General features: G+C 44.6%; 2 protein-coding genes and 1 long non-coding RNA gene across 4 annotated transcripts; 1 reads left to right on the top strand and 2 right to left on the bottom strand.

Annotated features, from left to right (window-relative positions):
- The first annotated feature begins 14029 nt into the window (after positions 1–14029).
- On the top strand, positions 14030–21516 carry PRSS35 (serine protease 35). The gene is made up of 2 exons (XM_073589659.1): positions 14030–14238; positions 17638–21516. The coding sequence occupies exons 1-2, from the start codon at positions 14210–14212 to the stop codon at positions 18929–18931; spliced, it is 1323 nt and encodes a 440-aa protein (XP_073445760.1). The 5' UTR covers positions 14030–14209; the 3' UTR covers positions 18932–21516.
- A 32436-nt stretch (positions 21517–53952) lies between these two features.
- On the bottom strand, positions 53953–255061 carry SNAP91 (synaptosome associated protein 91). Of its 2 annotated transcripts, XM_073589658.1 has the most exons (31): positions 254885–255046; positions 254663–254800; positions 200444–200586; positions 196743–196818; positions 170308–170410; positions 167589–167682; positions 162391–162502; positions 159349–159455; positions 158208–158249; positions 157828–157848; positions 155830–155897; positions 141949–141957; positions 134667–134688; positions 133467–133576; positions 130919–131019; positions 128895–128909; positions 128625–128798; positions 125162–125269; positions 116184–116456; positions 111649–111726; positions 111462–111533; positions 97033–97116; positions 94811–94891; positions 94238–94408; positions 74702–74848; positions 74236–74266; positions 72320–72431; positions 66421–66504; positions 64057–64158; positions 63875–63971; positions 53953–55247 (listed from the first exon to the last, which is right to left on the bottom strand). In XM_073589658.1, exons 2-30 carry the CDS (start codon positions 254790–254792, stop codon positions 63879–63881), a joined length of 2763 nt encoding a protein of 920 aa, XP_073445759.1. In that variant the 5' UTR covers positions 254793–254800; positions 254885–255046; the 3' UTR covers positions 53953–55247; positions 63875–63878. The 2 variants fall into 2 exon arrangements, with proteins under 2 accessions (XP_073445759.1, XP_073445758.1); XM_073589657.1 differs by lacking the exons at positions 53953–55247; positions 63875–63971; positions 64057–64158; ... (16 more) ...; positions 141949–141957; positions 157828–157848 and having other exon boundaries at positions 155621–155897; positions 254885–255061.
- Positions 97867–105376, bottom strand: LOC141100901 (uncharacterized). Its single transcript, XR_012234812.1, has 3 exons — positions 104815–105376; positions 98896–98972; positions 97867–98794 (listed from the first exon to the last, which is right to left on the bottom strand). It is a non-coding gene; the product is annotated as an uncharacterized lncRNA (long non-coding RNA).
- Positions 255062–288358: the final 33297 nt, after the last annotated feature.

The raw sequence follows: 288358 nt of genomic DNA, 5'->3' as shown, positions 1-288358 counted from the left end.
TCCACACTCCCGGCACCAATTTTCAATGGCCTTCCTCAAACCAACCCAGTAGAATCTCTCCCGGAGTAGGGTCTCCAACTTCTTCCATCCGAAGTGTCCTGCTCCATCATGGTATGCTTCCAAAACCACTGACATGTCTCGCTTTGGGACTACCACCTGCCAGACCAGTTCGTGAGTTCGGGCATTGACACAGCTTTCCCTCGTAGATGAACAGCCTGCCCTTCTCCTTCAACAACTGTTGAGTCTCTTGTGGAGAATCTGGACCAGGGCACGAGTCAGCTTGCGTCAGTTGCTCCTTTTCCAGGCGGACTGCAGGGTCGCCATCCTGCGTTTCTGCCCACTCATGGTGAGGCAATGGGTTTAGCGTGGCTTCTTGCACGATATAGTGCTTGTTTTTCACTCCTTGGGCGAGTTGGGCTGCAATTGGCTGGTGAAAGGCAGGTAACTCGATTTCCTCGAGTGCTTCAGGATCTTCTCCCCCATCTGGCAGGTTGGGCATTCTGGACAGTACATCAGCATTGGCATTCCAATGTCCCATTCAGTACTTGATGGTAAACTTGTAGTTGGACAGCCGGGCCACCCATAGCTGCTCCAGTGCACCTAGCTTTGCGGTTTCCAAGTGAATCAGCGGGTTGTTGTCCGTGAAGATGGTAAACTTGGCCACAGCTAGATAGTGTTTGAATCGTTCAGTCACAGCCCAGACTATAGCAAGGAACTCCAGTTTAAAGGAGCTGTAATTTTCAGGGTTCCTTTCAGTGGTACAAAGCATCCTGCTTGCGTAGGAGATCACTCTTTCTTTGCCATTCTGTATCTGTGACAGTACTGCTCCCAGTCCCACGTTGCTAGCATCAGTATAAAGGACAAATTGTTGGTCATAGTCTGGGTAGGCCAGAACTTCATCTCCCATGAGAGCCAACTTCAAATGAGTGAAGGACCTTTCCAGTTCCTCATTCCAGTCAAATGTAGGACTCTTCTTCTTGGCCTTCTTGGGCTGGCCATGAGGAGATTTTGCAGGAGAGCGGCAATGTCAGTGAAACCCTTGATGAACCTTTGGTAGTAGCCTACCAACCCGAGAAATTGACGTATTTCATGGATGTTGCTGGGCCTCTGCCAATCCCGGATAACAGTGACCTTGTCGGGGTCTGATGCCACACCTTCCGCGCTCACTTCGTGGCCCAGGTACTGCACTTTACGCTTCAGGAGGTGACATTTGGACGGTTTCACTTTCAGGCTAAAGTTGGATAGGGCTTCGAACACTTCAGCCAGGTGCTCCAAATGGTCTTCATACGTCTTGGAGAAGACAATGACGTCATCAAGGTACAACAAAACTGTCTCAGAGTTCTTGTGTCAAATACAGCACTCCATCAACCTCTGGAACGTTCCTGACACGTTGCAAAGTCCGAATGGCATGTAGTTGAATTCTGAGAGGCCCATCGGTGTTGCAAAGGCGGTCTTCTCTTTGTCTGCCTCTGCCACAGTAACCTGCCAATACCCACTAGTGAGATCTAAGGTAGAGAAATAGTTAGCAGTCCTCAATGCAGCTAGTGATTCCTCTATCCTAGGTAATGGATAGGCGTCCTTGTGGGCAATGCTGTTAATTTTTCTGTAATCAACACACATCCTCATTGTACCATCTTTCTTTCTTACAAGGACTAGCTAGCGGAACTGCCCAGGGGCTACAACTGTCTCTGATCACCCCAGCCTCCTTCATCTCTCGTAACATACTTTTGGCACATTGATGAGATAGGGGTACAGGCCGATACCTCTCTTTAATGGATGGATGATTTCCAGTGGGGATATGATGTTGGACCCCTGCCCAAAGTCTAAAAAGTGTTTTCTGAATACCCGTTCAAACTCTTGGACCACTCGGTAAACCTCATTCTTTTGGTTTGGAAGGGTGGAATCAGTGCCTATGTGCAGCTGCTGACACCAATCTTCCAGCTGTTTTGCAGAGCCATTGTTCCCCACCTGGTCAGATGAGACCAAGGGTTCTGCTGTCTGTATTGCATTGTTATTGACAGTGAACAGCTTAGCAACTGTGACATACCTAAGTAGTGTGGCCTCATGCTCCCCACAATTTAAGATGCAAACTGGTACCCTCCCCTTGAGGATATCAACTACCCCTCTGGCTGTCAGGACAGTGGGCCTATTATCAGAATACACTGGTTCTACCAGACCTCGGTAGTCTCTTCCCATGAGGCTATGGCGGCCCGACACCAAATTAACATTTCACTCCTTGGGGGTATTGCAATGGGGAATGAATCACTCACTCTGACATTGCCAACTTCTCCACCAGATAGTTCTACCTGCTGTCTTTGCATCAGGGCCTTGATCTCCTTTTGCAGGACCTGTTGCACACTGGAACCAGCAGTCTTAGCTACCTGTTGCAACAAAACAATAACCTCGGCAAGACAATTTTCCATCACATTAGTACCTAAGGTCACTATTGGGTTACATTCTCATCGATCAATGTCTACAACCATCAGGCCTTGGTTCTTTAACTCTACTCGCCCCACCTTAATGGTCACCTCCTTACACCCCACTTGTGGCAAAACCTGACCATTGCTGGCAACTACTGTCAGCTCATCACCTGGGCCGCAAGTAAGTTCAGAGTCAGCCCAATACCGTTTGTAAAAAATATATGGCATAGTTGTCACCTGAGAGCCGTTGTCCAGTAAGGCGTTCATGGGGATGCTGTCAATCACCACTGGGAGGACCGGTCATCCTCCGAGGTACTTGGCTCGCCAATTGTTTGGGCCTGGTTTTCCTACTCCTGGGAGGTTGGCCCTCTGCCCCAGGGGTTGCCCATTTAAATAGCAGAATCTTGCGATGTGGCCTGCTTTGCTGCAGCGGCAGCAGATGGGTCGTCCCTCTGATCGTGGGATCCTCTTTCGCCGTAGCCATGGGACGTCATCTGGACTGGAGGCCAGCTGGATCTTCTCCTTTGGGAGCGCTTGCATGGACTGCATGGTTTTGGCTAGTGCAGCCATACGTTTGGTCAGCTTCTGGATCTGAAGACGTAGTTCTGCAGATGGATCATTATCCAGGGTCTGTGCATTGGCCTCAATAGGGATCTGAGGGAAGGATGCTGCCTCTTGGTGGTATAATTGCTGGGTGCCTAGGGGGCACTGGGCGACTGACATTTGGTTCATGCAGCACCCGGATATCCCTGTCTTTAAAGTCTGCAAAGTCTAGATTAGGATTCTGTAGGGCTATGATGCGCAGCTGTGCTCTGTTGGTGCTGATAGGAGTCCCTCAATAAATTTCTCCTTTAACAATTTGTCTCCATCCCTCACGCTGTCTGGGTCAATCTGCTTGATGGCTCGCAGTGCCTCCTGAAGGTTAAGAGCATAGTCCCGTATATTGTCCTGGACCCTTTGTTTGCACCCGGAGAATCTCATTTTTATTTCTGCTGCAGGGCGCGTGTCAAAGGTGCTCCTCAGCTTAGCCAGAACTTGTTTAACAGTCTCTTTACCAGTGTCCTGCCAGGACTTTACCTCTCTTTGAGCTGCACCAGTTAACTGTCCAATGAGAATGTTTACTTTTTGGCTTTCAGACAGAGGGTACTCTTCAAATAAACTGCACAGTCTCTCTCTTTGAAATCGCTCAGGGTATGCGACTCCCCTGAGTATTGTGATAGCCAGGACGCTCCCGGTATATATGGCATGGATAGCGGCATTATAGGGACTGCAGCGGCGGTTGCCAGATCTTGCTGCTCTCTAGGGGCTGTGCCGGCCGCTGGATTCTACTGCGCGATGAGGGCTGCAGTTGCACCTATCTCTGTATCTTGCGGCGCTATGGGGGCTGCGGCGGCATCCACCGCTAAATCTTCTCCTGCGTCAGATACTTTCTCCCCCCCTAGTTAATCTTAGCCAGGCTCTGAATTTCCTCTGGCTTACCAGGCTGTTGCTCCGTCAGCTGGATGAATGGTGTGCTCCGAGATTCCAGGCCTCAACTCCATGCTCTCTGCCAACTGATCTCTTCGCGCACAGCACTTCTCTTTTTGAGCTCTCTCTCTGGCTCCGCCCATGACGGCACGCCCCTTCTTCCTGCGTGCCGTGTGGCGTTGTAATGGCGGCAATCATACAGTTCAATACAGTCTATGGCACACAGTACCTGGTGATACCGGGCTTCGATAGCCTCTTTGTGACGCCAAGTTAAAGCGCCCGCCAGCCAGCTCCTTCTCCACACATCCTCTTGCTTCCCTGCTTGAGCTCTAACTCACCCTAACTTCCTCCTCCTGACTAGAGAGAACAGCTCCCCTGAAGTCAGGTTTAGAGCTCCCTCTGCTAGCCTGGAGCAGGAACTGTGTTGTATGCTGGAACTACCTGACAGAGAGATCCCTTCCTTGCTCCCAGGCATGACATCACTCCCCTTGGAGGGAGGTAAGGTCACTGTGGCAACCGAACTCCTGGGGCGCAACAGAAACATAAGCAGATGACTAGGCTTTTAATGAAAATAAATCTCTATATAAAGACCAACACCGATATTAGCACCTTACAGTCACTGTATAGCAGTAGATAGATACCGTTCTGCAGAATATATCGAAGATAACAGTATAGTTGTAGATACTGACTTACAGGTCATATTCTTCCTGATGGATTCCTTCATTGTTCCCGTGTTTTCCTTAAGGCTCAGCCCAACTTGACAACTTCTTCCAGACACTACTTATCTGTAGAGATAGCAAAAAAAAATAAACTTCTCACATTTCCAGCATCGTCACTATCTATTCCCAACCTGCAGAAACTGTTCAACCTGCTGACACCCCAATCCTGAGACTGCTGCTGCACTATGCGTCCATTTTACTTCACCTGCTGTGTGTCAAAAACACAGAGCTCCTATTAGTACCCCACATAATAATGACCCCCATGTGCCCATTAGAAAATAAAATGCCTCTTTAGTGGCCTCTAGATGGTAAAATTGCCCCCTAAAATGTAATAATGCCCCCAGTGTTCACCTTTGACCGCCACAATATCGAGTGCCCCTATAACAATATTAGTTCTTAAGTATCCACATAATCTTTATATATAAAACTGAATATGTGTGTACGTGGATCACCGATCAATCACGAAGCATCTTTCATTTCAACAGAGCTGTTCAAAAGAAGCTGAGCTATGATTGATTGCTATGAGCAACAGTTTTCCTTGCAACCAATCACTAAGCATCTCTCATTTCACCAGAGCTGGTTAAAAGAAGCTGAGCTGTGATTGGTTGCTATGAGCAAGTTTTCCCACTTGACAACACCTCAGAAGACACTGACATGGTGGGAGATATCTAGCATCCCTGGGAACATAAGCTCCCAGCCATTGTCTGCCCCCCAAAAGGAGCACAGAGCACATGACAGAAATGAGTCCCCCCCTCCTGTGCTCATATACACATCACACATCCTCCATCATATAGGCACATCTTCCCTCTTAAAGGGATCATTGGTATAGAAGTTAGAGCAGATCCATCCAGCGTGTTAGTTTTGACCCCAGGCCTCTCTTAAAGGGATCTCCGGTATGGAAGTTAGGACCGTTCCACGCAGCTCTGTGGTTCTGACCCCAGTTTCTCTTAAAGGGATCATTGGTATGCAATTTAGGGCAAATCCACTCTGCGCTTTGGTACTGACCTCAGGCCTTTCTTAAAGGGATCATTGTTATGGAAGTCAGGGCAAATCCACTCAGCGCTCTGGTTCTGACGTCAGGCATCTCTTAAAGGGATCCCCGGTATGGAAGTTAGGACCGCTCCACTAAGCACCCTGGTTCTGACGCCAGATCTCTCTTAAAGGGATCCCCGGAATGGAAGTTAGGTCAATTCCACTCAGCGTTCTGGTTCCGACCCCAGGCTCTCTTAAAGGGATCCCCGGTATGGAAGTCAGGGCAATTTCCTTCAAATGCTCTGGTACTGACCCCAGGCTCTCTTAAAGGGATCTCGTATATGGAAGTTAGGGCAAATCCCTCAGCGCTCTGATTCTGACCCCAGAGTTCTATTAAAGGGATCATTGGTATGCAAGTCAGGTCAGGGCAAATCCACTCAGCGTTCTGGTTCTGATCCCAGGCTCTCTTAAAGGGATCCCCAGTATGGAAGTTAGAGCAAATCCACTCAGCGCTCTGGTTCTGACCCAAGGCCCCTCTTAAAGGGATCCCCGGTATGGAAGTGAGGGCAAATCCACTCTGCGCCTTGATACTGACCCCAGGCCTCTCTTAAAGGGATCTCCGGTATGGAAGTTATAGTAAATCCCTCAGCGCTCTAATTCTCACCCCAGGCTTCTATTAAAGGTATCATTGGTATGGAAGTCAGGGCAAATCCACTCAGCGCTCTGGTTCTGATGCCAGGCCTCTCTTAAAGGGATCCCCGGTATGGAAGTTAGGACCGTTCCACTTAGCGCTCTGGTTCTGACCCCAGGCTGATAGGATGATGTGGGATATTAGGGGTAGTAGTCCGGTGGCTGTGGCTGACTGGATGATGTGGGATATTAGGAGTAGTTGTCTGGTGGCTCTGGCTGACGGAATGATGTGGGATATTAGGGGTAGTAGTCCGCTGGCTCCGGCTGACGGGATGATGTGGGATATTAGGAGTAGTAGTCCGGTGGCTCTGACTGACGGGACGATGTGGGATATTAGGAGTAGTAGTTCGGTGGCTCTGGCTGATGGGATGATGTGGGATATTAGAGGTAGTAGTCCAGTGGTTCTGATGTGGGATATTAGTGGTAGTTGTCCGTTGGCTCTGGCTGATGGGATGATGTGGGATATTAGGCTTAGTAGTCTGGTGGCTCTGGCTGACGGGATGATGTGGGATATTAGGCTTAGTATTCTGGTGGCTCTGGCTGACGGGATGATGTGGGATATTAGGGGTAGTAGTCCAGTGGCTCTGGCTGACGGGACGAGGTGGGATATTAGGGGTTGTTGTACGGTAGCTCTGGCTGACGAGATGATGTGGGATATTATAGTGAATGTGGCTATGCGGAGTGGGCGGGGCTCTACACTCAGCTATATATATATATACACTCACTGGCCACTTTATTAGGTATACCTGTCCAACTGTGTGTTAAGACTTAATTTCTAATCAGCCAATCACATGGCGGCAACTCAGTGCATTTAGGCATGTAGACATGGTCAAGACAATCTCCTGCAGTTCAAACCGAGCATCAGTATGGGGAAGAAAGGTGATTTGAGTGCCTTTGAACGTGGCATGATTGTTGGTGCCAGAAGGGCTGGTCTGAGTATTTCAGAAACTGCTGATCTACTGGGATTTTCACGCACAACCATCTCTAGGGTTTACAGAGAATGGTCCGAAAAAGAAAAAAAATCCAGTGAGCGGCAGTTCTGTGGCCGGAAATGCCTTGTTGATGCCAGAGGTCAGAGGAGAATGGGCAGACTGGTTCGAGCTGATAGAAAGGCAACAGTGACTCAAATTGCCACCCGTTACAACCAAGGTAGGCAGAAGAGCATCTCTGAACGCACAGTGCGTCGAACTTTGAGGCAGATGGGCTACAGCAGCAGAAGACCACACTGGGTACCACTCCTCTCAGCTAAGAACAGGCATCTGATGGCTACTTTCAGCAGGATAATGCGCCATGTCATAAAGCTCGAATCATCTCAGATTGGTTTCTTGAACATGACAATGAGTTCACTGTACTCAAATGGCCTCCTCAGTCACCAGATCTCAATCCAATAGAGCATCTTTGGGATGTGGTGGAACGGGAGATTCGCATCAGGGATGTGCAGCTGACAAATCTGCGCCAACTGTGTGATGCCATCATGTCAATATGGTCCAAAATCTCTGAGGAATGCTTCCAGCACCTTGTTGAATCTCTGCCACGAAGAATTGAGGCAGTTCTGAAGGCAAAAGGGGGTCCAACCCGTTACTAGCATGGTGTACCTAATAAAGTGGCCAGTGAGTGTATATATACACTCACTGGCCACTTTATTAGGTACACCATGCTAGTAAGGGGTTGGACCCCCTTTTGCCTTCAGAACTGCCTCAATTCTTCGTGGCAGAGATTCAACAAGGTGCTGGAAGCATTCCTCAGAGATTTTGGACCATATTGACATGATGGCATCACACAGTTGGCGCAGATTTGTCGGCTGCACATCCCTGATGCGAATCTCCCGTTCCACCACATCCCAAAGATGCTCTATTGGATTGAGATCTGGTGACTGAGGAGGCCATTTGAGTACAGTGAACTCATTGTCATGTTCAAGAAACCAATCTGAGATGATTCGAGCTTTATGACATGGCGCATTATCCTGCTGAAAGTAGCCATCAGATGTTGGGTACATTGTGGTCATAAAGGGATGGACATGGTCAGCAACAATACTCAGGTAGGCTGTGGCGTTGCAACGATGCTCAATTGGTACCAAGGGGCCCAAAGAGTGCCAAGAAAAAATTCCCCACACCATGACACCACCACCACCAGCCTGAACCGTTGATACAAGGCAGGATGGATCCATGCTTTCATGTTGTTTACGCCAAATTCTGACCCTACCATCCGAATGTCGCAGCAGAAATCGAGACTCATCAGACCAGGCAACGTTTTTCCAATCTTCTACTGTCCAATTTCGATGAGCTTGTGCAAATTTTAGCCTCAGTTTCCTGTTCTTAGCTGAGAGGAGTGGTACCCAGTGTGGTCTTCTGCTGCTGTAGCCCATCTGCCTCAAAGTTCGACGCACTGTGCGTTCAGAGATGCTCTTCTGCCTACCTTGGTTGTAACGGGTGGCAATTTGAGTCACTGTTGCCTTTCTATCAGCTCGAACCAGTCTGCCCATTCTCCTCTGACCTCTGGCATCAACAAGGCATTTCCGGCCACAGAACTGCCGCTCACTGGTTTTTTTTTCTTTTTCGGACCATTCTCTGTAAACCCTAGAGATGGTTGTGCGTGAAAATCCCAGTAGATCAGCAGTTTCTGAAATACTCAGACCAGCCCTTCTGGCACCAACAATCATGCCACGTTCAAAGGCACTCAAATCACCTTTCTTCCCCATACTGATGCTCGGTTTGAACTGCAGGAGATTGTCTTGACCATGTCTACATGCCTAAATGCACTGAGTTGCCGCCATGTGATTGGCTGATTAGAAATTAAGTCTTAACACACAGTTGGACAGGTGTACCTAATAAAGTGGCCAGTGAGTGTATATATATATATTCATTATAATTTGTTATAACTAACAGTAGTTAGTTACTATGCCCGGGCAGCGCCGGGCTCTTCAGCTAGTATATAATAATATCCACAATTTACATTAATAATGAGTCCTACCCACATACAGTAATAATGTCCGCTGAGTCTCCCTAAACGTATATCTCTTCCATACCCAGTGTGATGGGCCCACAGCTTCTCTATACATGGTATGATGGGCTTGTAGCTCTTCTATACACAGTATGATGGGTCTACAACTCTCATGTAGACAGCATGATTAGACCACAGCTATCCTATACACAGTATGATGTGACCACTCTAACGGGCTGGGTGGTGGAACCACTGTGCCAAAGTCCAAGTAAAACCTGGAGGGGCGTGACTAGGAGCCTCACCCAATCCGACCACGAACAAGCAGCAGCTAACGACACCGCAGTCTGCAGAGAGACTAGGGAGATGATCCAAGTGGTACTCCAGGGCTAACCTTGGGTAGATGGCGGCTGACCCCAACAGATGCAGACCGGCGGAGATAATGACAGGAACAGCAGGTGCAGACAGGACAGTCTAACGGACAGATGAGCCCTGATGGGTGCAGCTGGCTCAGCTGCCGTTGAGGTGAGCACTGGCAGGTGCAGATGGCTCTGCTGCCACTGAGATAAGCACTGGAAGGTGCAGCTGGCTCTGCTGTCGTTTAGGTGACTACTGGTGGGTGCAGCTTGCCTGCTGCCGTAGAGGTGAGCACTAGTGGGTGCAGCTGGCTCTGCTGCCGTTGAGGTGAGCACTGGCAGGTGCAGCTGACTTGGATACAAGTACAGGGACCTGAGAAATGATAAGCGTGTTAGGAACAAAACTCACAACATTGCACAGGCACCTCCATGTTGGAGGAGGCGGTTTAAATAGAAAGAAACCTCCAGCCATTGGCTGTGGATTCTTTAGAGGAATGCGTGTGGCCCCTTTAAGAAAGAGGAAGGGTGCGCATGCGCTCTAAGCACAGTGCTTGGAGACCTGCTAGGAGTACGTGCACCCCATGTAGTAGCAGTCCCGGAAGGGGCAGTATGGGATCCTTGGCGGTTAGTACGCTGATGTCCTTGTAGGGAGAGAGGGACTGCAGGCAGAGATGCAGGTGCTACAACCACAGCTGCCCTATTAAGAAAATGATTGCCTCACAGCTGCCCTATACACAGTATGATGGGTCTAGGCCTCCTCTTTACACAGTATGATGGGATCACAGTTAGCCTATATGTGTTATGACTGGCCCACAGCTGCCCAATGTAAAGTATGATGGTCCCAAAGCTCCTCTTTACACAGTATGATAGGACCACAGCTAGCCTATATGTGGTATGATTGGCCAACAGCTGCCCTATGCAACGTATGATGGGCCAACAGCTCTTCTTTACACAGTATGATGGGACCACATCTAGCCTATATGCGGTATGATTGGCCCACAGCTCCCCTATACAAAGTATGATGGTCCCCAAGTGCCCTATACACAGTAGGATGGGATGCTGTACACAGCATGATGCCCCCTCAGTGGTCAACACCCTGTACGATAGGCCCCATACTGTTTGATGCAACCATAGTAGTCTCTACACACTGTATGATGGTCTCCACAGTAGCACCACACTGTATTATAGCCCCACACAGTCATCCTTACACTGTACGACAGACCCACAACTCCCTAACTCACAGAATGGTGAGCCCACAACTCCCCTATACATAGTATGACAGGCACACAGCTCCTCTATATAGAGTAAGATGGACCCACACCTCCTCTATACACAGAATGATGGACCCACACCTCCTCTATACACAGAATGATGGACCCACACCTCCTCTATACACAGGAGGATGGATCCACACCTCCTCTGTACACAGAATGATGGACCCACACCTCCTCTATACACAGGAGGATGGATCCACACTTATCTTATACACAGTATTATGGACCCACACCTACCTTATACACAGTTTGATGGAAACACACCTCCCCTATCACAGTATGATTGACCCACACCTCCTCTACACATAGTATGATGGACCCACACCACTTCTAGACACAGTATGATGGACCTACACTTCCTTTATACAGAGTATGATGAATCCACACCTCCTCTATACACAGTATGATTTATCCACACCTCCACTATACACAGTGTGAAGGGACCACAGCTCCCCTATCATAGTTTGATGGACCCACACCTCCCCTATACACAGTATGATGGGCCCACATCTCCCCTATACACAGTATGATGGGCCCACACCTCTTCTATACACAGTATGATGAACCCACATCTCCTCTATATAGAGTATTATGGACCCACGCCTCCTGTATACACAGTATGATGGACCCACACTTCCTGTATACACAGTATGATGGACCCACACCTCCTCTATACACAGTATGAAGGACCCACACCTCCTCTATACACAGTATGAAGGGCCCACACCTCCCCTATACACAGTATGATGGGCCCACACCTCCCCTATACACAGTATGATGGGCCCACACCTCCCCTATACACAGTATAATGGGCCCACACCTCTTCTATACACAGTATGATGAACCCACATCTCCTCTATACAGAGTATTATGGACCCATGCCTCCTGTATACACAGTATGATGGCCCCACACCTCCTCTATACACAGTATGATGGACCCACACTTCCTCTATACACAGTTTGATGGACCCACACTTCCTCTATACACAGTTTGATGGACCCACACTTCCTCTATACACAGTATGAAGGGCCCACACCTCCCCTATACACAGTATGATGAGCCCACACCTCCCCTATACACAGTATAATGGGCCCACACCTCTTCTATACATAGTATGATGAACCCACATCTCCTCTATACAGAGTATTATGGACCCATGCCTCCTGTATACACAGTATGATGGCCCCACACCTCCTGTATACACAGTATGATGGACCCACACTTCCTCTATACACAGTATGATGGGCCCACACCTCCCCTATACACAGTATGATGGACCCACACCTCTTCTATACATAGTATGATGAACCCACATCTCCTCTATACAGAGTATGATGGACCCACACCTCCTGTATACACAGTATGATGGACCCACACCTCCTCTATGCACAGTATGATGGACCCACGCCTCTTCTATACATAGTATGATGAACCCACATCTCCTCTATACAGAGTATGATGAACCCACACCTCCTGTATACACAGTATGATGGACCCACACCTCCTCTATGCACAGTATGATGGACCCACACCTCTTCTATACATAGTATGATGAACCCACATCTCCTCTATACAGAGTATGATGGACCCACACCTCCTGTATACCCAGTATGATGGACCCACACCTCCCCTATACACAGTATGATGGACCCACACCTCTTCTATACATAGTATGATGAACCCACATCTCCTCTATACAGAGTATGATGGACCCACACCTCCTGTATACACAGTATGATGGACCCACACCTCCTCTATGCACAGTATGATGGACCCACGCCTCCCTTATACACAGTATGATGGTCCCACACCTCTCCAATACACATTATGATGGGCCCACAGTTGCCATATACAGATTAAGGTGCCCCCATAGCTCCCCTATAAAAAAATACAATGCTCACCACACTGTACGATGAGCTCCAAACTGTTTGATGCTCCATATTAATCCCACACTGTAAGATGGCCCCCTCAGTCATCCCCAAATTGTATGATGAAAGCCACAGTAGTCCCCGCACTGTTTGATATCCCCCACAATCTATAATTACCCCCCCCCACAGCAATAGCCACAATGTATGATGGCCCCCTCAGTAGTTCCCACACATTATGGTAGCTTGTACAGTAGACCCCACACTGTATGATGGCGATGGCCCCCACAGTAGCCAGTACGCTGTATAATTCCCCTATAGTAGTCTCCACACTGCATGATGGTTTCAACATTGTATGATGGCCCCTGCACCCCCGCACCGTATGATGGTCTCCCATAGGTACTATTAAAATAAAAACATACCGTAAGTGAATTGTCTCTAATACGTGTTTGATAAGTTAGCATTATTCAGCAAAACGCAGCAAAAAATGTTGTATAAACACTGAAAGAATTGACAGCTGCAGTTTTCAAAAATGGTGCAGTACTCACATTCAGTCATGAAAAAAAATAAGTGTGTGCATGAGATTTCTGAAATCTTATAGGTTTTGCTGGTCCTGTAATTCACATAAAAAATGCAGCAACAAAAATCACGCTGTACGTGAACATAGCGAGTGGCAGTGGCTCCAGGTGGGCTTCTCCGACTGAGGGGCCTGAAGAGACCAGCTACCACCACACACATTGATATTTTCTACTCTGTAGCATAAATTAGTCCAGCACAATCCAAACTAATAAGAATAAGTGCACTACAATTATTACTTAATGGGAAATGTAAGTATTTTCCTGCTCCTACTTAAGAAAGTAAACTACATAATGCCAGGTACCATGGATGGAAGATTTTTGACAGTATTTGCACTTGTTGATTAAAGCAATCTGGGACTGGAAGAAGGATTGTGCCGAATAAAAGCCACCATTTCTGTAATCCTGGATAACCCCTTCATGTAAAAATATAATAAGCAGCAATTCTGGTTATATGTATGTCACTAAAGCAATAATTTCTGGTCTTTCCTTTTAGGCATCAGTATGAAATGTTTCATGGCTATCAACATTAATAATATACATGTCAATGATACATCAGCTGGAAATAAAAGACATCTCTAGACAGCAATCTAGCAATGTGCAGGACTCCTGAGATACAAGCCAGGGGCAGACTGCATTCAGCCATACACAGAGGAGCCCTGCTGCGCCCCCTGCCTGTGGGAAGAACCAGTGCACCATACAGCTATAAAGAGGGCTGTGCACTTTTCTGGTACCTTCATTTCACCTCCCAGAACTGCTGTATCCTCAAATGTCTCCTGGTATCATAAGTAAGGCAGCTCAGCACTACCCTGCCCCTCCCAAAAGCCCACTTTCTGCTCCCCCTCCCCTCTGCTGTATGGGCTGGAGGTGCTGCTACCTCCAGGATTGGACCTCAGAGCCAGCACAGAGTGGGATTGAGGAGCTGTGTGCCTGATGACTGGTGGTCACCTCTTCTTCACTAGGTAAGACAAAACCATGGACATTTGCAAGTGCCTGGGCTAACTTCTCTGTATGACAGAAAGCCATCTGAATGCAACATCCAACTTTAGGGTAGATGGTGATCTCCTGAGCACCTCACTGAACATCTGGAGGACACTGCTAGGACAGATGACAGCTTCTCCTACAGCAGCCTTTAGGGGATGAGAGCCTCTGATGTGTGTGTGGACTGATAGATGGGCATTGGTACCTGCAGGGGTGGAAATGAGTGGTTTATAGATTGACACTTCTATTTTGATCATTGCAATTAATAATGGATCATGATCTCTTGTCTGTGGATGTCTCGGGTCCGGTGTGTGCAGAACCACCAGCATTGATCTTCACAGGACCCTGCAAATGTCACTGTATCATTGGACTCGAGTATTCTGTAATCAATGAGCTGGAAACAAATCTTGTAGTTTTAGGATGGGACCCAAAAATGTGTTTCCCATACTAACTTCTCTTTTTCTTATCCTCTCACTACTAATTGCTGGAATTAAATCATGAATCCTCCCTGGAAAAGATTCTGCAACATATTAGATCAGGATTTTACACTGGGGGCTTAAGTCAGACTAGAAAGGTCATGCAAAGTTTTCCTTTAGGACTCTACCTGAAAAGATAAAAATGTGTCTTGCTGTAATAGAAGATGTGTCCATAGCACGCAGGTACTAGGACTGTTCGGGGCTGGGGGACTGCACCACATCCAACACTTACTGATGGTTCCGACGATGGCAGATGCCTCCTTTTTATAGGCACAGTCTCTACTTTTGACCCAAAAAGCTCACAGTTTGGAAACCTTCTAACATCATCTGTCTCTGTCTGATTTGATGATTTATTTTCACATAATTTTCCATAATCTTGTCTCGGTAAATGATAGGCATAGCAGAGCAGAAGTAGTGGATATTCCGCCTAAGGTTTCTTCCACCCATAATGCAGTAAAGATGACAATAATAATATTTTACACATTTTGTATAGAGATGTGAAGGTTTTCTTTCTTTCTAAACACAAAGTTGTGATCCAAGTTAATGGTCCTGTTCTAAGAAACTAGTCTGCCAGAGACTGAGTACATGGCCAATTTCTTATTCTCTCCTGCCACCTACTGGATCTAGTGAGCATTGCATGTAGAGAACTAGGATCCAGTTATTTAGCATACATTCCTTCTACCTATCATTACTCATATAGCATTCACCAGAGGCGGACACAGACAGAAGAGGGTCCCCGTGGAAGAACCACACATGGACCCTTTGCGGTCCAATAGTTCATAGTAATACCCTTCTTTATGTATATGGAGAAGCTGCTGTGCAGGAGGATGTGAGCCCCCTTACCTTTTGGGGCGCCATGCACTTGCACAAGTTGGATGGTATGCTCACCACTGGTGCTAACATTCTGCAGCAGTGTACAAAGATTCAGTTTACTCATTAGCACACCAATGATTCAATTATTAGTGAGTCCTGCTTTGAGCAGGGGGTTGGACACGATGGCCCAGGAGGCCCCTTCTAGGATTCTATACTCAACCAAGAAAATGACATGGGATTTATATTGTATACATCAATAGCAGGGAAACACTTGCATTTGTAACTATTTCTAATCATCTTTACGCCTCATTCACACGTCAGTATTTTCCATCAGTATTTGTATGCCAAAGCCAGGACTGGAACATACAGAGAAAAACTAGAATTGAAAGATTGACCCCTGTTCTGGGCTTTGGAGGCACTGCTGGTTTTGGCATACAAACACTGATGTGTGAATAAAGCCTTAGATATAGTCTAAAGTTTTAGTAACAGATCATAACCCATGGCCAACAATATAGAGCAAAATGCACGTGGGTAAGTAAACCCCATCCGCTTGTGCACATCCCTTCATAAAGCCTGCTGTTCCATATGACATGCTACAGTATTTTCCTGGCTACAGCGGTTTTCCTTTTTCATTACAATAATGGAGAAACTCAATGACGGATGAGATGTCCGACATCCTAAGAGCAAAATACTTAGGATTTGCATGGAAGCAAGACAAGTCTGGAATATTTCAGGCGGTCAGATAACATTACTTAGATTCCAACAAGCACTTAGGCCACAAGTATGATCTGCAGTAGACAAACACTGCAGTCTAGGTCTCCATGTGGACCAGGGTGCTGATAACTATTGGAGTATTAGTCAGTAGGAAAGCCTTCCCTCCCATGTAAGTGCCATCTGCCAGCAATTATGTGCTCCGATACAGGCATTATAACAATGGCCTGAAATTACTTACACAAAAAGAGAAACGAGATATAATGCTTCCCATTTCATTTTCGAGATGTTTGAGGCTCAACGCAACTCTTTTGGCTTCCGTATGAGCGAGAATATAGTATATTGCAGTGCTGTTTACTTACACTGTGTGCTTTAAAAAGAAACCCTGAAATAAAGGGGTCTGCCTTTCCAAAAAATTGGGTACATGTTCAGCCATGTGTAGTTTGTATACAGAGATCCTCTTTGGTTTTACTCTTGCAGGCATATGTGACCTTTAGGCTGGCTGTTGACAAGTGTAGGAAAGATCGTCCGAGTTTCATCCATGTTCCATTTCTACGTCCATATGACATTCGTGTGACGTACATTTGCGATCCGTTTTCATATAACTACATTAAAAAAATGTACAGATCAAATACAGTTCCGGTATAGAATAGAAATGTATCCATAAAAATAAGATGACACACGGATGTTCTGTATGGGATCTGATTTTTCTTACGCGCCCATAGACCTTGAATGGGTGAGTTGCACCTGATATGAACATGAAAGTAGTGGATGCTGCGATTTGGTTCTCACTGACAGTCAGACCAAGAGAAAAATCACTATTGAATAAGAAAGGTCAGTGTGCTGTCCAATCAAAATTCAGACAGGACATGTTCATTTCATTTGCTCATATGTATCATCCCTTACGCTGATTTATAGAGTGTGACTTAGGCCGGGATCACACATGCGAGAAACACGGCCGAGTCTCTAATGTTAATACCCGGTACTGCCGCCGGCACTCAGATCGGAGCGTGCGGCTGCATAGCAATACATGGAGCCGCTCCCAAGTGCCGGTGGCAATGCTGGGTATTAACATGAGAGACTCAGCCGTGTTTCTCGCATGTGTGATCCCGGCCTTACTAAGGTACTCATCGGTGGAGTATGTATTTGCTATGGCACGGTTGATATGACCAGCAGTATAATTGAATCATTGGTATGCTAATTAATAGACATAAAATATGGACCACAAATTAGAATCTTGCAGAAAGCCATTTCATAAGAGCATGCTTGTTGAATAGCATCGTATCTCTGCACATTATATAAAACATAAGGCATGTTACCATTATTTCGGTTGGCATCTTGTGGAAAGTATACGTTTTGATGCATTATTTCTTTTTCTAGGTCAGGACCATTGGGCAGAATGTATCACTTACATCTTATACTCCTACTACTCTCTACTGTAATGCAAAGCACCAGCAAGGCAGATAATGAAGATCAGGAAGGTTACAATTGGCACATCCAAGAAATACCTCACATTGTCAATTCAGATGTTGTCCATCTCAACAGTCCAATGTTCCAAGCAGAACCAATAGAGGAACTCCATGGAACCTGTGGGATCGAGTGTCAGAAGAACTTGCCACCACCAACTCAAGATGACCTTGAAAACTACCTTTCCTACGAGACAATGTTTGACAATGGGACACGAATCATGACAAAAGTAAAGGTTCATCTGCCTGTCAGGTTGGATCAGACCAGTCCCTCAGTAAAACATACCCTGCGAAGGAAGAGGCAGATTTATGGTACTGACAGTAGGTTCAGTATATCTGACAAGCACTTTATGACCAATTATCCATTTAGTACTGCAGTTAAGCTTTCGTCTGGCTGCAGTGGCATTCTCATTTCACCTAAACACGTGCTAACGGCAGCCCACTGTGTACATGATGGCACAGATTATATCAAGAATACCAAAATGTTACGAGTTGGAATACTGAAAATCAGAACAAAGAGGGGAGGAAGAAGACGGAAGGGTTCGAACAGAAACAGAGAAATCCCACCTGCTGATGAAGACGCACCAAAGAGGGGCAAAAGAAAACAGAAGAAATCAGTACAAAAAAGGTCAGTGGCAGAAGAGACAGACACAGAGGAGACGCATCAGAGATCTGGCAGTGAAAAGAGCTCCCAAGCTGGAAAGCCATCCTTCCAGTGGACACGAGTCAAAGCAATCCAGATTCCTAAAGGCTGGTTTAAGGCAGTATCTGAAAACATGACCTTGGACTATGATTATTCAGTTTTGGAACTAAAGCGCCCACAGAAAAAGAACTTCATGGACCTTGGAATAAGCCCTGAGGTGAATAAAATGCAGGGCAGTAGAGTACACTTCTCGGGATTCGATGATGACCGACCAGGACAGTTAGTCTACCGTTTTTGCAGCGTGTCAGTGGAATCTAATGATTTGTTTTATCAGTACTGTGATGCAGAACCAGGTTCTAGTGGTTCTGGTATTTACATCCGTCTCAAAGAACCCAACAAGAAAAAGTGGAAGCGGAAAATCATTGCAATTTATTCAGGCCACCAGTGGGTGGATGTTGGTGCTGAGCAGCAGGACTACAATGTGGCCGTCAGAATTACTCCACTCAAATATGCCCAGATATGTCTCTGGATACATGGCAATAATGCCGATTGTTCTCAAGGCTGAACCTTTATTAAAACAATCACTTGGAACTTATGGAAGAAACCTTTTAGAAAAAGTTATTTAAAACTATGACAAAGGGACAATACAGGTTTTTAGAAAATGCAATTTCAAAGGCAACTTCTAGCGCATGTCCTAACAAAGCACCAGTGAAGGGAATATTGAAGCTGGAGAAAAACAGTGGCTAACTATATGGAAATAAAGGAATTATGTCATGTAAATATTTATTAGAAGAAACCAGCAGATCTGCTGTCGATATAGAGAACTCAGGACTGCCCCAAAGTAAGAAGATTGTTTTACAAGAGTTATACCATTACAGGAATGGAACCTTCACAATCACTTCACATTGTTATTCTTTGTTTCATCATGGTGGCAATGATTCAGAGCAACACCCGTTGGTGTGTCCAGCACGTGAAAAATCCTTGGTTTGTTGCATTGCTAAATAAAGAATGCAAGTGATCCTGTATTCATACTTTCCCAGAACTCATCTGCCCAGGGTGAATATGATTGGGTTAGCTTTTTAAGTGTTGTTGTCATCCTAAATAACTAATATGTGTATCTCATGTCTACACGCGCCGGTGTGAGCATGTGTATGTGCAGTAATGAATTTAAATGTAGTCCCTGCCACGTGCGTTTTGAAGCCATCAAAGGCCTGTGCGTTTATCACTACTAGAACTCAGTGGGTAAAATTGCCCATTTTGAGCAGTCATTCTGTACTTTACAGATTCCCTTCAAAAGTTAGTAATTGAAGACAAAACAGTATCATATACATTATGGACATATTTCCAAGTGCCAAGAAGTAATGGTGACCTGTTAGATGGTCCACATACATTTTACCCTCGATTACAAGGCAAAAAATGGGTTAGTACAGAACACTGCTCTCCTGGGGGAAAACAATATGTCTTCTATTTTATTTACTGGCAGAGAGCCACCTTCCTTGTAGAGACATGAAGCTTACTTGTTCCTCCGCATGGGTAGTGAGTGTCCACCTAGGAAAGATTATGCTCAATATGCAGAATATACTGTGCAACAAATAAAATAGTGCATGGAGCAAAACAGTTAATTTCAGCTTTAATTCTGCATACAGAATACGGTTTTCCCCTGTGTTGAGTCTGAAGAAAGTAGATAACTTCCTCTGCTAAAGGCCAGCAACTGATAAAATGATTTCTAATAAATAGAGATTACAAGGATTACTTGTCAATATAATTAGTGTTAGTTTATAAATAATTGGAACACCCCTTTAAACCATATTTATATGCTAAGATAAAGCCATTTGAAGCTATAGGCCTAGAAGCGCTTCTGAAAGTCTTCTAGGTCTTCTTGTATGCATTGAATTTATCACATTATCTAATATCCCCCATAGAAACACAGAATTGTTCCTACTCAGCCAGGTAGAATGTTGGCCGTCTCATTGCAACACTGCAGTTACAGAGTATCAAGGGGAGACATGTTTCCACCAAACCAGTGCTTCTACTAGATGGTCTCTGCCCCAGCCTTATACATACCAGCCACCGTATTCATCTTGTATTGGCGCAAATCTGGGCGATCTTTTGCAGGTTGTGACCTGCCGGGATCACTCCCGTGATCCAGAAGTCACAACTCAATGTAAGTCTATGAGAGTCAGAACGAGGTTCTCATACACTTGCATTGAGAATTGTTACCTAACATTACCTCTGAGGTTGCAGTCACACGATGGTGGCACACGACTGAATCAGTGCCAGGAAATGCTGAAGATGGCGGCTGCTAAGTATAAGACTTAGGCCAGGAAACTTAGATTAGTTGCACCACTTCAGAGCTTTGGAGTGGTGCTTTAATGTTTATTGAGAGCTTTTTCAGGCAGCTTTTTCCACCTGAAAAAGATGTTGTGCGCACATACACTTATATTATTTACCTGTTTTTCAGTAAGTCATGCATGTTCTGAAAGTCTATAGTATGAAATACAGGGAGGAATTAATCATTCCGTTTGTACCAGTTTTCTGGAGTAAATAAAATCAGAGTTTGCGAAAATACTCTCTCCAGTTTTTCAGCAGCTGTGTCACTCTTCTAAAGCAGGACTGATGGCAATGCTTATCACAGACTGACTAATTCACTATGATTTACATCAGAAAGTCACGTATATTCTAGAGTTCATAGCTCCCTTGGTTAGACCAGCACTCTGTTCACCCTTTCCTGAAATTTGGCGCTGCATAGACATGTGAAGTGCTGTGGAAAGTCCGACCCTCAACCTCCGCTGCTTTTTCATTGCTATATGAGGGACTATTGTGCTCTCTATTAGTTTGTGGGTCGTCCTCCGTCCCAGGGCTGTGGGGTACTCAGTATTGGGCTGGTGTCAGGTGGAAAGTATCACGGCAGCTGTGACCCGGTCCGTGGCCCTGGGCGCCCAATGTCAATGGTGGTGTGTGGTTAATGGAATTGAATAGTTCGTGACGCCACCTGTGGTGTTTGTCAAGCAAGATGTTAAGCCAACGCTGCGTGCAGATCCCCTGGGGCTGATGGTGTGTTGCAGCATAGATGGTATAGCTCCCCACAGGTGAAGCTGTAGCCCCAGGGCAGTGTGTAGGTGCAGGTAGAGTTGAGCGACTTTGTTCGGATCGGGTTTCATGAAACAAAATTTGTTTCAGATGAAACTGGTCCGACTAAGGCAAAAAAAGTCAGAGTTTCGTCCGAAACCCGACCTCAATGCAAGTCAATGGGAAATAAAAGTCGGCATTGAGCGTAAGACATTCATCCACTCAAAGCCGACTTTTATTTCCCATTGACTTGCATTGGGGTCGGGTTTCGGACGAAACTCCGACTTTTTTTGCCTTAGTCGGACCAGTTTCATCTGAAACAAATTTTGTTTCATGAAACCCGATCCGAACAAAGTCGCTCAACTCTAGGTGCAGGTAGTGTAAAGGATGATACCCAGATGTAGCGGTGCTGACGGTGTTGGCGCACAATGACTGGAAGAAACCAGGGCTTGTAGTTCCAAAGCTTTACTCCCAGTTCGTGGTACCCACTGGTGCCCGCCTCCGTGCCGTGTCCTCCGGGGCAGAGACTCAATCAACCTCCCGGGCAAGTTAGGCTTCTCCTCTCCAACACTCCGCCAACATGTACCTGTCCTGAACGACTCCGCTATTGCGCCTATTAGTGTGAAGAGCTCCAGTACCGTGGTTACTCTGAAGTTCCTCCTGTCAGATGTTCCTAACAACTCTACTTGTATGACAGACATCTGTAGCCTGATCAGGGACCTCCTGGATCCCGGCTCTCTATCCGTGTTGCTGTTGTGTCCCAAGTCTTAGATGGGAGTAGTGCATTTACAGCCAACTACTCCACCGGTGTCTGCTGCAGAACCATAAGTGTCCATACAACCTCGGGGACCGGGCCCCGGCCTTGCGCTGAGAACCTATAGGCAGGGTTCCTCTTCCAACCCACAACTCCTCTCTGTTCTCCTACTCCTTCATTCCGCGCTGTTCCTTCTCTCTCTTATGGAAGTTTAGGTTGCAGTTCTACGTCTTTCTCCTTCTGTTCCTTTCCCGTGCCAGCTGGCTCAGGTCACTGAGGCAGCTGCAGCACTCCTTCCTCTCTCCTCACCTAGGGAGCTCGTTCCTCTAAGACCAGTCCTCAGCCTCTCCTGACTGACTGTCTTCCTCCGCCTTGAGCTCCCCTCAGACTGCTCTGAGACTGACCTCCAGACTGAACTGAACTGAACTCCAATTCTAAACCTTCCCACTCTTTTATACCTAACTCCACCCACCTCCCAGCACATCTCGTGTTACGAAGCAAGAAATCACCAGAGGTGCTCTGCTACCCTCTAAGCATGAGCCGCAATGTGATCAGTGCTGAACTATCCTGTGTGCGGGATGCAGGTGTTGGAGTGTGGAAAGGAGTTCCCAACTTACCTAGTTGGTGGGGCACTACACCTTAGGAGAAGGTGCAGTACCTCTGTGGCAACTGAGCCTCAGGGGCGCCACATTTGCATTGAATTGCAATGTGTGCATTTATCTATATGTCCTGGATCAGTGAGTAAATGATTTAAAGGCAGTCTGTCAGCACAGAATAACTGTTCAAACCAAGTATAGATGCTTGATGCTTCACAGCGGGGCCAATAATTTATATACACCTCACCTGCTTGTTTTTCTTCTTCTCCACTCTTCTCTGTCTCTCTGAAGCCAGAACTCAATCAAAGAAGAGGGGTTGGAGATACAGGGACAATAAGCAGGTGGGAAGGTGTATGTAAATTATTGGCTCCACCTTGGAGCACTGAACGGCGGGACTTAGTTTGAACAGTCATTCTGGGCTGACAGAGTCCCTTTAACTGAATAAAAACAGTGGTTTCCAGCAGTATGATTTCCAGACATATGATGCCATGCTTGGCGCTTTTACCATACAGGAATTGACTGCTTCCACTGATAATTTGCTTAGACGTAAGGCATTTATTGTATACTGTAAGGAATGGCTATGGTGCTAATTATATTCAGTCATTCATTAAAGGTATTTTCAATATTTGGGACTTATTTGCTTTTGCAAACACAACGTTTGCCAGTTACTGATCATACATGGCGTCCTGCCATCCAGGGAAAGAATTGGACTTATCTTCATGGTACAATTAAAATGTTACTCATTTTCTCTGTGGCTCTGGTTCTTCACTATGTACAGCTAAAATTTGTTGCTGTAGTGTTACATTTCATCAAATAAATGTTATTCTATCAACTTTCCATTATTATTTCTGTATCAATCCCACGTACAATTAAAGATCATCCAATATTTATGTAGCACATGACCAGGATAGGTTTTCATCCACTGGAAGGTTGGAATGAAGGTTCCTACTGACTGACAGCAAGGAAAGGAAATACAATTCATACAAATTGTAGGTGGAGGGGAAAGAGTAGCTGCCAATAGATCACAATGATTGCTGCTGTTTTTGATCACCTAACATGCATGGTGAGAAAGCAGAGAAGTGGTGACATGCTCTAAAACCAGTTTTCTTTCTGGCTCTAAGGGCACATGCATATTTTTGTGAAATTGAATACATCTCTTTAATGGATCCACATTTTGGTTACACTCAGGGCATGCCCTATCTTGAATGAACTCTTTTTGTGGATCAGCCTCAATTCTGCAATGTATGAGGCTTTATTAAAAACAGATGGCACATGAGTGTGGACTAGGGAGTGGGACTTCGCTAATGCTGAATTAACACATCCAGACATCACACAGATGCAACACAAATGGCATTCGTCTGTTGTCTGGGCACATCATGGACGCATGTATTGACATTTCAATTTGGTCCATCAATCGGACCAGACATGGCATGTCTCAGTTTTTCTTTAGGACCATTGGATACATCTGTGTGTAAATGATATCCCCAAAACATTCCACAACCTCATAAGCATTCATGTGAAATCCAAATGTAACCATAAGTAAATGAGCATTCTTGGCTTATACAGTGATGTTACATTACTAGGATCTGCCATTGCTTTATAAACGCAAAACCTCCTTTAATACTGAACAAAAATCATCAAGGTCAGAGGCTTTTGTACATTTTATGCTACAGCTTGCAAAGAAATAATCCACGAATTGTTGCATTATTTTATGAAGCCAATGAATTGTGAACAAATCCACAAGGCCACATTCACACGTTCAGTATTTGGTCAGTTTTTTGCATCAATATTTGTATGTCAAAATCTGGAGTGGGTGAAAAATGCAGAAGTGGTGACTTTTCCTCTGATTGTCCCACTCCTGATTGTCTTACAAATAATAAAATACTGACCAAATATTGACATGTGACCGTGGCCTTATCCCGGTACACAGAACAATGGGCTTTAATAATAATTTGCGAGTTTTTTTAATGTCACTTATTTTTTTCTCTTATGGTATTTGTTGACTTTTTTTGCGCCAAATTCTTTATAAAAGGTGCAAATTCTTTATTTTTGTCTTCAAAAGGAACCTGTCACCAGGTTTGGCCGATAGGAGTTACGGCCTCCACTTTTCAGGGCTTAGCTACAGCATTCTATAATGCTGTAGATCAGCCTCCGACCTGTAAGAGAAGGAAAATAACTTTTATTATACTCACCTTCGTCTTGCGTTACCGTCTTCCTCCTTGGTTAGTCTGGAATATGCGTCCCAGCATCATCCACCCAGTCTGCTCAGCATTGCGCTCCTGCGCAGGCATACTAATCTGCCCTGTTGAGGGCATGAGGACAGAGAAAAGTCCTGCAGTGTGCAGGCTCTGGGCCTCTCTGACCTTTCCCATCACCTGCAGTACTTTGCTCTGCCCTCAACAGAGCAGATAAGTATGGCTGCGCAGGAGCACGATGCCAGAGAGCTTATGTAGATGATGCAGGGACGCGTCATCCACAAGAAGCAAGCAAGAGGATGGCATTGCAAGAAGATGAGAGGCACTGGACCAAGAAGAGTGACACCCCTCGGACCGGACCGCCTCGCAGGTGAGTATAATAAAAGTTATTTTTCAGTTCTTCCAGGTCGGGTTGGTTGCAGATATACAGCACTTTATTTATTTTACTCATTTATATAGCGCCATTAATTCCACAGCGCTTTACAGACATTATTGGCACTGTCCCCGATGGGGCTCACAATCTAAATTCCCTATCAGTATGTCTTTGGAATATGGGAGGAAACTGGAGTACCCAGAGGAAACTCACTCAAACACGGGGAGAACAAACTCCTTGCAGATGTTGTCCTTGGTGGGATTTGAACCCAGGACCCCTGAGCTATAAGGCTTATAGAATATACAGCATTATAGAATGCTGTATATAAGCCCTGAAAGATGGTGGCCTAACTCGTATCAGCCAAGCCTGTTGACAGGTGCCCTTTAAAGGGGTTGTACATGTTTGGTATGAAAGTAGGCAGTCACTCTAGTTGACTGCAGACTTGTGAACCCTCACATCACACACAAAGCACGCAAATAAGATCCTCTGGAGACAGTGGTGAGACTGGGCGGTCATGTGACTGCTAACATGAAATTTGAATAATCCCAGCTACAGTTCGACTAGACGAGAGCATCCTCGCTCAATACAAGTGATCTGAATGCATGTCTAGTTGGAAAATAGCCGAAAGTATGCATATTATATGCTCACAGTTACATGACCGCCAGGTATTGTTAACGGTAGGGATTAGAGAACGTGCTTTCTAATAATTGGCTGTCACTCGAGTATCCTGGTTCTAGAATGTGCTTGTTGATCGGTGAGCAATGGGGGGTGCTCAACGTAAAACTTGAAACCCCGCACCTTTGGCATCTGTTACACAGCCAATAAGCATGCAGGAATTGCCTGTGAGTCAGTGTAATGCTGTAGACATCTAGGTTGCAGCGGTGAACCTAGCCTCTCTGCTGCCTGAGGCGAACTGCAAAATGGCGCCCCCTCCCATAGTCAAATCAGTACAAATAATTCTGGTTTACTCTTTACTAGCCTAACCTTACGCACATGTAAAATACATACACTTTTAAATAGGAATATATTTGAAACATCGATCTTTACACTTGTCTTCAGAGACTCAGTGCCACCTGAGGCGAAGTGATCAACTTGCTTCATTTTAGGTGCGCCCCTGGCCGGGGAACAGTGCTTACTGTAGCACTTCTTCCCCGGCGGCCGTCCGTGTGGTACTGATGCAGCACACAGTTGCCAAACGTATTACACACATGGACACGGATATCTCCACTATCGGTTTTTCCGGTACCGGAAATATCAGGATGTGTGAAACCAGCCTAAAGCCACATTCACACGTTCAGTATTTTACCTCAGTATTTGTAAGCCAAATCTGGAGTGGGTGAGGAATACAGAAGTGGTGACGTATTTCTATTATACTTTTCCTTTGATTGCTCCAATCCTGAATGCGTGAACATGGCCTGATAGATGGTTTTTGCTAATTCTGACTTCCCGCAGACAGAAGTTGCAGTCACAAGATGGCGCAGATAAAAGGTGGAGATGGTGACATTATACACAGGAGCTCTGTATATAGTGTACAGGTAATATAGTGATCCCCAGCGACATACACAGGGGCTCTGTATATAGTGTATAGTGTACAGGAAATACAGTGATCAACAGGGGCGTATACAGGAGCTCTGTATATAGTGTCAGTGTTCAGGTAATATAGTGATCACTGGTGACATTATACACAGGAGCTCTGTATATAGTGTCAGTGTACAGGTAATACAGTGATCACCGGTGACATTATACACAGGAGCTCAGTATATAGTGTCAGTGCACAGGTAATACAGTGATCACTGGTGCCATTATACACAGGAGCTCAGTATACAATGTCAGTGTATAGGTAATACAGTGATCACCGGTGACATTATACACAGGAGTTCTGTATAGAACGTATAGGTAATACAGTGATCACTGGTGACATCTGATACACCGGACCGCTGTATATAGTATGCAGTGTAACTAACTCACCAGTGACATCTATAGGTGAAGTCCTTCATCTTTGGTTTTCATATTTCATCCAGCACAGACCACCGTCACTTCTTCCAGCCAGGGCTCATCGCTGCAGGAAATAACACAGTTATCTAGAGCATCACTTCCGGAACACATTGCTTAATTTTATCCCAAATTCTAAACTACACCAGATGAAGAAAAAAAAGCAAGTGTTGCTCTGCACATTAACAGGACCACCCACCCATTTAAAACAGTATCCTCAAGAAATAAAATAAATACATCACTGCAGTAATAATATCCCTTAATTAGCATGTAAAGCAGGAATAGAACAATCCACAAAACAGATTATCTGTGTAGCAAGGCGGATATTATAATTTAACCTTTATGAGGTAAAATTGTAAAAAGCCAAATTAGTCTAACAAAAACAAAGGGGTACCACAGTGAAGGAAGTGCCCAATAACCAACGAACAGAAAAAGGAGGGGGGGTTGTTAAAAAGGTACTACTGGCCTCTCAGATCCTCAATATTAATCTGACCTTATAGCAAAATGACTATAGTTGCCCATAGGCTATGTCATCCACTTGCCAAAGTAAATCACCCTAACATGTATGGGTATAACATCCTTTTCTTATAAGCACCTCTTATTTGTACCATATAAATGAGATCATGTATATACTATTCATCCTATGGGAAACAGTCACTTTGCAATCAGGTCAGATTGGGATCTGAGAGGCCAGTAGTACCTTTTTAACAACTCCACCCCCCTATTCTGTTCATTGGTTATAGGGCACTTCCTTCATTGTGTTACCCCTTTTTGTTTTTTTGACTAATTTGGCTTTTTACAATTTTACCTAATAAAGGTTAAGTTTTAATATCCACCTTGCTACACAGATAATCCCTTAATTAGCCCCTATGGTATATCCTGGCCCTCATGTGTCAAATTCCTGGCTCCAGCCATATGTTCTCCCATGCTGCCCTCATGAGTATCCATTCTGCCTCCATGTGATGTCCTATGATTCTGCCCCATCTGTTTCCATTGTGTCCATCCTGCCCCATGATCCTGCCCCATCTGTCTCCATCGTATCCATCCTGCCCCATCTGTCTCCAATCCTGCCCCATGATCCTGCTCCCTGCTCTATTCTGCCCCGTGCTCCATTCTGGCCCTCAGCAAATTTTAGGCCACACCCCTGACCACACCCATTTCACAACTAGCCACACATATCCACGCCCCAATCGCACCCATTTAGCACTGCTGAACACACTGACTGGTACTGAGGAAAAGAAGGAAAGAAAAGAGAGAAAAAAGAAAGAACAGAGAGAGAAAAAAAAGAAAGGAAAGAGAGAGAGAAAGAAAGAACAGAGAGAAAAAGAAAAAAGAGGGGAAAGAAAAAACAGAGAGATAGAAAGAAAAAGAGAGGAAAGAAAGAACTGAGAGCGAAAGAAAGAACAGAGATAGAAAGGAAGAGGGGAAAGAAAGAAAAGAGAGAAAAAAGAAAGGAGAGAGAAAGAACAGAGAGAGAAAGAAAGCAGGGGAAGAAAGAAAGATTAGAGAGGGAAAGAAAGTACAGAGAGAGAGAAACAGAGCGAAAGATTCTATAAAGATACTATAGCAGCCTGGCAGGACATTTCACGATCCGCTCACATGGCCGGCATCACCAATTCCAAGGTGATCCCAATGTCTGAGGATAACACGGTGATGGATCTGCAGCATTCCCTGAAGTGCCTCCCTGGTTCTGTCACAATCTCCTCCCGAAATTACCTAATTTCTGGTCAGCTTCCAGAATGTCACTTCCGGTGGAACATCACGTGCGAGTTTTAAAGTGCTCCTCGGGGCTCCACTGTGTACTCCTGTGTCTGCGTGAAAAGTAAGCTCCTAGCCGTGACAGCGGGGCAGACTCTCAAAATCGGGACTCTCCACCTGGATCTGGGACAGTTCGGAGGTATGAATGCTCCCCACCATACACCGACCTCATACACGCACGGCTCCGCACACCTCATATACACACACAGTTCCGCTTTGTAAACCTCGCACACACATGGCTCCACTCCGTAAACCTCGTACACATGTGGCTCTGCTCCGTACACCTTGTACACACGCAGCCACGCTACGTACACCCCTTACACACAAGGCTCCAATCCGTACACCCGAGGCTCCGATCCGTCCACCTTGTACACACACAGCTCTGCTACATCCACCCTGTAAACCCCTCCTGACCACACACAAACTTTTACTCATCCAGCACTATGGCAACCAGCACAGCAGAGTCCTGCATACACTGATGCCCCTGATCATGTGACGCTTGATTCATCCCCTCCTGTGACCTCATCACAGGTCCTGTGCTCACAGAACAGCAATGTATGAGGAACCCGAGCAGAGAGGAGAATCTGCCACCCCCTCTCTTTAGGGGCGCAGTGCCGCCAGAGGCAGAGTGCTGCCTCATGGTAGGTGCGCCCCTGCTAGGTTGTGGCATTACTGTGATTGGTTGGCTGCCTGACATCATCGGGGATTATAAAAGTACAGGCTCCGCACACAGACACCATTGCACAGCTCTCTGACACTTCGTATTGGAGAGAGAGAGAAAGAGAGTGCTTGTCTAGGTCTGTTTGTGCACAGTATAAGAAATCAGAGGGCTGTAGTCTTGATATTGGTGCTGAAGCTGAGCCATCATACTAACAGCCCTTCTGAGGACTAATCGTTTGCATTTAGCCTAGGGAGGGAGAGTCACAAGAGTAGGAGAGTGACAGAATCCAGTCTGTAAATAAGGATTAAGACTGTGCAGTCCATTGTCAAATATATAGCTGCATTTTTTTTGTGTGGGCTAAATAACACACCCAAACAGCCAAAAATCGTTGGAACATTATCCTGGACTACATTTCTCAGCCATATACACTATTCCATAGTTTGGAGTACATTTCTGTGATAGCTAAAACTGAGAAAAAGCTTTCAAAAATGTTGTAGGCTTCCATTTCTCAGCAATACAGTGCTACATGATTTGCAAACATTTCTTTGATCTCTAAAACTGAAAAAAAGCATTGATACATTTTTCTGGATTGAATTTGATTGTCTTCCATACACTTTTGCATTCTTTTACATTATAGTGGCATATACGCTCAAAAACCGCTTTGATTGCTGCAAGTGACCGATTTTTTTCTTTTATTAAAAATAAACTTGATTTTAAGAAATCTAGCAATTACAAAATGTGTAAGACATGAATTAAGGGATGGGGAAGTGGAAGTGCTGATGATGGTGCACGCAGATACCGAGTAAGTGGGGCATGTGCGACTATGCCCGTTGCTGGAGCAGAAATATCCACGACACATAGGTTCCCGTCCCACTTTGCAGGGAGGCACACCACACCACTTCTGAAGCCAGAGCAGCTGGTCAGTAGGATAGCAGATAATGCTTTCAGCAGGCTTGGCAGCACCACCAGGTCTTCCACACGGTCCAATCCAAAAACAGGCTCTGCTGAAGCCAACCTTTCTAGGATACAAATCACACTGCAGCAGAGTTACTTAAAGGAATAACAGACCAGACAAATCTGTGGTTTTTGCTGCTGAACCTCCATCCAGGCATGGTCATGTGTGATAATGGGCGTAACCTGGTGGCGGCGGTGGCAAAGCTTGGCAAGCTCACACACGTACCATGCTTGGCACATGTGCTCAACTTGGTAGTTCAGCGGCTTCTGTAAACATACCCAGATTTGCCAGAGCCTCTGGTCAAGGTACTCTACGTCAGCGCACATTTCTGCAAATCGGCTACAGCTGCCATCGCTCTAGCAGGGCTGCAGCAGACCATGCAAGAGCCAGCTCACTGACTGGTGTGCGACGTCACCATGTGCTTAAACTCCACACTACACACACTGGCCAGGATTTGTGAGCAACAGAGGCAAGTGGTTGAGTACCGCCCGTCGGCATTATGGTCAGCAACCTTTCTTCCACCCATTTACTTCTTTCACTTTTCACTAGTCATCCAGAAAACAACATTTCTTTCTACCAAGGGACATTCAAAGAAGATCCAAACTAGTTTAAGGTGTATATTCACACTGAGGATTTATTTTTACAGCAGTCAAAAACAATTAGCTTTTCTAGGGGATTGCTTAAGAAAATTCTCCTTCTTTGGGGAGACCCTTAAGGCATTTTGTGCTTCTTGAAGTAATTCCTGCAGTGGTTTGGAAGAGAGTTTTTCAAAAAATTCTGCATATTTTTCCTGAACAATTTTTTTAAAAATTTTTTTTGGGGGGGTCAGTGCCTACTTTGTAACGTTTTCCATCACTTAAAAGAAGTGATCTGCACTTTATTGCCAAACATTTTTGAAACCCTGAAGCATTTAAAAGACGCTCAAAAGTCTAAACATACAGTCATGGCCAAAAGTGTTGGCACCATTTCACATGTGTTGTTATAGACTTGTTTATTTCCTTTGTGTGTATTGGAGCAAGACAGAAAAAAAAAGGTCCATTTTAGGATTTTGATGTTCCATGGTCCATAGTGCGCAACAAAAATTAAGTTTAGAACCTCTCTGGACGTGGACGGCAGAGAAAAAAAAAGGAAAGTTGCTAAATGCAGGATAGTGCCAATGGTGGATAAGCAGCCCCAACCAAATTCCAAATAAAAATAAGCTGTCCTGCAGGCATGGTGAATCAATGTCAGAGCAAACTATCCAACAGCATTTGAATGAAATGAAACGCTATGGCAGGAGACCCAAGAGGACCCCACTGCTGACACAGAGACATGTCCAATTTGCTTTTTTCCCCCTCTTTTTTGTGTTGCTCCAATACACACAAAATGAACTAAACCTGTAACAAAATGTGTAATTGCAATAATTTTCTGGTAACAATTTTAAGGGTGCTAACACTATCAGCCATGACTGTATTAAAAGAAAATAGTCTTTACATAGAATAGAATTCTTTTTGAGCATTTTGTGAGAGCTTTTTCATTTTTTTTTTTTTAGAGGCAGACCAGAAAAAGACACTGGCAAGAGACCGTGTTGAAGAGGACCACTACTAGGACAAGCCCTTCTTGATCCAAATGTTTGCCCCTGATAAAATTAAAAAGCCTATACTCCCCTCCTGTGCTAGTGCCGTTCCAGCAGTGTCAGTACTAGCATTCCCAGGGCTCTTGTGCGGTTGTTCCATTCCCAATTAACGCTGACATCACTGTCCCCACCTTTGGACATTTTGAACATGAAGAGGAAGTCAGATCAGCTGCAGACCTGACTTCCTCTTCATGTTCATAATGTCCAAAGGTAAGGATAGTGAGCACCACATGTCATACAACTGCACAAGGGTTGCAGGACCGCAAGTGCTGGCACCGAATGGTGGTGGGAGGGGAGCATACAGTGGGTATGGAAAGTATCCAGACCCCTTTAAATTTTTCACTCTTTGTTTCATTGCAGCCATATGGCAAATTCAAAAAAGTTCATTTTTTCCCATTAATGTACACTTCACCCCATCTTGACTGAAAAAAACAGAATGTAGAAATTTTTGCACATTTATTAAAAAAGAAAATCTGAAATATCACATGTTCATATGTATTCAGACCCTTTGCTCAGTATTGAGTAGAAGCACCCTTTTGAGCTAGTCTTCTTGGGAATAATGTAACAAGTTATTTTACACCTGAATTTGGGTATCCTCTGCCATTCTTCCTTGCAGATAATGTCCAGTTCCATCAGGTTGGATGGTGAACGTTGGTGGACAGCCATTTTCAGGTCTCTCCAGAGATCCTCAATTGTATTTTGGTCAGGGCTCTGCCTGGGCCAGTCAAGAATGGTCACAGAGTTGTTCCAAAGCCACTCCTTTGTTTTTTTTAGCTGCATGCTTAGGGTCATTGTCTTGTTGGAAGATGAACCTTCAGCCAAGTCCGAGGTCCAGAGCGGTCTGGAAGAGGTTTTCATCCAGGATCTCTCTGTACTTGGCCGCATTCAGGTTTCCTTCAATTGCAACCAGTCGTCCTGTCCCTGCAGCTGAAAAACACCCCCAATAGCATGATGCTGCCACCACCATGGTTCACTGTTGGGATTGTATTGGGCAGGTGATGAGCAGTGCCTGGTTTTCTCCACACCTACCGCTTAGAATTTTTGGTGATAATTCTATCTTCGTCTCATCAGACCAGAGAATCTTATTTCTCATAGTCTGGGAGTCCTTCATTTTTTTTAGTAAACTCTATGCACACTTTCATATGTCTTGCACTGAGGAGAGGCTTCTGTCGGGCAACACTGCCAAAAAGGCCCGACTGGTGGAGGGCTGCAGAGATAGTTGACTTTGTGGAACTTTCTCCCATCTCCCTAATGCATCTGTGGAGCTCAGCCACAGTGATCTTGGGGTTCTTCTTTACCTCTCTCACCAAGGCTCTTCGCCAATGATTGCTCAGTTTGGCTGGATGACCAAGTCTAGGAAGACTTCTGGTGATCCCAAACGTCTTCCATTTAAGGAACTTGGAGGCCACTGTGCACTTAGGAACCTTGAGTACTGTAGAAAATCTTTTGTAACCTTGGCCAGATCTGTGCCTTGCCACAATTCTGTCTCTGAGCTCCTTGGCCAGTTCCTTTGACCTCATGATTCTCATTTGGCCTGACATGCACTGAGGTCTTAAGGCCCCATCACACACAGCAATCTCTCTGGCGAGATCGCTGATTTTGTGACGTCACAGCGATCTCACTAGTGTGTGACGGGGATCAGCAACCGGCCCCCCCACCGGGTATCGTTGATCGTGCACGGACGTTTTTTGATCGTTGCTCTTCCGCTGGCCAGCACGTATCGCTGCGTATGGCAGCGGAAGCCAACGATCAGCGACGCTCCCAGCGCTCTAAGCAGGGGCTGGGAGCTGGTAACCAAGGTAAATATTGGGTTACTAAGCGGCACACGCCACTTAGTTACCCGATGTGTACCTTAGAAACCTGCGTGCTCCCAGCTCCCGGCGCGAGCACGCAGGTTTCTAAAGGTACACATCGGGTAACTAAGTGACGTGCGCTGCTTAGTAATCCGATATTTATTTTGGAGACAAGTGTCCTCGCTGGTGCTGATCACTGGTGAAGCTGCCTGTTTGGCAGCTCACCAGCGATCATGTAGCGATGCACCAGCGATCCTGACAAGGTCGTATCGTTGTCGTGATCGTTGGTGCATTGTTTAGTGTAACGGGGCCTTAATATAGACAGATGTGTGCCTTTACAAATCAAGTCCTATCAGTTTAATTACGGTAAACACAGCTGGACTCCAACAGAGTAGAACCATCTCAAGGAGGATCACAAGGAAATGGACAGCATGTGACTTAAATATGAGTGTCTGAGCAAAGGGTCTAGAATACTTATGACATGACCATGTGATATTTCAGTTTACCATTTTTAATTAATTTGCAAGAATTTCTACATTTCTATTTTTTTTCAGTCAAGAGTGTACATTGAGAAAAAAATGAACTTTTTTGAATTTACCAAATGGCTGCAATGAAACAAATAGTGAAAAATTTAAAAGGGGTCTGAATACTTTCAGTACCCACTGTAAGCTTTATTTTCTCTGAGCCAAACATGTAGAAAGGGTTGCACTAGTAGTGGACAACCCCTTTAACTTACCCAGGGGTATGTGCACATGGAGCATTATAAGTAGTTTTTGGAGCCATTAAGCTTCAAAAAATTTGGAAAAATTGCTTTAAAAAAACAACTTTCGATTGCAAAACTACTTTACTGTTCAGATGTACAGTGAATTGAGGTTTTTTCAGTTTCAAATTTTGAAAAACGTCAAAAAGTATAAAATAAAAAAAGTCTGTAATTTCTTTAACCTCATAACGACAGTTCCATGCCAACAGCAGTCATGGGCAGCTGAGCGGCAAGGGAAGAGGTGTGGGGACCCATGCCAGCGGTCCCTGCAATCAGGGCCCTGTGATCAGTCAATCCAGCGTTGTCTGACTTTTAGGAGCGCATAAAAGCGCGGTCGGCCATAGTTTTGGCCAAAAAGAAGGACACTGCTGAAAAGAGTCCAAACGGAACACAGAGTAACTCTGCTGCCTCAAAAAAAGCAAGTCCCAATTCACGTCCGTCATCTGTTTATGTAAATATACGGGGCTTCCACTTCCACATTACTGGTAGTACAAAGGCTCTGGAAAATCCTATGGCTCACCATCCCACCCCCCCCCCCAAAAAAAAAAAAATCCAGGGAATTCTGAGCTTCCAAATGCCTCCCTCCCTTCTGAGCCTCACAGCGTGCCTCAACCACATTTTGCATCCACAAGTTTGGCAGTGGTATAATTTCCAAAACTGGGTCACTTGAGGGGGGTATTCTGCTCTTATGGCACTTAGGGTCTCTGTATATGGAGTTCGCAAACTATTCTAGGAAAATCTGCACACCAGGAGGAAAACAGAGCGCCGTCCCTCCAGAGTCTTGCCTTGTGGCGAAGCAGTACTGTACAGCCGCATATAGGGTATTTCCACATTCTGCAAAAATTGTGTGGCCAAATTTTGGTGCCATTTTTACCCATTTCCCCTTGTGAAAATGTCAAATCTGGGGCTTAAAATATAGTTTTGGAGTAAAAATTTAATTATTTTTATTCAACTGTGGTATCAATATGATTACTGCACCATTAGATGATTTCACTGAGAATTGTAGTTTGTAAAATGGGGTCACTTATGGGGGGGTGCAGTTCTGGCACCTCAGGGGGTCTCCCAGTGGATCAAACCAGAAGAGTAAAATCTGCACTATAATATGGCGCTCCTTCTGAGCTTTCCAGCGTGCCTCAAAAGTAGCTCATTACATGTAGGGTATTGGTGGAATCAGAAATTGGACAACAAACCGCGAGGTCCATTTTTTCCTATTAGCCCTTATAAAAATTTGTGGCCAAAAACATTTTCAGTGTGAAAAAATGTAATTATTCTTTCTTCACTGTCCAATGGTATACATTTGGTAAGGTGTCAACATGCTCACTGCACCATTGTAACATCTGAGCTCCAGTACGGCGCTTCTTCCATTTTGAGCTTTGCACTGTGCCTCAAAAGTAGTTTTCGACCACATATGGGACCCAAAAGACAAGAGAGAAAGACTAGGCTAATAAAGGTATGCACATCCATATACTAAAAAATGCAAAAACCTTTTTCCAGGACGTCCACCTGACAGCACCATGGAGGACGTCCTCCTCCTCCTTACAGGGACAGGAAAGCACACGAGAGGTTAAAAGGTCATGTCCCACCCCCTCTCCCTCAGTGTTTTTCCTGTCCCTGCACGGAGGGACACACGAGAGACTTACCGGAGGGGCTCAGGGGATCGTGCGGCCAGTCCAAGCCTTCCCCTGTCAAGAGGTCCCGGGGCCAAAACTCTCCGATGGGGGAGTCCCTCTGCTCCAAAGGCCAGGAGCAGGACGACGCTCCTGGAGGGAGCCGTTCCTCCCGGTGGGAGGCTCTCGGCTCCAGGACTCACCGCTATAACAGGTGAGGGTCGGCCCCCGCAGGCGGCTGGCCGAGCGGGCGCCGGCAGAAGGATGGGCTCAGTCGGCGCTGGGCTCCAGCAGCGCCATGACAGGCGGAGGTCAGGCCCCGCAGCGGGCCGAGCACTCGCAGGCGGCGAGGTCAGCGCTGGAAGGCTCTAGCAGACCGCCATAGCAAGCGGGGGGCGGTTCCCTGCAAGCTGCGGTCTGAGCAGGCACCGGGGGAGAAGCAGAGCGCGGTCGCGCGCAGGAGCCTGGGCAGGAAGTGGAGGAGGCGGCCTATCCGGAGAGGTCGTGCGTCACATCCGGTGACGTCAGACGCCGGTTTTAAATCCCGGGCGCGCGCTCCTGAGACCCACAGCGCTCTGCAGAATCGTGCCAGAATGGAAGGCAACGCTCCAGCAGGTGGAGGGGTAAGTGCGCATAGCGCAGACCACCCTCCCCCACCCATCCTCACAGCCCAGATCTAAGTAGGTGCCCCTTCTGCATTATTAGGAGAAGGGAATCCCGGCAGAATCCCCCTCGGGGGTGAAGGACCCGGCAAAAGCCACCTCCAAAACAGTCCGATGCCCCGTATGCAGGGTAAAGCTGCCAGACACCTATAGCAGGACCCTATGTGGACCCTGTACCTCAAGGGTCATAGGCGAGGAACAGCCATCCCTCCTTTCCGAAATGAGATCGCTGATAAGGGAGGAAGTTCAGGCCTCTACAGCCAGCCTCACACGGTGTCAGTCCCCCAGCCCAGGGCCAAGTCGCAAGCATCCAAGGTGGGAAGCAGACCCAGTGTCGGAAGCAAGCCCTAGCGAGGAGTTTGACTTCCGGGATTCAGACCAGGGAGGAAGAAGGCGAGATCCTGGGGGATAGACAGGATCAGAGCAGGAAGTACCTGTTCAGACTGGAGGACACGGACGAGTTGGTCCAGGCAGTTAGAAATACTATGCAGATAGAGGAAGTCCCTAAACCACAGTCCAGACAGGACTTAATGTTTGGAGGACTAGTGGCCCGGAAACAGGTAGTGTTCCCCGTAAGTGAACACATCAAAACAATGGTCCAGGACGAGTGGAAAGAGGCAGAGCGTCGGTTAATACTCTCCCGAGACTTTAAAAATAGACTGCCTTTTGATCCCGAGGAAACACGGGCATGGGAGGAAGTCCCTAAAATAGATGTCCCAGTCGCCAAGGTTACCAAAAAGACGGCCATCCCATTCGAGGACTCATCAGTAGAGTTGAGCGAAACGGGTCGAAAAAATTCAAAAGTCGCCGACTTTTGGCAAAGTCGGGTTTCATGAAACGAAACCCGACCCTAGGATGAGGTCGGCCACGAGGTCGGCGACTTACGCGCCAAAGTCGCGTTTCAAAAGTTTGTTTTGCGCTCTTTTTCAGCCAATCAGGATCCACGGACACTGTGGGCAACGTGATGACCTAGGCACGGGTCACCACCATCTTTCAGAAGGGCATGCAAGTGATTGGCTTGCTTTGGTGGGCGTCACAGGGGGTATAAAAGGGCGTGCACGCCGACCGCCATCTTACTTCTGCCGATCTTAGTATAGGGAGAGGTTGCTGCTGATTCTGTAGGGAGAGCGTTAGGCAGGGAAGAAGACAAAAAAACTGCTTCTGCTGCTAGCGATTTGGCCTGCACAACACACAAGTCACTGTGTGTGCAGTGCAAGGGGAGGCTATATTGTGGTGTATCAGTGGTGTTGGTTGTTGGGCTGCCTTTTAAGGCTTCCTGACAAGCTGGCATTGCTGTTTACCCACTGCTCCGCAAACTGCTTTTTTAAAAGCAATCCAATCTCCCTTATCCTCTAGTCACTTTTGTCACAGCTGTGCCATCGAGCCTGTCACATAGCGCTCAGATATCAGTGGGCCTCACACAATCCACAAGTGTCCAGTGTCCAAAAGTGTGCGCAGAGATTCAAAATCTCCATTATCCTCTCGTCACTTTGGTCACAGGCAGCTGTGCCATCGAGCCTGTCACATAGCGCTCAGATATCAGTGGGCCTCACACAATCCACAAGTGTCCAGTGTCCAAAAGTGTGCGCAGAGATTCAAAATCTCCATTATCCTCTCGTCACTTTGGTCACAGGCAGCTGTGCCATCGAGCGTGTCACATAGCGCTCAGATATCAGTGGGCCTCACACAATCCACAAGTGTCCAGTGTCCAAAAGTGTGCGCAGAGATTCAAAATCTCCATTATCATCTCGTCACTTTGGTCACAGGCAGCTGTGCCATTGAGCCTGTCACATAGCGCTCAGATATCAGTGGGCCTCACACAATCCACAAGTGTCCAGTGTCCAAAAGTGTGCGCAGAGATTCAAAATCTCCATTATCCTCTCGTCACTTTGGTCACAGGCAGCTGTGCCATCGAGCCTGTCACATAGCGCTCAGATATCAGTGGGCCTCACACAATCCAAAAGTGTCCACTGTCCACAAGTGTGTGCAGAAATTCTAAATCTCCCCTGTCCTATAGACACCTTGTACCTTGTTTTACATTACTATATAGTTTGTTGGATTTTGTCTACATTTCTACCAAAAATGTGGAAGGCTGGTGGAAGAGGCCGTGGAATTGGGCGGGGGTTGGCAGCTGGTAATGATGGTGTTGGTGGTGGATCTGATGGTAGTGGCAAGAGCAAAATAGGACCGAATGCAGGAGGTGCTGACCCTGCGTCATCGTCTGGCTACATAAGGCCTCGAACGCTTAGTTTTCTAGGAGTTGGCAAACTGCTTTTAAAGGCAGAGCATCAGGAAAAAGTTTTGTCTTACATTGCTGACTCAGCCTCCAGCTCTATCGCCTCCTCTTCTTCAGTTGTAAAAAGTAAAAGCACTGAGTCGTCATTGGAGGCTCATGTTCATAAACCACACCTTTCCTTGTGTCCTTCACCCCAACCAAGATTGAAGGATGACGCAGGCCATACTACTGATTACTCCATGGAGCGGTTTTCACATACCATGCCTGGATTATCAAGTGAAATGGTGAATTACCCAGGCCAAGATGAATCTGACATGGAGTGCACTGATGCACAGCCGCTGATGGATGATTCTGCTGGTACATTCACTCAGAGCACTACATTGTCCTCGCAGTGTACAGAGCCAGATTTTGACCCTGATGAGACTCAGGTGCCCCTTCCCGCACACTATACCACCATACACGGTGACACAGAGAAAGGTGCACATGACATAGAAGAGGAGGTGATGGATGACCCAGTTGTTGACCCAGATTGGCATCCATTGGGGGAAGAGGGTGCTGCTTCCAATAGCTCAGATGAGGAGCATCCACAGCAGACATCGACATCGCAACAGCTGTTATCTGGCAGGCCCGGAGCACTCCAAAGACAGGTTCCAAACATCAAAAGAGTTGCTGGACAGCTTGTCCAGAGGGTCAAAAGATCAAAATGTCTGCCAAAGTAGGAAGAGTGCAGTGTGGCACTTTTTTGAACAAAATCCTCATGATCAGGCCAAGGTTATCTGTAAGAAGTGCGCAAAGACCTTTAGCCGAGGGAAAAATCTGAAAAATTTGAATACCAGTTGCATGCTTAGACATTTAACCAGCATGCACTTGCAAGCGTGGACACAACACCAAACCTCAAGTGCCACATGTGCAACTGATCACAACGAAGGTAGTCAGCAACGCTACATTGTTTCCCCCACTGTAAGCCCACCGGTTAGCACAGCAGCAAATGTTGAGGTGTCGTTGCAAGACCACAGCAGTCAGGGAATCCCACTGTTATATCAACGAAAGACTGATTCTAGGCAATCAGAAAGAACACCAACTCCATCACCATCATCAACCCTCTCTCAGTCCGCCCTGTCCACCGCTACTTCCACCATATGCAGCTCTCAAGTCCAGCTCACCCTCCCAGACACTATGAGTAGGTCAAGAAAGTACTCAGTCTCTCATCCGCGTACACTGGGTTTGAACGCCCACATTGCCAAACTAATCTCGTTTGAGATGATGCCCTTTCGGTTGGTGGAAAGCACAGCTTTCCGCGAACTCATGGCCTATGCAGTACCACGCTATGACCTACCCAGTTGCCACTTCTTCTCTCGCAAAGCCATCCCAGCCCTCCACCATCATGTGAAAGACCGCATTGTCCATGCACTCAAGCAGTCAGTGAGCGGAAAGGTGCACCTCACAACTGATGCATGGTCCAGTCGGCATGGCCAGGGCCGTTACGTGTCCATCACTGCGCACTGGGTTAATGTGGTGGATGCAGGGTCCACAGGGGACAGCGGTGGTGGGACAGTGCTGCCTAGCCCACGGTATAGGAAACAGTTGGCTGTAGGCGTTCGACCCTCCTCCTCCTCCTCCTCCTCCAGAAGCGAAAGCTCGTCCACAGAGCGCAGTCGTACGAGCACTCCATCTGCAGCTGCCACTGTTGCACACGATGTGTCCCCCTATCAAGCAGCTAGTGGAAAGCGTCAGCAGGCTGTGTTGCAGATGATGTGTTTGGGCGACAGACACACCGCCGAGGTGCTGGCCGAGTACTTGAAGCGACAAACTGAGTCATGGCTGGGCAGTGAACATCTTGAGGCAGGCAAGGTAGTTAGTGATAACGGCCGTAATTTTGTGGCAGCCATAGCCCTTTCAAAACTCAGCCACATACCTTGCTTGGCTCACACCTTGAACCTGGTGGTGCAGTGCTTCCTCAAAAATTAACCGGAGTTAACAGCCCTGCTCCAGAAGGTGCGAAGACTGTGCGCGCACATCCGCCGGTCGCCTGTACACTCCGTTCGTATGCAGAAGCTGCAGCGATTGCTCCACCTTCCCAACCACCGCCTCATTATCGACATTGCAACAAGGTGGAACTCCACCCTGCACATGGTGGAGCGGCTGTGCGAGCAGAGGCAGGCCATAATGTATTTGTGGGAGGATACACGGCCAGGCACTTTGAGAGCAGACATGGAGTTGACAGGCGTGCAGTGGTCGAAGCTGAAAGACCTTTGTAAAGTCCTTCAGTGTTTTGAGGAATGCACACGGCTGGTAAGCGCAGACGACGCCATCCTAAGCATGAGCATCCCACTTATGCGTCTGCTCATGCAAACTTTGACGCACCTTAAGGAGCAGGCGTCTGCAGCCAATGTTGATGAGGAGGAAGAGGAGGAGGGAATCCTTGATGACATTCAGCCATTGTCTGCTCAGGGACCTCTCCTGGACGAGGTGGAGGAAGAAGAGGAGGAGGAGGATGATGGGGATGATTACTTAGGGGAGGAGGATGCATCTCGTGGGGCAAGTGAAAATGTTGGCGTGGCAAGGTCTGGTACAGGGTTTGTGCGTGGCTGGAGGGATGTGGATTTGCCAGAAAGTGCTCCTCCACCCAGCACTCGCAGTGCATCATTGACACCGGGAACATTGGCCCACATGTCAGATTATGCCTTGCGGATCCTAAAAAGGGACCCCCGCATTGCCAAAATGATGAACGATGACGACTACTGGTTGGCCAGCATCCTGGATCCACGCTATAAAGGCAAATTACAAAACATCATGCCACAGGAGAACCTTGACCTAATATTGGCTAATAAACAAGCAACTCTGGTAAATCGGTTGCTTGAGGCATTCCCAGCACACAGCAGCGGTGATGGTTCTCACACGAGCCGTACGGGCCGGGGGCAGCTTGGCAGAGGTGTTCGTGGTGCACACAGCAGAAGTGGCGTTGGAGATGCCAATGTTGTGGACTGATTTTTCAAATACCGCTCACACAACTGGTACTACTGCATCGATGGAAAGTGACAGGAGACAGCAGTTGTCAACTATGGTTACAAACTACTTTTCCTCCCATATCGATGTTCTCCCACACAGGTCATTCCCCTTTGACTATTGGGCCGCTAAACTGGACACCTGGCCTGAATTGGCCCAATATGCCTTACAGGAGCTCGCTTGCCCAGCTGCAAGTGTGCTATCGGAAAGAGTCTTCAGTGCAGCTGGATCAATCCTGACAGAAAAAAGGACCCGTCTGTCAACCCAAAATGTGGATGATCTAACCTTCATTAAAATGAACCACGCATGGGTTTCCAAGGATTTTGTCCCACCTTCCCCTGATGACACATAGGGTGACAGAAAAATGGCTTGCTTTGGTCCACCTCTTCCTGGTACTTCACCTATTTCGCCTTTTGCATCAGCTGAATGTCCAACATCAACATATGCCACTTTCTAAAACTCCCTAACTGTGCTGCCTCCCCCCCCATGGCCGGGGTCACCACCTACCGCACGACACCGTGCGAGTGCCGTTGCCCTGGACAGGTGGGTAGGCCGACTCTTGGGCGCGGGCACTGGCACAGGGTCCCTCATAGTGCAATCAAGTGTCTCTGACGGTGGTGGTGCACACCCACCGTCAGACACACCGCTGTACTATGAGGGGCCCAGTGCCAGTACCGACGCCCACGAGTGGGCCCCCCTTGCTTGGCCAGGGCCCCAGCATTTGCAATCTTTACCTCTCCCTGCTCCTCCACTGTGTAATCTGGGCCGTCAAATCCATACTGTGCCTGACACCGTCTGAGCCTGCCTCCTGAGACATATATTTTGAATGTGTACGCTATCCATACATGTTATCCGGGGATACGGTACCCTTTCTAACCTTTGTGCAATCACGTGCGATCCATACTGGGCCTAACACCGTCTGAGCCTGCCTCCTGAGACATATATTTTGAATGTGTACGCTATCCATACATGTTATCCAGGGATACGGTACCCTTTCTAACCTTTGTGCAATCACGTGCAATCCATACTGGGCCTAACACCGTCTGAGCCTGCCTCATGCTGTATAGACATATATTTTGAATGTGTACGCTATCCATACATGTTATCCAGGGATACGGTACCCTTTCTAACCTTTGTGCAATCACGTGCAATCCATACTGGGCCTAACACCGTCTGAGCCTGCCTCATGCTGTATAGACATATATTTTGAATGTGTACGCTATCCATACATGGGATGCGGTACCCTTTCTAACCTTTGTGCAATCATGTGCAATCCATACTGGGCCTAACACCGTCTGAGCCTGCCTCATGCTGTATAGACATATATTTTGAATGTGTACGCTATCCATACATGTTATCCGGGGATACGGTACCCTTTCTCACCTTTGTGCAATCACGTGCAATCCATACTGGGCCTAACACCGTCTGAGCCTGCCTCCTGAGACATATATTTTTAATGTGTACGCTATCCATACATGTTATCCAGGGATACGGTACCCTTTCTAACCTTTGTGCAATCACGTGCAATCCATACTGGGCCCAACACCGTCTGAGCCTGCCTCCTGAGACATATATTTTTAATGTGTACGCTATCCATACATGTTATCCAGGGATACGGTACCCTTTCTAACCTTTGTGCAATCACGTGCAATCCATACTGGGCGTGAGAACGGCTGGCGAGCTGTTAAGCAAGCTACAGCACCTGTCCAGACAAGTACAGGGATTCCCTAGCGAGGAGACTTATTTGATTGTTTTCAATGTTGGGACAGCAATTTTTGGGGAGCACTATACTCTGGAGAATGATAGATGGGGCCCACCATACACTGGAACATTCCAAAGGTGGACATCAGACACTGGAGCAGCATTTACAGGGCCCATTATACACTAGAGCATTAGAAATGGGGCCCATTATGTTTGGAGCATTATTTGGGCCCATAAGACAGTGGAGCTTCATCCATGGGGACCAACATATACTGTAGCATTATGTGGAGCTCATCATATACTGTTTCAAACATTATATGGGACCAATGATTCTGTATGGAGAAATAGATGTGCCTCGTCATGAGATGTAAAAAGTGAGGTATTTTTCATTGTACTATACCGCTATTTATCTGCCGTATCGGAGCATGATGAGTTGTGGTATGTGTTAAAGGGGCGCTCTTTCGCCCAGGGCACATGAAAACCTGCAGCCAGCCCTCCCCCCCCCACAACTTTAGCCAAATAACCCCCATTTTTCAGTGCGTAACTTGTATTATGAAGTTAATTAAGGTTGACAAGCTTAAGTAAGAAGAATTGATGCTTTTGGCATTCAAATGGGCACTGTAGGTGTGTTTCCTGTCCTCCTCTCACTGCCGACTTTTATTCCCCATTGACTTACATTGGGTTTCGTGACGACCCCGACTTTTCCCTATAATCGGACGATCTTGCTCGACCCGACTTTTGGAAAAGTCGGGTTTCACGAAACGAAACGCGACCCTAAAAAAAACAAAAGTCGCTCAACTCTACTCATCAGGTCTCCGAGACCCGATGGATAGGAAGGCGGACGTCTTGCTAAAAAGAACATGGGAGACGTCGGCGGCTCTGATTAGGGCCAACATAGCAGCCACCTCGGTGGCCAGGTCTATGTTTTTGTGGATGGGGCAGTTGGAGGAACACCTAACCAACAAGACCCCTAGATCAGACATCCTAGCATCACTTCCTCTCATGAAATCAGCCACGGCGTTCCTGTCGGATACGTCGGCTGAATCAGTAAGGTTTGCAGCCAGAAACAGCTCCCTCTCTAATGCGGCCCGGAGAGCAGTCTGGCTTAAATCCTGGTCGGGGGATAATGCTTCTAAAACAAAGCTATGCACCATCCCTTTCTCAGGCCTGAGGGTATTTGGTCCAGCCCTTGTTAATATTCTAGAGTTAGTGTCCGATAAAAATAAGGGATTCCCGGAGGAAAAACCCAGGCGGCCCCAGTCCTTTCGGAGAGGCTCCTTCTTCAGGAGACAGACGGAATTCAGGGGTCGGGCAAGGTCCAATAGAAGCTCCTATAAGGGCTCCTTCAGCCAAGGTGGGAGGAACAGGGGTCCCTCATTCACATCAACATCTAGATCGAGGAGGCAATGACGCCATAGGTGTTGGGGGGAGACTTCGCCACTTCGCAGCAAACTGGTCCCGAGTCACCCACAATCGGTGGGTCCTCAGAACCATCGCGGAAGGCTACAGGATAGAGCTCTATTCACCTCCCCCCGACAGATATATTGCCCCCACTGTCGTCCTGGAGGACTCCGCAATGTGGACGGATCTTGAGGACATGGTAAACTCAAAGGTCATAATACCAGTTCCCCCAACGGAAAGAGGAAGAGGGCACTACTCTTCCCTGTTTTCGATCACAAAACCATCCGGCGAGGCCCGTACCATCATAAACCTGAAACCACTAAATGCCTGGGTCAGATACAAGAGATTCCGGATGGAATCGATCCGATCCGCAATCCCCCTAATAGACAGGGACGCCGTTATGTGCACCCTAGACCTAAAAAAGGCATACTACCAGGTCCCTATCCATCCCTCATCCCAGAGCCTACTAAGGTTCGCGGTCAGTTTACCAGCCCGGACCAGCCACTTCCAGTTCCAGTGTCTTCCATTCGGGTTGGCCTCAGCTCCCAGAATCTTTACAAAACTGGTGGTAGAGGTGGTGGCCTACCTGAGAGATCAGGGTATTGTGATCATTCCATACCTGGACGACTTCCTACTGGTGGCAAGATCCAAAGAAGCGCTCATTCGAGACAGGATCCGAGCAACTACCGTAATGGAGTTCCTTGGCTGGGTGATCAACTGGGAGAAGTCGGACCTCAGGCCAGACACGAGGAAAGTATTCCTCGGAGTCCTCCTAGACTCAGCCGACAGAATATCCTGGCTGCCCGAGCAGAAGCAGAAGACTGTTCAGGCCAGAACCAGAGACCTGTTGAGGCGTCAATGCTCCATAAGAGAGGCAATGGAGGTCTTGGGCCTCATGACAGCCTGCCAGTGTGTCCGATGGGCCCAATTCCACTCGAGAATGTTACAGAGAGAAATCCTTGCAAGGTGGGACAGAAGTCAGGCGTCGCTAGACAAACCCCTAAGGCTACCAGAACGAGTGAAGGAGTCCCTTCGGTGGTGGACACAGTCCATAAACCTTCAGGTGGGCATACAATGGACAACCTCTCCATACGTGGTAGTCCCCACAGATGCCAGTGCGTGGGGATGGGGAGCCCACATAGAAGGGAAGGTCTTCCAGGGCAAATGGCCAGCAGGCATCAGGACCAGATCCTCCAATTTCAGAGAGCTCTTCGCGGTCTGGGAAGCGTTGTGGAGAAACCAGTCGGTATTAAAGAGTCATCACATCCGCATATTGTCCGACAACATAACGGCAGTGGCATTCCTGAAGCACCAGGGAGGGACCAGACATCAACCACTACAGGCACTGGCGGGAAAAATATTCACGTGGGCAGAACGAACAGTCCGATCAGTGACCGCAGTACACTTAGAAGGTTCCCAGAACGAAGTGGCAGACTACTTGAGCAGACAACAGATCCACCCGACAGAGTGGGAACTGAACATAGAAATCTTCGACCATCTGTGTCAGCGTTGGGGGACCCCCAGTATAGATCTTTTCGCAAGCCGGAAGAACTCGAAGGTCCCCAGATTCTACTCCCTGAATCCGACGGACCACCCGGAAGGCGTAGACGCCCTGAGTCAGACTTGGGGAGAATCCCTCACTTATGCGTTCCCACCACTGGCTCTCATACCGGCAGTGCTCAGGAAGATACGCGAGGACCACGCAAGAGTGATGTTGATCGTGCCATATTGGCCGAGGAGAAGCTAGTTTCCCCTTCTAGGAGCCATGGCAGTAGGCAATCCAGTCGAACTACCCCCGTGGAAGGACATTTTTTGCAAAAAACGTATACCAAGCCGCTTCACCACGTCACGGTAACCCTTCACGAAGCAGTCCCTATCTAATGTATTTATGTCACACGTCACACAGGAGAGGGGTGGGGTCTCCCAAACCATGCTGAGCAAGGAAAAAACAGATTAAAAACATATGTGACATGCACAAGTGTGAACAAGTCGGTCAGACAATGGTCACACCACCCAATGGCTGAAACACAACAAGAGAACACAAAATGACAGATTTGCAAAAATACTCTGCAGTAAAAAACATGACAGTAATCGGCAAGTGCTGATCCGTTTTTTCCTTGCTCAGCATTGTTTGGGAGACCCCACCCCTCTCCTATGTGACATGCACATATATGAGCTGTCTTACACCACAAGCCCATATACTAGGAGGCGCCTGTCTGTATCCTGTTCATTTAGACACTGTTCACATGTTCAGGTTTTAAATACATTAGCTAGGGACTGCTTCGTGAAGGGTTATTGTGACGTGGTGAAGCGGCTTGGTATACATTTTTTGCAAAAAACGTATCGACTAAATACCCTGTATTTGTTATACAGCACTTGCTGATTACTGTCATGTTTTTTTACTGCAGAGTATTTTTGCAAATCTGTCATTTTGTGTTCTCTTGTTGTGTTTCATTAACACAAACAGTAGCTTTCCCCCTACATATGGGGTATCGCAGTACTCAGGAGAAACTGAACAACCTATTTTGGGTTCCATTTTCTCAAGTTACCTTTGGTAAAATTAAATAATTCGCGCTAAAGAAAAATTGTGAAAAACAAGTAAAAAAAAAAAAAAAAAAGTTAATTTTTCCTTTCACATTGCATTAATAATTCCTATGAAGCACTTGAAGGGTTAATAAACTTCTTGAATGTGGTTTAGAGGTGTGCCGTTTTTAAAATGGTGTCACTTTTGGTTATTTTGTCATATAGGCCCCCTCATTGTCACTTCAAATGTCATGGTCAATTTTGGTGGAAAAAAAAAATAAAAACTGCTCTTCTAACTTAACAGAAAAAAAAATGTTTAAAAAATTGTGCTGATGTAAAGTAGACATGTGGCAAATGTTATTTATTAACTATTTTGTGTGATATAGCTCCCTGTCAGACCAAGTAAGCCCACGAGAAACGTGCGTTGTGGCTGGTGACATGCTTGTCCACGTGGAGAATATGGTTAAGAGCCATGAATGATCACCCTCCTTTTATTTCATGCATCTTTTGAGCTTACTCGAAACTTCTTTTGGAACAGTGTGAGTTTACTCCACTGAAATACTCCAACTCATAGCAGCAGCCCTATTTGCAAGATATGATGCATTTAATAAAGGTGCGATACTATATTCAGGCACTGGACACTTAATTCCTTTTTTTGGCTAAAATCCCTCACCCATTACACTTAACCCTCCGTCAGGAACAATATTCGCACTAACTCGTAATGGAACAATGTGCCTGTCAAGCGCAGGCTAGAAAAATGCCTAGAATATCTAATTTTCTCAATTTCAGTGATCTAAAAGTGATCAGAGACCTTCATAGGGATGTAATTAAAGAGACTACACATTATCAGGTGCAAAACAAACCCATTTACTCAACATAAAAGTAACTTTGATATACACAAATTTCAAAACTCCTGAGAAGTACACTTTCATTTGTAAGAAAATCTGCCTAAGGCTAGTTTCACACTGGCGCTTTTGAGCGCAGCGACGGCCTGCGCACGGCCGCCGCTAAGCCCCGCCCCCGCCGGTAGCTCCGCCTACCGGTGCATGACGCTGCATGCGCCCTCTATCTTTATCACTGGGGGCGCAGGCTGTGCGCAGTATGCATTTGGCGGCGCATACGCCTTTTTGACGGTGCGCCGGCGCAACCAAACTGCAGCAGGTTGCATTTGGCGCAGGTCGGCGCACCATCAAAAAGGCGCATGCGCCGCCAAACGCATACTGCGCACGGCCTGCGCCCCCAGTGATAAAGATAGGGGACGCAGGGCGCATGCAGCGTCATGCGCCGGTAGGCGGAGCTACCGGCGGAGGCGCGGCAGGGGGCGGGGCTTAGTGGCGGCCGTGCGCAGGCCGTCGCTGCGCTCAAAAACGCTAGTGTGAAACTAGCCTTATTTATATGAAATATCCACAAACCTTTCCCTATCCATTCATAAAACAAGCTAAATAAACAATAGCAATGACTAAAAACATTACATACCAAACTTATAAAGTGTGATGTGTTCGGGAACAATGAGCCTGAGAAGCCAGCACAGCTATATCTTCCTTCCTGAAGCTCTGCAGACCAACTGTGGTATCAGGTTTCACACAGCAGCTAGAGCCAGGAGACTAGAGGGAGGGGGTTTCCTGAAAATCTGGTGAGAAGGGAGAAATGAAAGTAGAAGAGCTGCGCCTGTCAGATCCATTGTTCCTGACGGAGGGTTAATATTGAATGAGCAAGTCTTACATCATCCGAGTTTTTCTATTGACCTTGCTATTTATATTTAACTTTGTTTGTATACCTAACCTTTGATATCTTGAATAAAATTTATATTTTTAGTGCATTTTTCGACTTCATGTTTTCTGTAATTCTGTACCCTCCACTAGCTGTGCTACTAGGAATGACAGAATACTATATACACACACATTCCAAAGCATTATGCAAATCATATAATTTTTGCTCCGATTTTCCTAAATAGTTGATGCAAATGAGGCAGTACAATGTTCAAATCATCAACCGTTAAATTATGAATCACCTTTTATTGGACAAACCTCTAAATAGCTTTGAAAAAAGCTAACAAGACAAACCCTTCAAAATGCACAAGAGTTTTCAAACATTTTATAGGTTGTAAAGACCTGTAAAATGGTCATTTGTTGAATTTGCAGCATTAGGACTTATTTACTGAATAGCTTTTCAATAAATAAACAAAACAAATCTTTTAAGAGGCCAAGTTACATGTTAACATAGGACCCCTTGTTTGGTATTCACAATTCTTGCATCCATTGAAACCTGTGGGTTTTAGGAGAATTTCTTTGCAGGATGTCAGAGCTGCTGTCTTGATGTCAACTGTCTCCCGCCCTCATAGATATTTTGCTTGAGGATGCTGAAAAGGTTCTCAATAAGGCCGGGGTCACACTTGTGAGAAACTCGTACGAGTCTCCCGTCTCAATACCCGGCACTGCCGCCGGCACTCCGGACCAGAGCGTTCAGCTGCATAGAAATACATGCAGCTGCATACTCAGATCCCGAATGCTGGTGGCAGTACCGGGTATTGAGACGCGAGACTCGTGCGAATTTCTAGCAAGTGTAACCCTGGCCTAAGGTTGAGGTCAGGGAAGGTTGGTGGCTACACCATGGGTTTCTATCCTTACAGCTAATGACTCAGATATTCATTTAGTCACGAGATGGTTCATGGTCATCACAGATGGCACAGTTTTTGTACCATGGAAGAAAGTGGATTGTCAAACTATATACTTTGCCAAAGTCATTTTCACGCCTTCAAGGAGCTTAAAAGGGGCATAACCATTTTGTCCCCATGATTTCAGCCCCAAAAGACTCCACCACCTCATTGCTGACATAGCAGCCTTGTGGGGACATGATGGCCATCCACTACTCCATACATCTGCACCATCCAGGTTTGCATGGCACTCATCAGTAAACACTTTTAAAATTAGTCTTCATGTATGTCTGGGACCATTGCAGCAATTTCTGCTTGTGAGCACTGTTATGGGGAACCAATAGAAGGATTATAGTCAAGGCAGGATCTGAATGGCCATTGTACCTGGGTGACCTCAGCGGCCATTATTCAACCTGGGGTCACAATGGAGACTCTCTATATTGCATTGTACCGATTAGAAGAGGGAGCCCAGTCTTTCAATAAGCAGAACGATGCCGCTGTCGCCATTGACAGCGGCATCAGAACAGTTAAATTCCCACGATTGGCGCTGGCACTGATCGTGGTCGTTATTGCAGTGTTTCAGCAATGATGCATAGCGGACACTCGCTGATGTTGCGGAAATGCACTTTCCGCTGAGCTGTACACGTACAGCGGATTATGTGCAGAGGCTAAAAAAAGGCAAACATTTTGCAACTTTGGTCTTCCTGCGACACCAAAAAAAGGGTGGAGTTTGACAAGGACTAGGTACGGCTAGGTCTGCCGATCTAGTAAGAGGCGCAACTTACGCCATAACTGTAATCCAGTTCTTCACTGTAGTTCATCTCCGGCGGAGACGCATGGCGCTTGTAAGATGCGGCGTGTTTATTAAGTGGCATAATAGCCCAATTCACTACACCCCTTCAGTAAGACTGATGTGTACAATGCCAGTTCGAAAGAATCGGGACCATAACGTGACTGATTATGCCAAGTACCTGTTTAGATCTGGACATAATCATCTTTGCTGCAGAGAGCAACATTAGCAGCAATAATTGTCTCCATCTGTACAAACAATACACAGATGGGGCAAAGCTCATCAAACCTGACTGCAATAAAGAGCATGGCTAAAAGGCGAGAAACTGCTTCTCCTGCTTATGGAGTATTTTCCTGCAGTAGGCACTAGGGGGAGCTCACTGCGCACTATTCACTCGCATAGCAGTTATATAAATAAATATATTTTGAGCTAGCCCTAGAGATGGAGCCAGCTGCTGTTTTAAACCCCTTAAAGCCTGGATAATTTTATTTTTACTTAAAGTTGTGGTCCCTAGAAGGGGAGGATGCAAAAATTAATTTTTCCATACACAGTCATATGAGGGTCGAGTTATAGTTTTGAAGTACACCATTTACTTTACCATATCATGTGCTGTGTAGAAACAGGAAACAAAAAATCCAAGTGGGACGAAATGGTGAGAGAAAAAAAAATCTGCCATACTTTGTACATTGTTCATGGAATGGAAAAAAATTCCTTTACACAATTCTCCAGGACAATACAAGCACATCAATACTTCCAGAGTAAGACATACATGGCTGTGCTCATAGAGCCAGGGGCCAATACGTGCTGCCCAGGTTCCCTTTAATGCATTTCTTGATAGGGAAGTGTGGTGCCTGAAAAACCACAATTCTGGCATTTTGTTTTTTTTGTGTTTTTTTTTTTTAACGTTGTTTACTGTACGCATTGATTAATTTTATGTTTTGATAGTCCAGACTTTATGGATGCGGGAATATCAGGTTTATTTAACATTTCTTTATTTTTCAATGATGAAAAAAGGAGGCGATTCGAATTTTTGTATACATAAAAAAAACAAACAAAAACAAACAACAACAACAACAACAACAACAACAACAACAACAACAACAACAACTCAGCTTTAGTTCTTTCAAAGGCAATCATTTGTTCACTTAGGCCGGAGTCTCACTGGCGATTAAAACGGTCAAATGCAATGCGATAAAAAAATCGCATTGCATTCGAACCCATGTTATTCTATGGGGCAGCTCACATCATGCGATTTTTTATCGCATCCGATCCTCGGACCGAGACAATCGCAGCATGCTGCGATTGTCACCGATTTTCGGATCGGATTCCCCAATGCAAGTCTATGGATGCGATAAAAAAACGCATGGAAAACGCACCAAACGTGTGACTTGCGATTAAATCGCACAACTTCTCCAGGTCTACAGGATAGGGCATCAGGCATTCGCTGTCAATTTGATGCTTAGATGCGATTAAAATTGGTTCCTTGCCGGAAAATGGGATGACAGACGGATATCTGGCCAATAATTCTTTGTGCGATTTCGTACCGTTAAAATGGGACCGATTTTTTAATGGTTGTGTGTGACTCCAGCCACACTTTATAATGCAACACAACAGTAAATAGTGAAAATCCTCCATAGGATTACCAAGACGGTAGCGACAGGGGCCTTAAACATGTACCACCACGATCGTGTTGCGGTGGGTTGATGGAAGTTGGTGCACATGAACACTGGCAACTACACCACTTGAGTGCAAGAAACCTAAATTGGCTGATAAATGCAGAAATGTCTGATGGCAGCATTTAAGTGTGATTTACATGCATTTTTATTGTGTTTTTGACGCTGCAGTTTGTTTTTTGGCGGCAGGTTTTAATAAACCTACTTTATTTTTATTATTTCCTGGTGTTTGACTTAACAAAACTTTATCAATAAAGTGGTGTGTGGAACATGTGTTTTTAGTAATTTTCCAGACACAGGTTTCAGTATACCAGCAAGAGAAACGGTCATCTTGCAGATTTAATCTAGGCACCGCAAATCAATTTATGCTGCATAAAAAAAAATGAATAGTGGCCAAGAAATTTCTTTAAACCCTATTCACTTTGTGTATGTTTTCGACGCTGTATATTCACCCTGTGCCAAAAAACACTGTGTCTTACAGTTCCAACAGATACTTACCCATTTAATTTAGCCAACATCAGCCCCGTATGACGCAGTCTCAGCTCCTGAGCCCACTCCATACACCTTGAGCCGCACCATGATGAATAGATCAGTGATGGAGAATTAAGGGAGAAGTAAAGAAGTGGGAGATTTTAAGGGCTTAAAAGGAAGTAGATTTTAAGCTCTGTGTGACCCTAGCTTATGTCAGCAAGATATAAAAGTAGTGAAAAAAAAACAAAACATTATGTGTGGTCAATAAAAACACACAGCGCACAAAATAAAAGTATTTCAATTAAATAACCATAAGTAAATAAATAAAAATAGACTCAAATAGCAGTTTGCATTTGCTTCTGTTCAAGGTGTTTATTGCATCTCACAGGGCATACATGCACTGGGTCTTTAAACCATGATACAAAGGAAAGCCAGTTTGAAATTGATTTTAAATACTTGATCCCCATTTAGAGTGTATGTTATCCCCACAGTAAATTCAGATACGACCATCGAATAAATAATTGAATTGAAAGACTTACAACAGGTGAACGTCGTTCCTATCCAATATACTTCTACAAACAGCTGCCAAGCCACTTGTAACACTGATCAACAGTGACCTCATTTGTATTCACCAAAACCTTAAGCCAAAGCTGTCAGCACACAACGGGATGAATGTGTGAACGAAAAATGAAACGCGCACAATATGTACAAGAGAGGGTGGAGCTTGCTGATTCACATGACATTCGGTCACAAGTGGTACAAAACTACTCACAGTCAACTCAGAGGAAAAAGTGCTAACAAAAACAAGAAAATGAAGGTACAATAAAATTTAAAGGTTAAAGAAAAATATATATTTTTTTGTAATGCTCCATGGGACCTAGCAGCCTTGCTGCAGCTACAGTGAAGAGACACGTCGATTCATTTTTGAAAAACGGACCAATAGACTAGTTTGGATGCAAAGACTGAAAATTATAATTAAAATATACAATATATTTAAAAATCAACAAAAGAAATATGATGCATTTATGATATGATCTGTCTGTATAGGTTTGCATAACTATATACGTGGAGGATGGATTTCCTTTCATATTCAATTAACTTATAAATAACTTTAAACATATAAAGTACCACAAAAACAGTTTCCTTTTACACAATTAATAGTCCTGTGGGTAGTTCTCACACACAAACAACGGGTTGTATTGGAGTGTTTTCTGCTGTGATCGCACAAGATTTCATATTTGATAGAAGAAAACAGGGGATGTCCAAACATTATATACATTGAAACGTTCAAAAAACACAGACATCTGTCCAGACTGCTCAGCACACAACAGTTGGGTGTTCTGCCCCCATCAGGAAGGGGCAGGAAAAGCACTAGAAGGCATGGGGGAAGTTACACCCACTCATGGAAAACACTGGAAACCCAAAAACACAAAAATGAACAAAATATGATATATAGTGGTGGGTTACTGCTAGGGTAATACAGAATACTAATGATTACTTTCACAGCTGTGCTACGCGTTTCAGATGAGAGAAATCTAAGCACTGGGTTTGGTACTGGTGGCTCACTTAGAAAACTCTGAGCAGCAATCTGTTCTTCACAGGCTCCAGACTCACATATTCAGGTCACAAAACAGAATCTGGAAGAAAAATACACAAATTAACATCGTCTAAGACTATAACACATCTACTAAACCTAACGCCCGGTTATATACATGTATAGGGGTCAATCACTGTGATGCTTCCATTTGCACAGCTATTGTAGGTTCTGGTCCCCATTGGTATGAGGAACTGCTGCTCCATGCTTTTTGGCAGTGGCAACAGCAGAGGGATTGGCAAATGCTAGCTTGCCAGATGGTTGGTCCTACCCACCAAACTTAAAGTGACCCCTCTTTCCCTCGGTTTTGATTTTACAGCAATCATTGGTGGTAATATTTGTTAACTAAAACTCTCCTATCTTGCCTTGGTAACATTATCCACTGGGGCTTTATTGTATTTTTTCCTACTTCCTTTGATAATCCCAGTAAGGGCTGACAGCAAAAAGGTAGTAAAAAAATAAAAATAAAAAATTATATATATAAGCTAAGAAAAAAGAAGCAAAACTTATTTCCTGCATGCTGACCAATGCAAGAAGCCTGACCAATAAGATTGAAGATCTGGAGTTGGTAATATATGAGGAAAAATACGACATAGTAGGAATAACTGAGACATGGTTAGACGACAGCTATGACTGGGCGGCTAACTTGCAAGCATATGATTTGTTTAGGAGGGATCGTAAAAAAAGGAAAGGGAGTCTGTCTATATATAAAGTCCACTTTAAAGCCCACACTAAGAAAAGATATACAAGAGGGAAATGAAGAGGTGGAGTCTCTATGGGTGGAGATACAAGGAGAGAAAAGTAATAAAATCCTCATGGGGTTTGCTATAAGCCACCAAATATAACAGAAGCCACTGAAAATGTATTATTGAAACAAATAGACAAAGCAGCAAATCACAATGAGGTGATTATTATGGGGGACTTCAACTACCCCGACAGACTGGGAAACTGAAACCTGCATATCTCAGAAAGGAAACCAATTCTGTCAGTACCCAAGGATAATTATCTGTCATAACTTGTGCAGGGCCCAACTAGAGGGACAGCCCTTCTGGACTTAATTTTAAGCAACCGGCCAGATAGGATAACAGAAGTATGAGTGGATGGGCACCTAGGGAACAGTGACCACAATATAATACAATTCCACTTGTCCTTCAGTAAGGTGCCCTGGAAGGGGGTTACGAAAACGCTGAATTTTAGGAAAGCAAAGTTTGATCAGCTTAGAGAGGACCTTCACCGAATTGATTGGGACAATGTCCTCAAAAATAGGAGCACAGAAAATAAATGGGAAATATTTAAATCAGTTTTACACACCCACTGCGAGCTAGCCATACCGTAGAGAAATAAAAGGGCTAGGAACAGGAGAACACCAATGTGGCTAAATAAGGATGTAAAAAGGGCAATAAATAACAAGAGCAAGGCATTTAGGGAGCTAAAACAAGAAGGCAATGAAGAAGCGTTAAAGTTATAGAGAAAAAAATAAAATGTGTTAAAAAAACAAATACATTTAGCAAAAGTGGAAACTGAGAGACTCATTGCTAAGGAAAGTAAAACAAACCCCAAACTATTCATTAATTATATAAACAGTAAAAATATTAAAATTGATGGTGTCGGCCCTTTAAAGAACAATGAGGGTGAAATCAGAGAGCGATGTGGGAAAAGCAAAAGTTTTAAATACTTTTATCTCAACAGTGTTCACACAGGAAAAGGATTTGCCTGTTGAAATGCAGAGTGATAATGTAAACTCCCCATTAAGTATTACCTGCCTAACCCAGGAAGAAGTGCAGAACCGCCTTAGTAAGATTAAAATGGACAAATCACCAGGCCCTGATGGCATTCACCCTCAGGTATTAAGGGAGTTAAGTAATGTGATAGACAGGCCTCTAGTCCTTATATTTAAAGACTCTATAGAAACAGGGTCTGTTCCTTTTGATTGGCGGCAAGCAAATGTGGTACCAATATTCAAAAAGGGGTGTAAAAGGGAACCTGGAAACTATAGGCCGGTAAGCTTAACATCTGTTGTGGGAAACATTTTTGAAGGGTTTCTAAGGGATACCATTATGGAATATCTCAATGTTAATAAATGTTTAACTCCATATCAACATGGGTTTATGAAGGATCGCTCCTGTCAAACTAACCTGATCAGCTTCTATGAGGATGTAAGCTCTCAAATGGACCAAGGAGAATCATTGGATGTCATTTATCTCGACTTCTCTAAAGCATGACAATGTCCCACATAAAAGATTGTTAAGTAAGATGAGAAAGCTTGGGCTAGGGGAAAATGTGTGTAGATAGGTAGGTAGCTGGCTTAGTGATAGAAAACAAAGAATGGTTATTAATGGGGCATACTCAGCTTGGGCCAGGGTTACTAGTGGGGTACCACAGGGTTCTGTATTGGGCCCCCTACTATTTAATATATTTATTAATGATCTAGTGGATGGCTTACACAGTAAAACCACCATGGTTACTTACCGGTAGCCGGTTTTTCCGTAACCCATGACAGCACCACATGAGAGGGATCCGCCCCGCCAGGACAGGAACCTACTGAAACATAAGGGGCGGCACCTCTCCCCCGCTTCAGTTGGATTACAGAGCATTTGAGAGGACTTCCCGGTTAGTTACATATTTATCCAACACCACATCACACAATTACACCCGATTATTGTGCACACCCAAACAGTGAAAAAAGGGGGGGAAATATACGGGTGCTGTCATGGGTTCCGGAAAAACCGGCTACCGGTAAGTAACCATGGTGGTTTTCCCTTCACCCATGACAGCACCACATGAGAGATTCTGGAGACTTCGAACACCTTAGGGAGGGACCACCGCTTGCAGCACCCTTCTACCAAAGGTCAAGTCAGCAGAGGAGGATAGATTTAGTCTATAGTGTCTAAAGAAAGTTGAGGGTGAGGCCCAGGTAGCGGCCTTACAAATTTGCTCTATTGATAACTCTGCTTTCTCAGCCCAGGAGGTCGCCACGGCCCTGGTGGAATGAGCCTTGATGCCGTCAGGAACCGGGACGCCACTAGCTGAATAGGCTACACTAATGGCCTCCCTAATCCATCGGGCAATAGTCCCCTTTGACACTCCATAACCTTTCCTAGCACCCTGGAAGGCTACGAATAGGGACTGGGACCTCCTCCACTGTCTGGTTATAGACATATACTCTACTAGGGTTCTTTTAACATCTAGGCTATGAAATTTCTCCTCCCCTGGGTTTGTCGGATTCTCGCAGAAGGAAGGGAGGACAATTTCTTGGTTTCGGTGAAAGTTAGTTACTACTTTCGGCAAGTAAGCAGGGTCTGTTCTCATAACCACCCTATCCTGGTATATCTGGGTATATAGTGGGTTGACTGAGAGGGCCTGCAAGTCACTAACTCTACGTGCCGACGTTAGAGCTACCAAAATGATGGTTTTTAGGGTGAGATTTTTAGTTGAAATCTGCTGTATGGGTTCAAACGGCTCCTTCGTAAGGGCTTCCAGTACCAGATTTAGATCCCATGGAGCTATTTTTGGTAGGGAAACTGGCCTAGATCTGTGGCAAGATTTTATGAACCTGGCTACCCATCTGTTTGCCGCTATATTGCAATTGTATAATGCACCCAGCGCTGACACCTATACCTTGAGGGTATTAACCGCCAGGCCTAGCTGCAGGCCTGCCTGCAAGAACTCCAAGATGGACTCGATTGGGGGTTCTTGACCTAACGGTTTTCCCAGGAATTGTAGAAATTTCTTCCACGTCCTGCCATATATATTGGTTGTTATTGGTTTTCTACTTTTCATTAGAGTAGTCACCAACCCCGGGGAAAACCCTTTATCTCTCAAAAGTGCCCTCTCAAATTCCACGCCGTCAGATGGAACCCCTTGACTTGTTTGTGGAATATCGGCCCCTGAGCTAATAAATCTGGAATTTCTGGCAGTACCCACGGGTCCGAGAGAGACATCATTTGTAGTAGTGAAAACCACGGTCTTTTTGGCCAGAACGGGGCTATGAGGATTACTCTGGCTTGCTCGTCTCTTATCTTTACCACTGCCGGGATTAACGCTACTGGAGGAAAGGCATAGCTCAGTTTGAACCGCCACGGGATTTGCAGAGCGTCTACTGCCCACGGGTTTTCCCCTGGGTTTAATGAGCAGAACCTCCTCACTTGCCGGTTGTTTTTGGTGGCAAAGAGGTCGATCACTGGCTGCCCCCATAACTGTACTATCCTCTGGAATATTACATGATTTAAGGCCCACTCTCCCTGTTTTAACTTGTTGCGGCTTAGAAAGTCGGCTTGAACATTTTCTGTCCCTTTGATGTGTAGGGCCGTCAGGGAGGTTAGATGTTGTTCCGCTTTGAGAAAGATTCTTTTGGCTTCGTCCATTAGGGAGTTTGACCTTGTCCCTCCCTGGTGGTTGACGTACGCCACTGCCACCCTGTTGTCTGACATAATTCGGACGTTTTGACCCTGTAACATGGGAATAAATGCCTCTAAGGCTCTGTTTACCGCTCTTAACTCTCTTAAGTTGGAGGAAGCCTTCTGCTCTAGGTGACCCCAGGACCCTTGGGCTATTTGTTCTCTCAGGTGTGCCCCCCATCCCGAGGAGCTTGCGTCCGTCAATATTACATCGGACACGGGCCTGTGCCACAAAGTTCCTCCTACTAAATTTGTGCCGTCTAGCCACCAAGTGAGAGAGTTTTTCCCCTTTTCGGAAAGTTCCAGCTTCCCTTCTAAACGTCCTTTCAATCGTTTCTGGGCTGACAAGATTTCCGCCTGCAGTTGTCGGGTATGAAATTGTGCCCAGTTGACCGCAGGGATACAGGCTGTTAGCGTGCCCAACAGGGACATTGCCCTTCTTAGGGTCATGTGAGGATGCTGTATTGCCGTAAGGGTCATTTCTCTCACCTTCTCTAGTTTTTTCTCTGGCAAGAGACAAACTTGACGGTCGGAGTCCAAGACGAAACCTAGAAATGTTTGTTTCCTTAGGGGTTGAAGTTTTGATTTCTTTAAGTTTACCATCCAACCCAGTCTTTGCAGGGATTCTGTTATTTTCTCTACTTGGTGTGCGCAGTGATGTTCTGAATTGCCAATGACCAAAAAATCGTCCAAGTAAGGCACCATAATCACATTGTGGATTCGAAGGAAAGCTGACATTTCCACTATTACTTTCGTAAAAATCCTTGGCGCTATGGAGATGCCAAACGGAAGAGCTGTAAATTGAAAGTGCCTGAGGTCGCCCTGGATGTATAGGGCTACCCTCAGGTATTTCTGGTACTCTTGGTGCATCGGGATGTGGTAATAGGCATCCTTCAAATCTATTACGGCCATGAAGCAGTTGTGGTGTAACAGCTTTATGGCTGAAGTCACCGATTCCATTTTGAATGTTTGGTTTATGATCCATTGATTGAGGCGCTTGAGATTTATTATTGTTCTGAAGGAAAGGTCTGGTTTTTTTTATTAGGAAGAGGGGAGAATAGAACCCTCTTCTCTCTTGATCTTTTGGGACCTCTATTAGAACTTGTTTCTCCAACAGTCCTAAAATTTCCGTTTCTATGGCTGATTGCTCTCCTGGTTCCTTTCTGACGGGGGTTACCACAAATGAAGCTCTCGGATGCTGGAAGAAAGGGATTTTTAGGCCATTTTTTATAATGCTCAGAATCCAATTGTTGGCCGATATTTTCTCCCATTCTTGAGAAAAGAGCTTCAATCTTCCCCCCACCGGAGGGCTGACGTCATTGCGGGGATTTTTTGGCGGTTGAGGTAGTTCCCCCAAACATGAACCCTGGTTCTTTTTCCTCTTGTCGTCCCACCTTTTCCGCTCTCCCGGGGGACGGCCCCGATTGAACTTTCCCCTCCGAAAGGGCGGTCTCCTCTGATCACCCATGAATCTGGGGAAGCCCTTCTTTTTATCACCGGCTTTCTCCAGGATGTCATCCAGGTTTTTCCCAAACAGGAACTGCCCATCACATGGTAACGAGCATAATTTCGCCTTAGATTGAATGTCCCCAGGGCAGCCTTTGAGCCATAACGCCCGTCTTGCGGCGTTCGATAGTCCCGCTGCTCTTGCCGTTAACCTCATTGAGTCGGCGGAGGTGTCAGCCAAGAAAGCAGCAGCTCCGTGTAGCAAGTACATTTCTCCTAGTATTTTCTCTCTTGGTACCTTGGAGGCTAATTTTTCTTCAAGTTGTTGCAACCAGACCATTAATGACCGGGCTGTGCAGGTGCCGGCTATTGCCGGTTTCAGACCCCCTGCCGCTGCCTCCCAAGTGTGCCTTAGGTATGAGTCCGCTTTTTTATCCAAGGGATCTCTCAAAACCCCTGAGTCCTCCAGGGGCAGGGCCGACTTCTTGGAAGATCTAGACACTGCTGCGTCAATCTTTGGGACCTTGTCCCAGACGTCCGTGTCTTTAGCCTCAAAGGGGTATCTTCGCTTTGAAGAGGAGTGAAGGCTACCTGACTTCTCCGGTTTCTTCCATTCTCCCTCGATTAGGGCCTGAACCTTGTCATTGACCGGAAAGGTACGCTTCTTCCTTTCTTGCAGGCCGCCAAACATTACATCCTCCAGTGATCTCTCTACCTTCTCCTCTTGCAGGCCCATAGTGGACCTGATGGCTTTGAGGAGAGCGTCCGTATCTTCTACGGGAAAGCAAGGCCTGCCCCCCGTATCACTGTCTGAGGATGAAGATGACCCGTGCTCAACATGATACTCCGAAGAGGAGCAGCCTGACGAGGAACTCGGGGAGGCTCTCCTACTCTTACTCTTCTTTTTTAATAATTTTTTAAGTGAGTCCTGTAGCTCAGATTTTATTATCGATTTGAGGTTTGTTGCCAGGCTCGGCACCTCTTCAGCCATAGTCCGCTGGATACAGCTGACACATAAGTCCTTTTGGTAGTCTTTTGCTAAAGGGCTGTGGCATATGGCACATTCTCTATTTTTCTTTTTGCTTATAGCTTTTTTGCCCTAAAGAGGAAAAAAAAAACAAAACAAAGACATAGGAAGGCCTATTATTGTCTAACTTTCACGGAGATCACTCACCACCCAGGAAAGACGAATACCGGGCTCTGGGGCTGCGAAGGAGCGTGCGCTCTGCGCTCTTTTGATCTCGAGGAATCCCTCGATCGGTGACTCGGACGGCTGCTGCTTTTGCCGCTCGAGCGGCTCTTGCGACCAGAAGCTTGCGATGGGGGCAGGGACAACGGGGACGGTGAGCGATCCTCCTGAGACGCCATTGTCACCCCTGCAGCCGCTTCTGCTCCTTTTATGTGGTGAGTGAGCCCCTCATTACCCCTCCCCCCCGCGACCGCCAGCCGCTTCTCCTGGCCGGCGTCGCGCCCGGCGCCATGACCGTCGCGTCCAGATGACGTCAGCGGTCGCGCTCCCACGTCAGACGCCGGTCTCTGCCCCCGGCTTCCCCTGCATGCAGGGGAAGGAACGGGCGCGCGCGCAGGGGGAGGGCGGCACAGGGAGGAACCTCCGAAGGGAGGACATCGGATCGTGCCCGCACGAACCCGGGGCCCGCATGAGGAAAACCCCGGGGACTGCGCTACCAGCTGCCGACAGCCGGCGTCGCAGGTAAGCCAGCCCTGCATTTTTACACGCCGGGACGGCCCTGGGTCTTTTTCATCCTGACAGGCACCGCCGCTGTTAGAGGGATTCCTTTCCAGGACAGGAACCCAACTAAAGCGGGGGAGAGGTGCCGCCCCTTATGTTTCAGTAGGTTCCTGTCCTGGCGGGGCGGATCCCTCTCTCATGTGGTGCTTTCATGGGTGAAGGGAAAATATCAGTATTTGCAATTAACACAGATAAGTGTAAGGTTATGCACATGGGAAGGAGAAACAGATGCTACAATTACTTACTAAATGGGAAACTGCTGGGGAAATCAGACATGGAAAAAAACTTGGGCATCTTAGTCAATAAGAAGCTAAATTGGAGTGCCCAGTGCCAGGCAGCTGCCACCAAAGCAAATAGGGTCATGGGATGCATTAGAAGAGGTCTGGGGACACGAGATGAAAACATAATTCTCCCTCTGTACAAATCACTCGTCAGACCACACTTGGAGTATTGTGTGCAATTTTGGACGCCGGTCCTCAAGAAAGACATTACTGAACTTGAAAGGGTTCAAAGGCGGGCAACTAAAATGATAAATGGAGTTGGTTCACGACAATACCCAGAAAGGTTATCAAAATTAGGTCTATTTACTCTAGAAAAGAGAAGACTTAGGGGAGACCTAATATATATGTACAAGTATATCAGAGGGCAATACAGAGATCTCTCCAATGAACTGTTTGTACCAAGGACTGTGACAAGAACAAGGGGGCAATCTCTTCGTTTGGAGGAAAGACAATTTCTGCACCAGCATAGAAGAGGGTTCTTCATGGTAAGAGCAGTGAGGCTCTGGAATTCTCTTCCTGAGGAAGTGGTGATGGCCAACTCACTGAATGAATTTAAGAAAGGAATGGATGCTTTTCTTGTGAGTAACAGTATAGAAGGTTACAAATAACATATTATAGGTAGATGGTTGACCCAGCTTAGGGGAAGGAATTTTTTTCCCTATGGAGAAAATTGGCTTCTACTCTGTGGGTTTTTTGCCTTCCCCAGGATCAACAATGCAGAACGGCTGCACTAAAAATAGGCTGAACTAGATGGACATAAGGTCTTCCTTCAGCCTTCAAAACTATGTTACCTTACACATTTACAAGAAATCCTTGATGTTGAGATCTGCTAATGGATCCTTTGAGGGTGGCTTTTTGGGGCTTTGTGAAGCAGGCGTCAAACTTGGAGATAGCTGTAAGTAAAATAAAAAAACAACCATGTAATCCTACAGTATCTCAACATCAAAGTGCATAAAAGTTCTAAGGACATAATCTTACCGGGGCACCAGATGCAGAAGCTCCACCAAATGACGGCCTTATAGGTTGCCCATACATCATTGGCTGTTGGGGCATTATTGGCACCCCTGTCCCAGATGCAGGCTGGGTTATGAAAAAAAAATAAAGAACGTATGAATGTTTTTTACTTTAGCAATATTCAACAAATGTTGGATATGCCCGAATCCTGGGAAACAGGATTCAGGCATATGCGCTGACACAGCCAATGACCATAATGATGAAGTCACTGTGTGCTCTGTTGGACATTATGTCCATCTGTATCCACCCACTCGGGTTCCAAACTCTGTCAATCATGTCTTGAAGCACACCTCAATAGGTATGGCCAAAAAAAAAAATGACTGACAAAGGACACAGTAATTCAGTCCGCAATTCTAATCAAATACCCAGTCACCAAATCTCATTTTCAAGGGCTTTAGATGTAAGCACTGATGGATAGAAGGGTAAAATAAGATGTGAATTAGCCTTAAACATTTTACTAGAACACATACTATCTGCATTCTACAGTCTACCGCTATTCTATTAAGAGACTCGTGGGTTTTTTCCCAGTAGTATATGTTTCAATACACAAAATACGTAAATAATTTGTCATTAGACATTTAGGTTCACAGTCAGTGTAACAATGCCATAAAAATTCTTTCCAAAGCCCCTGCGTTATTTTTTTCAAAACATCCAAGGCATCATAATACATAGGAGTGGTCTTATGGCAAATCGCAATGTACCATATATTATTTTCATTACCAATATAAAAATTTTTTCCTTGGAAAACAAGAAATAAAGTCCAACCTGACATTGTCATAAGCTTAAGTCAGCTTCTTCCACAGCATGAGTACCATAATGATAAACATACGGGTATACCACATACATGATGGCGGCATTAACCCCTTAATGACCAGGGGTATTTTTGGTTTTACATTTTCATTTTTCCCTCCCCTTCTTTCCAGAGCCATAACTTTTTTATTTTTCCGTTTATATGGCCATGTGAGGGCTTATTTTTTGTGGGACGAGTTGTACTTTTAAATGACATCATTGGTTTTACCATATCGTGTACTCGAAAACGGGAAAAAAATTCCAAGTGCGGTGAAATTGCAAAGAAAGTGCAATCCCACACTTGTTTTTTGCTTGGCTTTTTTGTTAGGTTCACTAGATGCTAAATCTGACCTGCCATTATGATTCTCCAGGTCATTACGAGTTCATAGACACCAAACATGTCTATGTCCTCTTTTATCTAAGTGGTGAAAAAAAATTCTAAAGTTTGCTAAAAAAAAAAAAAAAAAAAAAAAATTTGCGCAATTTTCCGAGACCCGTAGCGTCTCCATTTTTCATGATCTGGGGTCGGGTGAGGGCTTATTTTTTCCGTGCCGGACTGACATTTTTAATGATACCACTTTTGTGCAGATACGTTCTTTTGATCGCCCGTTATTGCATTTTAATGCAATGTCTTGGTGACCAAAAAAACGTAATTCTGGCGTTTCATTTTTTTCTCGCTACGCCATTTAGCAATCGGGTTAATGCTTTTTTTTTAATTGATAGATCGGGCGATTCTGAACGCGGCGATACCTAATATGTGTATGTGGGATTTTTTTTTTACGGTTTTATTTTGATTGGGGCGAAAGGGGGGTGATTTGAACTTTTAGGTTTTTTAATTTTTAAACATTTTTTTTTTTTTTTTTTACTTTTGGCATGCTTCAATAGCCTCCATAGGAGGCTAGAAGCTTGCGCAACCCGATCGGCTCTGCTACATATGGGCGATGAGCAGATCGCCCATATGTGGCAGATTTACTGCTGTGCTTTCAGCGCCGACCACCGGGTGGCGCTGAAAGCCATATGCCTGGAACAACCATAGAGGTCTCAGAGACCTCTGGTTGTCCAGGCAACATGACGCCGACCCCCGATCACGTGACGGGGGTCGGCGGTGACGTCATTTCCGGCCCGGCGGCCGGAAATGCTATTTAAATGCACGCTGTCAGCTTTGACAGCGGCATTTAACTAGTTAATAGGCGCGGGCGGACGGCGATTCCGCTCGCACCTATTGCGGGCACATGTCAGCTGTTCATAACAGCTGACATGTCCCGGCTTTGATGCGGGCTCAGCGCCGGAGCCCTCATCAAAGCAGGGGAAATGTCTGATGACGGACTGTGTCCGTCATTGGACATTAAGGGGTTAATACATTTCACCAAATGTCTTTTCTATATAATTACTGTGACATGTTTAGTTGATGTAAAGGTATACAGTAACAATCATATCAACATACTGGTAATGGCCAAGGATATATTTAATTAAAAAGGGGTTATCTACAGTTGACTTTCCATTTTAAGTATTCATTGTGTCTCATGTTAAAATACTTACCAGACCAAATCCTGCTGCTGGCTGTGCACCTTGAGCAGGACTTGCTGCCTGGGCCCCCGCACTGCCTGGAGGTGTAGATCCTTGCTAAATAAAATAAAAGGATATAAACGTCAGATACAAAATCAATTAAAAACTACTTATAAAATATATTAAAGTTTCATATTTCAAACCCTTCTAAAACGTGATCCCCTGTTCGTTTTGTTGGAAATGTTCAGAATTTGCTCAAAATGTCACTGATGATTTGATAGTTTTGTATCAGTTACAGCCAAGGGTAATTCCTCTATGACAGACCCCTTGAAACATGACTTTGAAGTCCTTTGTGAGCTGGAGGGTCTGATCTAGAGATAAAACAGCTCACATCGACGCCTAAATAGTAGTTTTAGTGTAGCATAAATAATGAGGCATGAGACCCCATCCTTATTGTTACAGCCAATATGTCAAGCCTGTAAAGCAGGTGTCACATCACTATTTACCAGTACCACCGTATTTTTCGGATTATAAAATGCACTTATTTCATCCCAAAATGTGTAAGAAAATGAGGAGTGCGTCTTATAGTCCGGATGTACCAGCTCTGGCTATGCTGGGGATGTGGGGGAGCGGTTTCAGCTGAAAAATGGGCGTGGAGAGCAATGAATACTCATTTCTTTTTGGCATCCTGGTAGGACTGACCCCATCCAGTTCCTGGTATGCATGGCCCCATCAGAAAACACTAAAAAATACAAACCATCACACTTACTTTCCTCCACTCCCTCGCAGTGTCCTGATCCGTTGTCAGCAGCTGCTTAATGATGGTAAGCAGCACATGGCAGGGACGTCATGCGCTGCTCACAAGCAGAGCACAGCTGCCGGAATACTCACCAGGACTGTTCATCGCAGAGAGCAGTATTCGTATTCATTGCTCTTCACTAGTGTGCAGTATCAGCCGGAGCCTTCCTGCTGCTGCCGGCGGTCACATGTGCAGATACACAAGAGAAACGAATACTAATTTCTCTTAAGTATCGGCACACGTGACCGCCGCCAGCAGCAGGAAGGCTCCGGCTGATACTGAGAGCTACTGAAGAGCAATGAATACTCACTGCTTTCTGCAATGTACAAGCCCAGTGAGTATTCCCGGCAGCTGTGCTCTGCTTGTGAGCAGCGCATGACGTCCCTGCCATGTGCTGCTTACAAGCATTAAGCAGCTTCTGACAACGAAGCAGGACACTGCGAGAGAGCGGAGGAAGTGTAATGGTTTTTATTTTTTTTTTTACTCTTTTCTGATGGGACCATGCATACCAGGACAGGGATGGGGCTAATCATACCAGGATAACGATGGGGGACCCTGCATACCAGGATAGGGATGGGGCCATGCATACTTGGACTAGATGGGGACCCTGCACACCAGGATAGGAATGAGGTGATCCATGCATACCAGGATAGGGATGAGGGGGCCATGCATACCAGGACAGGGATGAGGGAGCCATGCATACCAGGATAGGGATGAGGGGGCCATGCATATCAGGATGGGGATGAGGGGACCATATTTACCAGGATAGGGGAAATTTAGTGATGGGCGAGTAGCATTGTTGCTCGGGTTTCCCCAAGCATGCTCGGGTGATCTCCGAGTACTTTGGCGTGCTCAGAGATCTAGGTTTTTGTCGTCTCAGCTGCATGATTTACGGCTGCTAGACAAGCTGAATACATGTGGGAATTCCCTAACAAACAGGCATTCCTCAAATGTATTCAGCCTGTCTAGCAGTCGCAAATCATACAGCCAAGACGACGAAAACTAAACCTCCGAGCACGCCAAAATACTCGGAGACCATCCGAGCCTGCTCGGGGAAAACCGAGCAAAACGTATACTCGCTCATCTCTAGGGATATTAAGTACAAAATTGACCACATTTTATTTCCTAATTTCCTCCTCCAAAACCTACGTGCGTCTTATGGTCCGGTTCGTCTTATAGTCCGAAAAATGCGGTATATGCTCAACATTATCTTAGACATCTGCCTTTCATGTCACCTTTCAAAATGCTACACAATGTGCTGAAGGATAACGATGCTTCTGGAGTTGGTGAAAATGTAATCATAGTTCCTGGTCCGTTAGCCATGTCTGCAGCCACAATGGTATGTAAAACTTTGGGCACCCCTTGTCAAAATTACTGTTATTGTGAACACTTAAGCAAGTTGAAGAGGACGTGATCTCTGAAAGGCCTAAAGTTAAAGATTACACATTTATATATTCTGTGAGATTCTGTCGTCTTACATACTCTGCCACTTTGAGGTTTAGCCACAGATTTTCAGTGACGTTCAGATTAGGGGACTGAGGGCCATTGTAAGGGTGTGTGCACATGCTGCAGATTCTGCTATAGATCCGCAGCGGATTTGGCCCTGCGGATCCGCAGAAGTTTTTGCTGCGGTGTACAGTACCTTTATTTTCAATGGAAAACAAAAACCGCAGTGCACATGGTGCGAAATTTTCCGCGCGGATTTGTCACTTTGTGCGGAATCCGCAGCGGTTTCACACCTGCTCCATTGTAGAGGTGTCAAACTGCAGGGAAAACCGCAGGCTAATCCGCAGGTCTTTTGACCTGCGGATTTACCTGCGGATTTTGCAAAATCCGAGCGGAAAATTCCGCAGCAGAATCCGCAATGTGTGCACACACCCTAAAACCTTCAGCATGCACCTTTTGAGGTAGTCTATTGTGGATTGTGACATGTTTAGGATCATTATCAATTTGTAGCAGCCATCCTCTTTTCAACTTCAGCTTTTTTTTTTTTTTTTTTTTTTTTTTTTACAGATGGTGTTATGCTTGCATCAAGAATTTTTTTAAAATTTCATTGAATCCATTTTTCCCTCTACCCATTAAAATGTTCCCCCTGCTATAAGCTGCAACACAATCACAAACCACGATTGATCGAACCCCATGCTCAATGGTTGACGAGATGTTTCTTTCCTGAAATTCTGTACCCCTTCTCCACACTACCTTCATCATAGCAGCCAAAGAGTTCTATTTTAACCTCATTGGTCTACAGGACTTGTTTAAAAAATGCATCAGGCTTGTTTAGATGTTCTTTTGCATACATCTGACACTGAATTTTATGGTGAGAATGCAGATAAGATTTTCTTCTGATCACTCTTCCATGAATGCCATATTTGTGCAGATGTCTCTGAACAGTAGAACAATGTACCACAACTGCAGAGACTGCAAAATCTTTCTGAAGGTCTTTTGCAGTCAAGCTGAGGTTCCGATTTGCCCCTCTAGAAATCCTACGAGCAGCTCTCACTGAAGTTTTGCTTGGTCTTCCTGACCTCATCTTGACCTCCACTGTTCCTGTTAAGCGTAATTAAGAAATCACTGTTTCGAACTGAGGAAAGGGCAACTTGAAAACGCATTGCTATCTTCTTAAAGCCTTCTCCTGCTTTGTGGGCCTCCATCATTTTTAGAGTGCTAGGCAGCTGCATAGAAGAACCCATGGCTGCTGTTTTTTGGCACAAGGTTAGAGGAGGCTGGGTTTTTATAAAGCTGGAAAATTTCCCAATGATGATAGTCAAAAAGCCATAACCCTAATAGGCTACTTAAGGTCTGAAACCTTGGTCAAAATGGTCTAAACAAATCGCAAAGAGTACCCAAACTTTTGCACCAACCCATTTTCCTTTTTGTAACTTTTAAAATGAACACTGTGCCCAAACTTTTACATGCCACTATACGCAACTACCAGATGGCATCCACAACTTTTCTTTTGATTAGCTGTACTGGCACAACATCATATGTTTGCCATGCCACAACAATGACATTGCTCCAGGCTGGCCAATCAAAATTGGAGTCAGGGATGCCATCAGGTACATGGCAGTTCTCAGGGAAGCCACAGATTATTTACATGGCAGCTGAAGCAGGTCCTGCAAATTGATTTGCATCAATTCAATTCTCTAACAATCAGCAAATGTTCACAGTCGTGTCAAACCCTGGGGGAGGTAAGAGTAAAGTCATATCGTTGGATTGATACTTCAGAATAAATATTTAAAATTAGAATAAATGAGGAATATGGTGGTTCAGAGTCTGTGCTGCCAAAGGTTCAAAGACACGATCACACATGAAGATGAAGCATGAATACTGTTTATTTTGTCAACGCGTTTTAAGGTTTTCAAATCTTTCATTAGGACCAAATCACAAAAAGATAACTCCTAAAATGCAGAAATATATAGACAATGTATTAAAAAAAAAAAAAAAAAAAAAAAGAGATCCACAGCCATGAATCTTTGCGGTCATATGACGCCACGTCATTGTAGCAGATAAATATTGTAAGAACAATAAAAGTATGTATGTACTTCTGACAGCTGTATACATAAATCTGTCACAAGTACATACATTTTATTTTTACAGTTATGTATTGTTTCATTCTGCTTGCAATCTTTGTATCTCCTACAATAACGTGGCAACATATGACCGAAAAGATTCGTTGCTGCGTGCCTCTTTTTGAACACACAGTCTTTACATTCCAGCACTTTTTGAGTTATATCTTATTGTGGTTTGGTCATGCTGAAAGGGGTTTAAAAACTTTGAAACGCGTTAACAAAATAAACCGCATTCATACTTTTGTGTGTGATCGTATCTTTGAACCTTGGGAAGCGCGGACTCTGAACCACGATATTCCTCATTTATTGCAACTAGGGATGGGCGAATCCTGAAATACTCGGAATCGCTAGACTCTAACGAGTCCGACTCGGAAACTCGCTATTCGTTGCGAGTCTAGCGAGTCCAATGTTAATGAATGGGGATGCGAGTATTGCAGCGATTCCTGTGCTGCCATTTTTTTTACTCTTTAGGAATGCATTGTTCCGCTTACTTCCCGCATGTGGCTGTGCACACCATGCGGAAAGTAAGCAGAACAATTGCGGATGGTACCCACGGTCCGGAGGAGACTGTCCTCCGGGCTTTGGGTACCATATCCCTGTAAAAAATAGAATTTAAAAATAAAAAATATTGTTATTCTCACCCTCCGGCGTCCCGCGCAGCCTTCCCGCCTCTCCACACATCCGTTCCCAGTAGTCCTTTGCGAAAATGCCCGCGATGGCGTCCGTTCTCGCGGGATCGCTAAGTCTCGCGGTCATTCGCGCGACGTCATCGCGAATTACCGCGAGACATCGCGATCCCGCGAGAACGGACGTCATCGCGGGCATTTTCGCAAAGGATTACTGGGAACGGATGCGTGGAGAGGTGGGAAGGCTGCGCGGGACGGAGGGTAAGAATAACAATATTTTTTATTTTTTTTTACATTTTATCTTTAACTACTGATGCCGCATAGGCAGCCTCAGTAGTAAAAAGTTGGTCACACTTGTCAAACACTATGGTTGACGAGTGTGACCAACCTGTCAATCAGTTCTCCAAGCAATGCTACAGATCGCTTGGAAAACGCTAGCATTTTGCAAAGCTAATTACGCTTGCAAAATGCTAGTTTTTCCGTGGGAAAATCGCGGGAATTTAAAGTGCGATTTTCCCGCGGAATGGAATTCCGGAATTCTCGCGGTAATTTCCGTGAGAGTTCCGGTACGTGTGCACTTAGCCTTATTTGCATTGGACTCATTACTGTGCGAGTAATCGCTTGGAAACTCGCAGAGTACCGACTCCTGCGAGTCCCCTACTACTCGCAGAGTAATGAGTCCTAACGAGTAGATTCGCCCATCCCTAATTGCAACATATCTCCTTTCTCCTTGGTGGTCCTGCTGCAGCCTTTACATGCTTCTATAGGAGTTGCAACTGTCAAAACTCCATCAGGTGAAGGTACGTATAAATATTTTATACCACTTGCGCTTTTTGTCTCTCCTTTTTTTACCATTTGATATTAATATTTAATATGGACATTCTGATAGTTCTCCTAAAAATGCACTTCTTATGATATAAATATCAGTAGAACATTACCATAGAAGCAGTTGAAGGACCACCGGATGCCCATGTGGCCGGAGCTACCTTTGGTTGCCAGTTAGCACCTCCTGTCAGCTTCTTCTCGCCTGCATTCCACTGAAGGTCTCCCCTAAACAATTACATTGTGAAACAGTAAGCTATGTTCTACAGTAAAATTATAAATCTAAATTTCTGCATGGCATGTATACATTTAAAATCGACAGTTAAACTTTTTTTTATCATTTTGCCTCTCCACTGCGAAAATATTATTGATTAAAGTATTTACCACCTAAACAGTTTTTTTTTTGTTTTAGTCAAATAGCATAGCCATAGAGATTTCAATAAGGGTGTGTACTTTTTCCCCCTGTATGACACTGACCAATTATAAGCAGGCAGCAACACACTGGAAAATAACATGCACACCCACAATAACTTAGAGCAAGCTCAGTGTGAGAGATGTATTGACAATCTGCTCTTCTCACTGAAGTGTGAGGATATGTCATGACCACCAGCCTGCCACAAATATCAGAGCTAGACATTTAGTCAGTGACATTTTTTTTTCTACCTTCCATAACCTTTTTTCCCCAGGACGCAGCTTCCATCTTTTGGCATCAACAAAAGAAAACTTGACCCCATTGTACTCCCATAAAAGTTAATTTTCTAAAACTAAAAAGCTGGTATAAAATTTTAAAATGCTACCGACCACTTTACACTTACAGGTATAGTCAAGCAATTTTTCACTAAAACTTTTTTGTTTACAAAAAGCATTATTAAAAAAAAAAGTTTGGCTATTTGTTATTATGCTTGCCACAAACATAACTTTAGATGTATAAGGTCTTAAAAAAAAAACAACAAATTGAGACCTGCAAAATTCATGCCTACATTTCACATATAGTCAGCAAAATCCTCAGAATGAAGGGACGATTAGATGTTTTACCATACCATAGGGTATTTGCAACAAAAAACGCAACTTGCGCATTCCTCCTGTGTGTTTTGCCACAAAAAAGCAGCATTTTACCGTCCCAAAGTTAATGAGATGTCTGAAGTGAACATGCCGCTCATTTTTTCCATGCAGAATTGAAACCATTTTAGCAGTATCTGAAGAATATAAATTCTATGTTTTTGCTAAAAAAATGGAGAAAAAAACAAGTAAAAAGTGCATGTTTTTCTGCAGGATTTTTTTTTCCTGCCAGGAGCCATGTTTTTAGATGCATAAATGTCTGCATCAAATACTTGAAGTGTGCACATACCCTTAAAAAAGCAACCCCCCCAATATATACTAGATGGCACAACCAAAGAGCACAGGTGCTCTTTTGTTGGTAAATGTCAATTGCAGTTTCTCCCCGTCACTCTCACAGTGACAAAGAACTATGGCAAGCACAACTTCTTAACTCGCTTGTCTTTACAAGTTCTGTGCTGAACACTGCACCTAGATCTTTTATATTCTAGCTGGGATAAGCGTTTTAGGTACAGTTGAGAGCTAAAAATTAATAGGAATCTGGTTCAGAGGCCACATTGGCAGTCCATGGCTGCTGCACCAGAGCCCTGTGAACCTCTTCCTACCTACCAACATCCTAGCACCTCTTCCAATTAGCAGGCCTGGCGTCATCGATGAGGTACAATGCACACATGATTTTGCGCGTGGACTACTAATCAGAAGAGGTGCCAGAGTCGCATGCAGGTAGGAGGAAATGTCCGAAGGGTCAGCTGGACTAGGACCCGTGAATCTAATGACGTGGCCACTGACCCAGGATCCGGTGAGTCTTTTTTGCTTCGCTGTATTTTTAGGTCATAATTTCTTCCCATACACTTTAGTAGTAAATGTTTACATTTCCTAAATCCAAGTTGCATTACTTATTTCTAGAATGTAAAATTTCGCCAACCACCACCAAAGGTCTAAATAGCTTTAGGCTGATAGGTTGGCAGCGACTTACTTTTTAACAGTGGTTCCAGAAATCCCAAGATCTAAAAAGTAAAAAATTAGTAAATTAAACTTTAATGCAACATTCCTTACATCATGATATTTATCACACAGTTCTCTATAGAGCATTGTACATTCATGGTTATAAACTGCTATACCACAAACAAGAAGGAAAAGGAAAAATATGGTAGAAAAGAGGAAAATATGAAAGGAAATACACAGATGTGTGATAAACAGGATTTTCAGAGGCCAGTGTGATCTCGTAAGGAGCACCGACTGTTTCATAGTAATCTTGTTAGGAAAGCCGAGGTTGGGCGCAACAGGGTCATGGTCATAAAAACAGAAGAATGCAGAATGGCAGGAAGCAACTTACAGACACTGGACAGGAAGGTAGTAGCGGTTCTGTAGACTCCTACCAAACCCACACATATAAATACACATAGAAAGTAAAGTAGTAGCATAAGTATTCTAGCACTTACTGCCTACTAAACTTGCAAGAGAAGAATCAAGGTCACTGCCAAGACCTTTGCCAGCGCCGCTGGCATTGCTTGCTGATGTGACAGAAGATGTTGGCTGAGATGAGGGGGTCATGGTGGGAATAAGAAGATCACCTAAACCATCAAACACTGACATAAAAAAAGACAAAAAGGTTAGAAACTCAAAACCACAAGAAAAATAAATGTTTAATAGCCATGTAAAATTATCCTATAAGCTACCCAATTGAAATTATTCAAGTTTAAGAATAGAACTTAAACTTTTATTGCAAATTTCTTCCATACAGAAACACTTCTGACAGTCAGGATATGGACTACAGATGAACTATATTAAGGGGAATATGTCAGCAGATTTGTGCTATGAAATCGGGTATGATCTAGGGGCAGAGAGTCCGATTCCAGTGATGAGTCACTTACTGGACTGCTTGGTGCAGTTTTACTAGAATCCTTGTTTTCTCACTTGTAGATGTAAGTGTTCGAATTGCTAAACTGTGTATAACCCCACCTATACCACAGATTGGCAGCTTTCTATGGCACTGTGTGTGCATTGTGAGCGAGTCACCAATCAGTGGTGGGAGCACGGCTACACATCATCTGTACTGGCATGCATGCATGGCCTAGTCCTGTAGTGATGATCTGATGATAAAGCCCTGAATGTATTGAAATTATAGCACTCAGCCTAACAGGTGACATCACAGGACTCAGGGTCTCAAGGCCTACAATATGCCATTCTCCAATTAAATATCAAAGACATGCTAACAGATTCCCGATAAGGCTAGGTTCACAACATATTTGTATCCATTTCAAAAGGTAATGGGAATATGAGTGAAAAACAGTAAATTAGGACAGGATGTAACAACGTGGTGTCAACTTAGCCCAATTTACAAACATGTGGTTTAAGATACCATGAAGCTCCATGATACGTCAAACCAACCACCATTGCTAACACTAGTAAAAAGTAGAATGGCAGGGATCTCGCAGCCACTAGAATTAGAATGAGCCTTGCTGCCAGCAGGGAGTCAGCAATTCCTATATAAATATACATTTTGCTACAAGCAGGATTCAGAGAGTAAGCCACCGATCACATTAATTTTTATAGCACCATTTTTTTGCACTCACACTGGTCAATTAATTTCATGGCTGATCTTAAACTGGCAATCCATGGCAATAGTTGGACAGGGAGAACCGGTGATTATACAAATTAGTGGTGGAACTTTGGAAACTTCTGGAAAGAAAGTCACAGCCTATTTCTACAAATCTATGGCAACTAACATAGTATTTGGCGAGTAATTGGATGTGTAGCCATTTCCCATAATTTCCCATGTGTTGACATGTAGCCAGGAAGAAACTGTTGCATTTTGACAAATCGATAAAATAGAGTTTGGAGCTTAAGAACTGCATACTTTGTGTAGGCATCACTGGTTTAAGGTGATATTCGGCATTTTAAGTTCAGAGAGAGATGGTCCTCTGGCTGAACACTGTTTAAAATGTTTTCGCAAGGCAGATGAGAAATAGACCTATGTAAATCTCTGACACTTGCCGCTTACTTATTACTAGAGGAGTATTATTGGTGCAGAGTGCCAAGTAATGGATTGTAGAGAGAAACTCACCAAAGCAACAGTGCAGCACAGCCCCAGCATGGAAAGTGCCAAAATGAAAGGAAAGAAAATAAAAGTAGTACAAAGTGATAGCAGGATGACAGCCCAAGCAGTTCTAGTAAGCAGAGAACAGCTCTACATTTCAGTATCTTGTGCCATGCATAATACAAATATACAGCTTGATCATCCGCCTCAACTACATGATCAACCAAGCATGCAATCAGTCGTGCAGCTCAAAACACTTAACATCAAAGTATATAAAATATAACGTATTCTGGTTATAAAAAGTCTATATGCAAGTGTTTTAAAAATGCATTACGTAATCCAAGAAATTTTAGATAATGATTTCAAGAATTAGCCAATATCCCCAACACCTGGGGTGGGTCCTATCATGTGAGCATCTTCCCTTTAGCTGCTGTAGGCAGTTTATGATACCTTCAGCTCCAGAGAGTAATATCTAGCCAGAAAAAAAGGAATCCATCTATGGATTTTTATTAAAAAAAGTAACACTAATCCTTCTCTAGCCAAAAAAATAGTATAAATTGATTTTACATCACAATTGATGCTGCATGTCAGACTAAAACCGTATGACCGCTAAATTGGATAAATTACATACATATTACATATATCTCTATATTACCCCAATTTCATAAAAGTTGTGTGAAATGTAAATAAAACAAGAATTAAATGATTTGCAAGCCTCTTTAGGTCATATTGTATTCACAACAGAAGACATATCAAAAGATATAAGCTCTGATCGTAGCAAACTCATGTGACATGTGCACTCCCACGCCCAATTCCAGCAGATGGACGTGGTTTTTATCTAGCTGGTTCCTTTCTGCCCCATATAGGAGGTGCTTCTCACAAAATTTAGAATATCATCAAAAAGTTAATTTATTTCAGTTCTTCAATACAAAAAGTGAAACTCATAATAGAGTCATTACAAACAGAGTGATCTATTTCAAGTGTTTTCTGTTAATGTTGATGATTATGGCTTACAGCCAATGAAAACCCAAATGTCATTATCTCAGTAAATTAGAATACTGTTTATGTTCAGTAAATGCACTCTATACTTGGTCGGGGCTCCTTCTGCATCAATTACTGCATCAATGCGGTGTGGCATGGAGGCGATCAGACTGTGGCACTGCTGAGTGTTATGGAAGCCAAGATTGCTTTGATAGCAGCCTTCAGCTCATCTGCATTGTGGGTCTGGTGTCTCACCTTCTTTTTAACAATACCCCATAGATTGTCTATGGGGTTAAAGCCCCTGTCACACTAAGCGAGATCGCTGCTGAGTCACAAGTTTTGTGACTCAACAGCGACCTCAGCAGCGATATCGCTGTGTGTGACACCTATCAGCGACGCCCCCCCCCTCGCCGGGTATCGCTGATCGTGCAGGAATGTCCTGGGCCTTTTTTTGATCGTTGGTCTCCCACTGGCCAGCACGTATCGCTGCGTGTGGCAGCGGGAGACCATAGATCAGCGAGCTCCCAACGCTGTAAGCAGACGCTGTGAGATGGTATCTAAGGTAAACAGCGGGTAACTAAGTGCGCGCTTAGTTACCCGCTGTTTACCTTGGATACCAGCTCCCAACGCGAGCACGCTGGTATCCAGGGTACACAGCAGGTAACTAAGCGACGTGCGCACTTAGTTACCCGCGTCCTCGCTGGTCCTGATCTCTGGTGAGTCTGCCTGTTTGACAGCTCACCAGCGATCATGTAGCGACACACCAGCGATCTTGACCAGGTTATATCGTTGTCGGGATCGCTGGTACGTCGCTATGTGTTAACGGGACCCTTGATGTTGACCATTATATAAAAAAGTTTTAGAAAAACATATACTCCCATCCAGACAACATCTATTTCAGTAAAGGCCTTGCACATTTCAAGACAATGGTAAAATGACCATGGATCAATCACAACAGCATGACTTCACAGGGAGTTTGGGTGATAAGGTAGACACCTCCAGTCAAGACCTTTCAACAATAGAAAACATTTGGCCCATTATAAAAAGGAAAAATCCAGCTCAGACGACCCAGAGCTGTTGCAAAGCTAGAATCCTACATCAGACAAGAAAAAGACAATGGTCAATGGTCTTCTCTCAAATCTCCAGCAATTTGTGTGCTCACGTCCCAGATGTTTAAAAATGTCTACAAAAAGGAAGCGGGGATTCAACCCAATAGTAAACAAGGCATGGCCCCATGTCCCAATTTTTATGAGGGGTGTTGCTGCCATCAATTCCTAAATGAGTTTGATTTTATTCCAATTTTATTAGAAAATATTAACTTTCACCTTCTGATCTGTGTACTATGTGCTGTTGTGAATTAAAAATGGCTACAATGATTTTGCATATCATTGCATTCTTGTTTAACCCCTTTCTGTCATGTGACGTACTATCCCGTCCATGTGCCCTGGGACTTAATTCCCAGGGACGGGATAGTACGTCACAGCGATCAGCGGCGCCCACGTGGTGAGCGCCGCTGATCGCGTTCGGGTGTCAGCTGATTATCACAGCTGACACCCGGCACAATGCAGGGAGCTGGCTTGCTCAGTGCCTGCAAAGCGCAAGCATGAGGAAAGCCTGTGCAGTGATCTGTCACATGACAGGTATGTCCCCCCTGGGACAATGTAATAAAGTTAAAAAAAAAAAAAAAAGTAAAAATAATTAAAAAAAAAAATAAAATAAATAAATTGCTAAATAAATTTAAAAAAAAATTTTCCCCTAATAAATTCATTTTTTGGAAATAAAAAAAAAAAAACAAAACAATAAAAGTACACATATTTGGTATTGCCGCGTCCGTAACGAACGGCCCTATAAAACTGTCCCACTATTTAACCCCTTTAGTGAACCCCTTAAAAATAATGAAAAAAAATAACGATTTATTATCATACCGCCAAAACAAAAAGTGCAATAACGCGCGATCAAAAAGACGCATATAAATATCCATGGTACCGCTGAAAACGTCATCTTGTCCCGCAAAAAACGAGCCGCCATACAGCATCATCAGCAAAAAAATAAAAAAGTTATAGCTCGCAGAATAAAGCGATGCAAAAATTATTATTTTTTTATATAAAATTGTTTTCATTGCATAAAAGCGCCAAAATATAAAAAAAAGACCTAAATGAGGTATCGCTGTAACCGTACTGACCCGAAGAATAAAACCGCTTTATCAATTTTACCATACGCGGAACGGTGTAAACGCACCCACCAAAAGAAATTCATGAAACGCTGGTTTTTGTTTATTCTGCGTCCCAAAAATTGGAATAAAAAGCGATCAAAAGATGTCACGTGCCCGAAAATGATACCAATAAAAACATCAACTCGTCCCACAAAAAATAAGACCTCACATGACTCGGTGGGTCAAAATATGGAAAAATTATAGCTCTCAATATGTGGTGATGCAAAAACTATTTTTACAATAAAAAGCGTCTTTTAGCGTGACAGCTGCCAAATATAAAAACCGCCATAAATAGTAAATCAAACCCCCCGTTATCACCCCCTTAGTTAGGGAAAAATAATAAAATTAAAAGAAAATGTATTTATTTCCATTTTCCGGCTAGGATTAGGGGTGTGTTGGGGTTAGGGTTGGAGTTAGAATTGGGGGGTTTCCACTGTTTGGGCACATCAGGGGCTCTCCAAATGCAACATGGCGTCTGATCTCAATTCCAGCCAATTCTGCGTTGAAAAAGTCAAATGGTGCTCCTTCCCTTCCAAGCTCTGCCATGCGCCCAAACAGTGTTTTACCCCCACATATGGGGCATCAGTCTACTCAGGACAAATTGCAAACCAACTTTTGGGGTCCAATTTCTCCTGCTACCCTTAGGAAAATAAAAAATTGGGGGCAAAAATGATTTTTTTATTTTCACGCCCGGGCGTTGTAAGCTTCTGTGAAGCACTTGGGGGTTCAAAGTGCTCACCACACATCTAGATAAGTTCCGTGGGGGGTCTAGTTTCCAAAATGGGGTCACTTGTGGGGAGTTTCAATAGTTTAGGTACATCAGGGGCTCTCCATACGCACATGACACCCGCAGACCATTCCATCAAAGTCTGCATTCCAAAATGTCACTACTTCCCTTTCGAGCCCCGACGTGTGCCCATACAGTAGTTTTCTCCCACATATGGGGTATCAGCGTACTCAGGACAAATTGGACAACAACTTTTGGGGTCCAATTTTTCCTGTTACCCTTGGGAAAATAAAAAAATTGGTGACTAAAAGATCATGCTTGTGGAAAAAATATGATTTTTTTATTTTCATGCCCGGGCGTTATAAACTTCTGTGAAGCACGGGGGGGGGGGGGTTCAAAGTGCTCACCACACATCTAGATAAGTTCCTTGGGGGGTCTAGTTTCCAAAATGGTGTCATTTGTTGGGGGGTTTTCACTGTTTTGGTACATCAGGGGCTTTCCAAACGCGACATGGTGTCCGATCTCAATTCCAGCCAAAAACGTCAAATGGCGCTGCTTTCCTTCCGAGCTCTGCCATGCGCCCAAATAGTCGTTTACATCCACATAAGGGGTATCAGCGTACTCAGGACAAATTGCACAATAACTTTTAGGATCCCGTTATCCTTGGAAAAATAAGAATTGGGGGTGAAAAGATCATTTTTGTGGAAAAAATGATTTTTTAATTGTATGTTATTAACTTCTTTGAAGCCCTTGTGAGTTCAAAGTGCTCACCACATATCTAGATAAGTTCCTTGGGGGGTCTAGTTTCCAAAATGGGGTCACGTGGGGGGTTTCCACTGTTTAGGTACATCAGGGGCTCTCCAAACGTGACATGGCATTCGATCTGAATTCCAGCCAATTTTGCATTGAAAAAGTCAAACGGCGCTCCTTCCCTTCTGAACTCTGCCATGCGCCGAAACAGTGGTTCCTACCCCACTTATCAGGTATCAGCGTACTCAGGACAAACTGCACAATAACTTTTGCAGTCCAATTTCTCCTGTTACCCTTGGTAAAATAAAAAAAATTGAACCTGAAGTATTTTTTTGTGAAAAAAAGTTACGGTAAATGCTCATTTTTTTTAAATATTCAAAAAATTCCTGTGACGCACCTGAAGGGTTAATTAACTTTTTGAATGTGGTTTTGAGCACCTTAAGGGGTGCAGTTTTTAGAATGGTGTCATTTTTGGGTATTTTCTATCATATAGATCCCTCAAAGTGGCTTCAAATGTGATGTGGTCCGTAAAAATAAAATGGTGTTTCAAAAATGAGAAATCGCTGGTCAACTTTTAACCCTTATAACTTCCTAACAAAAAAAAAAAATTTTGGTTCCAAAATTGTGCTGATGTAAAGGAAACATGTGGGAAATGTTACTTATTAAGTTTTTTGTGTGCCGTATCTCTGATTTAAGGGCATAAAAATTCAAAGTTGGAAAATCAAACTGAGTGAATTTTGATTAGCCTGTCTTCATGGGCCACTTTCAGACTTATTAGGCCTCTGGTCTGTAGAGTCACAATGGGCCCCAAAATGATTTGACGTTTTCGATCTATACAAGGCAATTCAACAAAAATCACGTGAAATGTTTTCATCATGCATTTTGCTCCATTTTTGTATGCAGTGTGTGTTTTCTTTGGCATAATTTATAGGAAAAGTGTGTCATTTTTATTAAAGGGAATCTGTCACCTGGTTTTGGCGGGCTATTTAAATGAGGTCTGTCCGGTCCGACGGGCAGCGTTTCGGATCTTTGCCTCCTCCCCATCCTTGGCCGCTGTCCGCAGTTTTTTCATGAAAAGGAGTAGGTGTCCGTCATCTTTCGCACGTGCGTTAAGCATTCTTGGCTGGCGCAAGAGCAGTATGCTTTGCCCAACTGCAGGCAAAGCCAAAAAGCCTTACTGCGCATGCGCTGGTTTACTAAGCCCCAGAAGTATTCTGCGGTGTTCCGGGGCCTAGTTAACCAGCGCATGCGCAGTAAGGCTTTTCGGCTTTGCCCGCACACTTTAATATAATATATGTTTATTAATTTTTTTATTACTGAAATGCACTTTGATGTTTTACTATGTGTTTCATTATTATGTATAAATAGATTCACTTGCACTCAGCAATTATTGCACTCGATCACACTATGCACTTTATATTATATGTAATTATAAGCAAATGCAGTGTTTTTGTCAGGAGTCATTTGGTCTTCACAGTAGCCCGCATTTCTTAGTGCGCATGCGTGGCTGGAGCTTCCCTGGTTCTTCATGACACGGACAAGAAAGCACACTGCGCAGGCGCCATTTCCATGACGGCGATCCTGGCATGTGTTCATGACCGCCGACTGATGAGCCCTATTTGGGAGACTGCCGACTGCGCCGTACAAAGAAAACGGCGCTCACACAACATATGTTTTGGCTAATTAGCCAAATGTTTTAAAATACACACCATCTAATTAGCGAATCAGTCTGACTGACTGACACTACTTAAGCAGCTCCATCCCTCCCCCAGCACATGCCTCCTGAGGAAGTAATACACGAAACGTGCGTTGGGATGAGGGGGGAGCCATTGCGCCTGTGTAAACTAGTAAGTACTATACTATATCTTATTTCAATATTGTAATCTTTGATATTAATGTATTGACATTGTTATAACCAGTGCTATAAATATTGAAACTAATAGTTTATGCATAAGCCGAGCGGTTTATTTTGTAAATCCACCTTTGGGATTCAACACTGCCTGAATCTTTCTGGACATGCTCTCAATCACATTCAAACATGTCTTGGTCAGAAGTCCGATCCCAGGTCTCTTCTACATGTTCTCAAAGTTGGTGCATACAGGTCCACTAACTTGGGTATGTATACAGTTTTTTCTTCAACTCTACCCATACGTGTTTGATTGGGTTAAGGTCTGGGAGAGGTGGTGGCCAATCATGCACCTCTTTGCCAATCTCAACATAAGCTTCTGGTTGTTGTCCTGCTGGAACACTGTTGTCCTTTCTTGCTACCCATAGTACTCGAGTGTACAAAGTAACTCATCTTGCAGTATACTCAAATATAGCTCAGCATTGAGAACACCATCAATCCTGATCCAGTATCCAACATCTTCGGCTGTGAAACCACCCCATATCATCAGGATTTATCCACCGAACTTGACTGTTCCTTCAATTTCTCAATGTTAGCCCCTTTTTCCCTGGTTTCTTCCAGACCCATGTGCAGCCATCAGAGCCTAGTCTTGACTTCTGTCTCATGGCTCCAAATCACCTGGTTATAATTTTCTACTGTTCACTTTTTTGCAGACTCGCACGGTGCTTGCATTGAATTTTGAGCTCATTATTATGAAGCATACGAGCCACCTCCACTGCCATGTTTGTCGTGCCAGAACCGATAGACATGGCGATGAGCAGACTTATTGACTCATATTTGGCCTGGATATTCACCTCTTGGCTTTTGAAATGGATGGACAGACTTCATTTTGTGTTCTTTTAACTGTCATGGCACTTACATTATGTACCATAGTTTGGTAATTTTCTAGGCCGAGAGACAGCTATCGACGAGCTGGATGATGCGGTTTCTCTTTTCTTGGGAAATCCTCTTCATGGCTGCTCCTCGATTCGAACCAGCGACCTTTCACTTTGGGAGCAACCTAATACACTGAGCCACACATCCGTTTTTGTGTCCGCCAAACGGATCCGTTTCCGTTTTTTTGCCGCAAACGGATGCTACCAGATCCATTTTTTTGACGGATCCACGGTAGCCGCTAATGCAAGTCTATGGGGAAAAAAACGGATCCGCCAAAAACATGGCGGATCCGTTTAACGGAAAACGACGGATTTAAAAAAACGGAAGTGTGATCCAGGCCTTAGGGGATGTAAGAACTGGTTGTATTTTAAAGTATACAAGAAAAATATTTTTCCACCACAAGGAGCAAAACAGTAACAATGTAGTGATATGACAAGAATCTGCATAACCAATCATATGCTTAATAGTTTCCAGTCAAATTTACGTAGGAGACAGCCAAGATGATGGAAGTCTAACATACGAAGCAGAAGTGGATGGTGAGATATGGAGCCCGAAAGTCAATCGAACCAAATCGGCATTAAAAAAAAAAAAAAAAAAAAAAAAAAAAAAAAAAAAAAAAAAACACACAGCTCCGCACCGCCCAATAATGTAACATTGGTTCAAGTAATATCAAATAAAACATTGGATCGTACTAAGAGTTACATGCTTGTGTGAACAAGCCCTTAAGGCCCCGTCACACACAGCAATCTCACTAGCAAGATCGCTGATTTTGTGACGCCACAGCGATCTCACCAGCAAGGTAAACAGCGGGTATCCAGGAGTCGCGCGGCTCTTAGATACCCGATGTTTACCTTGGAAACCAGTGTGTTAGAAACCAGCGTTCAGCGTCGCTGGTCCCGATAGCTGGAGGGGCTGTCTTGTGACAGCTCACCAGCGATCAGCCAAACGATGTCCCAGCGATCCCATCATGTTGGATCGTTGGTGGGATCGCTGGGACATCGTTATGTGTAACGGGGCCTTTAGTGCTTTGAGCTGCTATCCAGCAAGTCCAGAGCTGATGGCTGAATTGAAGCTGAACATATACAGCTATAGCCTAGACAGGAGAAAGAAGAAAAAAAAAAAAAAAAAAAAGGAGTAGCAGTCCCTCCTCAAGTACGCCTCGGCATCTGCCTGACCTGATACTACCCCCTGCTCGTCGTGACTAGAAAGGTCTAATAATAATATTTAAAACCCCTTCAAGACCGCCAATATGTATATATACTGACCTGAGATATAAGAGAATATCATCCCCATAAAGGTGACAATCCAGCAGCTGTTGGCTGTCCACTATATCTGACAACTTGCTGTATCACAAATGATCTGTGTTGGCACCGTCCATATCTGTTTAACCCCTTAGTTGCTGCTGTCAAAAGTGACTACATCAAATAAATGGTTAAAAGATTGTGGGGGCTTGCATTTTAATCTAATTGATACACTGAGATCATGATTCTGTGATCCTGATGTTTGCCATAGCAGTTCATGGCCAAATAGCGGCCTTAGAGTCTCCCGGATATAGCGGTCAGTTCAGAAGTTAGCGACATTTAGGTGGTAAACAAACACTTTTTCATTCCGGCTATACCACTTTGCATTAATTCCTGAAAATCACCTGAAGGGTTAATAAACTACCTGACAGCAGTTTTCAATATGTCAGGGGGTGCTGTTTATAAAATGGTATCACGTTTGGGGTTTTCCAATATATAGGACCCCTAAAGTCACTTCAAACCTGGATAGGCCCCTCAAAAAAATAAATTTTGTAAATTTCCTTGAAAAAATGAAAAATTGCTGCTACATTTTTAAACCTCCTAACAGGCTAACAAAATAAAGGACAGTTTTAAAAATGGTGCTGATGTAAAGCAGACATGTGGGAAATGTTATTTATTCATGTTTTTCTGTGGTATGACTATCTGGATTAAAGGGATAATTCAAAGTTTGAAAACTGCAATTTTTTTTACGTTTTTGTCAAGTTTCTGATATTTTTATAAATAAATACAACACATATCAATCTAAATTTACTATTACCATAAATTATAATGTGCCATGAAGAAACAGTATCAAAATCACTGGGATTTGTTGAAGCATTCCAGAGTTATGGCCACATAAAGTGACATTGGTCAGAATTTAAAAAATTGGTCCGGTCACGAAGGGGTTATTAATTAAAGAAAGCCACAAGTGTTAGGCTATGTGCACACGTTACTGAATTCCTGCGGAAGGTACAGTGGGAATTCCATTCCACGGGAAAACCACATTTTAAATTCCGGCGATTTTCCCGTGGAAAAACTAGCGATTTGCAAACGTATTTAGCTTGCAGAAAGCTAGCGTTTTCCAAGTGATCTGGAGCATCGCTTGGCAAACTGATTGTTTGACAGGTTGGTCACACTCGTCATAGTGTTTGACGAGTGTGCCAACTTTTTACTATTGAGGCTGCCTATGCAGCATCAATAGTAAAAGATATGTTAAAAATAATTTTTTAAAAAAATGGTGTTTTTCTCACCTTCCGGCGTTCCGCGCAGCGTTCCCGATCATCGCGATGCTCCCGTTCCCAGTAATGCTGTTACCACGGCTGGTCAGGTGAGGAAAATCTCCAGGAGTGGACCCTCTGGACCATGGCACCGAGGGGCCCCAGGCGAGCTGCCAGGTGGAGCCGACCTCTATACAGGGATCGTTAGGAGCAGGCCCAGGGGTTCGGGTACCACGATAGCCAGTACCGAGAGGAGCAACTCAGAACGTACTGGAGTAGGAGCACGAGACTTTAGGAGGTAGGATCAGAGTAGAATTGCAGGGCCGGACCAGGGATAGCAGGATGAAGCGGGATCACTGGAGACAGGACCGGAGAAGGACTGCGGGACAGGAGCATAAACAACAGGACAGAGCAGGATCACTGGAGACAGGAACGGAGTAGGACTGCAGGACTGGAGCAGGAACACGGGAGGCAGGACTGGAGTAGGACTGCAGGACTGGAGCATAGATAGCAGGACGGAGCAGGAACACGAGAGGCAGGACTGTAGTAGGACTGCAGGACTGGAGCATAGATAGCAGGACCCACGGAGTACAGGACTGCGAGGCTGCTGCAGGAACCACGGAAGACAGGACTGCGAGGCTGCAGAGAGCATACAAGGAAGCAGGGCCCAGTGTGCTAGCAAACACAACGATCAGGCGCCTTGCTCAAAGGGGAACGGCCTGATATGCCCGTCTGGTCTGCCATTGGTCCGTCAGTGCTTCCGGGTCTGGGCACTGCTGGAGCACAAGAGAAGGAGGGAGGCGCGGCCGCGGCCTATGGCGCATGCGCATTGCATGCAGAGACCCCATCGGCCGCGGACCTGTCAGAAGGGGCCGCTGTGGCTGTCAGACGGCGGGGGGGCTGTGGCGTGGGAGCGGAGGCCGGGTGAGTATGCAGTGGTGGCGTGACAAATGCCTTGCGAGACCTTTGATGACGTAGCGATCTCGCGACACTGTTTTTTTGCATTTTCGTGGCAAAAACAGGATTTTTGGGTTGCTTACCGTAAAATCTGTTTCTCGTAGCCTTCATTGGGGGACACAGAGACCATGGGTGTATGCTGCTGCCACTAGGAGGCTGACACTATGCACAAAAAAGTTAGCTCCTCCTCCGCAGTGTACACCCCACCGACCGGCAGGGAATTCCTCAGTTAGTGAGAAAGCAGTAGGAGAAGTAACAGAATAGATTGAAAACAGAACAAAACTCAACTGTAACCAATCAACCAAAGCAAGAACAGGAGTTGTAGAACATGGGAGGGTGCTGTGTCCCCCAATGAAGGCTACGAGAAACAGATTTTACGGTAAGCAACCCAAAAATCCTGTTTTCTCGGTCGCCTTATTGGGGGACACAGAGACCATGGGACGTCCCAAAGCAGTCCCTGGGGTGGGAAAACAAACTTCCATCAGGCCAGCGGACTCACCACCGCAGCCCGCAGAATCCTTCTACCTAGGCTGGCATCCGCCGAAGCGTAGGTGTGGACTTAGTAGAATTTCACAAACATGTGAACCGAAGACAAGGTTGCAGCTTTGCAAAGCTGCAGCGCGGAAGCTCTGTGGCGTACCGCCTAGGAGGCACCCACTGCCCGGGTAGAGTGCGCTGTGATCCCTGGAGGAGCCACTCAATGCTTAACCCGGTAGGCCTCCAAAATTGCCGATCTGATCCAGCAAGCAATAGTGGCCTTTGAAGCTGGGCGACCTTTCCGCGACCCATCTGGAATGATGAAAAGACTGTCTTTCGCAAGGAAGTCATCCTAGCCAGATGAGAGTCTCATCGCCCTGACCAGATCCAGCTTGTTCAAGGACCGCTCCCGAGGATGAGTTGGACTCGGACAGAAGGACGGCAGAACAATATCCTCATTGAGGTGAAAAGAGGACACCACCTTCGGAAGGAAAGAGGGCGGAAGCCGCAGAAGTACCTCATCCTGGTGAAGTACCAAATAAGGAGAGCGGCAAGAAAGCCGCCAATTCCGACAGGCGCCGGATGGAAGTAATGGCCACCAGAAAAACTACCTTCCAAGAAAGGAGAGAAGGGGAAACATCCCTGAGAGGTTCAAAAGGAGGACCTTGCAGAACCTCAAGAACCAGATTAAGATCCCATGGATCCACGGGCGCTCGGTACGGAGGAGCCGTGTGAGCCATGCCCTGAAGAAAGATTTTGACCTGAGGGCGGGAGGCCGTCTTCTGAAATAAAATGAACAGCGCCGAAACTTGACCCTTCAAAGAACTGAGGGCAAGCCCAGCATCCAGCTCTGCCTGAAGAAACGCCAGAACAGAAGGGAGCGAAAAACACATGGGCGCGATGACATTGGCCTTACACCAAGTGAAATAGGTCTTCCAAGTATAGTAATAAACTTTGGAAGATGATGGCTTTCTGGCTCGGAGCATGGTATGAATTACTTGATCGGAGAATCCTGCCCGTTTCAAAACCTTGGTCTCAACAGCCACGCCATTAAAGTGAGCGGCCGAGGATTGGGGTGGCAAATCGTGCCTTGAGACAGCAGATCTGCCCTGTCTGGAAGCTTCCAGGGGGCATCCACGAGAAGGTTGACAATGTCCGCGAACCAAGACCTTCTGGGCCAATTCTGTGATGAAAATGACTGGAATTCCTTCTGCTTTGATCTTCAACAGCTTGGGAAGAAGAGGCAGGGGAGGGAACAGATAGGGAGTTCAAACTGTGACCAAGGAACGGCCAGAACGTCGGCGCCCACTGCCAGAGGGTCTCGAGACCTGGAACCAAACTGTGGGACTTTCCTGTTGAGGCGAGACGCCAGCAGGTCTACATCCGGGGTTCCCCATTGACGGCAAAGCAGATGAAACACCTCCGGATGTAGGGACCAATCTCCCGCCGTGAGACCCTCGCGGCTGAGAAAATCGGCGGCCCAGTTGTCTACACCGGGAATGTGTACCGCGGAAATTGTCGGAACGGAAATCTCTGCCCAATGAATAATCTTGGACACTTCTGCCAGGGCTGAGACACTTCGTGTCCCTCCTTGGCGGTTGACATATAACACCGCTGTGGCATTGTCTGTCTGAATCCGGACAGGCAGGCTCCTGAGGAGCCTCTCCCAGTGGACGGGAGCCAGAAGGATCGCTCGTATCTCTAGGACGTTGATTGACAGAGCTGATTCCTGAGTCGACCATCGACCCTGAACAGTGCGATTGCGGAACACTGCACCCCAGCCGAGGAGGCTGGCATCCGTTGTTACAATCTGCCAGTGAATGGGAAGAAAAGACCGACCCAAGAGGATGAGAGGTGACGTCAACCACCAGTTGAGTGACCGCTTGACCCGGTATGAAAGTCAAAATGGGTGATCCAGGGAAAGGACAGACCTGTTCCCCCGAGACAGGATGGCGTGTTGGAGAGGTCTGGAGTGAAATTGGGCAAAGGGAACCGCCTTTATTCCCGCCACCATCTTTCCCAGGACTTTCATGGTTGTTCGGAGAGATGGAAGTCGTATGATCTGCAACAATCGTACATCCCGTTGCAGAGAGCCAATTTTTTCTTGTGGGAGAAAAACCCTCGATCGCCGAGTGTCGAACAATAGACCCAAAAACACAAGACGTTGTGTCGGGACAAGACAGGGCTTCTTCCTGTAGACGAGCCACCCGAAATTGGACAGGGTGTCGAGGACGATGGTAAGACTTTGGCGAGCTTGATGAAAGGATGGAGCTTTGATCAGAATGTCGTCGAGGTACGGAAGAGAAGGAGACCTCTGATTCTCAACAAGGCCATCAACGCCGCCATGATCTTTGTAAATACTCTGGGTGCGGTGGCGAGACCGAACGGCAGTGCAACGAACTGGTAATGTTCCTGGCGAATCGCACAACGCAGGAACTTCTGATGCCCAGAGAATATAGGAAGATGTAGATAGGCATCTTGAATGTCTATTGAACACATGAACTCCTGCATCTCCATGGAAGCGATTACCGACCGAAGAGACTCCATTCGGAAGTGACGCAGTCGGACTCTCTAGTTGAGTAACTTGAGGCCCAAGATGGGCGAACTGTCCCGCCTTCTTTCGGTACCACAAACAGGTTTGAATAAAATCCTGTGAAACGTTCTGATTCGGGAACGGGCACAATCACTCCGGAATTGAGGAGAAAAGCGATGGATGCAAAGAACCCCAGAACTAAGGCAGGATCCTTTGGAGGTCGGGACTCGAAAAAACGATCCCGGGGACAAGAAACTAAGTCTATCTTGTATCCTGATGATACAACTTCCCTGACCCAAGTGTCCTCTACTGAGGCAAGCCAGACGTCTCTGAAGAAAAGGAGTCGACCTCCTAATTGGGAAGGACCCCCGGGGGTCCGTTGATAGACATGCTGATGTGGACCGACCAGATCTGGACCTGGAGGATCTGACCTGGGAGGAGTGAGATCGCCAGGAAGGAGTGGGTCTGAAAGGCACCTTCTTCCTATCCTGCCATGCCTGCGGTCTCTGTTGGTTAGAGAAGTTCTCTGCCGTACGGAGGCGGCGGAAAGACCGAAAGGGCCGAGACTGACGTCTTAGCGGAGGTCTGCGAGGCTTGGACTGAGGGAGGAGGGAACTCGTGCCCCCAGTGGCGTCCTTAATAATCTGGTCCAGCTGGGATCCGAAGAGCCGCGCTCCCTGAAAAGGCAGATTGGAAAGGGACTTTCTTGAAGAGAAATACGCCTCCCAAGCTTTGAGCCAAATTGTACGTGGGACTGCCACCATGTTGCTTGACGCCTGAACTGCGCAGGACGCGGCATCCAAGGAGGCAGAGAGTAGATAATCCCCTGCATGGGAGATCTGGTTGGCCTGATCAGCCAAATGCCCTGGTTGGGCCTTATCTAGGATGCCCTTGCGGAGATCCTCTGCCCAAGTGGCTATGGCCTTCGCTACCCAAGTGAAGTGAAGGCTGGGCTTCGCACCACTGAAGCCACTTCAAATGCTGACTTTGCTAAAGATTCTATAATTCTATCATTAGAATCTTGTAACGACGTCACACCTGAAATCGGGAGGACCGTGTTGTTAGAAAGTCTGGACACGGGTGCGTCTACCGAGGGGGAAGCAGACCAGTTATCGGTGGGCTCTTTGGCAAATGGATACAGCACGCCGAGGCGCTTCCCTCTTTGAAAGCGCCTGGTCGGATTTTCTCTTTCCCTGGTAAAAGTCTTGCCAAACTCAAGAGTGGGAGGCGAAGACCCTGGAAGGTGTTTCTGCCCGTCTGAACGAAACCTCCTGATCTGAGGATTTCGCAGGGGAGTCTGAGATTTCGAAGGTGTGGTGAATCGCAGCAATGAGGTTCTGTACTGTAACCTTCATGTCCGCGTCCTGGTCCGAATCCAGCTCTAAAAAACGCTTCACCTGACTCGGGTGAGGAGGCACGGGAGGGCGACTGCTGGGAAGGACTATGTGGGGATGTGAGGCCAGGAGAGGATTCCGGCCGGAGATCCTGCCTGGGTCTTTGGCGGCTTCTGCTGGCTGGCTCAGATGGAATGTCTTGCGACCTGCTGGACCCTGCAGAAGTGTCCAGGGGCAACCTATCAAGAACAGCCACTAGGGACTGAGACACTCTGGTGAGGTCTGCCACAGATTGTGAAAGAGACGAGGCCCAGCCAGGGATGGGGAATTCGCTTTCACGTGGCACAATAGATGGCTCCTGAACGGGGTCAGGGAAGTCTGCGATTGCAAGAGGGGCATGCGACGAACTGGACTAGAGTGCCCGTGGGGGTCGGCGGCCGGCTACGCTCAGACTTAGAGTTAGACATAAAGATGGAACAGAAGGACCCTGAAGAAAAGCCGGAAGGTTGGGGAACAGAAAGGCAGAGGAGGGTGTCAGTCTGCAGTTGCAGAACTACTCACGGTCCGGTGTCCCCCAAAGCGCTGTACCAGGCTTGTGAGAATTGCAGGACCCCGGCAGGGGATAGCTGACATCTGTCTATCGTCTCCGGCTGACAGGCTGCAAAGATGGCGGCAGCCTGAGGTGGATGAAAAAACGCGGTTCAGGAGGGCCAAGAAGGGCGGAGTTAGCCAACTGAACTAAAGGAAACCGCCCCCCTTACCCAGCCACAGGCCAAGAGAGGCGGTGGGAGGGCCTAGGAACGGGCGGGAGCGCAGCCGGCCTATGAGTGGGCGGGGGGCGTGGCCGCGACGGGCGCGAAGGCCTAAAATGAAGCCGGGGACTAAATTAGAGACGGCGGCCGCCTGTCAGCAATGGGCGGCGCGGAAGTGCCGCAACGCTGCAGCGGCCACACACAACGAAGACGCCGCCAGAACCGCGCCGGAAGATGAATCCCCCGATGAATACAGGCGGGGGGAGACAAGGCCCGCACCGCAGTCGGGGCCTAAGTGAAATGCGGCGACCGTCGAAGGCGCGGGCCGCATCCTGCAGCGCTGCCTTGGTGCCGCTCCAATGTATCCTTGCGGTGGTTTGCTCCGGGCGCCGCGCCTCTGCTCCAATAAAGGTACCTTCTTTATCCAACGCCGTCTGTTAATCTTTCCCGTGTCTGCGCCTCTTCCGACCGACAGGCTCTGGTGGGCGAGTGGGTGGGAGGCGTTTGGCAAGGACCATCCGTCGCTGGCCCGCATCTGCGCCGAGCTTCTGGTCCGCACGGAGAGCTATGAGGATACGGGGTGGCAGTACACGCCGTACTCATAGTCTCTTTGTGGGAGTACAGTTGTGACTCTTCACACTGTATCCCTCCGGAAACCTGAAAAGGAACGACGCACACTGAGGTAGATAAGGGTCTAATGAAAGACCCGTGTCCACCTCCTACTGACACTAAGCTAAACTGAGGAATTCCCTGCCGGTCGGTGGGGTGTACACTGCGGAGGAGGAGCTAACTTTTTTGTGCATAGTGTCAGCCTCCTAGTGGCAGCAGCATACACCCATGGTCTCTGTGTCCCCCAATAAGGCGACCGAGAAATCACGTGTTTAAAAACGCCACGAAAACTTTAAAAAAAACGCTACGTGTGAACACAGCCTTACTCATCTGTGCTTATTACCTGTAAGCAAACCCTAATGTTTTTGTCATTGCTTGTTCTAGAAATTTTTTTTGCCATTTTCGGAGATCCCAGAAACAATAGGTACATTTTACATTACAATGTGCCTTTTTAGTCCCATTTAATTGTTTAATGAACCAACGCTGTACGCTAAATGTTTGCAGAAACCAGTACCCCAGCTATGACATAAGGCGGGTCTGCACATATAAATTTGTAAGGACGTACAATCACTGCATGCATATGTCAGATAAAAAGGTATGATGGTGGTTATTATTAACTGAAGACAAACACGAGGATATTACCCACGAAGTTATATGATGTAAACTTCACAATTTCCACATTGGGCATCATTTATAAGAAACAAAAGCAGAAAAAAAAAAATGCGTAGAAAGACTAGATTGAATGAGTTTGATAACGCCTGTTTTAAGCTGTACAAGTTCTAAAAAGTTAGGCAGTTTGATATTAGATGACTACCAAAACTCAATTCAATTGATTTAATTGGCAGTTTAAATTATTAATAACTAGCATTCATTTGAAGAATAAAAGCCTTTACAGAGTAAAATATACAGAATACTTTCAGGAAAACGTTATGTATTTTGTATGAAAAAAGAAAAAAAAAAAAACAAAAAAAAAAAAAAAAAAACTTCTTTACTGAAATTTAGGATCAGCTAAATATTAAACTGTATGGTTGTCCCCTCTCTGTGGGCTCATGCTGGTGATGCCTTCATGTGCGAGTTGTGTAGCCAGTGAACATTTATGCCATGTAAAAGTGAATACATGTTTCAGCAAAAGTAAACGGAGTCCCAAGAAAAAACAAAGTAATTCATAAATAAATAAAATGTAAAATATATATATGTAAAATATATATATTACAACCATGGTTAAAAGTGAAAGGAGAGTAGATTATAAATTTATCTATACTTCCAGGTAGTGATGTTAACACTATAAGTAGATAAAACCCTTTTTTATATATATATTTAGCCTCACCTGAAGCATCAAAGGTGCTGCTAGATGTTGCAGTGGGTGCAGCCGGCGCTGGAGCAGGGGCAGTGGCTGGCTGACTCGCTCCAAACGCAGCATCAAAGCTTGGCTGAATTAAGTTATTCTGTGCAGGGGCAATCGGTGCAGGAGATGGTGAAATAAAGGACCCTCCAAATCCTATAAACATGCAGAAATATGTAAACTTTTTTCAGACTTTTTTCTGGTCATTACTTCTGTTTAGCTTTAAACCTCTCAGCCTAATGCACTGGACACTAAACCTTTGGCCAACAGATAAAACAATGACACACAGATCCGGTATAACAGCTCCGTTTCACTGAAGTGATAACTATACACAACCTGTGGACAGAAGTGACAATTTTTCAGAGGAAAATAATAATTTGAGAGGCATATATGGCATGTATTTTGGCTTTTTAAATGTTGAGATTTATTATCACCTTTGGAAAAAGGGCTGCTTTGATGGATTATAAAAATGGAAATTATACCAGTAAATTCAATTTAGAGATAAAACAGATTATTAACAGAAGAGGCAGGTTCTAGAAAATAGCAATTGATAGTTACCAGCCAGTAGATCTGCTGAAGCTGATGAACTCGTAGGTGCCAAAGCCACAGGCTGTGGTTCAGCAACACTTCCGAAAGCATCTTTCATGTCACCATCAATGGTAGATATAGAAGAAGAAGAAAAAAAAAAAAAAAAAAAGAAAAAGATCACCACATAATCTGCAGAAAAGCAACAAGACCGGTCTTGCAATGATCAGAACGACCGACAGAGAACATGATCAAATGCTCACATTTCCAATTCTGAAAACGGTCCACTAAAGCTTAGCATAGAAGTAAGCTAACAGGAGAATTCATGGATAATAAACTTGTGAGTGATAATAATAGGGAAGAGAAAATCTTTTGAAACTCAAATTTGCCATAATCAGTAAATGCAATGGATTCCCTGTGAATCGCAAGTACTCCAATTGGCCTATAAAAAAGATGTATACAGGCAGTTCCCAGGTTACGATCTATACAAGTTCTGAAGGCTGATTGGGAATGTGAATTTGTAAACAAGTTGGAATAGAGCTACACCTTGACGTCACGATCTCAGCAGTGAGCTACGCTGCCTGGTTGTGGTCAGATGTCCTGGCCTACAGTGAAGGAGGAGCCAGAGATGTAGCACGCAACGACGGAAAGAGCAGGGCAGCAAGCATCCAGGGTCTTGGAGAGACGAGGTATAGGGAAGTACGCTCATCTGCACCATATTTCTCTGGCGGATACAGTCTTCTGCAATGTGTAAAATGGAAGTGGCCATTTTTGGTAATTCATGCGAATGGAATCGAAAATGTCTTGTATTCCATGGGTTAAGTGAATTCCTAATAAAAACAAGTTTGAGTTGCTCATCTTTAAATAATTCCTCCAGCCCTCCCAGGTTGTCAAAATATGTAAATTCTTTCATGGGTTTGCGATATGGGCTAAATGGTAGGAACACGAAGAACATTCACTAAAGCACAGCGAGTTTTCCATTTTAAAAATTGGCCTCTCTCACCTTTATCTTCTTGTCACACAACACTACAAATAAAATCTTAGGCTACCACCAAACCATTGCAGCATGCCTAGCGGTCATAATATACATTTTGCAATAGCTAGACCAGCCCGTCTTCTGAAGTGGAGAGAGATGGGTAAACCTACACTCCAGTCAAACAGGGTCTATTCTGGGTTTTGAACCAAATACCTTTCAAGAGGGAAGTCTCTCTTCTGGTTCCCCAATTGCCTGAAATGCCATTTTTGCTTATTTAAAAAAAAAAAAGCTAGTAACAGCCCTACTTTAACATTATGTTGAAGAGGCCGTTCTGAAAAGAATTCCTTCTAAATTACACAAATGGCCATATGCTAGTAAGTCAGAGGTCAGTTTGGTAATGTATTCTTAAAAAGGAATCTATGAACAGGTGTTTGCCATGTATTCTGAGAGCAGCATGATGTGGGGGAGCAGAGACACAGATTCCAGTGATGTGTCACTTAGTGGGCTGCTTGTTGCATTTTCAATAAAATCAGTGTTTTATCAGCAGGAGATTATCACTGGAGTATTAGTTGTCTCGTACCATGCAGTACTCCAGCTGCGTATAACCCTGTCCTCACCACTTAGCAGCTTTCTTCCTATGTACTGAGTGCACAGAGCTCATCATTCAAAGAACTGCAAGACCTGCAGCAGAGAAAAATTATTTTTGATCAAAACTATTGCAAGCACACAAGTGACACATCACAGGAATCAGGATCTCTACCGCTACATCACGCTGCTCTCTGTTTACATAGCAAAAACTGGTGAAAGGTTGCCATTAATGTTCACAGTGTCTACAGTAGTTTTATTTTAGTGGCTTTTTTTTTTGATAGCCAAAAGTGTCCTACTTTTGAGGGATACTGTGCACAAAGTCAAGGTTAGTCAAATCCACCATTTGTGGTTGTATCAAACATCCAACAATTATAATTGGGCTATTCACTTTGATCCATACTTTATTCATATATCTCAAAGAAATCTTGATATAGGGGCAAGCAAGTCAAGTCCAGCGCCGGCTTTGTTTGCAGCGTCTGTGTCATGTCGACAGCGCGAGCTGCTGAGCTCACTGATACGCTGCACTGCTGTCGACATGACTCCAGAAAGAGTGGTGCAGCAGCAGAGACCCAGTACTGGACCCGGGGAGCGTGAATAGAGCACAGTTTAAGCTTTAAACAAAAACTGCCGCAGCTTATAGCTTAAAGTTCTGAAAGTGGACAACTCTTGAATGACTTGGTTGTGTACCCACCTCCAAATAAGTCAATTACAGCTGCAGGTTCAGCCTTAGCCGGAGATGCTGTGGGCACAGACGTTGGCGCAGCAAATGTGTCCACTGTAGTAATTACAAAATAAAGCATCTTACACCAGATTGCCTTTTAAAATTGGCATTTTCATTTACAGACTTTTCTTTTCAAAAACTTGTTACAAAGTGAGGAAGTACTGGTTTTCCTTAAAGGGAAGCTGTCAGCAGATTATTACATCCTCCAAACTAATGTCATCTATAGAAAGTTGCTGCAATGTTGATTAAATCCTGTGTTTTAGAAATCCATTGGCAAATTTTTATGCAAAAGTCACAAGTCCTGCAGGGCTGACACTGCACATACAGAGGTCTGGCGTCACTCTTCCCTACGGCCATCTGCCTCCTGTCAATGACTGACAGGTGCCTCGTCTCCCCCGCTCGATATCGTGAGCAGGCACTCCCTTGAGTAGTGCATGCACAGATCAATAGTCCATCATAAATTACCGTAGCTTATTGCGCATGCGCGGACCAGGTAGGGATTTAGATAATATTACAGCAACTTTACATAGATTACATTATTTTGGGGAGCAAAAACCTGTTGACAGGTTCCCGTTAAAGAGACCAGCTGAGTTTAGAGTCTTACAGGCAATGCTCCATGGGATTAGCCCTCTCGTACAACCATGTTCTGCGAAAGCTAAATTTTCATACAAAAACTGGTTAAACTCATATGTCAGTAGAAGTCTCATAAAACGCTTTTAGAAAATATTAAAAACATAAGAGGCTTTATGCTAAAGGGAGACTGCCTTTTTATAGTGTAGTTTCACCACAGATTTTTTTTTCGGAGGTCATGTAATTTTAACTAGAAGAAATTATTCAATAGATCCAGCATGGTTAATATTTAGGCTGTATTTGGGGTAGAAACAGGAGTTAAAGGGAATCTGTCAGTAGGATGAACCCTCCTAAGCAGTCTATATGGGCATGTAGGTCAGCGTCTCACAGGCAGACAGAGAGCTGCAGCCAATGTTTTGTAAGAAGACAAAGTTCAGTTCTACTGTTCAGTGCTAACTACATGTCTCACACTGGTAACAGCTCCTTTTATTAAAAAATAAGCTTTGGGAGACAGATTGTCATGCAGAGCAGTGTCTTACCAATAGATCTTCCCAGAACATTTACATATAAGAAAAACGTGGATTTCTTTGGAAAAAGACATTGGATCGCAGATATCAATGTATCATTTTATTTATAGATTGCTTAGGAGGATGATCATACTGATGGATTCCAGAGCCTTTAATATAAATATTATATTTATTGCTCCTTACTAATGCCTTGGGTTATTGGCTTCTCCATTAAAAAAGAAAAAAAAAAAAAAAGGTAAAAGAAATGCATTATAAATAAAACACATCAATAAAGTGCCAAATAATTCTAAAGTATAACTCCTAAACATAGGGCTAGACGGGTTGCTTCAGTACAGAGAGCTCCAGATGTATGCAATCCCTACTGACTAGCTGTTCGCTACGAGTAGAGAAAGGAGCCTGACAGTAGAGGATGTTTGTAGTATCAGACTGGAGTGTGAAAGCCCCACCACTGACATGGATTCTGGAGGTCCATCGTTGAGCTTCATGCAATATTACCTGACCCTTGTTTACAAATTTGGCTAACAACAACAACAACAACAACAACAAGACACTGGTGCAAATCCACTTGACCAGGAAGGGGAGGGTTCCAAATAATCCCAGATGCAGCTGGTGCTTAACAGGCTCTGTGCTGGTGCCTTTTTAAAAAAAAGCAAAAAGCTGGTAGAAAAGGGTATTACACCGCGCTATACTGGGAAAATCAAAGGGGAAAATCAAAGTGTAAAAACAGATTACTCACTTGTTAATAGATGGAAAAAACGTGGTGTCCTGAGGCTACTTGCCTTGGATATGTATTTTGCCTTTTAATTGAAAAAGCTGTCAAATAAAGAAAAAAAAAATAAAAATAAAAATAGAAATAAAGACTTAGGTTTGCTTGAAGGTGAACCCCTTAAGGGTTTTAAAACATTGAACTAAACTTACTCACATTGGTGTACCAGACCATGTGGACAGCATACCATGAATATGACTGTTGCTAGGAAATTAGAAGGATAGGTGCTTCTTGATCTTGGTGTGAGTTAAAATACTGAGCAAAAAATGGAATAAATGAATAAAAACTATGTACCAAAAAATGTTCCGACAATGATTGGTTAGATGGAGGCTGGTGATCGGTGGTGCAGACTCGGGTGCTTGTCGTGAAAGTGACAGCCACTGCTGCTAAGCAGTGGGGGCCGCCGCTGCCTCGCGCGCTCCGGCCGTGAGCAACGCCGAGAGCGGCGCGTGGTGGGGGCGGGGTTTAGCGTGGCGTCACACTAGAGAAAGGACGGTGGCTAGCAAGTGTCACAAAACCGACGCGTTTCGAGAGAAGGCTTCTCTCTTCATCAGGGTTGTCCCTTCCAGCATGCGAACCGTCCTTTTACAGCATCCTGAGCCAGTATGAAGTGATCACCTGACCATCACAAAGTCTGGCTGAAAAAACCTCATGAATTATAAAAGGAAGACTTATGTGTCTGCACAAACCACAATGATTGCGGGTTCCTATGCTTAACCCTTGATCTTACAGAAAGGGTTAAAAAATGAATAAATCATATTGAGTCTTAACTTATTATAAAATGGGCATGAAAAAAATGTTTAAAAATTGAAATATACATAAATATATATGTGTGACATAACCTTTATTATAAAATACATGGAAAAATATATTAAAAATATAAAAAAAATATAAATGACCTTTATTAATTTAAATATGTATTAAAAACTGAATATATGCTAAAACTATATGTGTATCAAAGCCCAATTTTGGGAAGCAGAATGCCTCACCAGGGATTGGGTTTAAAACTAGGCGCAAACTTCATGGGCTTAGTCTGGTAACCAGATGCTTTCAAAATACCAAAATTATATTCCACCTTCAAGCCTATTTTCAATTTGAATCATATTATTTTATTCACTAAGTTCAAAATAAATGTCATAAAAAAAATATATAAAAAATATATGTTTATATATCAAATAAAAATTCTATTTACCATATCATGGGATTAGCAAACTTATGAAGATTAAAATAGTGCGAACCTAAAAAACTGTCAAAAATATGTATAAAAACATCCATAAAAAGGAACCTGCAAGGGGTCATGAAAGATACCATAGGGACATAATGGCCTTAAAATGTGTACGGAAAACATAAAAGCAGAAGAACTTGTACGCATAAAGCTCTATTTCATGATTCAAGCCTATTGGGGCCAAACTGTCCAGGGTGTAAATCCATCTGGATTCTACTCGAGACATAGCTTTAAGAAAGTCACCCCTTCTGGGATTTGGCCCAACTATTTGTATGCCTATAAAGCAGACTCCTCTACATGATCGATTATGAATGTCGGCAAAATGACGGGATAACGGATGTCCCTTGTATCCCTTTCTAATGTTACCAAGGTGCTCCTTGATCCTGACCTGTAGGGGTCTCTCAGTTCTCCCTACATAAATTTTACCACAAGGACATTTTAAAATGTATATGACACCTGATGTTTGGTATTAAATACTATCGTTAATGTGAAAGGTGTTCATATTGCTGTTCTAATGCAGCACACACATTTACCACAAGATTGGAAGCCTTGTGAGTTTGAGCTTTACCGAACTATTTTATTAGCATGTGTGATAGAGCCACACATCTTAGTAGTGGGTGCCAGCAATAGGCCTAAACTTTGTGCCTTAGTATACACGAATTGAGGCTTCTTTGGAAGCAAATCACCCACATGTTTATCACCCTGTAAATGTGACCAATGTTTACAGATGATCTTATTAAATGCCTTATGACCTGCATGGAAGTGGGTGATAATGGGTAGATTGTAAATTTGTTCTTGGATCATTACTGAATCGTTAACTGGAGGGGGTTTATGGATCAATGAAGATCTCAGCATGGATTCCACCTCCTGCCTGGTTTTCTCAAGTAGTTCTACGTCATACCCTTTAGCTACAAATTGGTTAATTAGATATTGTGTTTCTTTTTGATAATCAGTCGTATTTGTGCAGTTGCGTCCGATTCGCATAAACTGGCTTTTTGGGATATTGATCAGCCATATGGGTAAATGACAGCTAGTGATATGAAGATAGCTGTTGGAGTCTGCTTCCTTATGGTAACTTTTTGTGGTTAATTTGCCTTGTTCAATGTATATGGTTATATCCAAGAAATTAATATTTGATTTACTAGCCGTGGGTGTGAATTCTAATCCAAAATCGTTAATATTTAATCCTGAAATGAATAGATTGAGATCATCCAATGAACCATCCCAGATGAGCAGAATATCATCAATGAAACGTCGCCATAGCTTGAGGTTTTTGTGTAGGGAGCCATTGATGTATATATGTTCGTGTTCCCACATGCCTAGCTACTTTAGATATTAACCCCTTCATGACCAAGCCTATTTTGACCTTAAATGACCTGGCCATTTTTTGCATTTCTGACCAGTGTCCCTTTATGAGGTAACTCAGGAAAGCTTCAACGGATCCTAGCGATTCTGAGACTGTTTTTTCGTGACACATTGGTGACATATTGGGCTTCATGTTAGTGGTGAATTTAGGTCGATAATTTTTGCGTTTGTGAAAAAAAATGGAAATTTGGCAATTTTCAAATTTTGAATTTTTATTCTGTTAAACCAGAGAGGTATGTGACACAAAATAGTTACTAAATAACATTTCCCACATGTCTACTTTACATCAGCACAATTTTGGAAACATTTTTTTTTGTTAGGGAGTTATAAGGGTTAAAAAGTTGACCAACGATTTCTTATTTTTACAACAAAATTTACAAAACCATTTTTTTTTTTTTTTTTTTTTTTTTTTTTATGGACCACCTCACATTTGAAGTCACTTTGAGGGCTCTATATGGCAGAAAATACCCAAAAGTGACACCATTCTAAAAACTGCACCCCTCAAGCTACTCAAAACTACATTCAAGAAGATTATTAACCCTTCAGGTGCTTCACAGGAACTAAAGCAATGTGGAAGGAAAAAATGGCTGTTTTAATTTTTCCAACAAAAATTTTCTTTTAGCAGGATAAAATGGATCATAAAAATTGTTCGGCAATTTCTCCTGAGTACATCGATACCTCATATGTGGTCATAAACCACTGTTTGGGCACACGGCAGGGCTCAGAAGGGAAGGAGCGTCATTTGATTTTTTGAATGGAAAATATGCTGGAATATTTATTGTTTGCGATGTCGCGTTTGCAGAGCCCCTGATGTACCTAAACAGTGGAAACCCCCCACAAGTGACCCCATTTTGGAAACTAGACCCTCCAAGGAACTTATCTAGATGCATAATGAGCAATTTGAACCCCCAGTTGCTTCACAAATAGATCCGTAAAAAAAAAACAAAGAAAAAAACACTTTTTCACAAAAAGTGAACTAATCTGGATGCGTGGTGAGCATGTTGAACCCCCAAGTGCTTCACAGAAGTTTATAACGCAGAGCCGTGAAAATAAAAAATATTTTTTTCACCACTAAAATTTTTTTTAGCCCCCCCAATTTTTAATTTTCCCAAGGGTAACAGGAGAAATTAGACCCCCAAAGTTCTTGTGCAATTTTTCCTGAGTACACTGATACCCCATATGTGGGGGTAAACCACTGTTTGGGCTCACGTCGGGGCTCGGAATGAAGGCAGCACTGTTCGACTTTTTGAACGCAAAATTGGCTGGAATAAATGGTGGCGCCATGTCGTGTTTGGAGACCCCCTGATGTGCCTAAACAGTGGAAACCCCTCAATTCTATCTCCAACCCTAACCCCAACACACTCCTAACCCTAATACCAACTCTAACCACAATCACAAACCTAACCCTAATCCCAACCCACCCCAACCCTAGCCCTATTTCTAACCCTATTTCTAACCCTAATTGAAAAATAAAAATATTTTATTATTTGTCCCTATGGGGGGGTGATAAGGGGGGCGATGATTTACTTTTTTTTCTTTTTATTTTGATCACTGTGAGAGTTTATCACAGTGATCAAAATTAAAAAAAAAAAAATGAATCTGCTGCCGGGAAATGCCGGCGGGCGCACTGCGCATGTGCCCGCCATTTTCCAAGATGGCGGCGCCCATGGACCAGGATGGCGGGACACCGGGACGGGTGGGGGGGTTAGTGAGCATCGTGGGGGGGGAAATCGGAAGGTGGGGGGAGCGGAGGGAAGGGGGAGGGGGCAGATTGTGACAGCGGCGGCCGATCTGCGCCGTCAGTCGGTGGCGGCGCCCGATCAGCGCCGTCAGTTGGCGGGGGGGGTTAACTAAGTGTCTCCAGCCATGTCCGATGCTATTTCAGCATCGGCCATGGCTGGATGGTAATATTTCATCAATTTTCATTGATGAAATATTACTATCGCTCTGATTGGCTGTTAAAAGTGAAACAGCCAATCAGAGCGATCGTAGCCACGTGGGGGCGAAGCCATGCCCCGTGGTGAAGAACAAAGCCCCCTGTATCTGCGGGTTGGGTGACCTTTCAGTGACCCCGGTCACCCGACCCGCAGGGGGGCTTTAAAGTCATGACGCCACATAGGCGTCACTGGTCAGATTGGCACCAGTTTTCATGATGACTATGTGGCATCATTGGTCAGGAAGGGGTTAAATCTTTATATGCTGTTATTGATCCTTCCAAAGGACAAACGGCTGCAATTTTTCCAAGAAGCTTTAAGAATTTACAAACCTGCACAAATTCAATTTATTCTTGAAAGCATTGATTTTATCATGAAACATAATTATTTCATTATTTCACATATGAAAACAAGTTTTACATACAGACCCATGGCACCGCGATGGGTACGAGATTCGCGCCTAGCTTCGCAAATTTATATGTAGGCATGTGGGAACACGAACATACCCGTATTTTTCGCTTTATAAGACGCACCTGATTATAAGACGCACCCCCAAATGTGGTGAAGGAATAGAGAATTTTTTAATAAATGGGGTCCGTCTTATAATGCCAGTGTCCGTCTAACAAATCATATAGGGTATATGTCCCTCATAGCCCCCCCACCCTAAAATTAGCCCCCTTAATCTGGATATGGCCACCTTATATTGAATATAGCCCCCTTGTGCTGGCACACGGGCTCCCTGTGGCTGGCACACATCACCCTGTGGCTGGCACACTGGCCCCTGTGGCTGGCACACATCACCCTGTGGCTGGCACACTGGCCCCCTGTGGCTGGCACACATCACCCTGTGGCTGGCACACTGGCCCCCCTGTGGCTGGCACACTGGCCCCCCTGTGGCTGGCACACTGGCCCCCCTGTGGCTGGCACACGGCCCCCAGTGGCTGGCACACATCACCCTAGTGGCTGGCACACTGGCCCCCCTGTGGCTGGCACACATCACCCTGTGGCTGGCACACTGGCCCCCCTGTGGCTGGCACACTGGCCCCCCTGTGGCTGGCACACATCACCCTGTGGCTGGCACACTGGCCCCCCTGTGGCTGGCACACTGGCCCCCCTGTGGCTGGCACACATCACCCTGTGGCTGGCACACTGGCCCCTGTGGCTGGCACACATCACCCTGTGGCTGGCACACTGGCCCCCTGTGGCTGGCACACATCACCCTGTGGCTGGCACACATCACCCTGTGGCTGGCACACTGGCCCCCCTGTGGCTGGCACACTGGCCCCCCTGTGGCTGGCACACATCACCCTGTGTTAGATATCGCCTCCATGCTGCTGCTTTTAGTAAAATAAACTCTTTCCTTACCTTCTCAGCGCTGTCCCTCCTCGTGTCTCCCTCAGTGTGGTTGAGCTCCTCCTCCACTTCCTGGTTCTCAGAGCCAGTCATGTGATCAGCACAGCAGAGTGCTGATGACAGCAGCAGAGACACCGGGAGATCAGCGCTGGAGGAGGTAAGGAAAGAGTTTTTTATTTTACTATGGGCAGCAGCATGGGGGCGATATCTAACACAGGGGATCATGTGCGATCAAAGGAGGGCGCAGGCAGCTATAATATGCACCGCTCCCCCAGCCAGTCACCGTGGTGCGGTTTCAGCACCAAGGTGATGGACAACGGCAGTGCATATTATATGAGCGGGAGCAGGAGATCAAAGGCTCCCTTCGGCAGCTTTTACCAGCTCACAGCACCGCTCCAAAGCTGCCCCCACCTCCCCTGGACCCTGCAGTACATATATATATATATATATATATATACACACCCCCTCCCCCGTATATTCGGATTATAAGACGCACCCCCTACTTTCCCCCAAAATTTGGGGGAACAAAAGTGCGTCTTATAAAGCGAAAAATACGGTATATACATCAATGGCTCCCTACACAAAAACTTCAAGCTATGGCGACGTTTCATTGATGATATTCTGTTCATCTGGGATGGTTCATTGGATGATCTCAATCTATTCATTTCAGGATTAAATATTAACGATTTTGGATTAGAATTCACACCCACGGCTAGTAAATCAAATATTAATTTCTTGGATATAACCATATACATTGAACAAGGCAAATTAACCACAAAAAGTTACCATAAGGAAGTAGACTCCAACAGCTATATTCATATCACTAGCTGTCATTTACCCATATGGCTGATCAATATCCCAAAAAGCCAGTTTATGCGAATCGGACGCAACTGCACAAATACGACTGATTATCAAAGAGAAACACAATATCTAATTAACCAATTTGTAGCTAAAGGGTATGACGTAGAACTACTTGAGAAAACCAGGCAGGAGGTAGAATCCATGCCGAGATCTTCATTGATCCATAAACCCCCTCCAGTTAACCATCCAGTAACGATCCAAGAACAAATTTACAATCTACCCATTATCACCCACTTCCATGCAGGTCATAAGGCATTTAATAAGATCATCTGTAAACATTGGTCACATTTACAGGGTGATAAACACGTGGGTGATTTGCTTCCAAAGAAGCCTCAATTCGTGTACACTAAGGCACAAAATTTAGGCCTATTGCTGGCACCCACTACTAAGATGTGTGGCTCTATCACACATGCTAATAAAATAGTTTGGTCAAGCTCAAACCCACAAGGCTTCCAATCTTGTGGTAAATGTGTGTGCTGCATTAGAACAGCAACCTCTAAAAAACTTTTTCATTGTTTTACAGATTCATTCAATATGAACACCTTTCACATTAAAGATAGTATTTAAATGCCAAACATCAGGTGTCATATACATTTTAAAATGTCCTTGCGGTAAAATTTATGTAGGGAGAACTAAGAGACCCCTACATGTCAGGATCAAGGAGCACCTTGGTAACATTAGAAAGGGATACAAGGGACATCCGTTATCCCGTCATTTTGCCGACATTCATAATCGATCATGTAGAGGAGTCTCCTTTATAGGCATACAAATAGTTGGGCCAAATCCCAGAAGGGGTGACTTTCTTAAAGCTATGTCTCGAGTAGAATCCAGATGGATTTACACCCTGGACAGTTTGGCCCCAATAGGCTTGAATCATGAAATAGAGCTTTATGCGTACAAGTTCTTCTGCTTTTATGTTTTCCGTACACATTTTAAGGCCATTATGTCCCTATGGTATCTTTCATGACCTCATTGGTCCCTTCCCCCTTGCAGGTTCCTTTTATGGATGTTTCTATACATATTTTTGACACAGTTTTTTAGGTTCGCACTATTTTAATCTTCATAACATAGTTTGCTAATCCCATGATATGGTAAATAGAATTTTTCTTTGATAAACATTTTTTATATTTTTTTTAATGACATTTATTTTGAACTTAGTGAATAAAATAATATGATTCAAATTGAAAATAGGCTTGAAGGTGGAATATAATTTTGGTATTTTGAAAGCAACTGGTTACCAGACTAAGCCCTTGAAGTTTGCGCCTAGTTTTAAACCCAATCCCTGGTGAGGCATTCTGCGTGCCAAAATTGGGCTTTGATACACATAGTTTTAGCATATATTCAGTTTTTAATACATATTTAAATTAATAAAGGTCATATATATATATTTTTTTATTTTTAATATATTTTTCTGTGTATTTTATAATAAAGGTTATGTCACACATATATTTATGTATATTTCGATTTTTAAACATTTTTTCAGGTCCATTTTATAATAAGTTCGGACTCAATATGATTTATTCATTTTTTAGCCATTTCTGTAAGATCAAGGGTTAAGCATAGGAACTCGCAATCATTGTGGTTTGTGCAGACACATAAGTCGTCTTTTTATAATTAATGAGGTATATTCAGCCAGGCTTTTTGAGGGTCAGGTTGATCACTTCATACAGGCTCAGGATGCTATAAAAAGGACGGTTCGCATGCTGGAAGGCACAACCCTGATGAAGAGAGAAGCCTTCTCTCGAAACGCGTCGGTTTTGTGACACTTGCTAGCCACCGTCCTTTCTCTAGTGTGACGTCATGCTAAACCCCGCCCCCACCACGTGCCGTTCTCCTCAGCGTTGCTCACGGCCGGAGTGCGCGGCGGCCCCCACTACTTCACTGCTTAGCAGCTGTCACTTTCACGACAAGCACCCGAGTCTGTACCACTGATCACCAGCCTGCCAAGTAAGTGCAACACATTCCTGCACCACGCCAGCGGGCACAGGCTATTATTGATGATTATTCACGTTGCAGGTGATCTGTCTCCATGTGCACTCGCACAGTATTAAGTGTTTCCTGATTAAATTGAAGGCATTTAGCAAGTAGCAGTCAGCAAGGTTAGCATTCAGTCTCCATCTAACCAATCATTGTCGGAACATTTTTTGGTACATAGTTTTTATTCATTTATTCCATTTTTTGCTCAGTATTTTAACTCACACCAAGATCCAGAAGCACCTATCCTTCTAATTTCCTAGCAACAGTCATATTCATGGTATGCTGTCCACATGGTCTGGTACACCAATGTGAGTAAGTTTAGTTCATTGTTTTAAAACCCTTAAGGGGTTCACCATCAAGCAAGCCGGAGTCTTTTATTTCTATTTTTTCTTTATTTGTCAGCTTTTTCAATTAAAAGGCAAAATACATATCCAAGCCAAGGCAAATAGCCTCAGGACACCACGTTTTCTCCATCTATTAACAAGTGAGTAATCTGTTTTTACCCTTTGATTTTCCCAGTATAGCGCGGTGTAATACCCTTTTCTACCAAATTTGGCTTTTAACCATTTTGACTAAATAAAAAGGGTTTAGCTAGGGGGGGGGGGGGGGGAAGAAAAAAAAACACAATACAACATGTTCTGCTGCTCTCGTGATAGTTTAGTCAGCAGCTGGATATAGCACAACTCCGTTCAATGTGTAGTAGTCACTGCCGAGTGATGCCCATTGTCTAGGATAGGAGCAGACGAGCAGTTCTGGGCATTGGCCACCAAATATTGAAAGTAAGTGGGATAGCAGGAGAACTGAGGCAAAGATAAAAAAGCAAGTATCACCATCTATCAAAAAGCTTGCAATTTTCACACTGGCCACTAGGACCAAATTAAGATCCCTACTTCCGGCTGGGTTTTAAGGACATGGCACATGTTCAATGTATTTTGTTAAACAAAAAAAAACAAAAAAAAAAAAAAAAAAAAACACAATTTAAACAAATACGGTAGGTCATTTTCTGATGACATTCCCTTTGCAGTAGAAACAGAACTTCATGATAGAAGCTACTGAAGTACAATAAACAGTGGCCTTTACCATACAACAGAGATTACATAACATGTAACTGAAATGGTAGAATGACAGGGGAAAACTGGAATTTCACTTTAATAGCAGCGGGCAGAGCCAGTCTTCATTGCACATTGAGCATGCATTCTCAAGTGATCGAGCAATGTCAACTCAGTCAATGTGCAAAAGTAAGCTCTAACAGATTAACATAATATTCAGGGAGGAAAGTCTTGATGATTAAAGAGGGTGCGCCAAGTTAAAAAAAAAAAAAAAAAAAAAGGATATATTTTGTTTAATATCCTAAAAAAATAAGTTTTAAGACTTTGCCTTGTACCAATATACTTTATCCAAAAGATGCCAATATGAAAAGAGCCACCTGGGTAGCCCCACTTCCGGCTTGTGCTCAACATAGCATTTCCTAGGTTGGTACATCATCAATGCTGTATGCGTAGTCAGTCAGTCAGTCATTCATTCTATATCTATGAATCACCCATGATGGAGAACTGGGGTTGGCTTAGCTGTTGAAATGATCCAGTCAGCCCTCTTCACACACTACACTGAAGCTGTGCCAACAAGTTACTCTCCTGTGTCAACCACAAGTCGGAAGCAGATCTGCGGGGACCGCAATAATACAATACTCACAAAAAGTTAGGAATATTTGGCTTTCGGGTGAAATTTATAGAAAAAAAACATAAGTTTATTCTACAGTGATATTTTATCACAAATGTAGGGCATTTAAGCAGAAGCATGCAATGGCAATTTCCTCATCTCAAACAATTTATTGATACAGAAGCCAACAGCAGTGGTGGGTATACCCCGCTAAATAAGCCAAAGCCTCAATAACTTGCTATGTGGCCAAGAGCATCAAATTACAGCTCGACAATTATCTCATGCTGTTCACAAGTCGTTATTGTCTGCTGAGGCATGACATGCCCCTCTTCTTGACGGGCAGCCCTCGTCATTGAGGTTCTGGGGTAGAGAGCCTCTATACAGCGTCTCTGCCGATCCCAAACGTTTTCTATGGGATTTAGGTCTGGAAGAAGTGCAGGCCATTCCATTTGAGGTACCCCAGCTGTTCCTTAATGATGCGACCTTGATTAGCTGGAGAAATGTCATCCGTGAAGATGAAATTAGGCCTGTGTTGTTCATACAGAGGCACAATAACTGGATTAATGATGTTCTTCTAGCAGTAGAGGCTTATCACAAAGTGTAGGGGAGTTCTATATTGACAAGATACACCTAACCACACCAACACCACCAAAAGCTCATCTGGTGAAAACAGTGGCTGATGCATAGCACTCTGACATATCCAATATCGCTGGTGGCTTTTTATTTTTGCTCAGCATGAACTGACATTCATCAGTGAACAGCACCGAGGCCAATTGATCTGTAGTCCAGCGTAGATGCTCCCTGGCCCATGCAAGACGATGACACCCTGTGCCTGGAGGTGTGGTCAGGTAACTTTGCAGGTCATCGCACACGTAAACGGCACTGATGTAAAAGGTTTTGAATGGTCTTATGTGACACTTGGGTGCCTCTCACCTCCCTTAAAATGTGCCTCGAGTTGTGTGGCATTCATCATCCGGTTCCAAAGGGAATTGTTCAAACTTAATTGGTCAGTGTGTGATGTGGCCAAAAGATGTCCATTTCTATGCCCTTCTGTTACTCTTCTAGTCTCTCTATTGCAACCTGCTGATGACAATTAAGCTCAATGGCCATTTCCATCTGAGAACATCCTGCTTGAAGCCTCGTCGTGGTGAGGTACTGTTGATTAATTGCTAGATGTAGTTCGGTCTCAAGATGTCAAAATGTGAACAGCATGAAGAGAACCCCAAAATTTGTTGATTCATGGATCAAACACCTGTTGTGAATTTTGCCATTAAGCTCCATGTTAGAGAACAGCTGGTTGTGCAAAGAGTACAGAAACATTAAAACAGTAGGACATATGTTTTCAAAACTTTAGAAACGGTCACATTAAGTTCACCTGAAAAGGTTAGGTTAGTTTCACACTAGCTTATGGAGGAGGAGCTGTGTAGGGATGCAGACTTCTTCAGTGAAGCTCCACCCACTGCCACGCCTTCTCTGTTCAGCTCCGCCTCCGTCGGCATGCGGCCTGCGTACCCTATCTTTAGCATTGGGTACGCAGGCCGTGTCGATGTATGCGGATGCCTCCGCATGCGTCTTTTTGACGGTGCGGCGACCGCAACAAAATGCAACACGTTGCGTTTGGCGCAGGTCAAAAAGACGCATGCGGAGGCATCCGCATAAATCGGCACGGCCTGCGTACAAAATGCTAAAGATAGGTACCCTATCAGGCCGCATGCCGACGGAGGCGGCACTGAACGGAGGAGGTGCGGCTGTGGGCGGAGCTTCACGGAAGAAGTCCGCATCCCTCCGCTAGTGTGAAACTAGCCTTAGACTGCATTTTAGGATCTTCCTGAAATTTTACCCGAAAAAAAAATATCCCTACCATTTAGTGTATCTGAAAGATCAGGGCACCTTATATAATTGAAGTATATTAGGAGTTGTATAGCTTGCCATTTTAAGAACATTTAAAGGATACCATACTTTATTTGATTGGACAACCCCTTTACTAGAAACATGCATGATACAAAGCACAACGGGCAGCGACATGGACAGTTGGTCAGCACGTTGGATGTTCTTACAAGACAATGAGGTTTCTAACACCCTTACAGTACAGAAATGGCCAACTGTTGCTCATCCATTAGGCCTACTTAGCATTCAAGTGCTTTACCCAAAAAAGCACTCACCAGATAAGAGATCTCCAGTGAGGGAAGTCTCGGGCACAGGAGAAGGCCCATGCGGTGGGGATGAGAAAGCATCTTCCCAAAGCAAAAGAAAACAAGAGCTGTGTCAGTATAAGCAATGAGTAAATCAGAAAAGCAGCAATAATTCATGGAGCCAAAAAATGTGAATGAAAAATATGTCATGCTTTACCTGTACCAAACAGGTCTATGCTAGGTGCAACTTCAGGCTTAGGCGCAGCAGCCACCTCCGAAACAGACTCAAATAAATCTAAGACCAAATACAAGCAATGTTATTTCTTCAATGGTGCTTAGAACTGCAGAGGGTGAATGAGTAATCTGTTTCGAAAGGGAGAGAGGCATGCAAAGAAAACTTGCATGGTAATCACTGGCAAGCAGATTTCATTTGTAGAACAGCACATACAGGTGACTTCAGACATTCTGAACCTCAAGTTCCATCTTATCACAGTAGTGTAGAAAATCCACACGGCAATGTGAATCTCCACCTTTTAACATTGATGATTTTTAAATTCATAGTTCTGCGCAGATTGATTTCCTAACACTTCTTTATAGCAGTAGAAGCTCCATTTTGTTATACAAAACTCCATATCTCTTGGATAGCAAGAGAATTAAATAAGTCGTACAGTATTCCAACTCCCCATCGCTCAAATGATTGTCTATCACACACTGCATGTTCATGCATGTGCACTTCTAAGTAGTTCTGCCTCCATCTTCATTCCCAGATTTACGCTGTATTTTCCCTCTATGATCTGCATCAATTCCGTGATGTATGGGGACAGAACCACGCCAGGCAGCTATAGCCAGTACCATCTCTGCCTACTGTAGGGATAATTAAAGGGAATCAGTCAACAGTTTTTTGCTACCTCATCTGAGAGCTGCCTACATTACACCAAGAGAAGCTGAATCCAAAGACCCACTACTTACTTTATTGGGTGCATCAGTGCTGACAGATTTTAGATTCAGAGTGAAGCAGAGCTGAGAACGCAGCCACCGCCCACACCAGGTTATGAAAAAATTCAATAGACAGTGAGGTGCTTATCACTGGGGGAGGGGGCACTGTTGGCCTAATGTAGTCCAGCAATATTAAAGGGAATCTGTCAGTAGGCTGAACCCTCCTAAGCCATGTATATATGTACATGTAAATTATAGGATGCTGAATAAAATGATACCTCAATATTTGTCATCCAATGTCTTAGGCTAGTTTCACACTAGCGTTTTTGAGAGCAGCGACGGCCTGCGCACGGCCGCCGCTAAGCCCCGCCCCCTGCCGCGCCTCCGCCGGTAGCTCCGCCTACCGGCGCATGACGCTGCTTGCGCCCCCTATCTTTATCACTGGGGGCGCAGGCCGTGCGCAGTATGCGTTTGGCGGCGCATGCGCCTTTTTGACGGTGCGCCGGCGCAACCAATCTGCAGCATACTGCGTACCCAGTGATAAAGATAGGGGACGCAGGGCGCAAGCAGCGTCATGCGCCGGTAGGCGGAGCTACCGGCGGAGGCGCGGCAGGGGGCGGGGCTTAGCGGCGGCCGTGCGCAGGCCGTCGCTGCGCTCAAAAACGCTAGTGTGAAACTAGCCTTACTCCTGAGAAATCCACGTTATTCTTATATGTAAACAACCTCTTCCAGGCTAATGGGAGGATGTTGCTTGGAAGATAACTCTGCCTCCAGAGATTATTTTAAATAAAAGGGGGAGTTACTAGAGTGAAACAAGTAGCTAGCAGAACAGGAGACCTGAATTGAACTGAGATGTGCTGTATTTCAGCCCTGTCTGCCAGTGAGATGGAAGCCGAGGCTGAGAGGAAACTGCAGATATGGCTGTTATAACCACACACAGCTCTGCAGCGAGATTAGGAGAGCAGGGAGTGGCCATTACATATCACACTGGTAACTCCCCCTTCATGTAAAATAATCTCTGAAGGCAAAGTTATCTTCCAGACAGCGTCCTCCCCAGAGCCTGGAAGTGATCATTTACATAAAGTGATAAAAGATGATCAATAATAAGGCATCTGATATGAGACACAGGTGAACATAATTCTCCACAGCAATCTATAAACTGTATATTAATACTTTACATTGGTCAATCTGGTGACAGATTCCCTTTAATCTTAGTGATAAATCCTCAGTTAGTAAACAGCAGCACACTGACAAGTGGCACATCCCTGAATTCTGTGTTCAGCCTATATTTCCGGTATACAGATTATATAGCAAAAACATGCATACAGATTCCCTTTAAATGTTTTGTCACACTATATTCTCCCAAAAAAGTGACTTTGTGATATATATAAAAAGATTATAATCATTTTTATCATGATTGTCATTCTCTTGATTAATTAATAAAGGAGTCCTAAAAAAAAGTATGGGACGCAGATCCCTACTACCCAGGAAACAGGTAAACAAATAGTTTAGAAATCTACAAGGAACAATGTATACTCATATAGGGCTGTATACAGACAAATAATCAGATACCAATAGTGCCAAACAGTGACAAAAGTAATAGCGTAAAGTACATTGCAATAAATTAGCACAAACCTCAGTAACCAGGGATGGTAAGGAGTAAAACGCCAACACATGTTTCGTGTGAATTACTACCTTGTGGAAAAAGCTATTATTAAACTAGTAGCTTCTTCCAGGAAGAAGTTATTATTATATATACTCCCAGAGTATAAATTATTATTATTATATATACCCTGTGGAAGAAGCCAACGCAAAGCTCACATTGGGGTTTTGGTCTTTACCCTTCCAGATTTCTCAGGTCTCTACTACTTATTTATTGCAATGTACTTTATTACTTTTGCCACCGTTTTGCCCTATCGAGATCGGATTGGTCTGTAAACGCGCATGTAGGTGGATAGGCACTTGTCCCTTTATCTCTTCTATATATGTTACATATACAGACCTATACGAGTATACATTGTCCGCCAAAACATATTTCTAAACTATTTTTGCTTACTTGTTTCCCGAGTAGCCAGGGATCTGCGCCCCATATGCTTTTTAGGACTAATAAAAGATTACAATTTTGATATTTGGACTTTGCTTACATTTTCATTGGGTGCTTTTATCTTTAAGATTTTACCCTTATTACAAAAAATACCTTTATAAGGCTGAGATATATAAGTATGCAGTCATGGGAGTCTGGTGACTAAGATGGTGGCGTCATTCAGAAAATCAGTCATGTGAGCTCATTGTGACCCTCTTGGGAACTTCATGGCTCTAATTAAAGAGATGTATACCATGTATTTTTACATAGAAACGTACAAGGTAATACTGTAATATAATTACTTGAAGACTAGTGAATTAATTAAAAAAAAATAAATAAATAAATAAATGCTAGATTGCTACTTTAGAAGACAGAATGCTGCTTGCCTACAGCAGGTCCATTGGAGGACCTTAATATCCAAATGCATATGGTGTTATTTATTATTTCCAACGTTAATAAAATGCAGTAAACTACGAGGCTCCATTAAAGGGGTTGTCCACTACTAGGATCTAAATGTTTAGCCCAGATAGATGCTGCAGCTGATCTCTGACTTCCTCTACATGTTCAATTCGTTTCAAGGTGGGAACAGTGACGCCAGCACTGATTGGGTGCTGATCTCATGTGTCACAATAATGGCACGAGAGCCAGGGGACCACGAATGCCGACACCGTTGGAACAGAGTTTGCACAGGTTGAGAGCTTTTTTATTTTGGTGTGAATACATGTAGATCAAGAAGGGGTTGTTCCAATAGGGGAAAACCACTTTAAAATGATTACAGACAGACAGCATTTTATCTTTAAAAGCTTTTATGGGCCCATTTAAAGCCAAAAATAGTAGTGCATAACTAATCATTCACTTTTACGTGAATTTCCATATTTGAACATTTTTCTTTAGTATTTATTTAAAAATATAGGTTTACTTTTTTAAAGAAGAATTATCACTCTCTTGCAGAGCTCATGAAAACACTATGAATACCTGCAGCCACTACCAGTGAGCACATTCTTTATGCCATGTATACACTGAGCCCAAGTATGAAACATGCCGTATGCTCTCTACTGGTGGCTTAATATAGTGGCGTGAGCATGCAAGTTAAAAAGGCAGATATTCTCTTTAATTTTCCGTGTAAAGTTAATTGGGTTGTCTGACACTCATGCATTTTTTTTTTTCTAGACATTAACTAAAGGAGCAAGCCATTGGAATCTCTGATGAGGGGCACTTCTAGTCACTGACTGCTGCAGCCTAATCCAGGCTACTGCGGTCACAGAAACTTCTGATGGAGCAGACATAGCTTTTAGAGCCAAAGCAGGATTGCACAGCCGCCCGATCTCAATCTACATGGTGGAGAAGGGAGATTTTTTTTTTTTTTTTTTTAGTTATGTAAAATTGCAAAGTATTCAAAATGATGGAGATTCCCTTTAAACAGCCCAATGAGCCAAAGTTTGCTATGGTAAGCTGCTACAGTTTCACTACAAAAACGTAATAAATGTAACTAATGGACAGTATATATGACTTATTAGATCATGACTATACAAGTGATATTTTACAACTTGAGATTTTAATGTCTGCCTCATAAAACAATGTCTTAAAAATAAGTGACGCCAGGAAGCTCAACCAGATATTACAATGGATGGGAAAAGAAAAACAAAAGAAAGCGATGAAAACAGAAATCACCTAGTTACAAAAGTAAAGAACATCAAGAAACATAGCAATCAAAAACCCACAAAGTCATTTACCACCAAAGATATCTAGAGCAGCAGTAGCAGTAGTTGTTGTAGTGCTGGCAGATGTGGTGGCAGCGGTGGTAGTGGTAGTAGCAGTTGTGGTAGTAGGAGCAACTGCTGCAGCAGGAGTAGGAGGAGGAGGAGAAGGAGTAGTGGTGAGAGCACTAGCAGTGGTTGTACTAGTCGTAGGGGTAACTACAGGAGTGCTGCTTTCAGCTGGCTTCAAAGCAAAAAGGTCCAGTTCAGGAGCAGCTTCTGCACTACCTTCAGATGGGGCAAAGGGGTCTTAGGAGGAAGAAAGTGGAAAACAGATGGAGACATTAGGAAGGAATAAGAACTCATTGTATTGAAGGATCAGGAACACAGTTCATGCTATGATAACGTCAATTCAAAGAGACTGTAAAGTTCATTTCATACACAAACATTCCCATGACAGCAGCCACCTGCATTTCTGATCAGATGACCTCCCCAGCAGCTAGAATAACTTTAGGGGTACGTTCAAAAGGGGCAGTACACAGTGTATTTTCGGTTGCATATGTGCATGTAGTAAATTTGCTGCATAGTACAGTGCCAGCATTGTGACCGAGACTTATGACATCTCAGGTACATACTGCAGGGATAATATGCAGCACATATTGACCGGATCTGAAAATTTGAAGTCTATATCACGTCACACTATGCTGTGGATGTAATGACCAATTTCATCCTTTGGTCCCATGGCAATGTACCCAAGGCGTATATTTATTCATACATTTCTGTGACTGCCATATTCATCTAAATGCAGCTAGCAGAAATCCATGTACTTGCTTGTCAGAATAGCCTTACTTAGATGAATGGAGGGGCTTTTAAGCTGCAGAGATTTTAACTGTAAAAATACATATACACACACATACATATACACACACACACATAGGAGGGGCGATCCAAAAGTAATGATAATCGGTTATTTCTATTGCACACAGAAATTAAAATAAAATGTTTTCTTCTCTCTTAGGTACCCACTAGTCCAGGAAAAAAAAAAAAAAAATCACTTAAATAGGCCACGATTCCCGGGAGCTACATTCATTTGAATATGAACTGCCAAGGAGTGAACATCAAAATGGAAAAAAACGAGCTCAGAGCTGTCATCAAATACCTCTGCTTGAAAAAAAATGTCTACCAAAGACATACACAGCGACTTGGTGAAAACATTGGGGGACTCTTCTCCTCCATATTCCACAGTTGCACGCTGGGCCAAGGAATTTAAGCTGGGAAGAACATCGACGGAAGATGAACATCGCGAAGGACGCCCATCCACATCCCTCAATGAAGAAAACGTGAAAAAAGTTGAAGAAGTTGTGTTGGCAGATCGAAGAGTGACCATCAGGCATGTAGCTGAGGTCACAGGGATCTCATATGGCAGTATTCAAAGAATCCTTGCAAAAGAATTGCATATATGAGAAAGGTCTCCGCGCATTGGGTGCCAAAAATGTTAACCGACGAGCAAAGGAAGAAACGAGTTGACATTTCAATAGCAAATCTCGAAAAGTTCCAAGCAGACAAGGAGAATTTTTTGTCACGTTTTTTGACCATGGATGAGACCTGGATCCACCACTTTGATCCCAAAACTAAACAACAATCGATGACATGGAAACGAGCCGACGAACCGACGCCGAAGAAATTCAAAGTGTCAAGCTCAGCAGGGAAGGTTATGGCGTCCGTTTTTTGGGACGCTGAAGGAATTTTGGTGGACTATTTGGAGAAGGGAGCCACTATTATGGGCTCCTACTACGCAGAACAAATAAGAAGATTGCGGGAGGCTATCAAGGAGAAAAGGCGCGGCAAACTGCGGGCTGGAGTGCTGTTTCACCAAGATAACGCACCTGCTCACAAAGCTGCAGTTGCCATGGCTACCATTCAAGAAGCGGGCTTTGAACTGGTGGAACACCCCCCCATTCGCCAGATCTAGCCCCCAGTGACTTCTTTCTCTTTCCTCGGCTCAAGGAACACCTCCGGGGCAAGAAATTTGACGACAATAGCGACGTGATAACCGCAGTTGGAGTATTTTGAGGGTCAAGATCAAGAATTTTTTTCGTAGGGAATTCTAAGTTTAGAAAAGAGATGGACTAAATGTATAGACTTGTTAGGAGACTATGTAGAAAAATAAATTTATTTTTTGACTATATTCATTGTGTTTATTATTGATTATCATTACTTTTGGATCGCCCCTCGTATGTATATATATCTATATCTCATGACCAAAAGTTTTGAGACTACCAAATTTTGGTTTTCATAAAGATTGCCCACACAGTGTTTTTAGATCTTTTAGTCAGATTATTTCTATGGTTACTGAAGTACAATTATCGGCATTATAGGAGTTTTAGGGTTTGCCCCCACTAGAAAATATATTAATATGTTACTGTACTATAAAGTTTCCTATGCTACAGAATTGTAATGTATACGTTAAAAAAAAAAAAAAAAAAAAAAAAAAAAGATCGGATGCCACACTGATGGTCCATATGGCATCAGATTTTCTTTATCTTACACCCATCAGATTTTGGAGTGAAATTGCAGCATGTTCCTTTTTTTTTTTTTTTTCTTCTTATGCCAAATACAGCAAGAAAAAAAAATGCAAATCTGCATTGTCTCAATGAATAACATTGGTCTCAGCCCAATTTTTTTCTAATTTTAAAAGACTGCAGTTGTCCGATTTATAGACAAGTGTGAGGGAACCCTTGAAATGTTGATTGAGAAATACATCAAGTTTATGCAAAGACTCAATATTTAGGCTGCGTGCCAAGTTGCGTTTTCTATGCTAATAACGCAACGCTAATAAAACGCATCCCCATGGAATCCTATGGAATTCTGCAGTTGCTGTGCCCATGCTGCGGATTTTACGGCTGCAGAATCGAAAAGAGGTAAAATCCGCAGCATGTCCATAGTTTAGGCGGAATTGCGGCGATTCCACCGCCATAGGATTGCATTGAAGCGCTCACTTTACGCATGTGACTATGCCCACCATGCGTAAAGTAAGCATTTCATGTGCGGATGGTACCCAGGGTCTGAAGGAGAGGAGACTCTCCTCCATGCCCTGGGTACCATAACCTGTAAAAAAAAAAAATAGAATAAAAATAAAATAGTTACAGTGGGGAAAAAAAAGTATTTAGTCAGTCAGCAATAGTGCAAGTTCCACCACTTAAAATGATGAGAGGCGTCTGTAATTTACATCATAGGTAGACCTCAACTATGGGAGACAAACTGAGAAAAAAAAATCCAGAAAATCACATTGTCTGTTTTGTTTTCATTTTATTTGCATATTATGGTGGAAAATAAGTATTTGGTCAGAAACAAGCAATCAAGATTTCTGGCTCTCACAGACCTGTAACTTCTTCTTTAAGAGTCTCCTCTTTCCTCCACTTATTACCTGTAGTAATGGCACCTATTTAAACTTGTTATCAGTATAAAAAGACACCTGTGCACACCCTCAAACAGTCTGACTCCAAACTCCACTATGGTGAAGACCAAAGAGCTGTCAAAGGACACCAGAAACAAAATTGTAGCCCTGCACCAGGCTGGGAAGACTGAATCTGCAATAGCCAACCAGCTTGGAGTGAAGAAATCAACTGTGGGAGCAATAATTAGAAAATGGAAGACATACAAGACCACTGATAATCTCCCTCGATCTGGTGCTCCACGCAAAATCCCACCCCGTGGGGTCAGAATGATCACAAGAACGGTGAGCAAAAATCCCAGAACCACGCGGGGGGACCTAGTGAATGAACTGCAGAGAGCTGGGACCAATGTAACAAGGCCTACCATAAGTAACACACTACGCCACCATGGACTCAGATCCTGCAGTGCCAGACGTGTCCCACTGCTTAAGCCTGTACATGTCCGGGCCCGTCTGAAGTTTGCTAGAGAGCATTTGGATGATCCAGAGGAGTTTTGGGAGAATGTCCTATGGTCTGATGAAACCAAACTGGAACTGTTTGGTAGAAACACAACTTGTCGTGTTTGGAGGAAAAAGAATACTGAGTTGCATCCATCAAACACCATACCTACTGTAAAGTATGGTGGTGGAAACATCATGCTTTGGGGCTGTTTCTCTGCAAAGGGGCCAGGACGACTGATCCGGGTACATGAAAGAATGAATGGGGCCATGTATCGTGAGATTTTGAGTGCAAACCTCCTTCCATCAGCAAGGGCATTGAAGATGAAACGTGGCTGGGTCTTTCAACATGACAATGATCCAAAGCACACCACCAGGGCAACGAAGGAGTGGCTTCGTAAGAAGCATTTCAAGGTCCTGGAGTGGCCTAGCCAGTCTCCAGATCTCAACCCTATAGAAAACCTTTGGAGGGAGTTGAAAGTCCGTGTTGCCAAGCGAAAAGCCAAAAACATCACTGCTCTAGAGGAGATCTGCATGGAGGAATGGGCCAACATACCAACAACAGTGTGTGGCAACCTTGTGAAGACTTACAGAAAACGTTTGACCTCTGTCATTGCCAACAAAGGATATATCACAAAGTATTGAGATGAAATTTTGTTTCTGACCAAATACTTATTTTCCACCATAATATGCAAATAAAATGAAAACAAAACAGACAATGTGATTTTCTGGATTTTTTTTTCTCAGTTTGTCTCCCATAGTTGAGGTCTACCTATAATGTAAATTACAGACGCCTCTCATCTTTTTAAGTGGTGTAACTTGCACTATTGCTGACTGACTAAATACTTTTTTTCCCCACTGTATACACTTACCCTCTGATGGCCCCCGGAGTCCTTCCCACCCTCAGCCACGCTGCCAGCATCTTCCGCTCCCAGGGATGCAATTCACCTGAGATGACGTTGCAGTCTCGCGAGCGTGACTTCACAAAGGTCCTTCGCGCAAAGCATCCCTGGGAACGGAACGGACCGGGAGTGCGGCTGAGGACATTGGGGACCATCGAAGGTGAGAAGAACCATATTTTTTTCATTATTTTTAACATCCTACCTGATGCTACATAGGCAGCATCAATAGTAAAAAGTTGGTGACACTTGTCAACAACTATGCTTGACAAGTGTGACTAACCTGTCAATCACTTTTCCAAGTGATGCTTGGAAAGCTTGAGCATTCTACAAGCTAAAAACGCTTGCAAAACGCTTGTGTTTTGCACGAAAACTCATGCAAATTCTGCATGCGTTTTACCTGCGGCAGGGAGTTGCAAAAATGCTGCGGACATTTCCGCAGCATTTCTGCTATGTGGGCACTTAGCCTTAAGCCCCTGTCACACTAAGCGAGATCACTACGGAGTCACAAGTTTTGTGATGCAACAGCGACCTCAGCAGCGATCTCGCTGTGTGTGACACCTATCAGCAACTGCCCCCCCCCCCGCTGGGTATCGCTGATCGTGCATGAATGTCCTGGGCGTTTTTTTGATCGTTGGTCTCCCGCTGCCCAGCACGCATCGCTGCGTGTGGCAGCGGGAGACCATCGATCAGCGAGCTCCAGCGCTGTAAGCAGACGCTGGGAGTTGGTATCCAAGGTAAACAGCGGGTAACTAAGCGCGCGCGGCGCTTAGTTACCCACTGTGTACCCTGGATACCAGTGTGCTCGTGCTGAGCTGGTATCCAAGGTAAACAGTGGGTAACTAAGCACCGCGCGCTTAGTTACCGCATGATGGTTATCCCTTTTGCCTTGCGACATGGTCCGCCAAGTCGTCTGGTGAACAAAAGATTGAAATTCTGGATCCATGGCCAGCAAACCCCTCAGTTCTCAATCCCATTGAGAACTTGTGATCAATCCTCAAAGGGGGAGGAAAACTCAACACCTAGTCATTGTCCTCAGTCAGGATTAAGCCCAGAATCTGATAGCCAGCATTCCGGGGTGAATTGCTGAAGTCTTGACACATGAGGGGCAACACTGTAAGGCCCCCGTCACACTAAGCGACGCACCAGCGATATGACCTGGTCAGGATCGCTGGTGTGTCGCTACATGATCACTGGTTGTAGGGTCGGTGGGTGGTCGGGCCAGCTGGGGGGGTGATAGGGGGTGGTCCCACTTCTTACCGCGCAGAGATGACAACAGAGACACGATGGAGGCAAATTCTGGGTGCAACAGGTCCAAGTTTATTTCTTCACTTGCCGTCCGACTGACGGCACACCTCGCGGCCCTCCGTTTCCAGAGCCGCTTCTCACACCATACACTGGAGACGTGTCTGCACACACCGTCCCCTCCTTTACTGTCGACGCTCCTGACAGCTCCGTCACTGTGGCCGCCTTAGGCCCATTAACCAACAGCGCTTCTACTGCTCAGTCGTCGTGTCACATACGGTGTCTTACACCCAGTACCTCGTCTCAACTGCGGTCCTTTCCTGTCAGGACCACCCCCCTGACGTTCTCTCTCCTCAGTCCCCCTGGTCTGGATTCTCCTCAGAGTGCACAGACTGTCGTAGTCCTCCTGTCACTTGAGCTCCCCCTGGGGACTGGAACTTTCTGGAACCCTCCCTCAGTATTTATAACTCCCCCGGTTCCTTGAAACTGTCACTCTAACTGTCACCACGCCCCCCATGACCAACGGTTTCTAAAGCCCTAAGCTGCTGTAAAGTCCTTTGCTCACACTCCACCCTGCCATCTAATGGTCATCCCAAGGTACTGCACGTCCACTACACTTTCCTAGTTGTTTCCCCACTGTAATCACTGACTCCTACCTACACTGTGCAAACCTATCTTTCTTCACTCTGACTAGTCCGTAAGTCCGTCAGGTCACCTTCCCTACATGGTGAGCTGTCAAACAGGCAGATCTCACCAGCGATCAGGACCAGCGACGACGCGGGTAACAAGCGCGCGCGTCGCTTATTTACTCGCTGTGTACCCTGGATACCAGCGTGCTCACGCTGGGAGCTGGTATCCAAGGTAAACAGTGGGTAACTAAGCGACGCGCGCGCTTGTTACCCGCGTTGTCGCTGGTCCTGATCGCTGACGAGATCTGCCTGTTTGACAGCTCACCAGCGATCATGTAGCGACACACCAGCGATCATGACCAGGTCATATCGTTGTCGGGATTGCTGGTGCGTCACTTAGTGTGACGGGGGCCTTACAGTGTTGCCCCTCATGTGTCAAGACTTCAGCAATTCACCCCGGAATGCTGGCTATCAGATTCTGGGCTTAATCCTGACTGAGGACAATGACTAGGTGTTGAGTTTTCCTCCCCCTTTGAGGATTGACCACAAGTTCTCAATGGGATTGAGAACTGAGGGGTTTGATGGCCATGGATCCAAAATTTCAATCTTTTGTTCACCAGACGACTTGGCGGACCATGTCGCAAGGCAAAAGGGATAACCATCATGCTGGAGAAAGCATTGTTCATCATCAAATTGCTCCTGGATTGTTGGGAGAAGTTGCTCTTGTAGGAAGTTTAGATGCAATTATTCATGGCAATGTTCTTAGGCAAAATGGCTAGTGATCCCACTCAGATGAAAAGCAACCCCACACATGAATGGTGCTTTACTGTTAGCATGACACAGGAATAATAGTAGCACTCACTTTTCTGCTCTGGAAAATCATTCTTCCAGGCTTTTCAGTCTGAAGGGGACATTATCTCGGACTTCATCAGATAGAACTTTACCAGTGTCTTTTGCAGTCCAAACCCTATACTTCCTGCAAAGACTGGGACATATTGAATAATCATTGTCTGGAGAAGAAAAGGTGTGCACTGCCATGAGTCCTTGATCATGTCAACAGTAAAGCATCCCAAGATCATTCGTGCATGGGTTTGCCTTTCATCCCAGGGCTCACTCCCAAATTTTAGCCCATTAATAAAGAATGGCATCTACATATCCTCCAACAGCAACTTACAACAACTAACAATCTAGGAAGAATTTGGTGAAAAATAATGCTTTTTCTAGCACGATGGAGCACCATATCAAAGCAAAAGTGATAACAGAGTAGCCAAGCGAGCAAAACATTAAAATTTTGGATCCATGGCCAAAAGTCCTCATGGTAAATCCTCAAAAAGATGGTGGACAAAAACACAAATTATGATACACCCCAAGCACTTATTAGATCGGTAATGGTTGGCATCATTCAGGATTTGGCCCAGAAACGGATATCCAGCATGACAGTGTAAATTGCAGAAGACACTAATTATTGAATCTTTGCTTAAACTTGATGTATTAGTCAATAAAAAAAAAAAATAAAAAAAAAAGTGTAAAAACTTATGAAATATTTGTACTTCAGTAACCATAGAAAGAGCTTACTAAAAGGTATAAAAACACTGGAGTGGCAAAACTGTGAAAGCTAAAAATTTGTGTCCTCAATAATATTGGCCAGGACTTTATAAATTGTAACAATACACAATAGTATGAATATAATTCAAATAAAAACAGCAGTGTTACAGCATATGCAGAATATGGCTGGGGTCATTGCACAATATATCCACCTTTCTATTGCACCATTTTATCATAGACCATCCCGGAATCTGCTTTAATTAATACATCTAGATCACGTCCTCACTTGGTAACTGTGTTTGTAACAGCAGCTATATCTCTGATGGCTATGTGGTCTTACACTCTCCAATGGACCCTAACCTCTCATATAGGATGTGACGTAGTTTCAGTAATTTATTGCAATTCTACAGCTGTATGCTTTGCTAATATTACCATAAAAAGGTCAAAACCCAGCAGCTGGGAGTGTGAGCAGAGCTTTATAACACAATGCCGAAGTTCAATTACAATATAGGTGAGCATTAAATAGCAATTATTCAACATAGAATGGTATTCCTGGCACTGCAGCAAGGTAGCACAGCATTGCAAGAGACAATGACAAAACTACATATAGATTTTCAGAAAAGAATCCAATTTGCAGACTACGGATTTGAAGGTCACTATACCAAGGAAGCAGTGCTGACAATTACACTATTGCAATGAATTGCTATTTACTCTTTGCATATTGTAAATAAGTATTAACAGAAATTAAATTAAGACAGTGCAAGGCATGCAGACAGGTGACAAGGAGCAGATTATGAAACCCACCGTTTCCAGAGCATGCATCAAGAGCCGCTGCAACAGGGGTAGGGGTAGGTGGTGCTGCAGCCCCTTCTAATGTTGCAGGTGCTTCACCAGGAGAAGCAGCAAAGGCATCTAGGGTGAGGAAGTTTAATGGAAGCAAAAACAAAATCAAAAAAGGGGAAGAAAGAAGAAAAATCATTTTACATTCCCTTATACAACAAGCGCAATTTCCTCTGACTGCATTAGTCAATTATGACACATGATAAAAAGAACAGGCTTATATTGTATAAGGGCTCCATGCACATGGTTAGAGCGTCACAACAACAAGAGTCCACTTATCAGCTACTAATGTACCCTATATCTTTGTTGAGCAAAGCAGATTTCTCTTTATTTTAACTTGCGGTGTTCAAGCAAGAATATGCCCCTGGTATTGCATGACAGAGGATATGCCCCTGGTATTGCATGACAGAAGCTACTGGAGGATGGGGTATAGATATAGAAAATGTTTTTGGATCTTAGAATATCAGAAAAGAAAATATAAAAATGGCAACAAGACAGAAATAGGGTGTCAGACCATTGTGTTGGCATGTGAAACGTTAAGTCTTCAATAAGAATTTTGCTTTGTGCATGTAGTACATCGCCAGATTTTATTTTCAATGTTCTTTAATTAAAAACACTATGAAAACTCACTTAAAGCAGCATTCCTTTTTTATCCTTTTACTATGTTGCAATCACATTATATAGCATGTGTACTTACAATTGCTCATTTACCCTTCTACCCAGTTAATACTTGTTTTCCATTAGGTCTATGACATCATGTAATTAAAAACAGACTAGCTGAATCCTTCTAAGCTTTATGTAGAAACAGGAGGTTAATTTTCAGTGCATGAGTCATAAGTCACTGCATAAGTCCCTGGCAGGGGGAAGGGGAATATCAGCTGGGTCAGGAGGTGAAGGAAATGATAAATGGAAGAAGAGAAGGTGAGAGACTTCCCATTTCTACACAGAGTAGTGAAAAGAGAAGATTTAGCTGGGTAGTATACAGGGCTGTGAAAAAGTTTTATGCAGGTCAGGAAAAATGATGCAAAGTAAGAATGCTTTAAAAATAGAAGTGTTAATATTTTGTTTTTAATCAATTAACAAAGAGTGCAAAGTGAATGAACAAAACAAAAATCTAAATCAATACTTGGTGTGGCCATCCTTTGATATCCTACTGCATCAGGCACGATCAGGGTTGGCACTGACCATGGCCGTTTAACCCTGTAGATGCTGCCGTCAATAGTTACTATGGCAGTTAGATGGTTAAGGCCGGGTTCACATTAGCGTTCGGGGGCTCTGCAGACGGCTGCATACTTCCTCCGTTAAGCTCCGCCTACTTCCGCATGCGTCCTCCATACCTATCTATATAACATTGGGTACGTAGGACATGCGGATGCGTCGTTTTGAAAAGCCCGTCTGCACAAAACGCAACTTGTTGTGTTCTCGTGCGGTCGGCGGATGCGTCAAAACAACGCATCTGCGTACCCAATGTTATAGATAGGTACGCAGGGCACATGCAGAAGTATGCGGAGCTTAATGGAGGAAGTATGCAGCCCTCTGCAGAGCGCCCGAACGCTCATGTGAAAGTAGCCTAACAGAATGTAGGGGCTCCTCTTTAACCCAATTGACACACAGATCAGGATTGTGCAGCAATTGCCATGGCTATTCACAGCCAAATCATGGCCCAGTCTGACAGCTATAGGGGCCTGTTCAGAAACTGACAACATTTAAGTGGTAAAAATAACATTTTTCCTTCCTGTTATGCCTTTTTGCATTAATTCATGGAAAGCACCTGAAGGGTTAATAAACTATCTGAAAGCAATTTTGAATACATTGAGGGGCACGATTTTTTTTAAAATGGTATCACTTTGGGGTATTTTCCAATATAGGAGGTCACCCAAAATTGAATAGGTCCCTAAAAATAAGTTTGGTACATTTTAAAAAAAATAAATAAAATGAAAAATTACTGCTACATTTTAAAGCTCCCAACATCCTAACACAAAATATTTTATAGATGATGCATATGTAGAGCAGACACGAGGTTAATGTTATTTATTAACCATTTTGAGTGGTACGGATTTCTGGATTAAAGGGATAATCAAAGTTTGAAAATTGCCAATTTTTAGACATGTGTGTCAAATTTCTGATATTTTTATGAATAAACGCAAAATACACCTACCTAAATTATCACCAAGAATACAACAGCCTCAAAATAATTGGGATAATCTGAAGCATTCCAGTGTTCTTGCCACAAAGTAACACGTCAGATTTGAAAAATTTGGCCTGGTCACTAAGGGGTTAAACTGTACAACTCCCAGCCTATAGGCATAATTGATGGCAGAAACTTATAGGTCCGCTTTGTCTGCAGAATGTGTTCTCGTGGATAATGGGATAATTATGTACATAGCAAAGCCTGAAGCACTGTGTCAATGACCTATCTGAACGGTCACTCCCCCATATGCAGGCCAGTGCACTCCAGCAGGTATGCCCAAATACAATCCAATACCAATGACCCTGCTAGCTATAAACCACCAGCATAGTCTATAACAAGGTACCATGAAAATGCTGGCTCACACTGACATGTGCTCTCATGGAATCTACAAGATACTAGCTACTCTGCATACAACAGGGCAAAAGTAATGAGAAGCTGATTAACTTCCGGCACAGGAAGATGAATATTAGCCTTTAGAAATCATCTCCCTAGAGTACCCCCTTAAAAGGGAATCTGTCAGCAGATTTTTGCAATGTAATGGAGGACAGCATGAGGCAGCAGCTGAGACACTGAATTCATTGATGTGTCACTTTTTAGGCTGTGTGCTGTTTACTTATATAGAACATTTTATCACTAGGAGATTATCAATGCCCTGGCTGCAATACACAGGAGCACTGGTCCGACCACACCCCCTTCTTTGGTAAGCAGCTCAATGTCAATAGACAAAGCACACAAAGCTGTAGTGGGGATAAGGTTAGCTTTCTATGCTCTGCTACATAATACATCTAAAAGAACTGTGTCACAACTGCTGCCTCCAGTAAACCAAGTGATACATCGCTGGAATCAGGATCTCTTTTCTTACAATATGCTGCTCTCAGATGCGTTAGCGAAAACCTTCCGACAGATCCCCATTTATGGTGCATGGCAGCAGTGCTGTGTACCATCTGCCATCCTGCTATGTAGCATGGAAGGATTACTCCACAGTGGAAACATTTCTAGAAATCAATTGTCTGACAGCATCTCTGGGTTCATGAATACATTTCTTCAATCAACATCATTATCCTATTAGTACTCTGTTTGCAGAAAACCCAGATGTTGGCACCTGCATGTTCTATTGTTGGGTACCATCTTATTGAGAAAAAAAATAACTAAACTAGTAGGACATTGACACACACTGCCATGTTGTAGGATATACATGGGAATGCAAGGAAAGCAGATGTCTACCGCCTTACTAACCTCCAAAGAGATCAACATCAGCACTGGCAGTACTAAGAGTGGCAGGTGCCGGAGACACCGAGGGTGCTGGAGGTTCAGAGGAAGCAGCAGGAAGGGCACTGGCCTCAGCTGAAAATGGGTCAGAAAGCTGAGGAGCCTCTGTGATAAGAGAAGTAGAAGGTGCGGAGAGAGAGTCTGCATGCAACATGGAAGGGGAGAAAAGTGGTCAGAAGAAAAAAGGCACAGAAGCAGGCAAGGAGGAAGGCAAAGCCGGACGAAAAAATTACTCACCCTCGCCCAAAAGATCTGTCATGTAATCCATTAAGCAAGCGATTAAAAAGAAAACAAATGTAAGAGGTAGGATACAAGGAGAGACTTTGAATGTTACCTGCATATGAAGAAAAAGAAAACAGAAAAGGGCAGTAATGCCAGTGATCTGGAATCTTCCCTGCCGAAACCATACAATATATTCAAGCACAGCTCTGCAGGATATAAATCCGTCATACGCACCTACAATGAGACGCCGACTGAACAGCAAGCATAAGGTTACCACCATATTCCACAGCTCAGACCACCCTAGGTATCACATTCAGGGCAACAGTAATAGTTGGGGTAGGCAAATGTTTGTTTGTTTTAACGAAGACTAAACTTGAGATCAATAACACCATTTATCCTCTACCATTTTTGTCTTTCCACTGAATGAAATACAAAAGACTGGATGTTACGGTACCTAAAAATGAACCTGACATGATTTACTATGTGACTGCATATAGCGTACATCTCTGGAAGGACTGTGGCATCTTCAATTCTGACCATGAACGCGTGGTGTGAACTCACATACTTCATTCTGCATAGAGACGGCAAACACTAATCCAAAGTAAAGCAAGGGAACCCTCTAACATAACCTGCACAAGCATCAACTTAGAATTTTGTTGCCAAGTGATAGCAAAATGTATACCAAATTTACATAAAAATCTATGTCTTACACAAGGGGATTATTTTGGATTTCATTGAAGACATATTCTAAACGATGAAGTCTGCAACAAAGTCCGCAAAATTCAATGCCATGCTGTGGATTTGAGAATCCACGTGGCATGGAAACTTATCCTTAATGTATAGATAACTGTTTAGCTTCATCTACAGTGTGGGTACTGTATTACACTATTGATATGCTGCCGGAGAATCAGCACTGCAAACATTACTAAACGTGTGCATTTATCCTAAAAGAGAAAGTGCTGGAGCTTCTTTCAGTCTAACATTGATGGGGGTCTTGACATTTGGACCTCCATAGGTCAGAAAAAAAGCGTATATCCTAATATTACACCACTGTGTGATGGGAATAAGCATTTAAATCACATCTGCATTTCCAATGTTCATCTGGGAAGGAAAGTGTCACAGAAGTTAAAGGGGTTGCGAGAGATTAGAATTTTTTTTTTAAATGCTCCTCTTAACCAGAGTCTGATATTACTCCTCAGACTCATTCAAGAGAGTCTGAGAAATAGAGAAAAGCAGTGAAAAATACATTCTAAAAAAAAAACAAAAAAAAAAAACAACCTCTTCATTCATCTTGTCTAGGGGGCAATTATTCGTATTTTAACCTATCTTAAACAGAGACGAATGGGGTGTGTCAGTACAGGGAGACTTCCTACCTTCTCTGTAGGTTTGCTAATGAGGAGAGACAGAAGGTAGGTGTGTGTGTGCGCGCGTGTGTGTGTGTCATTGCGGACTGCATGAAAGAAAGGCAGGTGTGTGTGCGCGTGTGTGTGTCATTGCTGACTGCATGAAAGTAAGGCAGGGGTGTGTGTGTGTGTGTGTGTGTGTGTGTGTGTGTGTGTGTGTGTGTCATTGCTGACTGCATGAAAGAAAGGCAGGTGTGTTTGTCATTGATGACTGCATGAAAGAAAGGCAGCAGTCTGCAGAAACACAGCTCCCGACAGCTGTGTCTCAACTGTCAGAAGACCATTGTCATAAGCACACGTATGGGAGCTGCTGGAAGAACGAGTGACCGGAGAAGTAACAGTCTTCTCAGCAACTGAATAAGTAAATAATTTTTGTCTCCAGTCTTGTGGTTAAGTCAGCTGAGATTTATTTCTTCTCCTGTAACATATACTTCTCCAGCAGCTCTTTTATTTTTGCTTATAATATACAGTAGCTCCTCTTATCCCCCAAGACAAAGGTCTCAGCAGCTGCATACCTTCGGAACGCACAATCCTGACGCTTGACTAGAATGGGCTGCTGTTTGAATTACGTTATAGAGGACCACGGGATTGTCGGAAAAAATGTAAATATACTGTAATTATGGATGTTGAGTTTACCTCCCCATGCACTGGCAGCTGCCGGAGCAGCAGATGCCACTTGACCGGATGACGTGAAGTCTGGCTGCAGATCCAAAAGATCATTGGAGAGCTTTGATGAACTGCAAAGGACAAACCAAAATGAGATTATGGAAAATATACTTGACAGTTATTACTACACTGATGGGAATGACTGGAGCACAATTCATTAGGTCTTAACTTGCTGAGTCACATCACAATGACATTTATTGTAACATAAACACTGGAATGGGTTTCAGCTGGACACAATGTATGGAATCCCATAAATATAGAGAAACAATTTTTGGCATTAGTAACCTTCACACTTCAAGAAAACCACTTCCATTTTAAGTCTCACTCAACCTAATTAGGTTATATTAATTAGAAGGGGGTTCAATAGTGTATGTCTTTAATGTATGTAGTTTAGATAATTTATAGCTACATAAATAAAATTATACAGCCTTGGCGACTGGTATGAGATTCCTACAGAACTGAAGATACTACTAGGATGTATGATGGGAAAATGTACATGTAAAATCATGAAAAGTATTCCCTCCTGCCTACTAGTCCAAATGCAACAATCTAGATGTATACAAACCATGGCCCCAATTCATCAAGCAGTTTGTGTTAGTACAACTTAAATGTTTTTATGCCAGTCTCTGCCATCTTTTTGAAAAGGGAGTAGATTTTGGGAGGAACGGAGCATGGCCAAGTGTTTCTGACGAATTAATCATAATTAATGCCCCAAAAGTGATGTATATTTTTCGGATTGTGAGACGCACTTTTTCCCCAAAAAAAATTTAGGTGGAAAACGGGGGTGCATCTTATAATGCGGTTTATACCTTACTGGTATCGTTAGTGGAGGCTGGGAGGAGTGGGGGTGTCCGGCGGCACTGATGCGGGTGTCTTCGGTGCTGCCGGGACTCTGCTGACATTTTGTGAAAGGCCGGAGCCCTGGCAGTTCCATGGTTTCCTGTGCAGTGGACTCCGGGAAAATGGCCACCGGGGGCGGCACATGCGCAGATGGAGATCTCAGCACCAAGACAAGATCTCAGGAGATTTCAGCGCTAAGATCTCATCTCCCGAGATCTCCATCTGCGCATGCGCCTCCCATTTTCCCGAAGCCCACTACACAGGAAACCATGGAACTGCCGGGGCTTTAGCCTCCTCCAGCAGTGACCCTGGGACCCCGATTCACTGCAGCCACCACCCCTGGTAAGCAATAAGATGCATGGAGTATAAGAAGCACCACCATTTTATTAAAAAAAAAAATCCTATTTTTTTTTTTTGCATCAAATTTTGGGGTGCGTCTTATAATCTGAAAAATATGGTAAATTATGTCAGAAATGTATGCTAGCCACAACTTAGCGAAAATTTCTAGCAATATCACTTTGCAGTTCAAAATTATGCCAAATTCTTTAAGAGGCAGATAATTCATGAATTTGACCATCTTAAGGCCCCGTCACACACAGCGATCTCGCTAGCGAGATCGCTGCTGAGTCACAAGTTTTGTGACAACAGCGATCTCACCAGCGAGATCGCTGTGTGTGACAGCGATCAGCGACCGGCCCCCCTGCCGGTATCGCTGATCGCTCTTGGAAACCTCTGGACATTTCTTCCATCGCTGGTCTCCCACTGGCCAGCACGCATCGCTGCGTGTGACAGGCGGGAGACTAGCGATCAGCTGGTAACTAACGTACACATTGGGTATCCAAGGGACGTGCGTCCCTTAGAAACCCGATGTGTACGTTAGTTACCAGCGCGCTGATGCAGGGAGCTGGTAACTAAGGTACACATCAGGTATCTAAGGGACGCATGTCCCTTAGATACCCGATGTGTACCTTAGTTACCAGCTCCCTGCATCAGCGCGCTGGTAACTAACGTACACAGCGACGCGGCGTGCTCGGCGTCGCTGTGCTGATCGCTGGTGAAGCGGTCTGCTTGACAGCTCACCAGCGATCATGTAGCGCCTCACCAGCAATCCTGACACGTTGATATCGTTGTCGGGATCGCTGGTGAGTCGCTATGTGTGACTCCAGCTTTACTCTTGCGCTCCATTCATTAAGGATATATTTAGATAAGAGGAGTGTCTCGAAACGTGTCAACTACTGTGTGACCAAGGGACTTTTTACATCTGTAAAGTTTTTTGATACATCACTCTTTCATTGGTGTGTTTTTAATTAAAAGAAATTTTTTTTTTTTTTTTTTACAATTTAGAGGTGTTGGACCAAGTTTGGATTTTTCTCATTTGCAGTAGATCGTGCACTCTTCAAGACAGATGAGCCGGATTGCACTACTTATTAAGATTGGCATACCAAAACACCAGTCTAAAGGAATCAGGGCCAATGTGTTGCTTCCTAACTGTTAGACAGGTTTCCCTATGAAATCATTATTATGCACCAAATATCAGGAAATACAGTATGCTGGCTAAAAAACAAACCATCAAGATTTGCAGTTGACCTTCAGAGACCTACAGTGCCCAGTTAAATTTTTCACATAGTGACCATTAAAATACCAGAGTAATAACGTGCCCAAAATGAAGAGGACTTACCAAACGGGAGATGCAGCGCTTGCAGTTGCAAAAAGATCAAGAGGTGGTGAGGTGTCTACAGTCTTGGATGGAGTAGTGTTTGGAGAGGTGACTGTAGTAGCAGGGGAAGACTAAAAACACCAATTACACAATAAGCATAACTATCCTGTAAACGTATTATCCGTAGTTTTGCCATTAAGAATTTTGGACCACTGACTAGAGAAGTATGTATATTACCAATTTCATAAATATCCATTACGCAGCAAACACCTTAAAATCTATAGGTTCTCTGAACACTTGGCTCTCACACACCATGGAAGACAATATGTAAAGCAGTCTCTCCTCTTCCCTCTCTGCTATCCACATCTTTCCTGGTCTCTGGAGAGATATTTCACATGGTGAACTGCAGCCTGCTCTTTGCTACAGAGACATCACTCCCAGTTTTCACCTAATGAACTTTGTAAGTAAAAGAGCAATTACAACACTACATTTCACCTTGTAATTGCATGGTAGATAGACAGCTAGAAATAAAGTCTCCTGTGCAAAGTATTATGGAAACTTTAGTTCTTCACTTTGTTTGTTGTAAACCAGGGCTTTGGAGTCTAGAGTTCATTTTGATGGAGTTGGAGTAGGTATAAAATAAATAATACATTGGGTACAACAGTACAATACAGTATGTCCTATAAATGTCTGTTCTGTTCGTGATCTAAGGATCTACGCTTTTAGTGGAGATGAATATGTATTGCACTTTATGTACATGCTCAGCGGTGAGGCAGTACTGGGGAGTCAGAGGTTTGGGCCTGCCGACTCCACAGCCCTCATGTAATCAGGGTTCACAATGGCAGCATAAAAGCAATAGAGTGGCACAGTGCTTGAAAAGAGAATAAAGATTACAAGAAGAGGCTCAAGCTCTAAGAGGCCAGATTTCCTATTGACACTGCATCAGGATGGGTAGTTAACAGGGGAGAGAGCCTGTGATTAAGATGAGCCCTTCAAGTAGAGCTATGGAGGAACTGGTGTGTAATGACAATAGGAAGACGCTTAGCTAGTTAAGAATAAAGCTCTGTTTACATGGTGTCACGGCTTTCGGGGTCTCATGAAACAGATCCGGCACTGCATTATGGCTTCGCTTATGAAAAGAAACCACAATTCAAGTATGAATATACCAAATACAACCTATAAATCATAAGGGAAGATGGCCAAGACATTTCGTTACATTACCTTGCCTCCTGGTGATCCAGAGCTGAAATCACAAATGTACATTTCATTAGTTTTTACATTATATAAAACATTTAGTTTCTACTATATACAGGATTTCACAGATTGTACATTGTAAGTGTATATGAATTACCATATTTTCTGGACTATAGGAAGCACCTGCGTTTTTGTCAATAGAAAATAGGAAACACAAATAGAACTTCCCTGGTGGTTTAAAGGAGTGCAGGGATCAAAACTAAATTAATGCATCTCTGCAAGCTGTGTATTATACATGTTGCTTTACAGCACACACTTTATGTACGCTGAATTACAGAGATGCATGTGCAGGACACACACACGCCATTGTGCTACATACACACTAAGCTCTGCTTCATGCTAACATACACAGCTCCGCTACATCATCAAAACACTCACAGTGCAGCCAGAACATACTCAGCTATTTGATCAAAACACACCATATACCGTATTTTTCAGGCTTTAGAGGAGGAAATTAGGAAAAAAATTGAAGCAAAAAAATGTGGTCAATTCTGTACTTAATATCCCCTATCCTGGTATATATGGTCCCCTCATCCCCATCCTGGTACACAAGACACCCTCATACCTATCCTGGTATGCATGGATCCCTCATCCCTATCCTGGTAAGCATGGCACCCTCATCCCTATCCTGGTATACATGGCCCCCTCATCCCTATCCTGGTATGCATGGCCCCCTCATCCCTATCCTGGTATGCATGGCCCCCTCATCCCTATCCTGGTATGCATGGCCCCCTCATCCCTATCCTGGTATGCATGGCTCCCTCATCCCCATCCTGGTATGCATGGCCCCCTCATCCCTATCCTGGTATGCATGGCCCCCTCATCCCCATCCTGGTATGCATGGTCCCCTCATCCCTATCCTGGTATACATGGCCCCCTCATCCTTATCCTGGTATACATGGCCCCCTCATCCCTATCCTAGTATGCATGGCCCCCTCATCCCTATCCTAGTATGCATGGCCCCCTCATCCCTATCCTGGTATGCATGGCCCCCTCATCCCCATCCTGGTATGCATGGTCCCCTCATCCCTATCCTGGTATGCATGGCCGCCTCATCCCTATCCTGGTATGCATGGATCCCTCATCCCTACCCTGGCAAGAAAGATCACCCCCATCCCCATCTTGGTATGCAGTGCCCCCCCATCTCAACCTAGTACGCATGGCCCCATCCCTATCCTAGTATGCATGGCCTCATCAGAAGGGATTTAAAAAAAAAAATATATATATATCCCCCCCCCCCCCCCCGGGCTACGGTTCCTTTAATATTCTTTATTCATCGGATCCGTCAAAAAAAACGGTCCGGAGGCATCCGTTCACATCGGTTTACCAACGGATCCGCTTTCCGCCATTTTGGCGGATTTTAACTGACACAAAAAACTGAAGTGTGAAACAGGCCTAACTTCCTCCGCTCCCTTGCAGTGTCCTGCTCCGGTGCCAGCAGCTGCAGAGCACATCTGTCGGAATACTCACTGGGACTGTTCATCACAGAAAGCAGTGAGTACAGTATTCATTGCTCTTCAGTAGCACGCAAAAAGAAATGAAGATTTATTGCCCTCAACGCTCATGGCCGTGGAATGCAGTGAATATTAATTTCTCTTTAGCAGCGGGCACAGGAGTTAGCAACAGCTGCCGGTAGAGTTGAGCGACTTTTGTTTTTTTATGGTCGAGTTTCGTTTCGTGAAACCCGACTTTTCCAAAAGTCGGGTCGAGCAAGATCGGCCGATTATAGGGAAAAGTCGGGGTCGTCCCGAAACACGAAACCCAATGTAAGTCAATGGGGAATAAAAGTCGGCAGTGAGAGGAGGACAGGAAACACACCTACAGTGCTCATTTGAATGCCAAAAGCATCAATTCTTCTTACTTAAGCTTGTCAACCTTAATTAACTTCATAATACAAGTTACGCACTGAAAAATGGGGGTTATTTGGCTAAAGTTGTGGGGGGTAGGGCTGGCTCCAGGTTTTCATGTGCCCTGGGCGAAAGAGCGCCCCTTTAACACATACCACAACTCATCATGCTCCGATACGGCAGAGAAATAGCGGTATAGTACAATGAAAAATACTACACTTTTTACATCTCATGACGAGGCCCATCTATTTCTCCATACAGAATCATTGGTCCCATATAATGTTTGAAACAGTATATGATGAGCTCCACATAATGCTACAGTATATGTTGGTCCCCATGGATGAAGCTCCACTGTCTTATGGGCCCAAATAATGCTCCAAACATAATGGGCCCCATTTCTAATGCTCTAGTGTATAATGGGCCCTGTAAATGCTGCTCCAGTGTCTGATGTCCACCTTTGGATTGTTCCAGTGTATGGTGGGCCCCATCTATCATTCTCCAGAGTAAAGTGCTCCCCAAAAATTGCTGTCCCAACATTGAAAACAATGAAATAAGTCTCCTCGCTAGGGAATCCCTGTACTAGTCTGGACTCCTTGTCGTCCCCATCTTCCATCTCAATGCACAGTATTTCAACCTTGCAAGTGCTGTGATCCTGAGCAAGCAGGGGGGCCCACTCGTTGGCGACGGCACTGGCACAGGGCCCCTGATAGTACGGTGGTGTGTGATGGCGGGTGGGCCGAACCTGCACTTTCATCTGCAGCTTCCTCTTTGTCACCGTGTAAGATGGAACTGTATATGGGAAGGGTAACCTGAGTTTCATCAGGGTCAGATTCAGGCCGGGTAGCGTGCGATGGGAATGTAGTGGTCTGGGTCAATGTACCAGCAGATTCATCGAGCAGTGGCTGGGCATCAGTGCACTTGTGTCGCCCCCAGGAGTACGGTCGCCACAGTGGCATTACCTTCCTCCTAGGGAGTGTGATGTCATGCTTGGGAGCAACGAAGGATCTCTCTCTAGCAGGTTAACTGATTGGGCGGCGTTATTCCCATGAGTCATGACCCTCCAAACAGCGTTCATGAAGGCAAAGTGTTTGTTTTACATGGGCAGTATGGTTGCAAAGCTGAACCTTAAAGGAATGTCCAGAAGGGCACCACCAGGAATGGAGCCTACGGCGTAATTTGACTCAACACGGGCAACCTCAACCATGCCAGCTACAGAACAGATGCACACATTGCAAGCTTAATTCCATTAACGAACGAGACTCCGTCATGCCCCGCGGTCCGAGTCCGGCTTACTAGAGGGACAAGTGAGGCTCTGGCACATGAGATTGGCCAATAACTGGTGTGTCATGCCCTTACATGTCCGTGGCTGCATGTGCGCTACACTGAAAAGGCCAGCGTTTGTCGCTTACAGGTGCAGATAACCCGCTGAACAACGTTAGTGATGGGGATCACTGATTACAATTATTACTCGCGAACGATGATTTCCCAGTAAGTGCAGGTCAACCGCAGTTCCGGAATTAGGCCTAACCGTCATTCCTGAAAAAAATGAAAAACTTACGTGTGCAAACCACAGGTGCTGTAGCTTGCTTAACAGCTCGCCAGCCGTTCTCACGCCCAGTATGGGTTACACGTGATTGCACAAAGGTGAGAAAGGGTACCATATCCCCGGATAACATGTATGGATAGCGTACACATTCAAAAGATATGTCTATACATCAGGAGGCAGGCTCAGACGGTGTCGGGCACAGTATGGATTTGACGGCCCAGACTACACAGTGGAGGAGCAGGGAGAGGTAAAGATTGCAAATGCTGGGGCCCTGCCCAAGCAAGGGGGGCCCACTTGTGGGCATCGGTACTGGCACTGGGCCCCTCATAGTACGGCGGTGTGTCTGACGGCGGGTGTGCACCACCACCGTCAGAGACACTTGATTGCACTATGAGGGACCCTGTGCCAGTGCCCGCGCCCAAGAGTCGGCCTACCCACCTGTCCAGGGCAACGGCACTCGCACGGTGTCGTGCGCTAGGTGGTGACCCCGGCCATGGGGGGGGGAGGCAGCACAGTTAGGGAGTTTTAGAAAGTGGCATATGTTGATGTTGGACATTCAGCTGATGCAAAAGGCGAAATAGGTCAAGTCCCAGGAAGAGGTGGACCAAAGCAAGCCATTTTTCTGTCACCCTATGTGTCATCAGGGGAAGGTGGGACAAAATCCTTGGAAACCCATGCATGGTTCATTTTAATGAAGGTTAGATCATCCACATTTTGGGTTGACAGACGGGTCCTTTTTTCTGTCAGGATTGATCCAGCTGCACTGAAGACTCTTTCCGATAGCACACTTGCAGCTGGGCAAGCGAGCTCCTGTAAGGCATATTGTGCCAATTCGGGCCAGGTGTCCAGTTTAGCAGCCCAATAGTCAAAGGGGAATGACCTGTGTGGGAGAACATCGATATGGGAGGAAAAGTAGTTTGTAACCATAGTTGACAACTGCTGTCTCCTGTCACTTTCCATCGATGCTGTATTACCGGTTGTGTGAGCGGTACTTGAAAAATCAGTCCACAACATTGTCATGAAACCCCTGTCTCCAACGCCACTTCTGCTGTGTGCACCATGAACACCTCTGCCAAGCTGCCCCCGGCCCGTACGGCTCGTGTGAGAACCATCACCGCTGCTGTGTGCTGGGAATGCCTCAAGCAACCGATTTACCAGAGTTGCTTGTTTATTAGCCAATATTAGGTCAAGGTTATCCTGTGGCATGATGTTTTGTAATTTGCCTTTATAGCGTGGATCCAGGATGCTGGCCAACCAGTAGTCGTCATCGTTCATCATTTTGGCAATGCGGGGGTCCCTTTTTAGGATCCGCAAGGCATAATCTGACATGTGGGCCAATGATCCCGGTGTCAATGATTGGTTGGAGGAGCACTTTCTGGCAAATCCACATCCCTCCAGTCACGCACAAACCCTGTACCAGACCTTGCCACGCCAACATTTTCACTTGCCCCACGAGATGCATCCTCCTCCCCTAAGTAATCATCCCCATCATCATCCTCCTCCTCCTCTTCTTCCTCCAACTCGTCCAGGAGAGGTCCCTGAGCAGACAATGGCTGAATGTCATCAAGGATTCCCTCCACCTCTTCCTCCTCGTCAACATTGGCTGCAGACGCCTGCTCCTTAAGGTGAGTCAAAGTTTGCATGAGCAGACGCATAAGTGGGATGCTCATGCTTAGGATGGCGTCGTCTGCGCTTACCAGCTGTGTGCATTCCTCAAAACACTGAAGGACTTTACAGAGGTCTTTCAGCTTCGACCACTGCACACCTGTCAACTCCATGTCTGCTCTCAAAGTGCCTGGCCGTGTATCCTCCCACAAATGCATTATGGCATGCCTCTGCTCGCACAGCCGCTCCACCATGTGCAGGGTGGAGTTCCACCTTGTTGCAATGTCGATAATGAGGCGGTGGTTGGGAAGGTGGAGCAATCGCTGCAGCTTCTGCATACGAACGGAGTGTACAGGCGACCGGCGGATGTGCGCGCACAGTCTTCGCACCTTATGGAGCAGGGCTGTTAACTCCGGATAATTTTTGAGGAAGCACTGCACCACCAGGTTCAAGGTGTGAGCCAAGCAAGGTATGTGGCTGAGTTTTGAAAGGGCTATGGCTGCCACAAAATTACGGCCGTTATCACCAACTACCTTGCCTGCCTCAAGATGTACACTGCCCAGCCATGACTCAGTTTATCGCTTCAAGTACTCGGCCAGCACCTCGGCGGTGTGTCTGTCACCCAAACACATCATCTGCAACACAGCCTGCTGACGCTTTCCACTAGCTGCTCGATAGGGGGACACCTCGTGTGCAACAGTGGCAGCTGCAGATGGAGTGCTCGTACGACTGCGCTCTGTGGACGAGCTTTCGCTTCTGGAGGAGGAGGAGGAGGGTGGAACGCCTACAGCCAACTGTTTCCTATACCGTGGGCTAGGCAGCACTGTCCCACCACCGCTGTCCCCTGTGGACCCTGCATCCACCACATTAACCCAGTGCGCAGTGATGGACACGTAACAGCCCTGGCCATGCCGACTGGACCATGCATCAGTTGTGAGGTGCACCTTTCCGCTCACTGACTGCTTGAGTGCATGGACAATGCGGTCTTTCACATGATGGTGGAGGGCTGGGATGGCTTTGCGAGAGAAGAAGTGGCGACAGGGTAGGTCATAGCGTGGTACTGCATAGGCCATGAGTTCGCGGAAAGCTGCGCTTTCCATCAACCGATAGGGCATCATCTCAAACGAGATTAGTTTGGCAATGTGGGTGTTCAAACCCAGTGTACGCGGATAAGAGACTAAGTACTTTCTTGACCTACTCAGTGTCTGGGAGGGTGAGCTGGACTTGAGAGCTGCATATGGTGGAAGTAGCGGTTGACAGGGCGGACTGAGAGAGGGTTGATGATGGTGATGGAGTTGGTGTTCTTTCTGATGGCCTAGATTCAGTATTTCGTTGATATAACAGTGGGATTCCCTGACTGCTGTGGCCTTGCAACGACACCTCAACATTTGCTGCTGTGCTAACCGGTGGGCTTACAGTGGGGGAAACAATGTAACGTTGTTGACTACCTTCTTTGTGATCAGTTGCACATGTGGCACTTGAGGTTTGGTGTTGTGTCCACGCTTGCAAGTGCATGCTGGTTAAATGTCTAAGCATGCAACTGGTATTCAAATTTTTCAGATTTTTCCCTCGGCTAAAGGACTTTGCACACTTCTTACAGATAACCTTGGCCTGATCATGAGGATTTTGTTCAAAAAAGTGCCACACTGCACTCTTCCTACTTTGGCAGACATTTTGCGGCCTAGCACGCTGTGATGTTTTGACCCTCTGGACAAGATGTCCAGCAACTCTTTTGATGTTTGGAACCTGTCTTTGGAGTGCTCCGGGCCTGCCAGATAACAGCTGTTGCGATGTTAATGTCTGCTGTGGATGCTCCTCATCTGAGCTATTGGAAGCAGCACCCTCTTCCCCCAATGGATGCCAATCTGGGTCAACAACTGGGTCATCCATCACCTCCTCTTCAATGTCATGTGCACCTTCCTCTGTGTCACCGTGTATGGTGGTATAGTGTGCGGGAAGGGGCACCTGAGTCTCATCAGGGTCAGAATCTGGCTCTGTACACTGCGAGGACAATGTAGTGCTCTGAGTGAATGTACCAGCAGAATCATCTATCAGCGGCTGTGCATCAGTGCACTCCATGTCAGATTCATCTTGGCCTGGGTAATTCACCATTTCACTTGATAATCCAGGCATGGTATGTGAAAACAGCTCCATGGAGTAATCTGTAGTATGGCCTGCGTCATCCTTCAATCTTGGTTGTGGTGAAGGACACAAGGAAAGGTGTGATTCATGAACATGAGCCTCCAATGACGACTCAGTGCTTTTACTTTTTACAACTTCAGAAGAGGAGGTGATAGAGCTGGAGGCTGAGTCAGCAATGTAAGACAAAAACTTTTTCCTGATGCTCTGGCATTAAAAGCGGTTTGCCAACTCCTAGAAAACTAAGCCTTCGAAGCCTTATGGAGCCAGACGATGACGCAGGCTCAACACCTCCTGCATTCGGTCCTATTTTGCTTTTGCCACTACCATCAGATCCACCACCAACACCATCATTACCAGCTGCCAACCCCCGCCCAATTCCACGGCCTCTTCCACCAGCCTTCCTCATTTTTGGTAGAAATGTAGACAAAATCCTACAAACTATATAGTAATGTAAAACAAGGTACAAGGTGTCTATAGGACAGGGGAGATTTAGATTTTCTGCAGACACTGGACACTTGGATTGTGTGAGGCCCACTGAATATCACAGCGCTATGTCACAGGCTCGATGGCACAGGTGTGAAAAAAGTGACTACAGGATAAGGGAGATTTTGAATTTCTGCAGACACTTGTGGACACTGGACACTTTTGGATTGTGTGAGGCCCACTGAATATCAGAGCGCTATGTCACAGGCTCGATGGCACAGGTGTGAAAAAAGTGAATTGTAGAATTGGGCAGAATAGGAATCTCCATAGAGTGTAGGTCTGTAAGAACGGAACAAGTCCTCCACTTATCCTTCCATAGTGACACACAGATAGCTTCACTGTGGCTGTGATAACAGCCGTTACACGGTACTGTGTGAGGAGCGTACACCGCTGTATGGTGTGAATAAATGCACGCTCAGTACCTTAGCAGGACAAAAAAAAAATTGGGATTGCTTTTAAAAAGCCGGATTACTTACCGGTAATGCTCTTTTAATGAGTCCACGACAGCACCCACTGGAGGTATCGGATCCGCCCATTTGGAACAGGAAACCCTACAGGAAAGATAAAAGGGGCGGTCCGCCTTTCCTCCTCAGTTTTACGTTTCAGAGTACCAGAAGGACCGCCAAGGATTAGGCAATGTTCTCTTATTTTAACATCTTTCTTATCTATTATTTGGTAATACTTTAACTATTGATATCTTTAGGGGGGGGAAGTGAACGGGTGCTGTCGTGGACTCATTAAAAGAGCATTACCGGTAAGTAATCCGGCTTTTTACTCTTCGCCACGACAGCACCCACTGGAGAGATTCCAGAGACCATCACCTGGGTGGGACCACCGTGCCAAGGATAGTCCTGCCAAAGCTTAAGTCAGGGGTTGATGAAAGATCAAGTCTGTAGTGCTTATAGAAGGTAGAAGGGGATGACCAAACTGCCGCCTTACATATAGTTTCAATCGGAACATCTCCCTTTTCCGCCCAAGAGGTTGCCATTGCCCTGGTGGAATGCGCCCTGATGTTCCCTGGAGGATCTTCGTTTTTTGCGGAGTAGGCTAAACGAATGGCCTCTCTGATCCACCGGGAAATGGTGCTCTTCGTGACTCCATACCCCTTCTTACAGCCCTGAAATGAAACAAATAGGGCCCTACTCTGCCTCCAACTGTTGGACCTCTCAATACATTTTAGGACAGTTCTTTTGACGTCCAGAGTATGGAACCTCTGCTCTTCCGGAGTAGAGGGATTTTTATAGAAGGTTGGGAGGAGTATCTCCTGAGATCTATGGTATTTTGTTGCCACTTTTGGCAGGTAGGCAGGGTCTGGTTTTAATACCAATCTGTCTTGGTATTCTTGAAAAAAAGGTGGATCTATTGACAAGGCCTGAATATCACCCACTCTTCTAGCTGAGGTTAGTGATACTAAGAGGGCCATTTTAAGTGCTAAGTATTTGAAGGGTATTGTGTCGATCGGCTCAAAGGGGTCTACCGTTAGGGCGTCTAAGACCAGATTTAGATCCCATGTAGGGACGGAGGGTATGTGGATTGGAGCTATTCGTTCACATGCTGTAATAAAACGAGTTATCCACTTGTTGCCTGCTATATTATGGCCATATAGTGCTCCTAATGCCGATATTTGTACTCTCAGTGTATTTACTGCTAAGCCTAAGTCTTTCCCCTTCTGCAGAAATTCCAAGATTGGGATTATCGGAACTTCTGTTGTATGAGGTACTGTATGGAATTGAAGAAATTTTTTCCATATTCTAATGTAAATCTGGGTCGTGGACTGTTTTCTACTTTGTAGTAGTGTAGCAATTAAGGACTCCGAGAATCCTCTTGTCCTCAATAACTGCCTCTCAAATTCCACGCCGTCAAGTGCAAGCTGAGCACTTGAGGGTGGAAAAAGGGGCCTTGGGAGAGTAGATTGGCAGTCGGAAGGACCCAAGGATCTGTTATCGACATAATCTGCAGCCACGAAAACCACGGTCTTTTTGGCCAGAACGGTGCTATTAAGATTATTCTTGCTTTGTCGTCTCTGATCTTCCGAATTACTTGAGGTAGGAGGATCAATGGAGGGAACGCATTCGCTAGGTTGAAATTCCATGGAACTAGAAAGGCGTCCAGTATGTTTGGGTGATCTGACGGAGATAGGGAGGCAAAGGTTTTTATCTGCCTGTTCTCCCTTGTGGCAAAAAGATCCACCTCGGGTTGTCCCCATGCGGCTACTATGTCCCTGAAGACCTTCCGATTGAGGCACCACTCTCCTTGTCGTAGAGTGTGACGGCTTAGGAAGTCTGCCTTTTGATTGCTCTCGCCTCTTATATGAAGGGCCGAGAGGGACAAAAAATAGTTTTCTGCTAAGTTTAAAATTTTTGCCGCTGAAGACATCAGAGTCTCTGATCGAGTTCCTCCTTGTCTGTTTATATATGCCACTGTGGTGGTATTGTCCGACAGGATCCTTACATGCTTCTGTTGGAGCTGCGGAAGGAAGTTGTATAGAGCATAGAACACTGCAGTCATTTCTTTTAAATTAGATGAGTAATCACATTCCTCTTTACTCCACCTTCCCTGATAAAACCCATTCTCCATGTGGGCTCCCCAGCCCTGGGGACTGGCATCGGTGGTTACAATACAGGATGGAACTATAACCCATGGGACTCCTGAACATAAATGGTCATCGTCTAACCACCACTCTAGGGAAGTCAAGACTTCTTGTGACAGGGTTATTTTGCTCTGTAAATGACCACTATGTCGCTTATCCTCCTGGAGGATCTGGTGTTGTAGTGTACGGACATGGTACTGGGCCCGCCGGGGTGCAAGAATTTAGTGATCCTAATAGTGACATTGCTCCTCTTAAGGATACACGTGGTTTATCTATAGCTGCTTGTATTTTTTGTTTTGTGAGGATGATTTTTACCTGGGGTAGTAGACATCTCTGGGTCAAGGAATCTAGTTGAAATCCTAGAAATGTCTGGAGAGATTGCGGATCGAGTCTGGACTTTTGGATATTGATGATCCAGCCAAGGCTCTGAAAAGAGGAGACTGCGTCAGTCACGCGTTCAGTACATTGTTTGACTGAATTCCCAATTACTAGGAAGTCGTCTAGATATGGTACAATTAGTGTGTCCCTTTGGCGAAGGTAGGCCATCACTTCTGCCATCACCTTGGTAAATATTCTTGGTGCCGTGGAAAGCCCGAAGGGCATGGCCGCGTATTGGAAATAACGAATCCTGCCCTCGACTTCCACTGCGACTCTTAGGTATTTCTGGAATCTGTTGTGTATAGGGAGATGATAATAAGCATCTTTTAAATCAATCCCTGCCATTACGCAATTTGGGAAAAGAAGCTTTATAGTGGATCTAATCGATTCCATTTTGAACTTATAATTTTTTATAAATGAATTTAGCTTCTTTAAATTAATAATGGTTCTAAATGTACCGTCTGGTTTAGACACCAAAAACAGGGGAGAGTAAAAGCCTCTACCCTGTTGTTCCTCAGGGACGTCAACTAAAACTTTTTTAGCTAGCAGGACTCGAATCTCGTCTTCTAGAGCCTTTTGCTGAAGTGAGGAATTAAGGCGAGTTATAACAAAGAACTCATAAGGGATTCGAAGGAATTCAATCTTTATTCCTTCCTTGATTATATTCAAAATCCATGGGCTTAACGTAATTTGTTCCCATTTAGTAAAAAAAAATTTTAATCTGCCCCCAACCGGTGCGTCTAAACTTTTAATTTTTTTCTCTCCTATATGTTGGCCCTCTGAAGATGGTACCCTTCTGCTTTTCGTCTTTCGTGGCCCATCTCGTTCTGTCCGATTGTCTTCTTCTCCCGAATGGCCGTCTTTTAAAGGTTTTCCAATAAAACGGAATGGGAGAATCACTGAAGGCCTTTTTTCTTTCTTTTGCCTTGGCGAGAATTTCGTCTAAGGCTTTTCCGAAGAGGAACTCACCCTCGCATGGGGTTGCACTAATTTTGGATTTTGATTGTGCATCCCCTTTCCAGCTTTTTATCCAAAGCGCGCGTCTGGCGTTATTCACCAGGGCTGCCGACCTTGCTGCCAGTCTTAGGGTGTCCGCTGAAGCGTCTGCCATAAAGGCAGCTGCCCCTCTTATCAACGGGATGGCTGCACGCAGTTTCTCCCTTGACACTCTTTGCTCAATCTGCTGGTCTAATTGATCTAGCCATACCAGCATTGACCTAGCAGTACATGTGCTGGCTATTGCGGGTTTGAATACCCCGGTGGTGGACTCCCAGGACCTTTTGAGCGAAGATTCAGCCTTTCGGTCCAATGGGTCTGCTAACAATCCTGCGTCCTCGACCGGGATCGAGGTTTGTTTGGAAGTGGAGGATATGACAGCGTCCACCTTTGGTATTTTAGACCATTTTAATAGATCTTCATCAGTGAACGGGTACTTCCGTTTTGAAGCGGATGGGAGAAAACCCCTCTGGTCGTGTTTTTCCCATTCCCTTTTGATGAGATCTTTAATTGCCGGTATTACTGGAAATGATCTCCTCTTTTTTTCTGCCAATCCCGCAAACATAATGTCCTGCGCGGTCTGGGCTCCCCTTTCCTCTTCACACCCCATAGTATTTCTAACCGCTTTTACCAGGTTATCTACGCTGTCCAGAGGAAAACATGCGCGTCCTTCCGCCTCCGAGGATGATGATGAGGACGTGGATGCGGAGCCTGAGTTTAACTCCTGTTCTTCCTCTGACTCTGAACTAACAATAACCTGTTTTCTATGCCTGGACTCTGCGGGAGTGCTGGCGCGGTTGATGGCTTGTATTTCCTCCCTAATTATGGCTCGGATATCCTGAGAAGATATCGTCGGCCCCTGCCTGGTCTCTTTAATGCATTGTTTGCAGAGTTTTTTGGGGTAGGAGTCAGGGAGAGGCTCTGAACATAATGCGCATTCTTTATGTTTTGTTTTTCCTTTTTTCTTTGACTGAAACGGGAGGTCAAAGGTAAAGAGAGGGGGGAGGGGGGGGGGGAGGAGAGGAGGTTAGCTTAATAGGTAGAGCATATGCTTTGCACACTCACCCAGTGAAGCTTAATACCGGTTCAGATGGCTGAGACGGTTTGGATCGGGTTTCTGCTGCCTCGCTCCTGCGGGCAGTCTCCGTCCTGGCGCTGCGGTCCCTGGTGGAGTTGCCCCCAGCTGAATCCCCTGCTGGGGTCTGCGACTCTGCGGGGGACGACATGTTCCAATGTTGCAGCGCTGCAGCGCTGTTTTATCTGTATCGTTATCGTAGCCCCGGAAGTCGCCCTGTCACAGGGCGCATGCGCCGCGTCATCGCCATCTTACCCCGGAAGTTCAACCATTACTTCCGGGGTATGGGAGCGTCGGGCGCCGGCCTGCTCCCGCGCCACCGCTATTAACACACGCGGCTCGCGCGCACATGGCCTCACCATCCACGCTATACCCCCACCGATGGGGATGGGGGGGGGGGAATCTCCCGGATGCCAGACCGGCGCGCTCCCTGGTAAGACCGGGCGGCCCTCCCCGGACCCGGCCATTACCACTATGCCACCAGACGAGGGGGGAGCCGTCAAACGGAGTCTCCCCCGACGCTGCCTCCGGACCGCAGCCCCTGCCGTTCCCGAAGAGACCGCACAGGCGGATGCATGGCCCAGGTAAGATCCTGCTCCATTTGGAACAGGAAACCAAAACTGAGGAGGAAAGGCGGACCGCCCCTTTTATCTTTCCTGTAGGGTTTCCTGTTCCAAATGGGCGGATCCGATACCTCCAGTGGGTGCTGTCGTGGCGAAGAGTAAAAAAGCAGTTTGCAGAGCAGTGGGGAAACAGCAATGCAGCTGTCAGGAAGCCTTAGAAGGCAGCCTAACAACCAACACCGCTGATCGACCACAATATAGCCTCCCCTTGCACTGCACACACAGTGACTGGTGTGTTGTACAGGCAAAATCGCTAGCAGCAGAAGCAGCTTTTTTGTCTTCTTCCCTGCCTAACGCTCTCCCTACAGAATCAGCAACCTCTCCCTATGCTAAGATCGGCAGAAGTAAGATGGCGGTCGGCGTGCACGCCCTTTTATAACCCCTGTGACGCCCACCAAAGCAAGCCAATCACTTGCATGCCCTTCTGAAAGATGGTGGCGACCCCTGCCTATGTCATCACGTTGCTCACAGTGTCCGTGGATCCTGATTGGCTGAAAAAGAGCACTAAACAAACTTTTGAAACGCAACTTTGGCGCGTAAGTCGCCAACCTCGTGGCCGACCTCATCCTAGGGTCGGGTTTCGTTTCATGAAACCCGACTTTGCCAAAAGTCGGCGACTTTTGAAATTGTTCGACCCGTTTCGCTCAACTCTAGCTGCCGGCATTTGCCTCTGTGACCCGCCGAAACTGCTCCCCCCACCTCCCCACCACAGCCAGAGCTAGTACATCTGGATAAGACGCGCCCCCCATTTTCCTCCACATTTTGGAGGAAAAAAAAAAAGTGTATTTTACAGACCGAAAAATACGGTACTTTGAAGTTCCTTCCAGGCATATTACCTGAAAGGCCCTTCAGTATCTGTGTAGCTACAGTAGCTTTCTCTTCTGTCCTGCACTGATCAGTTAGATCAGTGTGGGGCAGGAAGATAGTGAGCAGCTCTTTAAGTGATCGAGAAGGACATTGTGTTAGCTTTCTCCTCCATCACAGGAATTTGCCTGACTAAGACGCATGCACTTGTTAGCAAGAAATTTTTTTTAACTATAAAGTGTGTATTATAGTAAAAAAAAAATACAGTTATTTCTATTATAAAAATACAGTAAAGAGTCAACACCTTAACAAGACTTTTTTGGTTTCAATGACACTTTCTCAACTTCTTGAATTTGGGAATTAAAAGCACACACACACACACACACACACACACACACACACCACAAAAACGTGGCTTCTTAAAATTTCTCCCCAACACTCCCCACTACCCATCGACGGCGTGGCAGCCAATCAGTAGGCACAGCGGCACCGTCAGTGTGGACGGAATGTCCTCTTGATTGACGCCAAGGGCACTTTTTGGCTGTTGTGCTGTCGGTGTGACAGCGGAACCACAGCCATTGCCAGACAATTACCAGTTTGGTACAGTGAGATTTATTTCATTATAATAACCTGCAGTCAGGGACATTGATGTACTGAAAGGGAGTAACCTCTTTAAATACTTTAACTCCTTACTGTGAGAAAAAAAAAAAAACACAGCAAATTTGGCCATTTTTAATTTAGGACTGAAATGTTTTTTTGTTTTTTTTTATAGTGCTGTACAAATAATTTGTTAACTTAGGTTAGTATGGTTATGGCAATACCAAATTTATGTACCGTAATTTTATTTACGGATAAGGAGGATCATTAAGGTACTCAATCCAGAAATCTGACAAACATCTTAGTAAGTTGCAATATTTTAGACATTTTAGCACTTAAATAGGTTGTCCCATTAATAATATGTATCACTTGGACCCAAGATGGAAAAAAAAATGCACTAGTACCAAGCATCCATTCACCAATCACAGGAAGGGGACGTCCTATGTGAATGAAACAAATTGAATCATAGGCCAGAGCTGCAAACTGAATGGGGGTTCTGGGGGGACTGCAAAATTAATCTTTACATGCATAGAATAATCACACCATAAAAATATGCAAATTCTTACCCATCACTGATTGAACCAAAAAGAGAAAAAAAAAAAGAAAACAAAGTCAGTTCAGTAAAAAGCATTACAAAAAATATATAATAGTAAAAAAAATTTTAAACACCTAAGACAGACATAAAACAAGGAATATCATAAAAGGGGTTGTCCGACTTTGGAGGCTTATTTTTGCTTAAATTCATGTAATTGGAGCTAAAAATCATTTTATGCAATAGAGCTTCATTAAAAAAGTTGCGCAGTTTGCCTTCTATATCCTCTGAGTTGCACCATCTGCAGAATGAGTTATCTGTGAATAAGGGAGCCTTTAGCATTTCTCTCTTTTTCTGAAGTTCTTATCTGATTTACAACCATGTCAGAGTCGAAAGTGAAAAGAAATAAAGGAGGACATAAAAACCAAACTGTAAAATGGTTATTGAAACCCAATTGCAAAAATGATTTTTCGTCCAAAAAACCTTCATTTATTAACAAAAATAAATACATTGTGAATCAAGAAAGGGAAAATGTCTTAAGGCTATGAGGGCAAGTTGCGGATTTGCTTGAGGAAATTTCTGTTGGGTTTCTGAATCTCTTGACAGAAAATGCATTGGAAAATCTGTGCGTTTATGATGCGGATTTTCATGCGGTTTTGTAAATCTATAGAGCTAAATAAAGATGAGTATTAGTAAAAAAAAAAAAAAAATTAAAAAAACCTGAAAGAACTGATGTCATTTCCTTGTTCAACCTCTTCCTTTTCATTCTCCATTGATGACGATCATTACATACCATGTTTAAATTTATAATGTTTACACACACAAAACAAAATTTAAGTGAAATAAATATAGAGGGAAAGCCGAAGGCTGAGAGTTTATGTTAATATTCTGGGAAGGAGCCAATAGCCATAAAGGTTCCCAGGCTATTAAATATCAGCTCACAGCTGTTTGCTTAGCCTTTATTGGTTAGTTTACAGGGGAACTCCAGAAAAAAAAAAATTTACATGGGGTCCCCCTATAAAATTGAACCAGGAAAGGCTAGGCAGACAGCTGCAGGCTGATGTTAATAGCCTGGGAAGGGGCCATGTATATTGGCACCCCCAGGCTAAAAACATTACGTCCCAGCTGCCCAAAAATGGTGCATCTTGAAGATGTGCCAATTCTGGCACTTAGCCTCGCTCTACCAGCTTGCCCTGTAGCAGTGGCAAGTGGGGTTCATATTTGTGTGGTTGATGTCATCCTTGTATTGTCAGGTGACATCAAGCCCACGGCTTAGTAATTGAGAGACGTCTATAAGACACCTATCCATTACTAATCCTATAGTTACATGGTAAAGACAGCCAGAATAAAGTCACACAGACTCCTTTATTGAATCTTCATTAACCATACTTACTGAACGCCTAATTCCACCGAAACCCTGGATCTCCTGCAACAAAAATAAAATAAGAAACCAACATATGCCATCCTGTCCAACAGTCCATTTAATACCGAGTATCCCACGATGATCTCGTGTAGAAAAGTCACGATTATATCCTGTCAGTGTATCACTGCGCTGCCGTGAGAGTTCACTGAAGTTCATCAGTTCCAGTGCTCTCACTTAGGGCACTACCACTGTGAAAACTCACGCATCTGTGCCATGAGAGTACTGGAGCTGATCAGCTGATGTACTCTGGTGAGCTCTCACGGCAGCTCAGTGATACACTGCGGGAGATATCACCTCTTGCCAGTGTATCGCCGGGTGATATCGACATGGGACACTATATTAAATGGACTACGGCGGACAGGGAGTATATGTTGGTTTATTATTTTTGATTGCTTGCAGGAGACTTGGGCTTCGGGGATTAGGTGTTCGTTGAGTATGTATATTGTCTGTGATTATGTTGTGTTTTTTTTTTTTGTTTTTTTACAGCTGAACTTAGGCGCCGGATGATGAGACTATTCTCTCATTATCAGCTCATGCTATCTCTGTTATATGTGACAGCAGATATAGCCGGATGGGAGTAGTAGTCCCATCAGACGCCTAAGTACAATCACTATGGGCTGTTTGTCGCATGGGTACACAGACAGACACACACATTTTCTGCACACACACATTCTCCGCTCAGATAGACACTTCCCCCTTCTGACATCACTTCCTTTGAAAAATCTGCAGCACATCCGTATCAAGTCCGCAGACCTTTTTACACCTGCGGTTTTGCTGCGGATTTGACTAACTCAATGTAAGTCAATGGGTGCAGAAATGCTGCAGATCCACAAAAAGATTTGACATGCTGCAGAAAATAAAATGCTGCAAATGAGGGTGGATATTTCCGCAGCATGCATACAACAATTCAGGAATGCCAATAATTAACATTTCTTAAGTAATCCACTGCATTTTTGGCGCATTTCCGCATGGAAAAAATGCTGCGGAAACGCAACAAATCCGCAACGTGTGCACATAGCCTTAAAGATACAGTGGGGAAAATGAGAATTTGATACACTGCCGATTTTGCAAGTTTTCCCACCTACAAAGAATGGAGAGGTCTTTAATTTTTATCATAGGTACACTTCAACTGTGAGAGACAGAATATAAAAATAAAACCAGAAAATCACATTGTATTATGTTTAAATAATTAAATTGCATTTTATTGCAAGAAAAAATTATTTGGTCATATACCAACCAGCAAGAATTCTGTCTCTCACATACCTGTTAGAGAGCTGGGACCAGTGTCTCAAACATTTCCATTAGTAACACACTACACAGTCATGGATTAAAATTCTACAGAGCACGCAAAGTCCCCCTGCTCACGCAGCACATGTTCAGGCCTGTTTGAAGTTCACCAATGACCATCTGGATAATCCAGAGGAGGCACTGGAGATGGTCATGTGGTCAGATGACACCAAACTAGAACTTTTTGTTGTCTCCATCCGCCGTGTTTGGAGGAAGAAGAAAGAGGAGTACGACAACAAGAACACCGTACAAACGGTGAAGCATGGTGGAGGAAACATCATACTTTGGGGGTGCTTTTATGCAAAGGGGACAGGACAACTGCATCGTATTGAAGGGAGGATGGATGGGGTCATGTATTGCGAGATTTTGCCCAACAACCTCCATCCCTCAGTAAAAGCATTGAAGATGGGTCGTGACTGGGTCTTCCAGCATTAAAATGACCTGAAACACAGAGCCACTAAGGACACGTAAGGAATGACTCCGTAAGAAGCATTTCAAGGCCATGGAGTGGTTTAGTCAGTCTCCAGACCTGAATCCAATAGAAAATCTTTGGAGAGAGCTTAAACGCATTGTTGCCCAGTGATAGCCCCGAAACCTGAAAGATCTGAAGAACAGCTTTATGAAGGAGTGGGCTAAAATCCCTGCTGCAGTGTGTGCAAAAATGGTCAAGAACTACAGGAAAAGTCTGACCTCTGCAACTGCAAAGGTTTCTAAACTAAATATTAAGTTCTGTTTTTTTCTATCGTAGAAAACACTGAATTCATGCAATAAAATGAAAATTAATCTGGGGAAGAAAAAAAAAAAAAAAAATTCACACAAATGTGAATTTCTTAGTCTATTTTAAGATTCCGACTCTCACAGTTGAAGTGTACCTCTCCATTCTTTGTGGGAGAACTTGTAAAATCGGCATTGTATCAAATACTTATTTTCCCCACGGTATATGCACAGGGTGTCTTTTTGTATCCACATCGATATGAAAACAGAAGACGCAGGGGTGGGGGTGTTTTCCCTGAAGTGTCTAATTCTACATCTGCTTTTGGATTTCATTTGCAGTGGCTTGCTGCTTTTTTTTTTTTTTCAAATCGTACATATATATAAAAACAGAGTAGCAGTTTTCAACAAGGATAATGGAGCGATCAATTCTTTTAATCACTTTTTGGCTTTTGAAGTCTGAAGCAGTTAAAAGTTGCAAAAATGGATGAAATCTAGGCACAGCATGTAGTCTAGAAACCACCGCAGCAATAGGCACAGGAGGGCATGACTTTGGGATGGGCAGATCTTTTAACTCCTGCAGTTTTGTGTGTATAGCGGTGTAGTATAGCGGTGTAGATTTTAAGCAAGAGTTTGTGCCTGGTGTGCCACTGTGAGGAGGGTGGGGCTTATTTAGGTGAGGTAACTGTCTCTTGTGAGGATAGTGGGGGCTGGTCTCTCTCGGTGAGGGGGGTGGGGGTTTATATAGAGGAGGTAAGTTGTCTTTCTACCTCTTTCTTTCACCAGATGAATTGAAGACATCACCCGCCCTCTCACCCTGTTATAATCACAGTCCTAAAACGTTTTAACTTGTATAATGATGAATGCTTTATTGTATTTTTTGTGTTCAATTTGCTATTGTATATCTGGGTTCAATTTTATCATGATTATAAAGCGTTAAGATTGGCATGAAACTTCTAAGCCCAAGGGAAGGGCAATCCTTCAGCCATGGTTCCCTAGAAGTTTCCTCCACAGGGGTTTTTTTTTTTACTCTCCTGAGCATTGTACGATGACTCTTTGTGAGTCAGAGGTTTGCCAAGTTTACTTCCCTTAATGCTTTTGCAGGGACTTTTAGTTTTATAAGTTTACAAAAGTGATTTAAAAAATAATAATAATAAAAAAAATATATATATTCTATATATATAGAATTTATAACCCGTCACAGATTTGTGGTTTAGGAGTCAGATGAAAGTAGCGGACAAGTTAAGGTGGATTCATTTTAACTAATAGAGGAGGTTAAAACCTCATGGTGGTGAACAGGCTAGGCTTTGGTGGCCAGCCTCAAGGACGAAGTAATGGTAATGTCAATCAGGGCAGGCACAGTGGTTAAAGTGAACCTGTCACCCCCGCAGGCGGTTTTAAGTAAAAGATCCACCTTGTGCAGCACTAATGCTGCATTCTGTCAAGGTGGCTCTTTTATTTAGCGTCCCTTCCACCGCAGAAATAATCGTTTTTAAAATTGGTCAGACATACCTGATATTTGTCAGGGGGGCAGGGCTTTCCCCCTTGGACACATAGACTCACATACGTCAGTCATGTCCAGCTTTTGAATTTGGCGCCGCCTCCTCAGCGTTCGTTTCTTCTTCTCGTGCCTGCTGCACCGCTGCCCTGCTTAGCTCCGCCCCTACTGGTCACATGGTGCTGACGTCATCACAGGTCCTGCTCGCACCACTGCTTGCTGAGCTCCGCGCCTACTGGTCACAAGGTGCTGACGTCATTACAGGTCCTGCTGCACCACTGAAAGAATATTACAGCTCAGGTGCAGAAAAAGAAATGAATGCTGAGGAGGCGGCGCCAAATTCAAAAGCTGGACATGACTGACGTATGTGAGGCTATGTGTCCAAGTGGGAAAGCCCTGCCCCCTGACAAATATCAGGCATGTCTGACCAATTTTAAAAATGATTATTTTGGAGGTGGAAGGAACGCTAAATAAAAGAGCCACCTTGACAGAATGCAGCATTAGTGCTGCACAAGGTGGCTCTTTTACTTAAAAATGCCTGGAGGGGGTGACAGGTTCACTTTAAGCACAGGAGTGAGGATAATAGGGTCATTGGTGCCCTGAAAGTTTACTGGCTCTGCTTGAATGGCAAGCCAGGGCGTGCCACCCCTTTTATGGCTCTCTGTCCTGGTGCTATATGTTAGACAGCTGGGGGTATCACAGTACTTGTGAATCCCAATGTACAAGCACTTCACCTGACTCCTACTGTGGTTGTTTTAATCTTGTGATTTAAGTAAATCTGTGGGCAGTTTGACAACCAAAATAGTGTGTTTTCTGTATTTATTCTAGTGCCTAGGAACTATATGGAAAATATAAACCAACGATCCAGAATACAGCCATGTGATGGAGCTCAGATGTGGTATGTGGGTATGATATTTGGTTGAAAGCAGTACTTGGGGGATGGGGCTTAACAATTTTAACATTTTTAGATTAAAAAAACATTTAGATACAAACTTGTTGCCTTTCTTCCCTTCCAATGTATTTAAATGTTGTTCTAGGGTTTCCATAAGGCTGCTTGGTGCCTATGAAACAAATAACAATGGCATTCACTGTCAAAAAGCCATTTTTCAGATTTAATACACAATGTGAGTAAAGACATAGCCCCTTTGAAAACTAAGTGATTGAGGGGACACAAAGTAAAAGCCACTGGAGACAAATCAAAGAGGAACCACTAGTGTAGGTGAACCCACTAAAAGTTGTAGCATGCAAATCAAGCATTAGGGGGAAAAAAAGGACAGTTCTTGACGTAAAAAGTGAATTAAATGTCTAAAAGTCCAATTGATTTTATTTTTAAAGACTGGAAAAAATTAAATACACTTACCACCTAAATTAGAAAAAAAAATTGAGAATAAAAAAAAAAAAAAAAAAAAAAAAAAAAAAAGTGTACTCAAAATCTATATGGGAGAACAAGAGCAGTGCCAGCTTTTTTTCTGCTGGAGTGCAGTTTGAGGTCAGGTTCGCACACAGCAGTGCTGCATTATATGAGAATGAATGGGAATGTATGGATCTTTAAACTGAGGCGATACCTGTATGGCAACTCTGGCTGAGACACAGATCGCTCAGCCAAAAATTGCTAGGGGTTGCTGTATCACAGAGCAAAACAAGTAAATGGGGAACTCCAACTGCAGTACCCTCATTTTTGCTATATGACCCTATTCACTTGTATAGTATTGCAACTTAGCAATCTTAGGCCATGAGACCTGTGTCACAGCCAAAGTTGCCGTATTGCCCCAGCCTTAAAAGAGGCTTCACCAAATTACACATTGCTTACTTAGCCTACAAGACAGAGTGACCATTCGATCATTTCACATAAAAACAATTTCTCACTACAATTTTGGCTTCCTAAAAGCCTCTACGAATGTCTTCTGTTACGCAGCTAGCCAAGAATGTCTTTAGAACTCAGATCTTCAGCATGTAACATACCCGATAAGGAATGCATAACGATGGCCATACTCCGGTAACACAAGTAGATTGATGGTTGAGCAATCAAATTATAAATTCCACATAAAGGGAATCTGTCAGCAGGCATTGCCCCTACATCATGTTGCTCTGATTAAGTAGCAGAGACCCATATTCCAATGATAATATTAATAATACATTTTATTTCTATAGCGCCGACATATTCCGCAGCACTTTACATTTCAGGGGTGTCCATGATGTGTCACTTACTGGGCTGTGTTTTATCATCAGGCGTTTAACACGAGAGGACTATGAGTCTCATACCTCCTGGTCAAACCTTGCCAACCACCACTGATTAGCAGCTCTGTACACAGATAGCCGACACTCAGTGGTGTGCGTGTGGCTCATCATTTGAGCTCTGCTTGAGCTGCAGCAGAGAAAACTAATTGTATACCTTTGTTTACTGGGTGCAGCAGTTGTGATAAATCATTGGAATCAGAGCCTATGTCCCTACATCAAGCTGCTGTCAAATTATGTAGCAAAAAACTTGTGAACGGATTCCCTTTAAAGCTGTTCAAAGCTGTAATACGGGTTAGGGTTACATCCACTGAGTTTTAGACGTCATGGATCAGCAATGTGACCCAATACAGTCACTTACTAGTGGACATAAGAAAAATAAAACTTAAAATATTGTCTTAAAAATAAAATTAAATGATGTAGCAATTTGTAGCTGAAACAATTGTTTGCTGCTACATTTCACTCTCTGAATATTTGCTATGGTTTATATTATTTATGGTCATCAACCCTACTATGCGTATGGCATCATTACCAAGACAGCCAAGAATTTACTGCAATTATGTTCAGTGGGAACATACAGTAGAGCTTGGATATGTGAATTGCCATTTTGTGTTATTGTGCTTATGGCAGAAGGTTCTGCTACTATCTGAAGATATAGAAGGTAAAGCAGGAGTTATGATCTTACTAAGAAGAAGTAAAAGTCGAACAAAGACACGCTGAAAGAAAAGTTAAGTCTAAAATTAGTGCCTAAATTACCGGCTCATCGACGATACCATCCTTAAAGGAAAAAAAAATATGGTTAAAAGAGAAGGTTGTCTACTATGAAGTAATAATGAAAAACAGAATTAATTCCTTCTCCATACAATTTGCTCTAATTTAATTACATGAAATCTGAGCAATTCCTAGGCTGTCCCTGTGTTCTGTCCTTTACCTGACGTCTAAAAAACACATGACTTTAGATCAAATTAACCCTAGTTTGCATATCTGAGTTTAGGCAAATTAGAAAGTACCTACTTAAAATTGGGACCTGCAGAAAACCCAGTTAAGTATTTGTAATGGTATAAAAACAGGCTAAAAACGGCAGTGGTTACATCATTACAAGCATCACATCAGATTTCATAGTAAAGGCTGCTCACCTGGGTAAGATCAGGGATGTCACCCTTATCGATGCCAACTTGCTGTAACACAAACATAAGTAGAAGATACAGATAAACACACAGAAGGTACAGACTAAGCGAGCTCGGCTGCACTGGTATTCCCATAGTAGTGAATGGAGAGTGCCGCATATGTGGAACATCACTCCTGTCACTGCAGCTGGGGCATCAGTCCAAAAAGGAAAGTGGAGATTGTAGGTCCCCCATTCTGTAGACCGATACAGATCCCAGAGCTACCAACTGCATATATTACACATTTAAAGGGGTTTTCTGAAGATAAAGTAATTTTGCTCCTAACTCTCCATCCATTTAGTCCCATAATTCTAAGCTATTTTCTCATATACGTGCTTTAAGAATTCCCTACAGTTCTTTAACTACATGAACAGCTAGTGGTTTTTTTTTTCTATTTCCGTTCTGATGACGATTCATTGGAGTATCACCAGTGCACGCTGGGATACTCAAAGTGTCATCAGGTGGCAGAGGTCATGGTCACTGCAGCAGCCACCTACTTGAAACAAAGCATCATCAGTAACACTCGTGTCAGGGGCAGCACCATCCCCCACTGCGCACAGCACCTGCTCTGTTGTCGGCTTATGAATAGTAAGAAGCACAGCAGCAGAGCGGTGTCACTATACCCGTGCCCAGGGGAGGCAGCCCAGGGACAGCGCAGCCACTAAAACGAACGCCACTGATGTTTTGTTTCACTGAGAGGGCAGAGGCTGTGGCAGTGACGGCAGCTTCTGCCCACTGATGACTCTTTGTTTGATTATCGCAGCATGCACTGGCAATACTCAAATCATCAGACCAGAAAGAGGGAAAAAAAAATACACTAGCTGTCAGTATAGATAGGGAACGAAAGGGTGCTCTTAAAGCAAGTATATTAGAAAATAGTTTAGATTATAGGACTAAATAGAATGGAAGTTAGGAGAAAAAGGTTTGGCCTTTGGACCACCTGCTTAAAGGCATTTCAGATCTGATGCGTGACTATCCCTTTAACCAAAAAACAACTTTGGAACTAAGTTACTCCCAAGAATAGCTATATTACATACTAGGAAGCAGTCAAACTAAAGCTACTACTGTGTATTAAAGGAGTTTCAAAATTTTTCTTTTTTTACCCACTTACCTCTGCAACTTTCATAAACTCTGAAACTCTAGTCATTCTGGTCAAAAACCGCTTATAAATTTCTAGAGCATCCTTGCATTGACCTTTCTTCATTTCAAAGAATTTCTCTGATACAAAATGTAAAAGACGAGGAAAAAAAATGTAAAATCTAACAACAGAACTGTAAGGCACAATCTAGTAAAATATTTAGCTGTAGGATCCGTTCACATGTTGCAGCAAAGAGTGTACAGCTTTACCATGATTTTGAAATTTCAGAAAGTTATGGCAAAAAATATACAGTCAGTATTTTACCTCAATATTTGGTCAGTATCTGTAAGACAAGGAGTGGGAAGGTCAGAGAAAAAGTATAACAAAACACATCACCACTTCTGGATTTATCACCCACTCCTGGTTTTGGATTAGACACGGAGGTAAAATACTGACCAAATACTGAACATGGGCTAAGATTTACAACCTTTTTGGATTCTCTGGCAGAGAGGCCGGCCACTTTATATTGTTAGCGCGGCTGTCTTCACAGACTGACCAGCACTCCTGTCCATACAATGGCTGCTGGTGGAGGAGCACATGACCAGATCAGTTCATCAGCCTCCTCCAAAAGAAAAAGCAGCTCTTACATGTGTTACCACTGGTGGCGGCTGATGGACCAGTCTGGTCACCCGCTCCTCACCAGTAGCCATTGGATGCTCCAGAGAGCTCGTCAGTTTGAGAGAAAAATCTGCACCAAGAAGAGAAAGTGGCCGACCTCCATCTGTGAAACCATCAATGAGCTCCTTCCAACAGCCTTATGCTAGACTCCCATGATGCCTTTTGTTGCAATTTTTTTCCACCTTTTAGTTAAATTGTGTTCCATGCATTTTTTTTTTTATTGCATTATTAAATCACTTTTTGTCAAGTCATGTTTTAAATAAAGCTTATTTGTTTAATATACTTCCTCATATTTGGACTTGTCAAAACTTTATTACTACAGTGATTGGTGGATTACATTCATTGTTACCTATGAATGTTCTGCATCTGATACAAGTCTATGGGGAAAACTAAGAAATCAATATGTAGAAGCATTTCAAAAGAAGCGCGGCAGCTCAGTTTATGCTGCAGGGAAAACAAAAAACAAAGAATAGGCATGAGGTTTCTATGAATCCTATCCATTTGTCTGGAACTGCCAGACATTGTGGTTTTGTACAGCAAACACATGCAGGGCGAAAAATTCATCACTGTTATTCTTTGGGCTTCTCGCAAGTGATTTATGGCCACAAACTACCTTAAAAGGGAACCTATCCTCAGGATGCACAGTAACCTACAGACACTGTCAGCTCGGCACCGTTATACTGATTAAAATAATACCTTGGTTGAGGAAATCCATCTTGTGGTTGTTTAATCTTTATTTTTAGTTTTCAGTTAATGATATGCTTGTGCTCTGGGGCGGCCTGTAGAGGGGTCTTCATGTGGCCCTCTGATTAGCTGTTCATACCGATGGCTTATGACCGGTCACTGATCCCTCAGTGACCTACCCTCTAGTTTACACACTGCAATTGAGCAGTTCATATTGTGGTCTTTAAAAATAAATAAATTTAACTGCAATCGGCGATAGAAGCTACTGTGCATGCGCCACCATTTTTCTGCAGTTACTTTTTTCTTTTATTTTTAAAACACAATATGAACTGTGCAAGCGCAGTACTTACAATAGGGGGCAGGTCAGTAAGGGATCAATGACCTGTCATTTACAGCCATAAGGATGAATATGTAAGCAGATCACGACATAAAGCCCCCCAAAGTCCCGCCCCATAGTACCAGCATATCATTAACTCAAAACTGAAAATAAAAGATTAAACAGCCACAAGATGGATATCATCAACCAAGGTATCATGTTAGGCTAGTTTCACACTAGCGCTTTTGAGCGCAGCGACGGCCTGCGCACGGCCGCCTACCGGCGCATGACGCTGCATGCGTCCTGCGTCCCCTATTTTTATCACTGGGGGCGCAGGCCGTGCGCAGTATGCGTTTGGCGGTGCATGCATCCTTTTGACGGTGCGCCGACCTGCGCCAAACACAACCTGCTGCAGTTTGGTTGCGCCGGCGCACCATCAAAAAGGCGCATGCGCCGCCAAACGCATACTGCGCACGGCATGCGCCCCCAGTGATAAAGATAGGGGACGCATGCAGCGTCATGCGCCGGTAGGCGGAGCTACCAGCAGAGACGCGGCAGGGGGCGGGGCTTAGCAGCGGCCGAGCGCAGGCCGTCGCTGCGCTCAAAAGCGCTAGTGTGAGAGTAGCCTTAAATCAGTATAACGGCGCCGACCTGACACTGTCTGTATTTTACGGACCAAAATCCTGCTGACAGATTCACTATAAAGAGAATCGGCAACCCTCTTGTCTATGTGCATGTAGGTCATAGGAAGCTGAATAAAACACTTGGATTTCTCTGGAATAAAACATCAGATTGCAGATGTCAATATTTTTCTTAATGTACATGAGCTTTCCAGGCTGTGGGCAGCACACAGATTTCCCTGAGAATCTGCCTCCAGATATTAATTTGAAATAAAATGGAGTGCTACCAGTGTGAGACATGTAACTAACAGTACAACTTTGTCTCTTTAAAACACAATTGCTGCAGCTCTCACACTGGAGGCCGAGAGGAACCTGCAGATGTGTCAGGTATAATCACCCTCAGCTCTGCAGCCCCTTCTAACTAAAACAAGCTCTGGAGGCAGATTCTCAGGGAGATCAGTGGCCAACCCATAGTCCTTAACAGCTCATTTACATATAAGAAAAACATGGATTTTTAGACACCAGATCATTTTTGTTCTGCTACCCATGACCTGTGCACCCACATGGCTAAACTGTGCAAAATTTAATGAAATCTCAATCTAATTAATGTGATCCAATTGCAAAAAAAAAAATTATATTATAATATATTTTTTAGCCTAGAATACAAGCACACAAGTTTTTTATTATTTTTGCTTTTGCTTTTTTTTTTAAAAAGGCCCTCCAAAAAGGTGACCATACACTAAGGACCGCTTAATTACACTATTCATACATACTCACCCAATAAGTTAATTATTCCATCGTTATAACACGCAAACAACTTGATAAGATCTTTAAAAAGAAGCATAAAAGCAGCATTTATAACACCATTGGTCAATTCATTTGGGTGAACCTGCAAACAAGAAATCAGATTATTATAGCACCTACAATAGGTAAGGGTGACATAAAAATACAGGATATTCACAAAGACCATGTGAAAATTAGCTAATTCCTATTTGTATACCCCAAAATAAAAAAGGTAGCAAACTGAATACAGCCATGTGGATAAGATTATTATCCTGTAAGCTACAGCTTATAAGGGAAAAAAACACCACACACTTCCCTGTATATATGATTGTTAGGTGTGCATATAAGCTAATTGGCTACACACAGAGAAAGCACACGATTATTCATTCACAAGCAGACTCCCCAGGTTTAATGGCATTAATAACAGAACCTGTCCTTATGGCTTCCTGCAATATATTATTACCAATTATGTTCCCCTGCAGATGGCATTATCTTACAAACAGCTACGTTTCTAGACAGAAAAACAGAATTTATCTGTTATTTGATGGATAATGATCAACAGCAACTTGTTAGTAGCTGTGTACAACAAGTCTGAGGTCCAATAACCTAGAATTGCCAAAACGTCAATTTTGGTTCCTGAGCAAGTAATTTTTTAGCATTCCAAGTTGAACACTTTGGACAGTGCAGCTGCATGTTACAGTAATTCTGTCATATTCAGTATCTGATTGAGAATTAGAAAACAGGATTGATTGCAAAGCGCCTACATGTTAGATCTGGAAATAGATTCTTGGCAAAAGGAAAACTTTCACTTTACTCCACTTTTTTTTTTTTTTTTTTTTTGTTATGAAAAAAGTCACACTAAATCCCCAAAATTGAAATGTAAGGTCCCCAAATAATTACATAGTTAAAAATAAACATGTCCATGAAGTCCAACTGAGGCATGGGAAAGGACAAAGCCTGCCCCAGAGGACTCAATCTTCCTCACCAGATCTCCAAATTGTAGATCCACTGCACAAAACATTCAGAAAAAAACTTTTACACATTTATATAATTTAAATAAAACAAGTAGTTTAATAAACCTCCAATGGTTCCCGCTGAGCAGCTCTTGAGGTAGACTATTCCACAGATTAATAGTTCTTAAAAGGGTTTGTTCACTACTAGTACAACCCATTCTTGAGCTAAATGTTTAGCCCCCATAAAAAATTTTTTTTTAAAAAAACCAACATCATACACATCTCACGTGCCACCGCCGGCCTAGCTTTGTCAGCATTCTCGTTCCTGGAGGCCTCGTGTGGTTATGACACATGAGCCCTGCTCCCGATCAGCTCTGGTGTCACTGTCCTCACCTTCGTACGGAATAAACATGTAGAGAAATTCAGGGCTGGAGCTGATCTCTGACTTCCTCTTCATGTTCAATCCGTACAAAGGTGAGGACAGTGATAGGAGCAGGGCTCATGTGTCACACACGCACGAGCGCCCCGGGACCACAAGTACCAACACCATTTGTTCGGCGGCGGCACGGAAGGAGAGTATAAGCCTTTTTTTTTGTTTTATAGGGGCCAAACAGTTACATCAACAAGGGGTTGTCCAGGTAGCAGACAATCCCTTTAAGATAAAAAAGGCTTTTCTCCTCTGAAGATGGAGCCAGTCTTCTGATGGAGAGTGCCACTTTGCCTTTTGAGGGGGTTTCACATGAAACAACTTTTGATAATCTCCTCTCAAGACTAAATGAATTTAATTAGATCACTCTTTCTTCAAAGCTGATCTTACTTGCACTTTAGGCCTGTTTCACACATCAGTTTTTTCAAATCAGTCAAGATCAGATTAGTTTGTACTAACGCTCTGTAAAGTGGTAGTATAACATCCAGATCCCACTAGTTAATACCACTAGGACCATATTCTGATCTGGTCTAAAAGTACACCCAGATCCTTCTCTACAAGTGCCTCTTCTAGTTTTATGCCCTCCCCTAGATTGTATGATTCCCACATATTAGTGCCCAGGTCTATAACTAGACAGTTCTACATATTGACCCTCATTTGCAAAGTGGATGCCCAACCACTCATTTTGACCAAGTCTGCTTGTAACTTAGTAACATCTTTCATAGACTGAACTATATAGTACATAGCTTGGTGGCATCTGCAAACATAGAAACAACACTATTAATCCTGTGTTCTGTATCACTAGTAGAGAAGAAGTCAAACAAAAGTTGTGATGGCCCAATTATAACCGGAGACCATTCAGTGTAGCAGTTATTTACAACAACTCTCTGGGTGCAACCTATAAGCCAGATTTCTATCCACTTACAAACATTACTTTCTAACCCCATAAATTGTAAAATTTAACCATTAGGCGTCTATGTGGAACAGTGTCAGGGAAAGTCGAAAAATACTTTGTCTACATTTCTACTCATCTCTTCAAAGACCTGGAACCCTTTTTGAAAATGGGCACCAAAGTAGTGTTGCGCCAGTCTCTTGGTACAATTCCAGTTACTAGACAACAATCTAAAAATGATGTATGGGGGCACAGCAATAATTGAGATGACTTCATCAAGAGACCCTTGGATGCAACCCATCTGGGCTGGGAGCTTCGGTGATTTTGATTATATATAACACCCGCTGCTCTCGTTGGTATATACAGTGCTAAGAGAACCCATTTAGCAATTCTGCCTTCTCTTGATCCTCAGTGGCCAGCTCCCGGTTACCATTATTTAGGGGCCCTACCTGTGTGAACCTTAGGTTTTTTTTGTTTTTTTTTTTTAAATAGTTACCACATTTTCTTGGAATTTGTTTTGCTTTTCATCGCTACTTGATCGGTTTTGATTACTTTTTCTTGTTCACCTCTTTATAAATCTGAAGGAATAGCTCTAGAATTTAAGAACTATGGGCCCAATTCACCAGAACTGGCATTCACACAGGGCTTGATGAAGGGGTGTGCTGGAGTCAGACGATTCATGGGATGCGCGCCTCTTCATGAATTTGTCTGACAAGTGGCACGTGCGATGCCAGAAACCCAGGGGATCGAACGCCACAGCTTGTTATGTCTGTGCAGTAATGCTTGTATCCCACTACGGCCATTTCGGTGGAGTTTGGAGAAACTTGTGTGAAAGTGACAAAGCTCGCAAAATTTTGCTGCAATTCCAAGTTGTGCCTAAATTTTATGACTTGTCAAAGCTTTTGCACTAGAATTCTGGCATGAAAGTTTTGATGAATCGGGCCCTATATATTCTAAATTCCTATTTTCTGCCATGAACAACATTGTTAACTGCAAGTCTAAGTAACGTGGGGAGTAATTTTTGTCATCTATATTTGTTACCTACAGGTATTCAGCCCTCATTTGTATCACAATCACCATCTGACAGTAGGTGCCCCCAGCTAATTTCCTGAAAAGCAGCCTTCAATTTGGCAAAATAAGGCTTCTTACAATTAAGGCCCCAATTCATCAAATCTTTCACACCAATAAAGGGGAAGAAAAGCTTTGAAAAGTCAAAAAAGTTGGTGTAATTTGGAGTTTAGCCAACATTTTTCAACTTTTGCCATTTTCACACCAGTTTTTCCCATTTGGAGCGTGAGCGTCATTAACTGGAGTGAGATTTCTGGTGTGGCGCATGAATCAGGAGCAGCTGAATCCACGATGCTACTTTATAAAGACCTGTGAGGGGGGGGCGTGGAAAGCCACTTTTGATGCATCAGGGCTTAAGCGTTTTTTACCTCATAAAATATTGTGGTGACTGGTACTGAGGTTTTCGAACACAGACCTTTCTGAACAGCTCTGCATAGTTATATAAAAATATATTTCTATCTAATCCCCTGGGCAAAGTTATATTTGGCCCAAAGAACCCCTGTAACAAAAGCGGATATGTTTTTAATGTTTTTGTGCAGTTTGCTCCCTCTTTTGCAAGTTGGTAGTGCAGCTTCATTTATTTAAAGGTCTTCTTCCTCCCCTAGCTACCAGCGACAGAAACCTCACACAAAGTATATTATATAGCTTATAATCTGCATTGCGTTTGGCTTTCTAATTTAGCTATAGTGTGGCATTTTCAACTGTAGAGTCCCTGCTAAATACAAGTAACATTCACAGCGTGAGATCAACTGAAGCCACCAAATTCTCAAATAAACCTGCTAAAAGGATGGCTGCAATCAGTGCAATAGTCTCCATTTCTATTACCTAGGTTTTGCTTTCTCATTCTTCTGCGGGGCTACAGATGTGAAACTTCATTTGGTCAGCATTCTTCAGGCATGGGATTACAAATAATCTTTATTAAGACTATTTTAATTGCCTTTTAAGGGCATATTATCCAATATTTGGTTTAGGGAGGCAGCAACACAGAAGCTAAGCTCAAATCAGCAAAAAACAAAAAGAAAAAAAAAAAAAAAAGTCTATGGACAACTTTGCCCCATGCTAGAAGCTTCTATATATAGTCTAAATATAATACATTTCACATCAGAGAAAATAAAAATCACAAGCCGCATGTACTAAAAAAAAAAAAAAAAATTTTCCTCCTTTCTTTAGAGGCTGTTAATATGCCTCCATACAAATGCATTGGTCATGTCAGTTCTAAGCATCTGTCACACGTCACTATCAGCTGTAATTCTGTGACATTTATCATGACTATTACTGATGCGCCAACATTGGCAGCATGGTGGCCCAGTGGTTAGCATTGTTGCATTGAGGCGCTGGGGCCTGGGTGCAAATCCCACCAAGGACAACATCTGCAAGGAGTTTGTATGTTCTCCCAGTGTTGGCTTGGGTTTCCTCGAGGTTCTCCATTTCCTACAAGACCTCAAAAACACACTGATAGGGAATTTAGATTGTGAGCCCCAATGGGTACAGTGATAATATCTGTAAAGCCAAATATGATGGCGCTATATTTATTATGTTTCGCTTATATAGCACCATCATATTCCGCAGTGCTTTACAGACATTATTGGCACTGTCCCCATTGGGGCTCACAATCTAGAATCCCTATCAGTAGGTCTTTGTAGTGTAGGAGGAAACCGGAGAACCCCCACGCAGAGACGAGAAGAACATACAAACTCCTTGCAGAGGTTGTTCTTGGTGGGATTTGAACCCAGCATCCCAGAGCTGCAAGACTATAGTGCTAACCACTGAGCCACTGTGCAAGCAGAGCATAATAAATAATCTGCCTAGCTGTAAATGGAAATAGATAGTAGTCAGCAATATTGCAACTTACATCAAACTCAAGAAGAGCATCAATTTGTCCCTGTAGTATTGGCATGCCCTTGAGTAACTTTTCTGGTACCATTGTTCGCATCACTCCTTCAGCGCTAAAAAACAAGGTTACAAGGATAATCAATCTGATCAAATACATTACGATAGAAAAGCATCGTACAGAATGTGTCATTTCAGAACAAATGTTCTCTCTATTCCCTGATTTTTTACGGTCTTTACAGAATTTGCTGTGGCGATTGGCACAGTTAAAAGACGTATTGCTACAATGGACACTTTGCACCCATTCACAGACTAGGTGATGTTTGAACGTTAGAATAGAAGCTCAAGGAGCAAACAGGGTTTACAGACCAAAGGGCTAGGCTTTTTTGTTGTTTTTGCTTCACCACCAGTTTACCCATCTTTATTTCCAAATAAATAAATAACTAGCCCATGAGAATATAGCAGAGAAGAAAAATCCATTATAGAATCTTAGAAACTTAGGACTATTCTGCAACCAGGAAAATTGTAAATGCAGCTCTGAAGCTTTCTATAGTCTGTAACTAAGTATCAGTACAAGGCAAGTCATGAAATGTACAAAAACTCATTTACACCAGAAAACTATAGCAGGAATGTACTTCAGTAAGTGACTGGAGTACATTTCTGATTCTTGGGCAAAAACAGCCAACAGATGCACCAAATTTAAAAACATAAGAAACAGCCACCATCACAGATTTCAAGCTGTAATACATCCTAGTCATGAATCCGGAAGGGTTGTAGCCTCAGTGTAGTGTCTCAACTAACAGGTTTGTTGCTTCTCCAACTTCTCTACTCACTCAGCAGCAAAACAGGATGCAAGCAGAACAAAAAACCAAAACACATGTGAGTGACAGCTTTGCAGCATGGTAAAGACACTGACTGAGGAGACAGCAGGTCTGAAGCTAGAGAAAACAAAAATAATAAAAATAAAAGCCGGTTCTGCTCAGTCAGCCGAGAAGTATTTTTTCTCCTAGAGCTTCAGCCCTGATCTGCAGGCGAGTTGAAAAGAGCAGTTCTACTGGTTCATGATGCTGCTCTTAAGCTGAACAATGAGACAAAGGTCTTGAGCAGTGTTTCTTCAGACTGCATCCCATCTTGATATGTGGCTAGGACAGGTTGCTGCTTGAAATATGTGACAGCAGTCATTTTTAATCAGCAAACCCCTTTTAATCATGTCAGAACATCTTTCTTTAGTGGAGCTTAAAAGACTGGCATACAACACACTATTCTTAATCTAACCCACCTTAAAATTACTCAGCCTTTTATGCATATGCGATTTAAGTATAACATACAGTAAAATAGTAATGGAGACCGTTGTTTCAGCTGACACTAATGTATTTGGATTAACAGGGGTATTTGCATCTCCAAGATCATATTCCAATATGTGGTTGGTGTAATAATTGCCGTAGCTTTGATATCCATGGTTATGGCCACTAACAACTAACTGATGCTATAGCAGTGGTCATAACCATGCATACTTAAGCTACTGAAATGCCTTGCACATGGGGTAAGCAACATAGCGTATCAGAAAAACTATACTACATTTTTAATTGGAGGTATTTGCTAATATTATTATTACAACTACTACATATTGAGATAGGATCTTGGAGATGGGAATACCCCCTTTAAAAGGTTAAGTTCACACTAGGCTTTTTTTCAGCATTTTTTTTCTGCAGCAAAACAGCATGCTTTTTGCTGTGTTTTTTGTGTGGTTTTGGCATACTAGGTTTGTCTCTTGTGCATGCTGCTAAAGTTCTAGTCTATAGAATCAGGTTTTGGCACAAAAAAACGCAACAAAACAGGATACCTGAGTTTTATCACCACCCATCCAGTTCAATGGGTGAAAGACATTTAAAGAGACATGTTCCATTGTTCCAAAAAAAAAAAAAAAAACCAAGAGCACAAAATTCTGATGACAATAAAACCAAGCTGCGTGCATGAGATTTGTGAAATCTCAGACTGCAAAAAAAATGCCTAGTGTAAACTTAGCCCTAGTTTTATTCGTTTATAAAGCACATTTTATACTGTATTTGTAACACAGAATCCCTGCATGGGGAACCCATTTGTACTTTCCTGTTATGTGCCAATGATTTATGTTAAAGGAGTTATTTTCTTTTTCCTTTTTTTGTATATGGGGCTAACAACTTACCAGCAGGTAGTGCCAAACTACCTGCTTTTCTGCCCTGTGATGATCTCTTCCAGCTCAGGAAGGTCACGGACCACTCCTGCATTTGATTCAAAGGCTTCCTGTGACGTCACGTCGACAAAGCAGTTCCTTCTCTTTCATTTATTGATCGACAATGCATAGCGTTAGTGAAGGAGCTGCTCTGTCATCTTGACATCACAGGAAGCGTTCAAATTCACAGGAGGAACGGTCTGGGAGAGAAGGTCCTGCTCTGTCAACACCAGGTCTAAAGAAAGCAGGAAAATCGTCGCCAGAGCACAGATTGTCTTAGGGCAGAAAAGGCAGTTAGGTAGGTTCTTGGCCCATGTGAAAAAAAAAAAAAAGTGTAAATCATACAATGCAAAATGTATGAAAAAGGCAAAAAAAAAAGTTACTTGGAAAATCTGACAAATTTACTGTAAATGAAATAGTCAATTGTGTAATTTTTTCACATTAAAAAATAAAACTTTCAGGAATTTCTAGGACAAAATACACTATTTGCAGCACAACATGACTATTAGATACAGATGAATGGTCATACCCTTTCTTCACTCTGGCGAAGTCAAATGCCATTTGTCTGTAGGAGAATGCTTTTTCATTGAGATATCTACTGTAGCGCCTAATAAATGTTGACATGTCATAACCTGAAGGGAAAAAAAATAAAATAAATATGACCATTGCTTTATATGACTCACAGTATAGTCCAGATACAAGCCCTTTAAATTTGCATGCCTATGCTCAGTAGAGGCAATACTGGGTGGGCTCCTATTTAGGGAGGATGATGCCTTGCTGCTTGAAGATGGGCATGTAATAATTGTGTCCCAAGTATCTCAGACTCTATAGTAGTAAAATGCTTGTAAATTCAAGTATTCGGAGTTCAAATATACCTTAGTGTGCACCAAATATATACATTTGTACATTTCTATATTGTATATTTATACACACACACACACACACACACACACACACACACACACACACACGTGTTTCTCACAAAATTAGAATATCAACAAGTTAATTTCAGTCAATTAAAAAAAAAAAAGCGCAACTCATTATGTAGATTCATTACAAACATAGTGATTTATTTCTAATGTTTAATTCTGTTAATGTTGACGATTATGGCTACAGCCAATGAAAACCCAAAAGTCATTATCTCAATAAAATTAGAATCTATCGATCTATAACTCAATCTGTAGTAGCCCGCACTATACAAATCCACAGTTATTGCCCGATTTGGGTGAAATTTGGCACGCCTCCTCTCCACCCACAGGAGCAGAATACTGCACACGTTAAATCTCGCTAGCATCCCCCCCGTCATGAGACTGGGGCCCCCGAAGTTAGGCCCTGTACATATAATGGAGAAATGTGAAGGTGAGTGTAAAAGTGCTGAGGGGAAAACAACAGTTGTGACTGACCGGAACGGATTATAGCGACGGCGCCAAAGAGTCGCTGCTAAAAGGGCCGCACCACCACACACAACACACATTCACAAACACCATACAAACATTACACATACACCAACCCACAAGCACAACACCTCACAAATGCCACAACACACCACACAAATACCAGACCACTCTAGACACACAAAACACAAACACCACAACACCACCCCATAAATACCACATGCACACCACACACACGCACGCAAACTTACTCAGATGCACCCTACGCATAAACATTACTGAGCAGCAATATTGGTCAGGCGAAAAATGCCTCATAGTAAGATTGTCATTATTGCTTACTATACAGGGAGCTTTCATCACTGAAGCTGCTGAGGTAAAGTGAAAGCTGAGCTTTGATAGGTTGCTATGGGCAACTAGACAAGTCTGCCTGTGAGATGGTTTTCTTTACGGAGATGTGAGCTCCTTCAGGTCATAGTAATACAGTGTGAGGGCTGCTCTGTATTTACTATTCATCCTATTACATCTCTTATCAGTGTCAGGTTAATACTAAAGGGTCATAATACTAAGGACTGTTTTTTAAAATGCCACCCAAAAAACGACCATCTATTGGGCAAGTTCATTTTTGATAAAAGTTAAATAGTTGTAATAGTTTATACTACATAATATGTAAAATCAATAAAAATGTTGAAATTAAAAAAAAAAAGTTGTTCAATGTTACGACAAATTAGTAAAATGCCAAAATAATAAAAATTTAAAGTGGAAATTTTTCTCTACTGTAGCACTCTGAAAATGTCAATTTCAGAGTGACACTGAAAATTTTACTTTAGCTACCATAACCAACAATTTAACATTTTCCACCAGTGAAGCCACGGGTATTCTACTAGTACTTTATAACACCAGCTTGAAAAATGATTTTAAAATCAGAAATATTGGCCTACTGAAATGTATATTCAGTAAAATGATTATTATAGCGCCATTTATTCCATGGCTCTTTACATGTGAAGAGGGGTGTACATAAAAACAAGTATAAAAATCTTAAACACAGGTACAGGAAGAGAAAGGACCCCGCCTACGAGGGTTCACAATCTGCAAGGGCAGCAAATGTACTCCATACTTGGTCGGGGCTCCTTTTGCATCAATTACTGCATCAATGCGGTGTGGCGTGGAGGTGATCAGCCTGTGGCATTGCTAAGGTGTTATGAACGCCCAGGTTGCTTTGATAGCAGCCCTCAGCTCGTCTGCATTGTTGGGTCTGGTGTCTCATCTTCCTCTTGACAATGCCCCATAAATTCTCTATGGGGTTAAGGTCAGGCGAGTTTGCTGGCCAATCAAGCACAGAGATACTATTTTTAAACCAGGTATTGGTATTTTTGGCAGAGTGGACAGGGGCCAAGTCCTGCTGGAGAATGAAATTTCCATCTCCATAAAGCTTGTCGGCAGAGGGAAGCATGAAGTGCTCTAAAATATCCAGGTAGACAACACTGCGCCAACTTTGGTGCTGATAAAACACAGCGTACCTACACCAACAGATGACATAGCTACCGAAACCATCACTGATTGTGGAAGCTTCACACCAGACCTCAAGCAGCTTGCATTGTGGCCTCTCCACTCTCCCTCCAGACTCTGACTTTGATTTCCAAATGAAATGCAAAATTTACTTTCATCTGAAAACACCTTGGACCACTGAGCAACAGTCCAGTTCTTTTTCTCCTTGGCCCAGGTAAGACGTTTCTGGCGTTGTCTATTGATCATGAGTGGCTTGACACAAGGAATGAGACACTTGTAGCCCATGTCCTGGATACGTCTATGTGTGGTGGCTCTTGAAGCAATGACTCCAGCAGCAGTCCACTCCTTGTGATTCTCCCCCAAATTTTTGAATGTCCTTTTTCTTAAGCCTTTCAAGGTTTTGGTTATATAGCACTCTGAACAGCCAGTTTCTGTAGCAAGGACCTTTTGTGGCTTACCCTCCTTGTGGAGTGTGTCATTGACTGCCTTTTGTACATCTGTCAAGTCAGCAGTCTTCCCCATGATTGTGGAGCCTACCGTAACAGACTAGGGACCTTTTTAAACGCTTAGGAAGAATTTGCAGGTGTTTTTTGTTAATTATTCTAATTTACTGAGATGACTTTTGGGTCTTTATTGGCTGTTAGCCATAATCATCAACATTAACAGAAATAAACACTTGAAATAGATCACTCTGTAATGACTAATATACAAGTTTTTCTTTTTGTATTGAACTGAAATAAATTACCTTTTTGATGATAATCTAAAGCTGAAAAATGAATAAGTAGAACCATCTCAAGGAGCATCACAAGGAAATGGTCAGCATGTGACTTAAATATGAGTGTCTGTGCAAAGGGTCTGAATACTTATGACCATGTGATATTTCAGTTTCTTTTTTTTAATAAATTTGCAAAAAATTCTACTTTTTTTTCAGTCAAGATGTGGTACAGAGTGTACAATAATGAGAAAAAAAATGAACTTTTTTGAATTTACCAAATGGCTGCAATGAAACAAAGAGAAAAATTTAGAGGGGTCTGAATACTTTCCATACCTACTGTGTATGTATGTGTGTATGTATGTATGTATACACAAAATATCTGCACAATGTAAAGTGATGACGTACGAAGTTGGTCTAGATTTAATGATGTACAAATATCGATGTATAGACATGCTAGCATCTATAGAATTCATAGTTAAAATGTTTAGTCATGTTACTACAGATGAATTTTATGACGACTCCTTTATCCGGTACATTACGCTAGTCATTTAGGAACGCAACCACAATTCCTCTGTGGGGGTTCTTTACAGTTTCCTTTGCTTTTCTAGATCTAGCATGGCATCATGATAGAAGTAAAAGCCAGACCATAAATAAATTATGCCCGACAACCAACTTTGTGCTGCATCTGTTACATACACCTTCAATGAACACATTTAACCAGGCTGCATACAGAGCTGTTCACAGATGTATACTAGGAAAGGCTCATTACAATGTACTGTTATACAGATATTTGGTGCAAGACTTCCTAGAATTTTATACTATAAATGGTTGATGGATACCAGACAGAGGACACTGCAGTAAGAATAGGAGATCAGGAGGGCCATTGTATGAGATAGTTCTTCAATGTAGGCTGAGTTTATACTAAAGAACACACTGGCCACCATTTTAGGGTCTTAAATATTTCTTATGGGCAGTATGGTCGCTAAGGAGCCCTGGAATGAAAGCGGTAACACCAGTATGGAGTTTCCAGTAAGTAACCAGATTCCTGCTTTTATTCCACAGATAAGAAGCTCTGCAATCACCTCTGGTCTGAAGATCCATTGTCACCTGTGCCGGACTTCCAGCCATAGCACGTTTAAGGGAACGTGTAGCACGATCTTACAAGTGATATGGATGTACAGGTTCTAGTACAATTAATAAAGTCATACCCGTTTTATAATAATCTGATACGTTCATGCTGAGGAACTAGGATTTGAAGCCATATGCACATTTGCTTGACCGTGCATTGAGGGAGTATCGATGAACTTTGAGGCCTCAATATGTCAGCATTGGCACTTTTCTATAAAAACAGGCATAATTTTTAGGTTGGGACTACACAGCAAATTTTTCAGCAACCCCATTCACTTACAATATGCTGCGATTTGTCAGTGGCGTGAAGCCAAGTATAACCCCAGCCATATTGTACTTCAAACTACACGGCCATACCGCTAGTTTTCAACAGTAAAATCCTCTACAATTGGATAAAATCCAATACTTTTGGGTCACTCATTTTAAACCTTAAATCCTTTTGGTATCCATGGCTTTTTCCTGAGCAACAACTTCCTCCTTCAGTCAAGCCTTTCTTGCCCTCATTCCACACCCCACAAAAATAAATTAAACACAACAAATATCGACTTCCACTAAGTGTTTGACCACTCCGAATAAGCCTTTATTTAACCCCTTAGTGGCAAAGCCAATTTGGTACTTAACCCCTTTACTCCCAAGGGTGGTTTGCACGTTCATGACCGGGCCAATTTTTACAATTCTGACCACTGTCCCTTTATGAGGTAATAACTCTGGAACGCTTCCATGGATCCCAGTGATTCTGACATTGTTTTCTCGTGACATTGTACTTAATGTTAGTGGTAAAATTTAATTCCTATAACTCGAGTTTGTGAAAAAAACGGAAATTTGGCAAAAATTTTGAAAATTTCGCAGTTTTCCAAATTTGAATTTTTATGCCCTTAAATCACAGAGATATGGCACACAAAAAACTTAAGTGACATTTCCCACGTGTTTACTTTACATCAGCACAATTTGGAAACCAAAATTTTTTTTGTTAGGAAGTTATAAGGGTTAAAAGTTGACCAGTGATTTCTCATTTTTACAACACCATTTTATTTTTAGAGACCACATCACATTTGAAGCCACGTTGAGGGGTCTATGTGATAGAAAATACCCAAACGTGACACCATTCTAAAAACTGCACCCCTTAAAGTACTCAAAACCAGATTCAAGAAGTTTATTAACCCTTCAGGTGCTTCACAGGAATTTTTTGAATGTTTAAAAAAAAAAATGAACATTTAACTTTTTTTCACAAAAAAAAAAATTACTTCAGGTTCAATTTTTTTATTTTACCAAGGGTAACAGGAGAAATTGGACTGGAAAAGTTATTGTGCAATTTGTTCTGAGTACACTGATACCTGATATGCGGGGGGGTAACCACTGTTTGGGCACATGGCAGAGCTTGGATGGGAAGGAGTGCCGTTTGACTTTTTCATTGCAAAATTGGCAGGAATCAGATCGGATGCCATGTCACGTTTGGAAAGCCCCTGATGTACCTAAACAGTGGAAACACCCCCACAAGTGACCCCATTTTGGAAACTAGACCCCCCCCCAAGGATCTTATCTAGATATGTGGTGAGCACTTTGAACCCCCAAGGGCTTCACAGAAGTTTATAACGTACAGCCGTTTAATTAAAAAAAAAAAAAAATCATTTTTTCCACAAAAATGATCTTTTCACCCCCAATTTTTATTTTCTCAAGGGTAACAGAACCCCAAAAGTTATTGTGCAATTTGTCCTCAGTAAAATTGATACCCCACATGTGGGGGTCAACCACTATTTGGGCGCATTGCAGAGCTCGGAAGGGAAGCAGCGCCATTTGACTTTTTTGGGCTGGAATTGAGATTGGACGCCATGTCGCGTTTGGAAAGCCCCTGATGTGCCCAAACAGTGGAAACCCCCCAATTCTAACTCCAACCCTAACCCCAACAAACCCCTAACCCTAATCTCAGCCCTAACCCTAACGGGAAAATGGAAATAAATACATTTTTTTTAATTTTATTATTTTTCCCCTAACTAAGGGGGTGATAAAGGGGGGTTTGATTTACTATTTATAGCGGGTTTTTATGTTTGGCAGCTGTCAAACGCAAAAAGACTTTATTGTAAAAACACTTTTTGCATCACCACATTTTGAGAGCTATAATTTTTCCATATTTTGACCCACCGAGTCATGTGAGGTCTTATTTTTTGCGGGACAAGTTGACGTTTTTATTGGTACCATTTTCGGGTACGTGACATTTTTTGATCGCTTTTTATTCTGACTTTTGGGACGCAGAATGAACAAAAACCAGCATTTCAAGAATCTATTTTGGGGGGTGCGTTTACACCGTTCCGCGTGTGGTAAAATTGACAAAGGCAATTTTATTCTTCGGGTCAGTACGGTTACAGCAATATCTCATTTATATCTTATGTTTTGGCGCTTTTATGCAATGAAAACAATTTTATATAAAAAATTATTTTTGCATCGCGTTATTCTGCGAGCTATAACTTTTCTATTTTTTCGCTGAGGACGCTGTGTGGTGGCTCGTTTTTTTGCGGGACAAGATGATGTTTTCAGCGGTACCATTGTTATTTATATCCGTCTTTTTGATTGCGCGCTATTGCACTTTTTGTTCAGCGGTATGATAAAGCATTTTTTGCTTCGTTTTTTATTTTTTAAGGGGTTCACTAAAGGGGTTAACTAGTGGGACAGTGTTATAGGGCGGGTCGTAACAAACGCGGCAATACCAAATATGTGTACTTTTAGGGAATTTTGTTTTTTTAATTTAGCGTTTTTATACATTTTTTTTTTTTTTTTTTAACTTTATTACACTGTCCCAGGGGGACATCATGTCATGTGACAGATCAGCGATCTGACACAGGCGCTGCACGGGCTTCCTCATGCCTGCACTCTGCAGGCAGTGAGGAAGCCGGCTCTCTGCAGGCCCCGGAAGGTCTCCGCCGCCATATTGGATCCGGGGACCTGCAGGGAAGGAGGCCCCCACAGCAGCATGATGTGCAGCGTTGGGAAGCACGGAGGGAGCCCCCTCCCTGCCAATGCTTCCCTAAACCCCCGGGTACACTGCGATCGTGTTTGATCGCAGTGTGCCAGGGTTTAACGTGCCGGGGGTGGGTGATAAGAAGCTGACACCTGGCCGTGATCAGCGGCGCTCCCCAAGGGGGGCGCCTCTGATTGCTATGACGTACTATTCCATCCTTGGGACTTAGGTCCCAGGTCACATGGACGGAATAGTATGTCTAATGTAGGAAAGGGGTTAATGACCAGGCCAATTTTTACAATTCTGACCAATGTCAATTTATGAGGTTATAGCTCTGAAACGCTTCAATGGATCCCACTCATTCGGAGTTTGTTTTTTCAGGGACATATTGTACTTCATGTTAGTGGTAAAATTTCTTCGATATAGTTTGTGTTTATTTATAAAAAAAAAAAAAAAATGGAAATTTGGCAAAAATTTTGAAAATGTTTCAATTTTCAAACTTTTAATTTTTGTATACTTAATCAGAGAGTGGTGTAACACCAAATAGTTAATAACTAACATTTCCCACATGTCTACTTTACATTAGCACAATTTTGGAAACAATTTTTTTTTGTTAGGATGTTATAAAGGTTAAAAGTTGACCAGCGATTTCTCATTTTTCCAACAAAATTTACAAAACCATTTTTATTTTTAGGGACCACCTCACATTTGAAGCGAGTTTGGTGGGTCAATATAACAGAAAATGCCCAAAAGTGACACCATTCTAAAAACTGCACCCCTCAAGGTGCTCAAAACCACATTCAAGAAGTTTATTAACCCTTCAGGAGCTTCACGAGAACTAAAGCAATGTGGAAGAAAAATGAACATTTAACTTTTTCACAAAATAATTACTTTGTAACCTATTTTTATTTTCACAAAGGTATCAGGAGAAAATGGACCACAAAAGTTGTTGTGCAATTTCTCATGAGTACTCCGATACCCAATATGTGGGGAAAAGCCATTGTTTGGACACATGGCAGGGCTCAGATGGGATTCCAGACAATTTTGCGCTCAAAAAGTCAATGTCACGTTTGTAGACCCCCTGATGTACCTAAACAGTGGAACCCCCAAATCTAACTCCACCCCTAACCCCAACCCCCACTTTAGCCCAATGTTCATCCTAATGGAAATATAATTAAAATAAAAAGTTTTTCCCCAATTAAGGGGGTGATAAAAAAAAAAAAAAAAAAAAGATAACCAAACCCCGCTTTATTTTGATCACTGTGATAGGGTCTATCACAGTGATCAAAATAAACCAATAGGAAAAATCTATTGTTGCGAGGTGCAGCCGGCAGATCTCAGCAGGCGCACTGCGCATGCGCCCGCCATTTTCTCCCGGAAGACGCCGGCGGCCCGGAGGACTTCACGGGGGGTTGCAGGGACAACGGAGGTACAGTGGGGACGGTGATCGGGGAACCCCATTTCTCTCTTCTCTGATGTGCGATCACATCAGAGAAGAGAAATTAAATGGAAAAATTTACTTTTTTTGCGGTCGCCGTTATAACATTAATAACAGCGATCACAACACCGGGGTTGGTAAAAATCAACCCAAATCATGTTCTCTGGGTCTCAGCTACCCCCAGTAGCCAATACCCCGGAGTAATTCCAAATCTGGGGGGGCGCGCTATACCCTTATTCCTCAGCGCCGTTAAAAAGCGGCGCTGTGGCATAAGTACCCTTAACGGCCCCTGTTAAAAGTGGTATCGGCAGTGGTTATGGGGTTAAACAATATTATGCTACACTTGATTTCCAGATTCAAAACACTCAACGTAACGGGTTTCACACACTGTGCGCAAAATGCACAAGACCACAAGGTGCGTGTCACTACTGATAAAGTCCTCATTTCTGTGACATACAAAATGGCGTAATAAACCCAGTGAAGGGAGGTTGTTGGAGATACTGTTTAATAAAATTCCGAACTTTAATGCAATTCTATTACAAAGACTTGGAATAGTCGTAAAATCTTTTACATATTCAAGTCAACTTAATGGTCATCAAGACAATCAGCGGCAATAGATACGCAACACACAGCCGCTATTCAACGAGAGAACCATACAACTGAAGTGGAGCTTTAAAATGCAGCTTTGTCAGGGAACTACAGCAGGATCCACACCTATTAACCAATTACCAGGCTGCATTTATCTTTTAGGCCTCTTTCACACTTCAGTCTTTTGAGGTCAGTTCCAAACCATAAAAGTGTGAAAAAATGGATCCATTGCAGATTTGGCAAAAATTGATGCACCAGACCCGTTTTTTGGACGGATCAGCCGCAGCCGCCAGTGTATGAAATTTAAAGGAATAGAACAGAGAGAGAGGGAGATAGACAGATTTTTTGGTCTGTTCCAGAACGGCTTTTAGGGTTAAATTGCACGAAAAAAAAAAATCTTCCAGGCATGCTCAGTTTAAAAAAAGCAGTAAAAAAAAAAAAAAGTTACTTTGTCAGTTTACTCCAGACGGCGGACACTTAAATTTAAACGGATCGGTCAAAAAACGGATGCAACGGACGACCATCCGTCACAGTCCGCCGCTAATGCAAGTCTAAGAAAAAAAAAAAGGGATCAGTTTTTTTGAAAAAAAAAACTGATTTTTTTTTTTTTTTCAAAAATAGGGCGGATTTCGACTGACGTCAAAATACTGAAGTGTGAAAGAGGCCTTAATGGCAATTACAGGCAGCCCCATTGTGTGGGGAAATCTTACAGTATAATGCAAATTTGTGAAAAGGACTAGTCCAAGAGGCATGTGTACTTGTGGACCAGTCCCTCCCCATCTACCCATAGCATGCCAACTGAGGTCCCTGAACCGTCCTTATACATTACTCCCAGGACTTGAATCTTACTACTGGATTCAAAGTAAGGCCGGGGTCACACTAGAGAGGAATACGGACGAGTGCGAGGCGTTAAAAGCACGCATTACACACGGACAAATGATTCTCTATGGGTTTGCTCCCATCAGCCGTATATTTCTCATCTGTATTCTACGGTCCATGCCAATCGCAGCATGCTGCGATTGTCAGCGTACTACGCCCGTAGTACGCCAATGCAAGTCTATGGGTGCGCTAGAAATACGCATTACACACGGACCAGATGTGTGACTTGCGAGAAATACGCACCCAGTGTCCTTTAGAAAAGCCGGCAATTCAGTGCGCGATACAGTAAACTTACACTGACAGGTTTTATAACACAAACGAAAGAATAGATATAGACACATACTAATTATATATATATATATATATATATATATATATATATATATATATATATATATATATATATATATATATACACACACACATACATTCTATTATATACATATACACACGTCATTGAGACACATTATATATATTTATATTTCACAGAGTTCTTCATAGCAGAATAGCCGCTAATTCAATTGCCGGCTTTTGTCAAATCATTCCCCAACCCGACACATGGTTTACATACAAAAAAAACATGAAATGAAATGGTTTACTGTATGTCTTTCATTAGTAATTAGATGAGGGTTAATGTGTAAAATTTGGGAGGTGTGTTAATTTAAGGGGTTAATTCGTTGTTAAAAAATGTGTGGGCTCCCGCATTGACAAATTACCGCGGGAGCCCACACATTTTTTACAACGAATTAACCCCTTAAATTAACACCTACACCTCCCAAATTTTACACATCAACCCTCATCTAATTACTAATGAAAGACATACAAAAAAACATGAAATGAAATGGTTTACTGTATGTAAACCATGCGTCATTTCATGTCGGGTTGGGGAATGATTTGCCAAAAGCCGGCAATTGAATTAGCGGCTATTCTGCTATGAAGAACTCTGTGAAATATATATATATGTCTCAATGATCCATATCTATTCTTTCGTTTGTGTTATAAAACCTGTCATAGGGCTCCATTATATGTCCATTCTGCAAGCCGGCGAGAAAATCTCAGCATACAGATGGCATACGGATTACATACGGATGCTTACATGCGCAAAATACGCGACCACACCTTGCTTACGGATGACATACGGATCACTATTTAGGGGTCATTCATCCGTATTACGCCTGTAAACTACGGACCGTATTTTGCGTCAGTTAGTGTGACCCCGGCCTTACAGGATGACACTAGAAGGGCAGCTCCGGGATGCTGGTCATACCTCAGTAGGCCTGCTATGGGTAAATGGGGCAGGACAGCAAGCGCCTCTTAGACTAGTACTAGTCACAAGAATATGCAGAGTAGTGTCATTAATGCCTTAGCGACCGAGCTAAATTTTTAATATCTGACCAATGTCACTTTATGTGGTAATAACTCTAGAACACTTCAACAGATCTAACGGATTTAGACTGGTTTTTTTTGTAACACATTGTACTTTATGTTAATAGTAAATTTATGTTGACATTTTCTGCATTTATTTATAAAAATATCAGAAATGTAAAGAAAAAAAAAAACCCTAAACTAAAAATTAGCAATTTTCAAACTTTGAATGATCATCCCTTTAAGGCCGGGATCACACTTGCGAGAAAAACGGAATAGTCTCATGTTAATACCCAGAATTGCCGCCGGCACTCGGATCGGAGCGTGCGGGCCCCATAGCAATACATGCAGCCGCGCGCTCCACTCCTGAGTGCCGGGGCAGTGCCGGATACCAACATGCGAGACTCGTCCAAGTTTCTTGCATGTGTGATTCCCGCCTAATCCAGATCGTGGTGACACATGAAATGGTCATTAACCCCTTAGTGATGGAGCCAATTTGCAGCTTAATGACCAGACCAATTTTTACAATTCTGACCACTGTCACTTTATGAGGTTATAACTCTGGAAGGCTTTAAACGGATCCCGCTGATTCTGATACTGCTTTTTCGTGACATATTTTACTTTATTTTCAGGTTTGTGGTAAAATTTATGAAAAAAAAAAAAAAAAAAAAAAGGAAATATGGTGAAAATTTTTGAAAATTTAGCAATTTTCAAACTTAATTTTTATGCCCTTAAATCAGAGATATGTCACAAAATACTTAAGAATAGCTTAGTTACTCACCGATAACGGTGTTTCTCGGAACCCATGACAGCACCACGGAGAGAGGGGGTCCGCCCATCAAGGACAGGAACCTACAGACAAAAGAGCGGCACCTCTCCTCCGCCCCCAGTTGGTTACAGAGCATCAGAGGGTCTCCTGGTTAGTTAACAACAGAAGTATATACATAACATTATAATTTGTATATAGAGAAGCCTCGTGTCTAAGAACACACTCTACACACATTAAATCGTGCTCACCGCACACGTGAAAAAAGGGGGGGAATTAAGCGGGTGCTGTCATGGGTTCCGAGAAACACCGTTATCGGTGAGTAACTAAGCTATTCTCCCTCACCCATGACAGCACCACGGAGAGAATTTCAGAGATTGGTAGCTTAGGGAGGGACCACCGCCTGAAGGACCCTTCTCCCGAAGGTCAGGTCAGACGCAGAGGCTAGATCTAGGCGATAGTGTTTGAAAAAGGTAGAAGGTGTTGACCAGGTGGCCGCCTTACAGATCTGCTCTATTGATACCTCTGATCTTTCTGCCCATGAGGTCGCCATTGCTCTCGTAGAGTGGGCTTTTAGACCCTCCGGGATGGTATTCCGACTGCATGAGTATGCCAGGGCAATCGCATCCCTTAACCATCTTGCCAGGGTACTTTTGGACGCCCCGAGCCCCTTCCGAGGTCCCTGGAAACACACAAAGAGAGATCCTTCCTTCCTACATCCCTTGGTGGCCTCTAGGTAGCGCACTAAGCACCTCTTCACATCTAATGTGTGAAATTTCTCCTCTCCTCTATTCGTAGGGTTTGGGCAGAAGGAAGGAAGGACTACCTCCTGTGATCTATGGAAGGGTGTTGCTACCTTAGGCAAATATGCAGGGTCAGGTTTCAATATAATTCTATCCTCCATAATTTTAATGAATGGGGGTATTGCCGATAAGGCTTGAATGTCACTCACTCTGCGAGCAGATGTTAGGGCCACTAGCAGTATCGTTTTTAATGATAGGGTCTTTAGTGGAGCTGACTGGATAGGCTCGAATGGGGGTCCTGTTAGGGCTGACAACACTAAGTTCAGATCCCATGATGGTACTTTCTGGGTAGTTATTGGTCTAGACCTGGCTGCGGCCCTCAAACCGTGATACCCAAGGGTCGCTCGCCACCTCCTGATTATAGAGGGCGCCTAGGGCCGCTACCTGTACCCTCAGTGTGTTAGTCGCTAGTCCCTGTTCTAACCCCCTTTGGAGGAATTCCAGGATTTTATCCATTTGTATTCCATCCTGAACCTTTGCCCCCGAACTGGATAGGAATTTCCTCCAGGTTCTACCATAGGCTCTGGTTGTAATTGGTTTTCTACTTTTTTGCAACGTGGAAATTAGATTTTCTGAAAATCCTTTCTCCCTCAGCAGTGACCTTTCAAATTCCATGCTGTTAAATGGAGGTTCACTGCTTGGAGGTGTAGCACAGGACCCTGCGATAGAAGGTCGGGGAGATCTGGTAGAACCCAGGGGTCGGCTACTGACATTATTCTGAGCCATGAAAACCATGTTCTTTTTGGCCAGAAAGGGGCTATAAGTATTACCCGAGCCCCCTCTTCCCTGACTTTCCTCATCACCGCCGGGAGGAGAATGGTCGGTGGGAAGGCATACAGTAGTCCCCGTGTCCATGGGAGCATAAATGCGTCCAGGGTCCGAGGATTCCCTTTGGGATTTAGAGAACAGAATGCTTCCACTTTTTTGTTTTTGTGGTCTGCAAATAAGAATATGTCTGGGGTTCCCCACATTTCCACAATCTTCTGAAAAACGGACTGATTTAGAGCCCACTCCCCTTGATGTAGTTGGGTACGGCTCAGAAAGTCTGCTGTCTGGTTCTCTACTCCCCGTATGTGTAGCGCCGATAGGGACAGTAAGTTTTCCTCGGCTAACCTGAATATCTCGGAGGATGCCTCCATTAGCGTTCTGGACCTGGTTCCCCCCTGGTGGTTTATATAGGCCACTGTTACTCGGTTGTCCGAGAATATCCGGACATGATGGCCCTTTAATGCTGGCAAAAAGTGACTCAAGGCATAATTTACTGCTAGCAGTTCTTTTTGATTCGAGGAGGCTTTTAGTTCTTGACCTCTCCATCCTCCTTGAGCCACACTGATGCCCATCTGTGCTCCCCATCCCACGGGACTGGCGTCGGTGGTAATTACATGTGTGATCTTGGCCTCCCAGGGAATCCCTTTGGACAAGTTGTTTTTGTCCTCCCACCAGGCTAGGGAATGAATAGTTTTTGAATCTAGCGTAATATGATGTTCTAAGTGGTCTCCTAAAGCCCACTGGTTGGTCAGGACATCCCACTGCAGATCCCTCATGTGTATTTGTGCCCACTGGACCGCCGGCAAGCATGCAGAGAGGGACCCTAACCGAGACATTGCTCGTCTTAGTGTCATAGAAGGGTTTTGCCTCGCTTTTTGTACCATATGAATGATTCTGTCCCTTTTGTGATTTGGCAAGTAACACACTTGGATGTTTGAATCCAGTGTCAGGCCTAGGAACTCCTGGACTCTCCTTGGTTCCAGCCTTGACTTTTTCAGGTTCAGAAGCCACCCGAGGTTTTTTTAGAGTGCTCATCACTCTGTCCCTCTGTTCTGTGCATTTCTGGCCTGAGTTGCTCGCTATTAAAAAGTCGTCCAAATATGGCACTATCAGAACATCCTGTTCTCTTATGTGAGCCATCATCTCTGCCACCAATTTCGTAAAGACCCGTGGAGCCACTGAGATCCCAAATGGCAGGGCCCTGTATTGGAATTCTCTTATTTCTCCTGTTATCGAGACCGCTAGCCTGAGGTATTGCCTGGATTCTTTGTGAATGGGGACATGGTAGTAGGCATCGCTGAGGTCTAAGACCACCATAAAGCATTGCGGAAAGAGAATTTTGATGGTCGATTTGATCGACTCCATCTTGAATTTTTCGTTCTTGATATAGCAATTCAGTCTTTTTAAATTTATGATGGTGCGGAAGGTGCCGTCTGGTTTGGTTACTAGGAAGAGAGGCGAGTAGAACCCCCTGCCTCTCTCCTGTGGGGGAACCTCCTGTAGGACTTTTTTGTCCAACATACTCAGGACCTCCTTTTCGAGGGCGTCTTGTTCGTTTTTTGACAACCTTATTGGGGTAATTATATATTTTTGCGGCGGGAGAGAATAAAAGCTTATCCTTAATCCTGATCTTATAAGATTTATCAGCCAGGGATTGTTGGATATTTTCTCCCAGGCTGGGAGGAAAAAACTTAGTCTCCCTCCCACCCTGGGCCCACAGTCACTTGGCGGGTTTTTTATCCCGGGACGAGTTACCGAAGATGAACCCCCTGTCCCTTCTTCTGTCTTCCCATTTTTGGTCTCTCAGGGGTCTCCTCTGAAAGAACTTTTTGTTCCGAAAGGACCGTTTAAAGCCCGTGGCGCTCACTGGTCCTAGGTTTGGGAAGCCTTTCTTTTTGTCGCCTGCCTTTTCGAGGATGTCATCCAAAGTTTCCCCGAAGAGGAATTTTCCTTCACAGGGAATGGCGCATAACTTCATTTTTGTCTGGAGATCCCCAGGCCAACATTTTAACCACAAAGCTCTTCTAGCTGCATTCGACAAAGCTGCCGTTTTGGATGACAATCTTATCGAATCAGCCGAAGAGTCGGCCAGGAAGGCTGCCGCCCCTCTTATCATTGGCATGGATTCCAGGATTTTATCTCTGGGAACCCCTTCCCTTATCTGTCTCTCCAATTGGTCTATCCATACCATAAGAGCTCTGGAGGTACAGGTTGCCGCTACCGCCGGCCTGATGTTTCCCCCTGCTGATTCCCAGGTGCCCTTAAGTAGGGTATCCGCTTTTTTATCTAATGGGTCTTTCAGGGTACCCATATCTTCAAAGGGGAGCGCAAACCTTCTTGAAGCTTTGGCTACCGCTACGTCTAGTTTGGGGGCTTTATCCCACGATGTGGATGCCTCCTCATCAAATGGGTACTTTCTTTTGATGGAAGGAACCGTAGAGTTTTTCCTATCCGGTTTTTCCCATTCTTTATCTATGAGGCCTTGGACTTTCTTATTTAACGGAAATACCCTCCGTTTCTTTTGACCCAGTCCTCCGAACATAATGTCGTGGACTGATCTATCAGTCCGGGGGTCTTCCACCCCCATAGTGGATCTTACCGCTTTTACTAAGGCATCCACTTCGTCCAGGGGGAAACAATGACGACCTTCCGTCTCCTCTTCGGAGGATGACGAGTCGGTGTTTACAGTATGGGAGGTGACTTCCCCTGACGATAAGCTCTCTGATTGGGACTCTATTACCACGTCCCCCTTCCTTCCTTTCCTTTACCGTTTTTTGGATGAAAGGGCACTCTGAATTTCTGCTCGGATTACCGCCCTTAGGTCTGCAGCATGATCCAGAGTTTCACCGCCGAGGACCTCCTGTATACAGGAGTCACATAATTTTTTCTCCCAGGGCGTTGGTAATGGCTTCCTACAGGTGGGGCATTCCCTGTTCTTGGTTTTTTCTCTCTTCTTTCCCTGATAAGGGAAAGAAGTCTATTACAATGGGGAACATTCACGAAGATCCACTTACCCCCCATGCGCGGTTGCAGGTACCGGTTCTGGAAGTGGATCCAAATCCCTCACTGGGCGATCCACGGCAGGTGACTTGCTCCTTGCAGTTGATTGCTGCGTGGAGTGACTACTGGACCGGCTCTCCCGTCCGTCTTTATCCTTTTGGCGGTGCTGGTGATGCTGCCCATGTTGCTACTGCTGCTGCTTAGGCTGCTGTAGCTCCTCATGCTGGTCGCTATCCATCACGCCTGAACGCTTCCAGCCCTGAGGCTGCTTCAGCGTTCCAAATTTGAATAGGCCGCCCTGGCGTCACCTGTTTTTCCGGCCTGCACCGCTGCCTCCCCGGGGAGTGCGCGCTGCGCATGCGCCGACCGCGGGGACCCGGAAGTTCCTCCTTCTATTTTCGGGGCAGCGCCATCTTGGTACACCTCTTTACCCGGCGCTGCCCCTATACCGGCGTCCCCCGGCCCCTACTCCTCCCGGAGCGGCGGCCCGGTCCTCCCCGCCCGCTCACCCTGGACAGCCCCTCAGCTGCAGCGGTGGCGGCTTCGGCAACCGACCCCGCCGCGACAGGGGCCTCCCCGCTGTCTGACTGCGGACGGGACGGTCCCGGATCTTCACCCCGGTAAGTGCTGCGCTCCTGCTGCCGTGGTTCACCCGTCAAGGACAGGAACCCAACTGGGGGCGGAGGAGAGGTGCCGCTCTTTTGTCTGTAGGTTCCTGTCCTTGATGGGCGGACCCCCTCTCTCCGTGGTGCTGTCATGGGTGAGGGAGAAATAACATTTCACACATGTCTACTTTACACCAGCACAATTTTTGAAAAAAATTTTTTTGTTAGGGTTTATCACAGTGATCAAAATGTACCATGAATGAACGAATTCTTGTCGGGTGCCAGCCGGTCGATCTCGGCAGGCGCACTGCGCATGCGCCTGCCATTTTCTTCCTGGAAGAAGATGCCGGTGCCCATGGAGGGGAAGCACGCGGGCCGAGGACCACCGGGAGGGGGAATCGGGGACCCCATTTCTCTCTCCTCTGATGTGCAATCACATCAGAGGAGAGAGAAATTAAATGACAAACTTTTTTTTTGCGGTCGCCGTTACACGGTTAATAATTGCGATAGCAAAAGTGGGGTCGGTAAAAACTGACCCGAGTCATGTTCTCTGGGGTCTCGGCTACTCCAGGCAGCTGAGACTCAGGAGAAAATCCGACCATGATGGACGCTATACACTTTTTCCACAGCGCCGTGAATTCACGGAGCTGTGGTTTAAGTACCCTTAACTACCACCGTTAAAAGGAGTATCGGCGGTCGTTAAGGGGTTAAATAACATTTCCCACATGTCGGCTTTACATCAGCACTATTTTTTAAAATATTCGTTTATTTTGTTAGCATGCTATAAAGTTTAAAACTGTAGCAGCAATTTTTCATGGAAATTTACAAAAGTTTTTTAGGGCCCTATTCAGTTTTGAAGCAAGGATTTTACTACATCTAGATCCACCAAAATGAGACCATATTAAAAACAGCACCCCTCAAATCATTCAAAACTGCTATCAGGTAATTTATTAACCATTCGGGTGCTTTTCAGGAATGAATACAAAGTGGCATGACAGGAAAGATAAATGTTATTTTTACTACCTAAATTTTGATAACTTCTGAACAGGTCGCTATAGCCAGCAGACTTTAACCCCTTTACCCCCAAGGGTGGTTTGCACGTTCATGACCGGGCCAATTTTTACAATTCTGACCACTGTCCCTTTATGAGGTAATAACTCTGAAACGCTTCCATGGATCCTGGTTATTCTGACATTGTTTTCTCGTGACATATTGTACTTCATGTTAGTGGTAAAATTTCATTCAAATAACTTGCGTTTACTTGTGAAAAAAATGGAAATTTGGCGAAAATTTCGAAATCTTCCAACTTTGAATTTTTATGCCCTTAAATCACAGAGATACGGCACAAAAAAACTTAATAAGTAACATTTCCCACATGTTTACTTTACATCAGCACAATTTTGGAACCAAAATTTTTTTTTGTTAGGAAGTTATAAGGATTAAAAGTTGACCAGCGATTTCTCATTTTTGCAACACCATTTTATTTTTACGGACCACATCAAATTTGAAGCCACTTTGAGGGGTCTATATGGCAGAAAATACCCAAAAGTAACACCATTCCAAAAACTGCACCCCTCAAGGTGCTCAAAACCACATTCAAGAAGTTTATTAACCCTTCAGGTGCTTCACAGGAATTTTTTGAATGTTTAAAAAAAATGAACATTTCACTTTTTCACTTCAGGTCATTTTTTTTTATTTTACCAAGGGTAACAGGAGAAATTAGACTGCAAAAGTTATTGTCCAATTTGTCCCGAGTATGCTGATACCTCATATGTGGGAGAAAACTACTGTATGGGCACACGTCGGGGCTCGGAAGGGAAGTAGTGATGTTTTGGAATGCAGACTTTGATTGAATGGTCTGCAGGTGTCATGTTGCCTTTGGAGAGCCCCTGATCTACCCAAACAGTGGAAACCCCCCACAAGTGACCCCATTTTGGAAACTAGACCCCCCCCACGGAACTTATCTAGATGTGTGTGGAGCACTTTGAACCCTCCAGTGCTTCACAGAAGTTTATAACGCCCAGGCGTGAAAATAAAAAAATCATTTTTTCCCACAAAAATGATATTTTTGCCCCCAATTTTTTATTTTCCTAAGGGTAACAGTAGAAATTGGACCCCAAAAGTTGTTTTGCAATTTGTCCTGAGTAGGCTGATACCCCATATGTGGGGGTAACCCACTGTTTGACCATTTGACTTTTTCAACACAGAATTGGCTGGAATGGAGATCAGATGCCATGTTGCATTTGGAGAGCACCTGATGTGCCCAAACAGTGGAAACCCCCAATTCTAACTCCAACCCTAACCCCAACACACCCCTAACCATAATCTCAGCCCTAACCCTAATGGGAAAATGGAAATAAATACCCTTTTTTTTTTAAATTTTATTATTTTTCCCTAACTAAGGGGGTGATAACGGGGCCGGGTTTGATTTACTATTTATGGCGGGTTTTTATTTTTGGCAGCTGTCGCACGCTAAAAGACGCTTTTTATTGTAAAAATAGTTTTTGTATCACCACATTTTGAGACCTATAATTTTTCCGCATTTTGACCCACAGAGTCATGCGAGGTCTTATTTTTTGCGGGACGAGTTGTCGTTTTTATTGGCACCATTTTCGGGCGCGTGACATTTTTTGATCGCTTTTTATTCCGATTTTTGAGACGCCGAATGAACAAAAACCAGCGTTTCATGAATTTCTTTTGGGGGGTGCGTTTACACCGTTCCGCGTGCGGTAAAATTGATAAGGCGGTTTTATTCTTCGGGTCAGTACCGTTACAGCGATACCTCATTTATGTCTTTTTTTATGTTTTGGTGCTTTCATGCAATGAAAACAATTTTATATAAAAAATTATTTTTGCATTGCTTTATTCTGCGAGCTATAACTTATTTTTTCGCTGATGTCGCTGTATGGCGGCTCGTTTTTTTGCGGGACAAGATGACTTTCAGCGGTACCATGGATATTTATATGCGTCTTTTTGATTGCGCGTTATTGCACTTTGTTCGGCGGTATGATAATCATTTTTTGCTTCTTTTTTATTTTTTAAGGGGTTCGCTAAATGGGTTAACTAATGGGACAGTTTTATAGGGCGGGTCGTTACGGACGCGGCAATACCAAATATGTGCACTTTTATTTTTTTATTATTTCCAAAAAATAAATTAGGGAATATTTGTTTTTTTAATTTAGCGATTCTTTTAAAATTATTTTTACACTTTTTTTTTAATTTTATTACATTGTCCCAGGGGGGACATAGCTGTCATGTGACAGATCGCTGATCTGTCACATCACAGATCAGCGATCTGTCACAGGCATAGAATCAGACTTCCTCATGTCTGCGCTTTGCAGGTACTGAGGAAGCCATCTCCCTGCAGGTCCCTGAAGGTCCCAGTCACCATCTTGGATCCGGGGACCTGCAGGGAAGGAGCCCCCTGCAGCAGCGCTGCACATTGCGCTGCTGTGGGGGGCTCAGGGAAGCACGGAGGGACCTCTCCCTGCCGATGCTTCCCTTTAGCCCCCGGTACACCGCGATCGTGTTTGATCGCGGTGTGCAAGGGGTTAACGTGTCGGGGGGGCGGTCCGTGACCGCCCCTGACACATAGTGCCGGGTGTCAGCTGTGATAATCAGCTGACACCCGGCAGCGATCAGCTGCGCTCCCCCCGTGAGCGCAGCTGATCGCGCTAGACGTACTATCCCGTCCATGGGCATAGGGGCCCGGGTCCCATGGACGGTATAGTACGTCTGATGTCAGAAAGGGGTTAACACTGTTTTTGGCCGTGAATTGGCATGGCAAACATCAGGACCACAATCATGATCTCAGGATGCCAATGTGGTTACAAAGGGAGCCTCCACACTCTGTTAACCATTTAGATGCTATAATCAATATTGACAGCAGTATCTAAGAGGTTAAGAAGCCATAGTTGGTGCCAACACCAATCAAGGATGATACAGCAAGGTGTCAGCTATAGTGTACAGTCGACAGCTGCTGCATTTTCACCAGTCGAGGGATGCTATTGTCTGATATGTGAGGTCAGTAAAAAGATGTATTGGTGGTCACTAAGGGGTTAAAAAAAAGTGAGAAGGTGTAATATACTGTAAACTTACCTGTAATAGCCATTAAAAATACATATGCAGCCATGTAATTAATTTATAAGTGATGATCCTGCCCAACAGGTTCCCTATAAAAAGCCAGGATATGATTACGGTATATGGGTTCTCTCCAATCTCAGTTGTTAGCGCAGAGTAACTGCTCAAGGACATGGATGCCAACAGCTCCTGTATCCAGGCCATCTCTGTGGCGTACATTTGTGCTAACATGCAGGATGTGCAAAGACACCACAGAGGTTCTACCCTTATCCAATGTTCTACAAGATGGGAAAGGCAAAAAAAAAAAAAAATATTACATATTTTACATCTTAAAATTATATAGCACTTTTTCTTTTACATGAAAAGCCTTTGGGTGGTATGGCAACCATTGTTTTTGTTCCACATCCCACACCATATCTCAGGATGTCAGGTTTAGAAACAAGTTAAAGAAGGTCACATCTGTATACACAGATAAGGCTCCTAGATGCATCTCTCCTGATCTCTGCTGAGACTGCTCTCCATTATATTTCTCTGCCAATTGTCTCTGTACTTGCAGCCAAGGGTAGGCAGTCATTTTATCTCTCCTTCAAACCACATATCCAAGCCATTTCCACTTCTCACCAACTCCAAATCAGAAATATTTCCTGGATTCGAACATTTAACCAAGAATCTGCAAAAACACTAGTGCATGCCCTCATCATCTCCTGACTCGACTACTGCAACCTACTGCTCTGTGGCCTCCCTTCTAACATTCTTGCAGCCCTAAGCCACCTGTCCCCCCACTATTTCTCAGCCTCTCCTCTCTGCCAGCTCATCCATTGGCTTATCATTTCCCAGAGATTACAGTTCAAAACCCCAATCCATCTCCTCCATCTGTGACCTAATCTCCCAGTACTTACCTGAATGCAACCTCCGATACTCACAAGATCCCCTTCACTAGTCTCCTCTTACCACAATCACAAACAAGATTTTCATCGTGCATTCCCCCTATCCCAACATATCTGACTCTTGCCTACTGTGGAAACCTTCAAAAGGAACCTCAAGAACCACAGAAGCACCTCTTCCAACTATCCTACAAACTGCAGTAATCACTAATTCACCAAGCCACTGCACGACCAACTCTGCCTTATTGAATCCTCACTCATCCCTTGTAGGCTGAGCCCCCACATGAGCAGGGCCCTCTCCCCTCATGTACCAGTCGTTGACTTGTTTTGTTCATGATTATTGTATTATTTATACCCCTTTTCACCTGTAAAACGCCATGGAATAAATGGAGCAATAATAAAAAATAAATTTTCCTGAACTGGTTTTTTTTGTCCTCTCATTTAAATTACATGAAGCCACCCAAAGAATAAACAATGTTACTTAGAAGTAACAAAAGACTGAACATGTGCACAGCAATGTTGCTTTTTTCAGATGCTTGAACTGACATTCAGTTGCAGCAACTACTGCAACATACACGTCACATATGAATATAGCCTTTGCCAGCAGATTGATAATGACAATGGTCGCCCTATTCATGGAAAAAAAAAAAAAGCTACCTCAAAGTCTGCATTTCTAATATCTTCCGTTTTGTAAGTGAAAAGTTTGCAAATAAAATAACAGTAATTACGGTATCTCCAATTTTCCTATAAAATTTGCTAGCGGAAAGGAAAGGTCTACATCATACAAACAAGGGAATTTTGATCCAAGAAACATAAGGTTATGTTCAGTTGTGTATTCCTCATGGCAGATACTGTAAGGGAATGGCATCCCTAAAATAGATGCCACTTATTATGCTGTCAAGAGGTCAGGGCTATTATCATGGAAACGCAGAGCAAAAGCATTCTTGCTTGGAAGCTAAAAGTAGTCTCAGCAGGTCATTGTTACAAATCCTATTTGTCTACAGCCAACAGAAGACATTATGGGAGACCTCAAACATTGTCCAGCTCACATTTTCCCTAGGAACAACCCGCTGTGAAAAAATCCTAACAAGTCACAAAGCAAAATGTTTATATTTCCTGTAAAACTGTATGAATGGACAATATAGTATGGCATGTAGTACTACACATGATCGCAGTACAATGTACATGGAAGGGGGTTTGAACACTACAACTACATGGGAAAGAAACTGCAAAGAAAAACATCTTTTAATGCAAAAGGTGTCAAATCTGGATTCCGATAATTCGGAAAATCCATCTCGGGTCACTTATAGATTTGACTGCAGAAATGTTACATGTATACAGCAAGGCAGAAATTTCCACAGCTTGGAAGTATCAATATCATATAATATGCAGTTGTGCGCAAAAGTTTTCATACCCCGGCACTTTTGCTTTCTTGGCCTTTTTCAGAGGATATGAATGACTGGGATCATCAATTCCTTGGATATCTTTTTGTATCCCTTTCCTGCTTTATACAGTTCAACTACCTTTTCCCGTAGACCCATTGACAATACATTTCTTTTCCCCATGACTCACAATCCAGAAACGTGAGTGGCTGGATGAAAGGTGCAAGAGTGTCTGGATCCCAGAAACTCTCGCAGCTTTTATGCACACACTGATTACAAGCAAACAGGTCACAGGTGAAGATGATACCTTTAGTAGCCATTCAAGCCCATTTGTGTCAACTTCTGTGCATGTTATCAAGCCAAGATCATCGGGGTATGTGAACTTTTGATCAGGGTCATTCGGATGCTTTGGGTTGTCATTATGATTTAAAAAAGAGAAAACACAGTAGTTTGACAATAAATGGCTTCACCCAACTACTAACCATGAAAAAAAGTTTTCTTGTTATCATTTATATTCTCTGAAAGGCCAAGAAAGCAAAAATTCTGCTGGGGTATGTAAACTATTGAGCCCAACTTTATGTAGCACAGCTTTGGGTGGGCACCCCCTACCCCCCCCCGGAAGCCATGATTGTGTGTATAAAATATATATATACACACACACACATATATACATATATATATATATATATATATATATATATATATATATATATATATATATATATATATATACATATACATACATACATACATATATATATATATACATATATACATACACATATATACACATACAGTTCGGTCCATATATATATTTGGACATAGACAACATTTTTCTAGTTTTGGTTCTAGACATTACCACAATGAATTTTAAACAAAACAATTCAGATGCAGTTGAAGTTCAAACTTTCAGCTTTCATTTGAGGGTATCCACATTAAAATTGGATGAAGGGTTTAGGAGTTTCAGCTCCTTAACATGAACCACCCTGTTTTTAAAGGGATCAAAAGTAATTGGACAGATTAAATAATTGTAAATAAAATGTTCATTTCTAGTACTTGGATGAAAACCCTTTGTTGGCAATGACTGCCTGAAGTCTAGAACTCATGGACATCACCAGACACTGTTTCCTCCTTTTTGATGCTCTACCAGGCCTTCACTGCGGTGGTTTTCAGTAGCTGTTTGTGGGCCTGTCTGAAGTTTTTAACAAGTGAAATGCATGCTCAATTGGGTTGAGATCAGGTGACTGACTTCGCCATTCAAGAATATTCCACTTCTTTGCTTTAATAAACGCCTGGGTTGCTTTGGCTTTATGTTTTGGGTCATTGTCCATCTGTAGTATGAAACAACGAGCAATCAGTTTGGCTGCATTTGGCTGGATCTGAGCACACAGTATGGCTCTGAATACCTCAGAATTCATTCAGCTGCTTCTGTCCTGTGTCACATCATCAATAAACACTAGTGACCCAGTGCCACTGGCAGCCATGCATGCCCAAGCCATCACACTGCCTCCGCCATGTTTTACAGATGTGGTATGCTTTGGATCATGAGCTGTACCACGCCTTCGCCATACTTTTCTCTTTCCATCATTCTGGTAGAGGTTGATCTTGGGTTCATCTGTCCAAAGAATGTTCTTCCAGAACTGTGCTGGCTTTTTTAGATGTTTTTTAGCAAAGTCCAGTCTAGCCTTTTTATTCTTGATGCTTATGAGGGGCTTACACCATGCAGTGAACCCTCTGTATTTACTTTCATGCAGTCTTCTCTTTAATGTAGATTTGGATATTGATACGCCTACCTCCTGGAGAGTGTTGTTCACTTGGTTGGCTGTTGTGAAGGGGTTTCTCTTCACCATGTAGATTATTCTGCGATCATCCACCACTGCTGTCTTCAGTGGGCGCCCAGGTCTTTTTGCATTGATGAGTTCACCAGTGCTTTCTTTCTTTCTCAGGATGTACCAAACTGTAGATTTTGCCACTCCTAATGTTGTAGCAATTTCTCGGATGGGTTTTTTCTGTTTTTGCAGCTTAAGGATGATTTGTTTCACCTGCATGGAGAGCTCCTTTGACCGCATGTTTCCTTCACAGCAAAACCTTCCAAATGCAAGCACCACACCTCAAATCAACTCCAGGCCTTTTATCTGCTTAATTGAGAATGACATAAAGGGATTGCCCACACCTGTCCATGAAATAGCCTTGGAGTCAATTGTCCAATTACTTTTTGTCCCTTTAAAAACAGGGTGGCACATGTTAAGGAACGGAAACTCCTAAACCCTTCATCCAATTTTAATGTGGATACCCTCAAATGAAAGCTGAAAGTCTGAACTTCAACTGCATCTGAATTGTTTTGTTTAAAATTCATTGTGATAATGTCTAGAACCAAAATTAGAAAAATGTCTGTCCAAATATATATATGGACCTAACTGTGTGATAGATATATAGATATATATATATATATATCCAGCCATTCAGCCAGACACAGATACATGGCCTTAGATGGACTCTACCAGGGGCATGGGGGTGGGGCAGAGGGTGCCTACCCAGAGCTACGCAGCTTTTAACCATCAGCTTGTGCGCAGCATGCCGATACAGTTAAGACTCTGATGTAGAGCGCCACCATATTTGTAATATAGGGTTACATGATTAGAGGCCCACTCACAAGTTTTGCCCCCCCCCACCCCCCATTAACCAAACAGATAGATAGATGCATCCTTACCGTGTGATCCACTTTTGTCCAAAAAGTTGCTAAGATTAAATAGTGTGTTTCGCGATGCCAAATATTGGATGAATCTCTGCAATAAACAACAAAAAAAGTTGTATAAGACATTGTGCTCAACTTTTGAAATATGTTTTATTTTAAGTACTGTTGAGGCTAAATTATTCAACTCGAATTGCATATTCAGTTTATTTGCTAAATTGACAAACTTTCTGGTGTTTGCAATAAACCAAATAGGAACAATTTAAATGTCTCAACACAACTAATATAAAAAGCGGTTTCCCAAAATACAACCCCTTCATGCATTAGCACAGCTATGTAAAGCAAAAATCATAGTCTCCTATGAAAGCCAGCTAAACGCAGAAGAATAGTCATAAGATCCCCGACTGTCATGTCAACCCATGGCGCCCCGTGATCACATAACAGACACATGACATCCCCTTGATGGCGTGTTAAATGCCTCCATCAAAGACTGACAGCAATATTTAACGTGTCAACAACCTCAGGTGCAGTGGAGCCCATGGCCATTAAGACACAGATGACGACTGAATAATTCAGGTATCATCTGCCAGGAAAGATACGGGCTCCACTTGTGAGCCCACATTCAAGTCAGGGACCTGACATATGATAGAACTGTACGTCATATGTTGGGAACGGGTTAAATCCCACTAAAGATTTTCTAATCGGTGTCAAGTGACTGAGTAGCACTCCAGAATCTTCCAGAACTTTTCCAAAACCCAAACCTAGACTGAGGTTGCTCTGCTGCAAGACCCAGTGACGCCTTGGCTTCAGTTTCCTCAGAGAAGATTTTCTCCTAGGATTTCCTGATACGTATTTGAATCCATCTTGCCCCTCCTCACAATACAGGTTTCCAGTGTTGGCGGCAGCAAAGTAGTCAAAGTATGACCAAGCAGGGTGGTATAAGAAAAAAAAAAAAAAAAAAAAAATTTACCGTTACATATTGTCTAACGATTACAATAAAAGGTATCTTCCCACTGATGATGTGACGGCGAAACGTACATCGGGAGCAAGCCAATGAGCTGATGTGCTTAGTTTCATCCAGTCTTACTAGGTTTCTTACCTTTTGTTACTGTGTGGTCTCTTAAGCCCCCGTTACACACTGCGATATCGCTAGCAATATCGCTGTAAAGTCACCGATTTTGTGACGTTGCAGCGATATCGCTGCATGTGATACTTACCTCCGACTGGCTCCCCCGCTGGTTATCGCTGATCGCGCGAGAAGGTCCTGGACCATTCCTTGTCGGCCACTTCCTGCGGCGCTTCCTGCTGTGACAACGAGCAACGCGTGGAGCCGGGCAGGAGGACGCAGGATCGCCGCGTCTGACATGTAAGTAGCGATCCCCATCCCCTGCGAAGTCGCTGGTGAGATCTGCCTGTGTGGCAGCTCACTAGCGACCACTTAGCGATGCACCAGCGATCCTGACCGCGTCATATCGCTGGTCGGGATCGCTGGTGCATCGCTAGGTGTAACGGTACACTTATGTAGTTTTATCAGATTCAGAACTAGCTCACCCATCATATGTTTATAGGAGACACAGTCATTTATGTAACAGTATGCAGCACATTATATGTAGCACTTCTGCATACTTTTCTGTAACTACATGCATTTTATTGGATGTCTGGTATAGTACCGCATTATTTTTCATAATTTGTTCAATTAATTTTCTTTGAATTTCTAATGTATACACTATACACTTTTTACCCCCTACACATCTACCTCTAGTGACATTGTATTATTGTAGAATAGAATCTTTATATTAGAAACCTCAACCATTTTTGGCGAATTTGTCCTCTCTCTATTATACCATTTTTTTTTTTCTCCCTACAACACTATATGAATTGCGATGTATACACAAATCGTCTGAATCAAAATACAACTACCGTACTCATTTCTTGGTGGATATTTGTAAGATTGGGTCTACTACACACAAATATTTTTATAGGTCAATAAATCTATATGCTTCTAAACTATTTTTGGCAGGTGTAGTCTCTCTTTATAGATTTAAGAATTGCATTGTTGATTACAACCTGTATACTTGATTTACCTCTGACTCGGTGGCTTTGGCTTACAGGTTTTTAATTATTACATTTAAAGGGTATATCTGGGACTTGACACAAAAAAAATGTATCCAAGCACTAACAGGCAGGTAATTGCAACTTACCTGCCTATTGTACCCAGTGCCGTTGTTCCCCGGCGCAGAGCACATAATGCTCCTGCGCGCAATGGGGTGGGACTTGCAAGGTCATTCTGAAGGACAGCTGTATCTCCAGGTAGGCAGAAGGGATCAATCAGAATGACCTCGGAAATGTGACCCCGTCAACAGAAGCTGGGTCTGAATATGTATCATGTTTTCACCACGTTGGTAGGCACACACCATTTCTCGGGTGGCCTCAGTTGGGTCCACTAGGATGATGGTAAAAGAGCTTGCCTCCGTTTGCTCGTTAAGTGTTGGACAAGCCCTATAATTGTCAAGAATGCCTCGATCTTCTAACGTCAACGTTAATCCCAAGTTCTCAGAGCTCCCCTGCTGACTTGTATTCAACACCGTAGAGAGTTTACTGCGATGGCACATGACCAGGGCTGTGTGTGACTGCATCGGCTGTAAACAGAATATAGAAGATGGCTTGCTATCGAATTGAGCAACTAAACCAACTCCATTGTCTCCCAGCACTGACATCCAGCTCACAAAGATGCTCTCCTATGTTAACCATAAGCTAGAAGAAGAGCTACCTGCCATGAGGGCTAACACTCATAGCTGAAGATCAGGTGCTGTAGCAATACAATCTGTGTTTTATCAGCAGATTAACACTACAGGACTAGATGTCTGGTGCCATGTAGTCCTTCTGCTCTGAGAAACCCCACCCACCATCATCTATCAGCAGCTTTTTGTCAATAAACAGTATCCAGAAAGCTGCCAATCAGTGGGGTGGGTGGGATTATATACAGCTCAGCATTCAGAGCACTGCTAGATCTGAAGAAGACTGATTGACAAAACTGAAAATGATGGCTTGCAGACCAGCAAGTGACACACTGCTGGAAACAGGGTCTCAGCCCCTATATTATGCTGCCTTCAGATTACATAACAAAGATCAGCTGACCAAGACCATTTTACATAGTAAAATACAAACATATGTGTTTTGGGTTTTTAATCCCCCCTCCCCCCATTTCTTATCATGGGACCAATGACAAATTTGTTCCGCAACAGAGATCAAAGTAGGACGCATTTTTGTGACAAGGAACATTTATTGAAAAGGGTCACATGATCTAGTCACAAAAACAATACACAGGTCACAAAAGAAAAAAAAAAAAAGTTCTATATCTTATTTTCCCACAGGTAAAAATATTACAAATTGAAACAGGACAATTTATGGATGATACTAAGGGCAAGTCAATGGATTTTTAGGCCTCAATGCAAAATACATTTTTTATCAATGCAACAGGAATTGACATGCTGCAGTCTGGTAGAAGCTTCCCAATGCCAGTCTATTCAGATGAGAATTTTATCAGCACAAATTTGCAGGCAAGACCCTCGGCTTTTCCATGCCTTGTGGATCTACTCTGTATGGATTTCATTGTAGTATATATTTTCGCTACATACAATATAGTTATCACAAACAGCTGCCACACTGAAGTACAAGTAGTAGAGGATTTATAAATGCCTGAATATATTTATTCCTACCTCATTACCATGGACCATCAGATGATGAGTTGTGACTAAGGCTTTGAACACAACCACCCAGCTGCTATTTGTGGCTCGCTCAAACAATGTGTCTGCCATCTGAGGGATATTCACATTAGTCTCATTGGTAGCTTGGATCAAATCTGAAAAGCAAGAAAGAAAAAAGGATGTACTCCACAACAAACACATAAGGGTCATAATCCTGAAACGTACAGTGGACAGAATCTGCAGTCACTCCCATGCCTTGTTCACACTGCATTGCATTGGTCTTTCACATCTACATTTGTCAGGGCTTATGTCCGAATCTCCCAAAAAATGGGATCCGAGCGTACACGCCGCCGGAACAATGGACTACAATGGTGCAGTTGGAGTCACCATTTGCTGTGTCATGCATCATTTTCAGGTATGTATGCCTGCTGGAGGTGGACAACCAAAAGTAATAGACTTCATGTAGGTGTCCTCCTCCAGTACGCGTATACACCCGAAAGTGATGCACGAAACAGCAAATGTTGTTAACTCAGTCTGCACCATTATAGTTAATTGCCCCAAAGGCATATGACCGAATACTGTTTTGCAGAGTGTTCAGACACAAGTCCTGATGGGACAACCGAATGTGGGGGAAGAATGCACTGTGAAAGGGGATTTATACGCTTTACGATTGTTACACCCTAGGTTTTGGTTTGCAAATAATGATGTAAAGCCGCATTCACACCAGTATTCTACAAAAACATTTGCTACAGGATTTTCAATGTTTCTTCGGAAAATTATACAAAACTGAAAAGAACCATAAAAGAGCTGTAAAGGCATGATCTATATGAATATGAATAACAGATGGCTGGAATATGAATTACCTACACAATGGCCATAGTAATACCCATCCTCTATACTAAACAGGAAAGGAATCCAAGCATTAACAGCGGGCTAATAAACCCTTTACAATTGTCTCCAAATCTCCAGGTATAATTCGTGGGTCCCTCCATTTGTGGCTGGTGCGTCACTTCGTCAATGCCATGTGAAAAAAACAAAGCACATCATCGCTCATCCTCAATCCTCTCTCAATGCGTCAGTCATGATGACATTAGGGGGCGGATGTAGACAGTAAAATAAAAGTTAGCCAGCCCCGCCACAACATTGCTGGCATACCAATACAGGAAATGATCTGTCTCAATAGGTGGAGCTGCCAGGACCATCACGGGGTTACCGCTTTTGGCTCAAGTGCTACCCGATAAGACATGGAGAGCACTCGGCCGTGTTCCATGCTAGTATGAGCGAGCCCTAACTTACAGGTACGTGCACTCTATCGCAGCTTATTAACACATGTGAATTTAGAGGGGTTAGTTACAAGTTTGGAGGTTTCCAGTCACTAGGAGTCCAACTGCTAGGACAATGTCGATCTCCACCACATTCAATGGGACCGCTGGAGGTAGCCGAAACCAGCATTTTTGGTACTCAAGAAAGAATGAATACGCATAATCGACCACCGCTCCAGTCACACAGAGCAATTCAGAGACACAGTTCTCAGGATAAGTGGGAGTCGCAGCTGGATCCCCAGCGACTTTAGCGTAACCTTAGAATGGGTCTTGGTAAGAATCATTTAATGGTTACATTTGTGCCAGTCATTACACTGGCTACCCATCCACTCCAGAATTCAGTATAAACTTATTACCCTCACCCACAAAGCCCTCCATGGCTCAGCACCACCCTACATCTCCTCCCTTGTTTCAGTATACCACCCTACCCGCGCCCTCCGTTCTGCTGATGACCTGAGGTTAGTATCCTCAATAGTTAGAACCTCCCACTCCCGTCTCCAAGACTTTACACGTGCCGCGCCAATTCTTTGGAATGCACTTCCCAGGTCAATACGATTAGTCCCCAATCCCCACAATTTTAAGCGTGTCCTGAAAACGCATTTATTCAGACTGGCCTATCGCCTCAACACATTAACCTAACCTATCCCTGTGTGGCAGAGCCAAAAGTTTTACCATAACCAGGTTCCCAGCATCATGTTCCCACATGCTTTATGCATCCATTAGCCCTCTGTGTCTGTACTGTTACACACTTAACATTATGGCTGGTCCATACAATCAGGGCAACTGTTACCACCCACCTTTCGTGTCTACCTCTTTCCTCATAGACTGTAAGCTTGCGAGCAGGGCCCTCACTCCTCTTGGTATTTGTTATAATCTACTGTATGTGATTATTGTTATGCTGTAATGTCTATTGTCTGTACAAATCCCCTCTGAAATGTAAAGTGCTGCGGAATATGTCGGCGCTATAAAAATAAAAAATTTATTATTATTATTATTATTATTATTACATTAGGATCCCAGTGATCAGACAGTCGCTGATGAGCCTTTTGAGCATATTCAGTAGCTATCCCGTGAAGGCAGAATGCAATAAACCCAATTAAAGCAGGGTGCACAACCTGCAGAGTGCGAGTGTCTGTGATACACAACAATCTGAATACACATACACGTTTCCCTAATGTACAGGCATGGCTGTAAAGAATCTAGAAATGGATATGGGGCATTTGTGGATGAATCAAGTATCAGGTGTACTGTGTGGTAAATACAGTACTACCAGGAGACTGAAAACACTCAATTTTCCATGAAAATACTCAGGATTTTTTTTTCCTTAAACTCTTGGATGTGGTACAATATAAAAGAAAAGAGGGTTCGATGTGCTCTCCACTTTTATCAGGCTGGTCGGCACACCACACTATCAAGTGTTCCTGTACTGCCTGCCAATTAACAAGACAGACTACCATTTATATCATATCTCCTGGGTCATTAGCAGAATGCTAATAGAGGGTGAAGAGACGGCAGAGGCCACCAGCGCAAAGTAGTCTCCATACAGACTGTCACATATATCCTCATTGTACAGGCTGCTGGAGGGAAACCACAAATCAGAGTGCATGTTACAGAAAAGGCTTTATCTACATATCCCCCCAATACACCCAATCTTACAGCACTTCAACACTATGAAAACACAACAGGGCACCCTATTGTTCTAGTGAAGCCTTAATGCCAGCCATGGGAATGTCTTCATTTAATGTAAGAAAATGTGTAAGAACAGGAAGCCAGAGCAGCTTTAACAAGGTTAGCATGGTTATATTAGGGTTTAATCCTTGTACATCCCCTATGAAGTGCACTGCTAAGGACTCAATGCAGCGCCTCCTCAGGTAGACTGGGAATCCATTACTCAGCCTCCAATTACTAGATAATACAGAATCCATTTCCACAGAGCAAGCAATTCCCTGATGTGGGAACAGAAGCCTGCCTAAGGCTGTGTGCACACGCTGCGGATTAGGTGCGGATTCATCCGCGCGGATTTTGTAAAATCCACAGGTGAAACCGCAGGTCAAAATACCTGCGGTTTTACCTGCGGATTGCTCTGCGGTTTTGCCCTGCGGTTTTTCATCTCCTCAATGGAGGAGATTGCAAACCGCAGGAGAATCCGCAGAAAGAATTGACATGTCAATTCTTTCTGCGGATTGAAAACCGCAGATAATCCGCGCGGAAAATTCCGCACCGTCTGCACTGCGGTTTTTGATTCCCATAGGGAATCATGGTACTGTACACCGCAGCAGAAACTGCTGCGGGTCCGCAGCGGCCGGAACCGCAGCAAAATCCGCAGCGTGTGCACACAGCCAAAAGCAGGCTGCTAGTGAATCAGCAACACCTCGCATTAAATGCAGCAGAACCTCAAAGGGTTAAAGAGAGGAAGCAACAGCTCATCATTACATGCTCATTCGGCATGAGAATACAATCGCAGCATGCTGTTATGGGCAGAGAGACTCGGCTTACACACACCCATACAAGTCTATGCGTGTGTATGAAACATCGGACTGCACTCAGATGTCATTCCAGTGCAGTCCGACTTTTGCCGAGTCAGTCCATGGAGGAGATGGAGAAATTACAGTGCTGAGATTCTCTAATTTGAGACGATCGAAGCACAGAGCACTGACACTTGGCTCCCGCTCGCAGCAGAGCTGGAGCCGAGGGTCATTAGCATCTCGCATCCAATGCTATACGCTATCCTCCATCCACAGGATGCGATTTGCTGGAGGTCTGAGAATGAGACCCCCCCCCCCCACCCTCCCCATCCTTAGAATGGGGCTCTGGAACTAAAAGAATGGGGCTCTGCAGATCTACGACATGAATGGAGCGCAGGTTTTCCTGATCAGCTTACTACTAACTTCATAATGTCTGCGAGACTGCCGGGGAACTTTGCCTTCTCCGGCATTGAGAGAAAAAAAAAAAAAAAAAAAAAAAAAAGGGGGGGGGGGGGGGGGGCAAAGGGCAAGCACACGTACTTCTACTCCAATCAAGACAGGATGCTGAAAGCCATGTTCTTGGGGTTCCAAAATCTCTAGATATCAGCTATAAGTCTAAGGCTATGTTCACAAGTGGCTTTTTTTGCATTTTTGCAGCGGTTTTAACCACGCGATTTTGCCATGAAAAAGCATCCCATGCATTCCTACGGGATTCCGCAATGCTGTGCTAATGCTGTGGTTTTTACCGCGGCAGAATCACTTCGCGGTAAAAAACGCAGCATGCTCATTAATTTAGCGGAATCGCGGCGATCCCGCACCCATAGGAATGCATTGTTCTGCTTACTTTCCGCTTGTGGCAGTGCACACCATGCGAAAAGTAAGCAGAACATTTGCAGATGGTACCCACGGTGCGGAGGAGAGGAGACTGTCCTCCGGGCTTTGGGTACCATATCCCTGTAAAAAATAGAATTTAAAATAAAAAAATTATTCTCACCTTCCGACGTCCCGCGCAGCCTTCCCGCCTCTCTCCACGCTCCCAGTAATCCTTTGCGAGCGATGACGTCCGTTCTCGTGGGATCGAAGTCTCGCGGTAAATTCGCGCGACATCATCGCGAATGACCGCGAGACGTCGTGATTCCGCGAGAACGGACGTCATCGCGGTAATTCTAGCAAAGGATTACTGGGACCGGGAGCGTGGAGAGCGTGGAGAGAGGCGGGAAGGCTGCGCGGGACGCCAGAACGCAACAACAATTTTTTTTTTTTATTATTATTATTATTATTTTTTACATCCTATCCTTTACTATTGATGCCGCATAGCAGCCTCAGTAAAAAGTTGGTCACACTCGTCAAACACTATGTTTGACAAGTGTGACCAACCTGTCAGTTCTCCAAGCGATGCTACAGATCGCTTTGGAAAACGCTAGCAATTCTGCAAGCTAATAACGCTTGCAAAATTTTCCACGGGAAAATCGCGGGAATTAAAATGCGATTTTCCTGCGGAATGGAATTCGGAATTCTCATGGTAATTTCCGTGAGAGTTCCGCTACGTATGAACGTAGCCTAACAGTTTTTATGATATTAAGTTTTTATTTCTATAACATCAACATATTCCACAGCACTTTACATTTTAGAGGGGACTTATACAGACAAGACATTGCTTGATAGCTACAATCTATGCGGCACGGTGGCTCAGTGGTTAGCGCTGCAGCGCTGGGGTCCAGGGTTCAAATCCCACCAAGCACAACATCTGCAAGGAGTTTGTATGTTTTCCCTGTGTTTGCATGGGTTCCCTCCGGGTACTCCGGTTTCCTTCCACATTCCAAAGACAGGGAATTTAGATTGTGAGCCCCATTGGGGACAGTGCCGATAATGTCTAAAGTGCTGTGGAATTAATGGCGCTATATAAATGAGTAAAATAAATAGGGGAGATACGAAAAGTAAATGGCAAAAAAGTGCTTGTATTGTATAGTTCAGCAATCTATATTATTATATTCATATAACGCTGCATGAACCATATCTGAATAAGTACAGATACAAAGAAAAATTAAGAGCACTGAGGTGGTGTAAACAGACTATGAGGGAACAGCTTTGGAAGAACATTTTTGAATTGGAAAACTGGAATTTCTACATAAGTGAGGGTGAGGCAATAGGCCAGTCTAAAGAAATAAGTTTTTAGCGCACGCTTAAAGCTGTGGGTATTGGAAGTTAGGTAATCAAGTTGTCCTGGGTATTGCATTCCAGAGAAGTGGAGCAGCACGTGAGAAGTCTTGGAGACAGAAGTGGGAGGTTTGGATTTTTGAGGATGCTAGTCTTAGATCATTAGAGGAAAGGAGTACACAGGTAGGGTGAGCGATAGAGATGAGGGAGAGATGTAGGGTTGCGCAGAACTGTGGAGAGCATTGTGGGCGACAGTGATAAATTTATATTGGACTCTGTAGCAGATGGACAACCAGTGGAATTGCTGGCACAGGGTGGAGGCATCAGTCTAATGGTTGGTGAGGAATATGATCCTGGCTGCTGCATTCAGGACAAATTGGAGAGAGGAGAGTTTAGTAAGAGGAGACTGCTTAGTAAAAAAAAAAAAAAAAAAGAGTTGCAGTAGTTCACATGAGAATGAACAGCAAGAGTAAGTTTTTGCAGAGTCAAAAGGTAAGAAAAGGTGGAAATCTAGAGAGGTTTTTGACGTTTAGGTGACATGAGTGAACGAATGACTGGATGTGAGGAGTAAAGTAAGTGTATGAGAGACTGGACAGGATACTACATACATTTCAGAGAGATGCAGGTTATAGAGTTCCAGATCATTCTGTCTGCCATTTGAGAAAAGGCTTCCAAAGAGGTTACAGATGCTTTATTAAGAAATTAATAAATAAAAGAGCTAGGCATAAAAAAGTAAATCCTAATTGTCTCCCACATTTCCAGTTTATACTGAAAGGTTTCTGTAATTATTCAGGCACTTAAACAATTGAAGTGAATAAAAAAAAAAAAAAAAAAAAAAAAAAAAAAAGGGATCTTGGAGGCAATGTGTCCACTGCTGAAGTGCAAATATTTTACTAGTAAGGATTTTGTGAATGACGACTAATGTTTAATTTACAATCAATGCATTCACAGGCACATGTTTCCATTAAGCCGGATACAGGCAGGGAAGCAAGCAACACCTAAGTAACAGCTGCTTTATTACATCGTGCTGATGTGTCTGCTCTGCTGCTAAATTTGGCACACAATATTGAAAGGGGTATTCTGATCCTGGACATTTAAGGCATGTCAACAGTATACGTAGAGAGGGGGGGGAGAAAAAAAAAAAAAAAAAAGACCCACATTATGGAAAAGGTATATAATTTTTTTTTTACCTATTGACTACCCTGTAGCAGGCACCTGGCCGTGGTAAAAGTGACCCGAGCGTGCGGCTACATAGAAATACATGTCAGAGTGTCTGCGGCAGCGCCAGGTTTTCATGAAAGTCTCTTGCAAGTGAGTATGAGCCCTAAGGCTGCGTGCACACGCTGCGGATTCACCTACGGATTAGCAGGTAAAACCGCAGGTAAAGTGACCTGCGGTTTTCCTGCGGATTTGCCAGCGGTTTTCCCCTGCGGATTGACACCTGGACAATGGAACAGGTGTCAAACTGCTGCAGAATCCACAGAAAGAATTATAACCGCAGCATAACCGCGCGGAAAAATCCGCAGCATGTGCACTGCGGATTTGAAATCCCATAGGCCAACATTGTACTGTACACTGTCTGCGGAACTGCTGCGGATCCGCAGGGTCAAATCCGCTGCGGATCCGCAGCATGTGCACATACCATAAAGTATACACTTTAGATATGAGTTCGCTGAACAATGGTTTGGCGTTTGTGTTCTTAATTCCATTTACTGTAGGCAGAACTCATCAATAGGAGCAGAAGATACTATTCCGTGTATGGGGACCATAAGAGTGTCTAGCATTTCTTAGCTCATCAAGATAGATTTACGTATTTCTGTACTGACGCCCCTTACTGCCGGTAGAGCTTTGGATTTATTCACATCAGAGCATACAGTAGTGACTTACAACTACAGGGTGGGCCATTTATATGGATATTTATTGTGGCATATTAGTATATGGGAGGGTGGAACTTTTCAAGATGGGTGGAGACCATGGTGGCCATTTTGAAGTCAGCCATTTTGGATTCAACTTTATTTTTTCCCAATAGGAAGAGGGTCATGTAACACATCAAACTTATTGAGAATTTCACAAGAAAAACAATGGTGTGCTTGGTTTTAACCTAACTTTATTCTTTCATGAGTTATTTACAAGTTGATGACCACTTATAAAATGTGTTCAAAGTGCTGCCCATTGTTGGATTGTCAATGCAACCCTCTTCTCCCACTCTTGACACACTGATAGCAATACCGCAGAAGAAATGCTAGCACAGGCTTCCAGTATCCGTTGTTTCAGATGCTTCAAATCTTGTATCTTCACAGCACAGACAATTGCCTTCAGATGACCCCAGAGACAAAAGTCTAGGGGGGTCAGATCGGGAGGCCTTGGTGGCCATTCAACTGTCCCACGAGGACCAATCCACTTTCCAGGAAACTGTTCATATAGGAATGCTCGGACCTGACACCCATAATTGATGGTATGGTGTGGTATATGGGGTACAAAGATAGTGGGGCAATTCTTCATCAATGGAAACCTCAATGCCACTGGATATCTGAAATTGCAACATGATGATGTGTTGCCCTCTTTATGCACTGAAGATGGCACGTTCCCTGAGTTTTTCCAGCAAGATGGTGCACCATCACATTATGGGTGTCAGATCCGAGCATTCCTATAAGGAATCTGACCCCCTTAGACTAGCATTTCTTCTGCGGTGTTGCTATCAGTGTGTCAAGAGTGGGAGAAGAGGGTTGCATTGACAATACAACACAATGGGCAGCACTCTGAACACATTTTATAAGTGATCATGAACTTGTAAATCGTAGTAGAAAAAGACAGCAGGATGGCACTCACCGTTCTCTTGAAATGATTCACTTTATTTCATGTTAATAAAGCACAGGCAATGGCACGGGAGAAATGCAAAAAGACGGACGACAGCCGTTTCGTGCACAATGCACTTCAACAGGTCCCATGACCTGTTGAAGTGCATTGTGCACGAAACGGCTGTCGTCCGTCTTTTTGCATTTCTCCCGTGCCATTGCCTGTGCTTTATTAACATGAAATAAAGTGAATCATTTCAAGAGAACGGTGAGTGCCATCCTGCTGTCTTTTTCTACCACGATAGTTCATGTTTTTTCTTCACATGGATAGAGCACCCGTTCAGTAAGGGTTACAGGTGTCACACTGATAGCGGTTATAAGTGACCTTGCGGGTATTTCTTTCTCAGGGACAGTGCCGGATGTTTCTTTTTTCTTTGACTGACTATAAACTTGTAAATAACTCATGAAATAATAAAGTTAGGTTAAATCCAAGCACATCATTGTTTTTCTTGTTAAATTCTCAATAAGTTTGATGTGTCACACGAACCTCTTTCCATTGGAAAAAATAAAGTTGGATCCAAAATAGCCGACTTCACAGTGGCCGCCATGGTCACCATCCATCTTGAAAAGTCTCCCCCCTCCTATATACTAATGTGCCACAAACAGGAAGTTGATATCACCAACCATTCCCATTTTATTTAGGCGTAGCCATAAAAATGGCCCACCCCGTATAATGTTGAGATCCAATATTAAACAGGTCAGGCGAGTTAGGCCTCTTTCACACATCAGGTTTTCGCCGTCAGGCGCGATCCGGCGCTTTTGACAGAAACCGGATCCGGCGAAATGCAATGCCGGATCCGGTTCCCCCCCCCATTGACTTGCATTTGCGCCGGATCGCGCCGGATGGCCATGCGTTTCATGTGGTTTTCGCCGGATCCGGCAATGTGTCGCGATCCGGCGTCTGGAAAAAACGTCTACTGTAACGTTTTTTGTCTCCGGCGAAAAAGCCGGACACGCCGGATCCGGCGCGTCCGGCTTTTTCACACAATGAAAGCCTATGAGCGCCGCAATGCGCCGGATCCGGTTTTTTGGTCTGAGCATGCTCAGTAGCTCTGCCCACAGGAGATATATAAAAGCAAGACAATGGGACCCTCAGCCACACCCAACATGCCACCCAAGCCAAGAACCAGGAGCAGGAGAAGGCAGCAGACATCTGCAGCAGCAGCACCATCAGCACCACCCCAAATGGAGCAGCAAATGGAACATGCTGAGGAGGGGAGTCCAGCAGCAGATGAGAGACGGTAATTATCAAATCCCCCATTCCTCCAAACTAGGGCCATGGAATATCAAGATATTCATTGGCCCTTTGTTTCTCTTTATTCAACAGCCGCCAAAGAGATGCAGCAGCAGCAGCAGCAGAAATGGCATCACTGGCAGCAGCAACAGCAGCAGCAATACCCACAGCCATGGAGTCTGGCCATCAACAGGACAGCACATCTTCTGGGAGCCCTCCCTCGCATCGTCACCGTTTGACGGTAAGTTTTTATTTCCAAAAACCATCATCTCTGTAATATATGTCTATTCATTGACTTTTATTTCAAAACAGGAATCACAAGATGAAGAGGAGCTCCCAGAAGAAGAAGGAAGGGGTGGACAGACACCTGGAGTGGGCTCACAATTGGTAAGTTTTTTGCATCAAACGCAGAAACACAACATCACACTACACACAACACATAGAAAACAATGTTCTGCAGACCACACACAGCAAACAAATGCCTACATCCAAAGACATAACATTTTTTGTTTTCTTCTCTAGTCTTCCCAATCTGGTGCTCGGCCAAGAGGTCCTCGCAGTGCCTCCCAGGGTCGTCGGCGACAGCAACGCGGCGGTCACCAGCGTGTAAGTATAAATATTTTTGCTTTGTTTTTTTGCACTTTTTATTTCATTTCTTTTGTGGAGGCTAATTATGTTATTTTTGTCTTTTTCTTTAACAGCCTTCACAGCGTGCTCCCGACTCTGACGGTGAGGATGGAGGGATTGATGTGGACCGCCTCATCGATCTCGTCAGAGAAAGGGAGCCGCTCTGGAATATGGCTGACCGCCGCCACGCTGACCTGATCGTTACCCGACGACTCTGGGAGGAAATCTGTTCTCTCCTTGTGGGCCGCTGGGAGGACCTCGAAGCTCGGGCCCAGATTAAAGAGCGTAAGTATATACAGTACCGGTTGCTTGATGTAAACCAGTGTTTCCCGAACTCCAGTCCTCGTGGTCCCCACGGATCATGTGTTCAGGATTTCTATTTACTATGGAAATCCTGAAAACATGACCCCTGGGGACCATGAGGACTGGAGTTTGTGAAACACTGATGTTGTATACTAACCACTCCTTTCTCGTTTCAGGGAACAGAATTGTGAATCGGTGGCGGTCTGTGAGGGATCGTTTCAAGAAGGAGTTCAATAAAGAGATGCGGGCCCCGAGTGGATCTGGAGGACGCAGGAGCAAGTACAAGTACGCACAAGCCCTGTCGTTCCTCCGGGAAACAATGCTCACCAGAAGGTAAATATTACACACCACATGTGAAAAAAATGTTAGATGTAACTTTTTTTTTTCAGCCAGGGCCATACCATGTCAGTATTTTAATTGTTTTTTTTTCTCTTTATTACACAGCACGGTGAGCAGCATTCGGGAGCCTGCACGATTGGACCCTTCTGAGGCGATCCCTGAGGAGACCGGCACCGAGGGACACTTCGACCGCCCCGGTACATCTGCACCTTCCCAGCCTTCCCACACATTCGACCCATCTGTCCCATCCACCAGCACAGGAGCATCGTGGCCGCCTACATTACATGAAGCTGCTGGTGAGGAGATCGCTTTCCCTTTACCCCACCCTTCTGCCCCTGCCACCTCTAGTACACCTGCGGGTACTGGGCGGCAGCGGCAGAGGGGTCAGGAAAAGAGTTATGCACAAGAGTTCTTGCATCTGAATGCATCTTTCCAGAACTGTCTCAGTCTTGTCAGAGCAAATCTCCGCAGGCTTTCAGCAGATCAACTCCAGCATTCTGGAGGTGAAGACACTTCTGCAAACCATGCATTCAGAAGCAAGATCTTCGCCAAACCACACCTTTTTCAGGTCTGTTGTGGAGCGCATGGCAACACTATCTCCTACCCAGCAGATGCATGTAATGCATTCGTGCCACGGTGCTCTACAGCAGGTTACCTCCCAACCTCCACCTCCCACCACTGTAGTTCCTCCACCTGCACCCCCTCCAGCCACTTTCCATCCTCCCCCTCCTATTACATCTGCACCCCCTCCAGCCACTTTCCATCCTCCCCCTCCTATTACATACCAGCAACCTCACCAGTACCAGCAACCTCCCCAGTACCAGACATCTCCCCACTTCCAGCAACCTGCCCCGTACCAAACTCCTTCCCCGTACCAAACTCCTTCCCCGTACCAAACTCCTTCCCCATACAACTTTCCATCAACATCATCTGCTCCTACAGTCCCTGCCCAACCCTCCACTCCACCGCCCACCACCTCTTCTGCCTCCCACATGTCCACCCATTCTGTAGCTTTTTCCACACCTTCACCTCTAACTGTTCCTTCCCCACCACGATCCCAGTCCTCTCTCCACACACCCAGTGTCGAAGTGTCCCGCAGCCCCTCCAGCAGTATTTCCACCCCACAGTACACAGATTTGTAATGTGTGTTTTTTGTAATAAAAATGCCCATTGGGTTTAAAACCTTTATTAAAAAAGTTTTTTGCACTTTAAAAACATTTTACAAAAAAAAAAAAAAAAAAATTTAAATAAAAGTTAAATTATCGTTTCACAATGGTTGTCTGTCATTTCTTTCTGCGGCGAACTATGTTTTAAAAAAAGGTTAAATACAGGGTATTTCAAAGGTAAAAAGGTATTCAAAACCAGGTATATAACTGTGGGTAAATTTTAGCTTTTTGCCACAGTTGTGTTCCTGGTTGTGTTTGAAGCAAAGTATTTCACCTAAAAAGTTGTGTTTATTGTTGGTGATTTCCTACCAATGTACACAACTTTTGTTAAAAGGTGAAATACTTTGCATAAAACACAACCAGGTACACACCTGTGGCCTAAAGGTAAAAATAGTAAGACCATGACAAGATAGCCAACTTTGGTTGGCAAAGGTATATACTGTTGGTCCAGAAGGTACACAAGTTTAGGGCACAAATCTTTCACACTCTGTCATCCCAGTGTACTCTGCCTTGAGGTGACAAAGTATAGTGGAAAATTGTCCCTGAAACCGTCACAGAACTTCTAGTGGTAATATTTCCAATGACAACATCCATCTTCGCCAGTAACTTGCTCTTCTCTCCAACCTGCACTTTCTTCTCTACAACCTGTCAAAGAAGGGCTGTAGGAACATGCTATATCTAGTTTTCCAGTAGCCAATCCCGTTCGGAAGGCCACAAGGGTCAATTTTAAAAACAGGATCCGGCGTAATCCGTCGAAAAACGGATAGAAAAACGGATAGAAAAACGGATGAGACGGATCCGGTTTTGTCTGTCAAGAACAAGACGGATCCGGCAGAAAACCGGATCCGGCACTTCAGGTTTTACAAAACATTTGCCGGATCCGGCATTCCGGCACGACGCCGGATCGCGCCTGACGCCGAAAACCTGATGTGTGAAAGTAGCCTTAGTGGGTATTATATATTATAAATGAGATATTGTACACCCTTAAATCACAGACAAGTTTATCAGTGTAATTAAAGGGGAATCAAGGCCTGGAAGGGAGATAGACAACTAAAGTAAAATCTCTTCATCCACTTTGGATTTGGAAAGGAAAAATGTTTGCAAAGGGAACCAGCACAGTATATTAAATCTACATTTTTAGAATATATGCATGTGTATATTAGAAACTAGTGAGCGCCACTGTTCTTGAAGACCTGTGGAGTCTCAGGACTCATTTAAATTCCTAAGATACTTGCATATCAATAACTTCATAAAGATCGACTTATGCACCGAGACCTCCAGAGCAACACAAGAAAATATTTTACTGCATTTACCCTGAAGCCATACTGGGACACAAAGTTGGGAAAAAGTTGCTGACATTGCAAGTTTTACACCTATAAAGATTGGAGAGGACTGTCCTTTTTATTGTAGGCACACTTAAACTGTGATAGACAGAATCTAAAAATACAATCCAGAAAATCATATTGTATGATTTTTACATACCATAATTAATTTGCATTTTATTGCATGAAGTCAGTATTTGATACAATAGAAAAACAAAACTTAAGGGCATGTCAGACTAAGAGCTATCACTAGCAATATCGCTATAACTTGTGACGTTATAGCGATATTGCTAGCGATATCGCTGTGTGTGATACTTACCTACGACCGGCTCCCCCGCTGGTTATCACTGATCGCACGAGAACAGGCTGGACTGTTTCTCGTCGTCTGCTTCCTGCGGCGCTTCCTGCTGTGACGACGAGCGACACGTGGAGCCGGGCGGGAGGACGCAGGATCGCCTGGTGTGACAGGTAAGTAGCGACCCCTGTCCCCAGCGATGTTGCTAGTGAGATCTGCCTGTGTGGCAGCTCACTAGCGACCACTTAGCGATGTACCAGCGATCCTGACTGCGTCATATCGCTGGTCGGGATCGCTGGTACATCGCTAAGTGTGACAGTACCTTTAGTACATTTAGTACAGAAACCTTTGTTTGCAATTACAGAGGTCAGACGTTTCCTGTAGTCCTTGACCAAGTTTGCACACACTGCAGTAGGGATTTTGGCCCACTCCTCCATACAGATCTTCTCCAGATCTTTCAGGTTTCGGAGTAGTTGCTGGGCAACATTGAGGTTTATGTTCCTCCAAAGATTTTATATTGGGATCAGGTCTGGAGACTGGCTAGGTCATTCCACGACCTTGAAATGCTTCTTACAAAGCCACTCCTTAGTTGCCCTGGCTGTGTGTTTCGCGTCATTTTCATGCTGAAAGACTCAGCCACGACCCATCCTCAATGCTCTTACTGAGGGAAGGAAGTTGTTGGCCAAAATCTAAAGATAAATAACCCCACCCATCCTCCCGTCAATATGCTGCAGGCGGTCTGTCCCCTTTGCAGATATAAAGTAGATATGACAGGCTCAAACCCCAACTTAGGTGCTCTGGGAAAAAACAAGACTAAAGTATAGGAGTAACCCCGGCACACTAATAACATGAAAGTAAAGTCTTCTCAACGACAGTCTTTAATTGTTGTGATTTTATTGATTGTGAAAAAAAAGGGTGGTGTTCTACCTTCAGACACGGGGTACCGCGATGGGGGCGAATGTAGCCCCCCCGTACGCTAACATCTTCATGTGTAAATTTGAGGCTGACTTTGTCTACACACATCATCTATATAGAAAACATGCTCTTACCTGGCTCAGATACATAGACGACATCTTTTGTGTATGGACAGGTGACACCAATAGCCTCACAGATTTTGTACATGACCTCAACCAGAGTATACCGAACCTAACCTTTACCTCACATTCCAACACACAGTCTGTCAGTTTCCTTGACACCATGATCTCTAAAACTGACTCTGGCACCCTTACAAGTGACCTTTACGTCAAACCTACAGACCGTAATAGTCTACTACACTGGTCCAGTTGTCACCCAAGACACGTGAAGATAGCTCTACCTAAATCCCAACATGACAGAATTGACCGCATAGTCTCAAAACCCTTGTATCAGGCAAATGAGACATGATGAGATGACTGAAAAGTTTCAAACAAGAGGATACCCCAAAATTAACGCTGAACAACAAACCAGAATTACCCAACGTGACTGTGATGTAGAGAATAGGGTTAAGTTCATCAACACCTATCACCCGTTCTCTCCTCTGATCAAAAAAGCAGTCCTTGAACACTGGCCCCTACTAGAAAAGGCTTACCCGGGGATTGAAAATTTCCAAAATCCTCCTCTCATCTGCCATAAGCGGGCTCAGAACCTAAAAAACACTTTGGTTAGAGCCGACGTGGGCTCCCACTTCAAGACATTCAGGCAGAAGACATTTAGCACGGTGCGCAACGGAACCTTCCCTTGTTTGGGTTGCGCACAATGCACGAATGTTAGTAAAGGCGATTCATTCACCCATCCGAGGTCCGGCAAACGGTACAAGATCAATGGCTATTTTACCTGCAACTCAAATTTTGTCGTCTATTTAATCAAATGCCCATGCGGCCTAGGATACGTTGGGGAAACCACCCAGCATGTGAAAGACCGCATTTCCAAACATAAATCAACCATCCGGTGTGAGAACACACTTTTACCAATTCCTGCCCATTTTGTGGAAAATAGACACTGTAAGCCAACTGAAATTTCAGGTTATCGAACAAATCCCTGTACCCAGACGAGGGGGTAATAGAATCCAAACGCTCAAAGAGCGTGAAGCGTATTGGATATATCACCTAAATACCCTCCATCCACACGGTCTCAATAGAGAATCTGAAATGTATTATTAATCCCTTCTAAATTCCACTTCATAGTGAATTAGTTTTGTTTTTCATCAGGAGTTTAAAATCACTACCAAATAAGTTCTTTTCCTTCACAACGTTTTTTGGTTTATAGGAGATATTTCTGACATAAGTGTGTTAATATGAACGCCATTTTACTCTTTGTATGTAAACCTTGCTCTAATTACCATTCTTTGTTTTTAGGCAGGAAAAGGAAGTTTCTCTGAAACCTGATAGGCACAACCAGCACTGAAATTATCACCGTGCATGAATTCAGCACAGTCCCACCGTTAAAATGGCCGCCTGTATGCATGTGACATTTCCTCACAACCCTCCCTTTTTTACTTCACTTCCTGGATGGCTCGCACCTGCTCAGTACATTCATTCTGACAATTTTGACCTCACCAAGATGGCGACTGCCAACATCACTTCCTGTCAAGTCAAAACATGTTCATTCTCTATCCCCGCCCTGCACATGCTCAGTACATTCATTCTGACATTTTTTGACCTTACCAAGATGGCGACTGCCACCATCTCTTCCTGTCAAGTCAAAACATGCTCATTCTCTATCCCCGCCCTGCACATGCTCAGTACATTCATTCAGACATTTTTGACCTCACTAAGATGGCGATGGCCCTTCCCCCCCATTCCCGCCCCTTCCCCACCCAATCAGGAAGTGCTTGACAGTATTTAACATCACTGCACTAAGCCACATGCACTTCCGGCCTCCTCCACACCTGACTAGATTTAGGACACAAGGTAATGGTGCCCTACAGTCTTCATAGACTGGGTTTCCTTTCTCCATCTCAGCTTATTGACCTGCTTTTTTGTCCTTAGGACGGGAGTCACGTGCTGACCCTACACATCGGTATGTGACCCCTAAAACTTTCTTTTATATCTCTTCTTTCTATATACCTTGCTATTCCTTAACCTATACCCTTTCTCAGTGGTTACTATAGGTACCGTTCCAGCAGCTGGATTACAAAGGCAAACCTATACCACTTATACACACACCTCAAAACCAAGGATCTAGGTATTTATACCTTATGCCTTAACATTTCCAAGAGCACCCCTTACACACTGCCTCCTTAGATGACCTCACCTTTATTCCCACTCCACTTCACTGTCCCCTAATGCCCTTTCTCAACACTACCTACACATTCATGCTTTTCAACTCCTTACACCTTCACTCTATTCCTCTTTTCAACCTCTCACATGTTCACCGTATCACACCACAATACATACTCACTGGCCTCACATCATTATAGATCCATACACACCTTCACAAAGGATGTTTGACACTGTCCCCACCTTATGTATCACCTATCACTAGATTTTTGGTTTTATAATACTTTATAAAGTTTATTGATTTTTGTTCTTTTATTGTATATATTGTAGTCATATCCCTGATGAAAGCTCGAGATGTAGAGCTGAAACGTTGGATTGTAACACCACCCTTTTTTTTCACAATCAATAAAATCACAACAATTAAAAAGACTGTCGTTGAGAAGACTTTACTTTCATGTTATTAGTGTGTCGGGGTTACTCCTATACTTCTGTCCCCTTTGCAGAACAGAACCCCCAAAGTATGACGTTTCCCCTACCATGCTTCACGGTTGGGATGGTGTTCTTGGGGATTGTACTCATCCTTCTTCCTCCAAAACACAGCGAGTGAAGTTGATACCAAGAAGATATATTTTGGCATCATCTGACCACATGACCTTCTCCCATGCCTCCTCTGGATCATTCAAATGGTCATTGGCGAACTACAAATGGGCCTGGACATGTGCTGGTGTGAGCAGGGTGACCTTGATGGCCCTGCAGGATTTTTATCCATGACGGCATAGTGTATTACTAATGGAAATGTTTGAGACTGCGGTCCCAGCTCTCTTCAGATCACTGACCAGGTCCTCCCGTGTAGTTCTGGGCTGATTCCTGACCTTTAGCAGAATCCTCCTTACCCCACGAAGCAAAATCTTGCATGGAGTCCCAGACCGAGGAAGATTGACAGTCATCTTGTGTTTTCTTTGATTTTCTAATAATTCTAATAATTGTGCCAACAGTTGTTGCCTTCTCACCAAGCTACTTGCCTATTGTCATGTAGTCCACCCAAGCCTTGTGCAAGTCTACAATTTTTTGTCCCCGGTGTCTTTAGATTTCTATTTGGCTTTGACCATGATGGAGAAGTTTGAGTGTGATGACAGGTCTATTTTATACAGGCAACGAGTTTAAATTAATAATATAGATAAGTGCAGAGTAAGAGGGCTTCATACAAAAATACTAACAGGTCTGTGAGAGCCAGAATTCCTGCTGATTGTTAGGTGATCAAATACTTATTTCATGCAATAAAATGCTATTTATTTAAAAGTCATACAATGTGACTTATTTTTAGATTCTGTGTCTCACAGGTGAAGTGTAGCTATGATATTCTTTGCAGGTGAGAGAACTGCAAAATCAGCAGTGTATCAAATTCCATACTTAATTTAACCCACTGCAGCACCTACAAAGACTTTTCTGCATCCTCAATACCTTATGGAAAAATCAACAACTTATTGGTTATGAAGTATGTTAACCACACACCCCAGAGTTAGAAATCGAAGTGGTTAATGTTTAAAGGGCTTTTCGTCCAAACAGGATTTATTAGTCATCCACAGGATACCTGATAAATGTTGAATCTGCCGGGTATAAACACTGGCTGCAACAGGTAGAAGACCCAGAAGTCACACATATCAGTCTTACATCTCTCACCTTTTCTATTAGAAGGATAGGGGCTGCATAGGTCATATAAATACGAGGTCAACAGAGGTTTAACCCCTTAATGACAGTCTGATTTATAATTCATTCCTCTCTCCTCTGATATGATCTTACATATCAGAGAAGAAATGGGGTCCCCTGAGCCCACCCTACCCTTCCCGGGTCCTCCGCGTCATCTCCCTGGAAAAAAAAAACAAAAAAAAAAAACACATACACGGTGGCCGCATGTACTGTGCGCCCGCCGAGATCTGCCGGAGGAGTGCCCGACAACAATAAACAATAGGTTATTCATTAAACATTTTGTGCTACATATCTCTGATTTAAGGGCACAAACATTAAGGCTATGTGCACACGTAGCGTTTTAAAACGCTTACTAAAAACCGGACTCCTTCCCAGAAATCGCGTTTTTTTCCGCGCGATTTCACCGCGATTATGATCGCGATTTTGCCGCGATTTTCACGTGCGATATTCAAGCACTTTCCAAGCGATTTGAAGCATCGCTTGGAAAGTGATTGACAGGTTGGTCACACTCGTCAAACAGTGTTTGACAAGTGTGACCAGGTTTTTACTATTGAGGCCGCCTATGCAGCATCAATAGTAAAAGATAGGATGTTAAAATGCTAAAAAAAAAAAAAAAAAAAAAAAAAAAAAAAAAAAAAAAAATATCGGTGTATATTTACCTTCCGGCGTCCCGCGCTGCATTCCCGGGCCTCAGCGTTCCCAGTAATGCCTTGCGAGACCTGTGATGAGGTAGTCTCGCGTTGCTATAGCGATCTCACGAGACCGCTAGAGTCACGCGAGACTACGTCATCACAGGACCTTGCCGCAAGGCATTACTGGGAACGCTTACGCCGGGAATGCATCGCGGGACGCCGGAAGGTAAATATACACCGATTTTTTTATTCTTTTTTTACAGGGGTATGGTACCCAGGGCCTGGAGGACAGTCTCCTCTCCTCCACACCGTGGGTACCAACCGCACATGAGACGCTTAACTTCCCGCATGGTGGGCATAGCCACATGCGGGAAGTAAGCGATTCTCATGCATTCCTATGGGTGCGGAATCGCAGCAATTCTTTGCTATTCCGCACAAAGAATGAGCATGCTGCGATTTTTTCCGCGATGCGATTCCACCGCGGAAAAAAGCGCAGCATTAGCACCGCATGTGCGGAATGCCATAGGAATGCATGGGGGGCGTTCTGTACACGATTTTTAAGCGTTTTCGCGCCGAAAATCGCGGCAAAAACGCTTAAATCGCTACGTGTGCACACAGCCTAAAAGTTCCTAAATTTTAAAAATTCTAGCCAATTTTTTTTCTCATAAATAAACGCAAGTCATAAGTTTTAACAACATCAGGAAGTACACTACGTCATGAGAAAAAGAAAATATCAGAATCAGTGGAATCCGTTGAAGCGCTCCAGAGTTATGACTGCATAAAGTGACACTAGTCAGAATTGTAAAATTTGACTTGGTCATTAACCCCTTTACCCCCAAGGGTGATTTGCATGTTAATGACCGGGACAATTTTTACAATTCTGACCACTGTCCCTTCATCAGGTAATAACTCTGGAACGCTTCCATGGATCCTGGTGATTCTGACATTGTTTTCTCGTGACATATTGTACTTCAGGATTGTGGTAAAATTTCATTCACATAACTTGCGTTTAAGAAAAAAAAAAATGGAAATTTGGTGAAAATTTAGCAATTTTCCAACTTTGAGTTTTCACGCCCTTAAATCACAGAGATATGACACAAAAAACTTAATACTGTATATACTCGTGTATAAGCCGACCCCCTTAATTTTGCCACAAAACTGGGAAAACTTATTGACTCGCGTATAAGCCTAGGGTGGAAAATGCAGCAGCTACTGGTAAATTTAAAAAATAAAAAGAGATACCAATAAAAGTAAGATTAATTGAGACATTAATAGGTTAAATATTTTTGAATAGCCTTATTGAATCAGGAGCCCCATATAATTCTCCATACAGTTCATGATGGGCCCCATAAGATGCTCCATGCAAAATACATCTCATATAATGCTACACAAATGTTAATAATGGCCCCATAAGATGCTACATAGAATAATATGCCCCATATGCTGGTCCATAAAGGTTATGGCACCATAAGATGCTCCATAGATTATGCCCCATAAGATGCTCCATAGAATATGCCACCACAAGATGCCTCAGATTATCTCCCCCATAAGAAGCTCCATTGAATATGCCCCAATAAGATGCCCCATAGATAATGCCCCCATATATTGCAGTTGCCGCTACTGCAGGTGTTAAAAAAAAAAAAAAAAAAAAAAAAAAAGGAAAAAAAAAAGAAGACACCTCTCGTCGCTAAGGGCCAGGTGCCGGTGTGCTGAGCAGGCGGACACCGGCGATCTATGGGGGAAGGTGTCGCCGCTGGCTCAGGACCCGGGACACCTGAGATATTCACCTGTCCCGGTTCCAAAGCTGCTCACCACTGTATGCCCGCCGGGTCGCTCTGTCTGTGGCTGTTCAGGCAGAGGGCACGCACTGACGACGTCATTGCGCCCTCTGCTGCGTGAACATCACTGATAGCAGGACCCAGCGGGCAAACAGCGGGGAGCAGTGTTGGAACTGGGACAGGTGAATATAGCATATACTTTCCTCCCCCCTGGCGCGTCTCTGCAGCCCCGTTCTCCCACGGTCTCCCTTCAGCGGTCATGTGGTACCGCTCATTAAAGTCATAAATATGCGCATAGTCATGACTTTAATGAGCGGTACCATGTGACCGCTGTAGGAAGGAAAGGAGACTGTGGGACAAGCAGGGGGGCTGCAGAGACGCGCCGGGGGGGGTCAGTATGATCTGTCACTCCCGCTCCCCCTCCCCCTCCTACCCCCTGGCTATATGACTCACGTATAAGCCAGAGGTGGACTTTCGGCCCCAAAAAATGGGATAAAAGTCTCGGCTTATACGCTAGTATATACGGCAATTAACATTTCCCACATGTTTACTTTACATCAGCATAATTTTGGAGCCAAAATTTTTTTTTTTTTTTTTTTGGGACCATATCCCATTTGAAGTCACTTTGAGGGGTCTATATGATAGAAAATACCCAAAAGTGACACCATTCTAAAAACTGCACCCCTTACAGTACTCACAATCACATTCAAGAAGTTTATTAACCCTTCAGGTGCTTCACAGGAATTTTTTGAATATTTAAAAAAAAAAAATAAATGAACATTTAACTCTTTAAACAAAAAAAAATAAATTACATCAGGTCCAATTTTTTTTTATTTTACGAAGGATAACAGGAGAAATTGGACTGCAAAAGTTATTCTGCAATTTGTCCAGAGTAAGCCGATACCTGATATATGGGGGGAACCACTGTTTGGGCGCATGGCAGAGCTCAGAAGGGAAGAAGCGCCATTTGACTTTTTCAATGCAAAATTGACTGGAATTGAGATCGAACACCATGTCACGTTAGGAGAGCCCCTGATGTGCCCAAACACTGGAAACCCCATTTTAGAAACTAGACCCCTCAAGGAACTTATCTAGATATATGGTGAGAGCTTTGAACCCCCAAGGGCTTCACAGAAGTTTATAACGTACAGCCGTACAATTAAAAAATCATATTTTTTCCACAAAAAGTTATCTTTAAACCCCCAATTTATATTTTCCCAAGGGAAACAGGACCCCAAAACATATTGTGCAATTTGTCCTGAGTACGCCGATACTCCATATGTTGGGGTAAACCACTGTTTGGCGCAGAATTTAAACGCAGAATTGGCTGGAATTGATATCAGACATGTTGCGTTTGGAGAGCCCTTGATGTGCCTAAACAGTGGAAACCCCCCCCACAATTCTAACCCCAACCTTAACGGGAAAATGGAAAAACATTTTTTTTTTTTATTTTATTATGTTTCCCTAACTAAAGGAGGGGTTTGATTTACTATTTGTGGCGGGTTTTTATGTTTGGCAGCTGTCACATGTTAAAAGATGCTTTTTATTGTAAAAATAGTTTTTGCATCACCACATTTTGAGAGCTATAATTTTTCCTTATTTTGACCCACCGAGTCACGTGAGGTCTTAGTTTTTGCGGGACGAGTTGACGCTTTTTATTGCTACCATTTTCGGGCATGTGACATTTTTTGAACGCTTTTTATTCTGATTTTTAGGGAGCAGAATGAACAAAAACCAGCATTTCATGATTTTCTTTGGGGGTGGGGGTGGGGGGGGCCTTTACACCGTTCCATGTGTAAAAATTGATAAAGCAATTTTATTCTTTGGGTCAGTACGATTACAGCGATACCTCATTTATATCATTTTTTGTGTTTTGGCGTTTATACAATAAAAACAATTATATAAAAAAAATTTTTGCATCGCTTTATTCTGCGAGCTATAACCTTATTTTTTCGCTGATGACGCTGTATGGCGGCTTAATTTTTGCGGGACATTTTCAGCGGTACCATGTTTATTTACCGTATTTTTCCGACCATAAGACGCACTTTTTTCCCCAAAAAAATTTTTGGGGAAAGTGGGGGGTGCGTCTTATGGTCTCAATATATTAACCTGCGGTTCGGTGGTGGCAACGGGCGGGGCTCTGCGGTGCGGTGGTGGCAGCGGGCGGGGCTCATTTCCCAAGACTAGCATACCAAATGCAATTGTAGGGTGAGGAATATGGTGCAGCTCCTGAGCTACAAAAGCCAAAACAACCGACTCAGGCAATATATAATAAATTGGGAACAGTAGTAAAATGCAGGATTTCAGGATATGCTATAAAAGGTTTTCATAATTTGGGAAAGTTATGAAATGTCCTATAAGGCAATACACATGTGAAAATTGAAGAGAGCTGTCCCACAGAAAAATTGGCTATGTTGCTTGTAGCAACCAATCCTATCACAGCTTTCATTATTCAAGAGTACTAGATGAATTGAAAGCAGTGTTGTGATTGGGTAACATAGCCAGTGTCCCTGTTAGGCCTCAACATACAACAGTGCATGCAGCTGCAGGGATCTGCCCACTCAGGAAAAACATGCACTATTTTAGCTTCCTTGTTATGACACCTAGCACTGGAGTTCCACTCTCCAGGCCTAACAAACACTGAATGCCTCAAAAATAGAATTAGACTTACCGGTAATTCGGTTTCTAGAAACCTTCCACGACAGCATTGAAGGTTGTCTCCACGCCCTAATAGGGGACAGGAAGTACGAGAGGTTAAAAAGTCCCTCCCACCTCCCTCTCACCAGTGACTGATTACCATAACACCGGTTACCTTAACATTCTCAGAATTTGTCCAAGAATGCAGGGAGGGAAATAGTGGTGTCGTGGAAGGTTTCTAGAAACCGAATTACTGGTAAGTCTAATTCTATTTTCTCTAGCAACCTTCCACGACAGCATATGAGGCATAACAACCTATACTGCACTGGGGGGGGGGGGACAATGGCCTGAAGAACCTTTCGGCCAAAGACTAGATCCCTGTTGGACACAAGGTCCAACCTGAAGTGTTTAGTAGAAGTATGTAAGGAGGACCAGGTTGCTGCCTTACAAATCTGCTCTGAAGATGCACCTGCCCTCTCAGCCCATGATGATGCAGAGGTAGATCGTGTTGAATGCGCTTTGATCCCCGTAGGAGGAGTGATGTTCTGCGCCAGGTATGCTTCGGAGATGGCTTTCTTAATCCAATTGGCAATGGTGTTTTTTGCTACCTTTTTTCCCCCTGGCTTGGACCAGAGGTATGGATAAATAGAGTGTACCAAGTCCTATAGAACTGACCACAACATAAGTAGTAGAGAATTATGCGCCTCACGTCCAGCGTATGAAGCACCCTTTCCTTAGGGTTTGCTGGGTTTTGACAAAACGAGGGAAGAATTATTTCCTGTGATCTATGGAAGTCAGACAACCTTTGGTAGGAACGATGGATCAAGGGAAAGAACTATGGAATCATCTCTTAAGGTACTGTCACACTAAGCGATATCGCTAGCAATATCGCTATAACTTGTGACGTTATAGAGATATTGCTAGCGATATCGCTGTGTCTGATACTTACCTACAACCCGCTCCCCCGCTGGCTATCGCTGATCGCGCGAGAACATCCTGGACCGTTTCTCGTCGTCAGCTTCCTGCTGTGACGAGCGACGCGTGGAGCCGGGAGGGAGGACGCAGGATCGCCTGGTGTGACAGGTAAGTAGCGACCCCCGTCCCCAGCGATGTCGCTGGTGAGATCTGCCTGTGTGGCAGCTCACTAGCGACCACTTAGCGATGTACCAGCGATCCTGACCGCGTCATATCGCTGGTCGGGATCGCTGGTACATCGCTAAGTGTGACAGTACCTTAACTGTTAGGTAGGGTTCCTTGATTGAGAGAGCTTGGAGCTCTCCTATTCGCCTTGCTGAAGTTATTGCTATAAGGAAGGCCACCTTACAGGAGAGGAGCTGAGGAGTACGAGATGGCAGGGGCTCAAAGGGAGATTGAGTGAGTCCCGTAAGTACCACCTTCAAGTCCCATGGTGGAATGGCGACTAGCCTTTTTCGATGTAGCCTAGTGGCTGATGTGATGAATATTTTTATCCACTGGGGTTGGCCAAGTCACAGTCGAACATGGAGCTTAATGCTGATACCTGAACTTTAAGTGTGCTGGGTTTTAGACCTAGCCCTTTCTGTAGGAAATCCAGGATACGGGAAATGTTAGGGTTTTCTGGGTCAGGCAAATCTGGCATACACCATGAGGAAAACTTTTGTTATAAATAGCAATGCTGACCGGTTTCTGAGACTTCTGGAGGGTTTTTATTACTGCATCTGATAGCCCCCTGGCCCTCAGGATCTGGGTCTCAGTAACCAGGCCGCTAGCTCCATAACTACAGAATACCAGCTCCTCTTTAGCCATAACGGGGCTACTAGACTGGTTTGGGTCCGATCCTCCCGGATGTTCCACAGGGTTGCGGCAAGGATTGGAACTGGCGGGAAGGCATACGCCAGACAAAACCTCCACTTGTGGGTGAAGGCATCTACCCCCAGGGATCTGTCTCTGGGGTTCAGGGAAAAGTAGATTCTCACTCGGGCATTTTCTCTTGAGGCCAGTAGATCCACCTCCGGAAGACCCCACCTGTTGACCAGCCTCTGAAAGATTCTTTCGTTTAGGCTCCACTCTCCAGGCTGGATGCATTTTCTGCTCAAGAAATCTGCTTGAAGATTGGAGGTACCCTTTAGGTGGACTGCCGTTAGAGAACGGAGGTGTCTTTTGGCCCAGCAAAATATTCGGCCTGAAAGGCCCTCTAGGTTGCTGGATCTCGTGCCACCCTGGTGTCTGAGATGGGCCACTGTTATGTTGTCCGAGTAGACTCTGATATGATGGCCCTGGACAAGGTGTCTTGCTGCCAGAAAAGCTTCCTCCACGGCCTTCAGCTCCCTGAAGTTTGAGGATTTTGCACTCACTTTCTGGCTCCACAACCCCTGGAATGGTTGTTGGGACACTACGGCTGCCCAGCCTTTTTTGCTGGCGTCTGACTTTACCGTGACCAGGGGGATCTGGGACCAGTTGATTCCCTTGTACAGATTCTTGCGGTCCATCCACCATACTAGTGAAGCTTTCACCTTTCCTGGGGTCTGGACTCTTGTTCAGGCAGGTATGATCTCCGTTCCAGTTTCCTAAGATGTGGGACTGAAGTATTCCGTAGTGGACCTGCGCCCAAGGTACTGACTGGATGCAGGAGGTCATTGACCCTAGTATGGACATGGCTGACCTGAGGGTTGGGGACCTTTGTTCCCTGAAACTCGAGATCCTTGATATTATGGACCTCTGATGTTCCTCTGGGAGGAAGGTCATTTGTTTTCTTGAATCTAGGAGGATTCCTAGGAATTTTATCTCCTGGGAGGGTTGGATCTGCAATTTTTTTTATATTCAGGATCCACCCCAGTGATTGAAGAATACTCAGGGTTTGAGTCACCTGGCTTTCCAGGATCTGGCAGGAGGCTCACATTATCAGTAGGTCGTCCAGGTAGGGCACAATGCATATGCCCTGGGCTCTGATGTGGGACACAGCTTCTGCCATAATCTTGGAAAACACTCGAGGGGCAGAGGATATCCCAAAGGGAAGCACGTTGTACTGACTTCTGTACCTTGACGGATCGCAAACCTCAGATACTTCCTGTGAGAAGGATGTATGGGGATGTGAAAATAGGCATCCTTTAAGTCTATGGTTGCCATAAGGTAAGACGGCCCTATCAGAGGAATGGCGGTCTTCACCGACTCCATCTTGAATCTGTGATATGCGATGTGTCGGTTGAGGCCCTTCAGATTTATTATTATTCTTGCCTCTCCTGTGGGTTTTTTCACTAGGAACAGTCTGGAATAATGCCCCCTCCCCCATTACTCCACAGGGACCTGAGAGATGGCGTTCGATTGTAGCAGGAGCTGGATGCCAATTTCAGTGCTGGAGTCTCCCAAGGTGGTAGGGAGGTAACACTTATACCCTGCGGGGGGGGGGGGGGGTTGGAGAGGATTCGAGTTCTAGCAGTAGGCCCTCCCTGATCATGCTGAGGACCCAGGGGCTTTTGGAAATCTGCCAAGAGTGAATGAACCTCGAAAGCCTTCCCCCCCCCCCACCGGGGTCGAGTCATTGTTTTTCTTGTGGCTGTTGCTGCTGCTGGGGGACCAGGATGTTCCTGCCTCTCCCCTTAGCATAACTCCATCTTCCCGTCTTTCCTTTGCCTCTCGGGGGGGGGGCCCTCTGCTTAGGAAGCATCTTATCTGTGGCCTTTTCAAGAATTTCATCTAAAGCCGGGCCAAAGACATGTTCACTCTTGAAGGGTAAAGAGCAGAGTTTAACCTTGGAGGTCACGTCCCCGCTCCACGTTTTAAGCCAAAGGGCCTCTCTTGCAGATTTGGACTGTACCATGGCCCTGGCAGAAGTGCGGATCATCTCCATTGATGCATCGGCCAAAAAGCCTGTAGCTCTCTGTAGTATGGGAAGGGAGTTAAGGAGGTCACCTCTTGAGGTTCCCCCAGAAATATGACTCTCTAGTTCCTCTATCCATTGGAAGAGAGACCTAGAGACACATGTGGACGCTATTCCTGATTTTAGGGAGAAAGCAGAAGTTTCCCAGGCCTTTCTTAGGAGGCTTTATGCCTTACGGTCCATCGGATCTCTAAGCTGGGACACGTCATCAAATGGAAGGACCATCTTTTTCACCACCCTTGCCAGCTGGACATCAACCTTCGGGATGTCCCATTTAAACTCCTCTCCTTCCAGGGGGAATCTATGCCTGAGCTCTGACAGGGCTGAATAACGCCTCTCTGGGTACTCCCATTCCTGAGAGATCATGTATACTATGCTCTTATGAACTGGGAAACCCGTTTGTCTGGGTCCCTCAAACCCTCCGAACATGCGGTCCTGTGCTGACTGAGTAACGGGTTTGTCCTCTAGGCCCATGGTGGCCCGCACTGCACTGACCAGCTCCTCCACATATTCCGTGGAAAGGAGGCATCTCCTAGTTTCAGCTGATTTGGAAGTTCCCGGTTGTTCCCAATTCTCAGAGCCTGAATTGTATGATCTCTCTGATTCGGATTCAGTGTCCTCTAATTGTATTTTACGTTTTTTTGGGGGGGGGGGGAGATGGTGAGCCTACAAATCGGAGGAGGTGGTGGCGGAGGGGGGGACAGGGCGGCTAAAGAAGCCTGAACCTGATGAGTGACCAGGCTGCGGATCTCGTCAATCAATGACAGGTGCTCAGCCCTGACCACCCTGTCCGTGTAAGTTTGGCATAATTTCTTCACCCAATTTGAGGGAAGTTTTGTACTGCATATAGCACATTTGGCTGACTTGCTGGTGGTATTGGTGCTCTTGTGGGCAGACTTTTCTCCCTATAAAAAAGGGGGAGAAACATTTTGAGGACCTTCTTCCCAGGACTGCACCACTAGGACCCACCCCAGGTAACACTCACTGTGGCTGGGGCAGCGCTGGGCTCTGCAGACGCAGGGGAGGAAGAACCGTCCATGCTGACAAGGGATTTCGTCTTACCGGTCGGCGTCTTCCAGCATGTTAATAAGGGGTTAACTCCGCCCTCAGCGCAGTTTCTCGTTTTTCCCCCTCTCCTCCTCCCTGGGTCCTGGAGCAGGCACAGCAGGTGCTGGCAAGCTCCACGCGCCGGCAGCTGAATGGGGGCCGCCATGATAGGAAGTCGTCAGACAAAGCCCGGAAGTGATGCCTGGAGAAAATGTCTGGGTCAAATGCATCTCCCCTCCAGCAATTTGCAGTTGAGGTAACCCTATTACAACACTGTTGTCTCCCTACCTTGCCTCAGAGGTTGGCAACCTATATCTGCACTGATGGCACCCCCACTCACCACTGACTTTCTCTAAACAGCCCTGTAAGGCCCTATAAGGATTGGGAGAGAAAACATTAAAATAGACAGCAGAGAAAAAAAAAAAAAAAAAAAAAAATAATTATATATATATATATATATATATATATATATATATATATATATATATATATATATATATATATATATATATATATATACACACACACACACACAGGCAGGCTTTAACAAACACCTCGGATAGAAAAATTGCAGTAAAGGGTTGTAAGGAAATGAATCTAACTCATCTTCCAGTAGAAACGATTGGGAATGAAAGGGAGATTAACAACCAATACACGCTGCCTGATCCACGGGCTGCATGTAGCAGCTGTCAGATTCCCTTTAATTTTTTTTTTTTTTTTTTTTTTTTTTTTTTTTAACAAGCACCATCATACTCCTGTCCCTCCTATATCCTCTTGTCAGGACTTGAAAAGCCATCATACACATTAGATGAAAGTCCGCGGGGTGGGCTGACGTTAGTCTGATGCATATAGGGGGCTTTAATTATATAAGGTAATTACATGAACTGCATTGCACTGGTTTTGTGATGCAGCAGCGATATTGCTAGCAATATCGCTATGTGTGATACTTACCTCTGACCGGCTCCCCCGCTGGTTATCGATGATCGCGCAAGAACGGTCTGGGCCGTTTCTCGTCGTCAGCTTCCTGCTGGGCTTCCTGCTGTGGAGACGAGCGACGCGTGGACGCGGGCGGGAGTCAGGATCGTCTCGTCTGACAGGTAAGTAGCGACCGCCGACCGCTGCTATGTCGCTGGTGAGATCTGCCTGTTTGTCAGCTCACTAGCAACCACTTAGCGATGCACCAGCGATCCTGACTGGGTCATATCGTTGTCGCGATCGCTGGTGCATCGCTAAGTGTGACAGTACCCTTAAGAGCGGGGCTTTAATTAATCATTCTCATTTATTTATACCCCAAAATGATGACGCACATTGCTGAGAACTTGTAAAGCTGTGACCAGGGCTACCTATGGAAGTGAAAAGTCAGCAGGATTTCATAGCCCATGTCTAGTTTCCATGGGATCACTAAAGGAACATGCTGGTCTGGAATTGAAGCCGCTCTGAACAATAGCAATATATAAACCCCCACCTAGAGAAATATCCAGCCCTTACTTATTAGATGTCAGAGTCTATTAATCACATCCATCATAGTCTGCTGATATAGGCATAGAATTTTGACAAATGTCTGACATTTACTGGTTTTCTATTAGGAAAATAGATTATATACACTCACTGGCCACTTTATTAGGTACACCATGCTAGTAACGGGTTGGACCCCCTTTTGCCTTCAGAACTGCCTCAATTCTTCGTGGCAGAGATTCAACAAGGTGCTGGAAGCATTCCTCAGAGATTTTGGACCATATTGACATGATGGCATCACACAGTTGGCGCAGATTTGTCGGCTGCACATCCCTGATGCGAATCTCCCGTTCCACCACATCCCAAAGATGCTCTATTGGATTGAGATCTGGTGACTGAGGAGGCCATTTGAGTACAGTAAACTCATTGTCATGTTCAAGAAACCAATCTGAGATGATTCGAGATTTATGACATGGCGCATTATCCTGCTGAAAGTAGCCATCAGATGTTGGGTACATTGTGGTCATAAAGGGATGGACATGGTCAGCAACAAGTGTAGGGAAGGTGACCTGACGGACGGACTAGTCAGAGTGAAGAAAGATAGGTTTGCACAGTGTAGGTAGGAGTCAGTGATTACAGTGGGGAAACAACTAGGAAAGTGTAGTGGACGTGCAGTACCTTGGGATGACCATTAGATGGCAGGGTGGAGTGTGAGCAAAGGACTTTACAGCAGCTTAGGGCTTTAGAAACCGTTGGTCATGGGGGGCGTGGTGACAGAGTGACAGTTTCAAGGAACCGGGGGGAGTTATAAATACTGAGGGAGGGTTCCAGAAAGTTCCAGTCCCCAGGGGGAGCTCAGGTGACAGGAGGACTGTGACAGTCTTTGCGCTCTGAGGAGAATCTTACCAGGGGGACTGAGGAGAGAGAACGTCAGGGGGGTGGTCCTGACAGGAAGATACCGCAGAAGAGACGAGGCAGTGAGTGCTATATACCGTATTTGACACGACGACTGACCAGTGAAAGCGCTGTTGGTTATTGGGCCTAGGGCGGCCACAGTGGCGGACCTGTCAGGAGCGTCAAACACTGAAGGAGGGACGGTACGCATATGTACGTCCCTATTGTAAAAGTACGGTGTGTAAACGGCTCTAGAAACGGAGGGCCGACAAGTGAAGAAACGTGCGGTGTGCTGCGGAGGCCGTCAGGCGGACGGCAAGTAAAGAAATAAACTTGGACCTGTTGCACCCAGTACCTGCCTCCATCTTGTCTCTGTGTCATCTCTGCGCGGTAGTGAAAGAGGGACCCCCCCCCCCCCCCCAGCTCGGCCCACCACCGACCCTACATTTGGCGTAGTCGGCAGGATCACCGCCGCTAATACATCATCTTCTGCGGCAGGCCTGCCTCAAAGACTGGAAAAGGACTTGGACTACTCTGTTTGGATTACAATTACCTGTGGATTACAAATGACCTACCTGTGGAATACAAATGGGAAGCGCTGTGGCGGATCTGTGTGGCCAGCAGAGGATCCGGGGCGGTACCAGGTACTGTGCAGTATGGCGGTGTTGCTTCAGCGCAGAGGAGAGGTCCGGGTGTTTGCAGTCGTGTTGAATGGACTGGGACCCCCTCCAACGTACCCCAAAAGGAAGCAGTATGTGCCTGGAAATCGACGCTTCCATATATTGGACCCTGACAGGATGGTGGAGAGGCCTGCCGACACCTCACCTCACAGAGGGAGTGGCACAGAAGAAAAACTTGGCTGCGGCTGTCTGATGCCATTCGAGTGCTGCCCAACGGACGGTATGAGACTCTGCAGGTGTCGGGGCATCGGCCGCCTAGAGTGGCAGTGGCGGCAGGGGATGGAGCTGTGCCAGAAGTCGCCCTCAGAGCCACGGGAGAGCAGCGGGATGCTGAGCTGGGGAGCGGAGCCTGAGCGGAGTCAGCGAAAACGGCCGCCACCAATACCAGCAGAGGACTTCTCATCGGAGCCCCCGAGTTTAGGGGAAAAACCCGCGGGACAGTGGAGCGAGGGACGGAGGCTGCGGGTGAAGCCACGTATTGATGTGATGGAGGCCGCAGCGCCGGGGAAGGTGAGAGTACCCCCGGCACCACCAGTGCCTCCGCCAGCGGCCCTCATCATTCCGCCGCAGCACGCTGCCCCCTGCGCACCGGAAGGCCTGGGTACATTGGGCCCAGTGGTGTATGCAGAGTTGTGCGAGTCCCCTGCTCAAGTCCCTGAGGTACCCCGCCTGGAGCCGCCAGTGCGGAAGTCATCCAAAGAAGACACTGCTGCGTTCCCCCTGCTGATAGCAGCTGCGTCGTTGGAACCGGCCGTTACTCCGGCTCCATTGGAAGTAGTGGATGCGGCCTGTCCTGAGGCCGCGTTTATGCCGCTGCTGGAGTCGGCTGCGACCGACTTAGCGGGCCCTGTGATTCCAGCCTCCGAGGACCCGGTTGTCCCCATTTGCCACCTGACCCCAGCGGCTGCTGGGCCACAGAAATCTTCGGCCGTTTCTGTCTTGCGGTCTTTTTCAGTGGAGTCCTGCCCACCGGACTCCAGGGCCCGTGCTGTTCCCTCCGTGTGGGAAGCGGAGGTGATCAGGAAGAAAAAGGCCCGGGAGCAGGAAGTGTGGAACCTGCTCCACACTCAAGGAGAGGCCGTCATGGAAAAGAAGAGGACTTGAATGGACACCCTCAGTATCCCCGAGGGCTCCACGGCTGTGGCGCCCTCACCTCTGTCCATTGAGAGTGGTATAGACTGTCAGGAGTTCGATGAACCGTTGTAAAGATTATAAGGACAGTTGCATTTAGAAAAAAAATTTTGTTGTTGTTTAACTGATGCAACTATTTTCTCTCTCTTTCTTCTTTCTATGTTATTTATATACGAAAATATGTTTACCTGACAGAATGGGGATACGGAAAGCGGAGGAGTGTCAAGGTCCAAGGAAGGGGGGAGGAGGAAAGAAGACATGCAACGTTATGTTATATTTTGGTTTTAAAATGAGCAAAAGAAAAAAAAAAAATATATAAAAAAATGGGGTACTTGTGCTATTATAAAGTTGTATGATGTATAATATGCAAAGTAAAATGCAACAGGTCCGGGTAAGGGAAGGTCTGCGGGACCAAAGGAAAGTGTGAGATCCGGTAGGGATCTAAGAGTTGAGGTCTGGGAGACCGGGACGCCGACCATGACATGTAATTGAAAGAAGGAAAATGAGTGGGAAGACGTGAGAAAGACAGCCGTCCTAGGTCAGGTCCCCAACACCACGGACACCCCTGAAGAAGGAAAGGCGGGCGCCGGCAATGATCTGGTAGGTGAGTGGCCTCGATCATGGCGTACCGGATAGTGAAAGGTAACAGTAGGGGAGAGTAGGGGAAAGATACACGCCGTAGAGAGAATTCGGGTGTACCTTGCCCAATTTGAAAGACGTTGTCATGTGGCGTGCGCGCTGGTGAGTAGCAGTAGGCTGCTCAGAGCATAGTGCTCCCAGTATGGTTCGGCCCCCGCAGATAGTGGGTTTGGCTCAACTTCTGGTCCGACAACAGAATGTAGGTGTAGATTCAGAACGACGAAGGCAGGGATGACGATTGTCGAGGACGACAATGGACAAAGGAAGGGGGAGTGTAGGGAAGGTGACCTGACGGACGGACGGACTAGTCAGAGTGAAGAAAGATAGGTTTGCACAGTGTAGGTAGGAGTCAGTGATTACAGTGGGGAAACAACTAGGAAAGTGTAGTGGACGTGCAGTACCTTGGGATGACCATTAGATGGCAGGGTGGAGTGTGAGCAAAGGACTTTACAGCAGCTTAGGGCTTTAGAAACCGTTGGTCATGGGGGGCGTGGTGACAGAGTGACAGTTTCAAGGAACCGGGGGAGTTATAAATACTGAGGGAGGGTTCCAGAAAGTTCCAGTCCCCAGGGGGAGCTCAGGTGACAGGAGGACTGTGACAGTCTTTGCGCTCTGAGGAGAATCTTACCAGGGGGACTGAGGAGAGAGAACGTCAGGGGGGTGGTCCTGACAGGAAGATACCGCAGAAGAGACGAGGCAGTGAGTGCTATATACCGTATTTGACACGACGACTGACCAGTGAAAGCGCTGTTGGTTATTGGGCCTAGGGCGGCCACAGTGGCGGACCTGTCAGGAGCGTCAAACACTGAAGGAGGGACGGTACGCATATGTACGTCCCTATTGTAAAAGTACGGTGTGTAAACGGCTCTAGAAACGGAGGGCCGACAAGTGAAGAAACGTGCGGTTTGCTGCGGAGGCCGTCAGGCGGACGGCAAGTAAAGAAATAAACTTGGACCTGTTGCACCCAGTACCTGCCTCCATCTTGTCTCTGTGTCATCTCTGCGCGGTAGTGAAAGAGGGACCACCCCCCCCCCCCAGCTCGGCCCACCACCGACCCTACACATTATCCTGCTGAAAGTAGCCATCAGATGTTGGGTACATTGTGGTCATAAAGGGATGGACATGGTCAGCAACAATGCTCAGGTAGGCTGTGGCGTTGCAACGATGCTCAATTGGTACCAAGGGGCCCAAAGAGTGCCCAGAAAAAATTCCCCACACCATGACACCACCACCACCAGCCTGAACCGTTGATACAAGGCAGGATGGATCCATGCTTTCATGTTGTTTACGCCAAATTCTGACCCTACCATCCGAATGTCGCAGCAGAAATCGAGACTCATCAGACCAGGCAACGTTTTTCCAATCTTCTACTGTCCAATTTCGATGAGCTTGTGCAAATTGTAGCCTCAGTTTCCTGTTCTTAGCTGAGAGGAGTGGTACCCAGTGTGGTCTTCTGCTGCTGTAGCCCATCTGCCTCAAAGTTCGACGCACTGTGCGTTCAGAGATGCTCTTCTGCCTACCTTGGTTGTAACGGGTGGCAATTTGAGTCACTGTTGCCTTTCTATCAGCTCGAACCAGTCTGCCCATTCTCCTCTGACCTCTGGCATCAACATGGCATTTCCGGCCACAGAACTGCCGCTCACTGGATTTTTTTTCTTTTTCGGACCATTCTCTGTAAACCCTAGAGATGGTTGTGCGTGAAAATCCCAGTAGATCAGCAGTTTCTGAAATTCTCAGACCAGCCCTTCTGGCACCAACAATCATGCCACGTTCAAAGGCACTCAAATCACCTTTCTTCCCCATACTGATGCTCGGTTTGAACTGCAGGAGATTGTCTTGACCATATCTACATGCCTAAATGCACTGAGTTGCCGCCATGTGATTGGCTGATTAGAAATTAAGTCTTAACACACAGTTGGACAGGTGTACCTAATAAAGTGGCCAGTGAGTGTATATTACACAAAATGAGTAAATCTTAAAAATCAAACCATGTCTATTTTTCCCCATATCCTAAATTTAGTTTTTTTTGTTTTTTAAATCACCATAGACTCAAAATTATAGTAAAATGGATAAAAAAAACAAAAAAACAAAAAAAAACCCACATCTCCTGTAACTCCCCCTATTAACACTCAAGCTTGGATGAGCCAAGCATGCATGTTTACGGCTAGAGAGAAAGGCTGCCATCCGACACCTCTGGTGGGACTCATTGCCCAAGTGAAATATAGGAAAGGTCATGTTGACATTCAATATGTGGGAAGATGAGGAAAATAGTGCAATCTATGCATAACTCACATTTAAAAGAAAAAAATTCCAATAGAAAAACAATTGCACCTACGTAACAGAAGTCAGTGGTCATAGGAATGGCCAACTGCCCAATTTAATTATCGTTATTGTATTGGCGATTTTTCTCAGAGAACCTCCTCATCTGATCTAGTATATGAAAACTTTACAAAATGAGATGTGTCTGGAGAACAAAGGACCAAACCACAGAGGTGCACAATAGTAGCAGGGTCATTTACATTGCAAAATTATAGTGCTTGCTCCTGTGACGCAGCTCCCATTGTCATTCCCAAATAATAATTAAGGACCAATTACAAAAAAATATTAGTCTCCAAGGGAATGAGATGTTCTCAGCCACATCAGGCCCAATTCCAATCCAAGAAAGTAATGACAAGTATAATAGACTTTAAAAGCAAAAGAGAATTAACAGTGACATGTGTCATTGTATGTGATTAGCTGCAGTACACGGAGCTTCTCCAGCTCAGTAATGCACATTTATATTATTACCTTACCTAGCAGTGGTGGGATGTCCCCCTCACTACTTCCAACAGGATAAGCTTTTGTTCAATTAGCAATTTGGAAAAACAAACTGAGTTAATGGAGATCAACAACACAACTTCAATAAGATGGGGCTGATGGTGAAATAGTCATGTCCTGCAAAATGTATTACAGCATCAACAGAAAAAAAGTAATATCTCACCCTTTCATGGCAATGCATAAGAGGTTATGACTTGTAAAAGTCTAAGTGAGGATTATCGGCTGACTTGTAAGAAGGTGGTGTGAGGCAGTGACCCCTGTTTCACCTAGGAGGCACTGCGAGTTCTCCCCAGGACATGATTGGAGGCGTATTGAGGCTATGAAGATGCATTGCGGTCACAGGCATAGCTGGGATTGCAATGGGGAAGCAGTGACCGATGTCACAGGTAGGGGTGTAGTCTCCCCAGGATATGCACAGGGGTGTATGAAGACCATAGGTGTGTATGGCAGTCACGGGCATAGCTGTGACTGCAATGCAGACTGATAATAAAAGTGCTAGTCTTGGACATGTTAGTGTCCAAGACAGAGGTAGGGAAAACCTGCTTTGGATGTGTTTGAAACAGATTGCAGTATGATAGTGTTGCAGTCTGTTCCATTCCATCTCCAGGTTTTCCAAGTGGCTGAAAGCCACAGGTTGCTGTGTTAAAAACCCTGCAGGAAAGGGTTAAACGGATCTGAGGAGTTCTGAGTGAGTCTCAGGTGTGTCAGGGCCAGAGTGAGTTGGTTCTTGTTGCTGTGCAGAGCAGTTGGTGTACAGAACACAGGACAGAGCGGAGCCAATAGGCCTGGCACTGACAGCGTACACAGTGATGCAAGTCGTCCACCTTAGCTGGTCTCGGATGTGGATAGTCCTGTGCCCAAAAGAGGACTGGCGTATAACGATTGCAAAACAGGTGGATATGGTGCCCTGCTGCGATCCGGAGGATATCCTGGACTGTGTACGGCTGTGAGTAGAGACTGATACAAGCGGTGCATGACAACCACGGGAACTAGTCAGAGGAGGACTAGCGTGTGTGGTGACTGCTATCTAAAGGATGCCTTGTACTATGGAGTGCTATGAACTGGTGTGAACTGAACACTGATAATATGCACTTGTGTGAATTTGGACTTTTCTGTGTGAAGACAACACATTAAAAAGACTTTTGTGTGTCACTGCCTCTTCAGTGCGTACAGTGCTACCGCTGCCTTACAGTGGCCATACACTTCGCATAGCCGCCAGATAACACCCCGCTTCCTATGCAGAATAGGGAGTAAGCCCCTCCCAGAAACATCAGATATGTTGAAGTCCAATAGTAGGCTATTCCTGCTGATATGGTCAGAGAGAGTGAGTGAGTATATACTGTTGCCAGAGAGGTATTGCATCAAATTATCCCTCTTGCATCATTGAAAACTCATGTACCCCACATATCAAGCAGGGTTACTGCGGAGTAGGGATAAAAAGTGGTCATTCAAAAGGAGAGTTCAACCAACAGTCATGCAATATATATGATTACCCCAAAGAAGATACAGTGGCATTTAAAAGTTTGGGCACCCCTGGTCAAAATTACTGTTATTGTGACCAGTTAAGCAAGTTGAAGATGGAATGATCTCTAAAAGGGCTAAAGTTAAAGATGACACATTTTCTCTGTATTTTAGGCCAAAAAAAATTATATATTGCCATTTTTTACATTTTAAAAATTACAATAAGGAAAATAGGCCAATGCAAAAGTTTGGGCACCCTGCATAGTTAGTACCTAGTAGCACTCCCTTTTAAAAATATCACAGCTTGTAAAACGCTTTTAGTAGCCAGCCAAGAGTCTTTCAATTCTTGTTTGATGGATTTTCATCCATTCTTCCTTGGAAAATTCTTCCATTTCTGTGAGATTCCTGGGTCGTCTTGCATGCACTGCTATTTTGAGGGCTAGCCACAGATTTTCAATGATGATCGAATCGGGGGACTGTGAGGGCCATTGAAAAACCTCTAGCTATTGCCTTTTGAGGTAGTCTATTGTGGATTTTGATGTGTGTGATCATTATCCATTTGTAGAAGCCATCCTGTTTTCAAATTCAGCTTTTTTACACATGGTGTTATGTTTGCATCAAGAATTTGTTGAAATTTCATTGACTCCATTCTTCCCTCTACCTGTGAAATGTTCCCTGTGCCATTGTCTGCAACACAACTCCAAAGCATGATTGATCCATCCCCATGCTTAATGGTTGGAGAGATGTTCTTTTCCTGAAATTCTATACCATTTTTTCTCTGCACATACCTTTGATCATTGCGACCAAAGAGTTTTATTTTAACTTCAACGATTCACAGGACTTGTTTCTAAAATGCATTGGGCTTGTTTAGATGTTCTTTTGCATACCTCTGATGCTAAATTTTATCGTGAGGGTGCAGGAGAGGTTTTCTTCTGATGACTCTTCCATGAAGGCCATATTTGATAAGGTGTCTCTGAACAGTAGAACAATTACCACAACTCCAGAATCTGCTAAATCTTTCTGAAGGTCTTTTGCAGTCAAGTGGGGGTTCTGATATGCCTTTCTAGCAATCCTACAAGCAGCTCTCTGAAATTTTGCTTGGCCTTCCAGACCTTATCTTGACCTCCACTGTTCCTGTAAACTGCTATTTCTGAATTACATATTGAACTGAGGAAAGGACAACTTGAAAACGCTTTGCTATCTTCTTATAGCCTTCTCCTGCTTTGTGGGCCTCCACCATTTTCATTTTCAGAGTGCTAGGCAGCTGCTTAAAAGAACCCATGGTGGCTGTTTTTTCGCACAAGGTTAGAGGAGGCTATGTGTTTCTAAACCTGTGGAATCTACATCAGCTGGCTTTTCCTAACATTGAGGGTGAACAAGCCATATCCCTTACAGGCTAATTAAGGTCTGAAACCTTGGTCAAAGTTATCTGAGCACACAAATCTCCAAAGGTGCCCAAACTTTAGCATCGGACCATTTTTCTTTTTGTAATTTTTAAAATGTGAAAAAAATGACAATGTGTATTACTTTTTAGCCTAAAATACAAAACAAATGTGTCATCTTTAACTTTAGGCCTTTTAGAGATCATTTTATCTTCAACTTGCTTAACTGTTCACAATAACAGTAATTTAGACCAGGGGTGCCTAAACTTTTGCATGCCACTGTATGTCGGCTCACCAGTCTATTTTGGAAGATACTTGTACTTTATTGAAGGTTTTCTGTTCCTCCGTTATTCCTCCTCAGTACTTAGAAATACATTGACAGCTGGGTGTTGTCTGCTGGGGATGTGTCCAACACAGTGTGACCCTATCCAATCAGTCACAGACTGTAGTGATACAGCCCCTTGACAAGCAGAATGGTAACACCCAGAAGTCAAATTATTCAGAAGTACTGAGGAGGAATAACAGAGGCACAGAACAATGGAAAGAAAACAGTTGATCCAGAGTTATGTTTAAGGACAGTCAGGTCTGGAGTAATGACTAGCCCTCGATAAGCTTTACGTCTATGGTACTATAATTGCTGATTTAAAAAAAAAAAAAGCTTGAATGGGGGGGGGGGACCGAACATCCAGGGTTTGCCACGCTGTCATGCGTATGGCAGTGCGGCAAACACTAATTCTCAGGATCTCAGATTTTAGTGGAGATGAATCTGTGCTGCACTTTATGAACGTGCTCAGTAGTGAGGTAGTACTGTGGAGTCAGAAGTTTGGCTTATCAACTCTACAGCCCTATTTATAATAGTGTCTGGGACAGGTGTGCACCATGAAAATGGCAACAGTTACCACCCCCACATATAAGATGCCATTAACAATATGCCATGTGTAGACAACTTTTTCTTGCGGATTCCGCCTGGAACCTGACTAATAAAATGAGAACATAATGCACAGCAGTGTGGTTGTACATGTAGTCTTCTGTGGCTTCTTTTAACCACCTTAGGGTGTTGCTGAATCAGCTAAAAGAAGTAACCTTGTACCAAAAAAAACCAAACAAACCGTAAGCATGGGTTCTTCTAAGCAGCTGCCTAGTACTCTGAAAATGGTGGAGACCCACAAAACAGGAGAAGGCCATAAGAAGATAGCAAAGCGTTTTCAAGTTGCCCTTTACGCAGTTTGAAATGTAATTAATAAGTGTCAGATAACAGGAACAGTGAAAGTCAAGATAAGGGCTGGAAGACCAATCAAAATATCAGTGAGAGCTGCTTGAAAGATTGCTATAGAGGTAAATCAGAACCCCTGCTTGGCTGTAAAAGTCCTTCATAAAGATTTAGCAGACTCTGCAGTTGTGCTACATTGTTCTACTGTTCAGAGACATCTGCACAATTATGGAGTCGGCAGAAGAAAACCTCTCCTGCGTCCTCACGATAAAATTCAGCATAAGATGTATGTAAAAAGAACATCTAAACAAGCTTGATGCATTTTGGAAACATGTCCTATGGACTGATGAGGTTAAAATAGAACTCATGTAAAAAGCATGTAAAAGTCTGGGCACCCCAGGTCAAAATTACCGTTATTGTGAACAGTTTTGCAAGCTGAAGACAAAATGATCTCTTAAAAGGTCTGAAGTTAAAGGTGACAAATTTCCACTGTATTTTAGGCAAATACATATTTTCATCTTTTATATATAAAAAAAAAAAAAATATATATATATTACAAAATGATGCAAGAGTTTGGGCACCCTGCATGGTAAGTACCTAGTGGCACCCGCTTTTGAAAGCATCACAGCTTACAAACACATTTTGTAGCCAGCCAAGAGTCTTTCAATTCTTGTTTGAGGGATTTTTATCCTTTCTTCCAGTTCTGAGAGATTCGTGGTAAGGGTGTGTGCACACGCTGCGGATTCATCCGCACGGATTTTGCAAAATCCGCAGGTCGAAAGACCTGTGGTTTATCTGCGGATTGGCCTGCGGTTTATCATCTCCACAATGGAGGAGATGGCAAACTGCTGCGGAATCAGCAGAAAGAATTGCATGTCAATTCTTTCTGCGGATTTGAAACCGCAGCACAATCCACGCAGAAAATTCCACAGCGTTTTTTTTATTCCCATAAGGAATAATGGTACTGTGCACAGCAGCAGAAACTGCTGCGGATCTGCAGGGCCAAATGCGCTGCGGATTCGCAGCGTGTGCACACACCCTTAGTCTTGCATGCACTGCCATTTTGAGGTTTAGCCACATATTTTCAGTGATGCTCAGATCAGTGGACTATGAGGGCCATTGTAAAACCTTCGGCTTGTGCCTATTGAGGTAGTTTATTGTGGATTATGATGTTTAGGATCATTACCAATTTGTAGAAGCCACCCTTTTTAATATCAGTTTTTTTTTTCTTTTTACAGATGTGTTGTGTTTGCATCAAGACTTTGTTGAAATTTCATCCATTCTTCCCTCTACCTGTGAAATGTTCCCGGTTCCATTGGCTGCAACACAACTCCAAAGCATGATTGATCCACCCCCCATGCTTAATGGTTGGCAAAATGTTCTTTTCCTGAAATTCTGTGTCCTTTTCTTCATGTAAGGAGCAAGCCCGGGCTGTGGATACCTATGCAATGCCGAGTCCAGAACTGTCGAGGCTGGGGGGGGGGGGGGGGGGGATAGGAATGGGGAACCGGACAGGACCCATAACCTGGTGAGAGGGGGCGTGGCAAGACCAGCCAGGGAGCAGGAAAAAGGGAGAAGTTTCCCGCCAGCAGAAGGAGAAACAGCGGGGGGAGCACTGCGCTCTGCAGTGAGAGAGTGGAGTAGTGCCTCAGCAGAGCTTTCTCTCCTTCTGATAAAACACTGATTTTAATTAAACAGCAACACACAGCCTACTAAGTGACATTGAAATCAGAGTCTCTTCCCCTACAAAATGCTACTCTCAAATTACTTTAAAGGGAATCTGTCAGCATGTTTTTGTAAAGTCGTCAAGTGCACATAATATTAGGCAGTGCACACTTTTTTGGAATAGAAGCAGAGTTTTTTTGGAATAAATACTTTGGAATACTTTTTTGCAGAGTTTTTTTGGAATAGAAGCAGTGTGGAAATGCTGCAAAAACTCTTAAAAAATGTGTAGCAATTTAGTTTATGCTTCAAAAATGCAGAGCCCGACTAAGTAGTGCTGTACACACGTCTTAATGAAGTGGAGTGGTGGGGAAAAATGAGTTTGACATGATCTCGGCGGCATAAATACAGCGTCAGATTTCTGCCGCTGTATACATGCCGCTAATATAAAAGTACTCAAAATGAAAAAGGGACAAATCAAGTTGGCGCTATATAAATAAGAATAAACAAACATGGCTTTATAATAAAGACAGCCATACACATGGATGGGCCAACAGTTAAATGTGTATGGGGGCCTCTCAACTCTGCGCCAAGAGAGGATTCTGAATTTCAGTGGCCGATCCTTTGGTTCTCCCTTGAGATTAGTACTCGCCAAGATTCTGGCAATAACTCTTTATAGAGAACACTTGACCAGCTCGGTCATACTTGTGTATGGAGGAGGGAGAGCCGTCAGCCTTAACAACCGTTTGGCCAACTGCTATCTAATATGTAAGGAGAGCTTGAGGCTGTGATCACACAAAGTGGTAAATTAGTGCTTGTGGAGATATTGGCCTTCTGGGCACTCCCACCAAATCAAGAGTGTACAATGTTTTCTGGTCCAAGGGCCACACAATGAACCACTCAAAAAGGCTACATGAAAAGTAGAAGAGGTTTTACGATGTTTCCAAAGTATAGGCCATAAATGTTTTTACAGGTAAAAATTCCAGAAGTGAAACTTCTATTTGTCAATAGTTGTGGGGTGTCTTACTGCTCCCCCAGCACTACAGAGTGGAGGATACAGACCACCATGTGGCTTTTGCCACTGTAGATTATGGGTGTTCTAAAATGCTAAATAGTTGTCACAATTCCCATATACGATAATGGACAGAGCAGCACACACAGATGGCCTCCTCGAAGGCCAAATTCAGATGTGTTTGGATCATGAGACATGGTTTGTCACACATCTCCTGACTCAAAAACAACCACCTCATAGGTATTTAGGAGGTTGTCGAGTTCGGGGCAGGAGACACATGGACAGTCTGTGCATTGTAGTCTGTTCCAAGACCACGAAACACAAAGGTCTTAATTCAGCCCAACTCCCTACTGGAGCACCAAATGGTGGCATAAGGACTCCATTCTCCTTGTACACTGGCTTCCATGAGATGGCTACACAAAGCACTGTCTGTACTTACGAGTCCTTACTCCTGAGCTGTGTCCCATTTCTCTCTGACATGGAAATTACTTGTGAGCAGCCACAAACAGACAAGCATTTCTGTGCACAGATGGTTGAGAGGCTTACAACATATCATTACAGGCCGCAGGTTGTGCTTCCCTGCATAAGATAATTGTACCAACTAGCATACTCACAAAAGCGGATTCTTTACTGTAAGAGCAGTGAGACTATGGAACTCTCTGCCAGATGATGTTGTAATGAGTGATTCCCTACTAAAATTTAAGAAGGGACTGGATGCCTTTCTTGAAAAGCATAATATTACAGGGTATATACACTAGTTTCCTTAATATTGCGTTGATCCAGGGAGCTAGTCTGATTGCCGTATGTGGAGTCGGGAAGGAATTTTTTTCCCCAATGTGAAGCTTACTGTTTGCCACATGGGTTTTTTTTCTGCCTTCCTCTGGATCAACATGTTAGGGCAAGTTACGATAGGATATGGGTTGAACTAGATGGACTTAAAGTCTTCCTTCAACCTTAATAACTATGTATCTCCATATATGTTAATAGTACCCATTATGCTAAAAAATAAGTCCACTGATAATTGCCATAGAAAAGGTGTGAATTAGCAGCAGTAAATCTGGGTCAGAAATCTAAGCTCCCATTCTTTTTTTTCTTTCTTATTTTGCATTTTGAATACAATGGGATTACGTAATATATATACACATTTTGTGGATTGGACTCAGCCATTCATGTCTATGAGAATTAGTAAGAAACTCATCCCGTTTGCGTCCATGTAGCTGTTTAGTGATAAACTTGGATAAAAAAAACATGTGGGATCTATCATTTTTTATTGGCTTGGAAACATGCACACCTCTTAAATGAAGAAAAAAAAAAAAAAAAAAATATTAGGATGACACTTGAGAGAGAAGATCTGCCTTTCTCTGGGATCGCAATAGCTGGATGTGTGAATCTAGACTTACATGCGGATTTTACACTGCAATGGGTGAAATAAGGGGATAAACTGGAAGAAACTGTATGTGACTTTTGTACCTGCCCTATACATAGGCCACACAAAAATTAGTCTACATTCCCCTGCTTAACTTGTCATGAATATTTTCACAGTTATTCTAAAAAAAGGGCTGCTTATAACCCGAAGGTTGTCCAGTCTGCTGTGAGACTTAGGGCCCCATCACACATAGTGACATACCAGCGATCCGACAACGATAAGAACTTGTCAGGATTGCTACATGATCGCTGGAGAGCTGTCAAACAGGCAGCTTCTCCAGCGATCAGCACCAGCGACATGCGGGTAACAACCAACGCACGTCGCTTAGTTACCAGCGCGCTGATGCAGGGAGCTGGTAACCAAAGTACACATCAGGTTTCTAAGGGGCGCACGGCACTTAGAAACCCGATGTGTACCTTGGTTACCAGCTCCCTGCACCAGCGTGCTGGTAACTAAGGTACACATCGGGTTTCTAGGCGCTGCGCGCCCCTTAGAAACCTGATGTGTACCTTAGTTACCAGCGGCAGCTGCGTGCTGGCCAGCGGGAGACCAGCGACAAAGAAAAAAAAAAAAAGTCCAGACATTTCCCCAGCGATCAGCGAAACCCGGCAGGGGGGGCCGGTCGCTGATCACTGTCACACACAGTGATCTCGCTGGTGAGATCGCTGACTCAGCAGCGATCTCGCTAGCGAGATCGCTATGTGTGACGGGGGCTTTACTGTACATTTAGTACAGTACAAAATATACGTTATATGTTTTGTTTGCCCCACTTCTCTATACAGAGAAAAAGAAAAAATGTGTAGTATACAAGGATTTCTAGTAGAATGAGAAAGGGAAGAACACAAAAAAAAAAAAAAAAAAAAAAAAAAAGAGAACCCACACAACAACAGACTATGGACACACTTGAAGTCCCGTATACCTATGATAAAAGCACATTGTGAGAAAAGCCTTAGAAGCTCATCGTGGGTCACACAGTTCCAGCAAAGTGGATGGGATTTCTAGAAGTTTCATGGCCACTGTGCTTCTTATTTACTCAGTGTAAACTGACCTGCGTTGCGTGTTTCAAATCTGCAACATGTCAATTTCTGCTGCAGGTACGCTGCATTTTATGTGCAGATTACCCCCATAGGCCCGGGGTCACACTTGCGAGAAACTTGGGACCGGAGTGTGCTGCTGCATGTATTTCTATGCAGCTGAGCGCTGCGGCCATAGAATTATACTAGACGCAGGTCAAAATGCACATGCGTTTTCACCTAAAAACGAATAAAAAAAAACAAAAGTAATCCGCATCTAAAAAAAAATATCAATAAAAAGTGCAGTAGAAGTAGAATACCAGAAAGCTTCAAAAAACAAGCCAGCTTTAAATAGACACCAGAGACAAAAATGCAGCAGCAAAAACGCAAGAAAAAAAAAAAAAAAACGCACACAAATATGCAATGAAAAAAAAATGCAAAGTAGCCTAATTCAAATAGGTGCAGAAATTCTGCAATATCAAAAACACACCAAAAGCTCAGCGTCGGAACGAAGCCTTTCATCATGTTCACACAGTGTTTTTGCAGTTTTTTCTGTATCCAAAACCTGCTCACTTGGCAGTAAAAATGCTGCATTCAAAAAGGAGGTTTTGCTGTGGATTACGTGTGCGATTTGTCTACTGTTCATGTTTAATAAAGTTCGCTTTATTCACCAAAACTTGTCTGCTGCATTTTATTTTTGCAATTCCTCATTGCTTTCTATGGGTGAGAAAAACACTGCAAAAAATGCTGAAAGTAATGAAGTGCTGCAGATTTCAAAAATTAAGATGGTGCGTGTAAACATTGCCTTAGAAAGTACAGAGAAAGAAAAACGGCAAATATTAAACCACAAAGTTGCATTGCTATCCACTTTTTTTGTAGTAAAATAATAACCGTACACAAGAATAAATAATAGAATAAATAGGTAGAAGACATAATAATGTGGAGGCCGGATAATCAATGATTAAACGGCCATGAAAAAATGATTAATATACAGTGGGGCAAAAAAGTATTTAGTCAGTCAGCAATAGTGCAAGTTCCACCACTTAAAAAGATGAGAGGCGTCTGTAATTTACATCATAGGTAGACCTCAACTATGGGAGACAAACTGAGAAAAAAAAAAATCCAGAAAATCACATTGTCTGTTTTTTTTTTCATTTTATTTGCATATTATGGTGGAAAATAAGTATTTGGTCAGAAACAAGCAATCAAGATTTCTGGCTCTCACAGACCTGTAACTTCTTCTTTAAGAGTCTCCTCTTTCCTCCACTCATTACCTGTAGTAATGGCACCTGTTTAAACTTGTTATCAGTATAAAAAGACACCTGTGCACACCCTCAAACAGTCTGACTCCAAACTCCACTATGGTGAAGACCAAAGAGCTGTCAAAGGACACCAGAAACAAAATTGTAGCCCTGCACCAGGCTGGGAAGACTGAATCTGCAATAGCCAACCAGCTTGGAGTGAAGAAATCAACTGTGGGAGCAATAATTAGAAAATGGAAGACATACAAGACCACTGATAATCTCCCTCGATCTGGTGCTCCACGCAAAATCCCACCCCGTGGGGTCAGAATGATCACAAGAACGGTGAGCAAAAATCCCAGAACCACGCGGGGGGACCTAGTGAATGAACTGCAGAGAGCTGGGACCAATGTAACAAGGCCTACCATAAGTAACACACTACGCCACCATGGACTCAGATCCTGCAGTGCCAGACGTGTCCCACTGCTTAAGCCTGTACATGTCCGGGCCCGTCTGAAGTTTGCTAGAGAGCATTTGGATGATCCAGAGGAGTTTTGGGAGAATGTCCTATGGTCTGATGAAACCAAACTGGAACTGTTTGGTAGAAACACAACTTTTCGTGTTTGGAGGAAAAAGAATACTGAGTTGCATCCATCAAACACCATACCTACTGTAAAGCATGGTGGTGGAAACATCATGCTTTGGGGCTGTTTCTCTGCAAAGGGGCCAGGACGACTGATCCGGGTACATGAAAGAATGAATGGGGCCATGTATCGTGAGATTTTGAGTGCAAACCTCCTTCCATCAGCAAGGGCATTGAAGATGAAACGTGGCTGGGTCTTTCAACATGACAATGATCCAAAGCACACCGCCAGGGCAACGAAGGAGTGGCTTCGTAAGAAGCATTTCAAGGTCCTGGAGTGGCCTAGCCAGTCTCCAGATCTCAACCCTATAGAAAACCTTTGGAGGGAGGTGAAAGTCCGTGTTGCCAAGCGAAAAGCCAAAAACATCACTGCTCTAGAGGAGATCTGCATGGAGGAATGGGCCAACATACCAACAACAGTGTGTGGCAACCTTGTGAAGACTTATAGAAAACGTTTGACCTCTGTCATTGCCAACAAAGAATATATCACAAAGTATTGAGATGAAATTTTGTTTCTGACCAAATACTTATTTTCCACCATAATATGCAAATAAAATGAAAAAAAAAAAAAAAAAAACAGACAATGTGATTTTCTGGATTTTTTTTTCTCAGTTTGTCTACCATAGTTGAGGTCTACCTATGATGTAAATTACAGACGCCTCTCATCTTTTTAAGTGGTGGTACTTGCATTATTGCTGACTGACTAAATACTTTTTTGCCCCACTGTATATTGTATATCATGATCCACATATTAAGACTAACCAATATAAGGAATACTGCACATTTAGTAGAAACTACCCAAAAAGGAAAAAGCAGTCAAAATTCCATAAAATACAAATTTTATTAGATGATATTAAAAAATTATTATAAGGACATACAGTGCATGGTTGGGGAGAGACAGAAAATATAACGACATCATGGTCAAAAGGACCAGCCAAACTGCGAGCATAGCACCAGGAAATAAAAATGTGTAGGATATAAGCAGATTACCAATAATCGGTCAGGGAAAGAGTGGCAACCATTGTTATGGCAAGGAGTGTACAGAGACATCACCATGTAGCCAAAGGCTACTGCCCTTTCAAATAAAAGAATTCCCTGCCCGTAGAGTGCACACAACATACATAACCGATGCTATGTAAAGCATCAGAAATAGAAGCAAATAGCTATATTCCTATACCTGGAAGCAGTGGTGGCAGTGAGGTCGATCCAGTCCCCGACGCGCGTTTCGGAGCCAGAGGACTCCTTCCTCAGGGGGCGTTGAGAAAGGTGAGACCACCGGGGTTATATAGCACGCGCCCGCGCGCACGAGATGCCCGCCCCGCGCCGACCGGATCCATGCCGTCACCAGAAACACGCAGGCCCACGTGATCCAGCACGTCAGGCAGGAAGCACAGGCGGCCGCGCGACGGACACCACGCATGCGCACAGACAGCGTCGGGCAGGAGCCGCCACATATACGAAGGGCAAGAGTATGGGCAAACAAAATATGCAAGGGGAAGATTAATACTAATTGTGTATACATAAATAAACCATACCAACTATGCATTGCATAATAACATTACATAGAGAATAGTATATCGGCAAAGAACATGGAGTGGCATGTGAGAGTAAATAAATGGGTGTCATGGCAGCATCAAAAGGTCACTTACATGACATATATTAAAGTATAGATCATAAGGAATGAGGCTCACCAGCATAAAACCCATTATACAATACACGATGCATAACTATATCCCTATATAAATAGATGCCATCACAGTGATATGAAGAACATACATAATACATTGTATATTTCAAACATGCCATTGCACCTGGAAAACGTCAACAAATACCCCGTAGAAATATACATATGTGGGGAAATGCAAAATACAAAAGTATACACAAGAATACAAAATAAATATTATATATACATACATATATATATATATATACACACACACACACACACACAGTACATAGAAATACATAAAAGGAATACGTATATACCAAAATGGGTAATACCCAACCCATCAATCTACCATAGATAGATATGTAATACCCCACATAAATATAACCACACAAGAGATTCCAAAGACATCATCGTGGATCCATCCGTCAAACGGCTTTTATGATTCCAAAAGAACCTCGAACCCTTCATAATTTCAAAGGACAATACGTCATTTCAGATCACTAAGAAAATAAAAAATAAAAAATACACATAAATAAAAACACAAGACCACAAAGCTCATATTAAAGTACGTTGGATGAATTACAAGTATGGGGCATATGAAATGTTTTCATTTAGTCCACGTGGATGGATGGTACCCAACGTCCAGATCCATCTGGTTTCTGACCTAGCCAGCCTATTAGACAATTTACCACCCCTTATATTGATGTTAAGAGCATCAATGCCCCTTATTCTTAAGAGTGTGGCATTACACTGGTGCAATTCCTTGAAATGATACGTGATATATTATGCTACCTGTCCGTGTGGGCTCATTTATGTGGGCATGAACACACGGCAATTGAAGGTACGTACTAGGGAACATGTCCTGGGTATATTGGCTGCTGCCACTTGTACTGATGATTCAAGGCTGAAGACGCTACCTAGGCATTTCAAGGAATTGCACCAGTGTAATGCCACACTCTTAAGAATAAGGGGCATTGATGCTCTTAACATCAATATAAGGGGTGGTAAATTGTCTAATAGGCTGGCTAGGTCAGAAACCAGATGGATCTGGACGTTAGGTACCATCCATCCACGTGGACTAAATGAAAACATTTCATATGCCCCATACTTGTAATTCGTCCAACGTACTTTAATATGAGCTTTGTGGTCTTGTGTTTTTATTTATGTGTATTTTTTATTTTCTTAGTGATCTGAAATGACGTATTGTCCTTTGAAATTATGAAGGGTTCGAGGTTCTTTTGAAATCATAAAAGCCGTTTGACGGATGGATCCACGATGATGTCTTTGGAATCTCTTGTGTGGTTATATTTATATTTATGTGGGGTATTATATATCTATCTATGGTAGATTGATAGGTTGGGTATTACCCATTTTGGTATATACGTATTTCTATGTACTGTATATATATATATATAGACATTTTGTATTATTGTGTATACTTTTGTATTTTGCATTTCCCCACATATGTATATTTCTACAGGGTATTTGTTGACGTTTTCCAGGTGCAATGGCATGTTTGAAATATACAATGTATTATGTATGTTCTTCATATCACTGTGATGGCATCTATTTATATAGGGATATAGTTATGCATCGTGTATTGTATAATGGGTTTTATGCTGGTGAGCCTCATTCCTTATGATCTATACTTTAATATATGTCATGTAAGTGACCTTTTGATGCTGCCATGACACCCATTTATTTACTCTCACATGCCACTCCATGTTCTTTGCCGATATACTATTCTCTATGTACTGTTATTATGCAATGCATAGTTGGTATGGTTTATTTATGTATACACAATTAGTATTAATCTTCCCCTTGCATATTTTGTTTGCCCATACTCTTGCCCTTCGTATATGTGGCGGCTCCTGCCCGACGCTGTCTGTGCGCATGCGTGGTGTCCGTCGCGCGGCCGCCTTTGCTCCCTGCCTGACGTGCTGGATCACGTGGGCCCGCGTGTTTCCAGTGACGTCACGGCATGGATCCGGTCGGCGCGGGGCGGGCATCTCATGCGCGCAGACAACCTCTGGCGGGCGCGCGCTATATAACCCCGGTGGTCGCACCTTTCTCAACGCCCCTGAGGAAGGAGTCCTCTGGCTCCGAAATGCGCGTCGGGGACTGGATCGACCTCACTGCCACCACTGCTTCCAGGTATAGGAATATAGCTATTTGCTTCTATTGCTGATGCTTTACATAGCATCGGTTATGTATGTTGTGTGCACTCTACGGGCAGGGAATTCTTTTATTTGAAAGGGCAGTAGCCTTTGGCTACATGGTGATGTCTCTGTACACTCCTTGCCATAACAATGGTTGCCACTCTTTCCCTGACCGATTATTGGTAATCTGCTTATATCCTACACATTTTTATTTCCTGGTGCTATGCTTGCAGTTTGGCTGGTCCTTTTGACCATGATGTCGTTATATTTTCTGTCTCTCCCTAACCATGCACTGTATGTCCTTATAATAATTTTTTAATATCCTCTAATAAAATTTGTATTTTATGGAATTTTGACTGCTTTTTCCTTTTTGGGTAGTTTCTACAAGAATAAATAAGCAATCCTAATATTATCCTACTGGTGGGAATACCAGTATAAATGTATATCGGCCTGGACAACTCATGCAAGAGCCTAAAATAGTCTTGAAGAATAACAGTGGCTGCACCAGCCGACACTGCGCCTGACGAGCAGGGGGAATTACAAAGAGGGTACACCCATACTAGTGTTAAGAAAAACAAATAAATCAGTCCCATTCTCATCCAGAGAAGTGGGGCAATTCCCCCTCCCCCCCACTGCGCATGCCCAAAGACTCTCTCGCCCTCTCCCGCACTGTCTCCGGCCTCAACAGATGATCCGGCGGGCTGCGGCTTCTACCGGATCAGGTTTGACAACTTTTCGCTGCAGCCCGCCGGATTTAAAAAAACTGAAGTCTGAAAGTAGCCTTACACACAGCAATCAAACTTTCCATATTAATTACGTTACTTCTGTTAACCATATATTCAGAGTTAGGAAAAAAAACTCCCGTGCCCTGGTGTGGGGTCAGGCATCCCGGTGATTACTAAGTCTTAGGTGATATCACTACGTGTGACACGCCATGGTACCGCAAGAGGTGCCGAGGAGGCCAGTGGTGAAAAGAAGACTGACCTGATCTGGGGGTCAGAGGACCAGGCTAGACATAAAGTGTAAATGATAATGTACCACATACCTAATACAATGGGAAACTCCCAATCCTGCAGATACACAGAGGTACCAAGTATCACTTATAGCGAACTGGAGTTAGGGTGGTTTCACATTAGTGTTTCAGGGCACAGCGACTGCCTGAGCACGGCCGCCGCTAAGCCCCGCCTCCTCCAGTAGCTCCGCCTACGGGCGCATGACGCTGCATGCGTCCCCTATCTTTTTCACTGGGGACGCAGGCGGTGCGCAGTAAGCATTTGGCGGCGCATGCGTCCTTTTGACGGTGCGCCGAGCGCAACCAAATTGCAACAGGTTGCGTTTGGCGCACCGTCAAAAGGACACATGTGCCGCCAAATGCATACTGCGCACGGCCTTCGTCCCCAGTGATAAAGATAGGGGACGCATGCAGCGTCTTGCGCCCGGAGGCGGAGCTACCGGAGGCAGGGCTTAGCAGCGGCCGTGCGCAGGCCGTCGCTGCGCCCTGAAACGCTAATGTGAAACCACCCTTACACAGCTAGCTACCACAGAAATAAAATTACTATTACACACAGTGGTGTAACTTAAAAGCTTGTGGGCCCCAATGGAAAAGCTGCCACAGGGCCATCAACTACAGCTGGTCTTTAATAGTAATAGTCTTCTCTTATGGCCTAAAGGCCCCCTAGTCTCCAGGTGCAAGTGCAACCCCTGAGCCGACTAGGCCACGTTCACACATTCAGTATTTGGTCAGTATTTTACCTCAGAATTTGTAGTCCAGAACAGGGTTGTGGAGTCAGAGCCCATTTTGGTGGAGTCGGTGTCATGGAAATTGAGGAGTCGGAGTCAGAGGTTTGGCTTACCAACTACACAGCCCTAGTCCAAAACCAGGAATGGAGCAGTCAGAGAAAAAAAAGTATCATAGAAACACATGCACCATTTATCACCCACTCCTGGTTTTGGCTTACAATTACTGAGGTAAAATTCTGAATGCGTGATATAATATAGATTATATTTGGTCAGTTTTTTACCTCAGTATTTATACCCATGTAGATGATTACCATAGTATATAGTATACCTATGGCATTCCCATTTGAGCAGCTAGGCCACACATGCAGTCATTGGGCCATACTCAGAATACCGTTCACACAGTGGAATAAGAACATAGTGGTAGAAATAACACCGCCATGGTGTGCACATAGTGCATAGCCACCTGCCTGGACAAAGGGCCACATAATGCCTCAGGGTTGAAGGTAGTCAGGAGATAGCCGCCCACAGGGGTCTCCAGGCTGCAAGATTCCAATTGATGCAGGGTGTGGTGGATGATTACCACTAGAGCAGCGCTATCAGCGCCACAAGGCTCAGCACATGCCAGTATGGATAAGGTTGTCCGAAGGTCATATAAGAAGCATGCCACAGAAATACACGTGTGGGATGTGAGGAGACGGGTCATTATACAATACCGCCCATCCATCCACAGCTATAGTACAGTATCCACACAGCAGCATCATGGAAGATAGGGCACCACAGGGAGGACCTCCCAGCAGGCACATATAGGCCTTGTCCTTACAGTGGCAGGAAAGCCCACAATGACCCTATAAACACATATATATGTAGTAATACATTATATAATGGACCCAGCCTAATCTGTATAAAGACACATATACATTATACACCTTCATACATTATCAGCACACACAATCCACCATGTTGGGAGCCGTGCTCATCCCTGTGCTAGTTAACCCTTCAGCCCCCAGCCATGGCCGCTCTGCATTGCTGCACACATGACACTGAGCGGGGATGCTTACAGTCCAGGTGCTTCTTCTTGGGTCCCATCACCTCATGGGTGGTCGCCTTGCACACAGCTCTGGCCACAGCTGAGCCCGTCACACTGTACTGTGCGGCAGCGATGCGATCTGTCAGTGTCTGGCCCGACATCTTCTCTCCTGTCACAAGAAACAGATCCTCCGTCACATCACCCTGCAGATAATCCACACACCACTAATATGGCCGATGCGCGCAGCACCCACCCCAGATAATGGCTCGGCACCTGCTCGCTAGTCCTGGTGATGAAACCCCTCAGATGAGCGGCGGCTGCAGATCCGAGGTCCTGTCCCTCACAATACAACACATCCTCCTCCTCCTCCTCCCTCCTGTTATCCTCCCTTGGATTAGAATATCACCGCCCCACCCCCACCTGCACTCTCACATCGCTCCTGCTCAATTATTAAAGGGGCAACTAGCAGACTGATCCCTGCGCAGCGCCCAGGTGCCCGATCACACCACGCACTGGGTAGCGCAGCCTGGGATGTGCCAGTCAGCACTACTGGGTATCACATCCTGCACCCCAGCATGGAGGCTGCCCACTGCAGAGGACCCCGGATCGCGCATATGTGTCATACTAGTGGGTACTAATATATATATATATGTATATACAGTACAGACGCAAGTTTGCACACACCTCATTCAGAGTTTTCTTTATTTTCATGACTATGAAAATTGTAGATTCACTCTGAAGGCATCAAAACTATGAATTAACACATGTGGAATTATATAATTAACAAAAAAGGGTGAAACACCTGAAAATACTGTATGTCTTATAGTCTAGGTTCTTCAAAGTAGCCACCTTTTGCATTGATTACTGCTTTGCACATGTGGCGCCCCCAGGAGTATGGTCGCCACGGTGGCATTGCCTTCCTCCCGGGAGGGTGATGTCATGCTTGGAAGCAACCAAGGGTCTCTCTAGCAGTTAATCATTTTCATGCAACACAGTTTCCACTCAAGGCCAGCAGAGGGAGCTCTGAACCAGGGGATTGGGGGAGGAGCACGCTCTGAGGGCCAGGAGGGGAAATAGTTAGTGTGAGGAGGGCAACGAGTGTAGACGTGTGGAGAGAAGCTGGAGGTTGAGCTGAGGATAGAGAGCTCCCTCCCTGTGATAGCGCATGATCTGGAGCCTGGTCTCCACGGTTGTATGGATACTGAAGATCCTGCAACAGAAACCAGAGGAATAGGAAGCTGTAAATGCTCTATTCCCAACTAAGACTCAGAGGCACAACAGCGACGGGTGAGCCAAGAGAGATAGAGGGCTACAGCTGTCTGCCATACGAGGTAGTTCAAAGAGAAGATAAGAAGGAGGAACTTCAGTGTAACACTGTACTGCACGTACCTCAAGCCAGCGCTAGGAAGGAGACTCCACAACCTGTTATGAATGAGTCACCATAGGAGACAAAAACAGAAATACTAGCTAAGTCCAGAAAACCAGAGAAGTTGGCAGCTATCGGATTGCAGACCCCTGAACCTATCAACAACAACTAGCAGTAGCCGTGGGGGGTTCCTACGGTGCCCTAGACCCCTCGATCACAGCCGGAGAGCTAAATAGCCTAAAGACAGAAAGGGAAATCTAAACTGCCCCAGAGCAGACCCAAAGCAATAGGCAGCCCCCAACATATAATGACGGTGAAGCAAGATGAAAAAACACTAACACAGATAGAAAGATAGGCTGAGCAAATGATGGGGCCCAAGCTAACTAAATAGGACAGGATAGAAAAGCTGCTGTCTGCAATCCGCACAAAAACCCTATCAAAACATGAGCCAACAGACTGACAGGGAAAAAAAGCCCTGAAGACGCTAGGCTTCAAAAAGACTATATCAGTACTCAGGTATTTTCTGAAGACAGAGCAAAAAGGCAAAAAGGAAATCAGCTCACACCAGCAGGGAATGGCAGAAATCCAGAAAAACAATGCAAAATAAAACCAAAACACAAATGCAAAAAGCAGAGCAGAAAACTTAGCTTTTGCAGAGCAGGAATCAGACTGGTCTCCTAGAATCCCTCAGAGAAATCACCAGCCAGGCAGAAGGGCGTCGGCTGCCTTATATCCAGTCAGCAATTCCCGTCACCCAGTCATCATCATCCAGCCCAGGTGCTTGGTAATCAGCCTCACTACCTTCCTTCACCAGAAGAGGGAGTTCATCAGACCTCAATGGTGAAGGGGAAAACGAACTCACAACAGTACCTCCCCCTTGAGGAGGGGTCACCGAACCCTCATCCACGCCACATGGACGATCAGGGTGAGCCCGATGAAAGGCACGCACCAATCTTTTGGCATGAATATCAGAGGCAGAGACCCAGGAATTATCCTCCTGACCATAACCCTTCCACTTAACCAAATACTGGAGTCTCCGTCTAGCCCGACGGGAAACCAGTATCTTCTCTACCTCATATTCCATGTTACCTTCAACCAATACAGGGTCCAGAGGTGCCACCCCAGGAAATACTGGTTCAACAAACCTCTTCAACAAGGACTTATGAAACACATTATGGATTTTAAATGTGACAGGAAGAGCCAACCGAAAAGAGACCGGATTAATAATCTCCAAAATCTTGTAAGGTCCAATAAATCTAGACTTAAACTTAGGAGAAGCCACCTTCATAGCGATATTTTTTGATGATAACCAAACCATATCACCCACCTTAAACTGGGGACCAATGGTCCTATGTCGGTTGGAAAACCGCTGGGCCTTTTCCTGGGAGAGAGATAACTTATCCACCACTTGGTCCCAGATCTGGTACATTGTCTCCACCACAGTGTCAACATCTGGGCAGGCAGAAGGCTCCACCTGCCCTGAAGAAAATCGAGGATGAAACCCAAAGTTACAAAAAAAGGGTGACATCAAAGTGGCAGAACTAGCTCTATTATTTAAAGCAAATTCGGCCAAGGGCAAAAATGAAACCCAATCATCCTGATCAGCGGAAATAAAACATCTCAAATATGACTCCAAGGTCTGGTTTGTTCTCTCCGTCTGCCCATTGGTCTGAGGGTGAAAAGCAGAGGAGAAGGACAACTGAATTCCCAGCTTGGAACAGAAAGTCCTCCAAAATCTAGACACAAACTGAACTCCTCTGTCAGATACAATGTTCTCAGGAATCCCGTGCAAGCGAACCACCTGTTGCAAAAACAGGGGCACCAACTCAGAGGAAGATGGCAACTTAGGGAGTGGTACAAGATGAACCATCTTAGAGAACCTATCACAAATCACCCAAATAACAGTCATTTTCTGAGAGACAGGCATATCAGAGATGAAATCCATTGAAATATGGGTCCATGGCCTCCTGGGGACCGGCAAAGGCATCAACAACCCACTAGAGCGAGAACAAGGTTTAGACCGGGAGCAAGTCCCACAGGACTGCACAAAATTCCTGACATCACGAGACAAGGCGGGCCACCAAAAAGACTGACTCACCGGATCTCTAGTACCAAAAATACCTGGATGACCAGCCAATGCAGAGCAATGAACTTCAGACATCACTCTCTTCTTCCACTGGTCAGGAACATACAACTTTCCACTGGGACAACGCTCAGGTTTGACCTCCTGGAACTCTTCCAGAGCACGTCTCAAATCGGGCGAGATGGCAGAAAGAACTACCCCTTCGTCTAAGATGGTAGCAGGCTTGGTCACCACAGGAGAATCAGCAAAGAAGCTCCTAGAGAGAGCGTCAGCCTTGACATTCTTAGTGCCAGGAAGAAAAGAGACCACAAAATCAAAACGTGTAAAAAACAAGGCCAACCTAGCCTGTCTAGGGTTCAAGCGTTTGGCCGACTCCAGGTAAATCAAATTATTGTGGTGAGTGAGGACCACAACTTGATGTTTAGCTCCCTCCAACCAATGTCTCCACTCCTCAAATGCCCATTTCATGGCTAACAGTTCCCGATTCCCCACATCATAGTTACGTTCAGATGGGGAGAACTTTTGGGAAAAGAAAGCACAGGGATTCATTTTAGATGTTACAGGATCCTTTTGGGACAAAACAGCTCCTGCACCAATCTCAGAAGCGTCCACTTCTACCTGGAACGGGAGTGAGACATCAGGTTGTCGCAAAACCGGGGCAGAAGTGAATCTTCGCGTCAGCTCCTGAAAGGAAGAAACAGCCTCCGGAGACCAATTCAACACATCGGCACCCTTCTTAGTCAGATCAGTCAATGGCTTGGCAATACTATAAAATTTTGCTATAAATTTCCGATAAAAATTAGCAAAACCCAAAAACTTCTGGAGGGCCTTCAAAGAAGTGGGCTGAACCCAATCATAAATGGCCTGTACCTTGGCCGGGTCCATTTCAATAGTTGATGGAGACAAAATAAATCCCAAAAATGAAATCCTCTGTACCCCAAAAAGGCATTTCGATCCTTTGACATACAGGGAATTCTCCCTCAAGATCCGGAACACAGTCCGAACATGTTCCACATGAGAATCCCAATCCTTGGAGAAGATCAAAATATCATCCAGATAGATAATCAAAAATTTATCCACAAAGTCTCGGAAAATGTCGTTCATGAAGCACTGGAAGACAGAAGGGGCATTAGTGAGCCCAAAAGGCATCACCAGGTACTCAAAATGTCCCTCCGGAGTATTAAACGCCGTCTTCCATTCATCCCTATGCTTAATGCGGATAAGATTATACGCCCCCCTGAGGTCAAGCTTGGTAAACCAGCAAGCACCTTTAACTCTGGAGAATAGATCCAAAATCAGGGGTAACAGATACTGATATTTAATAGTAATTTTGTTGAGGGCACGATAATCAATACAAGGCCTTAATGAACCATACTTTTTGGCCACGAAAAAAAAATCAGCACCTAAGGGTGAAGAGGATGGTCTAATATGACCCTTCTCCAACGCCTCCTTAATATAGGATCGCATAGCCTCGTGTTCGGGTACAAATAAATTGAAGAGCCGACCCTTGGGAAATTTACACCCCGGGCTCAGTTCAATTGCACAGTCATAACTCCTATGAGGAGGCAAAGACGCAGACTCATTCTCACTAAATACATAATAAAAATCCGCCAAATAGTCAGGAACATCATGCGACTGAGGAGAGGTGGAAAAAACTGGAGCCTCACTAATGGTATCATGCAAATTATGCAACACCAAAAATCTGCAATTTTCTTGATGGTCTGGGGCGACCCGCATTACCACCTGGGTCCAAAACTGAGGTTTATTTTTCGCCAAAGGAGTATTTGGTTAAGTGGAAGGGTTATGATCAGGAGGATAATTCCTGGGTCTCTGCCTCTGATATTCATGCCGAAAGATTGGTGCGTGCCTTTCATCGGGCTCACCCGGATCGCCCTGATGGTATGGATGAGGGTTCGGTGACCCCTCCTCAAGGGGGAGGTACTGTTGTGAGTTCATTTTCCCCTTCACCATTGAGGTCTGATGATCTCCCTCTTCTGGTGAAGGAAGGTAGTGAGGCTGATTACCAAGCACCTGAGCAGAATGATGATGACTGGGTGACTGGAATTGCTGACTGGATATAAGGCAGCCGACGCCCTTCTGCCTTGCGGGTGATTTCTAGGAGACCAGTCTGATTCCTGCTCCTCAAAAGCTAAGTTTTCTGCTCTGCTTTTTGCATTTGTGTTTTGGTTTTGTTTTGCCTAGTTTTTCTGGATTTCTGCCATTCCCTGCTGGGGTGAGCTGAATTCCTTTTTGCTCTGTCTTCAGAAAATACCTGAGTACTGATATAGTCTTTTTGAAGCCTAGCGTCTTCAGGGTTTTTTTCCCTATCAGTCTGTTGGCTCTTGTTTTGATAGAGTTTTGGCGGATTGCAGACAGCAGCTTTTCTGTCCGGTCCTATTTAGTTAGCTTTGGCCCCATCATTTGCTCAGCCTATCTTTCTATCTGTGTGAGTGTTTTTTCATCTTGCTTCACCGTCATTATATGTTGGGGGCTGCCTATTGCTTTGGGGTCTGCTCTGGGGCAGTTTAGATTTCCCTTTCTGTTTTTAGGCTATTTAGTTCTCCGGCTGTGATCGAGGGGTCTATAGGGCACCATAGGAACCCCCCACAGCTACTGCTATTTGTTGTTGATAGGTTCAGAGGTCTGCAATCCGATAACTGCCAACTTCTCTGGTTTTCTGGACTTAGCTAGTATTTCTGTTTTTGCCTCCTACGGTGACTCATTCATAACAGTTCAGGCAGAGATTTTTATTGCCCTGAGATACTCCAATCCCTGTCAGTTATACTTTCGCCCTTGGCATTGTGTGGTGACCCCTGAGTGTGTTAGTGCTGTGTTCTGGTTGCTTGATTCTCTGTGTACGACTCGGTTTGTTCTCTGGATATTGCTTTGGTTTCTGCTTGGTACCTTCTATGTCTGTTTGGTTTTGACTTCTGCTTGGCCCTGACTATCCGTTCTGTCTCATCCCTGGTACTTTACTGATATCTCTGTGTATGACCTCCGTTTTGCCTGACTATAAGTATTTCTGTATAGTGTCCTGCCATCTCTGAAAGCAGGATGCTAAGCCCCGCCCCCTTGCAGTCACATGACCGTAGGTCCTGTGACTGCTTGCTAAACTTCAGCATCCACAGGTCCTGTGTATCTGTACTTTCCAGCTGTACCTGACCCTGGGCCCCCCTCCAGTGCGGGTGAGTCCCTGCTCAGCGGAGGCTGCATGCCGGCGCTGACAGGATCCTGACAGACCCCTGCGAGGGCAACCCTTGTTACCCCTTTTTGTTGGTCAGGCTGTGACTGAGGATAATTACCTCTAGGCCTATAAGCGTTATTATAAAAAGCACCAAACCGTCTCGCGACTCGTCACTGCATCCTGCGCACCTTCAGGTACCACACTGTGATATTGTCTGCCAGTACTGACATGCTACATTATCTGTTTCTTATAGTTTTTACCTGAATCATCCATATCTGTGTACAACAATTTCTGATATCATCCACAACTTTGTTGGACAACCTCTGATCTCATCTACTACTGTGTTCACCTATTTCATCTACTATACCATCTGTTATCATCTCCCATTGTTGTCTATATCATCCCAATAAATAATAGACTTAAGCACCCATACAGTCTTGTTACTGGGAGTGGATGAAAGGTTTAGCCGTATGCTGGAATACACACAGCGTCATACGTGGAAGAAGGCAGAACACAATGTTTGATTTGTTTGTGACAACAAGAAAATTTTTACCAAGACACTGGCAGTAAAAGATACTAAAACTCATTACACCAGCCAGTTTCTCCAGGCCTTAGTGGAAAAAGTTCTGCAAGATTATGAATAGAGATGAGCGAACCTCTCAAAGTTTGGTTCAGTTCGCATTCGGCATGTTAGGCGTCGGATTCCTGGCACTGCACAGCGGGAATCCAGAGCCAGACATCCTGCGGTCTCCCATTCTCCTCCGACCGCTCGGACTCCTGCTCAGCAATCTCGGCGAACCAGGCATTCCCCGCAGACTCGTTCTGTGAGCCTGGATGTTGCTGCCACCTCTGGTGCAGCAATGATAACGCAACCTGCTTTGCAGGGAACTGCTCTAGAGGCTAAGTCCTCGCGCCGTGCGACTGGGCATGCCCGCAACTTGTCCTCTCAGTGGAGAGCAGGGGTCACATGTGAAGGTCCTATGTCGGATCTGATTGGTCCTTCCTATAGTACTGGAAGGTCCCGGAAGCGCATGGCTATAAAAAGCCTGCATGGCGGCTCGGCCATGCGCTAGTGTAGCATATTATGCTGTGTGTGTATGGTGATGGATGCATGGACTGGTGTCTGACTTATTATGAAACCCCTTCCCTCGGATATTACGAATGGTGACAGTATGTTGGGTTAGTCAGCTCCAGATTGTGGCAGGCTACACGCCACTGAGCCTTCCTCACCTACACTAGCGTCCGTCGGTGCCCGGCTCCTCCGGCATCGTCGCTTAGCGGCTTCAGTTACGGCCGCGCTGCAGTAGTAGCAGCTTTTGGTGTTCGCGGCTGCGACGCCACACGCCGGCTGACCTGTGCAGCTAACAGGTTCAGCCTTTACGTCTAAGTTCATACTTTGGCGTCTCTGTGACTAAACAGAGTCCGCTCTCAGGCTCTCGGGTGACGTTAACCCGAGCGCTGTATCGCACTTCTAGCGTATCTGCCATTGTCCAGCAGCGGTCTTGTCATCTACCGCACGGTGGACCCCGGGCGGCGAACGCGCCTTCCATTATTTATATCTGGTGCGTTCCGCCGACCCTAACATTACACTAGCGCCAGGGTCTGGCTGGCAATGGCAGACGTGCAGCAGCTGCAGCGCTACATTCGGCAGCTGGAGAGCAGGTTGGCGGCTATTGAGAGCACCAACTCAGCTGCGAATGCTGCGCTAGCTGCTGCTCAGACAGTCGCTGAGGCTGTCTCACGTGCGCCCACACTTTTGCCCCTGCCGACAATGTCTCGCCTCCCGCTCCCCGATAAGTTTTCGGGTGATAGTGCCTCCTGTAGGGGATTCGTTAGTCAGTGCTCCATCCAGCTGGAGTTGCTGGCTGCACGGTTCCCTACGGAGCGGGCTAAGGTGGGATTTATTGTCTCTCTGTTGTCTGGCCGGGCATTACAGTGGGCCACGCCATTGTGGGAACGTGGTGATCCCGTGGTACAGGGGGCTGCTCAGTTCCTCGCGGCTCTGAAGCAAGTCTTCTTGGGACCACGGGTCACCCACGATACGGCTCTCCAACTGTTATCTTTAACACAAGGGTCACTTTCGGTTAGCCATCATGCTGTCCAGTTTCGGACACTGGCTTCCGAGTTAGAGTGGCCGGACAAAGTGTTGGTCCCGGTGTTTTGGAGAGGCCTGGCTGAGCACGTAAAAGATGCTCTAGCTACTAGGGAGATTCCCACCAGTTTGGAGGAGTTGATCGCCGTTTCCACCCGCATTGATCTCCGCTACACGGAGCGCGGGTTGGAACGAGCGCAATCCAAACGTAGGGTTAATTTGGCTCCCACCTTTACTGAGCCGCTGAAATTTCCCGCACAGGAGCACCTCTCCTCTGAGCCTATGGAGGTGTCTCGCACCGGCACTAAGTTGCGTCCGATGCGAACCTCTGTGCGCTGTTATCGGTGCCGACAGTTGGGCCACTCGGCTGGCACATGCCCTCAGCGGCCGAAAGGACGACCACGTTCAGTGGCCGTAGGTGGTGGTCAATCCAAGGTGGGACCCTTTTCACCCAAACCGGTGTTCCAGGGTACATTAGATAGTGGGTCCTCCTCCTGGGAGGCAGAGGTCACCCTGGATTCCGGGGCCGAGGGGAACTTTATGTCCTCGACTTTTGCCCAGAGACACGCTATCCCTCTGGTGATACTCCCCCAACCTCTGACCATCAGGGTGGTAAATGGGGCACCGTTACCATCTCAGGTGACCCATCAGACAGCCCCACTCGGACTCTCTATTTCACCCTCACATCGGGAGACTCTGTCCCTGCTAATTATGCCCAATGGCATCGATCAGGTGCTCCTCGGAGTTCCCTGGCTTCGTTGCCACTCCCCGCATATTGACTGGGCTTCAGGGAGGATACTGGGCTGGGGCAAGGACTGTGAGGGAAGGTGCCTGAGGGGCAGCGTTCAGGTGGCTTCCACAGAAGTGCCTGCGGATCTCTCCTCGCTCCCCAAACCCTACCACCATTACGCGGACGTCTTCTCTAAGAAGTCTGCGGAGACGCTCCCACCGCACCGTTCCTATGATTGCCCGATTGATCTCCTGCCAGGCACAGAGCCTCCCCGAGGCTGTGTTTACCCTTTATCACTCCCTGAGACGGAGGCTATGTCCCAGTATATCCGGGAGAACCTGGCTAGGGGTTTCATCAGAAAATCGGTGTCACCGGCTGGTGCCGGATTCTTCTTCGTACAGAAGAAGAACGGAGAGCTACGCCCCTGCATCGACTACCGAGGTCTCAATGCTATCACGGTTAAAAACAAATACCCCCTACCGTTGATCTCGGAGTTATTTGACAGGTTGCGGGGGGCCCGGATCTTTACTAAACTAGATCTGCGGGGTGCATACAACCTGATCCGCATTCGCGAAGGAGACGAATGGAAGACAGCTTTTAATACCAGGGATGGCCATTACGAATACCTGGTTATGCCCTTTGGCCTTTGTAATGCCCCAGCTGTCTTCCAAGATTTTGTCAACGACGTCTTCCGCGACATGCTCTCTACCTCGGTGGTGGTCTATCTGGATGATATACTCATCTTTTCGCCAGATTTGACCACCCACCGGAGAGACGTCTGCAGGGTCTTTGACCGTCTGCGGGCGAACTCGTTATTTGCCAAGCTGGAGAAGTGCCAGTTTGAGCAGGAGTCCTTGCCGTTCCTGGGCTATATCATCTCGGCCCAGGGGCTGGCCATGGATCCGGCCAAACTACAAGCGGTAATGGACTGGCAGGAACCCCATTCCCTCAAAGCGGTGCAGCGCTTTTTGGGGTTCGTGAATTACTACCGCCAGTTCATACCACACTTTTCCACACTGGTGGCTCCTTTGGTTGCTCTCACCAAGAAAGGAGCTAACCCCAATGCTTGGTCAGAACATGTCTCCAAGGCCTTCTCGGCTATAAAATCACATTTTGCTGGCGCTCCCATATTACATCGTCCCGATGTGGATAAGCCGTTTATCCTTGAGGTAGACGCTTCTTCCGTCGGTGCAGGAGCAGTCCTTTATCAAAAGGATGCTCAAGGTCGGAAGCACCCCTGCTTCTTCTATTCCAAGACCTTCTCACCGGCGGAGAAAAATTACTCCATCGGCGACAGGGAGCTGCTAGCCATGAAGTTGGCTTTTTCTGAATGGAGACATCTCCTGGAGGGAGCCCGGTTTCCCTTTCTGGTATATACGGACCATAAAAACCTGGTCTATCTACAGACTGCCCAACGCCTGAATTCCCGTCAGGCCAGGTGGTCGCTCTTCTTCTCACGATTCCGCTTCACCCTCCACTACCTCTCTGGAGAGAAGAACGTCCGTGCGGATGCTCTCTCACGTTCAGTGGTCTCAGCGGAGGAGGGAGAAGCTGAGCCTCGGTTAATTCTCCCGCCGGAGAGTTTTACGACCGTGGCTCCAGTTGCGCTCGAGTCGGTACCACCGGGCAAGACCTTGGTGCCTCCTCAGCTACGGCCGGAGGTCCTCGCCTGGGCACATGCCTCCAGAGTGGGTGGCCATTTTGGTAAAAAACGGACCGCCGAACTCCTGGCAAGGTCATATTGGTGGCCACATATGGCTCGAGATGTCAAGGAGTACGTGCAGGCATGTGTTTCGTGTGCTCGGAACAGACCCTCTAGACAGAGGCCGGCGGGGCTGTTGTTTCCCCTGCCAGTGGCGGATAGACCATGGGAGATGGTTGGCATGGACTTCATAGTTGGCCTGCCCAAGTCTGGTGGCAGTACGGTCATCTGGGTGGTCACCGACCATTTTTCCAAAATGGTGCATCTGGTGCCACTCGCACGCCTGCCTTCCGCTCGAGGTCTGGCCACCTTGTTCATTAAACACGTATTCCGTCTACATGGCATGCCGGACAAAATCGTGAGTGACCGTGGTCCCCAGTTTGCGTCTCGGTTTTGGAGGGAGCTCTGCAGTTTACTCAGCATCGAGCTAAATCTATCCTCCGCTTACCATCCCGAGACGAATGGCTTGGTCGAGAGAGCCAATCAGACCTTGGTCACCTATTTACGACATTTTGTCTCTGCCAGGCAGGATGACTGGGCATCCTTACTACCTTGGGCAGAATTTGCCCTAAACAATGCGGTGGCTGATTCCACTGGTCAGACGCCCTTTCTCCTAAACTATGGCCAACATCCACGTGTCCCTGTCCCGATGCCAGTGTCCTCCACTGACTCCAGGGTGGCAGACTGGGCAGTGGAGGCCCGGGACATTTGGGATCGCACTCAGGATGCTATCCGGGCATCTAAAGAAAGGATGAGGGCGTCCGCCGACATGCATCGGCGGCCTGCGCCAAGCTTCTCCCCTGGCGACATGGTATGGCTCTCCACCCGAAACATTAAACTGCGGGTTGAGTCTCCCAAGTTCGCACCGCGATACATTGGACCATTCAAGGTCCTCGAGCGACTTAGCTCGGTGGTCTACCGCCTGGCTCTACCTCCACATTTGGCCATTTCGGACGTGTTCCATGTGTCCCTCCTCAAACCAGTTCACATGGTCCGGTTTTCTGAGTCATCTGCCGGGTCATCAGACTTATCGTCTGATGAGTTTGAGGTTAACGCCATCGTGGGGCGCAGGTTTGTCCGTGGCAAAAAATTTTATTTGGTGGACTGGAAAGGTCATGGGCCCGAGGCTCGGACCTGGGAGCCGGTGGAAAATATTCACGCACCGCTCCTGATCGCGGCCTTTGAGCGCAGTGAGGCTCAGAGGGGGGGGGGGCCTTAGGAGGGGGGGTAATGTTAGGCGTCGGATTCCTGGCACTGCACAGCGGGAATCCAGAGCCAGACATCCTGCGGTCTCCCATTCTCCTCCGACCGCTCGGACTCCTGCTCAGCAATCTCGGCGAACCAGGCATTCCCCGCAGACTCGTTCTGTGAGCCTGGATGTTGCTGCCACCTCTGGTGCAGCAATGATAACGCAACCTGCTTTGCAGGGAACTGCTCTAGAGGCTAAGTCCTCGCGCCGTGCGACTGGGCATGCCCGCAACTTGTCCTCTCAGTGGAGAGCAGGGGTCACATGTGAAGGTCCTATGTCGGATCTGATTGGTCCTTCCTATAGTACTGGAAGGTCCCGGAAGCGCATGGCTATAAAAAGCCTGCATGGCGGCTCGGCCATGCGCTAGTGTAGCATATTATGCTGTGTGTGTATGGTGATGGATGCATGGACTGGTGTCTGACTTATTATGAAACCCCTTCCCTCGGATATTACGAATGGTGACAGTATGTTGGGTTAGTCAGCTCCAGATTGTGGCAGGCTACACGCCACTGAGCCTTCCTCACCTACACTAGCGTCCGTCGGTGCCCGGCTCCTCCGGCATCGTCGCTTAGCGGCTTCAGTTACGGCCGCGCTGCAGTAGTAGCAGCTTTTCGTGTTCGCGGCTGCGACGCCACACGCCGGCTGACCTGTGCAGCTAACAGGTTCAGCCTTTACGTCTAAGTTCATACTTTGGCGTCTCTGTGACTAAACAGAGTCTGCTCTCAGGCTCTCGGGTGACGTTAACCCGAGTGCTGTATCGCACTTCTAGCGTATCTGCCATTGTCCAGCAGCGGTCTTGTCATCTACCGCACGGTGGACCCCGGGCGGCGAACGCGCCTTCCATTATTTATATCTGGTGCGTTCCGCCGACCCTAACACGGCAAATGTCCTGATGTTCGTCGAACAGTTTGTTAAATGGTTAGTCAAACATATCCGAACCCGAATGAATTCAATGAAAGGCAAAACCAAACACATAGATTACACCTTCAGGAGGACCAAAAAGCTGCTAAAACATCTCAAATTAGGGGCAGACACCCAGAAAAGTAGCATCAATTGACCCACAGTAGAAATTTGATAATGGCACAGCAGCAGTCAGCTATGGGCCATTCATGAGGTATCAGGGTTTGGCCCAGCAGTCACAGCTTTTTTATTTAATTTTAAACTAAGATGAGATGGGTGAAGTACCAGTGTAAGCCTGCTGGGAGTCCTGATACAACATACAACAGCTCAAACTGCTTTTTTGTTTAGCCACACTCATGTGGCAAAAATATCAGCTTGGTACATCACCAATGTTAGAAAACTTAAAGGATAGTAACATAGGTAGTGACTGATCAATTCACCCACAGTAGAACTTTTAGAATGGCACAGCAGCAGGCAGCCTTGAGCAATGCATGAGGAATCAGAGTTTGGGACAGCATTTAGACCTTTGATTTGAAGTTTCAATTACGACATGGTGGGTTAGGGAGTGGTATAAGCCTTCTTTGCTGGGAGCTCTGATAACTGATGCAACAGCTCAGTTATTTTTTCCCAGCCACATTCAGGTGGCACAAGCATCAGTTTCTTAGAATACTATTGGTAGAAAGATGTAAGAGTAGTAACACAGGTAGTTGACTGATCCCACAGTAGAACTTTTATAATGGCACAGAAGCAGTCAGCCATGGGCCATGCATGAGGTATCAGCGCCTGGGCCAGCATTTACAGCTTTGAAATTTGGATGACATAAAGAGGTGTTTGAGGGGGGGCGTGGCTATGTAGCGGCGAGAGAAGACGCACTTAGCAGGAGCCCCTGCCATCCTGTCATTATCCGGCCAGCAGACCCTTACCTCCGCGGTGTAGCTGCGGATTTTTGGGCCCCTCCGGACTCTGGGACGCTCCTGGGCCCCCGTGGGAGAGCAGGGCTGGATGCCTGAGGGCTTGTGGCGGTGAGAACCGGGGCGGCCGGCGGGGCCTGCAGGGGACGGTGGCCATATTGGAGGCGCACGCTCTGACTGTGGAGATGCGGCACCGGACCCCTTGCTGTAGCGCTGGAGGAAGGTGAGCCAGGCACCCTGAACACTTATGAGGGACGAGCGGTGTGTGCCCTGAAAGATTGTGCCCCGCGTCTCCCTCTCTGCTATAATTACCTGCCTACCGACGCCATTACTGTGAGATTTGGATCCCTCTGGCTGCTGTCCCTGTGGGGTGCTGAGGATCTCTCCCCGGGCTATAAAGACACTTGTCTGCTACCTGAGGCTGGACATTGTTTCCCTGTGTGGCTGCGGGTTTGTGCTGCTCCTGGGTCCCTGCAGTCTCCTTCTGATAAACTTTCTCCTTCTATAGCCTTGGGTTAAGGGACTCCAGAGAGCACCGTTTCTGACATCCGGCTGTGCCCTACTGCTACTGCCATGAGTCGTTCCAAGGGATCTGGAACAGCGGCTGAAAGGCTGAAGGAATATGCCAGAGCAGATCATGCTGACAGCTCAAGATCACTTAAAAATAATCCTTCACAGTCTCAGCGTAAGAACCGCCCCTCTGAGGGTGGGGAAGAAAGTGAGCCGGAGGAATTAACCCTTAAGCAAGCATCTGAGCAACTCATGCAAGCCATCTCCTTAACCAGGACGTCTCTGTCTGGGAAGATAGAGGACGTGCACACTGAAGTGGGACGCCTCCGACAAGACATGCAAGCCATGAAGGGCCGCATTACGGAGGTGGAGACGCGGGTGTCCCAGGCAGAGGACACCATCACACCTATGGAAGCCAAACTAACGAAAGTGGCAGGCTCTATGAATGTGTGGAGGCAAACAACCGGATGACCTGGAGAATAGAATGCGGCGGAATAACATCCGAATTATTGGTCTGCCGGAGCGCTCGGAAGGACAACATTCGGAGCAATTCCTAGAAGATTGGCTTAAAACCACTTTGGGAGATGAGTTCTCCCCAATCTTTGTGGTGGAAAGGGCTCACAGGGTCCTTACTAGGCCTCTTCCTCCTGGAGCCCCACCTAGACCTTTTCTGGCGCGTCTCCTCAACTGTAGGGATAGAGACGTGGCTCTGCGTCTGGAGCGGCAAAAGAGTCCTATCATGTTCAACAATGCCACTATCTTGATTTTCCCAGACTTCTCAATGGAACTTCAGAAACAACTGGCACAGTTTACAGAGGTCAAGAGACATCTACGGGAGAGGAATATTATATACTCGATGATTTACCCGGCCCGGCTCTGGGTGGTCCACGAGGGTTCTACTTCGTTTTTCACAGATCCAGCGGAGGTGACGGAGTGGCTACGGTCTCGCAAGGGGTCTGCTGCAAAGGAATCCTAACGTATTTATTGCTAGCTGGTATTTTTCGACTAATCGGCTGATTGGAGCTTTGCTGGATAGCGTCCAAGTTACCAACAATACCAGACACTGGATTCAGTGATGGTATCCCCTTGTTTGCTTCGTCACGGGAGTACAGGACTCTGCTCCCGCGTTGTTTGTTGTTTATTCACTTTGGTTTTTTTCCATAGTGGTTTTTTGTATTTTTTAGGTAGTAACCGCAGCCGACAATAATTTCAGTCGCTACGTGGCATCTCTAAATTTTGCCCGGCTAATACTATGCACCATATTCAGCGGAGGAAAATATGGGGTCTGAGTTGATTTGTATGACATGGAATGTGAGGGGTATAAAAACCCATCGGAAAAAGATCAAGGTTTTTTCACAGGTCAGACATTATCGTCCTCACATTGAGGCCTTGGTGGAGACGCACCTGACTAGGGATACAGCGCGGTGCATACAGAAGCCTTGGGTACAATGGTCTGCCCATATATTGTGTCATGATCCAGGACGGGGTTTCGCTTTGGCCCGTCCTGGTCAGACGGGGGTTAATTGTTTCTGCCTCTCTCTGGCAGAGGGCGGCTATTTAATGCTCACTGGACCTGGGTCCGGTGTCAGTTACACTCCTGCCCTCGGCTGAGTTAAGTGACCTCTTGTATACGTGTGCCTTGTGCCTGATAACTTGCTTGCTTGTTTGGTTGTGATCCGATTCTGTCCCTGTTACGAGTTCTGCCTGACCCTCTTGTACTGCGCTACCTCTCATGTATGACCCTCTGCTTGTGACTCGACTGCTCTCTGCTCGTCCCTTTGGTACCGCACCGCCCTCTTGTGTATGACCTTTGGCTTCGTCTGACCTCCCATCTGCTTGTCCCTCCTGTACCTCGTTCGCCCGTATTGTGTATGATCTCTGGTTTGCCCGACTCTGAGTGCTCTTCCATCTTAGTAAGCAGGACGCTAAGAACCGCCCCCTTGTGGTCTCATGACCGTAGGTCCGGTGCCTGCTTGCTAATACTTCAGCGTGCAGGTCCTGTGCGTCTGTACTTTCCAGCTGTTACTGTCCCCAGGACCCCTACAGCACTGGTGAGTCCCTGCTCAGCGGAGGCTGCATGCCGGCGCTGTCGGGATCCTGACACATTCCATGCCAGCTAGCTACTCGAGAGGGGTATCACTATTGGTACATAAAGATGTCAGATGGTAAGTAGGGGAGACTCGGAGGGATCCCGAGGGTCGTTTTATTTTCGTCCATGCATAGATAAACACCAGAAAATATGTAGTCTTATGCATTTATAACCCCCCCCAGCTCGTATATCCATTTTGCAGAAGGCAATGAGTTTTGCCCTTAATTACCCAGATGCGGATGATATTTGTATGGGAGACTTTAACATGGTCATGAACAACAGCCTTGATAAATTAAGGCTGGATGATGGAGTGACTTGGGGGTCCTCTCCATCGACTACAACCCCGTTGTCATTATTTATGGAGGGTGGCGGGTGATTAGATTTGTGGAGGGTGCGTTACCCTGAGTTAAGGGAGTATACTTGCCACTCATGCACTAAACTCTCTCTATCATACATAGACTATATATTTGGATCTAGCGGTCTGGCAATGTGGGTGACTGATATAGAGCATGGAAGTAGGGGGATCTCAGACCATAGTCCGGTCATCCTTAAACTCAGGTGTGGGCGAGTGTGCAGTGGGATAGCTTGGAAGTTGAATCCCTTCTGGTTAAAATTCATGGGGCCTCATTACAGAACGATTGATCAGTTGCATTGCTTCATTGTGTCTCACCCGGAACCTCAAGATATTAATTTATTTTGGGATGCCCTTAAGGCATACCTGAGGGGCTGTTTGTCCTCCACGATCTCTTATATTAAGTGGGTAACCTCAAGAAAGGATGACGAGGTGGAGCAACGACTGAAAGACACAGAGGCAACATATATATCTAACCAAACCAGTGGGAACTCAGAATGAGTGGCTGGCTGCCGAGAGGTTATATACTCAGCACGTGGACACTAAATCTAAGCGTAAACTATTTTTTACTCGTCAATCCTATTTTGAATTGGGGAATCAGACGGGTAAATTTTTGGCCTATCTGGTACGCCAACATAGCACCCCTAATACAGTATTACAGATTCGCGGGGCGGACGGTATATTGGTGTCTTCAACTGAAGAAATTCTTGACTGTTTTCAGAACTACTACAGGTCGCTGTATGAATCTAAAAGTGACTCTGACACTTTGGGGTGTCTAGATTATTTATCAGATGTAACATTCCCCACATTAGATCCTGAACAGCGGGCCCTTATGGACGCTGTGTTCACCGCAGAGGAGATAGAAAATGCTATGACAGACATGGCTTCTGGGAAGGCCCCTGGACCTGATGGGTTCCCCATTGAATTATATCGGAAGTATCGGGATGTATTGACGCCACTTCTGGTGAAGGTATTTCGGGGAATTTGGGAAGGCAATTTTATGCCTGAGTCCTTTTATTAGGCTAAAGCCCCGTTACACACTGCGATATCGCTAGCAATATCGCTGTAAAGTCACCGATTTTGTGACATTGCAGCGATATTGCTAGCGATATCGCTGCATGTGATACTTACCTCCGACCGGCTCCCCCACTAGTTATCGCTGATCGCGCGAGAAGCTCCTGGACTGTTTCTCGTCGGCCACTTCCTGCGGCACTTCCTGTGGCGCCGACGAGCGATGCGTGGAGCCGGGCGGGAGGACGCAGGATCGCCGCGTCTGACAGGTTAGTAGCGATCCCCGTCCCCAGCGATGTTGCTGGTGAGATCTGCCTGTGTGGCAGCTCACTAGCGACCACCAAGCGATGCACCAGCGATCCTGACCGCGTCATATCGCTGGTGCATCGCTAGGTGTAACGGTACCCTAACATCATAGTGCTTAGGAAAGAGGGGAAGGACCCTTTGGAATGTGGATCCTATCGTCCCATCTCGTTAGTGAATGTGGACTATAACATTTTCACCAAGATTCTAGCTACTAGACTGAACTCAATTATATTGAACCTTGTACATCCTGATCAAACGGGCTTTATGCCTGGTAAAAGTACTTCTATTAACATCAGAAGAGTCCAGTCAATAGTCCAATATAGCTCCCTAATGCCAGACAACAAATGGGCATTGGCATCGTTAGATGCCGCCAAGGCTTTTGACTCTCTGGAGTGGCCTTTCCTCTCCGCATGTTTGCAAAAGTATGGCTTTGGCAATAAATTTATAACAAGTATTATACATGAAACCTAAGGCCCGTATTATAATAAATAATTCTATGTCTGAATCCTTCGCATTACACAGGGGAACTCGTCAGGGTTGCCCTCTTTCACCGGCCCTCTTTGCCCTTGCGATCGAGCCATTAGCAATACATATAAGATCCTCCCCTAACATCCAAGGCATAGATATAGCAGGGCGGGTGGATACCATAGGCCTATATGCCGATGACATGGTGATATTCTTGAAGGATGTGGAAGAAACTTTGCCACAGGTGATATCCCTTACAGATAGATTTAGTAAATATTCATGTTTACATATAAACTGGGGAAAGTCTGCCCTGTTGCCCCTTTCCCATGCTCCGATGCCCCAGCTGGAGGCTCTCTCCTCGCTGTCTACTGTATCTAGTTTTAAATATTTGGGCATCCATATACAGTATCTAACAATAGTACGCTTGTTTTACAACTCAATGTCCACCCACTGCTGGAACTAGTTACAGTTAAATTTGCATCATGGAGTAGGCTCCCATTGTCTGTGGCCGGCCGCATTAATCTGATTAATATGATATTGCTCCCTAAGTTTAGCTACTCCCTTCAGCACAGTGCGGTAGCGGTGCCCAGATCCTTTTTTTTACTCTCAATTCCTTGGTCACGTCCTTTATATGGGGGAAAACTAGGCCCAAACTTAAATTGTCCACTTTACAAAGACCAAAGAAAGGAGGCGGGGTGGCGTTGCCAGATTTTTCTTATACTATTTGGCTGGGCATGCTAAAGCTTTAACCCCTTACCTACAATTGACGTAATATTCCGTCCATGTGACCATGGACCTAATTACCATGGACGGAATATTACGTCATCGCGATCAGCGGCGCCCACGTCGTGAGCGCCGCTGATCGCGGCCGAGTGTCAGCTAATTATCATAGCTGACACCCGGCACACGGACCGCCCCCGACACGTTAACCCCTTGCACACCGCGATCAAACGCGATCGCAGTGTACCGGGGGTTAAAGGGAAGCATCGGCAGGGAGGGGGCTCCCTCCGTGCTTCCCTGAGCCCCCCACGGCAGCGCAATGTGCAGCGCTGCTGCTGGGGGCTCCTTTCCTCCAGGCCCCCGAATCCAAGATGGCGACGGGGGCCTTCGGGGGCCTGAGGAAGCTGGCTTCCTCAGTGCCTGCAAAGCGCAGGCATGAGGAAGCCTTCTGCAGTGCCTGTGTCAGATCGCTGATCTGTCACAGTGATCTGTGATGTGACAGATCAGCGATCTGTCACAGGACAGTGATGTCCCACCTGGGACAAGGTAATAAAGTAAAAAAAAAAAAAAAAAAAGTGTTAAAAATAATTTAAAAAAAATCGCTAAATAAATTAGTAAAAAAAAAAAAAATATTCCCCAATAAATCCATTTTTTCAAAATAAAAAAAACCAAAAACAATAAAAGTACACATATTTGTATCGCCGCATCCGTAATGACCTGCCCTATAAAACTGTCCCATTAGTTAACCCCTTTAGCGAACCCCTTAAAAAATAAAAATAAAAAACGAAGCAAAAAATAATGATTTATTATCATACCACCGAACAAAAAGTGCAATAACGCGCGATCAAAAAGACGCATATAAATATGCCTGGTACCGCTGAAAACGTCATCTTGTCCCGCAAAAAACGAGCCACCATACAGCATCATCCGCAAAAAAATAAAAAAGTTATAGCTCGCAGAATAAAGCGATACAAAAATAATTATTTTTTATATAAAATTGTTTTCATTGCAAAAAACCGACAAAACATAAAAAAACGACCTAAATGAGGTATTGCTGTAACTGTACTGACCCGAAGAATAAAAACGCGTTATCAATTTTACCGCACGCGGAACGGTGTAAACGCACCCCCCCAAAAGAAATTCATGAAACGCTGGTTTTTGTTCATTCTGCGCCCCAAAAATCGGAATAAAAAGCGATCAAAAAATGTCACGTGCCCGAAAATGGTACCAATAAAAACGTCAACTCGTCCCGCAAAAAATAAGACCTCACATGACTCGGTGGGTCAAAATACGGAAAAATTATAGCTCACAATATGTGGTGATGCAAAAACTATTTTTACAATAAAAAGCGTCTTTTAGCGTGCGACAGCCGCCAAACATAAAAACCGCCATAAATCGTAAATCAAACCCCCCGTTATCACCCCCTTAGTTAGGGAAAAATAATAAAACTAAAAGAAAATGTATTTATTTCCATTTTCCCGCTAGGGTTACGGTAGGGTTAGGGTTAGGGCTAGGGTTAGGGTTAGGGATAGGGTTAGGGCTAGGGTTAGGGCTAGGGTTAGGGCTAGGGCTCAGATTAGGGTTAGGGGTGTGTTGAGGTTTGGGTTGGAGTTATAATTGGGGGTTTCCACTGTTTGGGCACATCAGGTGCTCTCCAAAGGCAACATGGCGTCTGATCTCAATTCCAGCCAATTCTGCGTTGAAAAAGTCAAATGGTGCTCCTTCCCTTCCAAGCTCTGCCATGTGCCCAAACAGTGTTTTACCCCCACATGTAGGGTATCAGCCTACTCAGGACAAATTACAAAACAACTTTTGGGGTCCAATTTCTCCTGTTACCCTTAGGAAAATAAAAAATTGGGGGCAAAAATATAATTTTGCGGAAAAAAATGTTTTTTTTATTTTCACGCCCAGGCGTTATAAACTTCTGTGAAGCACTTGGGGGTTCAAAGTGCTCTCCACACATCTAGATAAGCTCGGTGGGGGGTCTAGTTTCCAAAATGGGGTCACTTGTGGGGAGTTTCAATAGTTTAGGTACATCAGGGGCTCTCCAAACGCACATGACACCCGCATACCAATCCATCAAAGTCTGCATTCCAAAACGTCACTACTTCCCTTCCGAGCCCCGACGTGTGCCCATACAGTAGTTTTCTCCCACATATGAGGTATCAGCGTACTCAGGACAAATTGGACAACAACTTTTGGGGTCCAATTTCTCCTGTTACCCTTGGGAAAATAAAAAAAATGGGGACTAAAAGATGATGTTTGTTGAAAAAATACGATATTTTTATTTTCACGCCCGGTCGTTATAAACTTCTGTGAAGCACTGGGGGGTTCAAAGTGCTCACCACACATCTAGATAAGTTCATTAGGGGGCAAGTTTCCAAAATGGGGTCACTTGTGGGGGTTTCCACTGTTTAGGTACATCAGGGGCTCTCCAAACGCAACATGACACCCGCAGACCATTCCATCAAAGTCTGCATTCCAAAACGTCACTACTTCCCTTCCGAGCCCCGACGTGTGCCCATACAGTAGTTTTCTCCCACATATGAGGTATCAGCGTACTCAGGACAAATTGGACAACAACTTTTGGGGTCCAATTTCTCCTGTTACCCTTGGGAAAATAAAAAATAGGGACTAAAAGATCATGTTTGTGGAAAAAATACGATTTTTTTATTTTCACGCCCGGACGTTATAAACTTCTGTGAAGCACTGGGGGGTTCAAAGTGCTCACCACACATCTAGATAAGTTCCTTGGGGGGTCTAGTTTTCAAAATGGTGTCATTTGTGGGGGGTTTCTACTGTTTTGGTACATCAGGGGCTTTCCTAACGCGACATGGTGTCCGATCTCAATTCCAGCCAAAAACGTCAAATGGCGCTGCTTCCCTTCCGAGCTCTGCCATACGCCCAAATAGTGGTTTACACCCACATGTGGGGTATCAGCGTACTCAGGATAAATTGCACAATATCTTTTAGGGTCCTGTTACTTTTGGAAAAATAAGAATTGAGGGTGAAAAGATCATTTTTGTGGAAAAATTATGATTTTTTAATTTTACTGCTGTACGTTATAAACTTCTGTGAAGCCCTTGGGGGTTCAAAGTTCTCACCACACATCTAGATAAGTTCCTTGGGGGGTCTAGATTCCAAAATGGTGTCATTTGTGGGGGGTTTCCACTGTTTTGGTACATCAGGGGTTTTCCAATCGCGACATGGTGTCCGATCTCAATTCTAGCCAAAAACGTCAAATGGCGCTGCTTCCCTTCCGAGCTCTGCTATGCGCCCAAATAGTCATTTACACCCACATATGGGGTATCAGCATACTCAGGACAAATTGCACAATAACTTTTAGGGTCCTGTTACCCTTGGAAAAATAAAAATTGGGGGTGAAAAGATCATTTTTGTGGAAAAAATATGATTTTTTAATTGTACCGCTGTACGTTATAAACTTCTGTGAAGCCCTTGTGGGTTAAAAGTTCTCACCACATATCTAGATAAGTTCCTTGGGGGGTCTAGTTTCCAAAATGGGGTCACTTGGGGGGTTTCCACTGTTTAGGTACATCAGGGGCTCGCCAAACGTGACATGGCGTCCGATCTGAATTCCAGCCAATTTTGCATTGAAAAAGTCAAACGGCGCTCCTTCCATTCTGAGCTCTGCCATGCGCCGAAACAGTGGTTCACCCCCACATATCAGGTATCAGCGTACTCAGGACAAATTGCACAATAACTTTTGCAGTCCAATTTCTCCTGTTACCCTTGGTAAAATAAAGAAAATTGAACCTGAATTATTTTTTTTGTGAAAAAAAGTTAAATGTTCATTTTTTTTTTAATATTCAAAAAATTCCTGTGACGCACCTAAAGGGTTAATAAACTTCTTGAATGTGGTTTTAAGCACCTTAAGGGGTGCAGTTTTTAGAATGGTGTCACTTTTGGGTATTTTCTATCATATAGACCCCTCAAAGTGGCTTCAAATGTGAAGTGGTCCCTAAAAATAAAATGGTGTTGCAAAAATGAGAAATCGCTGGTCAATTTTTAACCCTTATAACTTCCTAACAAAAAAAAATTTTGGTTCCAAAATTGTGCTGATGTAAAGTAAACATGTGGGAAATGTTATGTATTAAGTTTTTTGTGTGCCGTATCGCTGTGGTTTAAGGGCATAAAAATTCAAAGTTGGAAAATTGCGAAATTTTCAAAATTTTCGCCAAATTTCCGTTTTTTTCACAAATAAACACAAGTTATTTGAATGCAATTTTACCACTAACATGAAGTACAATATGTCACGAGAGAACAATGTCAGAATCACCGGGATCCATGAAAGCATTCCAGAGTTATGACCTCATAAAGGTACAGTGGTCAGAATTGTAAAAATTGGCCCGGGAGTTAACGTGCAAACCACCCTTGGTAGTGAAGGGGTTAAGTAAATGGATGCCGGGTAATTGCCTCCCCAATTCTGAAAGCCACCTGCTTCATGCTGCGCAAGCGGATTGCCCGTTAGGTTTCCTGGAGTCGGAGAAGGCTGGTGTTCCACGTCTGCTGCCCCTGCTCCGACTGGCACGATTAATATGGAGACAAATTAAGAACGTAACTGGGTTTAAAGATTTTATGGCTGAGATGCCCCTGTGGAATAATAACTATTTTACGGGGTTACTGAATCACCCATCTCCCGTTTTTTGGATTCAATGCGGCGTCTCTTCACTGGGAGACTTGTATGACCAGGGGATCTTGAAGTCTTTTGAACAATTACAGGCCACACATGATATTCCGAGATCTCAATTTTTCGCTATCTGCAGCTGAGATCGGCTCTTCAATCACATATGAGGGAAGGGGGTGTGGACCGTAATATTTCATCTTTACCTCTGATAGGATAGGAATTCTTAATGCACAGGGCCCCCAGGGTCTCATATCCTCTTTATATACATACATGCTGTCGGTAGGGGCAGAATCGGCCATAAGCTCTATTGAGAGGAAGTGGGAACGGCTCATCCCTAATGCGCAAAGAGAGGAGTGGGAGGAGATTCTAGAGTCTCCGACTGGAGTATCACCATCTATTAATAACAGAATGATACAACTATATATAATAAATCAATCGTATTTGACTCCGTTGCTACTTTTTAGGATGGGCCGGCTTCAATCATCAGAATGTATATGATGTCACTTGCCGGATGCTGATTTTATTCATATGGTATGGCAGTGTCCCATTATCTTACACTACTGGAAAGAGGTGACTACACTACTGACATCCCTGGTGCAGGCCCCTGTCCCTCTAGAACCATTGGTCTGCTTGTTTGGAGTATGGGAGGAAGAGACTTGGGATCGCTATACTGGGGTCTTCCGACGTGAGACGCTGTTTATGGCACGGAAGGTGCTGGCATTGCGGTGGATGGGGGGTTCATGTCCTTCCCTTAGATTTTGGATCGAGTTGGTAAATTCGATTGTTCCATATGAGCGCACGTTATACCAAAATAGGGGATGCCCAGGTAAATTTGAAAAGATTTGGGAGAGGTGGAATTCCTCTCACCTCACTTTGCAGGGTTGAGACCTCACACGCGACATAATACGATACGGGAGACCAGGTTGCGGAAATAGTAGATTTCAGTTAATGTAGTGGTAGTTGTAGTTTAAAAATTTTAGTTAGATTTTATTTCTGAATGGTATGACAAGGTTTGTGAAATTGAATTGATATACATGCTGGAAAATGTATAGGCAATTATCCTTTATGTATGTTTGAAGAAGGATAGGTATATATTGTCTTGTTTATAAGTGTGCAATTTCTCTGCATAATATTTTACAATGGAAGGAAACACGTGTGCTATGTATAATGCTTGTTATCATAAGCCATTGTGTATGTTGTACATTCTTTGTGTCCTGAGGTTCAATAAACGAATTTAAAAAAAAAAAGAGGTGCTTGAGAAACCGGTGTAGGCCTGCTGTGCTGGGAGGCATTCCAAATTCATGCAACACACATTAAGTAGACCCAACTTGGAGTACAAACTTTTCCCAAAATTATTGCCACACACCACTAATGTGTCATCAATTTATAAATAGTATAAGTGCCCATTTTTTAAAAAAAACTTCTGTTACTGCATGGTCTTCTCGACTCCCTTTCTTTGGCAGCCACACAGCGGTATTATTATTTACTAGCTTGGCCCGTGCAAAATTTTCGCACATTGGTTGCTGGGGGCGCAGGCAATTTCAGAAAAAGCAAGCTGGTCAAATGTAAATGTATTTCATGAGCTGATGAACACAGACAGGTATTTATATATGTAGATTGGTAATACAATAAATTGTTTTGATAAGTAGAGTCCAAAAATGTTTTCTGGTTTAGGTGCCACCTGCAGGTCATTGTGTCTTTCTGCAGGTTTATGAAAATTAATGTTTAAACTGTATTTCGTGATAAAATCGTGAATGTGTGGTTTGTTTGGCTATTTTCTTGCTGAAGGGGGCAAGTTTACCTTTCAAATGGTGTATCATTTGTGTTTGTGGGTGCAGTATGAACAGGGATACAAAGGAATCACCGAAAAACAGTGTCTATAAATAATAGGATAGATTGTTATAGCGCCATTTATTCCATGGCGCTTTGCATGTGAAAAGGGGTACACATAAAAACAAGGACAATAATCATAAACATTACAAGTCACAGCTGGTACGGGAGGAGAGAGGACCCAGCCTGTGAGGGCTACAAGAGGTAAGTGAAGATAAAATAGGTGAGGATAGAGCTGCTTGTGCAGCGGTATTATGGAGCGATGGTTAGTGTAGGTTGTAGGTTTGTCTGAAGAGGTGGTTTTTCAGGTTCGTTTTAAAGGTTTCCATGGTAGTCGAGAGTATGATATGTTGAAGTATGGAGTTCCAGAGTAGAGGGGATCTAAGGGAGAAATCTAGTATGCGATTGTGAGAAGAGGAGATAAAAGGGGAGTAGAGAAGGAGATCTTGTGTGGTTTGGAGGTTGCGTGCAGGTAAGTACCTGGTGACTAAGTCACAGATGTATGCAGGAGATAGGATGTGGATGGCTTAGTATGTTAAAGTTGGGATTTTGAACAGGATTCTCTGGGCAATGTGGAGCCAATGCAGAGACTGACAGAGGGGAGAATACAGGGGAAAGTGGAGTAACAGGTGTATTAGTCGGGCAGCAGAGCTTAGGATAGATTAGATGGGTACGAGAGTGTTAGAAGGGAGGCTACAGAGCAGGAGGTTGCAGTAGGTGAGGCGGGAGATGATGAGGGCATGCACTAGTGTTTTTGTAAATTCATGGTTGTGGAACTTATTCTTGAGATGAAGTCGGCAGGAAGTGGATAGGGCTTGGATTTCAGATTTGAAGGAAAGATCAGAGTCAAGCTTGCGGACTGGAGAAAGTGGGCCGTCATTGACTTTGATGGATAGGTTAGTTGGAGTGGTTAAATCAGATAGTGGAAAGAAGATGAATTCAATTTTATCCATGTTAAGTTTTAGATATTTAGCAGAGAAGAAAGATGAAATAGCGGAGAGACATTGTGGAATTCTGGTAAGGAGGTAATATCCGGTCCAGAGAGGTAGTTCTGTGTGTTATCAGCATAGAAGTGATACGGAAAGCCTTGAGACTCTGTTGAGCTTTCTCAGGCCGAAGGTGTAGATGGAGAAGAGCAATGGTCCTAGAACTAAACCTTAGGGAACGCCAACAGATAGGAGGCGAGAAGAGGAGGTGGTGTGTGAGTGGGAGGCACTGAATGTCCTGTCTGTTAGGTATGAGGAGATCCAAATTAGGGTCAAGTGTGTGATGCTAAGAGGTGAGAGAGTCTGTAGTAAGAGGGAATGATTCACTGTGTTTAAGGCAGGTGACAGGTTCTTCAAGAGGAGGACAAAGTAGTGTCACTTGGATGTGGCAGTTACTAGCTCATTGGTGACTTTAGTCAGGGCGGTTTCAGGGGAATGGTGCTGTCGAAAGCCAGATTGTAAGTGGTCAAAAAGGCAGTAGGAGGAGAGGTGGGAGGGCAGTTCAAAATGGACATGTTGTTCCAGTAGTTTTAAGGCATAGGAGAGAAGTGATATCTATACAAAAATCTATACAATCTATACAAAAATGATGGGTCAAGAGAGGGATTTTGAGGATGCGTGTGCTCGAGGTGTGTTTGAAGTATGAGGGGAAGGCAACAGTTGTTAATGACAGGTTGAAGGGGTGGCTTAGGTTTGGGATGAAGACTCTTAAGGTTTGGAAAGGGGTGGGACGGGATTGGGTCAAGTTCACAGGTGGTGAGATGTGATTTGGAGCGTAAAGAGTAAAGTTGATCTTCCGTGATGGTGGACAAGTTGTTTTTGGAGGAGGAGAGTTGAGTATTTATGAGGAGGGGCTGTGGGACTTTAGGCAAAAGCTTTGGCTTATGTTGTCAATCATCTGCTTGAAGAATTAGGCAAAGTTTAGCTGTTTATGGTTGTTAGACAGGGATGATATGAGAGATGAGAAGTGGGTTTGTTTTGCTGCAGTGAGTAATTGTGCAGCATTTTGAAAACTTCTGTTACTGGACGGCCTACTCAACTGCCTTTCTTTGGTAGCCGCAAAGCAGTACGCCTTGTTGATGAGGGCCAGAAGGAGCATGTGCTTCAGTGGATGGCAAGCTCTGGATCAAGTGGCCTCTCCTCCTCCTTCACCTTAACATCAAACACAGTACAGTCCTCAGAAGTGGCACTGAAATTACCCTTCTTTCCCCCATGTCACAACTCTCCAACCACCCAACTGAGCGTGGGGAACCACAGATGGGAGAGTCTGCAGAGCTATTTGCACATTCTTTTCCATGGTTTAGACGTGTGCTCCAAAGATTCACAGACTCAAGAGGAGGAAAGAATCTGCACTGATGATCAAAATTTTTTTCAGTTGGATCCAGGGCCGGACGAAGTAGGGTCCAAGCAGAATCCTGACTTTTATCACCAGACATTAACCACCAGGGATGGACGTGATCCTGATAAGACTAAGATACCTGAGATGCACATAGACTGTACTGTGCAGTCAGAATAGGAAGAGGAGGAGGGTGATTCTCAGGGTGAAGACTGGGAGAATAGAGAGGATGATGATGAGATTGTAGATCCCACTTGGTGTGAACCCAGAGGCATGCAGATGAGTAGCTCATCAGAGGAGGTGGAAGAGGAAAAAGACAAGTAGGTTAAGTTGTGGCTTTCCACCAGACACTGAATGATGCAACCTTGACAAGCACTGCATCCTCAGCCACATCTGTTATGATGAGTCACCGAAGGAGGAAAAAACAAAATACCAGCTAAGTCCAGAAAAACCAGAGAGGTTGGCAGCTATCGGATTGCAGACCCCTGAACCTATCCACAACAACTAGCAGTAGCCGTGGGGGGTTCCTACGGTGCCCTAGACCCCTCGATCACAGCCGGAGAACTATATAGCCTAAAGACAGAAAGGGGAAAAACTAAACTGCCCCAGAGCAGACCCCAAAGCAATAGGCAGCCCCCAACATATAATGACGGTGAAGCAAGATGAAAACACTAACACAGATAGAAAGATAGGTTGAGCAAATGATGAGGCCCAAGCTAACCACATAGGACAGGATAGGAAAGCTGCTGTCTGCCATCCGCAAAAACCCTATCAAAATGAGCCAACCGACTGATAGGAAAAACAGGCCCTGAAGTCGCTAGGCTTCAAAAGACTATATCAGCACTCAGGTATATTTTGAAGACAGAGCAAAATATCAACAGATCAGAGACAAAAATGGAATTCAGCTCACCCCCGGCCGGGGATGGCAGAACTCCCAAAAAACAAGGCAAAACAAAAACAAAACTGAAGAGTACAAAGCAGAGCAGAAAAACTTAGCTTTGAGATGCAGGAATCAGACTGGTCTCCAAGAATCCAGCAGGAAAATCACCAGCCAGGAAGAAGGGTGTCGGCAGCCTTATATCCAGTCCTCAATTCCAGCCACCCAGTCATCATCTAGCTGCCCAGGTGTTTGGTAATCAGTCTCACTACCTTCCTTCACTAGAGGAGGGAGTTCATCAGACCTCAATGGTGAAGGGAAAAATGAACTCACAACAGTACCTCCCCCTTGAGGAGGGGTCACCGAACCCTCATCCATACCATCAGGGCGATCCGGGTGAGCCCGATGAAAGGCACGCACCAATCTTTCGGCATGAATATCAGAGGCAGAGACCCAGGAATTATCCTCCTGATCATAACCCTTCCACTTAACCAAATACTGGAGTCTCCGTCTAGCCAGACGGGAATCCAGTATCTTCTCTACCTCATATTCCATGTTACCTTCAACCAATATAGGGTCAAGAGGTGCCACCACAGGAACTACTGGTTCAACAAACCTCTTCAACAAGGACTTATGAAACACATTATGAATTTTAAATGTGACAGGAAGAGCCAACCGAAAAGAGACCGGATTAATAATCTCCAAAATCTTGTAAGGTCCAATAAATCTAGGCTTAAACTTAGGAGAAGCCACCTTCATAGCGATATTTTTTGATGACAACCAAACCATATCACCCACCTTAAACTGGGGACCAACGGTCCTACGCCGGTTGGAAAACTGCTGGGCCTTTTCCTGGGAGAGAGACAACTTATCCACTACTTGGTCCCAGATCTGGTGCATTCTCTCCACCACAGTGTCAACACCTGGGCAGGCAGAAGGCTCCACCTGCCCTGAAGAAAATCGAGGGTGAAAACCAAAGTTACAAAAAAAAAGTGACATCAAAGTGGCAGAACTAGCTCTATTATTTAAAGCAAATTCGGCCAAGGGCAAAAATGAAACCCAATCATCCTCATCGGCAGAAATAAAACATCTCAAATACGACTCCAAAGTCTGGTTTGTTCTCTCCGTCTGCCCATTGGTCTGAGGGTGAAACGCAGAGGAGAAGGACAACTGAATTCCCAGCTTGGAACAGAAAGTCCTCCAAAATCTAGACACAAACTGAACTCCTCTATCAGATACAATGTTCTCAGGAATCCCGTGCAAGCGAACCACCTGTTGCAAAAACAAGGGTACCAACTCAGAGGAAGATGGCAACTTAGGGAGTGGTACAAGATGGACCATCTTAGAAAATCTATCACAAATCACCCAAATAACAGTCATTCTCTGAGAGACAGGCATATCAGAGATAAAATCCATTGAAATATGGGTCCATGGCCTCCTTGGCACCGGCAAAGGCATCAACAAGCCATTAGAGCGAGAACAAGGTTTAGACCGGGAGCAAGTCCCACAGGACTGCACAAAATTCCTGACATCACGAGACAAGGTGGGCCACCAAAAAGATCGACTCACCAGATCTCTAGTACCAAAAATACCTGGATGACCAGCCAATGCAGAGCAATGAACTTCAGACATCACTCTCTTCCTCCACTGGTCAGGAACATACAACTTTCCACTGGGACAACGCTCAGGTTTGTCCTCCTGAAACTTTTCCAGAGCACGTCTCAAATCGGGCGAGATGGCAGAAAGAACTACCCCCTCGCCTAAGATGGTAGCAGGCTTAGTCACAACAGGAGAATCAGCAAGGAAACTCCTAGAGAGGGCGTCTGCCTTGTCATTCTCAGTGCCCGGAAGAAAAGAGACCACAAAATCAAAACGTGTGAAAACAAGGCCCACCTAGCCTGTCTAGGATTCAAGCACTTGGCCGACTCCAGGTAAATCAAATTCTTGTGGTCAGTAAGGACCACGACTTGGTGTTTGGCTCCCCCCAACCAATGTCTCCACTCCTCAAATGCCCATTTCATGGCCAACAGTTCCCGATTCCCCACATCATAGTTACGTTCAGATGGGGAGAACTTCCGGGAAAAGAAAGCACAAGGATTCATTTTAGATGTCACAGGATCTTTTTGGGACAACACCGCTCCTGCACCAATCTCAGAAGCGTCCACCTCCACCTGAAACGGGAGTGAGACATCAGGTTGCCGCAAAACCTTGGCCGGGTCCATTTCAATAGTTGACGGAGACAAAATAAATCCCAAAAATGAAATCCTCTGTACCCCAAAAAGGCATTTCGATCCCTTGACATACAGAGAATTCTCCCTCAAAATCCGGAACACAGTGCGAACATGTTCCACATGAGAGTCCCAATTCTTGGAGAAGATCAAAATATCATCCAGATAGATAATCAAAAATTTATCCACAAAGTCTCGGAATATATCGTTCATGAAGCACTGGAAGACAGAAGGGGCATTAGTGAGACCAAAAGGCATCACCAGGTACTCAAAATGTCCCTCCGGAGTATTAAACGCCATCTTCCATTCATCCCCATGCTTAATGCGGATAAGATTATACGCCCCCCTGAGGTCAAGCTTGGTAAACCAGCAAGCACCTCTAACTCTAGAGAATAGATCCGAAATCAGGGGTAACGGATACTGATACTTAACAGTAATTTTGTTGAGGGCACGATAGTCAATACAAGGCCTTAATGAACCATCCTTTTTAGCCACGAAAAAAAACCCAGCACCTAAGGGTGAAGAGGATGGTCTAATATGACCCTTCTCCAATGCCTCCTTAATATAGGATCGCATAGCCTCGTGCTCGGGTACAGATAAATTGAAAAGCCGACCCTTGGGGAATTTACACCCCGGGTTCAGTTCAATAGCACAGTCATAACTCCTATGAGGAGGCAAAGGCGCAGACTCATTCTCACTAAATACATCATAAAAGTCAGCCAAATAGTCAGGAACATCATGTGACTGGGGAGAGGTGGAGAAAACAGGAGCATCACTAAGGGCACACCGACAACCCCAACTCACCACAGACAAAGATTTCCAATCCAGAACTGGATTATGGATTTGCAACCAGGAAAACCCCAGAACAATGGTATCATGCAAATTATGCAACACCAAAAATCTGCAATTTTCTTGATGGTATGGGGTGACCCGCATTACCACCTGGGTCCAAAACTGAGGTTTATTCTTCGCCAAAGGAGTAGCATCAATACCCCTCAAAGGGATAGGCGTCCGCAGAGGTGTCATAGGAAATCCATAACGTTTAGCAAAATCCAAGTCCATCAGGTTCAGAGCTGCTCCTGAATCCACAAAAGCCTTGGCGGAAAATGTGGACAGGGAGCAGATCATAGTAATTGCCAGAAGAAACTTAGGTTGAACACCACCCACAGAAAACGTGTGTGCACAACGTTTCTCTCGTTTAGGGCAGACAGAAATAATATGCGAGGCATCTCCACCAAAAAAACACAGCTTATTACGCCTTCTGAACTCTTGACGTTGCGCCCTAGACAAAACTCTATCACATTGCATAGGTTCAGACATTTGTTCAACAGGTGGTATCATCTCTCGTGTAGTTTTGCGTTCACGTAAACGCCGATCCACCTGAATGGCTAATGACATAGAATCATAAAGACCAGAGGGAACAGGAAATCCCACCATAGTATCTTTTACAGTTTCTGACAAACCCTTCCGAAAGAGGGCTGCCAAGTCACCATCATTCCAGGTAGTAAGGACCGCCCACTTTCGGAATTTTTGACAGTACAACTCTGCTGAATCCCGACCCTGGCTTAATGCCAACAGGGTCTTTTCAGCCTGATCAATAGCATTAGGTTCATCATACAACAACCCCAAGGCTTGAAAAAATGCGTTCACATTATTCAGAATAGGATCATCAGGTTTCAAAGAAAACGCCCAATCCTGGGGATCGCCGTGCAGCAAAGAGATGACAATTTTAACCTACTGCGCGGAGTTCCCCGACGAGTTAGGCTTCAAGGCAAAAAATAATTTACAATTATTCTTGAAATTCAAGAATTTAGACCGATCCCCCAAAAATACATCAGGAGTAGGAATCTTTGGTTCAGCAGCATGTGAATGAGCAAGATAGGCGGAAATTCCCCACACTTCAGCAGCGAGCTGCTCCACACGATCAGACAATTGCTTCATCTCCATTGAGAGAAAAATTCCCCCTACGGCCTCAGAGATATAGAGGAAAAAATATGCACACAAAAAAAAAAAATTCTGACACTTTTCTTTTTTTTTTCCTTTACTATTCTTTCCTGCTATTGAGTACCCTAGGATCTGCGGTATGGCTGGTGATTCTGTTATGATGAGTCACCGAAGGAGGAAAAAACAAAATACCAGCTAAGTCCAGAAAAAC

This window comes from Dendrobates tinctorius, unplaced genomic scaffold (genome assembly GCF_039654945.1).
Source record: "Dendrobates tinctorius isolate UK_male_01 unplaced genomic scaffold, ASM3965494v1 ptg000111l, whole genome shotgun sequence".
Classification (NCBI taxonomy): domain Eukaryota; kingdom Metazoa; phylum Chordata; class Amphibia; order Anura; family Dendrobatidae; genus Dendrobates; species Dendrobates tinctorius.
This window is presented reverse-complemented; position numbering and strand designations above follow the sequence as displayed.

Excerpts from the sequence above, each read along its gene's own strand:
- PRSS35 (XM_073589659.1), top strand. The coding sequence starts at position 14,210 with ATGACTGGTGGTCACCTCTTCTTCACTAG. Across the intron at positions 14,239-17,637 it reads GGTCACCTCTTCTTCACTAG|GTCAGGACCATTGGGCAGAA; the intron begins GTAAGACAAAAC and ends TTCTTTTTCTAG.
- SNAP91 (XM_073589658.1), bottom strand. The coding sequence starts at position 254,792 with ATGTCGGGCCAGACACTGACAGATCGCATCGCTGCCGCACAGTACAGT. Across the intron at positions 162,503-167,588 it reads ATGCTCTTCTTGAGTTTGAT|GTTCACCCAAATGAATTGAC; the intron begins GTAAGTTGCAAT and ends TCTTGTTTGCAG. Across the intron at positions 155,898-157,827 it reads ATGGTATCGTCGATGAGCCG|GCACCAAGCAGCCTTATGGA; the intron begins GTAATTTAGGCA and ends TTTGTTTCATAG.